At 42.7% G+C, this 246,840-nt stretch overlaps 95 non-coding genes and 9 pseudogenes across 95 annotated transcripts; 41 read left to right on the top strand and 63 right to left on the bottom strand.

Annotated features, from left to right (window-relative positions):
* The first annotated feature begins 22,049 nt into the window (after positions 1–22,049).
* LOC135045678 (U1 spliceosomal RNA) lies at positions 22,050–22,212 on the top strand. The gene has a single exon (XR_010238094.1). It is a non-coding gene; the product is annotated as a U1 spliceosomal RNA (small nuclear RNA).
* Positions 22,213–24,289: 2,077 nt separating this feature from the next.
* On the bottom strand, positions 24,290–24,468 carry LOC135045602 (U1 spliceosomal RNA; annotated as a pseudogene).
* A 674-nt stretch (positions 24,469–25,142) lies between these two features.
* On the bottom strand, positions 25,143–25,305 carry LOC135045676 (U1 spliceosomal RNA). Its single transcript, XR_010238091.1, has one exon. It is a non-coding gene; the product is annotated as a U1 spliceosomal RNA (small nuclear RNA).
* A 152-nt stretch (positions 25,306–25,457) lies between these two features.
* LOC135045659 (U1 spliceosomal RNA) lies at positions 25,458–25,621 on the bottom strand. The gene has a single exon (XR_010238074.1). It is a non-coding gene; the product is annotated as a U1 spliceosomal RNA (small nuclear RNA).
* A 674-nt stretch (positions 25,622–26,295) lies between these two features.
* On the bottom strand, positions 26,296–26,458 carry LOC135045675 (U1 spliceosomal RNA). The gene has a single exon (XR_010238090.1). It is a non-coding gene; the product is annotated as a U1 spliceosomal RNA (small nuclear RNA).
* A 149-nt stretch (positions 26,459–26,607) lies between these two features.
* LOC135045679 (U1 spliceosomal RNA) lies at positions 26,608–26,772 on the bottom strand. Its single transcript, XR_010238095.1, has one exon. It is a non-coding gene; the product is annotated as a U1 spliceosomal RNA (small nuclear RNA).
* A 670-nt stretch (positions 26,773–27,442) lies between these two features.
* Positions 27,443–27,605, bottom strand: LOC135045673 (U1 spliceosomal RNA). The gene has a single exon (XR_010238088.1). It is a non-coding gene; the product is annotated as a U1 spliceosomal RNA (small nuclear RNA).
* Positions 27,606–27,757: 152 nt separating this feature from the next.
* LOC135045657 (U1 spliceosomal RNA) lies at positions 27,758–27,921 on the bottom strand. The gene has a single exon (XR_010238072.1). It is a non-coding gene; the product is annotated as a U1 spliceosomal RNA (small nuclear RNA).
* Positions 27,922–28,893: 972 nt separating this feature from the next.
* On the bottom strand, positions 28,894–29,056 carry LOC135045664 (U1 spliceosomal RNA). The gene has a single exon (XR_010238079.1). It is a non-coding gene; the product is annotated as a U1 spliceosomal RNA (small nuclear RNA).
* A 674-nt stretch (positions 29,057–29,730) lies between these two features.
* LOC135045592 (U1 spliceosomal RNA) lies at positions 29,731–29,893 on the bottom strand. The gene has a single exon (XR_010238015.1). It is a non-coding gene; the product is annotated as a U1 spliceosomal RNA (small nuclear RNA).
* Positions 29,894–30,045: 152 nt separating this feature from the next.
* On the bottom strand, positions 30,046–30,209 carry LOC135045642 (U1 spliceosomal RNA). The gene has a single exon (XR_010238057.1). It is a non-coding gene; the product is annotated as a U1 spliceosomal RNA (small nuclear RNA).
* Positions 30,210–30,880: 671 nt separating this feature from the next.
* Positions 30,881–31,043, bottom strand: LOC135045672 (U1 spliceosomal RNA). Its single transcript, XR_010238087.1, has one exon. It is a non-coding gene; the product is annotated as a U1 spliceosomal RNA (small nuclear RNA).
* Positions 31,044–31,195: 152 nt separating this feature from the next.
* LOC135045606 (U1 spliceosomal RNA) lies at positions 31,196–31,359 on the bottom strand. The gene has a single exon (XR_010238022.1). It is a non-coding gene; the product is annotated as a U1 spliceosomal RNA (small nuclear RNA).
* Positions 31,360–32,033: 674 nt separating this feature from the next.
* Positions 32,034–32,196, bottom strand: LOC135045590 (U1 spliceosomal RNA). Its single transcript, XR_010238013.1, has one exon. It is a non-coding gene; the product is annotated as a U1 spliceosomal RNA (small nuclear RNA).
* Positions 32,197–32,348: 152 nt separating this feature from the next.
* On the bottom strand, positions 32,349–32,512 carry LOC135045652 (U1 spliceosomal RNA). Its single transcript, XR_010238067.1, has one exon. It is a non-coding gene; the product is annotated as a U1 spliceosomal RNA (small nuclear RNA).
* A 144-nt stretch (positions 32,513–32,656) lies between these two features.
* LOC135045618 (U5 spliceosomal RNA) lies at positions 32,657–32,772 on the top strand. The gene has a single exon (XR_010238034.1). It is a non-coding gene; the product is annotated as a U5 spliceosomal RNA (small nuclear RNA).
* A 270-nt stretch (positions 32,773–33,042) lies between these two features.
* LOC135045638 (U5 spliceosomal RNA) lies at positions 33,043–33,159 on the top strand. Its single transcript, XR_010238053.1, has one exon. It is a non-coding gene; the product is annotated as a U5 spliceosomal RNA (small nuclear RNA).
* Positions 33,160–33,445: 286 nt separating this feature from the next.
* On the top strand, positions 33,446–33,558 carry LOC135045636 (U5 spliceosomal RNA). The gene has a single exon (XR_010238051.1). It is a non-coding gene; the product is annotated as a U5 spliceosomal RNA (small nuclear RNA).
* Positions 33,559–38,378: 4,820 nt separating this feature from the next.
* Positions 38,379–38,542, bottom strand: LOC135045594 (U1 spliceosomal RNA). The gene has a single exon (XR_010238016.1). It is a non-coding gene; the product is annotated as a U1 spliceosomal RNA (small nuclear RNA).
* Positions 38,543–38,686: 144 nt separating this feature from the next.
* LOC135045624 (U5 spliceosomal RNA) lies at positions 38,687–38,802 on the top strand. Its single transcript, XR_010238040.1, has one exon. It is a non-coding gene; the product is annotated as a U5 spliceosomal RNA (small nuclear RNA).
* Positions 38,803–39,072: 270 nt separating this feature from the next.
* LOC135045625 (U5 spliceosomal RNA) lies at positions 39,073–39,188 on the top strand. The gene has a single exon (XR_010238041.1). It is a non-coding gene; the product is annotated as a U5 spliceosomal RNA (small nuclear RNA).
* A 286-nt stretch (positions 39,189–39,474) lies between these two features.
* On the top strand, positions 39,475–39,590 carry LOC135045610 (U5 spliceosomal RNA). The gene has a single exon (XR_010238026.1). It is a non-coding gene; the product is annotated as a U5 spliceosomal RNA (small nuclear RNA).
* A 275-nt stretch (positions 39,591–39,865) lies between these two features.
* Positions 39,866–39,981, top strand: LOC135045629 (U5 spliceosomal RNA). The gene has a single exon (XR_010238045.1). It is a non-coding gene; the product is annotated as a U5 spliceosomal RNA (small nuclear RNA).
* A 6,628-nt stretch (positions 39,982–46,609) lies between these two features.
* Positions 46,610–46,773, bottom strand: LOC135045655 (U1 spliceosomal RNA). Its single transcript, XR_010238070.1, has one exon. It is a non-coding gene; the product is annotated as a U1 spliceosomal RNA (small nuclear RNA).
* Positions 46,774–47,444: 671 nt separating this feature from the next.
* LOC135045601 (U1 spliceosomal RNA) lies at positions 47,445–47,607 on the bottom strand. The gene has a single exon (XR_010238020.1). It is a non-coding gene; the product is annotated as a U1 spliceosomal RNA (small nuclear RNA).
* A 152-nt stretch (positions 47,608–47,759) lies between these two features.
* On the bottom strand, positions 47,760–47,923 carry LOC135045666 (U1 spliceosomal RNA). The gene has a single exon (XR_010238081.1). It is a non-coding gene; the product is annotated as a U1 spliceosomal RNA (small nuclear RNA).
* A 671-nt stretch (positions 47,924–48,594) lies between these two features.
* Positions 48,595–48,757, bottom strand: LOC135045587 (U1 spliceosomal RNA). Its single transcript, XR_010238010.1, has one exon. It is a non-coding gene; the product is annotated as a U1 spliceosomal RNA (small nuclear RNA).
* A 152-nt stretch (positions 48,758–48,909) lies between these two features.
* On the bottom strand, positions 48,910–49,073 carry LOC135045643 (U1 spliceosomal RNA). Its single transcript, XR_010238058.1, has one exon. It is a non-coding gene; the product is annotated as a U1 spliceosomal RNA (small nuclear RNA).
* Positions 49,074–49,747: 674 nt separating this feature from the next.
* LOC135045582 (U1 spliceosomal RNA) lies at positions 49,748–49,910 on the bottom strand. Its single transcript, XR_010238005.1, has one exon. It is a non-coding gene; the product is annotated as a U1 spliceosomal RNA (small nuclear RNA).
* A 152-nt stretch (positions 49,911–50,062) lies between these two features.
* Positions 50,063–50,226, bottom strand: LOC135045658 (U1 spliceosomal RNA). The gene has a single exon (XR_010238073.1). It is a non-coding gene; the product is annotated as a U1 spliceosomal RNA (small nuclear RNA).
* Positions 50,227–50,900: 674 nt separating this feature from the next.
* LOC135045674 (U1 spliceosomal RNA) lies at positions 50,901–51,063 on the bottom strand. The gene has a single exon (XR_010238089.1). It is a non-coding gene; the product is annotated as a U1 spliceosomal RNA (small nuclear RNA).
* Positions 51,064–51,212: 149 nt separating this feature from the next.
* On the bottom strand, positions 51,213–51,377 carry LOC135045581 (U1 spliceosomal RNA). Its single transcript, XR_010238004.1, has one exon. It is a non-coding gene; the product is annotated as a U1 spliceosomal RNA (small nuclear RNA).
* Positions 51,378–52,047: 670 nt separating this feature from the next.
* On the bottom strand, positions 52,048–52,210 carry LOC135045671 (U1 spliceosomal RNA). Its single transcript, XR_010238086.1, has one exon. It is a non-coding gene; the product is annotated as a U1 spliceosomal RNA (small nuclear RNA).
* A 152-nt stretch (positions 52,211–52,362) lies between these two features.
* Positions 52,363–52,526, bottom strand: LOC135045665 (U1 spliceosomal RNA). Its single transcript, XR_010238080.1, has one exon. It is a non-coding gene; the product is annotated as a U1 spliceosomal RNA (small nuclear RNA).
* Positions 52,527–53,498: 972 nt separating this feature from the next.
* On the bottom strand, positions 53,499–53,662 carry LOC135045647 (U1 spliceosomal RNA). The gene has a single exon (XR_010238062.1). It is a non-coding gene; the product is annotated as a U1 spliceosomal RNA (small nuclear RNA).
* A 674-nt stretch (positions 53,663–54,336) lies between these two features.
* LOC135045603 (U1 spliceosomal RNA) lies at positions 54,337–54,499 on the bottom strand. The gene has a single exon (XR_010238021.1). It is a non-coding gene; the product is annotated as a U1 spliceosomal RNA (small nuclear RNA).
* A 152-nt stretch (positions 54,500–54,651) lies between these two features.
* LOC135045654 (U1 spliceosomal RNA) lies at positions 54,652–54,815 on the bottom strand. The gene has a single exon (XR_010238069.1). It is a non-coding gene; the product is annotated as a U1 spliceosomal RNA (small nuclear RNA).
* Positions 54,816–55,486: 671 nt separating this feature from the next.
* Positions 55,487–55,649, bottom strand: LOC135045670 (U1 spliceosomal RNA). The gene has a single exon (XR_010238085.1). It is a non-coding gene; the product is annotated as a U1 spliceosomal RNA (small nuclear RNA).
* Positions 55,650–55,801: 152 nt separating this feature from the next.
* On the bottom strand, positions 55,802–55,965 carry LOC135045583 (U1 spliceosomal RNA). Its single transcript, XR_010238006.1, has one exon. It is a non-coding gene; the product is annotated as a U1 spliceosomal RNA (small nuclear RNA).
* Positions 55,966–56,639: 674 nt separating this feature from the next.
* Positions 56,640–56,802, bottom strand: LOC135045589 (U1 spliceosomal RNA). The gene has a single exon (XR_010238012.1). It is a non-coding gene; the product is annotated as a U1 spliceosomal RNA (small nuclear RNA).
* Positions 56,803–56,954: 152 nt separating this feature from the next.
* LOC135045650 (U1 spliceosomal RNA) lies at positions 56,955–57,118 on the bottom strand. Its single transcript, XR_010238065.1, has one exon. It is a non-coding gene; the product is annotated as a U1 spliceosomal RNA (small nuclear RNA).
* Positions 57,119–57,262: 144 nt separating this feature from the next.
* LOC135045616 (U5 spliceosomal RNA) lies at positions 57,263–57,378 on the top strand. The gene has a single exon (XR_010238032.1). It is a non-coding gene; the product is annotated as a U5 spliceosomal RNA (small nuclear RNA).
* Positions 57,379–57,648: 270 nt separating this feature from the next.
* On the top strand, positions 57,649–57,765 carry LOC135045637 (U5 spliceosomal RNA). The gene has a single exon (XR_010238052.1). It is a non-coding gene; the product is annotated as a U5 spliceosomal RNA (small nuclear RNA).
* A 286-nt stretch (positions 57,766–58,051) lies between these two features.
* On the top strand, positions 58,052–58,164 carry LOC135045635 (U5 spliceosomal RNA). The gene has a single exon (XR_010238050.1). It is a non-coding gene; the product is annotated as a U5 spliceosomal RNA (small nuclear RNA).
* Positions 58,165–63,726: 5,562 nt separating this feature from the next.
* Positions 63,727–63,889, bottom strand: LOC135045649 (U1 spliceosomal RNA). Its single transcript, XR_010238064.1, has one exon. It is a non-coding gene; the product is annotated as a U1 spliceosomal RNA (small nuclear RNA).
* A 144-nt stretch (positions 63,890–64,033) lies between these two features.
* Positions 64,034–64,149, top strand: LOC135045615 (U5 spliceosomal RNA). The gene has a single exon (XR_010238031.1). It is a non-coding gene; the product is annotated as a U5 spliceosomal RNA (small nuclear RNA).
* A 270-nt stretch (positions 64,150–64,419) lies between these two features.
* LOC135045634 (U5 spliceosomal RNA) lies at positions 64,420–64,535 on the top strand. Its single transcript, XR_010238049.1, has one exon. It is a non-coding gene; the product is annotated as a U5 spliceosomal RNA (small nuclear RNA).
* Positions 64,536–64,821: 286 nt separating this feature from the next.
* LOC135045611 (U5 spliceosomal RNA) lies at positions 64,822–64,937 on the top strand. The gene has a single exon (XR_010238027.1). It is a non-coding gene; the product is annotated as a U5 spliceosomal RNA (small nuclear RNA).
* Positions 64,938–65,212: 275 nt separating this feature from the next.
* LOC135045627 (U5 spliceosomal RNA) lies at positions 65,213–65,328 on the top strand. Its single transcript, XR_010238043.1, has one exon. It is a non-coding gene; the product is annotated as a U5 spliceosomal RNA (small nuclear RNA).
* A 6,625-nt stretch (positions 65,329–71,953) lies between these two features.
* LOC135045644 (U1 spliceosomal RNA) lies at positions 71,954–72,117 on the bottom strand. Its single transcript, XR_010238059.1, has one exon. It is a non-coding gene; the product is annotated as a U1 spliceosomal RNA (small nuclear RNA).
* A 671-nt stretch (positions 72,118–72,788) lies between these two features.
* On the bottom strand, positions 72,789–72,951 carry LOC135045600 (U1 spliceosomal RNA). The gene has a single exon (XR_010238019.1). It is a non-coding gene; the product is annotated as a U1 spliceosomal RNA (small nuclear RNA).
* Positions 72,952–73,103: 152 nt separating this feature from the next.
* On the bottom strand, positions 73,104–73,267 carry LOC135045662 (U1 spliceosomal RNA). Its single transcript, XR_010238077.1, has one exon. It is a non-coding gene; the product is annotated as a U1 spliceosomal RNA (small nuclear RNA).
* A 667-nt stretch (positions 73,268–73,934) lies between these two features.
* On the bottom strand, positions 73,935–74,098 carry LOC135045584 (U1 spliceosomal RNA). Its single transcript, XR_010238007.1, has one exon. It is a non-coding gene; the product is annotated as a U1 spliceosomal RNA (small nuclear RNA).
* Positions 74,099–74,248: 150 nt separating this feature from the next.
* LOC135045646 (U1 spliceosomal RNA) lies at positions 74,249–74,412 on the bottom strand. Its single transcript, XR_010238061.1, has one exon. It is a non-coding gene; the product is annotated as a U1 spliceosomal RNA (small nuclear RNA).
* Positions 74,413–75,082: 670 nt separating this feature from the next.
* LOC135045588 (U1 spliceosomal RNA) lies at positions 75,083–75,245 on the bottom strand. Its single transcript, XR_010238011.1, has one exon. It is a non-coding gene; the product is annotated as a U1 spliceosomal RNA (small nuclear RNA).
* Positions 75,246–75,397: 152 nt separating this feature from the next.
* On the bottom strand, positions 75,398–75,561 carry LOC135045660 (U1 spliceosomal RNA). The gene has a single exon (XR_010238075.1). It is a non-coding gene; the product is annotated as a U1 spliceosomal RNA (small nuclear RNA).
* Positions 75,562–76,263: 702 nt separating this feature from the next.
* On the bottom strand, positions 76,264–76,398 carry LOC135045593 (U1 spliceosomal RNA; annotated as a pseudogene).
* A 152-nt stretch (positions 76,399–76,550) lies between these two features.
* Positions 76,551–76,714, bottom strand: LOC135045663 (U1 spliceosomal RNA). Its single transcript, XR_010238078.1, has one exon. It is a non-coding gene; the product is annotated as a U1 spliceosomal RNA (small nuclear RNA).
* Positions 76,715–79,010: 2,296 nt separating this feature from the next.
* On the bottom strand, positions 79,011–79,152 carry LOC135045579 (U1 spliceosomal RNA; annotated as a pseudogene).
* A 152-nt stretch (positions 79,153–79,304) lies between these two features.
* Positions 79,305–79,468, bottom strand: LOC135045617 (U1 spliceosomal RNA). The gene has a single exon (XR_010238033.1). It is a non-coding gene; the product is annotated as a U1 spliceosomal RNA (small nuclear RNA).
* A 692-nt stretch (positions 79,469–80,160) lies between these two features.
* On the bottom strand, positions 80,161–80,302 carry LOC135045578 (U1 spliceosomal RNA; annotated as a pseudogene).
* Positions 80,303–80,454: 152 nt separating this feature from the next.
* LOC135045640 (U1 spliceosomal RNA) lies at positions 80,455–80,618 on the bottom strand. Its single transcript, XR_010238055.1, has one exon. It is a non-coding gene; the product is annotated as a U1 spliceosomal RNA (small nuclear RNA).
* Positions 80,619–87,361: 6,743 nt separating this feature from the next.
* LOC135045632 (U5 spliceosomal RNA) lies at positions 87,362–87,477 on the bottom strand. The gene has a single exon (XR_010238047.1). It is a non-coding gene; the product is annotated as a U5 spliceosomal RNA (small nuclear RNA).
* A 275-nt stretch (positions 87,478–87,752) lies between these two features.
* LOC135045609 (U5 spliceosomal RNA) lies at positions 87,753–87,868 on the bottom strand. The gene has a single exon (XR_010238025.1). It is a non-coding gene; the product is annotated as a U5 spliceosomal RNA (small nuclear RNA).
* A 274-nt stretch (positions 87,869–88,142) lies between these two features.
* On the bottom strand, positions 88,143–88,258 carry LOC135045622 (U5 spliceosomal RNA). Its single transcript, XR_010238038.1, has one exon. It is a non-coding gene; the product is annotated as a U5 spliceosomal RNA (small nuclear RNA).
* Positions 88,259–88,533: 275 nt separating this feature from the next.
* On the bottom strand, positions 88,534–88,649 carry LOC135045614 (U5 spliceosomal RNA). Its single transcript, XR_010238030.1, has one exon. It is a non-coding gene; the product is annotated as a U5 spliceosomal RNA (small nuclear RNA).
* A 274-nt stretch (positions 88,650–88,923) lies between these two features.
* On the bottom strand, positions 88,924–89,039 carry LOC135045613 (U5 spliceosomal RNA). Its single transcript, XR_010238029.1, has one exon. It is a non-coding gene; the product is annotated as a U5 spliceosomal RNA (small nuclear RNA).
* Positions 89,040–89,303: 264 nt separating this feature from the next.
* Positions 89,304–89,419, bottom strand: LOC135045633 (U5 spliceosomal RNA). Its single transcript, XR_010238048.1, has one exon. It is a non-coding gene; the product is annotated as a U5 spliceosomal RNA (small nuclear RNA).
* A 270-nt stretch (positions 89,420–89,689) lies between these two features.
* On the bottom strand, positions 89,690–89,805 carry LOC135045620 (U5 spliceosomal RNA). The gene has a single exon (XR_010238036.1). It is a non-coding gene; the product is annotated as a U5 spliceosomal RNA (small nuclear RNA).
* A 144-nt stretch (positions 89,806–89,949) lies between these two features.
* On the top strand, positions 89,950–90,077 carry LOC135045605 (U1 spliceosomal RNA; annotated as a pseudogene).
* A 593-nt stretch (positions 90,078–90,670) lies between these two features.
* On the top strand, positions 90,671–90,834 carry LOC135045677 (U1 spliceosomal RNA). The gene has a single exon (XR_010238093.1). It is a non-coding gene; the product is annotated as a U1 spliceosomal RNA (small nuclear RNA).
* Positions 90,835–90,986: 152 nt separating this feature from the next.
* LOC135045681 (U1 spliceosomal RNA) lies at positions 90,987–91,149 on the top strand. Its single transcript, XR_010238097.1, has one exon. It is a non-coding gene; the product is annotated as a U1 spliceosomal RNA (small nuclear RNA).
* A 675-nt stretch (positions 91,150–91,824) lies between these two features.
* LOC135045668 (U1 spliceosomal RNA) lies at positions 91,825–91,988 on the top strand. The gene has a single exon (XR_010238083.1). It is a non-coding gene; the product is annotated as a U1 spliceosomal RNA (small nuclear RNA).
* A 152-nt stretch (positions 91,989–92,140) lies between these two features.
* Positions 92,141–92,303, top strand: LOC135045586 (U1 spliceosomal RNA). Its single transcript, XR_010238009.1, has one exon. It is a non-coding gene; the product is annotated as a U1 spliceosomal RNA (small nuclear RNA).
* A 9,744-nt stretch (positions 92,304–102,047) lies between these two features.
* Positions 102,048–102,211, bottom strand: LOC135045651 (U1 spliceosomal RNA). The gene has a single exon (XR_010238066.1). It is a non-coding gene; the product is annotated as a U1 spliceosomal RNA (small nuclear RNA).
* A 655-nt stretch (positions 102,212–102,866) lies between these two features.
* On the bottom strand, positions 102,867–103,029 carry LOC135045580 (U1 spliceosomal RNA). The gene has a single exon (XR_010238003.1). It is a non-coding gene; the product is annotated as a U1 spliceosomal RNA (small nuclear RNA).
* A 152-nt stretch (positions 103,030–103,181) lies between these two features.
* On the bottom strand, positions 103,182–103,345 carry LOC135045669 (U1 spliceosomal RNA). The gene has a single exon (XR_010238084.1). It is a non-coding gene; the product is annotated as a U1 spliceosomal RNA (small nuclear RNA).
* A 9,211-nt stretch (positions 103,346–112,556) lies between these two features.
* LOC135045585 (U1 spliceosomal RNA) lies at positions 112,557–112,719 on the bottom strand. Its single transcript, XR_010238008.1, has one exon. It is a non-coding gene; the product is annotated as a U1 spliceosomal RNA (small nuclear RNA).
* Positions 112,720–112,871: 152 nt separating this feature from the next.
* Positions 112,872–113,035, bottom strand: LOC135045667 (U1 spliceosomal RNA). The gene has a single exon (XR_010238082.1). It is a non-coding gene; the product is annotated as a U1 spliceosomal RNA (small nuclear RNA).
* Positions 113,036–113,710: 675 nt separating this feature from the next.
* Positions 113,711–113,873, bottom strand: LOC135045680 (U1 spliceosomal RNA). Its single transcript, XR_010238096.1, has one exon. It is a non-coding gene; the product is annotated as a U1 spliceosomal RNA (small nuclear RNA).
* A 152-nt stretch (positions 113,874–114,025) lies between these two features.
* On the bottom strand, positions 114,026–114,189 carry LOC135045641 (U1 spliceosomal RNA). Its single transcript, XR_010238056.1, has one exon. It is a non-coding gene; the product is annotated as a U1 spliceosomal RNA (small nuclear RNA).
* Positions 114,190–114,782: 593 nt separating this feature from the next.
* Positions 114,783–114,910, bottom strand: LOC135045604 (U1 spliceosomal RNA; annotated as a pseudogene).
* Positions 114,911–115,054: 144 nt separating this feature from the next.
* Positions 115,055–115,170, top strand: LOC135045619 (U5 spliceosomal RNA). Its single transcript, XR_010238035.1, has one exon. It is a non-coding gene; the product is annotated as a U5 spliceosomal RNA (small nuclear RNA).
* Positions 115,171–115,440: 270 nt separating this feature from the next.
* On the top strand, positions 115,441–115,556 carry LOC135045626 (U5 spliceosomal RNA). The gene has a single exon (XR_010238042.1). It is a non-coding gene; the product is annotated as a U5 spliceosomal RNA (small nuclear RNA).
* Positions 115,557–115,820: 264 nt separating this feature from the next.
* LOC135045612 (U5 spliceosomal RNA) lies at positions 115,821–115,936 on the top strand. The gene has a single exon (XR_010238028.1). It is a non-coding gene; the product is annotated as a U5 spliceosomal RNA (small nuclear RNA).
* Positions 115,937–116,210: 274 nt separating this feature from the next.
* Positions 116,211–116,326, top strand: LOC135045623 (U5 spliceosomal RNA). Its single transcript, XR_010238039.1, has one exon. It is a non-coding gene; the product is annotated as a U5 spliceosomal RNA (small nuclear RNA).
* Positions 116,327–116,601: 275 nt separating this feature from the next.
* Positions 116,602–116,717, top strand: LOC135045621 (U5 spliceosomal RNA). Its single transcript, XR_010238037.1, has one exon. It is a non-coding gene; the product is annotated as a U5 spliceosomal RNA (small nuclear RNA).
* Positions 116,718–116,991: 274 nt separating this feature from the next.
* LOC135045608 (U5 spliceosomal RNA) lies at positions 116,992–117,107 on the top strand. Its single transcript, XR_010238024.1, has one exon. It is a non-coding gene; the product is annotated as a U5 spliceosomal RNA (small nuclear RNA).
* Positions 117,108–117,382: 275 nt separating this feature from the next.
* On the top strand, positions 117,383–117,498 carry LOC135045630 (U5 spliceosomal RNA). Its single transcript, XR_010238046.1, has one exon. It is a non-coding gene; the product is annotated as a U5 spliceosomal RNA (small nuclear RNA).
* Positions 117,499–124,241: 6,743 nt separating this feature from the next.
* On the top strand, positions 124,242–124,405 carry LOC135045639 (U1 spliceosomal RNA). Its single transcript, XR_010238054.1, has one exon. It is a non-coding gene; the product is annotated as a U1 spliceosomal RNA (small nuclear RNA).
* Positions 124,406–124,557: 152 nt separating this feature from the next.
* Positions 124,558–124,699, top strand: LOC135045682 (U1 spliceosomal RNA; annotated as a pseudogene).
* Positions 124,700–125,391: 692 nt separating this feature from the next.
* Positions 125,392–125,555, top strand: LOC135045628 (U1 spliceosomal RNA). Its single transcript, XR_010238044.1, has one exon. It is a non-coding gene; the product is annotated as a U1 spliceosomal RNA (small nuclear RNA).
* A 152-nt stretch (positions 125,556–125,707) lies between these two features.
* On the top strand, positions 125,708–125,849 carry LOC135045597 (U1 spliceosomal RNA; annotated as a pseudogene).
* Positions 125,850–126,541: 692 nt separating this feature from the next.
* On the top strand, positions 126,542–126,705 carry LOC135045648 (U1 spliceosomal RNA). The gene has a single exon (XR_010238063.1). It is a non-coding gene; the product is annotated as a U1 spliceosomal RNA (small nuclear RNA).
* A 3,306-nt stretch (positions 126,706–130,011) lies between these two features.
* LOC135045607 (U1 spliceosomal RNA) lies at positions 130,012–130,167 on the bottom strand. Its single transcript, XR_010238023.1, has one exon. It is a non-coding gene; the product is annotated as a U1 spliceosomal RNA (small nuclear RNA).
* Positions 130,168–132,528: 2,361 nt separating this feature from the next.
* On the top strand, positions 132,529–132,692 carry LOC135045656 (U1 spliceosomal RNA). Its single transcript, XR_010238071.1, has one exon. It is a non-coding gene; the product is annotated as a U1 spliceosomal RNA (small nuclear RNA).
* Positions 132,693–132,844: 152 nt separating this feature from the next.
* Positions 132,845–132,978, top strand: LOC135045598 (U1 spliceosomal RNA; annotated as a pseudogene).
* A 702-nt stretch (positions 132,979–133,680) lies between these two features.
* Positions 133,681–133,844, top strand: LOC135045653 (U1 spliceosomal RNA). The gene has a single exon (XR_010238068.1). It is a non-coding gene; the product is annotated as a U1 spliceosomal RNA (small nuclear RNA).
* A 152-nt stretch (positions 133,845–133,996) lies between these two features.
* LOC135045596 (U1 spliceosomal RNA) lies at positions 133,997–134,159 on the top strand. Its single transcript, XR_010238017.1, has one exon. It is a non-coding gene; the product is annotated as a U1 spliceosomal RNA (small nuclear RNA).
* Positions 134,160–134,828: 669 nt separating this feature from the next.
* On the top strand, positions 134,829–134,992 carry LOC135045645 (U1 spliceosomal RNA). The gene has a single exon (XR_010238060.1). It is a non-coding gene; the product is annotated as a U1 spliceosomal RNA (small nuclear RNA).
* A 152-nt stretch (positions 134,993–135,144) lies between these two features.
* LOC135045591 (U1 spliceosomal RNA) lies at positions 135,145–135,308 on the top strand. The gene has a single exon (XR_010238014.1). It is a non-coding gene; the product is annotated as a U1 spliceosomal RNA (small nuclear RNA).
* Positions 135,309–135,976: 668 nt separating this feature from the next.
* On the top strand, positions 135,977–136,140 carry LOC135045661 (U1 spliceosomal RNA). Its single transcript, XR_010238076.1, has one exon. It is a non-coding gene; the product is annotated as a U1 spliceosomal RNA (small nuclear RNA).
* A 152-nt stretch (positions 136,141–136,292) lies between these two features.
* LOC135045599 (U1 spliceosomal RNA) lies at positions 136,293–136,455 on the top strand. Its single transcript, XR_010238018.1, has one exon. It is a non-coding gene; the product is annotated as a U1 spliceosomal RNA (small nuclear RNA).
* Positions 136,456–137,126: 671 nt separating this feature from the next.
* LOC135045577 (U1 spliceosomal RNA) lies at positions 137,127–137,290 on the top strand. The gene has a single exon (XR_010238002.1). It is a non-coding gene; the product is annotated as a U1 spliceosomal RNA (small nuclear RNA).
* Positions 137,291–246,840: the final 109,550 nt, after the last annotated feature.

Genomic DNA, 246,840 nt, shown 5'->3' with positions numbered 1-246,840 from the left:
CTACAAAGATGTTAATCAGATACTTGGCTTTGTGGACACTTTTCAGAGAACAAATTTGTTATAAAAATAAAGCCAGAAAATGAAGAGCTGTTTAATCACTCAATTGGATTTTTCTGCCAGCATTTTTCTTTTTCTCTGCAACCCACTGCTAAATTGTGCTTCCTAGCTGTTTTTATAAAATCACTGAATCAAATCTAACTACATCAGAGAAGGCCAGGTACCCTACACCATAACAGGGGGTTTGAAATTTTGACTTGTCTACTTAAAGATCACCAAAATCTGATAACAAGGTCAATTAAGTCCCTGGGTGGGATTGAACCACCAACCTTTTGGTTAATAGCCTTACACACTAATTGATTGCGCCACAGCGACACTTTGCAAAAGTACATACTGACAAAGGCTAATAAGCATTCATCTAGAACGATTCCTAGAAACATTTTAAAAAGTCAATAATGTGGAGAGTTTTTGTAAGATGTTTCTTCCATCAACCAATGAAGAAACACATTGGTACTTTCCCATGATGAGTGAGTGCTTCAGGATCTTTTGCACTTACATGTGCAGCAGAGTACTGTAATGGAAGCATGCTGGGTCCATAACCCAGAGGTAGGCAGATTGAAACTATCCTCTGCTATATGCATTTTTTTTTGTTAATTAAAGTAATCCAAAACTGGGATTGATATTTTTGCTCTTTTATTTTTACTTAAAGTACAATAACTTTTACCATTTTAATTTGTTTTAATAGTATATTGACAGTATTGTTTTCTTTCAAAAATCCACTTAATTTTCTTTACCCGATTATTAAAATGGTAATTGACAAAAACAAACTACATTGTCACCAGAAGAGCAATACAAAATGTACAAGTGATATATTAAAATCATCTTTCCAGCTTGAATTTCAATGATGCATTGGGGCAACGATTTTGTGAGAAACATCTTCACCCTTAAATAAAGATTTTCTTAATTCCTTACCTGTGTGCTAATTAGATATCACCTTGTTTTCACATTAAACAGACTTCCACATGAGAAAACAGCAAAGATGCAGTGGCGTTAATGTTTCCTGGTGTCAACCTGTATTATTTCCGTAGATATTGAAATGAGGATGCATCTTGCTGCCTTTCCAATGAAGCAAGTTTAATTTAGTAATAGGTGAAAAACCATCCCTACAAAGATGTTAATCAGATACTTGGCTTTGTGGACACTTTTCAGAGAACAAATTTGTTATCATAAAAATAAAGCCAGAAAATGAAGAGCTGTTTAATCACGCAATTGGATTTTTCTGCCAGCATTTTTCTTTTTCTCTGCAACCCACTGCTAAATTGTGCTTCCTAGCTGTTTTTTTATAAAATCACTTAATCAAATCTAACTCTGATTACATCAGAGAAGGCCAGGTACCCTACACCATAACAGGGGGTTTGAAATTTTGACTTGTATACTTAAAGATCACCAAAATCTGATAACAAGGTCCATTAAGTCCCTGGGTGGGATTGAACCACCAACCTTTTGGTTAATAGCCTTACACACTAACTGATTGCGCCACAGCGACACTTTGTGAAAGTACATACTGACAAAGGCTAATAAGCATTCATCTAGAACGATTCCTAGAAACATTTTAAAAAGTCAATAATGTGGAGAGTTTTTGTAAGATGTTTCTTCCATCAACCAATGAAGAAACACATTGGTACTTTCCCATGATGAGTGAGTGCTTCAGGATCTCTTGCACTTACATGTGCAGCAGAGTACTCTAATGGAAGCATGCTGGGTCCATAACCCAGAGGTAGGCAGATTGAAACTATCCTCTGCTATATGCATTTTTTTTTGTTAATTAAAGTAATCCAAAACTGGGATTGATATTTTTGCTCTTTTATTTTTACTTAAAGTACAATAACTTTTACCATTTTAATTTGTTTTAATAGTATATTGACAGTATTGTTTTCTTTCAAAAATCCAATTAATTTTCTTTACCCGATTATTAAAATGGTAATTGACAAAAACAAACTACATTGTCACCAGAAGAGCAATACAAAATGTACAAGTGATATATTAAAATCATCTTTCCAGCTTGAATTTCAATGATGCATTGGGGCAACGATTTTGTGAGAAACATCTTCACCCTTAAATAAAGATTTTCTTAATTCCTTACCTGTGTGCTAATTAGATATCACCTTGTTTTCACATTAAACAGACTTCCACATGAGAAAACAGCAAAGATGCAGTGGCGTTAATGTTTCCTGGTGTCAACCTGTATTATTTCCGTAGATATTGAAATGAGGATGCATCTTGCTGCCTTTCCAATGAAGCAAGTTTAATTTAGTAATAGGTGAAAAAACATCCCTACAAAGATGTGAATCAGATACTTGGCTTTGTGGACACTTTTCAGAGAACAAATTTGTTATCATAAAAAATAAAGCCAGAAAATGAAGAGCTGTTTAATCACTCAATTGGATTTTTCTGCCAGCATTTTTCTTTTTCTCTGCAACCCACTGCTAAATTGTGCTTCCTAGCTGTTTTTTTATAAAATCACTTAATCAAATCTAACTCTGATTACATCAGAGAAGGCCAGGTACCCTACACCATAAGAGGGGGTTTGCAATTTTGACTTGTCTACTTAAATATCACCAAAATCTGATCACAAGATCAATTATGTCCCTGGGTGGGATTGAACCACCAACCTTTTGATTAATAGCTGAACACACTAACCGATTGCGCCACAGAGACACTTTGCAAAAAGTACATACTGACAAAGACTAATAAGCATTCATCTAGAACGTTTCCTAGAAAAACTTTAAAAAATCAATAATCTGGAGAGTTTTTGTAAGATGTTTCTTCCAGCAACCAATGAAGAAACACATTGGTACTTTCGCATGATGAGTGAGTGCTTCAGGATCTCTTGCACTTACATGTGCAGCAGAGTACTGCAATGAAAGCATGCTGGGCCCATAACCCAGAGGTAGGCAGATTGAAACTATCCTTTGCTATATGCATTTTTTTCTTTTGTTCATTAAAGTAATCCAAAACTGGGATTGATATTTTAGCTTTTATTTTTACTTAAAGTACAATAACTTTTACCATTTTAATTTGTTTTAATAGTATATTGACAGTATTGTTTTCTTTCAAAAATCCACTTAATTTTCTTTACCCTATTATTCAAATGGTAATTGACAAAAACAAACTACATTGTCACCAGAAGAGCAATACAAAATGTACAAGTGATATATTAAAATCATCTTTCCAGCTTGAATTTCAATGATGCATTGGGGCAACGATTTTGTGAGAAACATCTTCACCCTTAAATAAAGATTTTCTTAATTCCTTACCTGTGTGCTAATTATATATCACCTTGTTTTCACATTAAACAGACTTCCACATGAGAAAGCAGCAAGGATGCAGTGGCGTTAATGTTTCCTGGTGTCAACCTGTATTATTTCAGTAGATATTGAAATGAGGATGCATCTTGCTGCCTTTCCAATGAAGCAAGTTTAATTTAGTAATAGGTGAAAAACCATCCCTACAAATATGTTAATCAGATACTTGGCTTTGTGGACACTTTTCAGAGAACAAATTAGTTAGCATAAAAATAAAGCCAGAAAATGAAGAGCTGTTTAATCACTCAATTGGATTTTTCTGCCAGCATATTTCTTTTTCTCTGCAACCCACTGCTAAATTGTGCTTCCTAGCTGTTTTTATAAAATCACTGAATCAAATCTAACTCTGATTACATCAGAGAAGGCCAGGTACCCTACACCATAACAGGGGGTTTGAAATTTTGACTTGTCTACTTAAAGATCACCAAAATCTGATAACAAGGTCAATTAAGTTTCTGGGTGGGATTGAACCACCAACTTTTTGGTTAATAGCCTTACACACTAACTGATTGCGCCACAGTGACACTTTGCAAAAGTACTTACTGACAAAGGCTAATAAGCATTCATCTAGAACGATTCCTAGAAACATTTTAAAAAGTCAATAATGTGGAGAGTTTTTGTAAGATGTTTCTTCCATCAACCAATGAAGAAACACATTGGTACTTTCCCATGATGAGTGAGTGCTTCAGGATCTCTTGCACTTACATGTGCAGCAGAGTACTGTAATGGAAGCATGCTGGGTCCATAACCCAGAGGTAGGCAGATTGAAACTATCCTCTGCTATATGCATTTTTTTTTGTTAATTAAAGTAATCCAAAACTGGGATTGATATTTTTGCTCTTTTATTTTTACTTAAAGTACATTAACTTTAACATTTTAATTTGTTTTAATAGTATATTGACAGTATTGTTTTCTTTCAAAAATCCAATTAATTTTCTTTACCCGATTATTAAAATGGTAATTGACAAAAGCAAACTACATTGTCACCAGAAGAGCAATACAAAATGTACAAGTGATATATTAAAATCATCTTTCCAGCTTGAATTTCAATGATGCATTGGGGCAACGATTTTGTGAGAAACATCTTCACCCTTAAATAAAGATTTTCTTAATTCCTTACCTGTGTGCTAATTAGATATCACCTTGTTTTCACATTAAACAGACTTCCACATGAGAAAGCAGCAAGGATGCCGTGGCGTTAATGTTTCCTGGTGTCAACCTGTATTATTTCAGTAGATATTGAAATGAGGATGCATCTTGCTGCCTTTCCAATGAAGCAAGTTTAATTTAGTAATAGGTGAAAAACCATCCCTACAAAGATGTTAATCAGATACTTGGCTTTGTGGACACTTTTCAGAGAACAAATTTGTTAGCATAAAAATAAAGCCAGAAAATGAAGAGCTGTTTAATCACTCAATTGGATTTTTTTGCCAGCATATTTCTTTTTCTCTGCAACCCACTGCTAAATTGTGCTTCCTAGCTGTTTTTATAAAATCACTGAATCAAATCTAACTCTGATTACATCAGAGAAGGCCAGGTACCCTACACCATAACAGGGGTTTTCGAAATTTTGACTTGTCTACTTAAAGATCAACAAAATCTGATAACAAGGTCAATTACGTCCCTGGGTGGGATTGAACCACCAACATTTTGGTTAATAGCCGTACACACTAACTGATTGCGCCACAGCGACACTTTGCAAAAGTACTTACTGACAAAGGCTAATAAGCATTCATCTAGAACGTTTCCTTTAAAAACTTTAAATAGTCAATAATCTGGAGAGTTTTTGTAAGATGTTTCTTCCATCAACCAATGAAGAAACACATTGGTACTTTCCCATGATGAGTGAGTGCTTCAGGATCTCTTGCACTTACATGTGCAGCAGAGTACTGTAATGGAAGCATGCTGGGTCCATAACCCAGAGGTAGGCAGATTGAAACTATCCTCTGCTATATGCATTTTTTTTGTTAATTAAAGTAATCCAAAACATGGGATTGATATTTGTGCTCTTTTATTTTTACTTAAAGTACAATAACTTTTACCATTTTAATTTGTTTTAATAGTATATTGACAGTATTGTTTTCTTTCAAAAATCCAATTAATTTTCTTTACCCGATTATTAAAATGGTAATTGACAAAAACAAACTACATTGTCACCAGAAGAGCAATACAAAATGTACAAGTGATATATTAAAATCATCTTTCCAGCTTGAATTTCAATGATGCATTGGGGCAACGATTTTGTGAGAAACATCTTCACCCTTAAATAAAGATTTTCTTAATTCCTTACCTGTGTGCTAATTAGATATCACCTTGTTTTCACATTAAACAGACTTCCACATGAGAAAACAGCAAAGATGCAGTGGCGTTAATGTTTCCTGGTGTCAATCTGTATTATTTCCGTAGATATTGAAATGAGGATGCATCTTGCTGCCTTTCCAATGAAGCAAGTTTAATTTAGTAATAGGTGAAAAACCATCCCTACAAAGATGTTAATCAGACACTTGGCTTTGTGGACACTTTTCAGAGAACAAATTAGTTAGCATAAAAATAAAGCCAGAAAATGAAGAGCTGTTTAATCACTCAATTGGATTTTTCTGCCAGCATATTTCTTTTTCTCTGCAACCCACTGCTAAATTGTGCTTCCTAGCTGTTTTTTTATAAAATCACTTAATCAAATCTAACTCTGATTACATCAGAGAAGGCCAGGTACCCTACACCATAAGAGGGGGTTTGCAATTTTGACTTGTCTACTTAAATATCACCAAAATCTGATCACAAGATCAATTATGTCCCTGGGTGGGATTGAACCACCAACCTTTTGATTAATAGCTGAACACACTAACCGATTGCACCACAGAGACACTTTGCAAAAAGTACATACTGACAAAGACTAATAAGCATTCATCTAGAACGTTTCCTAGAAAAACTTTAAAAAATCAATAATCTGGAGAGTTTTTGTAAGATGTTTCTTCCAGCAACCAATGAAGAAACACATTGGTACTTTCGCATGATGAGTGAGTGCTTCAGGATCTCTTGCACTTACATGTGCAGCAGAGTACTGCAATGAAAGCATGCTGGGCCCATAACCCAGAGGTAGGCAGATTGAAACTATCCTTTGCTATATGCATTTTTTTTTTTGTTCATTAAAGTAATCCAAAACTGGGATTGATATTTTAGCTTTTATTTTTACTTAAAGTACAATAACTTTTACCATTTTAATTTGTTTTAATAGTATATTGACAGTATTGTTTTCTTTCAAAAATCCAATTAATTTTCTTTACCCGATTATTAAAATGGTAATTGACAAAAACAAACTACATTGTCACCAGAAGAGCAATACAAAATGTACAAGTGATATATTAAAATCATCTTTCCAGCTTGAATTTCAATGATGCATTGGGGCAACGATTTTGTGAGAAACATCTTCACCCTTAAATAAAGATTTTCTTAATTCCTTACCTGTGTGCTAATTAGATATCACCTTGTTTTCACATTAAACAGACTTCCACATGAGAAAGCAGCAAGGATGCAGTGGCGTTAATGTTTCCTGGTGTCAACCTGTATTATTTCAGTAGATATTGAAATGAGGATGCATCTTGCTGCCTTTCCAATGAAGCAAGTTTAATTTAGTAATAGGTGAAAAACCATCCCTACAAATATGTTAATCAGATACTTGGCTTTGTGGACACTTTTCAGAGAACAAATTAGTTAGCATAAAAATAAAGCCAGAAAATGAAGAGCTGTTTAATCACTCAATTGGATTTTTCTGCCAGCATATTTATTTTTCTCTGCAACCCACTGCTAAATTGTGCTTCCTAGCTGTTTTTATAAAATCACTGAATCAAATCTAACTCTGATTACATCAGAGAAGGCCAGGTACCCTGCACCATAACAGGGGGTTTGAAATTTTGACTTGTCTACTTAAAGATCACCAAAATCTTATAACAAGGTCAATTAAGTCCCTGGGTGGGATTGAACTACCAACTTTTTGGTTAATATCCTTTCACACTAACTGATTGCGCCACAGTGACACTTTGCAAAAGTACTTACTGACAAAGGCTAATAAGCATTCATCTAGAACGATTCCTAGAAACATTTTAAAAAGTCAATAATGTGGAGAGTTTTTGTAAGATGTTTCTTCCATCAACCAATGAAGAAACACATTGGTACTTTCCCATGATGAGTGAGTGCTTCAGGATCTCTTGCACTTACATGTGCAGCAGAGTACTGCAATGAAAGCATGCTGGGCCCATAACCCAGAGGTAGGCAGATTGAAACTATCCTTTGCTATATGCATTTTTTTCTTTTGTTCATTAAAGTAATCCAAAACTGGGATTGATATTTTTGCTCTTTTATTTTTACTTAAAGTACAATAACTTTTACCATTTTAATTTGTTTTAATAGTATATTGACAGTATTGTTTTCTTTCAAAAATCCACTTAATTTTCTTTACCCGATTATTAAAATGGTAATTGACAAAAACAAACTACATTGTCACCAGAAGAGCAATACAAAATGTACAAGTGATATATTAAAATCATCTTTCCAGCTTGAATTTCAATGATGCATTGGGGCAACGATTTTGTGAGAAACATCTTCACCCTTAAATAAAGATTTTCTTAATTCCTTACCTGTGTGCTAATTAGATATCACCTTGTTTTCACATTAAACAGACTTCCACATGAGAAAACAGCAAAGATGCAGTGGTGTTAATGTTTCCTGGTGTCAACCTGTATTATTTCTGTAGATATTGAAATGAGGATGCATCTTGCTGCCTTTTTAATGAAGCAAGTTTAATTTAGTAATAGGTGAAAAACCATCCCTACAAAGATGTTAATCAGATACTTGGCTTTGTGGACACTTTTCAGAGAACAAATTTGTTATCATAAAAATAAAGCCAGAAAATGAAGAGCTGTTTAATCACTCAATTGGATTTTTCTGCCAGCATTTTTCTTTTTCTCTGCAACCCACTGCTAAATTGTGCTTCCTAGCTGTTTTTTTTATAAAATCACTTAATCAAATCTAACTCTGATTACATCAGAGAAGGCCAGGTACCCTACACCATAAGAGAAGGTTTGCAATTTTGACTTGTCTACTTAAATATCACCAAAATCTGATAACAAGGTCAATTACGTCCCTGGGTGGGATTGAACCACCAACCTTTTGATTAATAGCTGAACACACTAACAGATTGCGCCACAGAGACACTTCGCAAAAAGTCCATACTGACAAAGACTAATAAGCATTCATCTAGAACGTTTCCTAGAAAAACTTTAAAAAGTCAATAATCTGGAGAGTTTTTGTAAGATGTTTCTTCCAGCAACCAATGAAGAAACACATTGGTACTTTCGCATGATGAGTGAGTGCTTCAGGATCTCTTGCACTTAAATGTGCAGCAGAGTACTGCAATGGAAGCATGCTGGGCCCATAACCCAGAGGTAGCAGATTGAAACTATCCTTTGCTATATGCATTTTTTTTTTGTTCATTAAAATGATCCAAAACTGGGATTGATATTTTAGCTTTTATTTTTACTTAAAGTACAATAACTTTTACCATTTTAATTTGTTTTAATAGTATATTGACAGTATTGTTTTCTTTCAAAAATCCACTTAATTTTCTTTACCCTATTATTAAAATGGTAATTGACAAAAACAAACTACATTGTCACCAGAAGAGCAATACAAAATGTACAAGTGATACATTAAAATCATCTTTCCAGCTTGAATTTCAATGATGCATTGGGGCAACGATTTTGTGAGAAACATCTTCACCCTTAAATAAAGATTTTCTTAATTCCTTACCTGTGTGCTAATTAGATATCACCTTGTTTTTACATTAAACAGACTTCCACATGAGAAAGCAGCAAGGATGCAGTGGCGTTAATGTTTCCTGGTGTCAACCTGTATTATTTCAATAGATATTGAAATGAGGATGCGTCTTGCTGCCTTTCCAATGAAGCAAGTTTAATTTAGTAATAGATGAAAAACCATCCCTACAAATATGTTAATCAGATACTTGGCTTTGTGGACACTTTTCAGAGAACAAATTAGTTAGCATAAAAATAAAGCCAGAAAATGAAGAGCTGTTTAATCACTCAATTGGATTTTTCTGCCAGCATATTTCTTTTTCTCTGCAACCCACTGCTAAATTGTGCTTCCTAGCTGTTTTTATAAAATCACTGAATCAAATCTAACTACATCAGAGAAGGCCAGGTACCCTACACCATAACAGGGGGTTTGAAATTTTGACTTGTCTACTTAAAGATCACCAAAATCTGATAACAAGGTCCATTAAGTCCCTGGGTGGGATTGAACCACCAACCTTTTGGTTAATAGCCTTACACACTAACTGATTGCGCCACAGCGACACTTTGCAAAAGTACATACTGACAAAGGCTAATAAGCATTCATCTAGAACGATTCCTAGAAACATTTTAAAAAGTCAATAATGTGGAGAGTTTTTGTAAGATGTTTCTTCCATCAACCAATGAAGAAACACATTGGTACTTTCCCATGATGAGTGAGTGCTTCAGGATCTTTTGCACTTACATGTGCAGCAGAGTACTGTAATGGAAGCATGCTGGGTCCATAACCCAGAGGTAGGCAGATTGAAACTATCCTCTGCTATATGCATTTTTTTTTGTTAATTAAAGTAATCCAAAACTGGGATTGATATTTTTGCTCTTTTATTTTTACTTAAAGTACAATAACTTTTACCATTTTAATTTGTTTTAATAGTATATTGACAGTATTGTTTTCTTTCAAAAATCCACTTAATTTTCTTTACCCGATTATTAAAATGGTAATTGACAAAAACAAACTACATTGTCACCAGAAGAGCAATACAAAATGTACAAGTGATATATTAAAATCATCTTTCCAGCTTGAATTTCAATGATGCATTGGGGCAACGATTTTGTGAGAAACATCTTCACCCTTAAATAAAGATTTTCTTAATTCCTTACCTGTGTGCTAATTAGATATCACCTTGTTTTCACATTAAACAGACTTCCACATGAGAAAACAGCAAAGATGCAGTGGCGTTAATGTTTCCTGGTGTCAACCTGTATTATTTCCGTAGATATTGAAATGAGGATGCATCTTGCTGCCTTTCCAATGAAGCAAGTTTAATTTAGTAATAGGTGAAAAACCATCCCTACAAAGATGTTAATCAGATACTTGGCTTTGTGGACACTTTTCAGAGAACAAATTTGTTATCATAAAAATAAAGCCAGAAAATGAAGAGCTGTTTAATCACGCAATTGGATTTTTCTGCCAGCATTTTTCTTTTTCTCTGCAACCCACTGCTAAATTGTGCTTCCTAGCTGTTTTTTTATAAAATCACTTAATCAAATCTAACTCTGATTACATCAGAGAAGGCCAGGTACCCTACACCATAACAGGGGGTTTGAAATTTTGACTTGTCTACTTAAAGATCACCAAAATCTGATAACAAGGTCCATTAAGTCCCTGGGTGGGATTGAACCACCAACCTTTTGGTTAATAGCCTTACACACTAACTGATTGCGCCACAGCGACACTTTGTGAAAGTACATACTGACAAAGGCTAATAAGCATTCATCTAGAACGATTCCTAGAAACATTTTAAAAAGTCAATAATGTGGAGAGTTTTTGTAAGATGTTTCTTCCATCAACCAATGAAGAAACACATTGGTACTTTCCCATGATGAGTGAGTGCTTCAGGATCTCTTGCACTTACATGTGCAGCAGAGTACTCTAATGGAAGCATGCTGGGTCCATAACCCAGAGGTAGGCAGATTGAAACTATCCTCTGCTATATGCATTTTTTTTTGTTAATTAAAGTAATCCAAAACTGGGATTGATATTTTTGCTCTTTTATTTTTACTTAAAGTACAATAACTTTTACCATTTTAATTTGTTTTAATAGTATATTGACAGTATTGTTTTCTTTCAAAAATCCAATTAATTTTCTTTACCCGATTATTAAAATGGTAATTGACAAAAACAAACTACATTGTCACCAGAAGAGCAATACAAAATGTACAAGTGATATATTAAAATCATCTTTCCAGCTTGAATTTCAATGATGCATTGGGGCAACGATTTTGTGAGAAACATCTTCACCCTTAAATAAAGATTTTCTTAATTCCTTACCTGTGTGCTAATTAGATATCACCTTGTTTTCACATTAAACAGACTTCCACATGAGAAAACAGCAAAGATGCAGTGGCGTTAATGTTTCCTGGTGTCAACCTGTATTATTTCCGTAGATATTGAAATGAGGATGCATCTTGCTGCCTTTCCAATGAAGCAAGTTTAATTTAGTAATAGGTGAAAAAACATCCCTACAAAGATGTGAATCAGATACTTGGCTTTGTGGACACTTTTCAGAGAACAAATTTGTTATCATAAAAAATAAAGCCAGAAAATGAAGAGCTGTTTAATCACTCAATTGGATTTTTCTGCCAGCATTTTTCTTTTTCTCTGCAACCCACTGCTAAATTGTGCTTCCTAGCTGTTTTTTTATAAAATCACTTAATCAAATCTAACTCTGATTACATCAGAGAAGGCCAGGTACCCTACACCATAAGAGGGGGTTTGCAATTTTGACTTGTCTACTTAAATATCACCAAAATCTGATCACAAGATCAATTATGTCCCTGGGTGGGATTGAACCACCAACCTTTTGATTAATAGCTGAACACACTAACCGATTGCGCCACAGAGACACTTTGCAAAAAGTACATACTGACAAAGACTAATAAGCATTCATCTAGAACGTTTCCTAGAAAAACTTTAAAAAATCAATAATCTGGAGAGTTTTTGTAAGATGTTTCTTCCAGCAACCAATGAAGAAACACATTGGTACTTTCGCATGATGAGTGAGTGCTTCAGGATCTCTTGCACTTACATGTGCAGCAGAGTACTGCAATGAAAGCATGCTGGGCCCATAACCCAGAGGTAGGCAGATTGAAACTATCCTTTGCTATATGCATTTTTTTCTTTTGTTCATTAAAGTAATCCAAAACTGGGATTGATATTTTAGCTTTTATTTTTACTTAAAGTACAATAACTTTTACCATTTTAATTTGTTTTAATAGTATATTGACAGTATTGTTTTCTTTCAAAAATCCACTTAATTTTCTTTACCCTATTATTCAAATGGTAATTGACAAAAACAAACTACATTGTCACCAGAAGAGCAATACAAAATGTACAAGTGATATATTAAAATCATCTTTCCAGCTTGAATTTCAATGATGCATTGGGGCAACGATTTTGTGAGAAACATCTTCACCCTTAAATAAAGATTTTCTTAATTCCTTACCTGTGTGCTAATTAGATATCACCTTGTTTTCACATTAAACAGACTTCCACATGAGAAAGCAGCAAGGATGCAGTGGCGTTAATGTTTCCTGGTGTCAACCTGTATTATTTCAGTAGATATTGAAATGAGGATGCATCTTGCTGCCTTTCCAATGAAGCAAGTTTAATTTAGTAATAGGTGAAAAACCATCCCTACAAATATGTTAATCAGATACTTGGCTTTGTGGACACTTTTCAGAGAACAAATTAGTTAGCATAAAAATAAAGCCAGAAAATGAAGAGCTGTTTAATCACTCAATTGGATTTTTCTGCCAGCATATTTCTTTTTCTCTGCAACCCACTGCTAAATTGTGCTTCCTAGCTGTTTTTATAAAATCACTGAATCAAATCTAACTCTGATTACATCAGAGAAGGCCAGGTACCCTACACCATAACAGGGGTTTTCGAAATTTTGACTTGTCTACTTAAAGATCAACAAAATCTGATAACAAGGTCAATTACGTCCCTGGGTGGGATTGAACCACCAACATTTTGGTTAATAGCCGTACACACTAACTGATTGCGCCACAGCGACACTTTGCAAAAGTACTTACTGACAAAGGCTAATAAGCATTCATCTAGAACGTTTCCTATAAAAACTTTAAATAGTCAATAATCTGGAGAGTTTTTGTAAGATGTTTCTTCCATCAACCAATGAAGAAACACATTGGTACTTTCCCATGATGAGTGAGTGCTTCAGGATCTCTTGCACTTACATGTGCAGCAGAGTACTGTAATGGAAGCATGCTGGGTCCATAACCCAGAGGTAGGCAGATTGAAACTATCCTCTGCTATATGCATTTTTTTTGTTAATTAAAGTAATCCAAAACTGGGATTGATATTTGTGCTCTTTTATTTTTACTTAAAGTACAATAACTTTTACCATTTTAATTTGTTTTAATAGTATATTGACAGTATTGTTTTCTTTCAAAAATCCAATTAATTTTCTTTACCCGATTATTAAAATGGTAATTGACAAAAACAAACTACATTGTCACCAGAAGAGCAATACAAAATGTACAAGTGATATATTAAAATCATCTTTCCAGCTTGAATTTCAATGATGCATTGGGGCAACGATTTTGTGAGAAACATCTTCACCCTTAAATAAAGATTTTCTTAATTCCTTACCTGTGTGCTAATTAGATATCACCTTGTTTTCACATTAAACAGACTTCCACATGAGAAAACAGCAAAGATGCAGTGGCGTTAATGTTTCCTGGTGTCAATCTGTATTATTTCCGTAGATATTGAAATGAGGATGCATCTTGCTGCCTTTCCAATGAAGCAAGTTTAATTTAGTAATAGGTGAAAAACCATCCCTACAAAGATGTTAATCAGACACTTGGCTTTGTGGACACTTTTCAGAGAACAAATTAGTTAGCATAAAAATAAAGCCAGAAAATGAAGAGCTGTTTAATCACTCAATTGGATTTTTCTGCCAGCATATTTCTTTTTCTCTGCAACCCACTGCTAAATTGTGCTTCCTAGCTGTTTTTTTATAAAATCACTTAATCAAATCTAACTCTGATTACATCAGAGAAGGCCAGGTACCCTACACCATAAGAGGGGGTTTGCAATTTTGACTTGTCTACTTAAATATCACCAAAATCTGATCACAAGATCAATTATGTCCCTGGGTGGGATTGAACCACCAACCTTTTGATTAATAGCTGAACACACTAACCGATTGCACCACAGAGACACTTTGCAAAAAGTACATACTGACAAAGACTAATAAGCATTCATCTAGAACGTTTCCTAGAAAAACTTTAAAAAATCAATAATCTGGAGAGTTTTTGTAAGATGTTTCTTCCAGCAACCAATGAAGAAACACATTGGTACTTTCGCATGATGAGTGAGTGCTTCAGGATCTCTTGCACTTACATGTGCAGCAGAGTACTGCAATGAAAGCATGCTGGGCCCATAACCCAGAGGTAGGCAGATTGAAACTATCCTTTGCTATATGCATTTTTTTTTTTGTTCATTAAAGTAATCCAAAACTGGGATTGATATTTTAGCTTTTATTTTTACTTAAAGTACAATAACTTTCACCATTTTAATTTGTTTTAATAGTATATTGACAGTATTGTTTTCTTTCAAAAATCCAATTAATTTTCTTTACCCGATTATTAAAATGGTAATTGACAAAAACAAACTACATTGTCACCAGAAGAGCAATACAAAATGTACAAGTGATATATTAAAATCATCTTTCCAGCTTGAATTTCAATGATGCATTGGGGCAACGATTTTGTGAGAAACATCTTCACCCTTAAATAAAGATTTTCTTAATTCCTTACCTGTGTGCTAATTAGATATCACCTTGTTTTCACATTAAACAGACTTCCACATGAGAAAGCAGCAAGGATGCAGTGGCGTTAATGTTTCCTGGTGTCAACCTGTATTATTTCAGTAGATATTGAAATGAGGATGCATCTTGCTGCCTTTCCAATGAAGCAAGTTTAATTTAGTAATAGGTGAAAAACCATCCCTACAAATATGTTAATCAGATACTTGGCTTTGTGGACACTTTTCAGAGAACAAATTAGTTAGCATAAAAATAAAGCCAGAAAATGAAGAGCTGTTTAATCACTCAATTTGATTTTTCTGCCAGCATATTTATTTTTCTCTGCAACCCACTGCTAAATTGTGCTTCCTAGCTGTTTTTATAAAATCACTGAATCAAATCTAACTCTGATTACATCAGAGAAGGCCAGGTACCCTGCACCATAACAGGGGGTTTGAAATTTTGACTTGTCTACTTAAAGATCACCAAAATCTTATAACAAGGTCAATTAAGTCCCTGGGTGGGATTGAACCACCAACTTTTTGGTTAATATCCTTACACACTAACTGATTGCGCCACAGTGACACTTTGCAAAAGTACTTACTGACAAAGGCTAATAAGCATTCATCTAGAACGATTCCTAGAAACATTTTAAAAAGTCAATAATGTGGAGAGTTTTTGTAAGATGTTTCTTCCATCAACCAATGAAGAAACACATTGGTACTTTCCCATGATGAGTGAGTGCTTCAGGATCTCTTGCACTTACATGTGCAGCAGAGTACTGTAATGGAAGCATGCTGGGTCCATAACCCAGAGGTAGGCAGATTGAAACTGTCCTCTGCTATATGCATTTTTTTTTGTTAATTAAAGTAATCCAAAACTGGGATTGATATTTTTGCTCTTTTATTTTTACTTAAAGTACATTAACTTTTACCATTTTAATTTGTTTTAATAGTATATTGACAGTATTGTTTTCTTTCAAAAATCCAATTAATTTTCTTTACCCGATTATTAAAATGGTAATTGACAAAAGCAAACTACATTGTCACCAGAAGAGCAATACAAAATGTACAAGTGATATATTAAAATCATCTTTCCAGCTTGAATTTCAATGATGCATTGGGGCAACGATTTTGTGAGAAACATCTTCACCCTTAAATAAAGATTTTCTTAATTCCTTACCTGTGTGCTAATTAGATATCACCTTGTTTTCACATTAAACAGACTTCCACATGAGAAAGTAGCAAGGATGCAGTGGCATTAATGTTTCCTGGTGTCAACCTGTATTATTTCAGTAGATATTAAAATGAGGATGCATCTTGCTGCCTTTCCAATGAAGCAAGTATAATTTAGTAATAGGTGAAAAACCATCCCTACAAAGATGTTAATCAGATACTTGGCTTTGTGGACACTTTTCAGAGAACAAATTTGTTAGCATAAAAATAAAGCCAGAAAATTAAGAGCTGTTTAATCACTCAATTGGATTTTTTTGCCAGCATATTTCTTTTTCTCTGCAACCCACTGCTAAATTGTGCTTCCTAGCTGTTTTTATAAAATCACTGAATCAAATCTAACTCTGATTACATCAGAGAAGGCCAGGTACCCTACACCATAACAGGGGTTTTCGAAATTTTGACTTGTCTACTTAAAGATCAACAAAATCTGATAACAAGGTCAATTACGTCCCTGGGTGGGATTGAACCACCAACCTTTTGGTTAACAGCCGTACACACTAACTGATTGCGCCACAGCGACACTTTGCAAAAGTACTTACTGACAAAGGCTAATAAGCATTCATCTAGAACGTTTCCTATAAAAACTTTAAATAGTCAATAATCTGGAGAGTTTTTGTAAGATGTTTCTTCCATCAACCAATGAAGAAACACATTGGTACTTTCCCATGAGGAGTGAGTGCTTCAGGATCTCTTGCACTTACATGTGCAGCAGAGTACTGTAATGGAAGCATGCTGGGTCCATAACCCAGAGGTAGGCAGATTGAAACTATCCTCTGCTATATGCATTTTTTTTGTTAATTAAAGTAATCCAAAACTGGGATTGATATTTGTGCTCTTTTATTTTTACTTAAAGTACAATAACTTTTACCATTTTAATTTGTTTTAATAGTATATTGACAGTATTGTTTTCTTTCAAAAATCCAATTAATTTTCTTTACCCGATTATTAAAATGGTAATTGACAAAAACAAACTACATTGTCACCAGAAGAGCAATACAAAATGTACACGTGATATATTAAAATCATCTTTCCAGCTTGAATTTCAATGATGCATTGGGGCAACGATTTTGTGAGAAACATCTTCACCCTTAAATAAAGATTTTCTTAATTCCTTACCTGTGTGCTAATTAGATATCACCTTGTTTTCACATTAAACAGACTTCCACATGAGAAAACAGCAAAGATGCAGTGGCGTTAATGTTTCCTGGTGTCAACCTGTATTATTTCCGTAGATATTGAAATGAGGATGCATCTTGCTGCCTTTCCAATGAAGCAAGTTTAATTTAGTAATAGGTGAAAAACCATCCCTACAAAGATGTTAATCAGATACTTGGCTTTGTGGACACTTTTCAGAGAACAAATTAGTTAGCATAAAAATAAAGCCAGAAAATGAAGAGCTGTTTAATCACTCAATTGGATTTTTCTGCCAGCATATTTCTTTTTCTCTGCAACCCACTGCTAAATTGTGCTTCCTAGCTGTTTTTTTTATAAAATCACTTAATCAAATCTAACTCTGATTACATCAGAGAAGGCCAGGTACCCTACACCATAAGAGGGGGTTTGAAATTTTGACTTGTCTACTTAAAGATCACCAAAATCTGATAACAAGGTCAATTACATCCCTGGGTGGGATTGAACCACCAACCCTTTGATTAATAACCAAACACACTAACCGATTGCGCCACAGAGACACTTTGCAAACTTACATACTGACAAAGGCTAATAAGCATTCATCTAGAACGTTTCCTAGAAAAACTTTAAAAAGTCAATAATCTGGAGAGTTTTTGTAAGATGTTTCTTCCATCAACCAACGAAGAAACACATTGGTACTTTCCCATGATGAGTGAGTGCTTCAGGATCTCTTGCACTTACATGTGCAGCAGAGTACTGCATTGGAAACATGCTGGGCCCATAACCCAGAGGTAGGCAGATTGAAACTATCCTCTGCTATATGCATTTTTTATTGTTAATTAAAGTAATCCAAAACTGGGATTGATATTTTTGCTCTTTTATTTTTACTTAAAGTACAATAACTTTTACCATTTTAATTTGTTTTAATAGTATATTGACAGTATTGTTTTCTTTCAAAAATCCACTTAATTTTCTTTACCCTATTATTATAATGGTAATTGACAAAAACAAACTACATTGTCACCAGAAGAGCAATACAAAATGTACAAGTGATATATTAAAATCATCTTTCCAGCTTGAATTTCAATGATGCATTGGGGCAACGATTTTGTGAGAAACATCTTCACCCTTAAATAAAGATTTTCTTAATTCCTTACCTGTGTGCTAATTAGATATCACCTTGTTTTCACATTAAACAGACTTCCACATGAGAAAACAGCAAAGATGCAGTGGCGTTAATGTTTCCTGGTGTCAACCTGTATTATTTCCGTAGATATTGAAATGAGGATGCATCTTGCTGCCTTTCCAATGAAGCAAGTTTAATTTAGTAATAGGTGAAAAACTATCCCTACAAAGATGTTAATCAGACACTTGGCTTTGTGGACACTTTTCAGAGAACAAATTAGTTAGCATAAAAATAAAGCCAGAAAATGAAGAGCTGTTTAATCACTCAATTGGATTTTTCTGTCAGCATATTTCTTTTTCTCTGCAACCCACTGCTAAATTGTGCTTCCTAGCTGTTTTTTTTATAAAATCACTTAATCAAATCTAACTCTGATTACATCAGAGAAGGCCAGGTACCCTACACCATAAGAGGGGGTTTGAAATTTTGACTTGTCTACTTAAAGATCACCAAAATCTGATAACAAGGTCAATTACATCCCTGGGTGGGATTGAACCACCAACCCTTTGATTACTAACAAAACACACTAACAGATTGCGCCACAGAGACACTTTGCAAACTTACATACTGACAAAGGCTAATAAGCATTCATCTAGAACGTTTCCTAGAAAAACTTTAAAAAGTCAATAATCTGGAGAGTTTTTGTAAGATGTTTCTTCCATCAACCAACGAAGAAACACATTGGTACTTTCCCATGATGAGTGAGTGCTTCAGGATCTCTTGCACTTACATGTGCAGCAGAGTACTGCATTGGAAACATGCTGGGCTCATAACCCAGAGGTAGGCAGATTGAAACTATCCTCTGCTATATGCATTTTTTATTGTTAATTAAAGTAATCCAAAACTGGGATTGATATTTTTGCTCTTTTATTTTTACTTAAAGTACAATAACTTTTACCATTTTAATTTGTTTTAATAGTATATTGACAGTATTGTTTTCTTTCAAAAATCCACTTAATTTTCTTTACCCTATTATTATAATGGTAATTGACAAAAACAAACTACATTGTCACCAGAAGAGCAATACAAAATGTACAAGTGATATATTAAAATCATCTTTCCAGCTTGAATTTCAATGATGCATTGGGGCAACGATTTTGTGAGAAACATCTTCACCCTTAAATAAAGATTTTCTTAATTCCTTACCTGTGTGCTAATTAGATATCACCTTGTTTTCACATTAAACAGACTTCCACATGCGAAAGCAGCAAGGATGCAGTGGCGTTAATGTTTCCTGGTGTCAACCTGTATTATTTCAGTAGACATTGAAATGAGGATGCATCTTGCTGCCTTTCCAATGAAGCAAGTTTAATTTAGTAATAGGTGAAAAACCATCCCTACAAAGATGTTAATCAGAGACTTGGCTTTGTGGACACTTTTCAGAGAACAAATTTGTTAGCATAAAAATAAAGCCAGAAAATGAAGAGCTGTTTAATCACTCAATTGGATTTTTTTGCCAGCATATTTCTTTTTCTCTGCAACTCACTGCTAAATTGTGCTTCCTAGCTGTTTTTATAAAATCACTAAATCAAATCTAACTCTGATTACATCAGAGAAGGCCAGGTACCCTACACCATAACAGGGGGTTTGAAATTTTGACTTGTCTACTTAAAGATCACCAAAATCTGATAACAAGGTCAATTAAGTCCCTGGGTGGGATTGAACCACCAACCTTTTGGTTAATAACCATACACACAGACTGATTGCGCCACAGCGACACTTTGCAAAAGTACATACTGACAAAGGCTAATAAGCATTCATCTAGAACGTTTCCTAGAAACATTTTAAAAAGTCAATAATGTGGAGAGTTTTTGTAAGATGTTTCTTCCATCAACCAATGAAGAAACACATTGGAACTTTCCCATGATAAGTGAGTGCTTCAGGACCTCTTGCACTTACATGTGCAGCAGAGTACTGTAATGGAAGCATGCTGGGTCCATAACCCAGAGGTAGGCAGATTGAAACTATCCTCTGCTATATGCATTTTTTTTTGTTAATTAAAGTAATCCAAAACTGGGATTGATATTTTTGCTCTTTTATTTTTACTTAAAGTACAATAACTTTTACCATTTTAATTTGTTTTAATAGTATATTGACAGTATTGTTTTCTTTCAAAAATCCAATTAATTTTCTTTACCCGATTATTAAAATGGTAATTGACAAAAACAAACTACATTGTCACCAGAAGAGCAATACAAAATGTACAAGTGATATATTAAAATCATCTTTCCAGCTTGAATTTCAATGATGCATTGGGGCAACGATTTTGTGAGAAACATCTTCACCCTTTAATAAAGATTTTCTTAATTCCTTACCTGTGTGCTAATTAGATATCACCTTGTTTTCACATTAAACAGACTTCCACATGAGAAAGCAGCAAGGATGCAGTGGCGTTAATGTTTCCTGGTGTCAACCTGTATTATTTCAGTAGATATTGAAATGAGGATGCATCTTGCTGCCTTTCCAATGAAGCAAGTTTAATTTAGTAATAGGTGAAAAACCATCCAAGAGCTGTTTAATCACTCAATTGGATTTTTTTGCCAGCATATTTCTTTTTCTCTGCAACCCACTGCTAAATTGTGCTTCCTAGCTGTTTTTATAAAATCACTGAATCAAATCTAACTCTGATTACATCAGAGAAGTCTAAATACCTAACACCATAACAGGGGGTTTGAAATTTTGACTTGTCTACTTAAAGATCACCAAAATCTGATAACAAAGTCAATTACATCCCTGGGTGGGATTGAACCACCAACCTTTTGGTTAATAGCCATACACACTAACTGATTGCGCCACAGCGACACTTTGCAAAATTACATACTGACAAAGGCTAATAAACAATCATCTAGAACGTTTCCTAGAAAAACTTTAAAAAGTCAATAATCTGGAGTGTTTTTGTAAGATGTTTCTGCCATCAACCAATGAAGAAACACATTGGTACTTTCCCATGATGAGTGAGTGCTTCAGGATCTCTTGCACTTACATGTGCAGCAGAGTACTGCAATGGAAGCATGCTGGGCCCATAACCCAGAGGTAGAAAGATTGAAACTATCCTCTGCTATATGCATTTTTTTTGTTAATTAAAGTAATCCAAAACTGGGATTGATATTTTTGCTCTTTTATTTTTACTTAAAGTACAATAACTTTTACCATTTTAATTTGTTTTAATAGTATATTGACAGTATTGTTTTCTTTCAAAAATTCACTTAAGTTTCTTTTTTGTGTGCTAATTAGATATCACCTTGTTTTCACATTAAATAGACTTCCACATGAGAAAGCAGCAAGGATGCAGTGGCGTTAATGTTTCCTGGTGGTAGTGGGGGACTGTGTTTGTGCTTTCCTCTGGTCAGCTCTGGTAAAAGTCAGATTTCTTTGTCTCAGATCTTCCTCTAGCCTTGTTCTTCTTTCGAGAGTTCCCTTGTGCTGCCTCAGTTGGATCTCCTTCACTTGACAGGGGGGTACCCGAGCAGCGACCCTCCCCAGCACTAGCCCAACTCCTACTTACCTGCCAGGTGAGATACTATGATCATGAAGGTGCTTCTCCCAGGGAAAGGCTCACCCATTGCACTCTGGGTGTGCTGCTCCTGCGATTTCCCCAAATGTGGGAAACTTGACTGCATAATTTGTGTTTCCCCTGGTCGGCTCTCGTATAATTCAGATCTCTTTGTCTCAGGTCTCTCTCCAGCCTAGTTTGCTGTCTGTTTCCACTTCTCTTTTCTTAAACCGCTCCCTTCTATGCCCTTGCGCACCTTAATTAAATCTAACTCTGATTACGTCAGAGAAGGCTAGGTACCCTACACCATAAGAGGGGGTTTGAAATTTTGACTTGTCTACTTAAAGATCACCAAAATCTGATCACAAGGTCAATTACATCACTGGGTGGGAACCTTTTGGTTAATAGCCTATGTAAGTGCAAGAGATCCTGAAGCACTCACTCATCATGGGAATGTACCAATGTGTTTCTTACAAAAATTCTCCAGATTATTGACTTTTTAAAGTTTTTCTAGGAAACGTTCTAGATGAATGCTTATTAGCCTTTGTCAGTATGTACTTTTGCAAAGTGTCGCTGTGGCGCAATCAGTTAGTGTGTATGGCTATTAACCTAAAGGTTGGTGATTCAATCCCACCCAGGGACGTAATAGACCTTGTTATCAGATTTTGGTGATCTTTAAGTAGACAAGTCAAAATTTCAAACCCCCTCTTATGGTGTAGGGTACCCGGCCTTCTCTGATGTAATCAGAATTAGATTTAAGTGATTTTATAAAAAACAGCTAGGAAGCACAATTTAGCAGTGGGTTGCAGAGAAAAAGAAAAATGCTGGCAGAAAAATCCAATTGAGTGATTAAACAGCTCTTCATTTTCTGGCTTTATTTTTATGCTAACAAATTTGTTCTCTGAAAAGTGTCCACAAAGCCAAGTCTCTAATTAACACCTTTGTAGGCATGGTTTTTAACCTATTACTAAATTAAACTTGCTTCATTGGAAAGGCAGCAAGATGCATCCTCATTTCAATGTCTACTGAAATAATACAGGTTGACACCAGGAAACATTAACGCCACTGCATCCTTGCTGCTTTCTCATGTGGAAGTCTGTTTAATGTGAAAACAAGGTGATATCTAATTAGCACACAGGTAGGGAATTAAGAAAATCTTTATTTAAGGGTGAAGATGTTTCTCACAAAATCGTTACCTCAATGCATCATTGAAATTCAAGCTGAAAAGATGATTTTAATATATCACTTGTACATTTTGTATTGCTCTTCTGGTGACAATGTAGTTTGTTTTTGTCAATTACCATTTTAATAATAGGGTAAAGAAAATTAAGTGGATTTTTGAAAGAAAACAATACTGTCAATATACTATTAAAACAAATTAAAACGGTAAAAGTTATTGTACTTTAAGTAAAAATAAAAGAGCCAAAATATCAATCCCAGTTTTGGATTACTTTAATTAACAAAAAAAATGCATATAGCAGAGGACAGTTGCAATCTGCCTACCTCTGGGTTATAGGCCCAGCATGCTTCCATTGTAGTCCTTTGCTGCACATGTAAGTGCAAGAGATCCTGAAGCACTCACTCATCATGGGAAAGTACCAATGTGTTTCTTCATTGGTTGATGGAAGGAACATCTTACAAAAACTCTCCAGATTATTGACTTTTTAAAGTTTTTCTAGGAAACGTTCTAGATGAATGCTTATTAACCTTTGTCAGTATGTACTTTCGCAAAGTGTCTCTGAGGCGCAAACAGTTAGCGTGTTCAGTTGTTAACCAAAAGGTTGGTGGTTCAATCCCACCTAGGGACGTAATTGACCTCGTTATCAGATTTTGGTGATCTTTAAGTAGACAAGTAAAAATTTCAAACCACCTCTTATGGTGTAGGGTACCTGGCCTTCTCTGATGTAATCAGAGTTAGATTTGATTAAGTGATTTTATAAAAAAAACAGCCACGAAGCACAATTTAGCAGTGGGTTGCAGAGAAAAAGAAATATGCTGGCAGAAAAATCCAATTGAGTGATTAAACAGCTCTTCATTTTCTGGCTTTATTTTTATGCTAACAAATTTGTGCTCTGAAAAGTGTCCACAAAGCCAAGTATCTGATTAACACCTTTGTAGGGATGGTTTTTCACCTATTATTAAATTAAACTTGCTTCATTGGAAAGGCAGCAAGTGATGTCATCCAAGCAGTGGGTCAAAGTTGGCTTCAAACCTCGTCTGCTTATGAAAAGAGAAAAGGGGTATGCAGGGCATGGCGGCCTTTTGCGGTGCTTGGATGACCCCTAGTTCGCATTAAATAATGCAGTCGAGTTTCCCACATTTGGGGAAATCACAGGGGTCAGCATACCCAGAATGCAATGAATGAACCGCACCCTGGGAGAACAGTCTTCATGACCATGGTATCTCCTATGCAAAATAAGTATGATTTGGGATAGGGCTGGGGAGGGCCGCTGCTCAGGCACATCTCTGTCAAGTAAAGGAGATTCAACTGAGGCAGCACAAGGGAACTCTCATCTGGGGACAACAACTGCAGGGAGAACACATATTTTCAGATGAACATGGGAGGGCAGAAGGCTGCCTAATACTGAAGCACCCCCAAACAACAAACCAAATGCAACAACTAGTGCAAGCATTCCTGGGGGAAGGCCTGCAGCAGATGGATTTGCATATGGCGATGTCATCCAAGCAGTGGGTCAAAGTTGGCTTCAACCCTCGTCTGCATATGAAAAGAGAAAAGGGGCGTGCAGGGCATGGCGGCCTTTTGCGGCACTTGGATGACCCCTAGTTCGCATTAAACACCTCCACCCTCCGTCGGTGTGGGGCTCATGTTGGCTATGCCCCAGCCCCTGAAGCATTCAAGCTGATTTCTTGCAGCAGCTGGGCACTGTAACAGCTCCAGAGCTGCTCTGTAAGGCAAGTAAAAGGGTGTGGGCCCTGCAGCACTACCTGTAGTTCGCATTGTGCGTTGGAAGGCACAAAGTAAGCAGAAAGGAGGAGAAGTCAGGATAGTGCGCAAGGGCATAGAAGGGAGCTGCTGAAGAAAAGAGAAGTGGAAACAGACAGCAAACTAGGCTGGAGAGAGACCTGAGACAAAGAGATCTGAATTATACGAGACCTGACCAGGGGAAACACAAATTATGCAGTCAAGTTTCCCACATTTGGGGAAATCGCAGGAGCAGCACACCCAGAGTGCAATGGGTGAGCCTTGCCCTGGGAGAAGCACCTTCATGATCATAGTATCTCACCTGGCAGGTAAGTAGGAGTTGGGCTAGAGCTGGGGAGGGTCGCTGCTCGGGCACCCCCCTGTCAAGTGAAGGAGATCCAACTGAGGCAGCACAAAGGAACTCTCGAAAGAAGAACAAGGCTAGAGGAAGATCTGAGACAAAGAAATCTGACTTTTACCAGAGCTGACCAGAGGAAAGCACAAACACAGTCCACCACTACCACAAATAATGCAGTCGAGTTTCCCACATTTGGGGAAATCACAGGGGTCAGCATACCCAGAGTGCAATGAATGAACCGCACCCTGGGAGAACAATCTTCATAACAATGGTATCTCCTATGCAAAATAAGTATGATTTGGGATATGGCTGGGGAGGGCCGCTGCTCAGGCACATCTCTGTCAAGTAAAGGAGATTCAACTGAGGCAGCACAAGGGAACTCTCATCTGGGGACAACAACTGCAGGGAGAACACATATTTTCAGATGAACATGGGAGGGCAGAAGGCTGCCTAATACTGAAGCACCCCCAAACAACAAACCAAATGCAACAACTAGTGCAAGCATTCCTGGGGGAAGGCCTGCAGCAGATAGATTTGCATATGGTGATGTCATCCAAGCAGTGGGTCAAAGTTGGCTTCAACCCTCGTCTGCATATGAAAAGAGAAAAGGGGCGTGCAGGGCATGGTGGCCTTTTGCGGCACTTGGCTGACCCCTAGTTTGCATTAAACACCTCCACCCTCCTTCGGTGTAGGGCTCATGTTGGCTATGCCCCAGCCCCTGAAGCATTCAAGCTGATTTCTTGCAGCAGCTGGGCACTGTAACAGCTCCAGAGCTGCTCTGTAAGGCAAGTAAAAGGGTGTGGGCCCTGCAGCACTACCTGTAGTTCGCATTGTGCGTTGGAAGGCACAAAGTAAGCAGAAAGGAGGAGAAGTCAGGATAGTGCGCAAGGGCATAGAAGGGAGCGGCTCAAGAAAAGAGAAGTGGAAACAGACAGCAAACTAGGCTGGAGAGAGACCTGAGACAAAGAGATCTGAATTATACGAGACCTGACCAGGGGAAACACAAATTATGCAGTCAAGTTTCCCACATTTGGGGAAATCGCAGGGGCAGCACACCCAGAGTGCAATGGGTGAGCCTTGCCCTGGGAGAAGCACCTTCATGATCATAGTATCTCACCTGGCAGGTAAGTAGGAGTTGGGCTAGAGCTGGGGAGGGTCGCTGCTCGGGCACCCCCCTGTCAAGTGAAGGAGATCCAACTGAGGCAGCACAAGGAAACTCTCGAAAGAAGAACAAGGCTAGAGGAAGATCTGAAACAAAGAAATCTGACTTTTACCAGAGATTAGAGGAAAACACAAACACAGTCCCCCACTACCAACAAATAAAGCAGTCGCGTTTCCCACATTTGGGGAAATCACAGGGGTCAGCATACCCAGAATGCAATGAATGAACCTCACCCTGGGAGAGTAATCTTCATGACCATGGTATCTCCTATGCAAAATAAGTATGATTTGGGATAGGGCTGGGGAGGGCCGCTGCTCATGCACATCTCTGTCAAGTAAAGGAGATTCAACTGAGGCAGCACAAGGGAACTCTCATCTGGGGACAACAACTGCAGGGAGAACACATATTTTCAGATGAACATGGGAGGGCAGAAGGCTGCCTAATACTGAAGCACCCCCAAACAACAAACCAAATGCAACAACTAGTGCAAGCATTCCTGGGGGAAGTTCTGCAGAAGACGGATTTGCATATGGTGATGTCATCCAAGCAGTGGGTCAAAGTTGGCTTCAACCCTCATCTGCATATGAAAAGAGAAAAGGGGCGTGCAGGGCATGGCGGCCTTTTGCGGTGCTTGGATGACCCCTAGTTCGCATTAAACACCCCACCCTCCTTTGGTGTGGGGCTCATGTTGGCCATGCCCCATCCCCTCAAGCATTCAAGCTGATTTATTGCAGCAGCTGGGCACTGTAACAGCTCCAGAGCTGCTCTGAACGGCAAGTAAAAGGGTGTGGGCCCTGCAGCACTACCTGTAGTTTGCATTGTGCATTGGAAGGCACAAAGTAAGCAGACGGGAGAAGTCAGGATAGTGCGCAAGGGCATAGAAGGGAGCGGCTCAAGAAAAGAGAAGTTGAAACAGACAGCAAACTAGGCTGGAGAGAGACCTGAGACAAAGAGATCTGAATTATACGAGAGCCGACCAGGGGAAACACAAATTATGCAGTCAAGTTTCCCACATTTGGGGAAATCGCAGGAGCAGCACACCCAGAGTGCAATGGGTGAGCCTTGCCCTGGGAGAAGCACCTACATGATCATAGTATCTCACCTGCCAGGTAAGTAGAAGTTGGGCTAGAGCTGGGGAGGGTCGCTGCTCGGGTACCCCCCTGTCAAGTGAAGGAGATCCAACTGAGGCAGCACAAGGGAACTCTCGAAAGAAGAACAAGGCTAAAGGAAGATCTGAGACAAAGAAATCTGACTTTTACCAGAGCTGACCAGAGGAAAGCACAAACACAGTCCCCCACTACCACAAATAAAGCAGTCGAGTTTCCCACATTTGGGGAAATCACAGGGGTCAGCATACCCAGAATGCAATGAATGAACCTCACCGTGGGAGAACAATCTTCATGACCATGGTATCTCCTATGCAAAATAAGTATGATTTGGGATAGGGCTGGGGAGGGCCGCTGCTCAGGCACATCTCTGTCAAGTAAAGGAGATTCAACTGAGGCAGCACAAGGGAACTCTCATCTGGGGACAACAACTGCAGGGAGAACACATATTTTCAGATGAACATGGGAGGGCAGAAGGCTGCCTAATACTGAAGCACCCCCAAACAACAAACCAAATGCAACAACTAGTGCAAGCATTCCTGGGGGAAGGCCTGCAGCAGATGGATTTGCATACGGTGATGTCATCCAAGCAGTGGGTCAAAGTTGGCTTCAACCCTCGTCTGCATATGAAAAGAGAAAAGGGGCGTGCAGGGCATGGCGGCCTTTTGCGGCGCTTGGATGACCCCTAGTTCGCATTAAACACCTCCACCCTCCTTCGGTGTGGGGCTCATGTTGGCTATGCCCCAGCCCCTGAAGCATTCAAGCTGATTTCTTGCAGCAGCTGGGCACTGTAACAGCTCCAGAGCTGCTCTGTACGGCAAGTAAAAGGGTGTGGGCCCTGCAGCACTACCTGTAGTTTGCATTGTGCATTGGAAGGCACAAAGTAAGCAGACAGGAGGAGAAGTCAGGATAGTGCACAAGGGTATAAAAGGGAGGGGCTCATGAAAAAAGAAGTGGAAACAGACAGCAAACTAGGCTGGAGAGAGACCTGAGACAAAGAGATCTGAATTATACGAGAGCCGACCAGGGGAAACACAAATTATGCAGTCAAGCTTCCCACATTTGGGGAAATCAGAGTGCAATGGGTGAGCCTTGCCCTGGAAGAAGCACCTTCATGATCATAGTATCTCACCTAGCAGGTAAGTAGGAGTTGGGCTAGAGCTGGGGAGGGTCGCTGCTCGGGCACCCCTCTGTCAAGTGAAAGAGATCCAACTGAGGCAGCACAAGGAAACTCTCGAAAGAAGAACAAGGCTAGAGGAAGATCTGAGACAAATAAATCTGACTTTTACCAGAGCTGACCAGAGGAAAGCACAAACACAGTCCCCCACTACCACAAATAATGCAGTCGAGTTTCCCACATTTTGGAAATTACAGGGGTCAGCATACCCAGAATGCAATGAATGAACCTCACCCTGGGAGAACAATCTTCATGACCATGGTATCTCCTATGCAAAATAAGTATGATTTGGGATAGGGCTGGGGAGGGCCGCTGCTCAGGCACATCTCTGTCAAGTAAAGGAGATTCAACTGAGGCAGCACAAGGGAACTCTCATCTGGGGACAACAACTGCAGGGAGAACACATATTTTCAGATGAACATGGGAGGGCAGAAGGCTGCCTAATACTGAAGCACCCCCAAACAACAAACCAAATGCAACAACTAGTGCAAGCATTCCTGGGGGAAGGCCTGCAGCAGATGGATTTGCATACGGTGATGTCATCCAAGCAGTGGGTCAAAGTTGGCTTCAACCCTCGTCTGCATATGAAAAGAGAAAAGGGGCGTGCAGGGCATGGCGGCCTTTTGCGGCGCTTGGATGACCCCTAGTTCACATTAAACACCTCCACCCTCCTTCGGTGTGGGGCTCATGTTGGCTGTGCCCCAGCCCCTGAAGCATTCAAGCTGATTTCTTGCAGTAGCTGGGCACTGTAACAGCTCCAGAGCTGCTCTGTACGGCAAGTAAAAGGGTGTGGGCCCTACAGCACTACCTGTAGTTTGCATTGTGCATTGGAAGGCACAAAGTAAGCAGACAGGAGGAGAAGTCAGGATAGTGCACAAGGGTATAAAAGGGAGGGGCTCATGAAAAAAGAAGTGGAAACAGACAGCAAACTAGGCTGGAGAGAGACCTGAGACAAAGAGATCTGAATTATACGAGAGCCGACCAGGGGAAACACAAATTATGCAGTCAAGCTTCCCACATTTGGGGAAATCGCAGGGGCACCACACCCAGAGTGCAATGGGTGAGCCTTGCCCTGGGAGAAGCACCTTCATGATCATAGTATCTCACCTGGCAAGTAAGTAGGAGTTGGGCTAGAGCTGGGGAGGGTCGCTGCTCGGGAACCCCCCTGTCAAGTGAAAGAGATCCAACTGAGGCAGCACAAGGGAACTCTCGAAAGAAGAACAAGGCTAGAGGAAGATCTGAGACAAATAAATCTGACTTTTACCAGAGCTGTCCAGAGGAAAGCACAAACACAGTCCCCCACTACCACAAATAATGCAGTTGAGTTTCCCACATTTGGGGAAATCACAGGGGTCAGCATACCCAGAATGCAATGAATGAACCTCACCCTGGGAGAACAATCTTCATGACCATGGTATCGCCTATGCAAAATAAGTATGATTTGGGATAGGGCTGGGGAGGGCCGCTGCTCAGGCACATCTCTGTCAAGTAAAGGAGATTCAACTGAGGCAGCACAAGGGAACTCTCATCTGGGGACAACAACTGCAGGGAAAACACATATTTTCAGATAAACATGGGAGGGCAGAAGGCAGCCTAATACTGAAGCACCCCCAAACAACAAACCAAATGCAACAACTAGTACAAGCATTCCTGGGGGAAGGCCTGCAGCAGATGGATTTGCATATGGTGATGTCATCCAAGCAGTGGGTCAAAGTTGGCTTCAACCCTCGTCTGCATATGAAAAGAGAAAAGGGGCGTGCAGGGCATGGCGGCCTTTTGCGGCGCTTGGATGACCCCTAGTTCGCATTAAACACCTCCACCCTCCTTCGGTGTGGGGCTCATGTTGGCTATGCCCCAGCCCCTGAAGCATTCAAGCTGATTTCTTGCAGCAGCTGGGCACTGTAACAGCTCCAGAGCTGCTCTGAACGGCAAGTAAAAGGGTGTGGGCCCTGCAGCACTACCTGTAGTTTGCATTGTGCATTGGAAGGCACAAAGTAAGCAGACGGGAGAAGTCAGGATAGTGCGCAAGGGCATAGAAGGGAGCGGCTCAAGAAAAGAGAAGTTGAAACAGACAGCAAACTAGGCTGGAGAGAGACCTGAGACAAAGAGATCTGAATTATACGAGAGCCGACCAGGGGAAACACAAATTATGCAGTCAAGTTTCCCACATTTGGGGAAATCGCAGGAGCAGCACACCCAGAGTGCAATGGGTGAGCCTTGCCCTGGGAGAAGCACCTACATGATCATAGTATCTCACCTGCCAGGTAAGTAGAAGTTGGGCTAGAGCTGGGGAGGGTCGCTGCTCGGGTACCCCCCTGTCAAGTGAAGGAGATTCAACTGAGGCAGCACAAGGGAACTCTCGAAAGAAGAACAAGGCTAGAGGAAGATCTGAGACAAATAAATCTGACTTTTACCAGAGCTGACCAGAGGAAAGCACAAACACAGTCCCCCACTACCACAAATAATGCAGTCGAGTTTCCCACATTTGGGGAAATCACAGGGGTCAGCATACCCAGAATGCAATGAATGAACCTCACCCTGGGAGAACAATCTTCATGACCATGGTATCTCCTATGCAAAATAAGTATGATTTGGGATAGGGCTGGGGAGGGCCGCTGCTCAGGCACATCTCTGTCAAGTAAAGGAGATTCAACTGAGGCAGCACAAGGGAACTCTCATCTGGGGACAACAACTGCAGGGAGAACACATATTTTCAGATGAACATGGGAGGGCAGAAGGCTGCCTAATAATGAAGCACCCCCAAACAACAAACCAAATGCAACAACTAGTGCAAGCATTCCTGGGGGAAGGCCTGCAGCAGATGGATTTGCATACGGTGATGTCATCCAAGCAGTGGGTCAAAGTTGGCTTCAACCCTCGTCTGCATATGAAAAGAGAAAAGGGGCGTGCAGGGCATAGCGGCCTTTTGCGGCGCTTGGATGACCCCTAGTTCGCATTAAACACCTCCACCCTCCTTCGGTGTGGGGCTCATGTTGGCTATGCCCCAGCCCCTGAAGCATTCAAGCTGATTTCTTGCAGCAGCTGGGCACTGTAACAGCTCCAGAGCTGCTCTGTACGGCAAGTAAAAGGGTGTGGGCCCTGCAGCACTACCAGTAGTTTGCATTGTGCATTGGAAGGCACAAAGTAAGCAGACAAGAGGAGAAGTCAGGATAGTGCACAAGGGTATAAAAGGGAGGGGCTCATGAAAAAAGAAGTGGAAACAGACAGCAAACTAGGCTGGAGAGAGACCTGAGACAAAGAGATCTGAATTATACGAGAGCCGACCAGGGGAAACACAAATTATGCAGTCAAGCTTCCCACATTTGGGGAAATCGCAGGGGCACCACACCCAGAGTGCAATGGGTGAGCCTTGCCCTGGGAGAAGCACCTTCATGATCATAGTATCTCACCTGGCAGGTAAGTAGGAGTTGGGCTAGAGCTGGGGAGGGTCGCTACTCGGGCACCCCCCTGTCAAGTGAAAGAGATCCAACTGAGGCAGCACAAGGGAACTCTCGAAAGAAGAACAAGGCTAGAGGAAGATCTGAGACAAATAAATCTGACTTTTACCAGAGCTGACCAGAGGAAAGCACAAACACAGTCCCCCACTACCACAAATAATGCAGTCGAGTTTCCCACATTTGGGGAAATCACAGGGGTCAGCATACCCAGAATGCAATGAATGAACCTCACCCTGGGAGAACAATCTTCATGACCATGGTATCGCCTATGCAAAATAAGTATGATTTGGGATAGGGCTGGGGAGGGCCGCTGCTCAGGCACATCTCTGTCAAGTAAAGGAGATTCAGCTGAGGCAGCACAAGGGAACTCTCATCTGGGGACAACAACTGCAGGGAGAACACATATTTTCATATAAAAATCTTGGTCATGCTCTGGTTTCTCTTCAGAACGAACAAATCTTTCGCCTCTTACTAAAGATTTCCGTGGAGAGGAGCAAAACCGAGTTTTATCTCAATTTTTGCATGCCCCATCTTTTTGGGGTTTCTTTTACCGGTTTAAAGATAGAATGAGTGTGCTTTAATGTAAGCTCATTTGCATAGAAATGACAGTAAATGTTTATTTATGTTCAAACAGAACTTTCTTGACCATGCTACTTGCTTTAAAGATCTGGGAGCACATGGAATACAGTACAAACCATGCTTATAGCAAGGAGAAGCCAGGTGAGAAATCTGCTTTCTTTCAAATTGGGCGCTCACTTTGATCTGAATGAGGACTGCTGGCACAGCACTCAGGCGACAGGTGGAATCTTGGTCATGCTCTGGTTTCTCTTCAGAACGAACAAATCTTTCGCCTTTTATTAAAGATTATCCGTGGAGAGGAGCAAAACTGAATTTTATCTCAATTTTTGCATGCCCCATATTATTGGGGTTTCTTTTATCAGTTTAAAGACAGAACGAGTGTGCTTTCTTGTTAGCTTTAATGTAAGTTTATTTGCATAACAATGACAATAAATGTCTGTTTCTTTTCAAGCAGAACTTTCTTGACCATACTAATTGCTTGAAAGATCTGGGAGCACATGGAAAAGAGTACAAACCATGTTTATAGCAAGGGGAAGCCTGGTGAGAAATCTGCTTTCTTTCTTTCAAATTGGGTGCTCACTTTGAGCTGAATGAGGACTGCTGGCATGGCACTCAGGCGACAGGTGGAATCTTGGTCATGCTCTGGTTTCTCTTCAGAACGAACAAATCTTTCGCCTTTTACTAAAGATTTCCGTGGAGAGGAGCAAAACTGAGTTTTATCTCAATTTTTGCATGCCCCATATCATACCTCCCAACTGTCCCGATTTTCGCGGGACAGTCCCGTTTTTTGGGGACTGTCCCGCTGTCCCACCTGCGGGCCGCAGTGTCCCGCGGTGGGGAGGACAATTGGGAGGCTCTGTCTGTCGCTGCACTGCTTAGCAGAGCAGCGGTGAATAGACGCTGTGCGCATGCGCACAGCGTCTATTCACTGAAGTCAGAGGGAGAGGTGGCATGCCAGCGGCTCACAGAGCGCTGGGCATGCCCGCTCAGTGCCGAAAACGGGGGCGTGACTCGCGATCGCGGGTCCTCCCGCGAAGCCACGCCCCCTTTTACTTAGGCCACACCCTTTTTGGGAGCGCGCGCGACTTCGCCGCGCGTGTGTCCCTCTTTGCGAGCCGACAAAGTTGGGAGGTATGCCCATATTATTGGGGTTTCTTTTATCAGTTTAAAGACAGAACGAGTTTGCTTTCTTGTTAGCTTTAATGTAAGTTTATTTGCATAACAATGACAGTAAATGTTTGTTTCTTTTCAAACAGAACTTTCTTGACCATGCTACTTGCTTGAAAGATCTGGGAGCACATGGAAAACAGTACAAACCATGCAGTATCACAAGAGCCTTTATTTGATCTTTCATGAAGATAGAGCAGAATTGAGGACACGTCAACAATTTCTGCCGAAGGTGGCTCATCTTTCCACATGGTGCCTTTGGCCACTGACACCTTCGTTGAGTCAAAGTCTCTGGCTGTGGTCAGAACTTTGAAAATTTATGTCACCAGAACGGTTCAGATTAGGAAAACAGAGGCTCTGTTTGTCCTGTATGCTCCCAACAGGATTGGGTGGCCTGCTTCCATGTAGACCATTATGCGCTGGATCTGTGGTAAGATTCAGCATGCTCATTCCATGGCAGGATTGCTGTTACTGAATTAGGTGAAGACCCATTCTACTAGAAAGGTGGGTTCATCCTGGGCAGCTGGTCGGGGAGTCTCGGCATTGCAACTTTGCCGAGCAGCTATTTAGTAAACACTTTTGCTAAGTTTTACAAGTTTGATACCTTGGCCGATGATAACTTCAAGTTGGGTCATTCGGTGCTGCAGAGTCGTACGCACTCTTCCACCCGTTCAAGAGCTTTGGTATAACCCCATGGTTCTTAATGTGACCCCAGCATCCTCTAGGTCGTATGAGAAAATAGGATTTTAATACCTACCGGTAAATCCTTTTCTCTTAGTCTGTAGAGGATGCTGGGCACCCGTCCCAGTCCATACTGTGTCTGCAGTTATTACTTGTGGTTATACACATGTTGTGTTATGGTTCTGGTCAGCTTTTTGCTGCAATTGTTCATGCCGTTGGCTTGTGTTCTGTTGAATGCCACGTTCTGCGGCATGCTTAAGGTGTGAGCTGGTAAGATGCTCACCTTAGTTTAACAATAAATCCTTTCCTCGAAATGTCCGTCTCCATGGGCACAGTTCCTATAACTGGAGTCTGGAGGAGGGGCATAGAGGGAGGAGCCAGTTCACACCCTTTGATAGTCTTAAAGTGCCCATGTCTCTTGCGGATCCCGTCTATACCCCATGGTTCTTAATGTGACCCCAGCATCCTCTACGGACTAAGAGAAAAGGATGCCCTTGCGCACTATCCTGACTTCTCCTCCCGTCTGCTTACTTTGTGCCTTCCAACGCACAATGCAAACTACAGGTGGTGCTGCAGGGCCCACACCCTTTTACTTGCCTTACAGAACAGCTCTGGAGCTGTTACAGTGCCCAGCTGCTGCAAGAAATCAGCTTGAATGCTTCAGGGGATGGGGCATGGCCAACATGAGCCCCACACCAAAGGAGGGTGGGGGTGTTTAATGAGAACTAGGGGTCATCCAAGCACTGCAAAAGGCCGCCATGCCCTGCACGCCCCTTTTCTCTTTTCATATGCAGATGAGGGTTCCAGCCAACTTTGGCCCACTGCTTGAATAACATCACTGTATGCAAATCCGTCTGCTGCAGACCTTCCCCCAGGAAGGCTTGTACTAGATGTTGCATATGGTTTGATATTTGATGGTGCTTCAGTATTAGGCAGCCTTCCGCCCTCCCATGTTCATCTGAAAAGATGTGGTCTCCCTGCAGTTGTTGTCCCCAGACGAGAGTTCCCTTGTGCTTCCTCAGTTGAATCTCCTTAACTTGACGGGGGAGGGGCTGCCCGAGCAGCCACCCTCCCCAGCCCTATCCCAACTCATACTTATTTTGCATATGAGATCTCTTGATCATGAAGATTGTTATCACAGGGTGAGGTTCATCCATTATATTTTAAAATAGGAAGGTACAAATTACATATTTGAATTGCATTTATGTGCTGGATTCAAATGTCCCCCCCCCCCCTTCCTTTCTCAATTGTGCCCGTCAGCAGCTATTCTAAGGTTGCTGCCAATGGGTGTGACACATTAATTTCTTCTGTGGGGTACACTGGACTCCACAAGGATTCACATTGGGGTGTAGAGTAGGATCTTGATCTGAGGCACCAACCGGCTCAAAGCTTTTGACTGTTCCCAAGATGCTCAGTGCATTCTCCTCTATAACCCCGCTTCCATGAACAGGGAGCTCAGTTTGTAGTTGGTGCCTTCAGTAGCAGGCCACTTAACAGGGGCCTGCCTCAGGCAGCCTATTCTTAGCTATAAATTTTGACAAGAAAAGAAGAACTTGTTTTATGAGAATCTACAAGGGCTGCAGCAGGCTAGGTCTAATAGACATCTTTACTGCAGCTTCATCACTCCCAGCGGCGCTGTATACTCCCGTGCCCTGGTTGCTGGGTCACTGCAGCGGAGGGTCCGGTTTCATCCTAAGGTCAGTCACACACACACCACCCTTCCGGATCACGAGGCCGCTGATGAAGGGGAGCGTGGCCGTAGGGGGTGGACCGTGTGCGCACTGGCGTGGACACTGATTACTGGGCAGCCGCTCCACTAGCCACCAGGTACAGTTAAGGAGCACAGGTCTGGGGGTTTTTCTCCTATATTAACCCAATTTTGTACTGCCCGCAGCGCATTGTGATAGGTAATAGGGCCTGATTCAGGTTGGATTGCAATCACAATAAGCGATCCAACTGCAAAAATTGCTAAGAGCATACGCATGTGCCTGCATTTTCTGCGGCACCCCGCAGAGAATGCGATCGCCTCTGCCTGTCAATCGGGGCGGGGGGGGGATAGGTGGGTCAGCAACACTCCATTTCCAAGTCAGGGATGGAGCGGTGCGGGGGCAAGGCTTCAAAATGGGGTCTGCAACGGAGGAGACACAGGGGGCGTGGTCACAGCGGCTGTATGACATCACATTCAGCCGCTGTGATCACAAAAATGGTGGCGGCTTCCTGCGCGCACATACAGTCTGCACCAGCAGGAGGCTACACCATTTTTTATGATCACGCTGAACTGCAGTGCGACTGCAATTACAGCATGGTCAAGAAGGGAGGCGTCATGCTGGGTGGCCATGCCCTTTCACTGTGCAGGAGCCAGCACTGCTCACAAACTAGTCCCCGGGTGCAGCCCCCAACCCCCGGGACACCCGGAGCAACAAAATGTAGATTCAGGCCACCAGGCCACGCCCCTACCTATGAAACCATGCCTCCTTTTTACCATTGCGCTGCTTATCTGCGCGCACTGCATTACAATCTCCCTCGCCACCTCTCTGGGTGTCACCAGTGATAGTGACACCTCTGCCATGCTTGTAGCAGCTGGTCCTAAGATCTACGCCTCAAGCCCTGAGTGTTTGCCCTTGTGACTTGTTGATCATCATAGCGAAGCAGATGCTTACAGAAAACTGCAGGGGCTTAGATTGAAAATAAAAAAATTGATGGGTATAAGGTAGAGAGGAGCGGGTTCGGTTCTCCGAGAACCGAATTCCCCACGAACTCCACGTTGTTTACACTGGTCCGAGGCAGGCTCGGTTGTTCCCGCCTGACTCGGAAAACCTGAACAAGGGAAAATGTCATCATCCCGCTGTCGGATTCTCGCGAGATTCGGATTCCATATAAAGAGCTGCTTGTTGCCGCCATTTTTACTCGTGCTTTGAAGAGAGAGCGGAATGGACGTGGCTATGTTCTCTCAGTGGAAATCTCAATATCAGTGCTCAGTATCAGTGGTTACTTATTGCTGCTCAGTAATACTAGTAGTGTGTCTCTCCTGCTCAGTGTCAGTTCTCAGTAGTATCCTCATCAGTGCTCAGTATCACTGCTCATTGTCTTGTGCTGCATTGTGGTGCTCAGCATACTACAGTACATTACTAATAGTCCAGTGCTGCATCTTGCTGCTCAGTGTCAGTTCTAGTATCCTCATCAGTGCTCACTATCACTGTTCATTGCATTTTGGTTTTCTGTATACTACAGTAACATAGTAATATAGTAACATATAGTAACATAGTTTTTGAGGTTGAATAGAGGCAAATTGCCCATCGTGTTCAACCTGTTTTAAGTTGTGATGATTCTACATACTTGCTGAATAATGTTTTATGACTAGTTAGCTACTATAACTCATGTTACCCCCGGATTAACCATGTTGATATTTTAAGTATTATAACCTTAGATAGCTTTTTCATTCAGAAATGTATCCATTCCTTTTTTAAATCCAATTACAGAGTCCGCCATTACCACCTTCCCTGGCAGGGAATTCCACATCCTGATTGCCCTAACAGTGAAGATCATAGTATCTCACCTGGCAGGTAAGTAGGAGTTGGGCTAGAGCTGTGGAGGATTGCTGCTCGGGCACCCCCTGTCAAGTGAAGGAGATCCAACTGAGGCAGCACAAGGGAACTCTCGAAAGAAGAACAAGGCTAGAGGAAGATCTGAGACAAAGAAATCTGACTTTTACCAGAGCTGACCAGAGGAAAGCACAAACACAGTCCCCCACTACCACAAATAATGCAGTCGAGTTTCCCACATTTGGGGAAATCACAGGGGTCAGCATACCCAGAATGCAATGAATGAACCTCACCCTGGGAGAACAATCTTCATGACCATGGTATCTCCTATGCAAAATAAGTATGATTTGGGATAGGGCTGGGGAGGGCCGCTGCTCAGGCACATCTCTGTCAAGTAAAGGAGATTCAACTGAGGCAGCACAAGGGAACTCTCATCTGGGGACAACAACTGCAGGGAGAACACATATTTTCAGATGAAAATCTTGGTCATGCTCTGGTTTCTCTTCAGAACGAACAAATCTTTCGCCTTTTACTAAAGATTTCCGTGGAGAGGAGCAAAACTGAGTTTTACCTCAATTTTTGCATGCCCCATCTTTTTGGATTTTCTTTTATCGGTTTAAAGATAGAATGAGTGTGCTTTAATGAAAGCTCATTTGCATAGAAATTACAGTAAATGTTTGTTTCTTTTCAAACAGAACTTTCTTGACCATGCTACTTGCTTGAAAGATCTGGGAGCACATGGAATACAGTACAAACCATGCTTATAGCAAGGAGAAGCCAGGTGAGAAATCTGCTTTCTTTCAAATTGGGCGCTCACTTTGATCTGAATGAGGACTGCTGGCATGGCACTCAGGCGACAGGTGGAATCTTGGTCATGCTCTGGTTTCTCTTCAGAATGAACAAATCTTTCGCCTTTTATTAAAGATTTCCGTGGAGAGGAGCAAAACTGAGTTTTATCTCAATTTTTGCATGCCCCATATTATTGGGGTTTCTTTTATCAGTTTAAAGACAGAACGAGTGTGCTTTCTTGTTGGCTTTAATGTAAGTTTATTTGTATAACAATGATAGTAAATGTCTGTTTCTTTTCAAACAGAACTTTCTTGACCATGCTACTTGCTTGAAAGATCTGGGAGCACATGGAAAAGAGTACAAACCATGCTTATAGCAAGGGGAAGCCTGGTGAGAAATCTGCTTTCTTTCTTTCAAATTGGGTGCTCACTTTGAGCTGAATGAGGACTGCTGGCATGGCACTCAGGCGACAGGTGGAATCTTGGTCATGCTCTGGTTTCTCTTCAGAACGAACAAATCTTTCGCCTTTTACTAAAGATTTCCGTGGAGAGGAGCAAAACTGAGTTTTATCTCAAATTTTGCATGCCCCATCTTATTGGGGTTTTATTTTATCTGTTTAAAGATAGAACGAGTGTGCTTTAATGTAAGCTCATTTGCATAGAAATGACAGTAAATGTTTGTTTCTTTTCAAACAGAACTTTCTTGACTATACTAATTGCTTGAAAGATCTGGGAACACATGGAAAAGAGTACAAACCATGTTTATAGCTAGGGGAAGCCTGGTGAGAAATCTGCTTTCTTTCTTTCAAATTGGGTGCTCACTTTGAGCTCAATGAGAACTGCTGGCATGGCACTCAGGCGACAGGTGGAATCTTGGTCATGCTCTGGTTTCTCTTCAGAACTAACAAATATTTCGCCTTTTATTAAAGATTTCCGTGGAGAGGAGCAAAACTGAGTTTTATCTCAATTTTTGTATGCCCCATATTATTGGGGTTTCTTTTATCAGTTTAAAGACAGAACGAGTGTGCTTTCTTGTTAGCTTTAATGTAAGTTGCCATAGATGCAGTGAAACACATGTGTAGGGCACGGCGTGTCCGCGTGTATTTGACTCATGTGAAATGTTATAAAACAAAAATATATGATTATGATGTTAGCTGTTAGTCTCCACTAATAGGGAATAGAAGCTGAGCTATAAGAAAGGAATACACTAGATATGATGTCACTTAGCAATTACAATGTCTAAAGTGCATACAGATAGCTACTAATAACTCTTGATAAGAAAGTATATCAGTGTGGGTATATTTATATGATGGGATATTGGGACTAGTGAATATATATCACTCCTGCTGTCCAGATTGGCAATAACCAGACAATTATGATAAGAGTAGAGATGTCACATGGGCTGCTATAGATATTAATTTAATGCTGTATGTGTCATTTGTTACAAATGGATACATTTTCTATGAGTCAGCCTAGCAGCTGCATGTTCTAACAGAACACTATCCTCACACAGAATCTGCTAACCTTGAGATAACTAAATGACAGTGTGTAACAGTCTCTTTACTATAAGACTGTTACAAAGTAATATATATATTTGAAGTCAGTCTAGCAGCTGTGTGTTCCAGCAGTTTATAAGACAAAGAAAATCTCCTATTGTGGAATCTAGACACATGGGACTGCTGGCCTGTGTCATACTATTTCTATGTAATACCAGTAACATGTATATAACTGTTACATAATTGTTACAAATGGATAAATCTTTGAGTCAGCCTAGCAGCTGCATGTCCTAACAGGACACCATAAATCCTTTACAGTGTAACAAATTGATTGGTAACACTTAAAGGCTGGAGAGCAGTTATATGCCTTACTAGCATACTCAATATACCACATTATTACACCAGTTACCACGATTATTGACAGCGCATTTGATATATTATATTACCCTCACACTGAGTCTGTTTACCTTTAGATAACTAAGTGACCGAATATGTAACAGTTTCTCTATCATAAGACTGTTACAAAGTGAGATAGATATATTTGGAAGTCAGTCAAACAGCTGTGTGTTTCAGCGGTTTATAAGAAAATTCCTCATTGTGGAATCTGGACCACTAAGGGTTATTATATATATAGCACATGGAATTGCCACATCTCCCTATATGATAATTTCATTACACTGTAACATAATAAGAATTAACTCTTTAACAGTGTAAATAGAGAGTAATGAATCTCTGACACATGGAATATATTATTTCTTAGATGAATTGGATAAACCATTATGACAGACACTTTGCTTCTTAATAAGAATTGAGGTGGCTATACCTCTAAGGAAAGCATTATTGCCTACGCCTAGATCAGATTAAATAAGATCTGGCTGAATATATGAAGGAAGGTTGCTATTTATATGAGAATTGGAATTGCTATATTCCTTAAGGCAACCCCACCGATTGATATATGTTGTCAATTAAGTATATCTGAACGGCTATATCTGGACCAGATTTAATAAGATCTGGCTGATTATATGAAGGAGGGCTGCTATTTATATTGGAATTGCCATATTCCTTAAGGCAACCGCACCTGTTGGTATATCTCGCCAATTAACTATATCTAAACAGCTAAATTAAAGCTATTCATCATTTTTTTAGTTTGGATATTAATAAATATGATCTTTCCATGATCCATAGAGATTTCCCTATCAAGTGATTCCTTATCCGATATAGAAAGCTATCCCCCTGTGGTATTGAATTTAGGAATATAGTCTTAGGGGACACAGAGAAATAAGTGATCCCCATCTACCTAAGCACCCCACAAATTGGAGGTTAGCTTACCGGTTATACTCAATCACCCCCACAAATTCGCCAATGGGGATGGCTTCCCGGGAGGTAACCCCTATTGAGTGAAGGGAGTATATAGGATACGACCCAGTGGTACCTGACGACATAGATACTAACAGCTATTTAATAACATTACGCTAGAAAGTGATTATTAGCAACATATATATCTATATAAACAACCCCGCCAGGGTTGTGCCTTCAAAAATAATCACACACGGACACGCTTTTTAAACCTTTTTTTCACATCTCTTTATTCTTCTTATGCACATGTATGTTAGTTCTGTGATTTTAACATTTATGTTTCACTGCAGTTTGGGATAATAATATTAATATTTATCCAATTTTAATACATACTTAATAAAGGTTATATTTTATGATTCATTCATTCTGTCCAGTGCGTCAACAGTGCAGATTTCTTCTTGTTTTTTCTCCCAAATTCTATAACAATGACAGTAAATGTTGTTTCTTTTCAAACAGAACTTTCTTGACCATGCTACTTGCTTGAAAGATCTGGGAGCACATGGAAAACAGTACAAACCATGCAGTATCACAAGAGCCTTTATTTGATCTTTCATGAAGATAGAGCAGAATTGAGGACACGTCAACAATTTCTGCCGAAGGTGGTTCATCTTTCCACATGGTGCCTTTGGCCACTGACACCTTCGTTGAGTCAAAGTCTCTGGCTGTGGTCAGAACTTTGAAAATTTATGTCACCAGAACGGTTCAGATTAGGAAAACAGAGGCTCTGTTTGTCCTGTATGCTCCCAACAGGATTGGGTGTCCTGCTTCCATGTAGACCATTATGCGCTGGATCTGTGGTAAGATTCAGCATGCTCATTCCATGGCAGGATTGCCATTACTGAATTAGGTGAAGACCCATTCTACTAGAAAGGTGGGTTCATCCTGGGCAGCTGGTCGGGGAGTCTCGGCATTGCAACTTTGCCGAGCAGCTATTTAGTAAACACTTTTGCTAAGTTTTACAAGTTTGATACCTTGGCTGATGATAACCTCAAGTTGGGTCATTCGGTGCTGCAGAGTCGTACGCACTCTCCCACCCGTTCAAGAGCTTTGGTATAACCCCATGGTTCTTAATGTGACCCCAGCATCCTCTAGGTCGTATGAGAAAATAGGATTTTAATACCTACTGGTAAATCCTTTTCTCTTAGTCCGTAGAGGATGCTGGGCACCCGTCCCAGTCCATACTGTGTCTGCAGTTATTACTTGTGGTTATACACATGTTATGTTATGGTTCTGGTCAGCTTTTTGCTGCAATTGTTCATGCCGTTGGCTTGTGTTCTGTTGAATGCCACGTTCTGCGGCATGCTTAAGGTGTGAGCTGGTAAGATGCTCACCTTAGTTTAACAATAAATCCTTTCCTCGAAATGTCCGTCTCCCTGGGCACAGTTCCTATAACTGGAGTCTGGAGGAGGGGCATAGAGGGAGGAGCCAGTTCACACCCTTTGAAAGTCTTAAAGTGCCCATGTCTCTTGCGGATCCCGTCTATACCCCATGGTTCTTAATGTGACCCCAGCATCCTCTACGGACTAAGAGAAAAGGATGCCCTTGCGCACTATCCTGACTTCTCCTCCCGTCTGCTTACTTTGTGCCTTCCAACGCACAATGCGAACTACAGGTGGTGCTGCAGGGCCCACACCCTTTTACTTGCCTTACAGAACAGCTCTGGAGCTGTTACAGTGCCCAGCTGCTGCAAGAAATCAGCTTGAATGCTTCAGGGGATGGGGCATGGCCAACATGAGCCCCACACCAAAGGAGGGTGGGGGGTGTTTAATGCGAACTAGGGGTCATCCAAGCACCGCAAAAGGCCGCCATGCCCTGCATGCCCCTTTTCTCTTTTCATATGCAGATGAGGGTTCCAGCCAACTTTGGCCCACATCTTGGATGACATCACCGTATGCAAATCCGTCTTCTGCAGACCTTCCCCCAGGAATGCTTGTACTAGTTGTTGCATATGGTTTGATATTTGATGGTGCTTCAATATTAGGCAGCCTTCCACCCTCCCATGTTCATCTGAACAGATGTGGTCTCCCTGCAGTTGGTGTCCCCAGACGAGAGTTCCCTTGTGCGTCCTCAGTTGAATCTCCTTAACTTGACGGGGGAGGGGCTGCCCGAGCAGCCACCCTCCCCAGCCCTATCCCAACTCATACTTATTTTGCATATGAGATCTCTTGATCATGAAGATTGTTCTCACAGGGTGAGGTTCATCCATTATATTTTAAAATAGGAAGGTACAAATTACATATTTGAATTGCATCTATGTGCTGGATTCAAATGTCCCCCCCCCCCCTTCCTTTCTCAATTGTGCCCGTCAGCAGCTATTCTAAGGTTGCTGCCAATGGGTGTGACACATTAATTTCTTCTGTGGGGTACACTGGACTCCACAAGGATTCACATTGGGGTGTAGAGTAGGATCTTGATCTGAGGCACCAACCGGCTCAAAGCTTTTGACTGTTCCCAAGATGCTCAGCGCATCCTCCTCTATAACCTCGCTTCCATGAACAGGGAGCTCAGTTTGTAGTTGGTGCCTTCAGTAGCAGGCCACTTAACAGGGGCCTGCCTCAGGCAGCCTATTCTTAGCTATTAATTTTGACAAGAAAAGAAGAACTTGTTTTATGAGAATCTACAAGGGCTGCAGCAGGCTAGGTCTAATAGACATCTTTACTGCAGCTTCATCACTCCCAGCGGCGCTGTATACTCCCGTGCCCTGGTTGCTGGGTCACTGCAGCGGAGGCTCCAGTTTCTTCCTAAGGTCAGTCACACACACACCGCCCTTCCGGATCACGAGGCCGCTGATGAAGGGGAGCGTGGCCGTAGGGGGTGGACCGTGTGCGCACTGGCGTGGACACTGATTACTGGGCAGCCGCTCCACTAGCCACCAGGTACAGTTAAGGAGCACAGGTCTGGGAGTTTTACTCCTATATTAACCCAATTTTGTACTGCCCGCAGCGCATTGTGATAGGTAATAGGGCCTGATTCAGGTTGGAATGCAATCACAATAAGCGATCCAACTGCAAAATTTGCTAACAGCATACGCATGTGCCTGCATTTTCTGCGGCACCCCGCAGAGAATGCGATCGCCTCTGCCTGTCAATCGGGGCGGGGGGGGGAGAGGGGGGTCAGCAACACTCCATTTCCAAGTCAGGGATGGAGCGGTGCGGGGGCAAGGCTTCAAAATGGGGTCTGCAACGGAGGAGACACAGGGGGCGTGGTCACAGCGGCTGTATGACATCACATTCAGCCGCTGTGATCACAAAAATGGTGGCGGCTTCCTGCGCGCACATACAGTCTGCACCAGCAGGAGGCTACACCATTTTTTATGATCACGCTGAACTGCAGTGCGACTGCAATTACAGCATGGTCAAGAATGGAGGCGTCATGCTGGGTGGCCATGCCCTGTCACTGTGCAGGAGCCAGCACCGCACACACACTAGTCCCCGGGTGCAGCCCCCAACCCCCGGGACACCCGGAGCAACAAAATGTAGATTCAGGCCACCAGGCCACGCCCCTACCTATGAAACCATGCCTCCTTTTTACCATTGCACTGCTTATCTGCGCGCCCTGCATTACAATCTCCCTCGCCACCTCTCTGGGTGTCACCAGTGATAGTGACACCTCTGCCATGCTTGTAGCAGCTGGTCCTAAGATCTACGCCTCAAGCCCTGAGTGTTTGCCCTTGTGACTTGTTGATCATCATAGCGAAGCAGATGCTTACAGAAAACTGCAGGGGCTTAGATTGAAAATAAAAAAATTGATGGGTATAAGGTAGAGAGGAGCGGGTTCGGTTCTCCGAGAACCGAATTCCCGACGAACTCCACGTGGTTTACACTGGTCCGAGGCAGGCTCGGTTGTTCCCGCCTGACTCGGAAAACCTGAACAAGGGAAAATGTCATCATCCCGCTGTCGGATTCTCGCGAGATTCGGATTCCATATAAAGAGCTGCGCGTTGCCGCCATTTTTACTCGTGCATTGAAGAGAGAGCGGAGAGGACGTGGCTATGTTCTCTCAGTGGAAATCTCAATATCAGTGCTCAGTATCAGTGGTTACTTATTGCTGCTCAGTAATACTAGTAGTGTGTCTCTCCTGCTCAGTGTCAGTTCTCAGTAGTATCCTCATCAGTGCTCAGTATCACTGCTCATTGTCTTGTGCTGCATTGTGGTGCTCAGCATACTACAGTACATTACTAATAGTCCAGTGCTGCATCTTGCTGCTCAGTGTCAGTTCTAGTATCCTCATCAGTGCTCACTATCACTGCTCATTACATTGTGGTGTTCTGTATACTACAGTAACATAGTAATAAAGTAACATATAGTAACATAGTTTTTGAGGTTGAATAGAGGCAAATTGCCCATCGTGTTCAACCTGTTTTAAGTTGTGATGATTCTACATACTTGCTGAATAATGTTTTATGACTAGTTAGCTACTATAACTCATGTTACCCCCGGATTAACCATGTTGATATTTTAAGTATTATAACCTTGGATAGCTTTTTCATTCAGAAATGTATCCATTCCTTTTTTAAATCCAATTACAGAGTCCGCCATTACCACCTTCCCAGGCAGGGAATTCCACATCCTGATTGCCCTAACAGTGAAGATCATAGTATCTCACCTGGCAGGTAAGTAGGAGTTGGGCTAGAGCTGTGGAGGATTGCTGCTCGGGCACCCCCTGTCAAGTGAAGGAGATCCAACTGAGGCAGCACAAGGGAACTCTCGAAAGAAGAACAAGGCTAGAGGAAGATCTGAGACAAAGAAATCTGACTTTTACCAGAGCTGACCAGAGGAAAGCACAAACGCAGTCCCCCACTACCACAAATAATGCAGTCGAGTTTCCCACATTTGGGGAAATCACAGGGGTCAGCATACCCAGAGTGCAATGAATGAACCTCACCCTGGGAGAACAATCTTCATGACCATGGTATCTCCTATGCAAAATAAGTATGATTTGGGATAGGGCTGGGGAGGGCCGCTGCTCAGGCACATCTCTGTCAAGTAAAGGAGATTCAACTGAGGCAACACAAGGGAACTCTCATCTGGGGACAACAACTGCAGGGAGAACACATATTTTCAGATGAACATGGGAGGGCAGAAGGCTGCCTAATACTGAAGCACCCCCAAACAACAAATCAAATGCAACAAGTAGTGCAAGCATTCCTGGGGGAAGGCCTGCAGCAGATGGATTTGCATATGGTGATGTCATCCAAGCAGTGGGTCAAAGTTGGCTTCAACCCTCGTCTGCATATGAAAATAAAAAAGGGGTGTGCAGGGCATGGCGGCCTTTTGCGGCGCTTGGATGACCCCTAGTTCGCATTAAACACCTCCACCTTCCTTCGGTGTGGGGCTCATGTTGGCTATGCCCCAGCCCCTGAAGCATTCAAGCTGATTTCTTGCAGCAGCTGGGCACTGTAACAGCTCCAGAGCTGCTCTGTAAAGCAAGTAAAAGGGTGTGGGCCCTGCAGCACTACCTGTAGTTTGCATTGTGCGTTGGAAGGCACAAAGTAAGCAGACGGGAGAAGTCAGGATAGTGCACAAGGGCATAGAAGGGAGCGGCTCAAGAAAAGAGAAGTGGAAACAGACAGCAAACTAGGCTGGAGAGAGACCTGAGACAAAGAGATCTGAATTATACGAGAGCCGACCAGAGGAAACACAAATTATGTAATCAAGTGTCCCACATTTGGGGAAATCGTAGGAGCAGCACACCCAGAGTGCATTGGGTGAGCCTTGCCCTGGGAGAAGCACCTTCCTGATCATAGTATCTCACCTGGCAGGTAAGTAGGAGTTGGGCTAGAGCTGGGGAGGGTCGCTGTTCGGGCACCCCCCTGTCAAGTGAAGGAGATCCAACTGAGGCAGCACAAGGAAACTCTCGAAAAAAGAACAAGGCTAGAGGAAGATCTGAGACAAAGAAATCTGACTTTTACCAGAGCTGACCAGAGGAAAGCACAAACACAGTCCCCCACTACCACAAATAATGCAGTCGAGTTTCCCACATTTGGGGAAATCACAGGGGTCAGCATACCCAGAATGCAATGAATGAACTTCACCCTGGGAGAACAATCTTCATGACAATTGTATCTCCTATGCAAAATAAGTATGATTTGGGATAGGGCTGGGGAGGGCCGCTGCTCAGGCACATCTCTGTCAAGTAAAGGAGATTCAACTGAGGCAGCACAAGGGAACTCTCATCTGGGGACAACAACTGCAGGGAGAACACATATTTTCAGATGAACATGGGAGAGCAGAAGGCTGCCTAATACTGAAGCACCCCCAAACAACAAACCAAATGCAACAACTAGTACAAGCATTCCTGGGAAAAGGTCTGCAGAAGACGGATTTGCATACGGTGATGTCATCCAAGCAGTGGGCCAAAGTTGGCTGGAACCCTCATCTGCATATGAAAAGAGAAAAGGGGTATGCAGGGCATGGCGGCCTTTTGCGGCGCTTGGATGACCCTTAGTTAGCATTAAACACCTCCACCCTCCGTCGGTGTGGGGCTCATGTTGGCTATGCCCCAGCCCCTGAAGCATTCAAGCTGATTTCTTGCAGCAGCTGGGCACTGTAACAGCTCCAGAGCTGCTCTGTAAGGCAAGTAAAAGGGTGTTGGCCCTGCAGCACTACCTGTAGTTTGCATTGTGCGTTGGAAGGCACAAAGTAAGCAGACAGGTGAAGTCAGGAGAGTGCACAAGGGCATAGAAGGCAGCGGCTCAAGAAAAGAGAAGTGGAAACAGACAGCAAACTAGGCTGGAGAGAGACCTGAGACAAAGAGATCTGAATTATACGAGAGCCGACCAGGGGAAACACAAATTATGCAGTCAAGTTTCCCACATTTGGGGAAATCACAGGAGCAGCACACCCAGAGTGCAATGGGTGAGCCTTGCCCTGGGAGAAGCACCTTCATGATCATAGTATCTCACCTGGCAGGTATGTAGGAGTTGGGCTAGAGCTGGGGAGGGTCGCTGCTCGGGTACCCCCCTGTCAAGTGAAGGAGATCAAACTGAGGCAGCACAATGGAACTCTCGAAAGAAGAACAAGGCTAGAGGAAGATCTGAGACAAAGAAATCTGACTTTTACCAGAGCTGACCAGAGGAAAACACAAACACAGTCCCCCACTACCACAAATAATGCAGTTGAGTTTCCCACATTTGGGGAAATCACAGGGGTCAGCATACCCAGAATGCAATGAATGAACCTCACCCTGGGAGAACAATCTTTATGACCATGGTATCTCCTATGCAAAATAAGTATGATTTGGGATAGGGCTGGGGAGGGCCGCTGCTCAGGCACATCTCTGTCAAGTAAAGGAGATTCAACTGAGGCAGCACAAGGGAACTCTCATCTGGGGACAACAACTGCAGGGAGAACACATATTTTCAGATGAACATGGGAGAGCAGAAGGCTGCCTAATACTGAAGCACCCCCAAACAACAAACCAAATGCAACAACTAGTGCAAGCATTCCTGGGGGAAGGCCTGCAGCAGATAGATTTGCATATGGTGATGTCATCCAAGCAGTGGGTCAAAGTTGGCTTCAACCCTCGTCTGCATATGAAAAGAGAAAAGGGGCGTGCAGGGCATGGTGGCCTTTTGCGGCACTTGGCTGACCCCTAGTTTGCATTAAACACCTCCACCCTCCTTCGGTGTGGGGCTCATGTTGGCTATGCCCCAGCCCCTGAAGCATTCAAGCTGATTTCTTGCAGCAGCTGGGCACTGTAACAGCTCCAGAGCTGCTCTGTAAGGCAAGTAAAAGGGTGTGGGCCCTGCAGCACTACCTGTTGTTCGCATTGTGCGTTGGAAGGCACAAAGTAAGCAGAAAGGAGGAGAAGTCAGGATAGTGCGCAAGGGCATAGAAGGGAGCGGCTCAAGAAAAGAGAAGTGGAAACAGACAGCAAACTAGGCTGGAGAGAGACCTGAGACAAAGATATCTGAATTATACGAGACCTGACCAGGGGAAACACAAATTATGCAGTCAAGTTTCCCACATTTGGGGAAATCGCAGGAGCAGCACACCCAGAGTGCAATGGGTGAGCCTTGCCCTTGGAGAAGCACCTTCATGATCATAGTATCTCACCTGGCAGGTAAGTAGGAGTTGGGCTAGAGCTGGGGAGGGTCGCTGCTCGGGCACCCCCCTGTCAAGTGAAGGAGATCCAACTGAGGCAGCACAAAGGAACTCTCGAAAGAAGAACAAGGCTAGAGGAAGATCTGAGACAAAGAAATCTGACTTTTACCAGAGCTGACCAGAGGAAAGCACAAACACAGTCCACCACTACCACAAATAATGCAGTCGAGTTTCCCACATTTGGGGAAATCACAGGGGTCAGCATACCCAGAGTGCAATGAATGAACCGCACCCTGGGAGAACAATCTTCATAACAATGGTATCTCCTATGCAAAATAAGTATGATTTGGGATATGGCTGCGGAGGGCCGCTGCTCAGGCACATCTCTGTCAAGTAAAGGAGATTCAACTGAGGCAGCACAAGGGAACTCTCATCTGGGGACAACAACTGCAGGGAGAACACATATTTTCAGATGAACATGGGAGGGCAGAAGGCTGCCTAATACTGAAGCACCCCCAAACAACAAACCAAATGCAACAACTAGTGCAAGCATTCCTGGGGGAAGGCCTGCAGCAGATAGATTTGCATATGGTGATGTCATCCAAGCAGTGGGTCAAAGTTGGCTTCAACCCTCGTCTGCATATGAAAAGAGAAAAGAGGCGTGCAGGGCATGGTGGCCTTTTGCAGCACTTGGCTGACCCCTAGTTTGCATTAAACACCTCCACCCTCCTTCGGTGTGGGGCTCATGTTGGCTATGCCCCAGCCCCTGAAGCATTCAAGCTGATTTCTTGCAGCAGCTGGGCACTGTAACAGCTCCAGAGCTGCTCTGTAAGGCAAGTAAAAGGGTGTGGGCCCTGCAGCACTACCTGTAGTTCGCATTGTGCGTTGGAAGGCACAAAGTAAGCAGAAAGGAGGAGAAGTCAGGATAGTGCGCAAGGGCATAGAAGGGAGCGGCTCAAGAAAAGAGAAGTGGAAACAGACAGCAAACTAGGCAGGAGAGAGACCTGAGACAAAGAGATCTGAATTATACGAGACCTGACCAGGGGAAACACAAATTATGCAGTCAAGTTTCCCACATTTGGGGAAATCGCAGGGGCAGCACACCCAGAGTGCAATGGGTGAGCCTTGCCCTGGGAGAAGCACCTTCATGATCATAGTATCTCACCTGGCAGGTAAGTAGGAGTTGGGCTAGAGCTGGGGAGGGTCGCTGCTCGGGCACCCCCCTGTCAAGTGAAGGAGATCCAACTGAGGCAGCACAAGGAAACTCTCGAAAGAAGAACAAGGCTAGAGGAAGATCTGAAACAAAGAAATCTGACTTTTACCAGAGATCAGAGGAAAACACAAACACAGTCCCCCACTACCAACAAATAAAGCAGTCACGTTTCCCACATTTGGGGAAATCACAGGGGTCAGCATACCCAGAATGCAATGAATGAACCTCACCCTGGGAGAGTAATCTTCATGACCATGGTATCTCCTATGCAAAATAAGTATGATTTGGGATAGGGCTGGGGAGGGCCGCTGCTCATGCACATCTCTGTCAAGTAAAGGAGATTCAACTGAGGCAGCACAAGGGAACTCTCATCTGGGGACAACAACTGCAGGGAGAACACATATTTTCAGATGAACATGGGAGGGCAGAAGGCTGCCTAATACTGAAGCACCCCCAAACAACAAACCAAATGCAACAACTAGTGCAAGCATTCCTGGGGGAAGTTCTGCAGAAGACGGATTTGCATACGGTGATGTCATCCAAGCAGTGGGTCAAAGTTGGCTTCAACCCTCATCTGCATATGAAAAGAGAAAAGGGGCGTGCAGGGCATGGCGGCCTTTTGCGGTGCTTGGATGACCCCTAGTTCGCATTAAACACCCCACCCTCCTTTGGTGTGGGGCTCATGTTGGCCATGCCCCATCCCCTGAAGCATTCAAGCTGATTTATTGCAGCAGCTGGGCACTGTAACAGCTCCAGAGCAGCTCTGAACGGCAAGTAAAAGGGTGTGGGCCCTGCAGCACTACCTGTAGTTTGCATTGTGCATTGGAAGGCACAAAGTAAGCAGACGGGAGAAGTCAGGATAGTGCGCAAGGGCATAGAAGGGAGCGGCTCAAGAAAAGAGAAGTTGAAACAGACAGCAAACTAGGCTGGAGAGAGACCTGAGACAAAGAGATCTGAATTATACGAGAGCCGACCAGGGGAAACACAAATTATGCAGTCAAGTTTCCCACATTTGGGGAAATCGCAGGAGCAGCACACCCAGAGTGCAATGGGTGAGCCTTGCCCTGGGAGAAGCACCTACATGATCATAGTATCTCACCTGCCAGGTAAGTAGAAGTTGGGCTAGAGCTGGGGAGGGTCGCTGCTCGGGTACCCCCCTGTCAAGTGAAGGAGATCCAACTGAGGCAGCACAAGGGAACTCTCGAAAGAAGAACAAGGCTAAAGGAAGATCTGAGACAAAGAAATCTGACTTTTACCAGAGCTGACCAGAGGAAAGCACAAACACAGTCCCCCACTACCACAAATAAAGCAGTCGAGTTTCCCACATTTTGGGAAATCACAGGGGTCAGCATACCCAGAATGCAATGAATGAACCTCACCGTGGGAGAACAATCTTCATGACCATGGTATCTCCTATGCAAAATAAGTATGATTTGGGATAGGGCTGGGGAGGGCCGCTGCTCAGGCACATCTCTGTCAAGTAAAAGAGATTCAACTGAGGCAGCACAAGGGAACTCTCATCTGGGGACAACAACTGCAGGGAGAACACATATTTTCAGATGAACATGGGAGGGGAGAAGGCTGCCTAATACTGAAGCACCCCCAAACAACAAACCAAATGCATCAACTAGTGCAAGCATTCCTGGGGGAAGGCCTGCAGCAGATGGATTTGCATACGGTGATGTCATCCAAGCAGTGGGTCAAAGTTGGCTTCAACCCTCGTCTGCATATGAAAAGAGAAAAGGGGCGTGCAGGGCATGGCGGCCTTTTGCGGCGCTTGGATGACCCCTAGTTCGCATTAAACACCTCCACCCTCCTTCGGTGTGGGGCTCATGTTGGCTATGCCCCAGCCCCTGAAGCATTCAAGCTGATTTCTTGCAGCAGCTGGGCACTGTAACAGCTCCAGAGCTGCTCTGTACGGCAAGTAAAAGGGTGTGGGCCCTGCAGCACTACCTGTAGTTTGCATTGTGCATTGGAAGGCACAAAGTAAGCAGACAGGAGGAGAAGTCAGGATAGTGCACAAGGGTATAAAAGGGAGGGGCTCATGAAAAAAGAAGTGGAAACAGACAGCAAACTAGGCTGGAGAGAGACCTGAGACAAAGAGATCTGAATTATACGAGAGCCGACCAGGGGAAACACAAATTATGCAGTCAAGCTTCCCACATTTGGGGAAATCAGAGTGCAATGGGTGAGCCTTGCCCTGGGAGAAGCACCTTCATGATCATAGTATCTCACCTGGCAGGTAAGTAGGAGTTGGGCTAGAGCTGGGGAGGGTCGCTGCTCGGGCACCCCCCTGTCAAGTGAAAGAGATCCAACTGAGGCAGCACAAGGAAACTCTCGAAAGAAGAACAAGGCTAGAGGAAGATCTGAGACAAATAAATCTGACTTTTACCAGAGCTGACCAGAGGAAAGCACAAACACAGTCCCCCACTACCACAAATAATGCAGTCGAGTTTCCCACATTTGGGGAAATCACAGAGGTCAGCATACCCAGAATGCAATGAATGAACCTCACCCTGGGAGAACAATCTTCATGACCATGGTATCTCCTATGCAAAATAAGTATGATTTGGGATAGGGCTGGGGAGGGCCGCTGCTCAGGCACATCTCTGTCAAGTAAAGGAGATTCAACTGAGGCAGCACAAGGGAACTCTCATCTGGGGACAACAACTGCAGGGAGAACACATATTTTCAGATGAACATGGGAGGGCAGAAGGCTGCCTAATACTGAAGCACCCCCAAACAACAAACCAAATGCAACAACTAGTGCAAGCATTCCTGGGGGAAGGCCTGCAGCAGATGGATTTGCATACGGTGATGTCATCCAAGCAGTGGGTCAAAGTTGGCTTCAACCCTCGTCTGCATATGAAAAGAGAAAAGGGGCGTGCAGGGCATGGCGGCCTTTTGCGGTGCTTGGATGACCCCTAGTTCACATTAAACACCTCCACCCTCCTTCGGTGTGGGGCTCATGTTGGCTGTGCCCCAGCCCCTGAAGCATTCAAGCTGATTTCTTGCAGTAGCTGGGCACTGTAACAGCTCCAGAGCTGCTCTGTACGGCAAGTAAAAGGGTGTGGGCCCTACAGCACTACCTGTAGTTTGCATTGTGCATTGGAAGGCACAAAGTAAGCAGACAGGAGGAGAAGTCAGGATAGTGCACAAGGGTATAAAAGGGAGGGGCTCATGAAAAAAGAAGTGGAAACAGACAGCAAACTAGGCTGGAGAGAGACCTGAGACAAAGAGATCTGAATTATACGAGAGCCGACCAGGGGAAACACAAATTATGCAGTCAAGCTTCCCACATTTGGGGAAATCGCAGGGGCACCACACCCAGAGTGCAATGGGTGAGCCTTGCCCTGGGAGAAGATCCTTCATGATCATAGTATCTCACCTGGCAAGTAAGTAGGAGTTGGGCTAGAGCTGGGGAGGGTCGCTGCTCGGGCACCCCCCTGTCAAGTTAAAGAGATCCAACTGAGGCAGCACAAGGGAACTCTCGAAAGAAGAACAAGGCTAGAGGAAGATCTGAGACAAAGAAATCTGACTTTTACCAGAGCTGTCCAGAGGAAAGCACAAACACAGTCCCCCACTGCCACAAATAATGCAGTCGAGTTTCCCACATTTGGGGAAATCACAGGGGTCAGCATACCCAGAATGCAATGAATGAACCTCACCCTGGGAGAACAATCTTCATGACCATGGTATCGCCTATGCAAAATAAGTATGATTTGGGATAGGGTTGGGGAGGGCCGCTGCTCAGGCACATCTCTGTCAAGTAAAGGAGATTCAACTGAGGCAGCACAAGGGAACTCTCATCTGGGGACAACAACTGCAGGGAGAACACATATTTTCAGATAAACATGGGAGGGCAGAAGGCTGCCTAATACTGAAGCACCCCCAAACAACAAACCAAATGCAACAACTAGTACAAGCATTCCTGGGGGAAGGCCTGCAGCAGATGGATTTGCATATAGTGATGTCATCCAAGCAGTGGGTCAAAGTTGGCTTCAACCCTCGTCTGCATATGAAAAGAGAAAAGGGGCGTGCAGGGCATGGCGGCCTTTTGCGGCGCTTGGATGACCCCTAGTTCGCATTAAACACCTCCACCCTCCTTCGGTGTGGGGCTCATGTTGGCTATGCCCCAGCCCCTGAAGCATTCAAGCTGATTTCTTGCAGCAGCTGGGCACTGTAACAGCTCCAGAGCTGCTCTGAACGGCAAGTAAAAGGGTGTGGGCCCTGCAGCACTACCTGTAGTTTGCATTGTGCATTGGAAGGCACAAAGTAAGCAGACGGGAGAAGTCAGGATAGTGCGCAAGGGCATAGAAGGGAGCGGCTCAAGAAAAGAGAAGTTGAAACAGACAGCAAACTAGGCTGGAGAGAGACCTGAGACAAAGAGATCTGAATTATACGAGAGCCGACCAGGGGAAACACAAATTATGCAGTCAAGTTTCCCACATTTGGGGAAATCGCAGGAGCAGCACACCCAGAGTGCAATGGGTGAGCCTTGCCCTGGGAGAAGCACCTACATGATCATAGTATCTCACCTGCCAGGTAAGTAGAAGTTGGGCTAGAGCTGGGGAGGGTCGCTGCTCGGGTACCCCCCTGTCAAGTGAAGGAGATTCAACTGAGGCAGCACAAGGGAACTCTCGAAAGAAGAACAAGGCTAGAGGAAGATCTGAGACAAATAAATCTGACTTTTACCAGAGCTGACCAGAGGAAAGCACAAACACAGTCCCCCACTACCACAAATAATGCAGTCGAGTTTCCCACATTTGGGGAAATCACAGGGGTCAGCATACCCAGAATGCAATGAATGAACCTCACCCTGGGAGAACAATCTTCATGACCATGGTATCTCCTATGCAAAATAAGTATGATTTGGGATAGGGCTGGGGAGGGCCGCTGCTCAGGCACATCTCTGTCAAGTAAAGGAGATTCAACTGAGGCAGCACAAGGGAACTCTCATCTGGGGACAACAACTGCAGGGAGAACACATATTTTCAGATGAACATGGGAGGGCAGAAGGCTGCCTAATAATGAAGCACCCCCAAACAACAAACCAAATGCAACAACTAGTGCAAGCATTCCTGGGGGAAGGCCTGCAGCAGATGGATTTGCATACGGTGATGTCATCCAAGCAGTGGGTCAAAGTTGGCTTCAACCCTCGTCTGCATATGAAAAGAGAAAAGGGGCGTGCAGGGCATAGCGGCCTTTTGCGGCGCTTGGATGACCCCTAGTTCGCATTAAACACCTCCACCCTCCTTCGGTGTGGGGCTCATGTTGGCTATGCCCCAGCCCCTGAAGCATTCAAGCTGATTTCTTGCAGCAGCTGGGCACTGTAACAGCTCCAGAGCTGCTCTGTACGGCAAGTAAAAGGGTGTGGGCCCTGCAGCACTACCTGTAGTTTGCATTGTGCATTGGAAGGCACAAAATAAGCAGACAAGAGGAGAAGTCAGGATAGTGCACAAGGGTATAAAAGGGAGGGGCTCATGAAAAAAGAAGTGGAAACAGACAGCAAACTAGGCTGGAGAGAGACCTGAGACAAAGAGATCTGAATTATACGAGAGCCGACCAGGGGAAACACAAATTATGCAGTCAAGCTTCCCACATTTGGGGAAATCGCAGGGGCACCACACCCAGAGTGCAATGGGTGAGCCTTGCCCTGGGAGAAGCACCTTCATGATCATAGTATCTCACCTGGCAGGTAAGTAGGAGTTGGGCTAGAGCTGGGGAGGGTCGCTACTCGGGCACCCCCCTGTCAAGTGAAAGAGATCCAACTTAGGCAGCACAAGGGAACTCTCGAAAGAAGAACAAGGCTAGAGGAAGATCTGAGACAAATAAATCTGACTTTTACCAGAGCTGACTAGAGGAAAGCACAAACACAGTCCCCCACTACCACAAATAATGCAGTCGAGTTTCCCACATTTGGGGAAATCACAGGGGTCAGCATACCCAGAATGCAATGAATGAACCTCACCCTGGGAGAACAATCTTCATGACCATGGTATCGCCTATGCAAAATAAGTATGATTTGGGATAGGGCTGGGGAGGGCCGCTGCTCAGGCACATCTCTGTCAAGTAAAGGAGATTCAGCTGAGGCAGCACAAGGGAACTCTCATCTGGGGACAACAACTGCAGGGAGAACACATATTTTCAGATAAAAATCTTGGTCATGCTCTGGTTTCTCTTCAGAACGAACAAATCTTTCGCCTCTTACTAAAGATTTCCGTGGAGAGGAGCAAAACCGAGTTTTATCTCAATTTTTGCATGCCCCATCTTTTTGGGGTTTCTTTTACCGGTTTAAAGATAGAAAGAGTGTGCTTTAATGTAAGCTCATTTGCATAGAAACGACAGTAAATGTTTATTTATGTTCAAACAGAACTTTCTTGACCATGCTACTTGCTTTAAAGATCTGGGAGCACATGGAATACAGTACAAACCATGCTTATAGCAAGGAGAAGCCAGGTGAGAAATCTGCTTTCTTTCAAATTGGGCGCTCACTTTGATCTGAATGAGGACTGCTGGCACAGCACTCAGGCGACAGGTGGAATCTTGGTCATGCTCTGGTTTCTCTTCAGAATGAACAAATCTTTCGCCTTTTATTAAAGATTATCCGTGGAGAGGAGCAAAACTGAGTTTTATCTCAATTTTTGCATGCCCCATATTATTGGGGTTTCTTTTATCAGTTTAAAGACAGAACGAGTGTGCTTTCTTGTTAGCTTTAATGTAAGTTTATTTGCATAACAATGACAATAAATGTCTGTTTCTTTTCAAGCAGAACTTTCTTGACCATACTAATTGCTTGAAAGATCTGGGAGCACATGGAAAAGAGTACAAACCATGTTTATAGCAAGGGGAAGCCTGGTGAGAAATCTGCTTTCTTTCTTTCAAATTGGGTGCTCACTTTGAGCTGAATGAGGACTGCTGGCATGGCACTCAGGCGACAGGTGGAATCTTGGTCATGCTCTGGTTTCTCTTCAGAACGAACAAATCTTTCGCCTTTTACTAAAGATTTCCGTGGAGAGGAGCAAAACTGAGTTTTATCTCAATTTTTGCATGCCCCATATCATACCTCCCAACTGTCCCGATTTTCGCGGGACAGTCCCGTTTTTTGGGGACTGTCCCGCTGTCCCACCTGCGGGCCGCAGTGTCCCGCGGTGGGGAGGACAGTTGGGAGGCTCTGTCTGTCGCTGCCCTGCTTAGCAGAGCAGCGGTGAATAGTCGCTGTGCGCACAGCGTCTATTCACTGAAGTCAGAGGGAGAGGTGGCATGCCAGCGGCTCACAGAGCGCTGGGCATGCCCCCTCAGTGCCGAAAACGGGGGCGTGACTCGCGATCGCGGGTCCTCCCGCGAAGCCATGCCCCTTTTTACTTAGGCCACGCCCTTTTTGGGAGCGCGTGCGACTTCGCCGCGCGTGTGTCCCTCTTTGCGAGCCGACAAAGTTGGGAGGTATGCCCATATTATTGGGGTTTCTTTTATCAGTTTAAAGACAGAACGAGTGTGCTTTCTGGTTAGCTTTAATGTAAGTTTATTTGCATAACAATGACAGTAAATGTTTGTTTCTTTTCAAACAGAACTTTCTTGACCATGCTACTTGCTTGAAAGATCTGGGAGCACATGGAAAACAGTACAAACCATGCAGTATCACAAGAGCCTTTATTTGATCTTTCATGAAGATAGAGCAGAATTGAGGACACGTCAACAATTTCTGCCGAAGGTGGTTCATCTTTCCACATGGTGCCTTTGGCCACTGACACCTTCGTTGAGTCAAAGTCTCTGGCTGTGGTCAGAACTTTGAAAATTTATGTCACCAGAACGGTTCAGATTAGGAAAACAGAGGCTCTGTTTGTCCTGTATGCTCCCAACAGGATTGGGTGTCCTGCTTCCATGTAGACCATTATGCGCTGGATCTGTGGTAAGATTCAGCATGCTCATTCCATGGCAGGATTGCCGTTACTGAATTAGGTGAAGACCCATTCTACTAGAAAGGTGGGTTCATCCTGGGCAGCTGGTCGGGGAGTCTCGGCATTGCAACTTTGCCGAGCAGCTATTTAGTAAACACTTTTGCTAAGTTTTACAAGTTTGATACCTTGGCCGATGATAACTTCAAGTTGGGTCATTCGGTGCTGCAGAGTCGTACGCACTCTTCCACCCGTTCAAGAGCTTTGGTATAACCCCATGGTTCTCATAGGTGTGCGCAGCACATTTTATTAGGGGGTGCCCCATCGGAGGGGTGTGTCTAGCACTGCCTTTTGGGCGTGTCTAGCACCATCTATTGACGGTCAACGCAATATAAAATATCCACCCTTGCACCAATCCTAATAAAGCAGATACATTTTCAGATGTTGTGGTGTGCACCAAACAAACACCCCTGATGGCACTCACTGCAATTACAGTGCTCCTCCTCAGCCTGGTCTGGCTCCTTCTCTCTTTCCCCTGCAAGCTGCAGCAGCTTACTTACAAGTCAGTCACTCACTGACACTGACAGTCGCAGACTAGTACTGCTGCTGCTGGAAAAAACGAGCTGCTGCTGAAAAAATGCTGCTGCAGACCGCCCGCCAGTATTGAATCTGTCTTCCTAAGAGGAACTCTGGCTGCATGCTGATCCTCATCATTGGCTGGCGTTGGCATAGCATAGAAGGAGAGAGGTGGGCTTGTGGCAGGTGTGACGGGTGGGCGTGCGAGCAGCATGATGTAATCACGTCACATCACGCTGTTTTTGTACATGGAGGTGGAGCCGGGAGTTTGAAAGCCGGTGGCAGTGGCACCCTTGATTAACCCAGGCGTCCGGTCAGTGATGCAGTCGACAGGGTGCAGCGTAGAGGGGACAGTGATCAGCCTGCTTGGCATCAGGCATGTGAGATCGGGGTGCCAGACATTAGGGGGTGCCTGTGCGCACCAGGCACCCCCCCTGCGCACACCTATGATGGTTCTTAATGTGACCCCAGCATCCTCTAGGTCGTATGAGAAAATAGGATTTTAATACCTACCGGTAAATCCTTTTCTCTTAGTCTGTAGAGGATGCTGGGCACCCGTCCCAGTCCATACTGTGTCTGCAGTTATTACTTGTGGTTATACACATGTTGTGTTATGGTTCTGGTCAGCTTTTTGCTGCAATTATTCATGCCGTTGGCTTGTGTTCTGTTGAATGCCACGTTCTGCGGCATGCTTAAGGTGTGAGCTGGTAAGATGCTCACCTTAGTTTAACAATAAATCCTTTCCTCGAAATGTCCGTCTCCATGGGCACAGTTCCTATAACTGGAGTCTGGAGGAGGGGCATAGAGGGAGGAGCCAGTTCACACCCTTTGATAGTCTTAAAGTGCCCATGTCTCTTGCGGATCCCGTCTATACCCCATGGTTCTTAATGTGACCCCAGCATCCTCTACGGACTAAGAGAAAAGGATGCCCTTGCGCACTATCCTGACTTCTCCTCCCGTCTGCTTACTTTGTGCCTTCCAACGCACAATGCAAACTACAGGTGGTGCTGCAGGGCCCACACCCTTTTACTTGCCTTACAGAACAGCTCTGGAGCTGTTACAGTGCCCAGCTGCTGCAAGAAATCAGCTTGAATGCTTCAGGGGATGGGGCATGGCCAACATGAGCCCCACACCAAAGGAGGGTGGGGGTGTTTAAAGAGAACTAGGGGTCATCCAAGCACTGCAAAAGGCCGCCATGCCCTGCACGCCCCTTTTCTCTTTTCATATGCAGATGAGGGTTCCAGCCAACTTTGGCCCACTGCTTGAATAACATCACTGTATGCAAATCCGTCTGCTGCAGACCTTCCCCCAGGAAGGCTTGTACTAGATGTTGCATATGGTTTGATATTTGATGGTGCTTCAGTATTAGGCAGCCTTCCGCCCTCCCATGTTCATCTGAACAGATGTGGTCTCCCTGCAGTTGTTGTCCCCAGACGAGAGTTCCCTTGTGCTTCCTCAGTTGAATCTCCTTAACTTGACGGGGGAGGGGCTGCCCGAGCAGCCACCCTCCCCAGCCCTATCCCAACTCATACTTATTTTGCATATGAGATCTCTTGATCATGAAGATTGTTCTCACAGGGTGAGGTTCATCCATTATATTTTAAAATAGGAAGGTACAAATTACATATTTGAATTGCATTTATGTGCTGGATTCAAATGTCCCCCCACCCCCCTTCCTTTTTCAATTGTGCCCGTCAGCAGCTATTCTAAGGTTGCTGCCAATGGGTGTGACACATTAATTTCTTCTGTGGGGTACACTGGACTCCACAAGGATTCACATTGGGGTGTAGAGTAGGATCTTGATCTGAGGCACCAACCGGCTCAAAGCTTTTGACTGTTCCCAAGATGCTCAGTGCATTCTCCTCTATAACCCCGCTTCCATGAACAGGGAGCTCAGTTTGTAGTTGGTGCCTTCAGTAGCAGGCCACTTAACAGGGGCCTGCCTCAGGCAGCCTATTCTTAGCTATAAATTTTGACAAGAAAAGAAGAACTTGTTTTATGAGAATCTACAAGGGCTGCAGCAGGCTAGGTCTAATAGACATCTTTACTGCAGCTTCATCACTCCCAGCGGCGCTGTATACTCCCGTGCCCTGGTTGCTGGGTCACTGCAGCGGAGGGTCCGGTTTCATCCTAAGGTCAGTCACACACACACCACCCTTCCGGATCACGAGGCCGCTGATGAAGGGGAGCGTGGCCGTAGGGGGTGGACCGTGTGCGCACTGGCGTGGACACTGATTACTGGGCAGCCGCTCCACTAGCCACCAGGTACAGTTAAGGAGCACAGGTCTGGGGGTTTTTCTCCTATATTAACCCAATTTTGTACTGCCCGCAGCGCATTGTGATAGGTAATAGGGCCTGATTCAGGTTGGATTGCAATCACAATAAGCGATCCAACTGCAAAAATTGCTAAGAGCATACGCATGTGCCTGCATTTTCTGCGGCACCCCGCAGAGAATGCGATCGCCTCTGCCTGTCAATCGGGGCGGGGGGGGATAGGTGGGTCAGCAACACTCCATTTCCAAGTCAGGGACGGAGCGGTGCGGGGGCAAGGCTTCAAAATGGGGTCTGCAACGGAGTAGACACAGGGGGCGTGGTCACAGCGGCTGTATGACATCACATTCAGCCGCTGTGATCACAAAAATGCTGGCGGCTTCCTGCGCGCACATACAGTCTGCACCAGCAGGAGGCTACACCATTTTTTATGATCACGCTGAACTGCAGTGCGACTGCAATTACAGCATGGTCAAGAAGGGAGGCGTCATGCTGGGTGGCCATGCCCTTTCACTGTGCAGGAGCCAGCACCGCTCACACACTAGTCCCCGGGTGCAGCCCCCAACCCCCGGGACACCCGGAGCAACAAAATGTAGATTCAGGCCACCAGGCCACGCCCCTACCTATGAAACCATGCCTCCTTTTTACCATTGCGCTGCTTATCTGCGCGCACTGCATTACAATCTCCCTCGCCACCTCTCTGGGTGTCACCAGTGATAGTGACACCTCTGCCATGCTTGTAGCAGCTGGTCCTAAGATCTACGCCTCAAGCCCTGAGTGTTTGCCCTTGTGACTTGTTGATCATCATAGCGAAGCAGATGCTTACAGAAAACTGCAGGGGCTTAGATTGAAAATAAAAAAATTGATTGGTATAAGGTAGAGAGGAGCGGGTTCGGTTCTCCGAGAACCGAATTCCCCACGAACTCCACGTTGTTTACACTGGTCCGAGGCAGGCTCGGTTGTTCCCGCCTGACTCGCAAAACCTGAACAAGGGAAAATGTCATCATCCCGCTGTCGGATTCTCGCGAGATTCGGATTCCATATAAAGAGCTGCGCGTTGCCGCCATTTTTACTCGTGCATTGAAGAGAGAGCGGAATGGACGTGGCTATGTTCTCTCAGTGGAAATCTCAATATCAGTGCTCAGTATCAGTGGTTACTTATTGCTGCTCAGTAATACTAGTAGTGTGTCTCTCCTGCTCAGTGTCAGTTCTCAGTAGTATCCTCATCAGTGCTCAGTATCACTGCTCATTGTCTTGTGCTGCATTGTGGTGCTCAGCATACTACAGTACATTACTAATAGTCCAGTGCTGCATCTTGCTGCTCAGTGTCAGTTCTAGTATCCTCATCAGTGCTCACTATCACTGTTCATTGCATTTTGGTTTTCTGTATACTACAGTAACATAGTAATATAGTAACATATAGTAACATAGTTTTTGAGGTTGAATAGAGGCAAATTGCCCATCGTGTTCAACCTGTTTTAAGTTGTGATGATTCTACATACTTGCTGAATAATGTTTTATGACTAGTTAGCTACTATAACTCATGTTACCCCCGGATTAACCATGTTGATATTTTAAGTATTATAACCTTAGATAGCTTTTTCATTCAGAAATGTATCCATTCCTTTTTTAAATCCAATTACAGAGTCCGCCATTACCACCTTCCCTGGCAGGGAATTCCACATCCTGATTGCCCTAACAGTGAAGATCATAGTATCTCACCTGGCAGGTAAGTAGGAGTTGGGCTAGAGCTGTGGAGGATTGCTGCTCGGGCACCCCCTGTCAAGTGAAGGAGATCCAACTGAGGCAGCACAAGGGAACTCTCGAAAGAAGAACAAGGCTAGAGGAAGATCTGAGACAAAGAAATCTGACTTTTACCAGAGCTGACCAGAGGAAAGCACAAACACAGTCCCCCACTACCACAAATAATGCAGTCGAGTTTCCCACATTGGGGAAATCACAGGGGTCAGCATACCCAGAATGCAATGAATGAACCTCACCCTGGGAGAACAATCTTCATGACCATGGTATCTCCTATGCAAAATAAATATGATTTGGGATAGGGCTGGGGAGGGCCGCTGCTCAGGCACATCTCTGTCAAGTAAAGGAGATTCAACTGAGGCAGCACAAGGGAACTCTCATCTGGGGACAACAACTGCAGGGAGAACACATATTTTCAGATGAAAATCTTGGTCATGCTCTGGCTTCTCTTCAGAACGAACAAATCTTTCGCCTTTTACTAAAGATTTCCGTGGAGAGGAGCAAAACTGAGTTTTACCTCAATTTTTGCATGCCCCATCTTTTTGGATTTTCTTTTATCGGTTTAAAGATAGAATGAGTGTGCTTTAATGAAAGCTCATTTGCATAGAAATTACAGTAAATGTTTGTTTCTTTTCAAACAGAACTTTCTTGACCATGCTACTTGCTTGAAAGATCTGGGAGCACATGGAATACAGTACAAACCATGCTTATAGCAAGGAGAAGCCAGGTGAGAAATCTGCTTTCTTTCAAATTGGGCGCTCACTTTGATCTGAATGAGGACTGCTGGCATGGCACTCAGGCGACAGGTGGAATCTTGGTCATGCTCTGGTTTCTCTTCAGAATTAACAAATCTTTCGCCATTTATTAAAGATTTCCGTGGAGAGGAGCAAAACTGAGTTTTATCTCAATTTTTGCATGCCCCATATTATTGGGGTTTCTTTTATCAGTTTAAGGACAGAATGAGTGTGCTTTCTTGTTGGCTTTAATGTAAGTTTATTTGTATAACAATGACAGTAAATGTCTGTTTCTTTTCAAACAGAACTTTCTTGACCATGCTACTTGCTTGAAAGATCTGGGAGCACATGGAAAAGAGTACAAACCATGCTTATAGCAAGGGGAAGCCTGGTGAGAAATCTGCTTTCTTTCTTTCAAATTGGGTGCTCACTTTGAGCTGAATGAGGACTGCTGGCATGGCACTCAGGCGACAGGTGGAATCTTGGTCATGCTCTGGTTTCTCTTCAGAACGAACAAATCTTTCGCCTTTTACTAAAGATTTCCGTGGAGAGGAGCAAAACTGAGTTTTATCTCAAATTTTGCATTCCCCATCTTATTGGGGTTTTATTTTATCTGTTTAAAGATAGAACGAGTGTGCTTTAATGTAAGCTCATTTGCATAGAAATGACAGTAAATGTTTGTTTCTTTTCAAACAGAACTTTCTTGACTATACTAATTGCTTGAAAGATCTGGGAACACATGGAAAAGAGTACAAACCATGTTTATAGCTAGGGGAAGCCTGGTGAGAAATCTGCTATCTTTCTTTCAAATTGGGTGCTCACTTTGAGCTCAATGAGAACTGCTGGCATGGCACTCAGGCGACAGGTGGAATCTTGGTCATGCTCTGGTTTCTCTTCAGAACGAACAAATATTTCGCCTTTTATTAAAGATTTCCGTGGAGAGGAGCAAAACTGAGTTTTATCTCAATTTTTGCATGCCCCATATTATTGGGGTTTCTTTTATCAGTTTAAAGACAGAACGAGTATGCTTTCTTGTTAGCTTTAATGTAAGTTGCCATAGATGCAGTGAAACACACGTGTAGGGCACGGCGTGTCCGCGTGTATTTGACTCATGTGAAATGTTATAAAACAAAAATATATGATTATGATGTTAGCTGTTAGTCTCCACTAATAGGGAATAGAAGCTGAGCTATAAGAAAGGAATACACTAGATATGATGTCACTTAGCAGATACAATGTCTAAAGTGCATACAGATAGCTACTAATAACTCTTGATAAGAAAGTATATCAGTGTGGGTATATTTATATGATGGGATATTGGGACTAGTGAATATATATCACTCCTGCTGTCCAGATTGGCAATAACCAGACAATTATGATAAGAGTAGAGATGTCACATGGGCTGCTATAGATATTAATTTAATGCTGTATGTGTCATTTGTTACAAATGGATACATTTTCTATGAGTCAGCCTAGCAGCTGCATGTTCTAACAGAACACTATCCTCACACAGAATCTGCTAACCTTGAGATAACTAAATGACAGTGTGTAACAGTCTCTTTACTATAAGACTGTTACAAAGTAATATATATATTTGAAGTCAGTCTAGCAGCTGTGTGTTCCAGCAGTTTATAAGACAAAGAAAATCTCCTATTGTGGAATCTAGACACATGGGACTGCTGGCCTGTGTCATACTATTTCTATGTAATACCAGTAACATGTATATAACTGTTACATAATTGTTACAAATGGATAAATCTTTGAGTCAGCCTAGCAGCTGCATGTCCTAACAGGACACCATAAATCCTTTACAGTGTAACAAATTGATTGGTAACACTTAAAGGCTGGAGAGCAGTTATATGCCTTACTAGCATACTCAATATACCACATTATTACACCAGTTACCACGATTATTGACAGCGCATTTGATATATTATATTACCCTCACACTGAGTCTGTTTACCTTTAGATAACTAAGTGACCGAATATGTAACAGTTTCTCTATCATAAGACTGTTACAAAGTGAGATAGATATATTTGGAAGTCAGTCAAACAGCTGTGTGTTTCAGCGGTTTATAAGAAAATTCCTCATTGTGGAATCTGGACCACTAAGGGTTATTATATATATAGCACATGGAATTGCCACATCTCCCTATATGATAATTTCATTACACTGTAACATAATAAGAATTAACTCTTTAACAGTGTAAATAGAGAGTAATGAATCTCTGACACATGGAATATATTATTTCTTAGATGAATTGGATAAACCATTATGACAGACACTTTGCTTCCTAATAAGAATTGAGGTGGCTATACCTCTAAGGAAAGCATTATTGCCTACGCCTAGATCAGATTAAATAAGATCTGGCTGAATATATGAAGGAAGGTTGCTATTTATATGAGAATTGGAATTGCTATATTCCTTAAGGCAACCCCACCGATTGATATATGTTGTCAATTAAGTATATCTGAACGGCTATATCTGGACCAGATTTAATAAGATCTGGCTGATTATATGAAGGAGGGCTGCTATTTATATTGGAATTGCCATATTCCTTAAGGCAACCGCACCTGTTGGTATATCTCGCCAATTAACTATATCTAAACAGCTAAATTAAAGCTATTCATCATTTTTTTAGTTTGGATATTAATAAATATGATCTTTCCATGATGCATAGAGATTTCCCTATCAAGTGATTCCTTATCCGATATAGAAAGCTATCCCCCTGTGGTATTGAATTTAGGAATATAGTCTTAGGGGACACAGAGAAATAAGTGATCCCCATCTACCTAAGCACCCCACAAATTGGAGGTTAGCTTACCGGTTATACTCAATCACCCCCACAAATTCGCCAATGGGGATGGCTTCCCGGGAGGTAACCCCTATTGAGTGAAGGGAGTATATAGGATACGACCCAGTGGTACCTGACGACATAGATACTAACAGCTATTTAATAACATTACGCTAGAAAGTGATTATTAGCAACATATATATCTATATAAACAACCCCGCCAGGGTTGTGCCTTCAAAAATAATCACACACGGACACGCTTTTTAAACCTTTTTTTCACATCTCTTTATTCTTCTTATGCACATGTATGTTAGTTCTGTGATTTTAACCTTTATGTTTCACTGCAGTTTGGGATAATAATATTAATATTTATCCAATTTTAATACATACTTAATAAAGGTTATATTTTATGATTCATTCATTCTGTCCAGTGCGTCAACAGTGCAGATTTCTTCTTGTTTTTTCTCCCAAATTCTATAACAATGACAGTAAATGTTGTTTCTTTTCAAACAGAACTTTCTTGACCATGCTACTTGCTTGAAAGATCTGGGAGCACATGGAAAACAGTACAAACCATGCAGTATCACAAGAGCCTTTATTTGATCTTTCATGAAGATAGAGCAGAATTGAGGACACGTCAACAATTTCTGCCGAAGGTGGTTCATCTTTCCACATGGTGCCTTTGGCCACTGACACCTTCGTTGAGTCAAAGTCTCTGGCTGTGGTCAGAACTTTGAAAATTTATGTCACCAGAACGGTTCAGATTAGGAAAACAGAGGCTCTGTTTGTCCTGTATGCTCCCAACAGGATTGGGTGTCCTGCTTCCATGTAGACCATTATGCGCTGGATCTGTGGTAAGATTCAGCATGCTCATTCCATGGCAGGATTGCCGTTACTGAATTAGGTGAAGACCCATTCTACTAGAAAGGTGGGTTCATCCTGGGCAGCTGGTCGGGGAGTCTCGGCATTGCAACTTTGCCGAGCAGCTATTTAGTAAACACTTTTGCTAAGTTTTACAAGTTTGATACCTTGGCTGATGATAACCTCAAGTTGGGTCATTCGGTGCTGCAGAGTCGTACGCACTCTCCCACCCGTTCAAGAGCTTTGGTATAACCCCATGGTTCTTAATGTGACCCCAGCATCCTCTAGGTCGTATGAGAAAATAGGATTTTAATACCTACAGGTAAATCCTTTTCTCTTAGTCCGTAGAGGATGCTGGGCACCCGTCCCAGTCCATACTGTGTCTGCAGTTATTACTTGTGGTTATACACATGTTATGTTATGGTTCTGGTCAGCTTTTTGCTGCAATTGTTCATGCCGTTGGCTTGTGTTCTGTTGAATGCCACGTTCTGCGGCATGCTTAAGGTGTGAGCTGGTAAGATGCTCACCTTAGTTTAACAATAAATCCTTTCCTCGAAATGTCCGTCTCCCTGGGCACAGTTCCTATAACTGGAGTCTGGAGGAGGGGCATAGAGGGAGGAGCCAGTTCACACCCTTTGAAAGTCTTAAAGTGCCCATGTCTCTTGCGGATCCCGTCTATACCCCATGGTTCTTAATGTGACCCCAGCATCCTCTACGGACTAAGAGAAAAGGATGCCCTTGCGCACTATCCTGACTTCTCCTCCCGTCTGCTTACTTTGTGCCTTCCAACGCACAATGCGAACTACAGGTGGTGCTGCAGGGCCCACACCCTTTTACTTGCCTTACAGAACAGCTCTGGAGCTGTTACAGTGCCCAGCTGCTGCAAGAAATCAGCTTGAATGCTTCAGGGGATGGGGCATGGCCAACATGAGCCCCACACCAAAGGAGGGTGGGGGTGTTTAATGCGAACTAGGGGTCATCCAAGCACCGCAAAAGGCCGCCATGCCCTGCATGCCCCTTTTCTCTTTTCATATGCAGATGAGGGTTCCAGCCAACTTTGGCCCACATCTTGGATGACATCACCGTATGCAAATCCGTCTTCTGCAGACCTTCCCCCAGGAATGCTTGTACTAGTTGTTGCATATGGTTTGATATTTGATGGTGCTTCAATATTAGGCAGCCTTCCACCCTCCCATGTTCATCTGAACAGATGTGGTCTCCCTGCAGTTGTTGTCCCCAGACGAGAGTTCCCTTGTGCGTCCTCAGTTGAATCTCCTTAACTTGACGGGGGAGGGGCTGCCCGAGCAGCCACCCTCCCCAGCCCTATCCCAACTCATACTTATTTTGCATATGAGATCTCTTGATCATGAAGATTGTTCTCACAGGGTGAGGTTCATCCATTATATTTTAAAATAGGAAGGTACAAATTACATATTTGAATTGCATCTATGTGCTGGATTCAAATGTCCCCCCCCCCTTCCTTTCTCAATTGTGCCCGTCAGCAGCAATTCTAAGGTTGCTGCCAATGGGTGTGACACATTAATTTCTTCTGTGGGGTACACTGGACTCCACAAGGATTCACATTGGGGTGTAGAGTAGGATCTTGATCTGAGGCACCAACCGGCTCAAAGCTTTTGACTGTTCCCAAGATGCTCAGCGCATCCTCCTCTATAACCCCGCTTCCATGAACAGGGAGCTCAGTTTGTAGTTGGTGCCTTCAGCAGCAGGCCACTTAACAGGGGCCTGCCTCAGGCAGCCTATTCTTAGCTATTAATTTTGACAAGAAAAGAAGAACTTGTTTTATGAGAATCTACAAGGGCTGCAGCAGGCTAGGTCTAATAGACATCTTTACTGCAGCTTCATCACTCCCAGCGGCGCTGTATACTCCCGTGCCCTGGTTGCTGGGTCACTGCAGCGGAGGCTCCAGTTTCTTCCTAAGGTCAGTCACACACACACCGCCCTTCCGGATCACGAGGCCGCTGATGAAGGGGAGCGTGGCCGTAGGGGGTGGACCGTGTGCGCACTGGCGTGGACACTGATTACTGGGCAGCCGCTCCACTAGCCACCAGGTACAGTTAAGGAGCACAGGTCTGGGAGTTTTACTCCTATATTAACCCAATTTTGTACTGCCCGCAGCGCATTGTGATAGGTAATAGGGCCTGATTCAGGTTGGAATGCAATCACAATAAGCGATCCAACTGCAAAAATTGCTAACAGCATACGCATGTGCCTGCATTTTCTGCGGCACCCCGCAGAGAATGCGATCACCTCTGCCTGTCAATCGGGGCGGGGGGGGGAGAGGGGGGTCAGCAACACTCCATTTCCAAGTCAGGGATGGAGCGGTGCGGGGGCAAGGCTTCAAAATGGGGTCTGCAACGGAGGAGACACAGGGGGCGTGGTCACAGCGGCTGTATGACATCACATTCAGCCGCTGTGATCACAAAAATGGTGGCGGCTTCCTGCGCGCACATACAGTCTGCACCAGCAGGAGGCTACACCATTTTTTATGATCACGCTGAACTGCAGTGCGACTGCAATTACAGCATGGTCAAGAATGGAGGCGTCATGCTGGGTGGCCATGCCCTGTCACTGTGCAGGAGCCAGCACCGCACACACACTAGTCCCCGGGTGCAGCCCCCAACCCCCGGGACACCCGGAGCAACAAAATGTAGATTCAGGCCACCAGGCCACGCCCCTACCTATGAAACCATGCCTCCTTTTTACCATTGCGCTGCTTATCTGCGCGCACTGCATTACAATCTCCTTCGCCACCTCTCTGGGTGTCACCAGTGATAGTGACACCTCTGCCATGCTTGTAGCAGCTGGTCCTAAGATCTACGCCTCAAGCCCTGAGTGTTTGCCCTTGTGACTTGTTGATCATCATAGCGAAGCAGATGCTTACAGAAAACTGCAGGGGCTTAGATTGAAAATAAAAAAATTGATGGGTATAAGGTAGAGAGGAGCGGGTTCGGTTCTCCGAGAACCGAATTCCCGACGAACTCCACGTGGTTTACACTGGTCCGAGGCAGGCTCGGTTGTTCCCGCCTGACTCGGAAAACCTGAACAAGGGAAAATGTCATCATCCCGCTGTCGGATTCTCTCGAGATTCGGATTCCATATAAAGAGCTGCGCGTTGCCGCCATTTTTACTCGTGCATTGAAGAGAGAGCGGAGAGGACGTGGCTATGTTCTCTCAGTGGAAATCTCAATATCAGTGCTCAGTATCAGTGGTTACTTATTGCTGCTCAGTAATACTAGTAGTGTGTCTCTCCTGCTCAGTGTCAGTTCTCAGTAGTATCCTCATCAGTGCTCAGTATCACTGCTCATTGTCTTGTGCTGCATTGTGGTGCTCAGCATACTACAGTACATTACTAATAGTCCAGTGCTGCATCTTGCTGCTCAGTGTCAGTTCTAGTATCCTCATCAGTGCTCACTATCACTGCTCATTACATTGTGGTGTTCTGTATACTACAGTAACATAGTAATATAGTAACATATAGTAACATAGTTTTTGAGGTTGAATAGAGGCAAATTGCCCATCGTGTTCAACCTGTTTTAAGTTGTGATGATTCTACATACTTGCTGAATAATGTTTTATGACTAGTTAGCTACTATAACTCATGTTACCCCCGGATTAACCATGTTGATATTTTAAGTATTATAACCTTGGATAGCTTTTTCATTCAGAAATGTATCCATTCCTTTTTTAAATCCAATTACAGAGTCCGCCATTACCACCTTACCTGGCAGGGAATTCCACATCCTGATTGCCCTAACAGTGAACATCATAGTATCTCACCTGGCAGGTAAGTAGGAGTTGGGCTAGAGCTGTGGAGGATTGCTGCTCGGGCACCCCCTGTCAAGTGAAGGAGATCCAACTGAGGCAGCACAAGGGAACTCTCGAAAGAAGAACAAGGCTAGAGGAAGATGTGAGACAAAGAAATCTGACTTTTACCTGAGCTGACCAGAGGAAAGCACAAACGCAGTCCCCCACTACCACAAATAATGCAGTCGAGTTTCCCACATTTGGGGAAATCACAGGGGTCAGCATACCCAGAGTGCAATGAATGAACCTCACCCTGGGAGAACAATCTTCATGACCATGGTATCTCCTATGCAAAATAAGTATGATTTGGGATAGGGCTGGGGAGGGCCGCTGCTCAGGCACATCTCTGTCAAGTAAAGGAGATTCAACTGAGGCAACACAAGGGAACTCTCATCTGGGGACAACAACTGCAGGGAAAACACATATTTTCAGATGAACATGGGAGGGCAGAAGGCTGCCTAACACTGAAGCACCCCCAAACAACAAACCAAATGCAACTACTAGTGCAAGCATTCCTGGGGGAAGGCCTGCAGCAGATGGATTTGCATATGGTGATGTCATCCAAGCAGTGGGTCAAAGTTGGCTTCAACCCTCGTCTGCATATGAAAATAAAAAAGGGGTGTGCAGGGCATGGCGGCCTTTTGCGGCGCTTGGATGACCCCTAGTTTGCATTAAACACCTCCACCTTCCTTCGGTGTGGGGCTCATGTTGGCTATGCCCCAGCCCCTGAAGCATTCAAGCTGATTTATTGCAGCAGCTGGGCACTGTAACAGCTCCAGAGCTGCTCTGTAAAGCAAGTAAAAGGGTGTGGGCCCTGCAGCACTACCTGTAGTTTGCATTGTGCGTTGGAAGGCACAAAGTAAGCAGACGGGAGAAGTCAGGATAGTGCACAAGGGCATAGAAGGGAGCGGCTCAAGAAAAGAGAAGTGGAAACAGACAGCAAACTAGGCTGGAGAGAGACCTGAGACAAAGAGATCTGAATTATACGAGAGCCGACCAGAGGAAACACAAATTATGTAATCAAGTGTCCCACATTTGGGGAAATCGTAGGAGCAGCACACCCAGAGTGCATTGGGTGAGCCTTGCCCTGGGAGAAGCACCTTCCTGATCATAGTATCTCACCTGGCAGGTAAGTAGGAGTTGGGCTAGAGCTGGGGAGGGTCGCTGTTCGGGCACCCCCCTGTCAAGTGAAGGAGATCCAACTGAGGCAGCACAAGGAAACTCTCGAAAAAAGAACAAGGCTAGAGGAAGATCTGAGACAAAGAAATCTGACTTTTACCAGAGCTGACCAGAGGAAAGCACAAACACAGTCCCCCACTACCACAAATAATGCAGTCGAGTTTCCCACATTTGGGGAAATGACAGGGGTCAGCATACCCAGAATGCAATGAATGAACCTCACCCTGGGAGAACAATCTTCATGACAATGGTATCTCCTATGCAAAATAAGTATGATTTGGGATAGGGCTGGGGAGGGCCGCTGCTCAGGCACATCTCTGTCAAGTAAAGGAGATTCAACTGAGGCAGCACAAGGGAACTCTCATCTGGGGACAACAACTGCAGGGAGAACACATATTTTCAGATGAACATGGGAGAGCAGAAGGCTGCCTAATACTGAAGCACCCCCAAACAACAAACCAAATGCAACAACTAGTACAAGCATTCCTGGGAAAAGGTCTGCAGAAGACGGATTTGCATACGGTGATGTCATCCAAGCAGTGGGCCAAGTTGGCTGGAACCCTCATCTGCATATGAAAAGAGAAAAGGGGTATGCAGGGCATGGCGGCCTTTTGCGGCGCTTGGATGACCCTTAGTTCGCATTAAACACCTCCACCCTCCGTCGGTGTGGGGCTCATGTTGGCTATGCCCCAGCCCCTGAAGCATTCAAGCTGATTTCTTGCAGCAGCTGGGCACTGTAACAGCTCCAGAGCTGCTCTGTAAGGCAAGTAAAAGGGTGTTGGCCCTGCAGCACTACCTGTAGTTTGCATTGTGCGTTGGAAGGCACAAAGTAAGCAGACAGGAGAAGTCAGGAGAGTGCACAAGGGCAAGGGCAGGGGCTCAAGAAAAGAGAAGTGGAAACAGACAGCAAACTAGGCTGGAGAGAGACCTGAGACAAAGAGATCTGAATTATACGAGTAGCCGACCAGAGGAAACACAAATTATGTAGTCAAGTGTCCCACATTTGGGGAAATCGTAGGAGCAGCACACCCAGAGTGCAATGGGTGAGCCTTGCCCTGGGAGAAGCACCTTCCTGATCATAGTATCTCACCTGGCAGGTAAGTAGGAGTTGGGCTAGAGCTGGGGAGGGTCGCTGCTCGGGCACCCCCCTGTCAAGTGAAGGAAATCCAACTGAGGCAGCACAAGGAAACTCAAAAAAAGAACAAGGCTAGAGGAAGATCTGAGACAAAGAAATCTGACTTTTACCAGAGCTGACCAGAGGAAAGCACAAACACAGTCCCCCACTACCACAAATAATGCAGTCGAGTTTCCCACATTTGGGGAAATCACAGGGGTCAGCATACCCAGAATGCAATGAATGAACCTCACCCTGGAAGAACAATCTTCATGACCATGGTATCTCCTATGCAAAATAAGTATGATTTGGGATAGGGCTGGGGAGGGCCGCTGCTCAGGCACATCTCTGTCAAGTAAAGGAGATTCAACTGAGGCAGCACAAGAGAACTCTCATCTGGGGACAACAACTGCAGGGAGAACACATATTTTCAGATGAACATGGGAGAGCAGAAGGCTGCCTAATACTGAAGCACCCTAAACAACAAACCAAATGCAACAACTAGTACAAGCATTCCTGGGGGAAGGTCTGCAGAAGACGTATTTGCATACGGTGATGTCATCCAAGCAGTGGGCCAAAGTTGGCTGGAACCCTCATCTGCATATGAAAAGAGAAAAGGGGTATGCAGGGCATGGCGGCCTTTTGCGGCGCTTGGATGACCCTTAGTTCGCATTAAACACCTCCACCCTCCGTCGGTGTGGGGCTCATGTTGGCTATGCCCCAGCCCCTGAAGCATTCAAGCTGATTTCTTGCAGCAGCTGGGCACTGTAACAGCTCCAGAGCTGCTCTGAAAGGCAAGTAAAAGGGTGTGGGCCCTGCAGCACTACCTGTAGTTTGCATTGTGCGTTGGAAGGCACAAAGTAAGCAGACAGGAGAAGTCAGGAGAGTGCACAAGGGCATAGAAGGCAGCGGCTCAAGAAAAGAGAAGTGGAAACAGACAGCAAACTAGGCTGGAGAGAGACCTGAGACAAAGAGATCTGAATTATACGAGAGCCGACCAGGGGAAACACAAATTATGCAGTCAAGTTTCCCACATTTGGGGAAATCGCAGGAGCAGCACACCCAGAGTGCAATGGGTGAGCCTTGCCCTGGGAGAAGCACCTTCATGATCATAGTATCTCACCTGGCAGTTATGTAGGAGTTGGGCTAGAGCTGGGGAGGGTCGCTGCTCGGGTACCCCCCTGTCAAGTGAAGGAGATCAAACTGAGGCAGCACAATGGAACTCTCGAAAGAAGAACAAGGCTAGAGGAAGATCTGAGACAAAGAAATCTGACTTTTACCAGAGCTGACCAGAGGAAAACACAAACACAGTCCCCCACTACCACAAAAAATGCAGGCGAGTTTCCCACATTTGGGGAAATCACAGGGGTCAGCATACCCAGAATGCAATGAATGAACCTCACCCTGGGAGAACAATCTTTATGACCATGGTATCTCCTATGCAAAATAAGTATGATTTGGGATAGGGCTGGGGAGGGCCGCTGCTCAGGCACATCTCTGTCAAGTAAAGGAGATTCAACTGAGGCAGCACAAGGGAACTCTCATCTGGGGACAACAACTGCCGGGAGAACACATATTTTCAGATGAACATGGGAGGGCAGAAGGCTGCCTAATACTGAAGCACCCCCAAACAACAAACCAAATGCAACAACTAGTACAAGCATTCCTGGGGGAAGGTCTGCAGAAGACGGATTTGCATACAGTGATGTCATCCAAGCAGTGGGCCAAAGTTGGCTGGAACCCTCATCTGCATATGAAAAGAGAAAAGGGGTATGCAGGGCATGGCGGCCTTTTGCGGCGCTTGGATGACCCTTAGTTCGCATTAAACACCCCCACCCTACTTCGGTGTGGGGCTCATGTTGGCCATGCCCAAGCCCCTGAAGCATTCAAGCTGATTTCTTGCAGCAGCTTGGCACTGTAACAGCTCCAGAGCTGCTCTGTAAGGCAAGTAAAAGGGTGTGGGCCCTGCAGCACTACCTGTAGTTTGCATTGTGCATCGGAAGGCACAAAGTAAGCAGACAGGAGGAGAAGTCAGGATAGTGCACAAGGGTATAGAAGGGAGGGGCTCAAGAAAAAAGAAGTGGAAACAGACAGCAAACTAGGCTGGAGAGAGACCTGAGACAAAGAGATCTGAATTATATGAGAGCCGACTAGGGGAAACACAAATTATGCAATCAAGTTTCCCATATTTGGGGAAATCGCAGGGGCAGCACACCCAGAGTGCAATGGGTGAGCCTTGCCCTGGGAGAAGCAACTTCATGATCATAGTATCTCACCTGGCAGGTAAGTAGGAGTTGGGCTAGAGCTGGGGAGGGTCGCTGCTCGGGCACCCCCCTGTCAAGTGAAGGAGATCCAACTGAGGCAGCACAAGGGAACTCTTGAAAGAAGAACAAGGCTAGAGGAAGATCTGAGACAAAGAAATCTGACTTTTACCAGAGCTGACCAGAGGAAAGCACAAACACAGTCCCCCACTACCACAAATAATGCAGTTGAGTTTCCCACATTTGGGGAAATCACAGAGGTCAGCATACCCAGAACGCAATAAATGAACCTAACCCTGGGAGAACAATCTTCATGACCATGGTATCTCCTATGCAAAATAAGTATGATTTGGGATAGGGCTGGGGAGGGCCGCTGCTCAGGCACATCTCTGTCAAGTAAAGGAGATTCAACTGAGGCAGCACAAGGGAACTCTCATCTGGGGACAACAACTGCAGGGAGAACACATATTTTCAGATGAACATGGGAGGGCAGAAGGCTGCCTAATACTGAAGCACCCCCAAACAACAAACCAAATGCAACAACTAGTGCAAGCATTCCTGGGGGAAGGCCTGCCGCAGATGGATTTGCATATGGTGATGTCATCCAAGCAGTGGGTCAAAGTTGGCTTCAACCCTCGTCTGCATATGAAAAGAGAAAAGGGGCATGCAGGGCATGGCGGCCTTTTGCGGCGCTTGGCTGACCCCTAGTTTGCATTAAACACCTCCACCCTCCGTCGGTGTGGGGCTCATGTTGGCTATGCCCCAGCCCCTGAAGCATTCAAGCTGATTTCTTGCTGCAGCTGGGCACTGTAACAGCTCCAGAGCTGCTCTGTAAGGCAAGTAAAAGGGTGTGGGCCCTGCAGCACTACCTGTAGTTTGCATTGTGCGTTGGAAGGCACAAAGTAAGCAGACAGGAGAAGTCTGGAGAGTGCACAAGGGCATAGAAGGCAGCGGCTCAAGAAAAGAGAAGTGGAAACAGACAGCAAACTAGGCTGGAGAGAGACCTGAGACAAAGAGATCTGAATTATACGAGAGCCGACCAGGGGAAACACAAATTATGCAGTCAAGTTTCCCACAGGAGTATATAGGATACGACCCAGTGGTACCTGACGACATAGATACTAACAGCTATTTAATAACATTACGCTAGAAAGTGATTATTAGCAACATATATATCTATATAAACAACCCCGCCAGGGTTGTGCCTTCAAAAATAATCACACACGGACACGCTTTTTAAACCTTTTTTTCACATCTCTTTATTCTTCTTATGCACATGTATGTTAGTTCTGTGATTTTAACCTTTATGTTTCACTGCAGTTTGGGATAATAATATTAATATTTATCCAATTTTAATACATACTTAATAAAGGTTATATTTTATGATTCATTCATTCTGTCCAGTGCGTCAACAGTGCAGATTTCTTCTTGTTTTTTCTCCCAAATTCTATAACAATGACAGTAAATGTTGTTTCTTTTCAAACAGAACTTTCTTGACCATGCTTCTTGCTTGAAAGATCTGGGAGCACATGGAAAACAGTACAAACCATGCAGTATCACAAGAGCCTTTATTTGATATTTCATGAAGATAGAGCAGAATTGAGGACACGTCAACTATTTCTGCCGAAGGTGGTTCATCTTTCCACATGGTGCCTTTGGCCACTGACACCTTCGTTGAGTCAAAGTCTCTGGCTGTGGTCAGAACTTTGAAAATTTATGTCACCAGAACGGTTCAGATTAGGAAAACAGAGGCTCTGTTTGTCCTGTATGCTCCCAACAGGATTGGGTGTCCTGCTTCCATGTAGACAATTATGCGCTGGATCTGTGGTAAGATTCAGCATGCTCATTCCACGGCAGGATTGCCGTTACTGAATTAGGTGAAGACCCATTCTACTAGAAAGGTGGGTTCATCCTGGGCAGCTGGTCGGGGAGTCTCGGCATTGCAACTTTGCCGAGCAGCTATTTAGTAAACACTTTTGCTAAGTTTTACAAGTTTTAGAGTAAAGGAGATTCAACTGAGGCAGCACAAGGGAACTCTCACCTGGGGACAACAACTGCAGTGAGAACACATATTTTCAGATGAACATGGGAGGGCAGAAGGCTGCCTAATACTGAAGCACCCCCAAACAACAAACCAAATGCAACAACTAGTACAAGCATTCCTGGGGGAAGGTCTGCAGAAGACGGATATGCATATAGTGATGTCATCCAAGCAGTGGGCCAAAGTTGGCTTCAACCCTCGTCTGCATATGAAAAGAAAAAAGGGGTGTGCAGGGCATGGCGGCCTTTTGCGGCGCTTGGATGACCCCTAGTTCACATTAAACACCTCCACCCTCCTTCGGTGTGGGGCTCATGTTGGCTATGCCCCAGCCCCTGAAGCATTCAAGCTGATTTCTTGCAGCAGCTGGGCACTGTAACAGCTCCAGAGCTGCTCTGTAAAGCAAGTAAAAGGGTGTGGGCCCTGCAGCACTACCTGTAGTTTGCATTGTGCGTTGGAAGGCACAAAGTAAGCAGATGGGAGAAGTCAGGATAGTGCACAAGGGTATAGAAGGGAGGGGCTCAAGAAAAAAGAAGTGGAAACAGACAGCAAACTAGGCTGGAGAGAGACCTGAGACAAAGAGATCTGAATTATATGAGAGCCGACCAGGGGAAACACAAATTATGCAGTCAAGTTTCCCACATTTGGGGAAATCGCAGGGGCAGCACACCCAGAGTGCAATGGGTGAGCCTTGCCCTGGGAGAAGCATCTTCATGATCATAGTATCTCACCTGGCAGGTAAGTAGGAGTTGGGCTAGAGCTGGGGAGGGTCGCTGCTCGGGCACCCCCCTGTCAAGTGAAGGAGATCCAACTGAGGCAGCACAAGGGAACTCTCGAAAGAAGAACAAGGCTAGAGGAAGATCTGAGACAAAGAAATCTGACTTTTACCAGAGCTGACCAGAGGAAAGCACAAACACAGTCCCCCACTACCACAAATAATGCAGTTGAGTTTCCCACATTTGGGGAAATCACAGGGGTCAGCATACCCAGAATGCAATGAATGAACCTAACCCTGGGAGAACAATCTTCATGACCATGGTATCTCCTATGCAAAATAAGTATGATTTGGGATAGGGCTGGGGAGGGCTGCTGCTCAGGCACATCTCTGTCAAGTAAAGGAGGTTCAACTGAGGCAGCACAAGGGAACTCTCATCTGGGGACAACAACTGCAGGGAGAACACATATTTTCAGATGAACATGGGAGGGCAGAAGGCTGCCTAATACTGAAGCACCCCCAAACAACAAACCAAATGCAACAACTAGTGCAAGCATTCCTGGGGGAAGGCCTGCAGCAGATGGATTTGAATATGGTGATGTCATCCAAGCAGTGGGTCAAAGTTGGCTTCAACCCTCGTCTGCATATGAAAAGAATAAAGGGGTGTGCAGGGCATGGCGGCCTTTTGCGGCGCTTGGATGACCCCTAGTTCGCATTAAACACCTCCACCCTCCTTCGGTGTGGGGCTCATGTTGGCTATGCCCCAGCCCCTGAAGCATTCAAGCTGATTTCTTGCAGCAGCTGGGCACTGTAACAGCTCCAGAGCTGCTCTGTAAAGCAAGTAAAAGGGTGTGGGCCCTGCAGCACTACCTGTAGTTTGTATTGTGCGTTGGAAGGCACAAAGTAAGCAGACGGGAGAAGTCAGGATAGTGCACAAGGGTATAGAAGGGAGGGGCTCAAGAAAAAAGAAGTGGAAACAGACAGCAAACTAGGCTGGAGAGAGACCTGAGACAAAGAGATCTGAATTATATGAGAGCCGACCAGGGGAAACACAAATTATGCAGTCAAGTTTCCCACATTTGGGGAAATCGCAGGGGCAGCACACCCAGAGTGCAATGGGTGAGCCTTGCCCTGGGAGAAGCATCTTCATGATCATAGTATCTCACCTGGCAGGTAAGTAGGAGTTGGGCTAGAGCTGGGGAGGGTCGCTGCTCGGGCACCCCCCTGTCAAGTGAAGGAGATCCAACTGAGGCAGCACAAGGGAACTCTCGAAAGAAGAACAAGGCTAGAGGAAGATCTGAGACAAAGAAATCTGACTTTTACCAGAGCTGACCAGAGGAAAGCACAAACACAGTCCCCCACTACCACAAATAATGCAGTTGAGTTTCCCACATTTGGGGAAATCACAGGGGTCAGCATACCCAGAATGCAATGAATTAACCTAACCCTGGGAGAACAATCTTCATGACCATGGTATCTCCTATGCAAAATAAGTATGATTTGGGATAGGGCTGGGGAGGGCCGCTGCTCAGGCACATCTCTGTCAAGTAAAGGAGATTCAACTGAGGCAGCACAAGGGAACTCTCATCTGGGGACAACAACTGCAGGGAGAACACATATTTTCAGATGAACATGGGAGGGCAGAAGGCTGCCTAATACTGAAGCACCCCCAAACAACAAACCAAATGCAACAACTAGTGCAAGCATTCCTGGGGGAAGGCCTGCCGCAGATGGATTTGCATATGGTGATGTCATCCAAGCAGTGGGTCAAAGTTGGTTCAAACACCTTTGCAAAGTTCTATAAGTTTGATACCCTGGCTGAGGAGGACCTCCTGTTTGCTCAATCGGTGCTGCAAAGTCATCCGCACTCTCCTGCCCGTTTGGGAGCTTTGGTATAATCCCCATGGTCCTTACGGAGTCCCCAGCATCCTCTAGGACGTAAGAGAAAATAAGATTTTAAACCTACCGGTAAATCTTTTTCTCGTAGTCCGTAGAGGATGCTGGGTGCCCGTCCCAAGTGCGGTCTACTTCTGCAAGACTTGTATATAGTTATTGCTTACATAAGGGTTATATGTTAGTTTTCATCGGTCTTGGACTGATGCTATGTTGTTTTCATACTGTTAACTGGGTAGTATATCACAAGTTATACGGTGTGATTGGTGTGGCTGGTATGAATCTTGACCTTGGATTAACAAAAATCCTTTCCTCGTACTGTCCGTCTCCTCTGGGCACAGTTTCTCTAACTGAGGTATGGAGGAGGGGCATAGAGGGAGGAGCCAGTGCACACCCAGATCTAAAGTCTTTCTTAAAGTGCCCATGTCTGCTGCGGAGCCCGTCTATCCCCCATGGTCCTTACGGAGTCCCCATCATCCTCTACGGACTACGAGAAAAAAAAATTACCGGTAGGTTTAAAATGTTATTTTTTTCTCTGCAACCCACTGCTAAATTGTGCTTCCTAGCTGTTTTTTATAAAATCACTTAATTAAACCTAACTCTGATTACGTCAGAGAAGGCCAGGTACCCTACACCATAAGAGGGGGTTTGAAATTTTGACTTGTCTACTTAAAGATCACCAAAATCTGATGACAAGGTCAATTACATCCCTGGGTGGGATTGAACCACCAACCTTTTGGTTAATAGCCCATGTAAGTGCAAGAAATCCTGAAGCACTCACTCATCATGGGAAAGTACCAATGTGTTTCTTACAAAAATTCTCCAGATTATTGACTTTTTAAAGTTTTTCTAGGAAACGTTCTAGATGAATGCTTATTAGCCTTTGTCAGTATTGACTTTCGCAAGGTGTCTCTGTGGCGCAATCGGTTAGCATGTTTGGCTATTAACCAAAAGGTTGGTGGTTCAATCCCACTCAGGGATGTAATTGACCTTGTAATCAGATTTTGGTGATCTTTAAGTAGACAAGTCAAAATTTCAAAAACCCCCCTTATGGTGTAGGGTACCTGGCCTTCTCTGATGTAATCAGAGTTAGATTTGATTAAGTGATTTTATAAAAAAACAGCTAGGAAGCACAATTTAGCAGTGAGTTGCAGAGAAAAAAAATGATGCTGGCAGAAAAGTCCAATTGAGTGATTAAACAGCTCTTCATTTTCTGATTTTATGTTTATGCTAACAAATTTGCTCTCTGAAAAGTGTCCACAAAGCCAAGTCTCTGATTAACACCTTTGTAGGAATGGTTTTTCACCTATTACTGAATTAAACTTGCTTCATTGGAAAGGCATCAAAGATGCATCCTCATTTCAATGTCTACTGAAATAATACAGGTTGACACCAGGAAACGTCACTGCATCCTTGCTGCTTCCTCATGGGGAAGTCTGTTTAATGTGAAAACAAGGTGATATCTAATCAGCACACAGGTAAGGAATTAAGAAAATCTTTCTTTATGGGTGAAGATGTTTCTCACAAATTGTTGTCCCAATGCATCATTGAAATTCAAGATGGAAGATGATTTTCATATATCACTTGTACATTTTGCATTGCTCTTCTGGTGACAATGTAGTTTGTTTTTGTCAATTACCATTTCAGTAATAGGGTAAAGAAAATTAAGTGGATTTTTTAAAGAAAACAATGCTGTCAATATACTATTAAAACAAATTAAAATGATAAAAGTTATTGTACTTTAAGTAAAAATAAAAGTGCCAAAATATCAATCCCAGTTTTTGATTACTTTAATTATAAAAAAAAAAATGCACATAGCAGAGGATAGTTTCGATCAATCGACCTCTGGGTTATGGGCCCAGCATGCTTCCATTGCACTACTCTGCTGCTCATGGAAGTGTCAGAGATCCTGAAGACTAAATTGATTAAAGGCCTTAAAGTACTGGACTATAAGGAAAGACTTACTAGGCTGAATATTTATACACTAGAAAAGAGGTGCCTAAGAGGAGATATTATTAATATCTTCAAATATGTAAAGATACATAACAAAGAGTTATCAGAGGAATTATTTATTAAAAGAACACGTGGTCACTCGCTGCGACTGGAGGAAAGTTCAGAACGCAATGGAGGAAAGGTTTCTTCACTGTTAGGGCAATCAGGATGTGGAATTCCCTGCCAGGGAAGGTGGTAATGGCGGACTCTGTAATTGGATTTAAAAAAGGAATGGATACATTTCTGAATGAAAAAGCTATCCAAGGTTATAATACTTAAAATATCAACATGGTTAATCCGGGGGTAACATGAGTTATAGTAGCTAACTAGTCATAAAACATTATTCAGCAAGTATGTAGAATCATCACAACTTAAAACAGGTTGAACACGATGGGCAATTTGCCTCTATTCAACCTCAAAAACTATGTTACTATATTACTATGTTATTGTAGTATACAGAACACCACAATGCAATGAGCAGTGATAGTGAGCACTGATGAGGATACTAGAACTGACACTGAGCAGCAAGATGCAGCACTGGACTATTAGTAATGTACTGTATTATGCTGAGCAACACAATGCAGCACAAGACAATGAACAGTGATACTGAGCACTGATGAGGATACTACTGAGAACTGACACTGAGCAGGAGAGACACACTACTAGTATTACTGAGCAGCAATAAGTAACCACTGATACTGAGCACTGATATTGAGATTTCCACTGAGAGAACATAGCCACGTCCTCTCCGCTCTCTCTTCAATGCACGAGTAAAAATGGCAGCAACGCGCAGCTCTTTATATGGAATCCGAATCTCGCGAGAATTCGACAGCGGGATGATGACATTTTCCCTTGTTCAGGTTTTCCGAGTCAGGCGGGAACAACCGAGCCTGCCTCGGACCAGTGTAAACCACGTGGAGTTCGTGGGGAATTCGGTTCTCAGAGAACCGAACCCGCTCCTCTCTACCTTATACCCTATCAATTTTTTTATTTTCAATCTAAGCCCCTGCAGTTTTCTGTAAGCATCTGCTTCGCTATGATGATCAACAAGTCACAAGGGCAAACACTCAGGGTTTGAGGCGTAGATCTTAGGACCAGCTGCTACAAGCATGGCAGAGGTGTCACTATCACTGGTGACACCCAGAGAGGTGGCGAGGGAGATTGTAATGCAGTGCGCGCAGATAAGCAGTGCAATGGTAAAAAGGAGGCATGGTTTCATAGGTAGGGGCGTGGCCTGGTGGCCTGAATCTACATTTTGTTGCTCCGGGTGTCCCGGGGGTTGGGGGCTGCACCCGGGGACTAGTGTGTGAGCGGTGCTGGCTCCTGCAAAGTGACAGGGCATGGCCACCCAGCATGACGCCTCCCTTCTTGACCATGCTGTAATTGCAGTCGCACTGCAGTTCAGCGTGATCATAAAAAATGGTGTAGGCTCCTGCTGGTGCAGACTGTATGTGCGCGCAGGAAGCCGCCACCATTTTTGTGATCACAGCGGCTGAATGTGATGTCATACAGTCGCTGTGACCACGCCCCCTGTGTCTCCTCCGTTGCAGACCCCATTTTGAAGCCTTGCCCCCGCACCGCTCCATCCCTGACTTGGAAATGGAGTGTTGCTGACCCACCTCTCACCCCCTTCCCCGCCCCGATTGACAGGCAGAGGCGATCACATTCTCTGCGGGGTGCCGCAGAAAATGCAGGCACATGCGTATGCTCTTAGCAATTTTTGCAGTTGGATCGCTTATTGTGATTGCAATCCAACCTGAATCAGGCCCTATTACCTATCACAATGCGCTGCGGGCAGTACAAAATTGGGTTAATATAGGAGAAAAACCCCCAGACCTGTGCTCCTTAACTGTACCTGGTGGCTAGTGGAGCGGCTGCCCAGTAATCAGTGTCCACCGCAGTGCGCACACGGCCCACCCCCTACGGCCTCGCTCCCCTTCAGCAGCGGCCTCGTGATCCGGAAGGGTGGTGTGTGTGTGACTGACCTTAGGATGAAACCGGAGCCTCCGCTGCAGTGACCCAGCAACCAGGGCACGGGAGTATACAGCGCCGCTGGGAGTGATGAAGCTGCAGTAAAGATGTCTATTAGACCTAGCCTGCTGCAGCCCTTGTAGATTCTCATAAAACAAGTTCTTCTTTTCTTGTCAAAATTAATAGCTAAGAATAGGCTGCCTGAGGCAGGCCCCTGTTAATTGGCCTGCTACTGAAGGCACCAACTACAAACTGAGCTCCCTGTTCATGGAAGCGGGGTTATAGAGGAGAATGCACTGAGCTTCTTGGGAACAGTCAAAAGCTTTGAGCCGGTTGGTGCCTCAGATCAAGATCCTACTCTACACCCCAATGTGAATCCTTGTGGAGTCCAGTGTACCCCACAGAAGAAATTAATGTGTCACACCCATTGGCAGCAACCTTAGAATAGCTGCTGACGGGCACAATTGAGAAAGGAAGGGGGGGGGGACATTTGAATCCAGCACATAGATGCAATTCAAATATGTAATTCGTACCTTCCTATTTTAAAATATAATGGATGAACCTCACCCTGTGAGAACAATCTTCATGATCAAGAGATCTCATATGCAAAATAAATATGAGTTGGGATAGGGCTGGGGAGGGCTGCTCGGGCAGCACCTCCCCCGTCAAGTTAAGGAGATTCAACTGAGGAAGCACAAGGGAACTCTCGTCTGGGGACAACAACTGCAGGGAGACCACATCTTTTCAGATGAACATGGGAGGGCGGAAGGCTGCCTAATACTGAAGCACCATATGCAACAACTAGTACAAGCATTCCTGGGGGAAGGTCTGCAGCAGACGGATTTGCATACGGTGATGTTATCCAAGCAGTGGGCCAAAGTTGACTGGAACCCTCATCTGCATATGAAAAGAGAAAAGGGGCATGCAGGGCATGGCGGCCTTTTGCAGTGCTTGGATGACCCCTAGTTCACATTAAACACCCCCACCCTCCTTTGGTGTGGGGCTCATGTTGGCCATGCCCCATCCCCTAGAGCATTCAAGCTGATTTCTTGCAGCAGCTGGGCACTGTAACAGCTCCAGAGCTGTTCTGTAAGGCAAGTAAAAGGGTGTGGGCCCTGCAGCACCACCTGTAGTTCGCATTGTGCGTTGGAAGGCACAAAGTAAGCAGACGGGAGGAGAAGTCAGGATAGTGCGCAAGGGCATTCTTTTCTCTTAGTCCGTAGAGGATGCTGGGGTCACATTAAGAACCATGGGGTATAGACGGGATCCGCAAGAGACATGGGCACTTTAAGACTTTCAAAGGGTGTGAACTGGCTCCTCCCTCTATGCCCCTCCTCCAGACTCCAGTTATAGGAACTGTGCCCAGGGAGACGGACATTTCGAGGAAAGGATTTATTGTTAAACTAAGGTGAGCATCTTACCAGCTCACACCTTAAACATGCCGCAGAACGTGGCATTCAACAGAACACAAGCCAACGGCATGAACAATTGCAGCAAAAAGCTGACCAGAACCATAACACAACATGTGTATAACCACAAGTAATAACTGCAGACACAGTATGGACTGGGACGGGTGCCCAGCATCCTCTACAGACTAAGAGAAAAGGATTTACCGGTAGGTATTAAAATCCTATTTTCTCATACGACCTAGAGGATGCTGGGGTCACATTAAGAACCATGGGGTTATACCAAAGCTCTTGAACGGGTGGGAGAGTGCGTACGACTCTGCAGCACCGAATGACCCAACTTAAGGTTATCATCAGCCAAGGTATCAAACTTGTAAAACTTAGCAAAAGTGTTTACTAAATAGCTGCTCGGCAAAGTTGCAATGCCGAGACTCCCCGACCAGCTGCCAAGGATGAACCCACCTTTCTAGTAGAATGGGTCTTCACCTACTTCAGTAACGGCAATCCTGCCATGGAACGAGCATGCTGAATCTTACCACAGATCCAGCGCATAATGGTCTGCATGGAAGCAGGACACCAAATCCTGTTGGGAGCATACAGGACAAACAGAGCCTCTGTTTTCCTAATCTGAACCGTTCTGGTGACATACATTTTCAAAGTTCTGACCACAGCCAGAGACTTTGACTCAACGAAGGTGTCAGTGGCCAAAGGCACCATGTGGAAAGATGAACCACCTTCGGCAGAAATTGTTGACGTGTCCTCAATTCTGCTCTATCTTCATGAAAGATCAAATAAAGGCTCTTGTGATACTGCATGGTTTGTACTGTTTTCCATGTGCTCCCAGACCTTTAAGCAAGTAGCATGGTCAAGAAAGTTCTGTTTGAAAAGAAACAACATTTACTGTCATTGTTATGCAAATAAACTTACATTAAAGCTAACAAGAAAGCACACTCGTTCTGTCTTTAAACTGATAAAAGAAACCCCAATAATATGGGGCATGCAAAAATTGAGATAAAACTCAGTTTTGCTCCTCTCCACGGAAATCTTTAATAAAAGGCGAAATATTTGTTAGTTCTGAAGAGAAACCAGAGCATGACCAAGATTCCACCTGTCGCCTGAGTGCCATGCCAGCAGTTCTCATTCAGCTGAAAGTGAGCACCCAATTTGAATGAAAGAAAGCAGATTTCTCACCAGGCTTCCCCTTGCTATAAACATGGTTTGTACTCTTTTCCATGTGCTCCCAGATCTTTCAAGCAATTAGTGTGGTCAAGAAAGTTCTGTTTGAAAAGAAACAAACATTTACTGTCATTTCTATGCAAATGAGCTTACATTAAAGCACACTCGTTCTATCTTTAAACCGATAAAATAAAACCCCAATAAGATGGGGCATGCAAAAATTGAGATAAAACTCAGTTTTGCTCCTCTCCACGGAAATCTTTAGTAAAAGGCGAAAGATTTGTTCGTTCTGAAGAGAAACCAGAACATGACCAAGATTCCACCTGTCGCCTGAGTGCCATGCCAGCAGTCCTCATTCAGCTCAAAGTGAGCACCCAATTTGAAAGAAAGAAAGCAGATTTCTCACCAGGCTTCCCCTTGCTATAAACATGGTTTGTACTCTTTTCCATGTGCTCCCAGATCTTTCAAGCAATTAGTATAGTCAAGAAAGTTCTGTTTGAAAAGAAACAAACATTTACTGTCATTTCTATGCAAATGAGCTTACATTAAAGCACACTCGTTCTATCTTTAAACCGATAAAAGAAACCCCAATAAGACGGAGCATGCAAAAATTGAGATAAAACTCAGTTTTGCTCCTCTCCACGGAAATCTTTAGTAAAAGGCGAAAGATCTGTTCGTTTTGAAGAGAAACCAGAGCATGACCAAGATTCCACCTGTCGCCTGAGTGCCATGCCAGCAATCCTCATTCAGCTCAAAGTGAGCACCCAATTTGAAAGAAAGAAAGCAGATTTCTCACCAGGCTTCCCCTTGCTATAAACATGGTTTGTACTCTTTTCCATGTGCTCCCAGATCTTTCAAGCAATTAGTGTGGTCAAGAAAGTTCTGTTTGAAAAGAAACAAACATTTACTGTCATTTCTATGCAAATGAGCTTACATTAAAGCACACTCGTTCTATCTTTAAACCGATAAAATAAAATCCCAATAAGATGGGGCATGCAAAAATTGAGATAAAACTCAGTTTTGCTCCTCTCCACGGAAATCTTTAGTAAAAGGCGAAAGATTTGTTCGTTCTGAAGAGAAACCAGAACATGACCAAGATTCCACCTGTCGCCTGAGTGCCATGCCAGCAGTCCTCATTCAGCTCAAAGTGAGCACCCAATTTGAAAGAAAGAAAGCAGATTTCTCACCAGGCTTCCCCTTGCTATAAACATGGTTTGTACTCTTTTCCATGTGCTCCCAGATCTTTCAAGCATTTAGTATAGTCAAGAAAGTTCTGTTTGAAAAGAAACAAACATTTACTGTCATTTCTATGCAAATGAGCTTACATTAAAGCACACTCGTTCTATCTTTAAACCGATAAAAGAAACCCCAATAAGACGGAGCATGCAAAAATTGAGATAAAACTCAGTTTTGCTCCTCTCCACGGAAATCTTTAGTAAAAGGCGAAAGATCTGTTCGTTTTGAAGAGAAACCAGAGTATGACTAAGATTCCACCTGTCGCCTGAGTGCCATGCCAGCAGTCCTCATTCAGCGCAAAGTGAGCACCCAATTTGAAAGAAAGAAAGCAGATTTCTCACCAGTCTTCCCCTTGCTATAAGCATGGTTTGTACTCTTTTCCATGTGCTCCCAGATCTTTCAAGCAATTAGAATGGTCAAGAAAGTTCTGCTTGAAAAGAAACAGACATTTATAGTCATTGTTATGCAAATAAACTTACATTAAAGCTAACAAGAAACTGATAAAAGAAACCCCAATAATATGGGGCATGCAAAAATTGAGATAAAACTCAGTTTTGCTCCTCTCCACAGAAATCTTTAATAAATGGCGAAAGATTTGTTCGTTCTGAAGAGAAACCAGAGCATGACCAAGATTCCACCTGTCGCCTAAATGCTGTGCCAGCAGTCCTCATTCAGATCAAAGTGAGCGCCCAACTTGAAAGTAAGCAGATTTCTCACCTGGCTTCTCCTTGCTATAAGCATGGTTTGTACTGTATTCCATGTGCTCCCAGATCTTTCAAGCAAGTAGCATGGTCAAGAAAGTTCTGTTTGAAAAGAAACAAACATTTACTGTCATTTCTATGCAAATGAGCTTACATTAAAGCACACTCATTCTATCTTTAAACCGATAAAAGAAACCCCAAAAAGATGGGGCATGCAAAAATTGAGATAAAACTCGGTTTTGCTCCTCTCCACGGAAATCTTTAATAAAAGGCGAAAGATTTGTTCGTTCTGAAGAGAAACCAGAGCATGACCAAGATTTTTATCTGAAAATATGTGTTCTCCCTGCAGTTGTTGTCCCCAGATGAGAGTTCCCTTGTGCTGCCTCAGTTGAATCTCCTTTACTTGACAGAGATGTGCCTGAGCAGCGGCCCTCCCCAGCCCTATCCCAAATCATACTTATTTTGCATAGGAGATACCATGGTCATGAAGATTGTTCTCCCAGGGTGAGGTTCATTCATTGCATTCTGGGTATGCTGACCCCTGTGATTTTCCCAAATGTGGGAAACTCGCTTTTATACCCTTGTGCACTATCCTGACTTCTCCTCCTGTCTGCTTACTTTGTGCCTTCCAATGCACAATGCAAACTACAGGTAGTGCTGCAGGGCCCACACCCTTTTACTTGCCTTACAGAGCAGCTCTGGAGCTGATACAGTGCCAAGCTGCTGCAAGAAATCAGCTTGAATGCTTCAGGGGATGGGGCATGGCCAACATGAGCCCCACACCGAAGGAGGGTGGGGGTGTTTAATGCGAACTAAGGGTCATCCAAGCGCCGCAAAAGGCCGCCATGCCCTGCATACCCCTTTTCTCTTTTCATATGCAGATGAGGGTTCCAGCCAACTTTGGCCCACTGCTTGGATGACATCACCGTATGCAAATCCGTCTTCTGCAGAACTTCCCCCAGGAATGCTTGCACTAGTTGTTGCATTTGGTTTGTTGTTTGGGGGTGCTTCAGTATTAGGCAGCCTTCTGCCCTCCCATGTTCATCTGAAAATATGTGTTCTCCCTGCAGTTGTTGTCCCCAGATGAGAGTTCCCTTGTGCTGCCTCAGTTGAATCTCCTTTACTTGACAGAGATGTGCATGAGCAGCGGCCCTCCCCAGCCCTATCCCAAATCATACTTATTTTGCATAGGAGATACCATGGTCATGAAGATTGTTCTCCCAGGGTGAGGTTCATTCATTGCATTTTGGGTATGCTGACCCCTGTGATTTACCCAAATGTGGGAAACTCGACTGCATTATTTGTGGTAGTGGGGGACTGTGTTTGTGCTTTCCTCTGGTCAGCTCTGTTAAAACTCAGATTTCTTTGTCTCAGATTTTCCTCTAGCCTTGTTCTTCTTTCGAGAGTTCCCTTGTGCTGCCTCAGGTGGATCTCCTTCACTTGACAGGGGGGTGCCCGAGCAGCGACCCTCCCCAGCTCTAGCCCAACTCCTACTTACCTGCCAGGTGAGATACTATGATCAGGAAGGTGCTTCTCCCAGGGCAAGGCTCACCCATTGCACTCTGGGTGTGCTGCTCCTACGATTTCCCCAAATGTGGGACACTTGACTGCATAATTTGTGTTTCCTCTGGTCGGCTCTCGTATAATTCAGATCTCTTTGTCTCAGGTCTTTCTCCAGCCTAGTTTGCTGTCTGTTTCCACTTCTTTTATCTTGAGCCCCTCCCTTCTATACCCTTGTGCACTATCCTGACTTCTCCTCCCGTCTGCTTACTTTGTGCCTTCCAATGCACAATGCAAACTACAGGTAGTGCTGCAGGGCCCACACAATCTTTTACTTGCCTTAAAGAGCAGCTCTGGAGCTGTTACAGTGCCCAGCTGCTGCAAGAAATCAGCTTGAATGCTTCAGGGGATGGGGCATGGCCAACATGAGCCCCACACCAAAGGTGGGTGGGGGTGTTTAATGCGAACTAGGGGTAATCCAAGCACCGCAAAAGGCCGCCATGCCCTGCACGCCCCTTTTCTCTTTTCATATGCAGATGAGGGTTGAAGCCAACTTTGACCCACTGCTTGGATGACATCACCATATGCAAATCCATCTGCTGCAGGCCTTGCCCCAGGAATGCTTGCACTAGTTGTTGCATTTGGTTTGTTGTTTGGGGGTGCTTCAGTATTAGGCAGCCTTCTGCCCTCCCATGTTCATCTGAAAATATGTGTTCTCCCTGCAGTTGTTGTCCCCAGATGAGAGTTCCCTTGTGCTGCCTCAGTTGAATCTCCTTTACTTGACAGAGATGTGCCTGAGCAGCGGCCCTCCCAGCCCTATCCCAAATCATACTTATTTTGCATAGGAGACACCATGGTCATGAAGATTGTTCACCCAGGGTGAGGTTCATTCATTGCATTCTGGGTATGCTGACCCCTGTGATTTCCCCAAATGTGGGAAACTCGCCTGCATTTTTTGTGGTAGTGGGGGACTGTGTTTGTGTTTTCCTCTGGTCAGCTCTGGTAAAAGTCAGATTTCTTTGTCTCATATATTCCTCTAGCCTTGTTCTTCTTTCGAGAGTTCCCTTGTGCTGCCTCAGTTGGATCTCCTTCACTTGACAGGGGGGTGCCCGAGCAGTGACCCTCCCCAGCTCTAGCCCAACTCCTACTTACCTGCCAGGTGAGATACTATGATCATGAAGGTGCTTCTCCCAGGGCAAGGCTCACCCATTGCACTCTGGGTGTGCTGCTCCTGTGATTTCCCCAAATGTGGGAAACTTGATTGCATAATTTGTGTTTCCCCTGGTCGGCTCTCGTATAATTCAGATCTCTTTGTCTCAGGTCTCTCTCCAGCCTAGTTTGCTGTCTGTTTCCACTTCTCTTTTCTGGAGCCACTCCCTTCTATGCCCTTGCGCACTATCCTGACTTCTCCCGTCTGCTTACTTTGTGCCTTCCAACGCACAATGCGAACTACAGGTAGTGCTGCAGGGCCCACACCCTTTTAGTTGCCTTACAGAGCAGCTCTGGAGCTGTTACAGTGCCCAGCTGCTGCAAGAAATCAGCTTGAATGCTTCAGGGGCTGGGGCATAGCCAACATGAGCCCCACACCAAAGGAGGGTGGGGGTGTTTAATGCGAACTAGGGGTCATCCAAGCACCGCAAAAGGCCGCCATGCCCTGCATGCCCCTTTTCTCTTTTCATATGCAGATGAGGGTTCCAGCCAACTTTGGCCCACTGCTTGGATGACATCACCGTATGCAAATCCGTCTGCTGCAGACCTTCCCCCAGGAATGCTTGTACTAGTTGTTGCATATGGTTTGATATTTGATGGTGCTTCAGTATTAGGCAGCCTTCCGCCCTCCCATGTTCATCTGAAAAGATGTGGTCTCCCTGCAGTTGTTGTCCCCAGACGAGAGTTCCCTTGTGCTTCCTCAGTTGAATCTCCTTAACTTGATGGGGGAGGGGCTGCCCGAGCAGCCACCCTCCCCAGCCCTATCCCAACTCATACTTATTTTGCATATGAGATCTCTTGATCATGAAGATTGTTCTCACAGGGTGAAGTTCATCCATTATATTTTAAAATAGGAAGGTACAAATTACATATTTGAATTGCATCTATGTGCTGGATTCAAATGTCCCCCCCCCCCTTCCTTTCTCAATTGTGCCCATCAGCAGCTATTATAAGGTTGCTGCCAATGGGTGTGACACATTAATTTCTTCTGTGGGGTACACAGGACTCCACAAGGATTCACATTGGGGTGTAGAGTAGGATCTTGATCTGAGGCACCAACCGACTCAAAGCTTTTGACTGTTCCCAAGATGCTCAGCGCATCCTCCTCTATAACCCCGCTTCCATGAACAGGGAGCTCAGTTTGTAGTTGGTGCCTTCAGTAGCAGGCCACTTAACAGGGGCCTGCCTCAGGAAGCCAATTCTTAGCTATTCATTTTGACAAGAAAAGAAGAACTTGTTTTATGAGAATCTACAAGGGCTGCAGCAGGCTAGGTCTAATAGACATCTTTACTGCAGCTTCATCACTCCCAGCGGCGCTGTATACTCCCGTGCCCTGGTTGCTGGGTCACTGCAGCGGAGGCTCCGGTTTCTTCCTAAGGTCAGTCACACACACACCGCCCTTCCGGATCACGAGGCCGCTGATGAAGGGGAGCGTGGCCGTAGGGGGTGGACCGTGTGCGCACTGGCGTGGACACTGATTACTGGGCAGCCGCTCCACTAGCCACCAGGTACAGTTAAGGAGCACAGGTCTGGGGGTTTTTCTCCTATATTAAACCAATTTTGTACTGCCCGCAGCGCATTGTGATAGGTAATAGGGCCTGATTCAGGTTGGATTGCAATCACAATAAGTGATCCAACTGCAAAAATTGCTAAGAGCATTCGCATGTGCCTGCATTTTCTGCGGCACCCCGCAGAGAATGCGATCGCCTCTGCCTGTCAATCGGGGCAGGGGGGGAGAGGGGGGTCAGCAACACTCCATTTCCAAGTCAGGGATGGAGCGGTGCGGGGGCAAGGCTTCAAAATGGGGTCTGCAATGGAGGAGACACAGGGGGCGTGGTCACAGCAGCTGTATGACATCACATTCAGCCGCTGTGATCACAAAAATGGTGGCGGCTTCCTGCGCGCACATACAGTCTGCACCAGCAGGAGGCTACACCATTTTTTATGATCACGCTGAACTGCAGTGCGACTGCAATTACAGCATGGTCAAGAAGGGAGGCGTCATGCTGGGTGGCCATAAGAGATGAGCGGGTTCGGTTCCTCGGAATCCGAACCCGCCCGAACTTCACCCTTTTTTGCTCGGGTCCGAGCAGACTCGGATCCTCTCGCCTTGCTCGGTTAACCCGAGCGCGCCCGAACGTCATCATCCCGCTGTCGGATTCTCACGAGACTTGGATTCTATATAAGGAGCCGCGCGTCGCCGCCATTTTCACACGTGCATTGAGATTGATAGGGAGAGGACGTGGCTGGCGTCCTCTCCGTTTAGATTAGAAGATAGAGACGAGTGACATTTGATTTACTACTAATTTGGGGAGCAGTTGAACTTGTCAGGAGTACTCAGTAGTGCAGAGTTTTGCTGATAGTGACCACCAGTTTTATTATTTATAATCCGTTCTCTGCCTGAAAAAAAACGATACACATACCATATCTGTGCTCAGCCTCAGTGTGCTGCATGATATATCATCTATGTATATCTGACTGTGCTGAGTGCTCACTGCTCACACAGCTTAATTGTGGGGGAGACTGGGGAGCAGTTATAGCAGGAGTACAGTGCACACTTTTGCTGCCAGTGTGACCACCAGTATATTGTCTGCCTGAAAAAGTTAAACACTCCTGTGGTGTTTTTTTTTTATTCTATAAATGCATTCTGCTGACAGTGTCCAGCAGGTCCGTCATACATATATTATATAAATATTTACCTGCAGTAGTGTTATATTTTTTTTTTCATCTTTATCATCTCTATATTAGCAGACGCAGTACGGTAGTCCACGGCTGTGGCTATCTCTGTGTCGTCAGTGCTCGTCCATAATTGTATACCTACCTACCTGTGGTGGGTTTTTTTTTTCTATCTTCTTCATACTAGTAGTTTAGGAGTCTACTGACAGTGTCCACCAGGTCCATCATTATATTATATACCTACAGTAGTAATATATTTATTATATTATCTATACTAGCAGACGCAGTACGGTAGTCCACGGCTGTGGCTATCTCTGTGTCGTCAGTGCTCGTCCATAATTGTATACCTACCTACCTGTGGTGGGTTTTTTTTTTTATCTTCTTCATACTAGTAGTTTAGCAGTCTGCTGACAGTGTCCACCAGGTCCGTCATTATATTATATACCTACAGTAGTAATATATTTATTATATTATCTATACTAGCAGATGCAGTACGGTAGTCCACGGCTGTACCTACCTCTGTGTCGTCAGTGCTCGTCCATAATTGTATACCTACCTGTGGTGGGGTTTTTTTTTCTATCTTCTTCATACTAGTAGTTTAGGAGTCTGCTGACAGTGTCCACCAGGTCCGTCATTATATTATATACCTACAGTAGTAATATATTTAGTATATTATCTATACTAGCAGACGCAGTACGGTAGTCCACGGCTGTACCTACCTCTGTGTCGTCACTCGTCCATAATTGTATACCTAACTGTGGTGGTTTTTTTTTTCTATCTTCTTCATACTAGTAGTTTAGCAGTCTGCTGACAGTGTCCACCAGGTCCGTCATTATATTATATATACCTACAGTAGTTATATATATTTTTTTTTATATCATTAATTATCATCTCTATACTAGCAGACGCAGTACGGTAGGCCACGGCTGTGGCTATCTCTGTGTCGTCAGTGCTCGTCCATAATTGTATACCTACCTACCTGTGGTGGAAGTTTTTTTCTATCTTCTTCATACTAGTAGTTTAGCAGTCTGCTGACAGTGTCCACCAGGTCCGTCATTATATTATATATACCTACAGTAGTTATATATATATTTTTTTTTATATCATTAATTATCATCTCTATACTAGCAGACGCAGTACGGTAGTCCACGGCTGTAGCTACCTCTGTGTCGTCAGTCACTCGTCATCCATAAGTATACTAGTATCCATCCATCTCCATTGTTTACCTGAGGTGCCTTTTAGTTGTGCCTATTAAAATATGGAGAACAAAAATGTTGAGGTTCCAAAAATAGGGAAAGATCAAGATCCACTTCCACCTCGTGCTGAAGCTGCTGCCACTAGTCATGGCCGAGACGATGAAATTCCATCAACGTCGTCTGCCAAGGCCGATGCCCAATGTCATAGTACAGAGCATGTAAAATCCAAAACACAAAAGATCAGTAAAAAATGACTCAAAAATCTAAATAAAAATCGTCGGAGGAGAAGCGTAAACTTGCCAATATGCCATTTACCACACGGAGTGGCAAGGAACGGCTGAGGCCCTGGCCTATCTTCATGGCTAGTGGTTCAGCTTCACATGAGGATGGAAGCACTCAGCCTCTCGCTAGAAAAATGAAAAGACTTAAGCTGGCAAAAGCACAGCAAAGAACTGTGCGTTCTTCAAAATCACAAATCCACAAGGAGAGTCCAATTGTGTCGGTTGCGATGCCTGACCTTCCCAACACTGGACGTGAAGAGCATGCACCTTCCACCATTTGCACGCCCCCTGCAAGTGCTGGAAGGAGCACCCGCAGTCCAGTTCCTGATAGTCAGATTGAAGATGTCAGTGTTGAAGTACACCAGGATGAGGAGAATATGGGTGTTGCTGGCGCTGGGGAGGAAATTGACAAGGAGGATTCTGATGGTGAGGTGGTTTGTTTAAGTCAGGCACCCGGCGAGACACCTGTTGTCCGTGGGAGGAATATGGCCATTGACATGCCTGGTGAAAATACCAAAAAAATCAGCTCTTCGGTGTGGAAGTATTTCAACAGAAATGCGGACAACAGGTGTCAAGCCGTGTGTTGCCTTTGTCAAGCTGTAATAAGTAGGGGTAAGGACGTTAACCACCTCGGAACATCCTCCCTTATACGTCACCTGCAGCGCATTCATCATAAGTCAGTGACAAGTTCAAAAACTTTGGGCGACAGCGGAAGCAGTCCACTGACCAGTAAATCCCTTCCTCTTGTAACCAAGCTCACGCAAACCACCCCACCAACTCCCTCAGTGTCAATTTCCTCCTTCCCCAGGAATGCCAATAGTCCTGCAGGCCATGTCACTGGCAATTCTGACGAGTTCTCTCCTGCCTGGCATTCCTCCGATGCATCCTTGAGTGTAACGCCTACTGCTGCTGGCGCTGCTGTTGTTGCTGCTGGGAGTCGATGGTCATCCCAGAGGGGAAGTCGTAAGACCACTTTTACTACTTCCACCAAGCAATTGACTGTCCAACAGTCCTTTGCGAGGAAGATGAAATATCACAGCAGTCATCCTGCTGCAAAGCGGATAACTGAGGCCTTGGCATCCTGGGCAGTGAGAAACGTGGTTCCGGTATCCATCATTACTTCAGAGCCAACTATAGACTTGATTGAGGTACTGTGTCCCCGGTACCAAATACTATCTAGGTTCCATTTCTCTAGGCAGGCGATACCAAAAATGTACACAGACCTCAGAGAAAGACTCACCAGTGTCCTAAAAAATGCAGTTGTACCCAATGTCCACTTAACCACGGACATGTGGACAAGTGGAGCAGGGCAGACTCAGGACTATATGACTGTGACAGCCCACTGGGTAGATGCATTGACTCCCGCCGCAAGAACAGCAGCGGCGGCACCAGTAGCAGCATCTCGCAAACGCCAACTCTTTCCTAGGCAGGCTACGCTTTGTATCACCGCTTTCCAGAATACGCACACAGATGAAAACCTCTTACGGCAACTGAGGAAGATCATCACAGAATGGCTTACCCCAATTGGACTCTCCTGTGGATTTGTGGCATCGGACAACGCCAGCAATATTGTGCGTGCATTATATCTGGGCAAATTCCAGCACGTCCCATGTTTTGCACATACCTTGAATTTGGTGGTGCAGAATTATTTAAAAAACGACAGGGGCGTGCAAGAGATGCTGTCGGTGGCCACAAGAATTGCGGGACACTTTCGGCGTACAGGCACCACGTACAGAAGACTGGAGCAACACCAAAAACGCCTGAACCTGCCCTGCCATCATCTGAAGCAAGAAGTGGAAACGAGGTGGAATTCAACCCTCTATATGCTTCAGAGGATGGAGGAGCAGCAAAAGGCCATTCAAGCCTATACATCTGACCACGATATAGGAGGTGGAATGCACCTGTCTCAAGCGCAGTGGAGAATGATTTCAACGTTGTGCAAGGTTCTGCAACCTTTTGAACTTGCCACACGTGAAGTCAGTTCAGACACTGCCAGCCTGAGTCAGGTCATTCCCGTCATCAGGCTTTTGCAGAAGAAGCTGGAGACATTGAAGGAGGAGCTAAGACAGAGCGATTCCGCTAGGCATGTGGGACTTGTGGATGGAGCCCTTCATTCGCTTAACCAGGATTCACGGGTGGTCAATCTGTTGAAATCAGAGCACTACATTTTGGCCACCGTGCTCGATCCTAGATTTAAAACCTACGTTGTATCTCTCTTTCCGGCAGACACAAGTCTGCAGGGGTTCAAAGACCTGCTGGTGAGAAAATTATCAAGTCAAGCGGAACTTGATCGGTCAACAGCTCCTCCTTCACAGTCTCCCGCAATTGGGGGTGCGAGGAAAAGGCTCAGAATTCCGAGCCCAACCGCTGGCGGTGATGCAGGGCAGTCTGGAGCGACTGCTGATGCTGACATCTGGTCCGGACTGAAGGACCTGCCAACGATTACGGACATGTCGTCTACTGTCACTGCATATGATTCTCTCACCATTGAAAGAATGGTGGAGGATTATATGAGTGACCGCATCCAAGTAGGCACGTCAGACAGTCCGTACGTATACTGGCAGGAAAAAGAGGCAATTTGGAGGCCCTTGCACAAACTGGCTTTATTCTACCTAAGTTGCCCTCCCACAAGTGTGTACTCCGAAAGAGTGTTTAGTGCCGCCGCTCACCTTGTCAGCAATCGGCGTACGAGGTTACTTCCAGAAAATGTGGAGAAGATGATGTTCATTAAAATGAATTATAATCAATTGCTCCGTGGAGACATTGACCAGCAGCAATTGCCTCCACAAAGTATACAGGGAGCTGAGATGGTGGATTCCAGTGGGGACGAATTGATAATCTGTGAGGAGGGGGATGTACACGGTGATGAATCGGAGGATGATGATGAGGTGGACATCTTGCCTCTATAGAGCCAGTTTGTGCAAGGAGAGATTTATTGCTTCTTTTTTGGTGGGGGTCCAAACCAACCCGTCATTTCAGTCACAGTCGTGTGGCAGACCCTGTCACTGAAATGATGGGTTGGTTAAAGTGTGCATGTCCTGTTTATACAACATAAGGGTGGGTGGGAGGGCCCAAGGCAATTCCACCTTGCACCTCTTTTTTCTTTTATTTTTCTTTGCGTCATGTGCTGTTTGGGGAGTGTTTTTTGGAAGGGCCATCCTGCGTGACACTGCAGTGCCACTCCTAGATGGGCCAGGTGTTTGTGTCGGCCACTTGGGTCGCTGAGCTTAGTCACACAGCTACCTCATTGCGCCTCTTTTTTTCTTTGCGTCATGTGCTGTTTGGGGAGTGTTTTTTGGAAGGGCCATCCTGCGTGACACTGCAGTGACACTCCTAGATGGGCCAGGTGTTTGTGTCGTCCACTTGGGTCGCTGAGCTTAGTCACACAGCTACCTCATTGCGCCACTTTTTTTCTTTGCGTCATGTGCTGTTTGGGGAGTGTTTTTTGGAAGGGCCATCCTGCGTGACACTGCAGTGCCACTCCTAGATGGGCCAGGTGTTTGTGTCGGCCACTTGGGTCGCTGAGCTTAGTCACACAGCTACCTCATTGCGCCTCTTTTTTTCTTTGCGTCATGTGCTGTTTGGGGAGTGTTTCTGGAAGGGCCATCCTGCGTGACACTGCAGTGCCACTCCTAGATGGGCCAGGTGTTTGTGTCGGCCACTTGGGTCGCTGAGCTTAGTCACACAGCTACCTCATTGCGCCTCTTTTTTTCTTTGCGTCATGTGCTGTTTGGGGAGTGTTTTTTGGAAGGGCCATCCTGCGTGACACTGCAGTGCCACTCCTAGATGGGCCAGGTGTTTGTGTCGGCCACTTGGGTCGCTGAGCTTAGTCACACAGCTACCTCATTGCGCCTCTTTTTTTCTTTGCGTCATGTGCTGTTTGGGGAGTGTTTTTTGGAAGGGCCATCATGCGTGACACTGCAGTGCCACTCCTAGATGGGCCAGGTGTTTGTGTCGGCCACTTGGGTCACTGAGCTTAGTCATCCAGCGACCTCGGTGCAAATTTTAGGACTAAAAATAATATTGTGAGGTGTGAGGTGTTAAGAATAGACTGAAAATTAGTGGAAATTATGGTTATTGAGGTTAATAATACTTTGGGATCAAAATGACTCCCAAATTCTATGATTTAAGCTGTTTTTTAGGGTTTTTTGAAAAAAACACCCGAATCCAAAACACACCCGAATCCGACAAAAAAAATTCGGTGAGGTTTAGCCAAAACGCGTTCGAACCCAAAACACGGCCGCGGAACCGAACCCAAAACCAAAACACAAAACCCGAAAAATTTCCGGTGCACATCTCTAGTGGCCATGCCATGTCACTGTGCAGGAGCCAGCACCGCTCACACACTAGTCCCCGGTGCAGCCCCCAACCCCCGGGACACCCGGAGCAACAAAATGTAGATTCAGGCCACCAGGCCACGCCCCTACCTATGAAACCATGCCTCCTTTTTACCATTGCGCTGCTTATCTGCGCGCACTGCATTACAATCTCCCTCGCCACCTCTCTGGGTGTCACCAGTGATAGTGACACCTCTGCCATGCTTGTAGCAGCTGGTCCTAAGATCTACACCTCAAGCCCTGAGTGTTTGCCCTTGTGACTTGTTGATCATCATAGCAAAGCAGATGCTTACAGAAAACTGCAGGGGCTTAGATTGAAAATAAAAAAAATTGATGGGTATAAGGTAGAGAGGAGCGGGTTCGGTTCTCCGAGAACCGAATTCCCCACGAACCCCACGAACTCCTCCTCCGAGGCAGGCTCGGTTGTTCCCGCCTGACTCGGAAAACCTGAACAAGGGAAAATGTCATCATCCCGCTGTCGGATTCTCGCGAGATTCGGATTCCATATAAAGAGCTGCGCGTTGCCGCCATTTTTACTCGTGCATTGAAGAGAGAGCGGAGAGGACGTGGCTATGTTCTCTCAGTGGAAATCTCAATATCAGTGCTCAGTATCAGTGGATACTTATTGCTGCTCAGTAATACTAGTAGTGTGTCTCTCCTGCTCAGTGTCAGTTCTCAGTAGTATCCTCATCAGTGCTCAGTATCACTGCTCATTGTCTTGTGCTGCATTGTTGTGCTCAGCATACTACAGTACATTACTAATAGTCCAGTGCTGCATCTTGCTGCTCAGTGTCAGTTCTAGTATCCTCATCAGTGCTCACTATCACTGCTCATTGCATTGTGGTGTTCTGTATACTACAGTAACATAGTAATATAGTAACATATAGTAACATAGTTTTTGAGGTTGAATAGAGGCAAATTGCCCATCGTGTTCAACCTGTTTTAAGTTGTGATGATTCTACATACTAGCTGAATAATGTTTTATGACTAGTTAGCTACTACAACTCATGTTACCCCCGGATTAACCATGTTGATATTTTAAGTATTATAACCTTGGATAGCTTTTTCATTCAGAAATGTATCCATTCCTTTTTTAAATCCAATTACAGAGTCCGCCATTACCACCTTCCCTGGCAGGGAATTCCACATCCTGATTGCCCTAACAGTGAAGATCATAGTATCTCACCTGGCAGGTAAGTAGGAGTTGGGCCAGAGCTGTGGAGGATTGCTGCTCGGGCACCCCCTGTCAAATGAAGGAGATCCAACTGAGGCAGCACAAGGGAACTCTCGAAAGAAGAACAAGGCTAGAGGAAGATCTGAGACAAAGAAATCTGACTTTTACCAGAGCTGACCAGAGGAAAGCACAAACACAGTCCCCCACTACCACAAATAATGCAGTCGAGTTTCCCACATTTGGGGAAATCACAGGGGTCAGCATACCCAGAATGCAATGAATGAACCTCACCCTGGGAGAACAATCTTCATGACCATGGTATCGCCTATGCAAAATAAGTATGATTTGGGATAGGGCTGGGGAGGGCCGCTGCTCAGGCACATCTCTGTCAAGTAAAGGAGATTCAACTGAGGCAGCACAAGGGAACTCTCATCTGGGGACAACAACTGCAGGGAGAACACATATTTTCAGATGAACATGGGAGGGCAGAAGGCTGCCTAATACTGAAGCACCCCCAAACAACAAACCAAATGCAACAACTAGTACAAGCATTCCTGGGGGAAGTTCTGCAGAAGACGGATTTGCATACGGTGATGTCATCCAAGCAGTGGGCCAAAGTTGGCTGGATCCCTCATCTGCATATGAAAAGAGAAAAGGGGTATGCAGGGCATGGCGGCCTTTTGCGGCGCTTGGATGACCCTTAGTTCGCATTAAACACCCCCACCCTCCTTCGGTGTGGGGCTCATGTTGACAATGCCCCAGCCCCTGAAGCATTCAAGCTGATTTCTTACAGCAGCTTGGCACTGTAACAGCTCCAGAGCTGCTCTGTAAGGCAAGTAAAAGGGTGTGTAGTTTGCATTGTGCATTGGAAGGCACAAAGTAAGCAGACAGGAGGAGAAGTCAGGATAGTGCACAAGGGTATAAAAGGGAGGGGCTCAAGAAAAAAGAAGTGGAAACAGACAGCAAACTAGGCTGGAGAGAGACCTGAGACAAAGAGATCTGAATTATACGAGAGCCGACCAGGGGAAACACAAATTATGCAGTCAAGTTTCCCACATTTGGGGAAATCGCAGGGGCAGCACACCCAGAGTGCAATGGGTGAGCCTTGCCCTGGAAGAAGCACCTTCATGATCATAGTATCTCACCTGGCAGGTAAGTAGGAGTTGGGCTTGAGCTGGGGAGGGTCGCTGCTCGGGCACCCCCCTGTCAAGTGAAGGAGATCCAACTGAGGCAGCACAAGGGAACTCTCGAAAGAAGAACAAGGCTAGAGGAAGATCTGAAACAAAGAAATCTGACTTTTACCAGAGCTGACCAGAGGAAAACACAAACACAGTCCCCCACTACCACAAATAATGCAGTCGAGTTACCCACATTTGGGGAAATCACAGGGGTCAGCATACCCAGAATGCAATGAATGAACCTCACCCTGGGAGAATAATCTTCATGACCATGGTATCTCATATGCAAAATAAGTATGATTTGGGATAGGGCTGGGGAGGGCCGCTGCTCAGGCACATCTCTGTCAAGTAAAGGAGATTCAACTGAGGCAGCACAAGGGAACTCTCATCTGGGGACAACAACTGCAGGGAGAACACATATTTTCAGATGAACATGGGAGGGCAGAAGGCTGCCTAATACTGAAGCACCCCCAAACAACAAACCAAATGCAACAACTAGTGCAAGCATTCCTGTTTGTTTCTGAAGCCAACTTTGACCCACTGCTTGGATGACATCACCATATGCAAATCCATCTGCTGCAGGCCTTCCCCCAGGAATGCTTGCACTCTTTATATGAAATCCGAATCTCGCGAGAATCCGACAGCGGGATGATGACATTTTCCCTTGTTCAGGTTTTCCGAGTCAGGCGGGAACAACCGAGCCTGCCTCGGAGGAGGAGTTCGTGGGGTTCGTGGGGAATTCGGTTCTCGGAGAACCGAACCCGCTCCTCTCTACCTTATACCCATCAATTTTTTTTATTTTCAATCTAAGCCCCTGCAGTTTTCTGTAAGCATCTGCTTTGCTATGATGATCAACAAGTCACAAGGGCAAACACTCAGGGCTTGAGGTGTAGATCTTAGGACCAGCTGCTACAAGCATGGCAGAGGTGTCACTATCACTGGTGACACCCAGAGAGGTGGCGAGGGAGATTGTAATGCAGTGCGCGCAGATAAGCAGCGCAATGGTAAAAAGGAGGCATGGTTTCATAGGTAGGGGCGTGGCCTGGTGGCCTGAATCTACATTTTGTTGCTCCGGGTGTCCCGGGGGTTGGGGGCTGCACCGGGGACTAGTGTGTGAGCGGTGCTGGCTCCTGCACAGTGACATGGCATGGCCACTAGAGATGTGCACCGGAAATTTTTCGGGTTTTGTGTTTTGGTTTTGGGTTCGGTTCCGCGGCCGTGTTTTGGGTTCGAACGCGTTTTGGCTAAACCTCACCGAATTTTTTTTGTCGGATTCGGGTGTGTTTTGGATTCGGGTGTTTTTTTCAAAAAACCCTAAAAAACAGCTTAAATCATAGAATTTGGGAGTCATTTTGATCCCAAAGTATTATTAACCTCAATAACCATAATTTCCACTAATTTTCAGTCTATTCTTAACACCTCACACCTCACAATATTATTTTTAGTCCTAAAATTTGCACCGAGGTCGCTGGATGACTAAGCTCAGTGACCCAAGTGGCCGACACAAACACCTGGCCCATCTAGGAGTGGCACTGCAGTGTCACGCATGATGGCCCTTCCAAAAAACACTCCCCAAACAGCACATGACGCAAAGAAAAAAAGAGGCGCAATGAGGTAGCTGTGTGACTAAGCTCAGCGACCCAAGTGGCCGACACAAACACCTGGCCCATCTAGGAGTGGCACTGCAGTGTCACGCAGGATGGCCCTTCCAAAAAACACTCCCCAAACAGCACATGACGCAAAGAAAAAAAGAGGCGCAATGAGGTAGCTGTGTGACTAAGCTCAGCGACCCAAGTGGCCGACACAAACACCTGGCCCATCTAGGAGTGGCACTGCAGTGTCACGCAGGATGGCCCTTCCAAAAACACTCCCCAAACAGCACATGACGCAAAGAAAAAAAGAGGCGCAATGAGGTAGCTGTGTGACTAAGCTCAGCGACCCAAGTGGCCGACACAAACACCTGGCCCATCTAGGAGTGGCACTGCAGTGTCACGCAGGATGGCCCTTCCAAAAAACACTCCCCAAACAGCACATGACGCAAAGAAAAAAAGTGGCGCAATGAGGTAGCTGTGTGACTAAGCTCAGCGACCCAAGTGGACGACACAAACACCTGGCCCATCTAGGAGTGTCACTGCAGTGTCACGCAGGATGGCCCTTCCAAAAAACACTCCCCAAACAGCACATGTCGCAAAGAAAAAAAGAGGCGCAATGAGGTAGCTGTGTGACTAAGCTCAGCGACCCAAGTGGCCGACACAAACACCTGGCCCATCTAGGAGTGGCACTGCAGTGTCACGCAGGATGGCCCTTCCAAAAAACACTCCCCAAACAGCACATGACGCAAAGAAAAATAAAAGAAAAAAGAGGTGCAAGGTGGAATTGCCTTGGGCCCTCCCACCCACCCTTATGTTGTATAAACAGGACATGCACACTTTAACCAACCCATCATTTCAGTGACAGGGTCTGCCACACGACTGTGACTGAAATGACGGGTTGGTTTGGACCCCCACCAAAAAAGAAGCAATAAATCTCTCCTTGCACAAACTGGCTCTATAGAGGCAAGATGTCCACCTCATCATCATCCTCCGATTCATCACCGTGTACATCCCCCTCCTCACAGATTATCAATTCGTCCCCACTGGAATCCACCATCTCAGCTCCCTGTATACTTTGTGGAGGCAATTGCTGCTGGTCAATGTCTCCACGGAGCAATTGATTATAATTCATTTTAATGAACATCATCTTCTCCACATTTTCTGGAAGTAACCTCGTACGCCGATTGCTGACAAGGTGAGCGGCGGCACTAAACACTCTTTCGGAGTACACACTTGTGGGAGGGCAACTTAGGTAGAATAAAGCCAGTTTGTGCAAGGGCCTCCAAATTGCCTCTTTTTCCTGCCAGTATACGTACGGACTGTCTGACGTGCCTACTTGGATGCGGTCACTCATATAATCCTCCACCATTCTTTCAATGGTGAGAGAATCATATGCAGTGACAGTAGACGACATGTCCGTAATCGTTGGCAGGTCCTTCAGTCCGGACCAGATGTCAGCATCAGCAGTCGCTCCAGACTGCCCTGCATCACCGCCAGCGGGTGGGCTCGGAATTCTGAGCCTTTTCCTCGCACCCCCAATTGCGGGAGACTGTGAAGGAGGAGCTGTTGACCGATCAAGTTCCGCTTGACTTGATAATTTTCTCACCAGCAGGTCTTTGAACCCCTGCAGACTTGTGTCTGCCGGAAAGAGAGATACAACGTAGGTTTTAAATCTAGGATCGAGCACGGTGGCCAAAATGTAGTGCTCTGATTTCAACAGATTGACCACCCGTGAATCCTGGTTAAGCGAATGAAGGGCTCCATCCACAAGTCCCACATGCCTAGCGGAATCGCTCTGTCTTAGCTCCTCCTTCAATGTCTCCAGCTTCTTCTGCAAAAGCCTGATGACGGGAATGACCTGACTCAGGCTGGCAGTGTCTGAACTGATATCACGTGTGGCAAGTTCAAAAGGTTGCAGAACCTTGCACAACGTTGAAATCATTCTCCACTGCGCTTGAGACAGGTGCATTCCACCTCCTATATCGTGGTCAGATGTATAGGCTTGAATGGCCTTTTGCTGCTCCTCCATCCTCTGAAGCATATAGAGGGTTGAATTCCACCTCGTTTCCACTTCTTGCTTCAGATGATGGCAGGGCAGGTTCAGGCGTTTTTGGTGTTGCTCCAGTCTTCTGTACGTGGTGCCTGTACGCCGAAAGTGTCCCGCAATTCTTGTGGCCACCGACAGCATCTCTTGCACGCCCCTGTCGTTTTTTAAATAATTCTGCACCACCAAATTCAAGGTATGTGCAAAACATGGGACGTGCTGGAATTTGCCCAGATATAATGCACGCACAATATTGCTGGCGTTGTCCGATGCCACAAATCCACAGGAGAGTCCAATTGGGGTAAGCCATTCTGTGATGATCTTCCTCAGTTGCCGTAAGAGGTTTTCATCTGTGTGCGTATTCTGGAAAGCGGTGATACAAAGCGTAGCCTGCCTAGGAAAGAGTTGGCGTTTGCGAGATGCTGCTACTGGTGCCGCCGCTGCTGTTCTTGCGGCGGGAGTCAATACATCTACCCAGTGGGCTGTCACAGTCATATAGTCCTGAGTCTGCCCTGCTCCACTTGTCCACATGTCCGTGGTTAAGTGGACATTGGGTACAACTGCATTTTTTAGGACACTGGTGAGTCTTTTTCTGAGGTCTGTGTACATTTTCGGTATCGCCTGCCTAGAGAAATGGAACCTAGATAGTATTTGGTACCGGGGACACAGTACCTCAATCAAGTCTATAGTTGGCTCTGAAGTAATGATGGATACCGGAACCACGTTTCTCACTGCCCAGGATGCCAAGGCCTCAGTTATCCGCTTTGCAGCAGGATGACTGCTGTGATATTTCATCTTCCTCGCAAAGGACTGTTGGACAGTCAATTGCTTGGTGGAAGTAGTAAAAGTGGTCTTACGACTTCCCCTCTGGGATGACCATCGACTCCCAGCAGCAACAACAGCAGCGCCAGCAGCAGTAGGCGTTACACTCAAGGATGCATCGGAGGAATCCCAGGCAGGAGAGAACTCGTCAGAATTGCCAGTGACATGGCCTGCAGGACTATTGGCATTCCTGGGGAAGGAGGAAATTGACACTGAGGGAGTTGGTGGGGTGGTTTGCGTGAGCTTGGTTACAAGAGGAAGGGATTTACTGGTCAGTGGACTGCTTCCGCTGTCGCCCAAAGTTTTTGAACTTGTCACTGACTTATGATGAATGCGCTGCAGGTGACGTATAAGGGAGGATGTTCCGAGGTGGTTAACGTCCTTACCCCTACTTATTACAGCTTGACAAAGGCAACACACGGCTTGACACCTGTTGTCCGCATTTCTGTTGAAATACTTCCACACCGAAGAGCTGATTTTTTTGGTATTTTCACCAGGCATGTCAATGGCCATATTCCTCCCACGGACAACAGGTGTCTCGCCGGGTGCCTGACTTAAACAAACCACCTCACCATCAGAATCCTCCTTGTCAATTTCCTCCCCAGCGCCAGCAACACCCATATTCTCCTCATCCTGGTGTACTTCAACACTGACATCTTCAATCTGACTATCAGGAACTGGACTGCGGGTGCTCCTTCCAGCACTTGCAGGGGGCGTGCAAATGGTGGAAGGTGCATGCTCTTCACGTCCAGTGTTGGGAAGGTCAGGCATCGCAACCGACACAATTGGACTCTCCTTGTGGATTTGTGATTTTGAAGAACGCACAGTTCTTTGCTGTGCTTTTGCCAGCTTAAGTCTTTTCATTTTTCTAGCGAGAGGCTGAGTGCTTCCATCCTCATGTGAAGCTGAACCACTAGCCATGAAGATAGGCCAGGGCCTCAGCCGTTCCTTGCCACTCCGTGTGGTAAATGGCATATTGGCAAGTTTACGCTTCTCCTCCGACGATTTTTATTTAGATTTTTGAGTCATTTTTTTACTGATCTTTTGTGTTTTGGATTTTACATGCTCTGTACTATGACATTGGGCATCGGCCTTGGCAGACGACGTTGATGGAATTTCATCGTCTCGGCCATGACTAGTGGCAGCAGCTTCAGCACGAGGTGGAAGTGGATCTTGATCTTTCCCTATTTTTGGAACCTCAACATTTTTGTTCTCCATATTTTAATAGGCACAACTAAAAGGCACCTCAGGTAAACAATGGAGATGGATGGATACTAGTATACTTATGGATGACGAGTGACTGACGACACAGAGGTAGCTACAGCCGTGGACTACCGTACTGCGTCTGCTAGTATAGAGATGATAATTAATGATATAAAAAAATATATATATATAACTACTGTAGGTATATATAATATAATGACGGACCTGGTGGACACTGTCAGCAGACTGCTAAACTACTAGTATGAAGAAGATAGAAAAAAACTTCCACCACAGGTAGGTAGGTATACAATTATGGACGAGCACTGACGACACAGAGATAGCCACAGCCGTGGCCTACCGTACTGCGTCTGCTAGTATAGAGATGATAATTAATGATATAAAAAAATATATATATAACTACTGTAGGTATATATAATATAATGACGGACCTGGTGGACACTGTCAGCAGACTGCTAAACTACTAGTATGAAGAAGATAGAAAAAAAAAACCACCACAGTTAGGTATACAATTATGGACGAGTGACGACACAGAGGTAGGTACAGCCGTGGACTACCGTACTGCGTCTGCTAGTATAGATAATATACTAAATATATTACTACTGTAGGTATATAATATAATGACGGACCTGGTGGACACTGTCAGCAGACTCCTAAACTACTAGTATGAAGAAGATAGAAAAAAAAACCCCACCACAGGTAGGTATACAATTATGGACGAGCACTGACGACACAGAGGTAGGTACAGCCGTGGACTACCGTACTGCATCTGCTAGTATAGATAATATAATAAATATATTACTACTGTAGGTATATAATATAATGACGGACCTGGTGGACACTGTCAGCAGACTGCTAAACTACTAGTATGAAGAAGATAAAAAAAAAACCCCACCACAGGTAGGTAGGTATACAATTATGGACGAGCACTGACGACACAGAGATAGCCACAGCCGTGGACTACCGTACTGCGTCTGCTAGTATAGATAATATAATAAATATATTACTACTGTAGGTATATAATATAATGATGGACCTGGTGGACACTGTCAGTAGACTCCTAAACTACTAGTATGAAGAAGATAGAAAAAAAAAAACCACCACAGGTAGGTAGGTATACAATTATGGACGAGCACTGACGACACAGAGATAGCCACAGCCGTGGACTACCGTACTGCGTCTGCTAATATAGAGATGATAAAGATGAAAAAAAAAATATAACACTACTGCAGGTAAATATTTATATAATATATGTATGACGGACCTGCTGGACACTGTCAGCAGAATGCATTTATAGAATAAAAAAAAAACACCACAGGAGTGTTTAACTTTTTCAGGCAGACAATATACTGGTGGTCACACTGGCAGCAAAAGTGTGCACTGTACTCCTGCTATAACTGCTCCCCAGTCTCCCCCACAATTAAGCTGTGTGAGCAGTGAGCACTCAGCACAGTCAGATATACATAGATGATATATCATGCAGCACACTGAGGCTGAGCACAGATATGGTATGTGTATCGTTTTTTTCAGGCAGAGAACGGATTATAAATAATAAAACTGGTGGTCACTATCAGCAAAACTCTGCACTACTGAGTACTCCTGACAAGTTCAACTGCTCCCCAAATTAGTAGTAAATCAAATGTCACTCGTCTCTATCTTCTAATCTAAACGGAGAGGACGCCAGCCACGTCCTCTCCCTATCAATCTCAATGCACGTGTGAAAATGGCGGCGACGCGCGGCTCCTTATATAGAATCCAAGTCTCGTGAGAATCCGACAGCGGGATGATGACGTTCGGGCGCGCTCGGGTTAACCGAGCAAGGCGAGAGGATCCGAGTCTGCTCGGACCCGAGCAAAAAAGGGTGAAGTTCGGGCGGGTTCGGATTCCGAGGAACCGAACCCGCTCATCTCTTATGGCCACCCAGCATGACGCCTCCCTTCTTGACCATGCTGTAATTGCAGTTGCACTGCAGTTCAGCGTGATCATAAAAAATGGTGTAGCCTCCTGCTGGTGCAGACTGTATGTGCGCGCAGGAAGCCGCCACCATTTTTGTGATCACAGCGGCTGAATGTGATGTCATACAGCTGCTGTGACCACGCCCCCTGTGTCTCCTCCATTGCAGACCCCATTTTGAAGCCTTGCCCCCGCACCGCTCCATCCCTGACTTGGAAATGGAGTGTTGCTGACCCCCCTCTCCCCCCCTGCCCCGATTGACAGGCAGAGGCGATCGCATTCTCTGCGGGGTGCCGCAGAAAATGCAGGCACATGCGTATGCTCTTAGCAATTTTTGCAGTTGGATCACTTATTGTGATTGCAATCCAACCTGAATCAGGCCCTATTACCTATCACAATGCGCTGCGGGCAGTACAAAATTGGTTTAATATAGGAGAAAAACCCCCAGACCTGTGCTCCTTAACTGTACCTGGTGGCTAGTGGAGCGGCTGCCCAGTAATCAGTGTCCACGCCAGTGCGCACACGGTCCACCCCCTACGGCCACGCTCCCCTTCATCAGCGGCCTCGTGATCCGGAAGGGCGGTGTGTGTGTGACTGACCTTAGGAAGAAACCGGAGCCTCCGCTGCAGTGACCCAGCAACCAGGGCACGGGAGTATACAGCGCCGCTGGGAGTGATGAAGCTGCAGTAAAGATGTCTATTAGACCTAGCCTGCTGCAGCCCTTGTAGATTCTCATAAAACAAGTTCTTCTTTTCTTGTCAAAATGAATAGCTAAGAATTGGCTTCCTGAGGCAGGCCCCTGTTAAGTGGCCTGCTACTGAAGGCACCAACTACAAACTGAGCTCCCTGTTCATGGAAGCGGGGTTATAGAGGAGGATGCGCTGAGCATCTTGGGAACAGTCAAAAGCTTTGAGTCGGTTGGTGCCTCAGATCAAGATCCTACTCTACACCCCAATGTGAATCCTTGTGGAGTCCTGTGTACCCCACAGAAGAAATTAATGTGTCACACCCATTGGCAGCAACCTTAGAATAGCTGCTGATGGGCACAATTGAGAAAGGAAGGGGGGGGGACATTTGAATCCAGCACATAGATGCAATTCAAATATGTAATTTGTACCTTCCTATTTTAAAATATAATGGATGAACTTCACCCTGTGAGAACAATCTTCATGATCAAGAGATCTCATATGCAAAATAAGTATGAGTTGGGATAGGGCTGGGGAGGGTGGCTGCTCGGGCAGCCCCTCCCCCATCAAGTTAAGGAGATTCAACTGAGGAAGCACAAGGGAACTCTCGTCTGGGGACAACAACTGCAGGGAGACCACATCTTTTCAGATGAACATGGGAGGGCGGAAGGCTGCCTAATACTGAAGCACCATCAAATATCAAACCATATGCAACAACTAGTACAAGCATTCCTGGGGGAAGGTCTGCAGCAGACGGATTTGCATACGGTGATGTCATCCAAGCAGTGGGCCAAAGTTGGCTGGAACCCTCATCTGCATATGAAAAGAGAAAAGGGGCATGCAGGGCATGGCGGCCTTTTGCGGTGCTTGGATGACCCCTAGTTCGCATTAAACACCCCCACCCTCCTTTGGTGTGGGGCTCATGTTGGCTATGCCCCAGCCCCTGAAGCATTCAAGCTGATTTCTTGCAGCAGCTGGGCACTGTAACAGCTCCAGAGCTGCTCTGTAAGGCAACTAAAAGGGTGTGGGCCCTGCAGCACTACCTGTAGTTCGCATTGTGCGTTGGAAGGCACAAAGTAAGCAGACGGGAGAAGTCAGGATAGTGCGCAAGGGCATAGAAGGGAGTGGCTCCAGAAAAGAGAAGTGGAAACAGACAGCAAACTAGGCTGGAGAGAGACCTGAGACAAAGAGATCTGAATTATACGAGAGCCGACCAGGGGAAACACAAATTATGCAATCAAGTTTCCCACATTTGGGGAAATCACAGGAGCAGCACACCCAGAGTGCAATGGGTGAGCCTTGCCCTGGGAGAAGCACCTTCATGATCATAGTATCTCACCTGGCAGGTAAGTAGGAGTTGGGCTAGAGCTGGGGAGGGTCACTGCTCGGGCACCCCCCTGTCAAGTGAAGGAGATCCAACTGAGGCAGCACAAGGGAACTCTCGAAAGAAGAACAAGGCTAGAGGAATATATGAGACAAAGAAATCTGACTTTTACCAGAGCTGACCAGAGGAAAACACAAACACAGTCCCCCACTACCACAAAAAATGCAGGCGAGTTTCCCACATTTGGGGAAATCACAGGGGTCAGCATACCCAGAATGCAATGAATGAACCTCACCCTGGGTGAACAATCTTCATGACCATGGTGTCTCCTATGCAAAATAAGTATGATTTGGGATAGGGCTGGGAGGGCCGCTGCTCAGGCACATCTCTGTCAAGTAAAGGAGATTCAACTGAGGCAGCACAAGGGAACTCTCATCTGGGGACAACAACTGCAGGGAGAACACATATTTTCAGATGAACATGGGAGGGCAGAAGGCTGCCTAATACTGAAGCACCCCCAAACAACAAACCAAATGCAACAACTAGTACAAGCATTCCTGGGGCAAGGCCTGCAGCAGATGGATTTGCATATGGTGATGTCATCCAAGCAGTGGGTCAAAGTTGGCTTCAACCCTCATCTGCATATGAAAAGAGAAAAGGGGCGTGCAGGGCATGGCGGCCTTTTGCGGTGCTTGGATTACCCCTAGTTCGCATTAAACACCCCCACCCACCTTTGGTGTGGGGCTCATGTTGGCCATGCCCCATCCCCTGAAGCATTCAAGCTGATTTCTTGCAGCAGCTGGGCACTGTAACAGCTCCAGAGCTGCTCTTTAAGGCAAGTAAAAGATTGTGTGGGCCCTGCAGCACTACCTGTAGTTTGCATTGTGCATTGGAAGGCACAAAGTAAGCAGACGGGAGGAGAAGTCAGGATAGTGCACAAGGGTATAGAAGGGAGGGGCTCAAGATAAAAGAAGTGGAAACAGACAGCAAACTAGGCTGGAGAAAGACCTGAGACAAAGAGATCTGAATTATACGAGAGCCGACCAGAGGAAACACAAATTATGCAGTCAAGTGTCCCACATTTGGGGAAATCGTAGGAGCAGCACACCCAGAGTGCAATGGGTGAGCCTTGCCCTGGGAGAAGCACCTTCCTGATCATAGTATCTCACCTGGCAGGTAAGTAGGAGTTGGGCTAGAGCTGGGGAGGGTCGCTGCTCGGGCACCCCCCTGTCAAGTGAAGGAGATCCACCTGAGGCAGCACAAGGGAACTCTCGAAAGAAGAACAAGGCTAGAGGAAAATCTGAGACAAAGAAATCTGAGTTTTAACAGAGCTGACCAGAGGAAAGCACAAACACAGTCCCCCACTACCACAAATAATGCAGTCGAGCTTCCCACATTTGGGTAAATCACAGGGGTCAGCATACCCAAAATGCAATGAATGAACCTCACCCTGGGAGAACAATCTTCATGACCATGGTATCTCCTATGCAAAATAAGTATGATTTGGGATAGGGCTGGGGAGGGCCGCAGCTCATGCACATCTCTGTCAAGTAAAGGAGATTCAACTGAGGCAGCACAAGGGAACTCTCATCTGGGGACAACAACTGCAGGGAGAACACATATTTTCAGATGAACATGGGAGGGCAGAAGGCTGCCTAATACTGAAGCACCCCCAAACAACAAACCAAATGCAACAACTAGTGCAAGCATTCCTGGGGGAAGTTCTGCAGAAGACGGATTTGCATACGGTGATGTCATCCAAGCAGTGGGCCAAAGTTGGCTGGAACCCTCATCTGCATATGAAAAGAGAAAAGGGGTATGCAGGGCATGGCGGCCTTTTGCGGCGCTTGGATGACCCTTAGTTCGCATTAAACACCCCCACCCTCCTTCGGTGTGGGGCTCATGTTGGCCATGCCCCATCCCCTGAAGCATTCAAGCTGATTTCTTGCAGCAGCTTGGCACTGTATCAGCTCCAGAGCTGCTCTGTAAGGCAAGTAAAAGGGTGTGGGCCCTGCAGCACTACCTGTAGTTTGCATTGTGCATTGGAAGGCACAAAGTAAGCAGACAGGAGGAGAAGTCAGGATAGTGCACAAGGGTATAAAAGCGAGTTTCCCACATTTGGGAAAATCACAGGGGTCAGCATACCCAGAATGCAATGAATGAACCTCACCCTGGGAGAACAATCTTCATGACCATGGTATCTCCTATGCAAAATAAGTATGATTTGGGATAGGGCTGGGGAGGGCCGCTGCTCAGGCACATCTCTGTCAAGTAAAGGAGATTCAACTGAGGCAGCACAAGGGAACTCTCATCTGGGGACAACAACTGCAGGGAGAACACATATTTTCAGATAAAAATCTTGGTCATGCTCTGGTTTCTCTTCAGAACGAACAAATCTTTCGCCTTTTATTAAAGATTTCCGTGGAGAGGAGCAAAACCGAGTTTTATCTCAATTTTTGCATGCCCCATCTTTTTGGGGTTTCTTTTATCGGTTTAAAGATAGAATGAGTGTGCTTTAATGTAAGCTCATTTGCATAGAAATGACAGTAAATGTTTGTTTCTTTTCAAACAGAACTTTCTTGACCATGCTACTTGCTTGAAAGATCTGGGAGCACATGGAATACAGTACAAACCATGCTTATAGCAAGGAGAAGCCAGGTGAGAAATCTGCTTACTTTCAAGTTGGGCGCTCACTTTGATCTGAATGAGGACTGCTGGCACAGCATTTAGGCGACAGGTGGAATCTTGGTCATGCTCTGGTTTCTCTTCAGAACGAACAAATCTTTCGCCTTTTATTAAAGATTTCTGTGGAGAGGAGCAAAACTGAGTTTTATCTCAATTTTTGCATGCCCCATATTATTGGGGTTTCTTTTATCAGTTTCTTGTTAGCTTTAATGTAAGTTTATTTGCATAACAATGACTATAAATGTCTGTTTCTTTTCAAGCAGAACTTTCTTGACCATTCTAATTGCTTGAAAGATCTGGGAGCACATGGAAAAGAGTACAAACCATGCTTATAGCAAGGGGAAGCCTGGTGAGAAATCTGCTTTCTTTCTTTCAAATTGGGTGCTCACTTTGCGCTGAATGAGGACTGCTGGCATGGCACTCAGGCGACAGGTGGAATCTTAGTCATACTCTGGTTTCTCTTCAAAACGAACAGATCTTTCGCCTTTTACTAAAGATTTCCGTGGAGAGGAGCAAAACTGAGTTTTATCTCAATTTTTGCATGCTCCGTCTTATTGGGGTTTCTTTTATCGGTTTAAAGATAGAACGAGTGTGCTTTAATGTAAGCTCATTTGCATAGAAATGACAGTAAATGTTTGTTTCTTTTCAAACAGAACTTTCTTGACTATACTAAATGCTTGAAAGATCTGGGAGCACATGGAAAAGAGTACAAACCATGTTTATAGCAAGGGGAAGCCTGGTGAGAAATCTGCTTTCTTTCTTTCAAATTGGGTGCTCACTTTGAGCTGAATGAGGACTGCTGGCATGGCACTCAGGCGACAGGTGGAATCTTGGTCATGTTCTGGTTTCTTTTCAGAACGAACAAATCTTTCGCCTTTTACTAAAGATTTCCGTGGAGAGGAGCAAAACTGAGTTTTATCTCAATTTTTGCATGCCCCATCTTATTGGGATTTTATTTTATCGGTTTAAAGATAGAACGAGTGTGCTTTAATGTAAGCTCATTTGCATAGAAATGACAGTAAATGTTTGTTTCTTTTCAAACAGAACTTTCTTGACCACACTAATTGCTTGAAAGATCTGGGAGCACATGGAAAAGAGTACAAACCATGTTTATAGCAAGGGGAAGCCTGGTGAGAAATCTGCTTTCTTTCTTTCAAATTGGGTGCTCACTTTGAGCTGAATGAGGATTGCTGGCATGGCACTCAGGCGACAGGTGGAATCTTGGTCATGCTCTGGTTTCTCTTCAAAACGAACAGATCTTTCGCCTTTTACTAAAGATTTCCGTGGAGAGGAGCAAAACTGAGTTTTATCTCAATTTTTGCATGCTCCGTCTTATTGGGGTTTCTTTTATCGGTTTAAAGATAGAACGAGTGTGCTTTAATGTAAGCTCATTTGCATAGAAATGACAGTAAATGTTTGTTTCTTTTCAAACAGAACTTTCTTGACTATACTAATTGCTTGAAAGATCTGGGAGCACATGGAAAAGAGTACAAACCATGTTTATAGCAAGGGGAAGCCTGGTGAGAAATCTGCTTTCTTTCTTTCAAATTGGGTGCTCACTTTGAGCTGAATGAGGACTGCTGGCATGGCACTCAGGCGACAGGTGGAATCTTGGTCATGTTCTGGTTTCTCTTCAGAACGAACAAATCTTTCGCCTTTTACTAAAGATTTCCGTGGAGAGGAGCAAAACTGAGTTTTATCTCAATTTTTGCATGCCCCATCTTATTGGGGTTTTATTTTATCGGTTTAAAGATAGAACGAGTGTGCTTTAATGTAAGCTCATTTGCATAGAAATGACAGTAAATGTTTGTTTCTTTTCAAACAGAACTTTCTTGACCACACTAATTGCTTGAAAGATCTGGGAGCACATGGAAAAGAGTACAAACCATGTTTATAGCAAGGGGAAGCCTGGTGAGAAATCTGCTTTCTTTCATTCAAATTGGGTGCTCACTTTCAGCTGAATGAGAACTGCTGGCATGGCACTCAGGCGACAGGTGGAATCTTGGTCATGCTCTGGTTTCTCTTCAGAACTAACAAATATTTCGCCTTTTATTAAAGATTTCCGTGGAGAGGAGCAAAACTGAGTTTTATCTCAATTTTTGCATGCCCCATATTATTGGGGTTTCTTTTATCAGTTTAAAGACAGAACGAGTGTGCTTTCTTGTTAGCTTTAATGTAAGTTTATTTGCATAACAATGACAGTAAATGTTGTTTCTTTTCAAACAGAACTTTCTTGACCATGCTACTTGCTTAAAGGTCTGGGAGCACATGGAAAACAGTACAAACCATGCAGTATCACAAGAGCCTTTATTTGATCTTTCATGAAGATAGAGCAGAATTGAGGACACGTCAACAATTTCTGCCGAAGGTGGTTCATCTTTCCACATGGTGCCTTTGGCCACTGACACCTTCGTTGAGTCAAAGTCTCTGGCTGTGGTCAGAACTTTGAAAATGTATGTCACCAGAACGGTTCAGATTAGGAAAACAGAGGCTCTGTTTGTCCTGTATGCTCCCAACAGGATTTGGTGTCCTGCTTCCATGCAGACCATTATGCGCTGGATCTGTGGTAAGATTCAGCATGCTCGTTCCACGGCAGGATTGCCGTTACTGAAGTAGGTGAAGACCCATTCTACTAGAAAGGTGGGTTCATCCTTGGCAGCTGGTCGGGGAGTCTCGGCATTGCAACTTTGCCGAGCAGCTATTTAGTAAACACTTTTGCTAAGTTTTACAAGTTTGATACCTTGGCTGATGATAACCTTAAGTTGGGTCATTCGGTGCTGCAGAGTCGTACGCACTCTCCCACCCGTTCAAGAGCTTTGGTATAACCCCATGGTTCTTAATGTGACCCCAGCATCCTCTAGGTCGTATGAGAAAATAGGATTTTAATACCTACCGGTAAATCCTTTTCTCTTAGTCTGTAGAGGATGCTGGGCACCCGTCCCAGTCCATACTGTGTCTGCAGTTATTACTTGTGGTTATACACATGTTGTGTTATGGTTCTGGTCAGCTTTTTGCTGCAATTGTTCATGCCGTTGGCTTGTGTTCTGTTGAATGCCACGTTCTGCGGCATGTTTAAGGTGTGAGCTGGTAAGATGCTCACCTTAGTTTAACAATAAATCCTTTCCTCGAAATGTCCGTCTCCCTGGGCACAGTTCCTATAACTGGAGTCTGGAGGAGGGGCATAGAGGGAGGAGCCAGTTCACACCCTTTGAAAGTCTTAAAGTGCCCATGTCTCTTGCGGATCCCGTCTATACCCCATGGTTCTTAATGTGACCCCAGCATCCTCTACGGACTAAGAGAAAAGAATGCCCTTGCGCACTATCCTGACTTCTCCTCCCGTCTGCTTACTTTGTGCCTTCCAACGCACAATGCGAACTACAGGTGGTGCTGCAGGGCCCACACCCTTTTACTTGCCTTACAGAACAGCTCTGGAGCTGTTACAGTGCCCAGCTGCTGCAAGAAATCAGCTTGAATGCTTCAGGGGATGGGGCATGGCCAACATGAGCCCCACACCAAAGGAGGGTGGGGGTGTTTAATGTGAACTAGGGGTCATCCAAGCACTGCAAAAGGCCGCCATGCCCTGCATGCCCCTTTTCTCTTTTCATATGCAGATGAGGGTTCCAGTCAACTTTGGCCCACTGCTTGGATAACATCACCGTATGCAAATCCGTCTGCTGCAGACCTTCCCCCAGGAATGCTTGTACTAGTTGTTGCATATGGCGCTTCAGTATTAGGCAGCCTTCCGCCCTCCAATGTTCATCTGAAAAGATGTGGTCTCCCTGCAGTTGTTGTCCCCAGACGAGAGTTCCCTTGTGCTTCCTCAGTTGAATCTCCTTAACTTGACGGGGGAGGTGCTGCCCGAGCAGCCCTCCCCAGCCCTATCCCAACTCATATTTATTTTGCATATGAGATCTCTTGATCATGAAGATTGTTCTCACAGGGTGAGGTTCATCCATTATATTTTAAAATAGGAAGGTACGAATTACATATTTGAATTGCATCTATGTGCTGGATTCAAATGTCCCCCCCCCCTTCCTTTCTCAATTGTGCCCGTCAGCAGCTATTCTAAGGTTGCTGCCAATGGGTGTGACACATTAATTTCTTCTGTGGGGTACACTGGACTCCACAAGGATTCACATTGGGGTGTAGAGTAGGATCTTGATCTGAGGCACCAACCGGCTCAAAGCTTTTGACTGTTCCCAAGAAGCTCAGTGCATTCTCCTCTATAACCCCGCTTCCATGAACAGGGAGCTCAGTTTGTAGTTGGTGCCTTCAGTAGCAGGCCAATTAACAGGGGCCTGCCTCAGGCAGCCTATTCTTAGCTATTAATTTTGACAAGAAAAGAAGAACTTGTTTTATGAGAATCTACAAGGGCTGCAGCAGGCTAGGTCTAATAGACATCTTTACTGCAGCTTCATCACTCCCAGCGGCGCTGTATACTCCCGTGCCCTGGTTGCTGGGTCACTGCAGCGGAGGCTCCGGTTTCATCCTAAGGTCAGTCACACACACACCACCCTTCCGGATCACGAGGCCGCTGCTGAAGGGGAGCGAGGCCGTAGGGGGTGGGCCGTGTGCGCACTGCGGTGGACACTGATTACTGGGCAGCCGCTCCACTAGCCACCAGGTACAGTTAAGGAGCACAGGTCTGGGGGTTTTTCTCCTATATTAACCCAATTTTGTACTGCCCGCAGCGCATTGTGATAGGTAATAGGGCCTGATTCAGGTTGGATTGCAATCACAATAAGCGATCCAACTGCAAAAATTGCTAAGAGCATACGCATGTGCCTGCATTTTCTGCGGCACCCCGCAGAGAATGTGATCGCCTCTGCCTGTCAATCGGGGCGGGGAAGGGGGGGAGAGGTGGGTCAGCAACACTCCATTTCCAAGTCAGGGATGGAGCGGTGCGGGGGCAAGGCTTCAAAATGGGGTCTGCAACGGAGGAGACACAGGGGGCGTGGTCACAGCGACTGTATGACATCACATTCAGCCGCTGTGATCACAAAAATGGTGGCGGCTTCCTGCGCGCACATACAGTCTGCACCAGCAGGAGCCTACACCATTTTTTATGATCACGCTGAACTGCAGTGCGACTGCAATTACAGCATGGTCAAGAAGGGAGGCGTCATGCTGGGTGGCCATGCCCTGTCACTTTGCAGGAGCCAGCACCGCTCACACACTAGTCCCCGGGTGCAGCCCCCAACCCCCGGGACACCCGGAGCAACAAAATGTAGATTCAGGCCACCAGGCCACGCCCCTACCTATGAAACCATGCCTCCTTTTTACCATTGCACTGCTTATCTGCGCGCACTGCATTACAATCTCCCTCGCCACCTCTCTGGGTGTCACCAGTGATAGTGACACCTCTGCCATGCTTGTAGCAGCTGGTCCTAAGATCTACGCCTCAAACCCTGAGTGTTTGCCCTTGTGACTTGTTGATCATCATAGCGAAGCAGATGCTTACAGAAAACTGCAGGGGCTTAGATTGAAAATAAAAAAATTGATAGGGTATAAGGTAGAGAGGAGCGGGTTCGGTTCTCCGAGAACCGAATTCCCCACGAACTCCACGTGGTTTACACTGGTCCGAGGCAGGCTCGGTTGTTCCCGCCTGACTCGGAAAACCTGAACAAGGGAAAATGTCATCATCCCGCTGTCGGATTCTCGCGAGATTCGGATTCCATATAAAGAGCTGCGCGTTGCTGCCATTTTTACTCGTGCATTGAAGAGAGAGCGGAGAGGACGTGGCTATGTTCTCTCAGTGGAAATCTCAATATCAGTGCTCAGTATCAGTGGTTACTTATTGCTGCTCAGTAATACTAGTAGTGTGTCTCTCCTGCTCAGTGTCAGTTCTCAGTAGTATCCTCATCAGTGCTCAGTATCACTGTTCATTGTCTTGTGCTGCATTGTGTTGCTCAGCATAATACAGTACATTACTAATAGTCCAGTGCTGCATCTTGCTGCTCAGTGTCAGTTCTAGTATCCTCATCAGTGCTCACTATCACTGCTCATTGCATTGTGGTGTTCTGTATACTACAATAACATAGTAATATAGTAACATAGTTTTTGAGGTTGAATAGAGGCAAATTGCCCATCGTGTTCAACCTGTTTTAAGTTGTGATGATTCTACATACTTGCTGAATAATGTTTTATGACTAGTTAGCTACTATAACTCATGTTACCCCCGGATTAACCATGTTGATATTTTAAGTATTATAACCTTGGATAGCTTTTTCATTCAGAAATGTATCCATTCCTTTTTTAAATCCAATTACAGAGTCCGCCATTACCACCTTCCCTGGCAGGGAATTCCACATCCTGATTGCCCTAACAGTGAAGAAACCTTTCCTCCATTGCGTTCTGAACTTTCCTCCAGTCGCAGCGAGTGACCACGTGTTCTTTTAATAAATAATTCCTCTGATAACTCTTTGTTATGTATCTTTACATATTTGAAGATATTAATAATATCTCCTCTTAGGCACCTCTTTTCTAGTGTATAAATAATCAGCCTAGTAAGTCTTTCCTTATAGTCCAGTACTTTAAGGCCTTTAATCAATTTAGTCTTCAGGATCTCTGACACTTCCATGAGCAGCAGAGTAGTGCAATGGAAGCATGCTGGGCCCATAACCCAGAGGTCGATTGATCGAAACTATCCTCTGCTATGTGCATTTTTTTTTTTATAATTAAAGTAATCAAAAACTGGGATTGATATTTTGGCACTTTTATTTTTACTTAAAGTACAATAACTTTTATCATTTTAATTTGTTTTAATAGTATATTGACAGCATTGTTTTCTTTAAAAAATCCACTTAATTTTCTTTACCCTATTACTGAAATGGTAATTGACAAAAACAAACTACATTGTCACCAGAAGAGCAATGCAAAATGTACAAGTGATATATGAAAATCATCTTCCATCTTGAATTTCAATGATGCATTGGGACAACAATTTGTGAGAAACATCTTCACCCATAAAGAAAGATTTTCTTAATTCCTTACCTGTGTGCTGATTAGATATCACCTTGTTTTCACATTAAACATACTTCCCCATGAGGAAGCAGCAAGGATGCAGTGACGTTTCCTGGTGTCAACCTGTATTATTTCAGTAGACATTGAAATGAGGATGCATCTTTGATGCCTTTCCAATGAAGCAAGTTTAATTCAGTAATAGGTGAAAAACCATTCCTACAAAGGTGTTAATCAGAGACTTGGCTTTGTGGACACTTTTCAGAGAGCAAATTTGTTAGCATAAACATAAAATCAGAAAATTAAGAGCTGTTTAATCACTCAATTGGACTTTTCTGCCAGCATAATTTTTTTTCTCTGCAACTCACTGCTAAATTGTGCTTCCTAGCTGTTTTTTTATAAAATCACTTAATCAAATCTAACTCTGATTACATCAGAGAAGGCCAGGTACCCTACACCATAAGGGGGGTTTTTGAAATTTTGACTTGTCTACTTAAAGATCACCAAAATCTGATTACAAGGTCAATTACATCCCTGGGTGGGATTGAACCACCAACCTTTTGGTTAATAGCCAAACATGCTAACCGATTGCGCCACAGAGACACCTTGCGAAAGTCAATACTGACAAAGGCTAATAAGCATTCATCTAGAACGTTTCCTAGAAAAACTTTAAAAAGTCAATAATCTGGAGAATTTTTGTAAGAAACACATTGGTACTTTCCCATGATGAGTGAGTGCTTCAGGATTTCTTGCACTTACATGGGCTATTAACCAAAAGGTTGGTGGTTCAATCCCACCCAGGGATGTAATTGACCTTGTCATCAGATTTTGGTGATCTTTAAGTAGACAAGTCAAAATTTCAAACCCCCTCTTATGGTGTAGGGTACCTGGCCTTCTCTGACGTAATCAGAGTTAGATTTAATTAAGTGATTTTATAAAAAACAGCTAGGAAGCACAATTTAGCAGTGGGTTGCAGAGAAAAAAATAACATTTTAAACCTACCGGTAATTTTTTTTTCTCGTAGTCCGTAGAGGATGATGGGGACTCCGTAAGGACCATGGGGGATAGACGGGCTCCGCAGCAGACATGGGCACTTTAAGAAAGACTTTAGATCTGGGTGTGCACTGGCTCCTCCCTCTATGCCCCTCCTCCATACCTCAGTTAGAGAAACTGTGCCCAGAGGAGACGGACAGTACGAGGAAAGGATTTTTGTTAATCCAAGGTCAAGATTCATACCAGCCACACCAATCACACCGTATAACTTGTGATATACTACCCAGTTAACAGTATGAAAACAACATAGCATCAGTCCAAGACCGATGAAAACTAACATATAACCCTTATGTAAGCAATAACTATATACAAGTCTTGCAGAAGTAGACCGCACTTGGGACGGGCACCCAGCATCCTCTACGGACTACGAGAAAAAGATTTACCGGTAGGTTTAAAATCTTATTTTCTCTTACGTCCTAGAGGATGCTGGGGACTCCGTAAGGACCATGGGGATTATACCAAAGCTCCCAAACGGGCAGGAGAGTGCGGATGACTTTGCAGCACCGATTGAGCAAACAGGAGGTCCTCCTCAGCCAGGGTATCAAACTTATAGAACTTTGCAAAGGTGTTTGAACCAACTTTGACCCACTGCTTGGATGACATCACCATATGCAAATCCATCTGCGGCAGGCCTTCCCCCAGGAATGCTTGCACTAGTTGTTGCATTTGGTTTGTTGTTTGGGGGTGCTTCAGTATTAGGCAGCCTTCTGCCCTCCCATGTTCATCTGAAAATATGTGTTCTCCCTGCAGTTGTTGTCCCCAGATGAGAGTTCCCTTGTGCTGCCTCAGTTGAATCTCCTTTACTTGACAGAGATGTGCCTGAGCAGCGGCCCTCCCCAGCCCTATCCCAAATCATACTTATTTTGCATAGGAGATACCATGGTCATGAAGATTGTTCTCCCAGGGTTAGGTTAATTCATTGCATTCTGGGTATGCTGACCCCTGTGATTTCCCCAAATGTGGGAAACTCAACTGCATTATTTGTGGTAGTGGGGGACTGTGTTTGTGCTTTCCTCTGGTCAGCTCTGGTAAAAGTCAGATTTCGTTGTCTCAGATCTTCCTCTAGCCTTGTTCTTCTTTCGAGAGTTCCCTTGTGCTGCCTCAGTTGGATCTCCTTCACTTGACAGGGGGGTGCCCGAGCAGCGACCCTCCCCAGCTCTAGCCCAACTCCTACTTACCTGCCAGGTGAGATACTATGATCATGAAGATGCTTCTCCCAGGGCAAGGCTCACCCATTGCACTCTGGGTGTGCTGCCCCTGCGATTTCCCCAAATGTGGGAAACTTGACTGCATAATTTGTGTTTCCCCTGGTCGGCTCTCATATAATTCAGATCTCTTTGTCTCAGGTCTCTCTCCAGCCTAGTTTGCTGTCTGTTTCCACTTCTTTTTTCTTGAGCCCCTCCCTTCTATACCCTTGTGCACTATCCTGACTTCTCCCGTCTGCTTACTTTGTGCCTTCCAACGCACAATACAAACTACAGGTAGTGCTGCAGGGCCCACACCCTTTTACTTGCTTTACAGAGCAGCTCTGGAGCTGTTACAGTGCCCAGCTGCTGCAAGAAATCAGCTTGAATGCTTCAGGGGCTGGGGCATAGCCAACATGAGCCCCACACCGAAGGAGGGTGGAGGTGTTTAATGCGAACTAGGGGTCATCCAAGCGCCGCAAAAGGCCGCCATGCCCTGCACACCCCTTTATTCTTTTCATATGCAGACGAGGGTTGAAGCCAACTTTGACCCACTGCTTGGATGACATCACCATATTCAAATCCATCTGCTGCAGGCCTTCCCCCAGGAATGCTTGCACTAGTTGTTGCATTTGGTTTGTTGTTTGGGGGTGCTTCAGTATTAGGCAGCCTTCTGCCCTCCCATGTTCATCTGAAAATATGTGTTCTCCCTGCAGTTGTTGTCCCCAGATGAGAGTTCCCTTGTGCTGCCTCAGTTGAATCTCCTTTACTTGACAGAGATGTGCCTGAGCAGCGGCCCTCCCCAGCCCTATCCCAAATCATACTTATTTTGCATAGGAGATACCATGGTCATGAAGATTGTTCTCCCAGGGTTAGGTTAATTCATTGCATTCTGGGTATGCTGACCCCTGTGATTTCCCCAAATGTGGGAAACTCAACTGCATTATTTGTGGTAGTGGGGGACTGTGTTTGTGCTTTCCTCTGGTCAGCTCTGGTAAAAGTCAGATTTCTTTGTCTCAGATCTTCCTCTAGCCTTGTTCTTCTTTCGAGAGTTCCCTTGTGCTGCCTCAGTTGGATCTCCTTCACTTGACAGGGGGGTGCCCGAGCAGCGACCCTCCCCAGCTCTAGCCCAACTCCTACTTACCTGCCAGGTGAGATACTATGATCATGAAGATGCTTCTCCCACGGCAAGGCTCACCCATTGCACTCTGGCTGTGCTGCCCCTGCGATTTCCCCAAATGTGGGAAACTTGACTGCATAATTTGTGTTTCCCCTGGTCGGCTCTCATATAATTCAGATCTCTTTGTCTCAGGTCTCTCTCCAGCCTAGTTTGCTGTCTGTTTCCACTTCTTTTTTCTTGAGCCCCTCCATTCTATACCCTTGTGCACTATCCTGACTTCTCCCATCTGCTTACTTTGTGCCTTCCAACGCACAATGCAAACTACAGGTAGTGCTGCAGGGCCCACACCCTTTTACTTGCTTTACAGAGCAGCTCTGGAGCTGTTACAGTGCCCAGCTGCTGCAAGAAATCAGCTTGAATGCTTCAGGGGCTGGGGCATAGCCAACATGAGCCCCACACCGAAGGAGGGTAGAGGTGTTTAATGCGAACTAGGGGTCATCCAAGCGCCGCAAAAGGCCGCCATGCCCTGCACACCCCTTTTTTCTTTTCATATGCAGACGAGGGTTGAAGCCAACTTTGACCCACTGCTTGGATGACATCACCATATGCAAATCCATCTGCTGCAGGCCTTCCCCCAGGAATGCTTGCACTAGTAGTTGCATTTGGTTCGTTGTTTGGGGGTGCTTCAGTTTTAGGCAGCCTTCTGCCCTCCCATGTTCATCTGAAAATATGTGTTCTCCCTGCAGTTGTTGTCCCCAGATGAGAGTTCCCTTGTGCTGCCTCAGTTGAATCTCCTTTACTTGACAGAGATGTGCCTGAGCAGCGGCCCTCCCCAGCCCTATCCCAAATCATACTTATTTTGCATAGGAGATACCTTGGTCATGAAGATTGTTCTCCCAGGGTGAGGTTCATTCATTGCATTCTGGGTATGCTGACCCCTGTGATTTCCCCAAATGTGGGAAACTCGACTGCATTATTTGTGGTAGTGGGGGACTGTGTTTGTGCTTTCCTCTGGTCAGCTCTGGTAAAAGTCAGATTTCTTTGTCTCAGATCTTTCTCTAGCCTTGTTCTTCTTTCGAGAGTTCCCTTGTGCTGCCTCAGTTGGATCTCCTTCACTTGACAGGGGGTGCCCAAGCAGCAATCCTCCACAGCTCTAGCCCAACTCCTACTTACCTGCCAGGTGAGATACTATGATCTTCACTGTTAGGGCAATCAGGATGTGGAATTCCCTGCCAGGGAAGGTGGTAATGGCGGACTCTGTAATTGGATTTAAAAAAGGAATGGATACATTTCTGAATGAAAAAGCTATCCAAGGTTATAATACTTAAAATATCAACATGGTTAATCCGGGGGTAACATGAGTTGTAGTAGTTAACTAGTCATAAAACATTATTCAGCAAGTATGTAGAATCATCACAACTTAAAACAGGTTGAACACGATGGGCAATTTGCCTCTTTTCAACCTCAAAAACTATATTACTATATGTTACTATATTACTATGTTACTGTAGTATACAGAACACCACAATGTAATGAGCAGTGATAGTGAGCACTGATGAGGATACTAGAACTGACACTGAGCAGCAAGATGCAGCACTGGACTATTAGTAATGTACTGTAGTATGCTGAGCACCACAATGCAGCACAAGACAATGAGCAGTGATACTGAGCACTGATGAGGATACTACTGAGAACTGACACTGAGCAGGAGAGACACACTACTAGTATTACTGAGCAGCAATAAGTAACCACTGATACTGAGCACTGATATTGAGATTTCCACTGAGAGAACATAGCCACGTCCTCTCCGCTCCCTCTTCAATGCACGAGTAAAAATGGCGGCAACGCGCAGCTCTTTATATGAAATCCGAATCTCGCGAGAATCCGACAGCGGGATGATGACATTTTCCCTTGTTCAGGTTTTCCGAGTCAGGCGGGAACAACCGAGCCTGCCTCGGACCAGTGTAAACCACGTGGAGTTCGTGGGGAATTTGGTTCTCGGAGAACCGAACCCGCTCCTCTCTACCTTATACCCATATATTTTTTTATTTTCAATCTAAGCCCCTGCAGTTTTCTGTAAGCATCTGCTTCGCTATGATGATCAACAAGTCACAAGGGCAAACACTCAGGGCTTGAGGCGTAGATCTTAGAACCAGCTGCTACAAGCATGGCAGAGGTGTCACTATCACTGGTGACACCCAGAGAGGTGGCGAAGGAGATTGTAATGCAGTGCGCGCAGATAAGCAGCGCAATGGTAAAAAGGAGGCATGGTTTCATAGGTAGGGGCGTGGCCTGGTGGCCTGAATCTACATTTTGTTGCTCCGGGTGTCCCGGGGGTTGGGGGCTGCACCCGGGGACTAGTGTGTGAGCGGTACTGGCTCCTGCACAGTGACAGGACATGGCCACCCAGCATGACGCCTCCCTTCTTGACCAATCTGTAATTGCAGTCGCACTGCAGTTCAGCGTGATCATAAAAAATGGTGTAGCCTCCTGCTGGTGCAGACTGTATGTGCGCGCAGGAAGCCGCCACCATTTTTGTGATCACAGCGGCTGAATGTGATGTCATACAGCCGCTGTGACCACGCCCCCTGTGTCTCCTCCGTTGCAGACCCCATTTTGAAGCCTTGCCCCCGCACCGCTCCATCCCAGACTTGGAAATGGAGTGTTGCTGACCCCCCTCTCCCCCCCTGCCCCGATTGACAGGCAGAGGCGATCGCATTCTCTGCGGGGTGCCGCAGAAAATGCAGGCACATGCGTATGCTCTTAGCAATTTTTGCAGTTGGATCGCTTACTGTGATTGCAATCCAACCTGAATCAGGCCCTATTACCTATCACAATGCGCTGCGGGCAGTACAAAATTGGTTTAATATGGGAGAAAAAACCCCAGACCTGTGCTCCTTAACTGTACCTGGTGGCTCGTGGAGCGGCTGCCCAGTAATCAGTGTCCACGCCAGTGCGCACACGGTCCACCCCCTACGGCCACGCTCCCCTTCATCAGCGGCCTCGTGATCCGGAAGGGCGGTGCGTGTGTGACTGACCTTAGGAAGAAACCGGAGCCTCCGCTGCAGTGACCCAGCAACCAGGGCACGGGAGTATACAGCGCCGCTGGGAGTGATGAAGCTGCAGTAAAGATGTCTATTAGACCTAGCCTGCTGCAGCCCTTGTAGATTCTCATAAAAAAAGTTCTTATTTTCTTGTCAAAATTAATAGCTAAGAATAGGCTGCCTGAGGCAGGCCCCTGTTAAGTGGCCTGCTACTGAAGGCACCAACTACAAACTGAGCTCCCTGTTCATGGAAGCGGGGTTATAGAGGAGAATGCGCTGAGCATCTTGGGAACAGTCAAAAGCTTTGAGCCGGTTGGTGCCTCAGATCAAGATCCTACTCTACACCCCAATGTGAATCCTTGTGGAGTCCAGTGTACCCCACAGAAGAAATTAATGTGTCACACCCATTGGCAGCAACCTTAGAATAGCTGCTGACGGGCACAATTGAGAAAGGAAGGGGGGGGGACATTTGAATCCAGCACATAGATGCAATTCAAATATGTAATTTGAACCTTCCTATTTTAAAATATAATGGATGAACTTCACCCTGTGATAACAATCTTCATGATATAGAGATCTCATATGCAAAATAAGTATGAGTTGGGATAGGGCTGGGGAGGGTGGCTGCTCGGGCAAGCCCCTCCCCCGTCAAGTTAAGGAGATTCAACTGAGGAAGCACAAGGGAACTCTCGTCTGGGGACAACAACTGCAGGGAGACCACATTTTTTCAGATGAACATGGGAGAGCGGAAGGCTGCCTAATACTGAAGCACCATCAAATATCAAACCATATGCAATAACTAGTACAAGCATTCCTGGGGGAAGGTCTGCAGGAGACGAATTTGCATACGGTGATGTCATCCAAGCAGTGGGCCAAAGTTGGCTGGAACCCTCATCTGCATATGAAAAGAGAAAAGGGTTATGCAGGGCATGGCGGCCTTTTGCGGCGCTTGGATGACCCCTAGTTCGCATTAAACACCTCCACCCTCCTTCGGTGTGGGGCTCATGTTGGCTATGCCCCAGCCCCTGAAGCATTCAAGCTGATTTCTTGCAGCAGCTGGGCACTGTAACAGCTCCAGAGCTGCTCTGTAAGGCAAATAAAAGGGTGTGGGCCCTGCAGCACTACCTGTAGTTCGCATTGTGCGTTGGAAGGCACAAAGTAAGCAGACGGGAGGAGAAGTCAGGATAGTGCACAAGGGTATAGAAGGGAGGGGCTCAAGAAAAAAGAAGTGGAAACAGAGAGCAAACTAGGCTGGAGAGAGACCTGAGACAAAGAGATCTGAATTATACGAGAGCCGACCAGAGGAAACACAAATTATGCAGTCAAGTGTCCCACATTTGGGGAAATCGTAGGAGCAGCACACCCAGTGTGCAATGGGTGAGCCTTGCCCTGGGAGAAGCACCTTCCTGATTATAGTATCTCACCTGGGTGTGCTGCCCCTGCGATTTCCCCAAATGTGGGAAACTTGACTGCATAATTTGTGTTTCCCCTGGTCGGCTCTCATATAATTCAGATCTCTTTGTCTCAGGTCTCTCTCCAGCCTAGTTTGCTGTCTGTTTCCACTTCTTTTTTCTTGAGCCCCTCCCTTCTATACCCTTGTGGACTATCCTGACTTCTCCTCCTGTCTGCTTACTTTGTGCCTTCCAATGCACAATGCAAACTACAGGTAGTGCTGCAGGGCCCACACCCTTTTACTTGCCTTACAGAGCAGCTCTGGAGCTGTTACAGTGCCAAGCTGCTGCAAGAAATCAGCTTGAATGCTTCAGGGGCTGGGGCATGGCCAACATGAGCCCCACACCGAAGGAGGGTGGGGGTGTTTAATGCGAACTAAGGGTCATCCAAGCGCCGCAAAAGGCCGCCATGCCCTGCATACCCCTTTTCTCTTTTCATATGCAGATGAGGGTTCCAGCCAACTTTGGCCCACTGCTTGGATGACATCACTATATGCATATCCGTCTTCTGCAGACCTTCCCCCAGGAATGCTTGTACTAGTTGTTGCATTTGGTTTGTTGTTTGGGGGTGCTTCAGTATTAGGCAGCCTTCTGCCCTCCCATGTTCATCTGAAAATATGTGTTCTCACTGCAGTTGTTGTCCCCAGATGAGAGTTCCCTTGTGCTGCCTCAGTTGAATCTCCTTTACTCTAAAACTTGTAAAACTTAGCAAAAGTGTTTACTAAATAGCTGCTCGGCAAAGTTGCAATGCCGAGACTCCCCGACCAGCTGCCCAGGATGAACCCACCTTTCTAGTAGAATGGGTCTTCACCTAATTCAGTAACGGCAATCCTGCCGTGGATTGAGCATGCTGAATCTTACCACAGATCCAGCGCATAATTGTCTACATGGAAGCAGGACACCCAATCCTGTTGGGAGCATACAGGACAAACAGAGCCTCTGTTTTCCTAATCTGAACCGTTCTGGTGACATAAATTTTCAAAGTTCTGACCACAGCCAGAGACTTTGACTCAACGAAGGTGTCAGTGGCCAAAGGCACCATGTGGAAAGATGAACCACCTTCGGCAGAAATAGTTGACGTGTCCTCAATTCTGCTCTATCTTCATGAAATATCAAATAAAGGCTCTTGTGATACTGCATGGTTTGTACTGTTTTCCATGTGCTCCCAGATCTTTCAAGCAAGAAGCATGGTCAAGAAAGTTCTGTTTGAAAAGAAACAACATTTACTGTCATTGTTATAGAATTTGGGAGAAAAAACAAGAAGAAATCTGCACTGTTGACGCACTGGACAGAATGAATGAATCATAAAATATAACCTTTATTAAGTATGTATTAAAATTGGATAAATATTAATATTATTATCCCAAACTGCAGTGAAACATAAAGGTTAAAATCACAGAACTAACATACATGTGCATAAGAAGAATAAAGAGATGTGAAAAAAAGGTTTAAAAAGCGTGTCCGTGTGTGATTATTTTTGAAGGCACAACCCTGGCGGGGTTGTTTATATAGATATATATGTTGCTAATAATCACTTTCTAGCGTAATGTTATTAAATAGCTGTTAGTATCTATGTCGTCAGGTACCACTGGGTCGAATCCTATATACTCCTGTGGGAAACTTGACTGCATAATTTGTGTTTCCCCTGGTCGGCTCTCGTATAATTCAGATCTCTTTGTCTCAGGTCTCTCTCCAGCCTAGTTTGCTGTCTGTTTCCACTTCTCTTTTCTTGAGCCGCTGCCTTCTATGCCCTTGTGCACTCTCCAGACTTCTCCTGTCTGCTTACTTTGTGCCTTCCAATGCACAATGCAAACTACAGGTAGTGCTGCAGGGCCCACACCCTTTTACTTGCCTTACAGAGCAGCTCTGGAGCTGTTACAGTGCCCAGCTGCAGCAAGAAATCAGCTTGAATGCTTCAGGGGCTGGGGCATAGCCAACATGAGCCCCACACCGACGGAGGGTGGAGGTGTTTAATGCAAACTAGGGGTCAGCCAAGCGCCGCAAAAGGCCGCCATGCCCTGCATGCCCCTTTTCTCTTTTCATATGCAGACGAGGGTTGAAGCCAACTTTGACCCACTGCTTGGATGACATCACCATATGCAAATCCATCTGCGGCAGGCCTTCCCCCAGGAATGCTTGCACTAGTTGTTGCATTTGGTTTGTTGTTTGGGGGTGCTTCAGTATTAGGCAGCCTTCTGCCCTCCCATGTTCATCTGAAAATATGTGTTCTCCCTGCAGTTGTTGTCCCCAGATGAGAGTTCCCTTGTGCTGCCTCAGTTGAATCTCCTTTACTTGACAGAGATGTGCCTGAGCAGCGGCCCTCCCCAGCCCTATCCCAAATCATACTTATTTTGCATAGGAGATACCATGGTCATGAAGATTGTTCTCCCAGGGTTAGGTTCATTCATTGCGTTCTGGGTATGCTGACCTCTGTGATTTCCCCAAATGTGGGAAACTCAACTGCATTATTTGTGGTAGTGGGGGACTGTGTTTGTGCTTTCCTCTGGTCAGCTCTGGTAAAAGTCAGATTTCTTTGTCTCAGATCTTCCTCTAGCCTTGTTCTTCTTTCAAGAGTTCCCTTGTGCTGCCTCAGTTGGATCTCCTTCACTTGACAGGGGGGTGCCCGAGCAGCGACCCTCCCCAGCTCTAGCCCAACTCCTACTTACCTGCCAGGTGAGATACTATGATCATGAAGTTGCTTCTCCCAGGGCAAGGCTCACCCATTGCACTCTGGGTGTGCTGCCCCTGCGATTTCCCCAAATATGGAAACTTGATTGCATAATTTGTGTTTCCCCTAGTCGGCTCTCATATAATTCAGATCTCTTTGTCTCAGGTCTCTCTCCAGCCTAGTTTGCTGTCTGTTTCCACTTCTTTTTTCTTGAGCCCCTCCCTTCTATACCCTTGTGCACTATCCTGACTTCTCCTCCTGTCTGCTTACTTTGTGCCTTCCGATGCACAATGCAAACTACAGGTAGTGCTGCAGGGCCCACACCCTTTTACTTGCCTTACAGAGCAGCTCTGGAGCTGTTACAGTGCCAAGCTGCTGCAAGAAATCAGCTTGAATGCTTCAGGGGCTGGGGCATGGCCAACATGAGCCCCACACCGAAGTAGGGTGGGGGTGTTTAATGCGAACTAAGGGTCATCCAAGCGCCGCAAAAGGCCGCCATGCCCTGCATACCCCTTTTCTCTTTTCATATGCAGATGAGGGTTCCAGCCAACTTTGGCCCACTGCTTGGATGACATCACTGTATGCAAATCCGTCTTCTGCAGACCTTCCCCCAGGAATGCTTGTACTAGTTGCTGCATTTGGTTTGTTGTTTGGGGGTGCTTCAGTATTAGGCAGCCTTCTGCCCTCCCATGTTCATCTGAAAATATGTGTTCTCCCGGCAGTTGTTGTCCCCAGATGAGAGTTCCCTTGTGCTGCCTCAGTTGAATCTCCTTTACTTGACAGAGATGTGCCTGAGCAGCGGCCCTCCCCAGCCCTATCCCAAATCATACTTATTTTGCATAGGAGATACCATGGTCATAAAGATTGTTCTCCCAGGGTGAGGTTCATTCATTGCATTCTGGGTATGCTGACCCCTGTGATTTCCTCAAATGTGGGAAACTCAACTGCATTATTTGTGGTAGTGGGGGACTGTGTTTGTGTTTTCCTCTGGTCAGCTCTGGTAAAAGTCAGATTTCTTTGTCTCAGATCTTCCTCTAGCCTTGTTCTTCTTTCGAGAGTTCCATTGTGCTGCCTCAGTTTGATCTCCTTCACTTGACAGGGGGGTACCCGAGCAGCGACCCTCCCCAGCTCTAGCCCAACTCCTACATAACTGCCAGGTGAGATACTATGATCATGAAGGTGCTTCTCCCAGGGCAAGGCTCACCCATTGCACTCTGGGTGTGCTGCTCCTGCGATTTCCCCAAATGTGGGAAACTTGACTGCATAATTTGCGTTTCCCCTGGTCGGCTCTCGTATAATTCAGATCTCTTTGTCTCAGGTCTCTCTCCAGCTTAGTTTGCTGTCTGTTTCCACTTCTCTTTTCTTGAGCCGCTGCCTTCTATGCCCTTGTGCACTCTCCTGACTTCTCCTGTCTGCTTACTTTGTGCCTTCCAACGCACAATGCAAACTACAGGTAGTGCTGCAGGGCCCACACCCTTTTACTTGCCTTTCAGAGCAGCTCTGGAGCTGTTACAGTGCCCAGCTGCTGCAAGAAATCAGCTTGAATGCTTCAGGGGCTGGGGCATAGCCAACATGAGCCCCACACCGACGGAGGGTGGAGGTGTTTAATGCGAACTAAGGGTCATCCAAGCGCCGCAAAAGGCCGCCATGCCCTGCATACCCCTTTTCTCTTTTCATATGCAGATGAGGGTTCCAGCCAACTTTGGCCCACTGCTTGGATGACATCACCGTATGCAAATACGTCTTCTGCAGACCTTCCCCCAGGAATGCTTGTACTAGTTGTTGCATTTGGTTTGTTGTTTGGGGTGCTTCAGTATTAGGCAGCCTTCTGCTCTCCCATGTTCATCTGAAAATATGTTTCTCCCTGCAGTTGTTGTCCCCAGATGAGAGTTATCTTGTGCTGCCTCAGTTGAATCTCCTTTACTTGACAGAGATGTGCCTGAGCAGCGGCCCTCCCCAGCCCTATCCCAAATCATACTTATTTTGCATAGGAGATACCATGGTCATGAAGATTGTTCTTCCAGGGTGAGGTTCATTCATTGCATTCTGGGTATGCTGACCCCTGTGATTTCCCCAAATGTGGGAAACTCGACTGCATTATTTGTGGTAGTGGGGGACTGTGTTTGTGCTTTCCTCTGGTCAGCTCTGGTAAAAGTCAGATTTCTTTGTCTCAGATCTTCCTCTAGCCTTGTTCTTTTTTTGAGAGTTTCCTTGTGCTGCCTCAGTTGGATTTCCTTCACTTGACAGGGGGGTGCCCGAGCAGCGACCCTCCCCAGCTCTAGCCCAACTCCTATTTACCTGCCAGGTGAGATACTATGATCAGGAAGGTGCTTCTCCCAGGGCAAGGCTCACCCATTGCACTCTGGGTGTGCTGCTCCTACGATTTCCCCAAATGTGGGACACTTGACTACATAATTTGTGTTTCCTCTGGTCGGCTACTCGTATAATTCAGATCTCTTTGTCTCAGGTCTCTCTCCAGCCTAGTTTGCTGTCTGTTTCCACTTCTCTTTTCTTGAGCCCCTGCCCTTGCCCTTGTGCACTCTCCTGACTTCTCCTGTCTGCTTACTTTGTGCCTTCCAACGCACAATGCAAACTACAGGTAGTGCTGCAGGGCCAACACCCTTTTACTTGCCTTACAGAGCAGCTCTGGAGCTGTTACAGTGCCCAGCTGCTGCAAGAAATCAGCTTGAATGCTTCAGGGGCTGGGGCATAGCCAACATGAGCCCCACACCGACGGAGGGTGGAGGTGTTTAATGCGAACTAAGGGTCATCCAAGCGCCGCAAAAGGCCGCCATGCCCTGCATACCCCTTTTCTCTTTTCATATGCAGATGAGGGTTCCAGCCAACTTTGGCCCACTGCTTGGATGACATCACCGTATGCAAATCCGTCTTCTGCAGACCTTTTCCCAGGAATGCTTGTACTAGTTGTTGCATTTGGTTTGTTGTTTGGGGGTGCTTCAGTATTAGGCAGCCTTCTGCTCTCCCATGTTCATCTGAAAATATGTGTTCTCCCTGCAGTTGTTGTCCCCAGATGAGAGTTCCCTTGTGCTGCCTCAGTTGAATCTCCTTTACTTGACAGAGATGTGCCTGACCAGCGGCCCTCCCCAGCCCTATCCCAAATCATACTTATTTTGCATAGGAGATACCATTGTCATGAAGATTGTTCTCCCAGGGTGAGGTTCATTCATTGCATTCTGGGTATGCTGACCCCTGTCATTTCCCCAAATGTGGGAAACTCGACTGCATTATTTGTGGTAGTGGGGGACTGTGTTTGTGCTTTCCTCTGGTCAGCTCTGGTAAAAGTCAGATTTCTTTGTCTCAGATCTTCCTCTAGCCTTGTTCTTTTTTCGAGAGTTTCCTTGTGCTGCCTCAGTTGGATCTCCTTCACTTGACAGGGGGGTGCCCGAACAGCGACCCTCCCCAGCTCTAGCCCAACTCCTACTTACCTGCCAGGTGAGATACTATGATCAGGAAGGTGCTTCTCCCAGGGCAAGGCTCACCCAATGCACTCTGGGTGTGCTGCTCCTACGATTTCCCCAAATGTGGGACACTTGATTACATAATTTGTGTTTCCTCTGGTCGGCTCTCGTATAATTCAGATCTCTTTGTCTCAGGTCTCTCTCCAGCCTAGTTTGCTGTCTGTTTCCACTTCTCTTTTCTTGAGCCGCTCCCTTCTATGCCCTTGTGCACTATCCTGACTTCTCCCGTCTGCTTACTTTGTGCCTTCCAACGCACAATGCAAACTACAGGTAGTGCTGCAGGGCCCACACCCTTTTACTTGCTTTACAGAGCAGCTCTGGAGCTGTTACAGTGCCCAGCTGCTGCAAGAAATCAGCTTGAATGCTTCAGGGGCTGGGGCATAGCCAACATGAGCCCCACACCGAAGGAAGGTGGAGGTGTTTAATGCAAACTAGGGGTCATCCAAGCGCCGCAAAAGGCCGCCATGCCCTGCACACCCCTTTTTTATTTTCATATGCAGACGAGGGTTGAAGCCAACTTTGACCCACTGCTTGGATGACATCACCATATGCAAATCCATCTGCTGCAGGCCTTCCCCCAGGAATGCTTGCACTAGTAGTTGCATTTGGTTTGTTGTTTGGGGGTGCTTCAGTGTTAGGCAGCCTTCTGCCCTCCCATGTTCATCTGAAAATATGTGTTCTCCCTGCAGTTGTTGTCCCCAGATGAGAGTTCCCTTGTGTTGGCTCAGTTGAATCTCCTTTACTTGACAGAGATGTGCCTGAGCAGCGGCCCTCCCCAGCCCTATCCCAAATCATACTTATTTTGCATAGGAGATACCATGGTCATGAAGATTGTTCTCCCAGGGTGAGGTTCATTCATTGCACTCTGGGTATGCTGACCCCTGTGATTTCCCCAAATGTGGGAAACTCGACTGCATTATTTGTGGTAGTGGGGGACTGCGTTTGTGCTTTCCTCTGGTCAGCTCTGGTAAAAGTCAGATTTCTTTGTCTCAGATCTTCCTCTAGCCTTGTTCTTCTTTCGAGAGTTCCCTTGTGCTGCCTCAGTTGGATCTCCTTCACTTGACAGGGGGTGCCCGAGCAGCAATCCTCCACAGCTCTAGCCCAACTCCTACTTACCTGCCAGGTGAGATACTATGATGTTCACTGTTAGGGCAATCAGGATGTGGAATTCCCTGCCAGGGAAGGTGGTAATGGCGGACTCTGTAATTGGATTTAAAAAAGGAATGGATACATTTCTGAATGAAAAAGCTATCCAAGGTTATAATACTTAAAATATCAACATGGTTAATCCGGGGGTAACATGAGTTATAGTAGCTAACTAGTCATAAAACATTATTCAGCAAGTATGTAGAATCATCACAACTTAAAACAGGTTGAACACGATGGGCAATTTGCCTCTATTCAACCTCAAAAACTATGTTACTATATGTTACTATATTACTATGTTACTGTAGTATACAGAACACCACAATGTAATGAGCAGTGATAGTGAGCACTGATGAGGATACTAGAACTGACACTGAGCAGCAAGATGCAGCACTGGACTATTAGTAATGTACTGTAGTATGCTGAGCACCACAATGCAGCACAAGACAATGAGCAGTGATACTGAGCACTGATGAGGATACTACTGAGAACTGACACTGAGCAGGAGAGACACACTACTAGTATTACTGAGCAGCAATAAGTAACCACTGATACTGAGCACTGATATTGAGATTTCCACTGAGAGAACATAGCCACGTCCTCTCCGCTCTCTCTTCAATGCACGAGTAAAAATGGCGGCAACGCGCAGCTCTTTATATGGAATCCGAATCTCGAGAGAATCCGACAGCGGGATGATGACATTTTCCCTTGTTCAGGTTTTCCGAGTCAGGCGGGAACAACCGAGCCTGCCTCGGACCAGTGTAAACCACATGGAGTTCGTCGGGAATTCGGTTCTCGGAGAACCGAACCCGCTCCTCTCTACCTTATACCCATCAATTTTTTTATTTTCAATCTAAGCCCCTGCAGTTTTCTGTAAGCATCTGCTTCGCTATGATGATCAACAAGTCACAAGGGCAAACACTCAGGGCTTGAGGCGTAGATCTTAGGACCAGCTGCTACAAGCATGGCAGAGGTGTCACTATCACTGGTGACACCCAGAGAGGTGGCGAAGGAGATTGTAATGCAGTGCGCGCAGATAAGCAGCGCAATGGTAAAAAGGAGGCATGGTTTCATAGGTAGGGGCGTGGCCTGGTGGCCTGAATCTACATTTTGTTGCTCCGGGTGTCCCGGGGGTTGGGGGCTGCACCCGGGGACTAGTGTGTGTGCGGTGCTGGCTCCTGCACAGTGACAGGGCATGGCCACCCAGCATGACGCCTCCATTCTTGACCATGCTGTAATTGCAGTCGCACTGCAGTTCAGCGTGATCATAAAAAATGGTGTAGCCTCCTGCTGGTGCAAACTGTATGTGCGCGCAGGAAGCCGCCACCATTTTTGTGATCACAGCGGCTGAATGTGATGTCATACAGCCGCTGTGACCACGCCCCCTGTGTCTCCTCCGTTGCAGACCCCATTTTGAAGCCTTGCCCCCGCACCGCTCCATCCCTGACTTGGAAATGGAGTGTTGCTGACCCCCTCTCCCCCCCCCGCCCCGATTGACAGGCAGAGGCGATCGCATTCTCTGCGGGGTGCCGCAGAAAATGCAGGCACATGCGTATGCTGTTAGCAATTTTTGCAGTTGGATCGCTTATTGTGATTGCATTCCAACCTGAATCAGGCCCTATTACCTATCACAATGCGCTGCGGGCAGTACAAAATTGGGTTAATATAGGAGTAAAACTCCCAGACCTGTGCTCCTTAACTGTACCTGGTGGCTAGTGGAGCGGCTGCCCAGTAATCAGTGTCCACGCCAGTGCGCACACGGTCCACCCCCTACGGCCACGCTCCCCTTCATCAGCGGCCTCGTGATCCGGAAGGGCGGTGTGTGTGTGACTGACCTTAGGAAGAAACTGGAGCCTCCGCTGCAGTGACCCAGCAACCAGGGCACGGGAGTATACAGCGCCGCTGGGAGTGATGAAGCTGCAGTAAAGATGTCTATTAGACCTAGCCTGCTGCAGCCCTTGTAGATTCTCATAAAACAAGTTCTTCTTTTCTTGTCAAAATTAATAGCTAAGAATAGGCTGCCTGAGGCAGGCCCCTGTTAAGTGGCCTGCTACTGAAGGCACCAACTACAAACTGAGCTCCCTGTTCATGGAAGCGGGGTTATAGAGGAGGATGCGCTGAGCATCTTGGGAACAGTCAAAAGCTTTGAGCCGGTTGGTGCCTCAGATCAAGATCCTACTCTACACCCCAATGTGAATCCTTGTGGAGTCCAGTGTACCCCACAGAAGAAATTAATGTGTCACACCCATTGGCAGCAACCTTAGAATAGCTGCTGACGGGCACAATTGAGAAAGGAAGGGGGGGGGGGACATTTGAATCCAGCACATAGATGCAATTCAAATATGTAATTTGTACCTTCCTATTTTAAAATATAATGGATGAACCTCACCCTGTGAGAACAATCTTCATGATCAAGAGATCTCATATGCAAAATAAGTATGAGTTGGGATAGGGCTGGGGAGGGTGGCTGCTCGGGCAGCCCCTCCCCCGTCAAGTTAAGGAGATTCAACTGAGGACGCACAAGGGAACTCTCGTCTGGGGACAACAACTGCAGGGAGACCACATCTGTTCAGATGAACATGGGAGGGTGGAAGGCTGCCTAATATTGAAGCACCATCAAATATCAAACCATATGCAACAACTAGTACAAGCATTCCTGGGGGAAGGTCTGCAGAAGACGAATTTGCATACGGTGATGTCATCCAAGATGTGGGCCAAAGTTGGCTGGAACCCTCATCTGCATATGAAAAGAGAAAAGGGGCATGCAGGGCATGGCGGCCTTTTGCGGTGCTTGGATGACCCCTAGTTCGCATTAAACACCCCCACCCTCCTTTGGTGTGGGGCTCATGTTGGCCATGCCCCATCCCCTGAAGCATTCAAGCTGATTTCTTGCAGCAGCTGGGCACTGTAACAGCTCCAGAGCTGTTCTGTAAGGCAAGTAAAAGGGTGTGGGCCCTGCAGCACCACCTGTAGTTCGCATTGTGCGTTGGAAGGCACAAAGTAAGCAGACGGGAGAAGTCAGGATAGTGCGCAAGGGCATCCTTTTCTCTTAGTCCGTAGAGGATGCTGGGGTCACATTAAGAACCATGGGGTATAGACGGGATCCGCAAGAGACATGGGCACTTTAAGACTTTCAAAGGGTGTGAACTGGCTCCTCCCTCTATGCCCCTCCTCCAGACTCCAGTTATAGGAACTGTGCCCAGGGAGACGGACATTTCGAGGAAAGGATTTATTGTTAAACTAAGGTGAGCATCTTACCAGCTCACACCTTAAGCATGCCGCAGAACGTGGCATTCAACAGAACACAAGCCAACGGCATGAACAATTGCAGCAAAAAGCTGACCAGAACCATAACATAACATGTGTATAACCACAAGTAATAACTGCAGACACAGTATGGACTGGGACGGGTGCCCAGCATCCTCTACGGACTAAGAGAAAAGGATTTACCGGTAGGTATTAAAATCCTATTTTCTCATACGACCTAGAGGATGCTGGGGTCACATTAAGAACCATGGGGTTATACCAAAGCTCTTGAACGGGTGGGAGAGTGCGTACGACTCTGCAGCACCGAATGACCCAACTTGAGGTTATCATCAGCCAAGGTATCAAACTTGTAAAACTTAGCAAAAGTGTTTACTAAATAGCTGCTCGGCAAAGTTGCAATGCCGAGACTCCCCGACCAGCTGCCCAGGATGAACCCACCTTTCTAGTAGAATGGGTCTTCACCTAATTCAGTAACGGCAATCCTGCCATGGAATGAGCATGCTGAATCTTACCACAGATCCAGCGCATAATGGTCTACATGGAAGCAGGACACCCAATCCTGTTGGGAGCATACAGGACAAACAGAGCCTCTGTTTTCCTAATCTGAACCGTTCTGGTGACATAAATTTTCAAAGTTCTGACCACAGCCAGAGACTTTGACTCAACGAAGGTGTCAGTGGCCAAAGGCACCATGTGGAAAGATGAACCACCTTCGGCAGAAATTGTTGACGTGTCCTCAATTCTGCTCTATCTTCATGAAAGATCAAATAAAGGCTCTTGTGATACTGCATGGTTTGTACTGTTTTCCATGTGCTCCCAGATCTTTCAAGCAAGTAGCATGGTCAAGAAAGTTCTGTTTGAAAAGAAACAACATTTACTGTCATTGTTATAGAATTTGGGAGAAAAAACAAGAAGAAATCTGCACTGTTGACGCACTGGACAGAATGAATGAATCATAAAATATAACCTTTATTAAGTATGTATTAAAATTGGATAAATATTAATATTATTATCCCAAACTGCAGTGAAACATAAAGGTTAAAATCACAGAACTAACATACATGTGCATAAGAAAAATAAAGAGATGTGAAAAAAAGGTTTAAAAAGCGTGTCCGTGTGTGATTATTTTTGAAGGCACAACCCTGGCGGGGTTGTTTATATAGATATATATGTTGCTAATAATCACTTTCTAGCGTAATGTTATTAAGTAGCTGTTAGTATCTATGTCGTCAGGTACCACTGGGTCGTATCCTATATACTCCCTTCACTCAATAGGGGTTACCTCCCGGGAAGCCATCCCCATTGGGAATGAAAATTTTAAAGCCTACTGTTAGTGCTTCATCTACACGTTATAGCCCTGAATTTTCCAATGCCTAGCTCTTTGCAAAAGAGAGATATCGGCAAGGAAAAGCTGTATTGTACCTTTGCATTTTTCTCCCAAACGAAAGACACTAGAATGAAAATTTTAAAGCCTCCTGTTAGTGCTTCATCTACACGTTATAGCCCTGAATTTTCCAATGCCTATTTCTTTGCAAAAGAGAGATATCGGCAAGGAAAAGCTTTATTGTACCTTTGCATTTTTCTCCCAAACGAAGGACACTAGAATGAAAATTTTAAAGCCTCCTATTAGTGCTTCATCTACACGTTATAGCCCTGAATTTTCCAATGCCTATTTCTTTGCAAAAGAGAGATATCGGCAAGGAAAAGCTGTATTGTACCTTTGCATTTTTCTCCCAAACGAAGGACACTAGAATGAAAATTTTAAAGCCTCCTGTTAGTGCTTCATCTACACGTTATAGCCCAGAATTTTCCAATGCCTATCTCTTTGCAAAAGAGAGATATCGGCAAGGAAAAGCTGTATTGTACCTTTGCATTTTTCTCCCAAACGAAAGACACTAGAATGAAAATTTTAAAGCCTCCTGTTAGTGCTTCATCTACACGTTATAGCCCTGAATTTTCCAATGCCTATCTCTTTGCAAAAGAGAGATATCGGCAAGGAAAAGCTGTATTGTACCTATGCATTTTTCTACCAAACGAAAGACACTAGAATGAAAATTGAAAAGCCTCCTGTTAGTGCTTCATCTACACGGTATAGCCCTGAATTTTCCAATGCCTAGCTCTTTGCAAAAGAGAGATATTGGCAAGGAAAAGCTGTATTGTACTTTTGCATTTTTCTCCCAAACGAAGGACACTAGAATGAAAATTTTAAAGCCTCCTGTTAGTGCTTCATCTACACGTTATAGCCCTGCATTTTCCAATGCCTATCTCTTTGCAAAAGAGAGATATCGGCAAGGAAAAGCAGCATTGTACCTTTGCATTTTTCTCCCAAACGAAAGACACTAGAATGAAAATTGTAAAGCCTCCTGTTAGTGCTTCATCTACACGTTATAGCCCTGCATTTTCCAATGCCTAGCTCTTTGCAAAAGAGAGATATTGGCAAGGAAAAGCTGTATTGTACCTTTGCATTTTTCTCCCAAACGAAAGACACTAGAATGAAAATTTTAAAGCCTCCTGTTAGTGCTTCATCTACACGTTATAGCCCAGAATTTTCCAATGCCTATCTCTTTGCAAAAGAGAGATATCGGCAAGGAAAAGCTGTATTGTACCTTTGCATTTTTCTCCCAAACGAAAGACACTAGAATGAAAATTTTAAAGCCTCCTGTTAGTGCTTCATCTACACGTTATAGCCCTGAATTTTCCAATGCCTATTTCTTTGCAAAAGAGAGATATCGGCAAGGAAAAGCTGTATTGTACCTTTGCATTTTTCTCCCAAACGAAATACACTAGAATGAAAATTTTAAAGCCTCCTGTTAGTGCTTCATCTACACGTTATAGCCCTGAATTTTCCAATGCCTATCTCTTTGCAAAAGAGAGATATCGGCAAGGAAAAGCTGTATTGTACCTTTGCATTTTTCTCCCAAACGAAGGACACTAGAATGAAAATTTTAAAGCCTCCTGTTAGTGCTTCATCTACACGTTATAGCCCTGAATTTTTCAATGCCTATCTCTTTGCAAAGGAGAGCTATCGGCAAGGAAAAGCTGTATTGTACCTTTGCAGTTTTCTCCCAAACGAAGGACACTAGAATGAAAATTTTAAAGCCCCCTGTTAGTGCTTCATCTACACGTTATAGCCCTGAATTTTCCAATGCCTATCTCTTTGCAAAAGAGAGATATCGGCAAGGAAAAGCTGTATTGTACCTTTGCATTTTTCTCCCAAACGAAAGACACTAGAATGAAAATTTTAAAGCCTCCTGTTAGTGCTTCATCTACACGTTATAGCCCTGAATTTTCCAATGCCTATCTCTTTGCAAAAGAGAGATATCGGCAAGGAAAAGCTGTATTGTACCTTTGCATTTTTCTCCCAAACGAAAGACACTAGAATGAAAATTTTAAAGCCTCCTGTTAGTGCTTCATCTACACGTTATAGCCCTGCATTTTCCAATGCCTATCTCTTTGCAAAAGAGAGATATCGGCAAGGAAAAGCAGCATTGTACCTTTGCATTTTTCTCCCAAACGAAAGACACTAGAATGAAAATTGTAAAGCCTCCTGTTAGTGCTTCATCTACACGTTATAGCCCTGCATTTTCCAATGCCTAGCTCTTTGCAAAAGAGAGATATTGGCAAGGAAAAGCTGTATTGTACCTTTGCATTTTTCTCCCAAACGAAAGACACTAGAATGAAAATTTTAAAGCCTCCTGTTAGTGCTTCATCTACACGTTATAGCCCTGAATTTTCCAATGCTTATCTCTTTGCAAAAGAGAGATATTGGCAAGGAAAAGCAGCATTGTACTTTTGCATTTTTCTCCCAAACGAAAGACACTAGAATGAAAATTTTAAAGCCTCCTGTTAGTGCTTCATCTACACGTTATAGCCCTGAATTTTCCAATGCCTAGCTCTTTGCAAAAGAGAGATATTGGCAAGGAAAAGCTGTATTGTACCTTTGCATTTTTCTCCCAAACGAAGGACACTAGTTTGAACATTTTAAAGCCTCCTATTAGTGCTTCATCTACACGTTATAGCCCTGAATTTTCCAATGCCTAGCTCTTTGCAAAAGAGAGATATCGGCAAGGAAAAGCGGTATTGTACCTTTGCATTTTTCTCCCAAACGAAATACACTAGAATGAAAATTTTAAAGCCTCCTGTTAGTGCTTCATCTACACGTTATAGCCCTGAATTTTCCAATGCCTATCTCTTTGCAAAAGAGAGATATCGGCAAGGAAAAGCTGTATTGTACCTTTGCATTTTTCTCCCAAACGAAGGACACTAGAATGAAAATTTTAAAGCCTCCTATTAGTGCTTCATCTACACGTTATAGCCCTGAATTTACCAATGCCTATCTCTTTGCAAAAGAGAGATATCGGCAAGGAAAAGCTGTATTGTACCTTTGCAGTTTTCTCCCAAACGAAGGACACTAGAATGAAAATTTTAAAGCCTCCTGTTAGTGCTTCATCTACACGTTATAGCCCTGAATTTTCCAATGCCTATCTCTTTGCAAAAGAGAGATATCGGCAAGGAAAAGCTGTATTGTACCTTTGCATTTTTCTCTCAAACGAAAGACACTAGAATGAAAATTTTAAAGCCTCCTATTAGTGCTTCATCTACACGTTATAGCCCTGAATTTACCAATGCCTATCTCTTTGCAAAAGAGAGATATCGGCAAGGAAAAGCTGTATTGTACCTTTGCATTTTTCTCCCAAACGAAAGACACTAGAATGAAAATTTTAAAGCCTCCTGTTAGTGCTTCATCTACACGTTATAGCCCTGAATTTTCCAATGCCTATCTCTTTGCAAAAGAGAGATATCGGCAAGGAAATGCTGTATTGTACCTTTGCATTTTTCTCCCAAACGAAAGACACTAGAATGAAAATTTTAAAGCCTCCTGTTAGTGCTTCATCTACACGTTATAGCCCTGAATTTTCCAATGCCTATCTCTTTGCAAAAGAGAGATATCGGCAAGGAAAAGCTGTATTGTACCTTTGCATTTTTCTCCCAAACGAAAGACACTAGAATGAAAATTTTAAAGCCTCCTGTTAGTGCTTCATCTACACGTTATAGCCCTGCATTTTCCAATGCCTATCTCTTTGCAAAAGAGAGATATCGGCAAGGAAAAGCTGTATTGTACCTTTGCAGTTTTCTCCCAAACGAAGGACACTCGAATGAAAATTTTAAAGCCTCCTGTTAGTGCTTCATCTACACGTTATAGCCCTGAATTTTCCAATGCCTATCTCTTTGCAAAAGAGAGATATCGGCAAGGAAAAGCTGTATTGTACCTTTGCATTTTTCTCCCAAACGAAAGACACTAGAATGAAAATTTTAAAGCCTCCTATTAGTGCTTCATCTACACGTTATAGCCCTGAATTTACCAATGCCTATCTCTTTGCAAAAGAGAGATATCGGCAAGGAAAAGCTGTATTGTACCTTTGCATTTTTCTCCCAAACGAAAGACACTAGAATGAAAATTTTAAAGCCTCCTGTTAGTGCTTCATCTACACGTTATAGCCCTGAATTTTCCAATGCCTATCTCTTTGCAAAAGAGAGATATCGGCAAGGAAATGCTGTATTGTACCTTTGCATTTTTCTCCCAAACGAAAGACACTAGAATGAAAATTTTAAAGCCTCCTGTTAGTGCTTCATCTACACGTTATAGCCCTGAATTTTCCAATGCTTATCTCTTTGCAAAAGAGAGATATTGGCAAGGAAAAGCAGCATTGTACTTTTGCATTTTTCTCCCAAACGAAAGACACTAGAATGAAAATTTTAAAGCCTCCTGTTAGTGCTTCATCTACACGTTATAGCCCTGAATTTTCCAATGCCTAGCTCTTAGCAAAAGAGAGATATTGGCAAGGAAAAGCTGTATTGTACCTTTGCATTTTTCTCCCAAACGAAGGACACTAGATTGAACATTTTAAAGCCTCCTATTAGTGCTTCATCTACACGTTATAGACCTGAATTTTCCAATGCCTAGCTCTTTGCAAAAGAGAGATATCGGCAAGGAAAAGCGGTATTGTACCTTTGCATTTTTCTCCCAAACGAAATACACTAGAATGAAAATTTTAAAGCCTCCTGTTAGTGCTTCATCTACACGTTATAGCCCTGAATTTTCCAATGCCTATCTCTTTGCAAAAGAGAGATATCGGCAAGGAAAAGCTGTATTGTACCTTTGCATTTTTCTCCCAAACGAAGGACACTAGAATGAAAATTTTAAAGCCTCCTATTAGTGCTTCATCTACACGTTATAGCCCTGAATTTACCAATGCCTATCTCTTTGCAAAAGAGAGATATCGGCAAGGAAAAGCTGTATTGTACCTTTGCAGTTTTCTCCCAAACGAAGGACACTAGAATGAAAATTTTAAAGCCTCCTGTTAGTGCTTCATCTACACGTTATAGCCCTGAATTTTCCAATGCCTATCTCTTTGCAAAAGAGAGATATCGGCAAGGAAAAGCTGTATTGTACCTTTGCATTTTTCTCCCAAACGAAAGACACTAGAATGAAAATTTTAAAGCCTCCTATTAGTGCTTCATCTACACGTTATAGCCCTGAATTTTCCAATGATTATCTCTTTGCAAAAGAGAGATATCGGCAAGGAAAAGCTGTATTGTACCTTTGCATTTTTCTCCCAAACGAAAGACACTAGAATGAAAATTTTAAAGCCTCCTGTTAGTGCTTCATCTACACGTTATAGCCCTGAATTTTCCAATGCCTATCTCTTTGCAAAAGAGAGATATCGGCAAGGAAAAGCTGTATTGTACCTTTGCATTTTTCTACCAAACGAAAGACACTAGAATGAAAATTTAAAAGCCTCCTGTTAGTGCTTCATCTACACGGTATAGCCCTGAATTTTCCAATGCCTAGCTCTTTGCAAAAGAGAGATATTGGCAAGGAAAAGCTGTATTGTACTTTTGCATTTTTCTCCCAAACGAAGGACACTAGAATGAAAATTTTAAAGCCTCCTGTTAGTGCTTCATCTACACGTTATAGCCCTGCATTTTCCAATGCCTATCTCTTTGCAAAAGAGAGATATCGGCAAGGAAAAGCAGCATTGTACCTTTGCATTTTTCTCCCAAACGAAAGACACTAGAATGAAAATTGTAAAGCCTCCTGTTAGTGCTTCATCTACACGTTATAGCCCTGCATTTTCCAATGCCTAGCTCTTTGCAAAAGAGAGATATTGGCAAGGAAAAGCTGTATTGTACCTTTGCATTTTTCTCCCAAACGAAAGACACTAGAATGAAAATTTTAAAGCCTCCTGTTAGTGCTTCATCTACACGTTATAGCCCAGAATTTTCCAATGCCTATCTCTTTGCAAAAGAGAGATATCGGCAAGGAAAAGCTGTATTGTACCTTTGCATTTTTCTCCCAAACGAAAGACACTAGAATGAAAATTTTAAAGCCTCCTGTTAGTGCTTCATCTACACGTTATAGCCCTGAATTTTCCAATGCCTATTTCTTTGCAAAAGAGAGATATCGGCAAGGAAAAGCTTTATTGTACCTTTGCATTTTTCTCCCAAACGAAGGACACTAGAATGAAAATTTTAAAGCCTCCTATTAGTGCTTCATCTACACGTTATAGCCCTGAATTTTCCAATGCCTATTTCTTTGCAAAAGAGAGATATCGGCAAGGAAAAGCTGTATTGTACCTTTGCATTTTTCTCCCAAACGAAGGACACTAGAATGAAAATTTTAAAGCCTCCTGTTAGTGCTTCATCTACACGTTATAGCCCAGAATTTTCCAATGCCTATCTCTTTGCAAAAGAGAGATATCGGCAAGGAAAAGCTGTATTGTACCTTTGCATTTTTCTCCCAAACGAAAGACACTAGAATGAAAATTTTAAAGCCTCCTGTTAGTGCTTCATCTACACGTTATAGCCCTGAATTTTCCAATGCCTATCTCTTTGCAAAAGAGAGATATCGGCAAGGAAAAGCTGTATTGTACCTTTGCATTTTTCTACCAAACGAAGGACACTAGAATGAAAATTTAAAAGCCTCCTGTTAGTGCTTCATCTACACGGTATAGCCCTGAATTTTCCAATGCCTAGCTCTTTGCAAAAGAGAGATATTGGCAAGGAAAAGCTGTATTGTACTTTTGCATTTTTCTCCCAAACGAAGGACACTAGAATGAAAATTTTAAAGCCTCCTGTTAGTGCTTCATCTACACGTTATAGCCCTGCATTTTCCAATGCCTATCTCTTTGCAAAAGAGAGATATCGGCAAGGAAAAGCAGCATTGTACCTTTGCATTTTTCTCCCAAACGAAAGACACTAGAATGAAAATTGTAAAGCCTCCTGTTAGTGCTTCATCTACACGTTATAGACCTGCATTTTCCAATGCCTAGCTCTTTGCAAAAGAGAGATATTGGCAAGGAAAAGCTGTATTGTACCTTTGCATTTTTCTCCCAAACGAAAGACACTAGAATGAAAATTTTAAAGCCTCCTGTTAGTGCTTCATCTACACGTTATAGCCCTGAATTTTCCAATGCTTATCTCTTTGCAAAAGAGAGATATCGGCAAGGAAAAGCAGCATTGTACTTTTGCATTTTTCTCCCAAACGAAAGACACTAGAATGAAAATTTTAAAGCCTCCTGTTAGTGCTTCATCTACACGTTATAGCCCTGAATTTTCCAATGCCTAGCTCTTTGCAAAAGAGAGATATTTGCAAGGAAAAGCTGTATTGTACCTTTGCATTTTTCTCCCAAACGAAGGACACTAGATTGAAAATTTTTAAGCCTCCTATTAGTGCTTCATCTACACGTTATAGCCCTGAATTTTCCAATGCCTAGCTCTTTGCAAAAGAGAGATATCGGCAAGGAAAAGCGGTATTGTACCTTTGCATTTTTCTCCCAAACGAAATACACTAGAATGAAAATTTTAAAGCCTCCTGTTAGTGCTTCATCTACACGTTATAGCCCTGAATTTTCCAATGCCTATCTCTTTGCAAAAGAGAGATATCGGCAAGGAAAAGCTGTATTGTACCTTTGCATTTTTCTCCCAAACGAAGGACACTAGAATGAAAATTTTAAAGCCTCCTATTAGTGCTTCATCTACACGTTATAGCCCTGAATTTTTCAATGCCTATCTCTTTGCAAAAGAGAGCTATCGGCAAGGAAAAGCTGTATTGTACCTTTGCAGTTTTCTCCCAAACGAAGGACACTAGAATGAAAATTTTAAAGCCCCCTGTTAGTGCTTCATCTACACGTTATAGCCCTGAATTTTCCAATGCCTATCTCTTTGCAAAAGAGAGATATCGGCAAGGAAAAGCTGTATTGTACCTTTGCATTTTTCTCCCAAACGAAAGACACTAGAATGAAAATTTTAAAGCCTCCTGTTAGTGCTTCATCTACACGTTATAGCCCTGAATTTTCCAATGCCTATCTCTTTGCAAAAGAGAGATATCGGCAAGGAAAAGCTGTATTGTACCTTTGCATTTTTCTCCCAAACGAAAGACACTAGAATGAAAATTTTAAAGCCTCCTGTTAGTGCTTCATCTACACGTTATAGCCCTGCATTTTCCAATGCCTATCTCTTTGCAAAAGAGAGATATCGGCAAGGAAAAGCAGCATTGTACCTTTGCATTTTTCTCCCAAACGAAAGACACTAGAATGAAAATTGTAAAGCCTCCTGTTAGTGCTTCATCTACACGTTATAGCCCTGCATTTTCCAATGCCTAGCTCTTTGCAAAAGAGAGATATTGGCAAGGAAAAGCTGTATTGTACCTTTGCATTTTTCTCCCAAACGAAAGACACTAGAATGAAAATTTTAAAGCCTCCTGTTAGTGCTTCATCTACACGTTATAGCCCTGAATTTTCCAATGCTTATCTCTTTGCAAAAGAGAGATATTGGCAAGGAAAAGCAGCATTGTACTTTTGCATTTTTCTCCCAAACGAAAGACACTAGAATGAAAATTTTAAAGCCTCCTGTTAGTGCTTCATCTACACGTTATAGCCCTGAATTTTCCAATGCCTAGCTCTTTGCAAAAGAGAGATATTGGCAAGGAAAAGCTGTATTGTACCTTTGCATTTTTCTCCCAAACGAAGACACTAGATTGAACATTTTAAAGCCTCCTATTAGTGCTTCATCTACACGTTATAGCCCTGAATTTTCCAATGCCTAGCTCTTTGCAAAAGAGAGATATCGGCAAGGAGAAGCGGTATTGTACCTTTGCATTTTTCTCCCAAACGAAATACACTAGAATGAAAATTTTAAAGCCTCCTGTTAGTGCTTCATCTACACGTTATAGCCCTGAATTTTCCAATGCCTATCTCTTTGCAAAAGAGAGATATCGGCAAGGAAAAGCTGTATTGTACCTTTGCATTTTTCTCCCAAACGAAGGACACTAGAATGAAAATTTTAAAGCCTCCTATTAGTGCTTCATCTACACGTTATAGCCCTGAATTTACCAATGCCTATCTCTTTGCAAAAGAGAGATATCGGCAAGGAAAAGCTGTATTGTACCTTTGCAGTTTTCTCCCAAACGAAGGACACTAGAATGAAAATTTTAAAGCCTCCTGTTAGTGCTTCATCTACACGTTATAGCCCTGAATTTTCCAATGCCTATCTCTTTGCAAAAGAGAGATATCGGCAAGGAAAAGCTGTATTGTACCTTTGCATTTTTCTCCCAAACGAAAGACACTAGAATGAAAATTTTAAAGCCTCCTATTAGTGCTTCATCTACACGTTATAGCCCTGAATTTACCAATGCCTATCTCTTTGCAAAAGAGAGATATCGGCAAGGAAAAGCTGTATTGTACCTTTGCATTTTTCTCCCAAACGAAAGACACTAGAATGAAAATTTTAAAGCCTCCTGTTAGTGCTTCATCTACACGTTATAGCCCTGAATTTTCCAATGCCTATCTCTTTGCAAAAGAGAGATATCGGCAAGGAAATGCTGTATTGTACCTTTGCATTTTTCTCCCAAACGAAAGACACTAGAATGAAAATTTTAAAGCCTCCTGTTAGTGCTTCATCTACACGTTATAGCCCTGAATTTTCCAATGCTTATCTCTTTGCAAAAGAGAGATATTGGCAAGGAAAAGCAGCATTGTACTTTTGCATTTTTCTCCCAAACGAAAGACACTAGAATGAAAATTTTAAAGCCTCCTGTTAGTGCTTCATCTACACGTTATAGCCCTGAATTTTCCAATGCCTAGCTCTTTGCAAAAGAGAGATATTGGCAAGGAAAAGCTGTATTGTACCTTTGCATTTTTCTCCCAAACGAAGGACACTAGATTGAACATTTTAAAGCCTCCTATTAGTGCTTCATCTACACGTTATAGACCTGAATTTTCCAATGCCTAGCTCTTTGCAAAAGAGAGATATCGGCAAGGAAAAGCGGTATTGTACCTTTGCATTTTTCTCCCAAACGAAATACACTAGAATGAAAATTTTAAAGCCTCCTGTTAGTGCTTCATCTACACGTTATAGCCCTGAATTTTCCAATGCCTATCTCTTTGCAAAAGAGAGATATCGGCAAGGAAAAGCTGTATTGTACCTTTGCATTTTTCTCCCAAACGAAGGACACTAGAATGAAAATTTTAAAGCCTCCTATTAGTGCTTCATCTACACGTTATAGCCCTGAATTTTTCAATGCCTATCTCTTTGCAAAAGAGAGCTATCGGCAAGGAAAAGCTGTATTGTACCTTTGCAGTTTTCTCCCAAACGAAGGACACTAGAATGAAAATTTTAAAGCCCCCTGTTAGTGCTTCATCTACACGTTATAGCCCTGAATTTTCCAATGCCTATCTCTTTGCAAAAGAGAGATATCGGCAAGGAAAAGCTGTATTGTACCTTTGCATTTTTCTCCCAAACGAAAGACACTAGAATGAAAATTTTAAAGCCTCCTGTTAGTGCTTCATCTACACGTTATAGCCCTGAATTTTCCAATGCCTATCTCTTTGCAAAAGAGAGATATCGGCAAGGAAAAGCTGTATTGTACCTTTGCATTTTTCTCCCAAACGAAAGACACTAGAATGAAAATTTTAAAGCCTCCTGTTAGTGCTTCATCTACACGTTATAGCCCTGCATTTTCCAATGCCTATCTCTTTGCAAAAGAGAGATATCGGCAAGGAAAAGCAGCATTGTACCTTTGCATTTTTCTCCCAAACGAAAGACACTAGAATGAAAATTGTAAAGCCTCCTGTTAGTGCTTCATCTACACGTTATAGCCCTGCATTTTCCAATGCCTAGCTCTTTGCAAAAGAGAGATATTGGCAAGGAAAAGCTGTATTGTACCTTTGCATTTTTCTCCCAAACGAAAGACACTAGAATGAAAATTTTAAAGCCTCCTGTTAGTGCTTCATCTACACGTTATAGCCCTGAATTTTCCAATGCTTATCTCTTTGCAAAAGAGAGATATTGGCAAGGAAAAGCAGCATTGTACTTTTGCATTTTTCTCCCAAACGAAAGACACTAGAATGAAAATTTTAAAGCCTCCTGTTAGTGCTTCATCTACACGTTATAGCCCTGAATTTTCCAATGCCTAGCTCTTTGCAAAAGAGAGATATTGGCAAGGAAAAGCTGTATTGTACCTTTGCATTTTTCTCCCAAACGAAGACACTAGATTGAACATTTTAAAGCCTCCTATTAGTGCTTCATCTACACGTTATAGCCCTGAATTTTCCAATGCCTAGCTCTTTGCAAAAGAGAGATATCGGCAAGGAGAAGCGGTATTGTACCTTTGCATTTTTCTCCCAAACGAAATACACTAGAATGAAAATTTTAAAGCCTCCTGTTAGTGCTTCATCTACACGTTATAGCCCTGAATTTTCCAATGCCTATCTCTTTGCAAAAGAGAGATATCGGCAAGGAAAAGCTGTATTGTACCTTTGCATTTTTCTCCCAAACGAAGGACACTAGAATGAAAATTTTAAAGCCTCCTATTAGTGCTTCATCTACACGTTATAGCCCTGAATTTACCAATGCCTATCTCTTTGCAAAAGAGAGATATCGGCAAGGAAAAGCTGTATTGTACCTTTGCAGTTTTCTCCCAAACGAAGGACACTAGAATGAAAATTTTAAAGCCTCCTGTTAGTGCTTCATCTACACGTTATAGCCCTGAATTTTCCAATGCCTATCTCTTTGCAAAAGAGAGATATCGGCAAGGAAAAGCTGTATTGTACCTTTGCATTTTTCTCCCAAACGAAAGACACTAGAATGAAAATTTTAAAGCCTCCTATTAGTGCTTCATCTACACGTTATAGCCCTGAATTTACCAATGCCTATCTCTTTGCAAAAGAGAGATATCGGCAAGGAAAAGCTGTATTGTACCTTTGCATTTTTCTCCCAAACGAAAGACACTAGAATGAAAATTTTAAAGCCTCCTGTTAGTGCTTCATCTACACGTTATAGCCCTGAATTTTCCAATGCCTATCTCTTTGCAAAAGAGAGATATCGGCAAGGAAATGCTGTATTGTACCTTTGCATTTTTCTCCCAAACGAAAGACACTAGAATGAAAATTTTAAAGCCTCCTGTTAGTGCTTCATCTACACGTTATAGCCCTGAATTTTCCAATGCTTATCTCTTTGCAAAAGAGAGATATTGGCAAGGAAAAGCAGCATTGTACTTTTGCATTTTTCTCCCAAACGAAAGACACTAGAATGAAAATTTTAAAGCCTCCTGTTAGTGCTTCATCTACACGTTATAGCCCTGAATTTTCCAATGCCTAGCTCTTTGCAAAAGAGAGATATTGGCAAGGAAAAGCTGTATTGTACCTTTGCATTTTTCTCCCAAACGAAGGACACTAGATTGAACATTTTAAAGCCTCCTATTAGTGCTTCATCTACACGTTATAGACCTGAATTTTCCAATGCCTAGCTCTTTGCAAAAGAGAGATATCGGCAAGGAAAAGCGGTATTGTACCTTTGCATTTTTCTCCCAAACGAAATACACTAGAATGAAAATTTTAAAGCCTCCTGTTAGTGCTTCATCTACACGTTATAGCCCTGAATTTTCCAATGCCTATCTCTTTGCAAAAGAGAGATATCGGCAAGGAAAAGCTGTATTGTACCTTTGCATTTTTCTCCCAAACGAAGGACACTAGAATGAAAATTTTAAAGCCTCCTATTAGTGCTTCATCTACACGTTATAGCCCTGAATTTACCAATGCCTATCTCTTTGCAAAAGAGAGATATCGGCAAGGAAAAGCTGTATTGTACCTTTGCATTTTTCTCCCAAACGAAAGACACTAGAATGAAAATTTTAAAGCCTCCTATTAGTGCTTCATCTACACGTTATAGCCCTGAATTTACCAATGCCTATCTCTTTGCAAAAGAGAGATATCGGCAAGGAAAAGCTGTATTGTACCTTTGCATTTTTCTCCCAAACGAAAGACACTAGAATGAAAACTTTAAAGCCTCCTGTTAGTGCTTCATCTACACGTTATAGCCCTGAATTTTCCAATGCCTATCTCTTTGCAAAAGAGAGATATCGGCAAGGAAATGCTGTATTGTACCTTTGCATTTTTCTCCCAAACGAAAGACACTAGAATGAAAATTTTAAAGCCTCTTGTTAGTGCTTCATCTACACGTTATAGCCCTGCATTTTCCAATGCCTATCTCTTTGCAAAAGAGAGATATCGGCAAGGAAAAGCTGCATTGTACCTGTGCATTTTTCTCCCAAACGAAAGACACTAGAATGAAAATTTTAAAGCCTACTGTTAGTGCTTCATCTACACGTTAATGCCCTGAATTTTCCAATGCCTAGCTCTTTGCAAAAGAGAGATATCGGCAAGGAAAAGCTGTATTGTACCTTTGCATTTTTCTCCCAAACGAAGGACACTAGAATGAAAATTTTAAAGCCTCCTATTAGTGCTTCATCTACACGTTATAGCCCTGAATTTTCCAATGCCTATCTCTTTGCAAAAGAGAGATATCGGCAAGGAAAAGCTGTATTGTACCTTTGCATTTTTCTCCCAAACGAAGGACACTAGAATGAAAATTTTAAAGCCTCCTGTTAGTGCTTCATCTACACGTTATAGCCCAGAATTTTCCAATGCCTATCTCTTTGCAAAAGAGAGATATCGGCAAGGAAAAGCTGTCTTGTACCTTTGCATTTTTCTCCCAAACGAAGGACACTAGAAAGAAAATTTTAAAGCCTCCTGTTAGGCCATCATCTACACGACATAGCCCTGAATTTTCCAATGCGTAGCTCTTTGCAAAAGAGAGATATTGGCAAGGAAAAGCTGTCTTGTACCTTTGCATTTTTCTCCCAAACGAAGGACACTAGAAAGAAAATTTTAAAGCCTCCTGTTAGGCCATCATCTACACGACATAGCCCTGAATTTTCCAATGCGTAGCTCTTTGCAAAAGAGAGATATTGGCAAGGAAAAGCTGTCTTGTACCTTTGCATTTTTCTCCCAAACGAAGGACACTAGAAAGAAAATTTTAAAGCCTCCTGTTAGGCCATCATCTACACGACATAGCCCTGAATTTTCCAATCCGTAGCTCTTTGCAAAAGAGAGATATTGGCAAGGAAAAGCTGTATTGTACCTTTGCATTTTTCTCCCAAACGAAAGACACTAGAATGAAAATTTTAAAGCCTCCTGTTAGTGCTTCATCTACACGTTATAGCCCTGAATTTTCCAATGCCTATCTCTTTGCAAAAGAGAGATATCGGCAAGGAAAAGCTGTATTGTACCTTTGCATTTTTCTCCCAAACGAAAGACACTAGAATGAAAATTTTAAAGCCTCCTGTTAGTGCTTCATCTACACGTTATAGCCCTGCATTTTCCAATGCCTATCTCTTTGCAAAAGAGAGATATCGGCAAGGAAAAGCAGCATTGTACTTTTGCATTTTTCTCCCAAACGAAAGACACTAGAATGAAAATTTTAAAGCCTCCTGTTAGGCCATCATCTACACGACATAGCCCTGAATTTTCCAATGCGCAGCTCTTTGCAAAAGAGAGATATTGGCAAGGAAAAGCTGTCTTGTACCTTTGCATTTTTCTCCCAAATGAAGGTCACTAGAAAGAAAATTTTAAAGCCTCCTGTTAGGCCATAATCTACACGACATAGCCCTGAATTTTCCAATGCGCAGCTCTTTGCAAAAGAGAGATATTGGCAAGGAAAAGCTGTCTTGTACCATTGCATTTTTCTCCCAAATTGAAGGACACTAGAAAGAAAATTTTAAAGCCTCCTGTTAGGCCATCATCTACACGACATAGCCCTGAATTTTCCAATGCGCAGCTCTTTGCAAAAGAGAGATATTGGCAAGGAAAAGCTGTCTTGTACCTTTGCATTTTTCTCCCAAACGAAGGTCACTAGAAAGAAAATTTTAAAGCCTCCTGTTAGGCCGTCATCTACACGACATAGCCCTGAATTTTCCAATGAGTAGCTCTTTGCAAAAGAGAGATATTGGCAAGGAAAAGCTGTCTTGTACCTTTGCATTTTTCTCCCAAACGAAGGACACTAGAAAGAAAATTTTAAAGCCTCCTGTTAGGCCATCATCTACACGACATAGCCCTGAATTTTCCAATGCGCAGCTCTTTGCAAAAGAGAGATATTGGCAAGGAAAAGCTGTCTTGTACCTTTGCATTTTTCTCCCAAACGAAGGTCACTAGAAAGAAAATTTTAAAGCCTCCTGTTAGGCCATCATCTACACGACATAGCCCTGAATTTTCCAATGAGTAGCTCTTTGCAAAAGAGAGATATTGGCAAGGAAAAGCTGTCTTGTACCTTTGCATTTTTCTCCCAAACGAAGGACACTAGAAAGAAAATTTTAAAGCCTCCTGTTAGGCCATCATCTACACGACATAGCCCTGAATTTTCCAATGCGCAGCTCTTTGCAAAAGAGAGATATTGGCAAGGAAAAGCTGTCTTGTACCATTGCATTTTTCTCCCAAACGAAGGACACTAGAAAGAACATTTTAAAGCCTCCTGTTAGGCCATCATCTACACGACATAGCCCTGAATTTTCCAATGCGCAGCTCTTTGCAAAAGAGAGATATTGGCAAGGAAAAGCTGTCTTGTACCTTTGCATTTTTCTCCCAAACGAAGGACACTAGAAAGAAAATTTTAAAGCCTCCTGTTAGGCCATCATCTACACGACATAGCCCTGAATTTTCCAATGCGTAGCTCTTTGCAAAAGAGAGATATTGGCAAGGAAAAGCTGTCTTGTACCTTTGCATTTTTCTCCCAAACGAAGGACACTAGAAAGAAAATTTTAAAGCCTCCTGTTAGGCCATCATCTACACGACATAGCCCTGAATTTTCCAATCCGCAGCTCTTTGCAAAAGAGAGATATTGGCAAGTAAAAGCTGTCTTGTACCTTTGCATTTTTCTCCCAAACGAAGGACACTAGAAAGAAAATTTTAAAGCCTCCTGTTAGGCCATCATCTACACGACATAGCCCTGAATTTTCCAATGCGCAGCTCTTTGCAAAAGAGATATATTGGCAAGGAAAAGCTGTCTTGTACCATTGCATTTTTCTCCCAAACGAAGGACACTAGAAAGAAAATTTTAAAGCCACCTGTTAGGCCATCATCTACACGACATAGCCCTGAATTTTCCAATGCGTAGCTCTTTGCAAAAGAGAGATATTGGCAAGGAAAAGCTGTCTTGTACCTTTGCATTTTTCTCCCAAACGAAGGACACTAGAAAGAAAATTTTAAAGCCTCCTGTTAGGCCATCATCTACACGACATAGCCCTGAATTTTCCAATGCGCAGCTCTTTGCAAAAGAGAGATATTGGCAAGGAAAAGCTGTCTTGTACCATTGCATTTTTCTCCCAAACGAAGGACACTAGAAAGAACATTTTAAAGCCTCCTGTTAGGCCATCATCTACACGACATAGCCCTGAATTTTCCAATGCGCAGCTCTTTGCAAAAGAGAGATATTGGCAAGGAAAAGCTGTCTTGTACCTTTGCATTTTTCTCCCAAACGAAGGTCACTAGAAAGAAAATTTTAAAGCCTCCTGTTAGGCCATCATCTACACGACATAGCCCTGAATTTTCCAATGCGTAGCTCTTTGCAAAATAGAGATATTGGCAAGGAAAAGCTGTCTTGTACCTTTGCATTTTTCTCCCAAACGAAGGACACTAGAAAGAAAATTTTAAAGCCTCCTGTTAGGCCATCATCTACACGACATAGCCCTGAATTTTCCAATGCGCAGCTCTTTGCAAAAGAGAGATATTGGCAAGGAAAAGCTGTCTTGTACCTTTGCATTTTTCTCCCAAACGAAGGACACTAGAAAGAAAATTTTAAAGCCTCCTGTTAGGCCATCATCTACACGACATAGCCCTAAATTTTCCAATGCGTAGCTCTTTGCAAAAGAGAGATATTGGCAAGGAAAAGCTGTCTTGTACCTTTGCATTTTTCTCCCAAACGAAGGACACTAGAAAGAAAATTTTAAAGCCATCATCTACACGACATAGCCCTGAATTTTCCAATGCGTAGCTCTTTGCAAAAGAGAGATATTGGTTTCTCCCAAACGAAGGACACTAGAAAGAAAATTTTAAAGCCTCCTGTTAGGCCATCATCTACACGACATAGCCCTGAATTTTCCAATCCGTAGCTCTTTGCAAAAGAGAGATATTGGCAAGGAAAAGCTGTCTTGTACCTTTGCATTTTTCTCCCAAACGAAGGACACTAGAAAGAAAATTTTAAAGCCTCCTGTTAGGCCATCATCTACACGACATAGCCCTGAATTTTCAAATGCGCAGCTCTTTGCAAAAGAGAGATATTGGCAAGGAAAAGCTGTCTTGTACCATTGCATTTTTCTCCCAAACGAAGGACACTAGAATGAAAATTTTAAAGCCTCCTGTTAGTGCTTCATCTACACGTAATAGCCCTGAATTTTCCTATGCCTATCTCTTTGCGAGAGATATCGGCAAGGAAATGCTGTATTGTACCTTTGCATTTTTCTCCCAAACGAAAGACACTAGACTGAAAATTTTAAAGCCTACTGTTAGTGCTTCATCTACACGTTATAGCCCTGCATTTTCCAATGCCTATCTCTTTGCAAAAGAGAGATATCGGCAAGGAAAAGCTTCATTGTACTTTTGCATTTTTCTCCCAAACGAAAGACACTAGAATGAAAATTTTAAAGCCTCCTGTTAGTGCTTCATCTACACGTTATAGCCCTGAATTTTCCAATGCCTAGCTCTTTGCAAAAGAGAGATATTGGCAAGGAAAAGCTGTATTGTACCTTTGCATTTTTCTCCCAAACGAAAGACACTAGAATGAAAATTTTAAAGCCTCCTGTTAGTGCTTCATCTACACGTTATAGCCCTGAATTTTCCAATGCCTATCTCTTTGCAAAAGAGAGATATCGGCAAGGAAAAGCTGTGTTGTACCTTTGCATTTTTCTCCCAAACGAAGGACACTAGAATGAAAATTTAAAAGCCTCCTGTTTAGTGCTTCATCTACACGGTATAGCCCTGAATTTTCCAATGCCTAGCTCTTTGCAAAAGAGAGATATTGGCAAGGAAAAGCTGTATTGTACCTTTGCATTTTTCTCCCAAACGAAGGACACTAGAATGAAAATTTTAAAGCCTCCTGTTAGTGCTTCATCTACACGTTATAGCCCTGCATTTTCCAATGCCTATCTCTTTGCAAAAGAGAGATATCGGCAAGGAAAAGCTGCATTGTACTTTTGCATTTTTCTCCCAAACGAAAGACACTAGAATGAAAATTTTAAAGCCTCCTTTTAGTGTTTCATCTACACGTAATAGCCCTGAATTTTCCAATGCCTATCTCTTTGCAAAAGAGAGATATCGGCAAGGAAAAGCTGTATTGTACCTTTGCATTTTTCTCCCAAACGAAGGACACTAGAATGAAAATTTAAAAGCCTCCTGTTTAGTGCTTCATCTACACGGTATAGCCCTGAATTTTCCAATGCCTAGCTCTTTGCAAAAGAGAGATATTGGCAAGGAAAAGCTGTATTGTACCTTTGCATTTTTCTCCCAAACGAAGGTCACTAGAAAGAAAATTTTAAAGCCTCCTGTTAGGCCATCATCTACACGACATAGCCCTGAATTTTCCAATGAGTAGCTCTTTGCAAAATAGAGATATTGGCAAGAAAAAGCTGTCTTGTACCTTTGCATTTTTCTCCCAAACGAAGGACACTAGAAAGAAAATTTTAAAGCCTCCTGTTAGGCCATCATCTACACGACATAGCCCTGAATTTTCCAATGCGCAGCTCTTTGCAAAAGAGAGATATTGGCAAGGAAAAGCTGTCTTGTACCTTTGCATTTTTCTCCCAAACGAAGGACACTAGAAAGAAAATTTTAAAGCCTCCTGTTAGGCCATCGTCTACACGACATAGCCCTGAATTTTCCAATGCGCAGCTCTTTGCAAAAGAGAGATATTGGCAAGGAAAAGCTGTCTTGTACCATTGCATTTTTCTCCCAAACGAAGGACACTAGAAAGAAAATTTTAAAGCCTCCTGTTAGGCCATCATCTACACGACATATCCCTGAATTTTCCAATGCGTAGCTCTTTGCAAAAGAGAGATATTGGCAAGGAAAAGCTGTCTTGTACCTTTGCATTTTTCTCCCAAACGAAGGACACTAGAAAGAAAATTTTAAAGCCTCCTGTTAGGCCATCATCTACACGACATAGCCCTGAATTTTCAAATGCGCAGCACTTTGCAAAAGAGAGATATTGGCAAGGAAAAGCTGTCTTGTACCATTGCATTTTTCTCCCAAACGAAGGACACTAGAATGAAAATTTTAAAGCCTCCTGTTAGTGCTTCATCTACACGTTATAGCCCTGAATTTTCCAATGCCTATCTCTTTGCAAAAGAGAGATATCGGCAAGGAAATGCTGTATTGTACCTTTGCATTTTTCTCCCAAACGAAAGACACTAGAATGAAAATTTTAAATCCTCCTGTTAGTGCTTCATCTACACGTTATAGCCCTGCATTTTCCAATGCCTATCTCTTTGCAAAAGAGAGATATCGGCAAGGAAAAGCTGCATTGTACTTTTGCATTTTTCTCCCAAATGAAAGACACTAGAATGAAAATTTTAAAGCCTCCTTTTAGTGCTTCATCTACACGTAATAGCCCTGAATTTTCCTATGCCTATCTCTTTGCAAAAGAGAGATATCGGCAAGGAAATGCTGTATTGTACCTTTGCATTTTTCTCCCAAACGAAAGACACTAGAATGAAAATTTTAAAGCCTACTGTTAGTGCTTCATCTACACGTTATAGCCCTGCATTTTCCAATGCCTATCTCTTTGCAAAAGAGAGATATCGGCAAGGAAAAGCTTCATTGTACTTTTGCATTTTTCTCCCAAACGAAAGACACTAGAATGAAAATTTTAAAGCCTCCTGTTAGTGCTTCATCTACACGTTATAGCCCTGAATTTTCCAATGCCTAGCTCTTTGCAAAAGAGAGATATTGGCAAGGAAAAGCTGTATTGTACCTTTGCATTTTTCTCCCAAACGAAAGACACTAGAATGAAAATTTTAAAGCCTCCTGTTAGTGCTTCATCTACACGTTATAGCCCTGAATTTTCCAATGCCTAGCTCTTTGCAAAAGAGAGATATTGGCAAGGAAAAGCTGTATTGTACCTTTGCATTTTTCTCCCAAACGAAAGACACTAGAATGAAAATTTTAAAGCCTCCTGTTAGTGCTTCATCTACACGTTATAGCCCTGAATTTTCCAATGCCTATCTCTTTGCAAAAGAGAGATATCGGCAAGGAAAAGCTGTGTTGTACCTTTGCATTTTTCTCCCAAACGAAGGACACTAGAATGAAAATTTAAAAGCCTCCTGTTTAGTGCTTCATCTACACGGTATAGCCCTGAATTTTCCAATGCCTAGCTCTTTGCAAAAGAGAGATATTGGCAAGGAAAAGCTGTATTGTACCTTTGCATTTTTCTCCCAAACGAAGGACACTAGAATGAAAATTTTAAAGCCTCCTGTTAGTGCTTCATCTACACGTTATAGCCCTGCATTTTCCAATGCCTATCTCTTTGCAAAAGAGAGATATCGGCAAGGAAAAGCTGCATTGTACTTTTGCATTTTTCTCCCAAACGAAAGACACTAGAATGAAAATTTTAAAGCCTCCTTTTAGTGTTTCATCTACACGTAATAGCCCTGAATTTTCCAATGCCTATCTCTTTGCAAAAGAGAGATATCGGCAAGGAAAAGCTGTATTGTACCTTTGCATTTTTCTCCCAAACGAAGGACACTAGAATGAAAATTTAAAAGCCTCCTGTTTAGTGCTTCATCTACACGGTATAGCCCTGAATTTTCCAATGCCTAGCTCTTTGCAAAAGAGAGATATTGGCAAGGAAAAGCTGTATTGTACCTTTGCATTTTTCTCCCAAACGAAGGTCACTAGAAAGAAAATTTTAAAGCCTCCTGTTAGGCCATCATCTACACGACATAGCCCTGAATTTTCCAATGAGTAGCTCTTTGCAAAATAGAGATATTGGCAAGAAAAAGCTGTCTTGTACCTTTGCATTTTTCTCCCAAACGAAGGACACTAGAAAGAAAATTTTAAAGCCTCCTGTTAGGCCATCATCTACACGACATAGCCCTGAATTTTCCAATGCGCAGCTCTTTGCAAAAGAGAGATATTGGCAAGGAAAAGCTGTCTTGTACCTTTGCATTTTTCTCCCAAACGAAGGACACTAGAAAGAAAATTTTAAAGCCTCCTGTTAGGCCATCGTCTACACGACATAGCCCTGAATTTTCCAATGCGCAGCTCTTTGCAAAAGAGAGATATTGGCAAGGAAAAGCTGTCTTGTACCATTGCATTTTTCTCCCAAACGAAGGACACTAGAAAGAAAATTTTAAAGCCTCCTGTTAGGCCATCATCTACACGACATATCCCTGAATTTTCCAATGCGTAGCTCTTTGCAAAAGAGAGATATTGGCAAGGAAAAGCTGTCTTGTACCTTTGCATTTTTCTCCCAAACGAAGGACACTAGAAAGAAAATTTTAAAGCCTCCTGTTAGGCCATCATCTACACGACATAGCCCTGAATTTTCAAATGCGCAGCACTTTGCAAAAGAGAGATATTGGCAAGGAAAAGCTGTCTTGTACCATTGCATTTTTCTCCCAAACGAAGGACACTAGAATGAAAATTTTAAAGCCTCCTGTTAGTGCTTCATCTACACGTTATAGCCCTGAATTTTCCAATGCCTATCTCTTTGCAAAAGAGAGATATCGGCAAGGAAATGCTGTATTGTACCTTTGCATTTTTCTCCCAAACGAAAGACACTAGAATGAAAATTTTAAATCCTCCTGTTAGTGCTTCATCTACACGTTATAGCCCTGCATTTTCCAATGCCTATCTCTTTGCAAAAGAGAGATATCGGCAAGGAAAAGCTGCATTGTACTTTTGCATTTTTCTCCCAAATGAAAGACACTAGAATGAAAATTTTAAAGCCTCCTTTTAGTGCTTCATCTACACGTAATAGCCCTGAATTTTCCTATGCCTATCTCTTTGCAAAAGAGAGATATCGGCAAGGAAATGCTGTATTGTACCTTTGCATTTTTCTCCCAAACGAAAGACACTAGAATGAAAATTTTAAAGCCTACTGTTAGTGCTTCATCTACACGTTATAGCCCTGCATTTTCCAATGCCTATCTCTTTGCAAAAGAGAGATATCGGCAAGGAAAAGCTTCATTGTACTTTTGCATTTTTCTCCCAAACGAAAGACACTAGAATGAAAATTTTAAAGCCTCCTGTTAGTGCTTCATCTACACGTTATAGCCCTGAATTTTCCAATGCCTAGCTCTTTGCAAAAGAGAGATATTGGCAAGGAAAAGCTGTATTGTACCTTTGCATTTTTCTCCCAAACGAAAGACACTAGAATGAAAATTTTAAAGCCTCCTGTTAGTGCTTCATCTACACGTTATAGCCCTGAATTTTCCAATGCCTATCTCTTTGCAAAAGAGAGATATCGGCAAGGAAAAACTGTATTGTACCTTTGCATTTTTCTCCCAAACGAAAGACACTAGAATGAAAATTTTAAAGCCTCCTATTAGTGCTTCATCTACACGTTATAGCCCTGAATTTACCAATGCCTATCTCTTTGCAAAAGAGAGATATCGGCAAGGAAAAGCTGTATTGTACCTTTGCATTTTTCTCCCAAACGAAAGACACTAGAATGAAAACTTTAAAGCCTCCTGTTAGTGCTTCATCTACACGTTATAGCCCTGAATTTTCCAATGCCTATCTCTTTGCAAAAGAGAGATATCGGCAAGGAAATGCTGTATTGTACCTTTGCATTTTTCTCCCAAACGAAAGACACTAGAATGAAAATTTTAAAGCCTCTTGTTAGTGCTTCATCTACACGTTATAGCCCTGCATTTTCCAATGCCTATCTCTTTGCAAAAGAGAGATATCGGCAAGGAAAAGCTGCATTGTACCTGTGCATTTTTCTCCCAAACGAAAGACACTAGAATGAAAATTTTAAAGCCTACTGTTAGTGCTTCATCTACACGTTAATGCCCAGAATTTTCCAATGCCTAGCTCTTTGCAAAAGAGAGATATCGGCAAGGAAAAGCTGTATTGTACCTTTGCATTTTTCTCCCAAACGAAGGACACTAGAATGAAAATTTTAAAGCCTCCTATTAGTGCTTCATCTACACGTTATAGCCCTGAATTTTCCAATGCCTATCTCTTTGCAAAAGAGAGATATCGGCAAGGAAAAGCTGTATTGTACCTTTGCATTTTTCTCCCAAACGAAGGACACTAGAATGAAAATTTTAAAGCCTCCTGTTAGTGCTTCATCTACACGTTATAGCCCAGAATTTTCCAATGCCTATCTCTTTGCAAAAGAGAGATATCGGCAAGGAAAAGCTGTCTTGTACCTTTGCATTTTTCTCCCAAACGAAGGACACTAGAAAGAAAATTTTAAAGCCTCCTGTTAGGCCATCATCTACACGACATAGCCCTGAATTTTCCAATGCGTAGCTCTTTGCAAAAGAGAGATATTGGCAAGGAAAAGCTGTCTTGTACCTTTGCATTTTTCTCCCAAACGAAGGACACTAGAAAGAAAATTTTAAAGCCTCCTGTTAGGCCATCATCTACACGACATAGCCCTGAATTTTCCAATGCGTAGCTCTTTGCAAAAGAGAGATATTGGCAAGGAAAAGCTGTCTTGTACCTTTGCATTTTTCTCCCAAACGAAGGACACTAGAAAGAAAATTTTAAAGCCTCCTGTTAGGCCATCATCTACACGACATAGCCCTGAATTTTCCAATCCGTAGCTCTTTGCAAAAGAGAGATATTGGCAAGGAAAAGCTGTATTGTACCTTTGCATTTTTCTCCCAAACGAAAGACACTAGAATGAAAATTTTAAAGCCTCCTGTTAGTGCTTCATCTACACGTTATAGCCCTGAATTTTCCAATGCCTATCTCTTTGCAAAAGAGAGATATCGGCAAGGAAAAGCTGTATTGTACCTTTGCATTTTTCTCCCAAACGAAAGACACTAGAATGAAAATTTTAAAGCCTCCTGTTAGTGCTTCATCTACACGTTATAGCCCTGCATTTTCCAATGCCTATCTCTTTGCAAAAGAGAGATATCGGCAAGGAAAAGCAGCATTGTACTTTTGCATTTTTCTCCCAAACGAAAGACACTAGAATGAAAATTTTAAAGCCTCCTGTTAGGCCATCATCTACACGACATAGCCCTGAATTTTCCAATGCGCAGCTCTTTGCAAAAGAGAGATATTGGCAAGGAAAAGCTGTCTTGTACCTTTGCATTTTTCTCCCAAATGAAGGTCACTAGAAAGAAAATTTTAAAGCCTCCTGTTAGGCCATAATCTACACGACATAGCCCTGAATTTTCCAATTCGCAGCTCTTTGCAAAAGAGAGATATTGGCAAGGAAAAGCTGTCTTGTACCATTGCATTTTTCTCCCAAATTGAAGGACACTAGAAAGAAAATTTTAAAGCCTCTTGTTAGGCCATCATCTACACGACATAGCCCTGAATTTTCCAATGCGCAGCTCTTTGCAAAAGAGAGATATTGGCAAGGAAAAGCTGTCTTGTACCTTTGCATTTTTCTCCCAAACGAAGGTCACTAGAAAGAAAATTTTAAAGCCTCCTGTTAGGCCGTCATCTACACGACATAGCCCTGAATTTTCCAATGAGTAGCTCTTTGCAAAAGAGAGATATTGGCAAGGAAAAGCTGTCTTGTACCTTTGCATTTTTCTCCCAAACGAAGGACACTAGAAAGAAAATTTTAAAGCCTCCTGTTAGGCCATCATCTACACGACATAGCCCTGAATTTTCCAATGCGCAGCTCTTTGCAAAAGAGAGATATTGGCAAGGAAAAGCTGTCTTGTACCTTTGCATTTTTCTCCCAAACGAAGGTCACTAGAAAGAAAATTTTAAAGCCTCCTGTTAGGCCATCATCTACACGACATAGCCCTGAATTTTCCAATGAGTAGCTCTTTGCAAAAGAGATATTGGCAAGGAAAAGCTGTCTTGTACCTTTGCATTTTTCTCCCAAACGAAGGACACTAGAAAGAAAATTTTAAAGCCTCCTGTTAGGCCATCATCTACACGACATAGCCCTGAATTTTCCAATGCGCAGCTCTTTGCAAAAGAGAGATATTGGCAAGGAAAAGCTGTCTTGTACCATTGCATTTTTCTCCCAAACGAAGGACACTAGAAAGAACATTTTAAAGCCTCCTGTTAGGCCATCATCTACACGACATAGCCCTGAATTTTCCAATGCGCAGCTCTTTGCAAAAGAGAGATATTGGCAAGGAAAAGCTGTCTTGTACCTTTGCATTTTTCTCCCAAACGAAGGACACTAGAAAGAAAATTTTAAAGCCTCCTGTTAGGCCATCATCTACACGACATAGCCCTGAATTTTCCAATGCGTAGCTCTTTGCAAAAGAGAGATATTGGCAAGGAAAAGCTGTCTTGTACCTTTGCATTTTTCTCCCAAACGAAGGACACTAGAAAGAAAAGTTTAAAGCCTCCTGTTAGGCCATCATCTACACGACATAGCCCTGAATTTTCCAATCCGTAGCTCTTTGCAAAAGAGAGATATTGGCAAGTAAAAGCTGTCTTGTACCTTTGCATTTTTCTCCCAAACGAAGGACACTAGAAAGAAAATTTTAAAGCCTCCTGTTAGGCCATCATCTACACGACATAGCCCTGAATTTTCCAATGCGCAGCTCTTTGCAAAAGAGATATATTGGCAAGGAAAAGCTGTCTTGTACCATTGCATTTTTCTCCCAAACGAAGGACACTAGAAAGAAAATTTTAAAGCCACCTGTTAGGCCATCATCTACACGACATAGCCCTGAATTTTCCAATGCGTAGCTCTTTGCAAAAGAGAGATATTGGCAAGGAAAAGCTGTCTTGTACCTTTGCATTTTTCTCCCAAACGAAGGACACTAGAAAGAAAATTTTAAAGCCTCCTGTTAGGCCATCATCTACACGACATAGCCCTGAATTTTCCAATGCGCAGCTCTTTGCAAAAGAGAGATATTGGCAAGGAAAAGCTGTCTTGTACCTTTGCATTTTTCTCCCAAACGAAGGACACTAGAAAGAAAATTTTAAAGCCTCCTGTTAGGCCATCATCTACACGACATAGCCCTGAATTTTCCAATGCGTAGCTCTTTGCAAAAGAGAGATATTGGCAAGGAAAAGCTGTCTTGTACCTTTGCATTTTTCTCCCAAACGAAGGACACTAGAAAGAAAAGTTTAAAGCCTCCTGTTAGGCCATCATCTACACGACATAGCCCTGAATTTTCCAATCCGTAGCTCTTTGCAAAAGAGAGATATTGGCAAGTAAAAGCTGTCTTGTACCTTTGCATTTTTCTCCCAAACGAAGGACACTAGAAAGAAAATTTTAAAGCCTCCTGTTAGGCCATCATCTACACGACATAGCCCTGAATTTTCCAATGCGCAGCTCTTTGCAAAAGAGATATATTGGCAAGGAAAAGCTGTCTTGTACCATTGCATTTTTCTCCCAAACGAAGGACACTAGAAAGAAAATTTTAAAGCCACCTGTTAGGCCATCATCTACACGACATAGCCCTGAATTTTCCAATGCGTAGCTCTTTGCAAAAGAGAGATATTGGCAAGGAAAAGCTGTCTTGTACCTTTGCATTTTTCTCCCAAACGAAGGACACTAGAAAGAAAATTTTAAAGCCTCCTGTTAGGCCATCATCTACACGACATAGCCCTGAATTTTCCAATGCGCAGCTCTTTGCAAAAGAGAGATATTGGCAAGGAAAAGCTGTCTTGTACCATTGCATTTTTCTCCCAAACGAAGGACACTAGAAAGAACATTTTAAAGCCTCCTGTTAGGCCATCATCTACACGACATAGCCCTGAATTTTCCAATGCGCAGCTCTTTGCAAAAGAGAGATATTGGCAAGGAAAAGCTGTCTTGTACCTTTGCATTTTTCTCCCAAACGAAGGTCACTAGAAAGAAAATTTTAAAGCCTCCTGTTAGGCCATCATCTACACGACATAGCCCTGAATTTTCCAATGCGTAGCTCTTTGCAAAATAGAGATATTGGCAAGGAAAAGCTGTCTTGTACCTTTGCATTTTTCTCCCAAACGAAGGACACTAGAAAGAAAATTTTAAAGCCTCCTGTTAGGCCATCATCTACACGACATAGCCCTGAATTTTCCAATGCGTAGCTCTTTGCAAAATAGAGATATCGGCAAGGAAAAGCTGTATTGTACCTTTGCATTTTTCTCCCAAACGAAAGACACTAGAATGAAAATTTTAAAGCCTCCTGTTAGTGCTTCATCTACACGTTATAGCCCTGAATTTTCCAATGCCTATCTCTTTGCAAAAGAGAGATATCGGCAAGGAAAAGCTGTATTGTACCTTTGCATTTTTCTACCAAACGAAAGACACTAGAATGAAAATTTAAAAGCCTCCTGTTAGTGCTTCATCTACACGGTATAGCCCTGAATTTTCCAATGCCTAGCTCTTTGCAAAAGAGAGATATTGGCAAGGAAAAGCTGTATTGTACTTTTGCATTTTTCTCCCAAACGAAGGACACTAGAATGAAAATTTTAAAGCCTCCTGTTAGTGCTTCATCTACACGTTATAGCGCTGCATTTTCCAATGCCTATCTCTTTGCAAAAGAGAGATATCGGCAAGGAAAAGCAGCATTGTACCTTTGCATTTTTCTCCCAAACGAAAGACACTAGAATGAAAATTGTAAAGCCTCCTGTTAGTGCTTCATCTACACGTTATAGCCCTGCATTTTCCAATGCCTAGCTCTTTGCAAAAGAGAGATATTGGCAAGGAAAAGCTGTATTGTACCTTTGCATTTTTCTCCCAAACGAAAGACACTAGAATGAAAATTTTAAAGCCTCCTGTTAGTGCTTCATCTACACGTTATAGCCCAGAATTTTCCAATGCCTATCTCTTTGCAAAAGAGAGATATCGGCAAGGAAAAGCTGTATTGTACCTTTGCATTTTTCTCCCAAACGAAAGACACTAGAATGAAAATTTTAAAGCCTCCTGTTAGTGCTTCATCTACACGTTATAGCCCTGAATTTTCCAATGCCTATTTCTTTGCAAAAGAGAGATATCGGCAAGGAAAAGCTTTATTGTACCTTTGCATTTTTCTCCCAAACGAAGGACACTAGAATGAAAATTTTAAAGCCTCCTATTAGTGCTTCATCTACACGTTATAGCCCTGAATTTTCCAATGCCTATTTCTTTGCAAAAGAGAGATATCGGCAAGGAAAAGCTGTATTGTACCTTTGCATTTTTCTCCCAAACGAAGGACACTAGAATGAAAATTTTAAAGCCTCCTGTTAGTGCTTCATCTACACGTTATAGCCCAGAATTTTCCAATGCCTATCTCTTTGGAAAAGAGAGATATCGGCAAGGAAAAGCTGTATTGTACCTTTGCATTTTTCTCCCAAACGAAAGACACTAGAATGAAAATTTTAAAGCCTCCTGTTAGTGCTTCATCTACACGTTATAGCCCTGAATTTTCCAATGCCTATCTCTTTGCAAAAGAGAGATATCGGCAAGGAAAAGCTGTATTGTACCTTTGCATTTTTCTACCAAACGAAGGACACTAGTATGAAAATTTAAAAGCCTCCTGTTAGTGCTTCATCTACACGGTATAGCCCTGAATTTTCCAATGCCTAGCTCTTTGCAAAAGAGAGATATTGGCAAGGAAAAGCTGTATTGTACTTTTGCATTTTTCTCCCAAACGAAGGACACTAGAATGAAAATTTTAAAGCCTCCTGTTAGTGCTTCATCTACACGTTATAGCCCTGCATTTTCCAATGCCTATCTCTTTGCAAAAGAGAGATATCGGCAAGGAAAAGCAGCATTGTACCTTTGCATTTTTCTCCCAAACGAAAGACACTAGAATGAAAATTGTAAAGCCTCCTTTTAGTGCTTCATCTACACGTTATAGCCCTGCATTTTCCAATGCCTAGCTCTTTGCAAAAGAGAGATATTGGCAAGGAAAAGCTGTATTGTACCTTTGCATTTTTCTCCCAAACGAAAGACACTAGAATGAAAATTTTAAAGCCTCCTGTTAGTGCTTCATCTACACGTTATAGCCCTGAATTTTCCAATGCTTATCTCTTTGCAAAAGAGAGATATCGGCAAGGAAAAGCAGCATTGTACTTTTGCATTTTTCTCCCAAACGAAAGACACTAGAATGAAAATTTTAAAGCCTCCTGTTAGTGCTTCATCTACACGTTATAGCCCTGAATTTTCCAATGCCTAGCTCTTTGCAAAAGAGAGATATTGGCAAGGAAAAGCTGTATTGTACCTTTGCATTTTTCTCCCAAACGAAGGACACTAGATTGAAAATTTTTAAGCCTCCTATTAGTGCTTCATCTACACGTTATAGCCCTGAATTTTCCAATGCCTAGCTCTTTGCAAAAGAGAGATATCGGCAAGGAAAAGCGGTATTGTACCTTTGCATTTTTCTCCCAAACGAAATACACTAGAATGAAAATTTTAAAGCCTCCTGTTAGTGCTTCATCTACACGTTATAGCCCTGAATTTTCCAATGCCTATCTCTTTGCAAAAGAGAGATATCGGCAAGGAAAAGCTGTATTGTACCTTTGCATTTTTCTCCCAAACGAAGGACACTAGAATGAAAATTTTAAAGCCTCCTATTAGTGCTTCATCTACACGTTATAGCCCTGAATTTTTCAATGCCTATCTCTTTGCAAAAGAGAGCTATCGGCAAGGAAAAGCTGTATTGTACCTTTGCAGTTTTCTCCCAAACGAAGGACACTAGAATGAAAATTTTAAAGCCCCCTGTTAGTGCTTCATCTACACGTTATAGCCCTGAATTTTCCAATGCCTATCTCTTTGCAAAAGAGAGATATCGGCAAGGAAAAGCTGTATTGTACCTTTGCATTTTTCTCCCAAACGAAAGACACTAGAATGAAAATTTTAAAGCCTCCTGTTAGTGCTTCATCTACACGTTATAGCCCTGAATTTTCCAATGCCTATCTCTTTGCAAAAGAGAGATATCGGCAAGGAAAAGCTGTATTGTACCTTTGCATTTTTCTCCCAAACGAAAGACACTAGAATGAAAATTTTAAAGCCTCCTGTTAGTGCTTCATCTACACGTTATAGCCCTGCATTTTCCAATGCCTATCTCTTTGCAAAAGAGAGATATCGGCAAGGAAAAGCAGCATTGTACCTTTGCATTTTTCTCCCAAACGAAAGACACTAGAATGAAAATTGTAAAGCCTCCTGTTAGTGCTTCATCTACACGTTATAGCCCTGCATTTTCCAATGCCTAGCTCTTTGCAAAAGAGAGATATTGGCAAGGAAAAGCTGTATTGTACCTTTGCATTTTTCTCCCAAACGAAAGACACTAGAATGAAAATTTTAAAGCCTCCTGTTAGTGCTTCATCTACACGTTATAGCCCTGAATTTTCCAATGCTTATCTCTTTGCAAAAGAGAGATATTGGCAAGGAAAAGCAGCATTGTACTTTTGCATTTTTCTCCCAAACGAAAGACACTAGAATGAAAATTTTAAAGCCTCCTGTTAGTGCTTCATCTACACGTTATAGCCCTGAATTTTCCAATGCCTAGCTCTTTGCAAAAGAGAGATATTGGCAAGGAAAAGCTGTATTGTACCTTTGCATTTTTCTCCCAAACGAAGACACTAGATTGAACATTTTAAAGCCTCCTATTAGTGCTTCATCTACACGTTATAGCCCTGAATTTTCCAATGCCTAGCTCTTTGCAAAAGAGAGATATCGGCAAGGAGAAGCGGTATTGTACCTTTGCATTTTTCTCCCAAACGAAATACACTAGAATGAAAATTTTAAAGCCTCCTGTTAGTGCTTCATCTACACGTTATAGCCCTGAATTTTCCAATGCCTATCTCTTTGCAAAAGAGAGATATCGGCAAGGAAAAGCTGTATTGTACCTTTGCATTTTTCTCCCAAACGAAGGACACTAGAATGAAAATTTTAAAGCCTCCTATTAGTGCTTCATCTACACGTTATAGCCCTGAATTTACCAATGCCTATCTCTTTGCAAAAGAGAGATATCGGCAAGGAAAAGCTGTATTGTACCTTTGCAGTTTTCTCCCAAACGAAGGACACTAGAATGAAAATTTTAAAGCCTCCTGTTAGTGCTTCATCTACACGTTATAGCCCTGAATTTTCCAATGCCTATCTCTTTGCAAAAGAGAGATATCGGCAAGGAAAAGCTGTATTGTACCTTTGCATTTTTCTCCCAAACGAAAGACACTAGAATGAAAATTTTAAAGCCTCCTATTAGTGCTTCATCTACACGTTATAGCCCTGAATTTACCAATGCCTATCTCTTTGCAAAAGAGAGATATCGGCAAGGAAAAGCTGTATTGTACCTTTGCATTTTTCTCCCAAACGAAAGACACTAGAATGAAAATTTTAAAGCCTCCTGTTAGTGCTTCATCTACACGTTATAGCCCTGAATTTTCCAATGCCTATCTCTTTGCAAAAGAGAGATATCGGCAAGGAAATGCTGTATTGTACCTTTGCATTTTTCTCCCAAACGAAAGACACTAGAATGAAAATTTTAAAGCCTCCTGTTAGTGCTTCATCTACACGTTATAGCCCTGAATTTTCCAATGCTTATCTCTTTGCAAAAGAGAGATATTGGCAAGGAAAAGCAGCATTGTACTTTTGCATTTTTCTCCCAAACGAAAGACACTAGAATGAAAATTTTAAAGCCTCCTGTTAGTGCTTCATCTACACGTTATAGCCCTGAATTTTCCAATGCCTAGCTCTTTGCAAAAGAGAGATATTGGCAAGGAAAAGCTGTATTGTACCTTTGCATTTTTCTCCCAAACGAAGGACACTAGATTGAACATTTTAAAGCCTCCTATTAGTGCTTCATCTACACGTTATAGACCTGAATTTTCCAATGCCTAGCTCTTTGCAAAAGAGAGATATCGGCAAGGAAAAGCGGTATTGTACCTTTGCATTTTTCTCCCAAACGAAATACACTAGAATGAAAATTTTAAAGCCTCCTGTTAGTGCTTCATCTACACGTTATAGCCCTGAATTTTCCAATGCCTATCTCTTTGCAAAAGAGAGATATCGGCAAGGAAAAGCTGTATTGTACCTTTGCATTTTTCTCCCAAACGAAGGACACTAGAATGAAAATTTTAAAGCCTCCTATTAGTGCTTCATCTACACGTTATAGCCCTGAATTTTTCAATGCCTATCTCTTTGCAAAAGAGAGCTATCGGCAAGGAAAAGCTGTATTGTACCTTTGCAGTTTTCTCCCAAACGAAGGACACTAGAATGAAAATTTTAAAGCCCCCTGTTAGTGCTTCATCTACACGTTATAGCCCTGAATTTTCCAATGCCTATCTCTTTGCAAAAGAGAGATATCGGCAAGGAAAAGCTGTATTGTACCTTTGCATTTTTCTCCCAAACGAAAGACACTAGAATGAAAATTTTAAAGCCTCCTGTTAGTGCTTCATCTACACGTTATAGCCCTGAATTTTCCAATGCCTATCTCTTTGCAAAAGAGAGATATCGGCAAGGAAAAGCTGTATTGTACCTTTGCATTTTTCTCCCAAACGAAAGACACTAGAATGAAAATTTTAAAGCCTCCTGTTAGTGCTTCATCTACACGTTATAGCCCTGCATTTTCCAATGCCTATCTCTTTGCAAAAGAGAGATATCGGCAAGGAAAAGCAGCATTGTACCTTTGCATTTTTCTCCCAAACGAAAGACACTAGAATGAAAATTGTAAAGCCTCCTGTTAGTGCTTCATCTACACGTTATAGCCCTGCATTTTCCAATGCCTAGCTCTTTGCAAAAGAGAGATATTGGCAAGGAAAAGCTGTATTGTACCTTTGCATTTTTCTCCCAAACGAAAGACACTAGAATGAAAATTTTAAAGCCTCCTGTTAGTGCTTCATCTACACGTTATAGCCCTGAATTTTCCAATGCTTATCTCTTTGCAAAAGAGAGATATTGGCAAGGAAAAGCAGCATTGTACTTTTGCATTTTTCTCCCAAACGAAAGACACTAGAATGAAAATTTTAAAGCCTCCTGTTAGTGCTTCATCTACACGTTATAGCCCTGAATTTTCCAATGCCTAGCTCTTTGCAAAAGAGAGATATTGGCAAGGAAAAGCTGTATTGTACCTTTGCATTTTTCTCCCAAACGAAGACACTAGATTGAACATTTTAAAGCCTCCTATTAGTGCTTCATCTACACGTTATAGCCCTGAATTTTCCAATGCCTAGCTCTTTGCAAAAGAGAGATATCGGCAAGGAGAAGCGGTATTGTACCTTTGCATTTTTCTCCCAAACGAAATACACTAGAATGAAAATTTTAAAGCCTCCTGTTAGTGCTTCATCTACACGTTATAGCCCTGAATTTTCCAATGCCTATCTCTTTGCAAAAGAGAGATATCGGCAAGGAAAAGCTGTATTGTACCTTTGCATTTTTCTCCCAAACGAAGGACACTAGAATGAAAATTTTAAAGCCTCCTATTAGTGCTTCATCTACACGTTATAGCCCTGAATTTACCAATGCCTATCTCTTTGCAAAAGAGAGATATCGGCAAGGAAAAGCTGTATTGTACCTTTGCAGTTTTCTCCCAAACGAAGGACACTAGAATGAAAATTTTAAAGCCTCCTGTTAGTGCTTCATCTACACGTTATAGCCCTGAATTTTCCAATGCCTATCTCTTTGCAAAAGAGAGATATCGGCAAGGAAAAGCTGTATTGTACCTTTGCATTTTTCTCCCAAACGAAAGACACTAGAATGAAAATTTTAAAGCCTCCTATTAGTGCTTCATCTACACGTTATAGCCCTGAATTTACCAATGCCTATCTCTTTGCAAAAGAGAGATATCGGCAAGGAAAAGCTGTATTGTACCTTTGCATTTTTCTCCCAAACGAAAGACACTAGAATGAAAATTTTAAAGCCTCCTGTTAGTGCTTCATCTACACGTTATAGCCCTGAATTTTCCAATGCCTATCTCTTTGCAAAAGAGAGATATCGGCAAGGAAATGCTGTATTGTACCTTTGCATTTTTCTCCCAAACGAAAGACACTAGAATGAAAATTTTAAAGCCTCCTGTTAGTGCTTCATCTACACGTTATAGCCCTGAATTTTCCAATGCTTATCTCTTTGCAAAAGAGAGATATTGGCAAGGAAAAGCAGCATTGTACTTTTGCATTTTTCTCCCAAACGAAAGACACTAGAATGAAAATTTTAAAGCCTCCTGTTAGTGCTTCATCTACACGTTATAGCCCTGAATTTTCCAATGCCTAGCTCTTTGCAAAAGAGAGATATTGGCAAGGAAAAGCTGTATTGTACCTTTGCATTTTTCTCCCAAACGAAGGACACTAGATTGAACATTTTAAAGCCTCCTATTAGTGCTTCATCTACACGTTATAGACCTGAATTTTCCAATGCCTAGCTCTTTGCAAAAGAGAGATATCGGCAAGGAAAAGCGGTATTGTACCTTTGCATTTTTCTCCCAAACGAAATACACTAGAATGAAAATTTTAAAGCCTCCTGTTAGTGCTTCATCTACACGTTATAGCCCTGAATTTTCCAATGCCTATCTCTTTGCAAAAGAGAGATATCGGCAAGGAAAAGCTGTATTGTACCTTTGCATTTTTCTCCCAAACGAAGGACACTAGAATGAAAATTTTAAAGCCTCCTATTAGTGCTTCATCTACACGTTATAGCCCTGAATTTACCAATGCCTATCTCTTTGCAAAAGAGAGATATCGGCAAGGAAAAGCTGTATTGTACCTTTGCATTTTTCTCCCAAACGAAAGACACTAGAATGAAAATTTTAAAGCCTCCTATTAGTGCTTCATCTACACGTTATAGCCCTGAATTTACCAATGCCTATCTCTTTGCAAAAGAGAGATATCGGCAAGGAAAAGCTGTATTGTACCTTTGCATTTTTCTCCCAAACGAAAGACACTAGAATGAAAACTTTAAAGCCTCCTGTTAGTGCTTCATCTACACGTTATAGCCCTGAATTTTCCAATGCCTATCTCTTTGCAAAAGAGAGATATCGGCAAGGAAATGCTGTATTGTACCTTTGCATTTTTCTCCCAAACGAAAGACACTAGAATGAAAATTTTAAAGCCTCTTGTTAGTGCTTCATCTACACGTTATAGCCCTGCATTTTCCAATGCCTATCTCTTTGCAAAAGAGAGATATCGGCAAGGAAAAGCTGCATTGTACCTGTGCATTTTTCTCCCAAACGAAAGACACTAGAATGAAAATTTTAAAGCCTACTGTTAGTGCTTCATCTACACGTTAATGCCCTGAATTTTCCAATGCCTAGCTCTTTGCAAAAGAGAGATATCGGCAAGGAAAAGCTGTATTGTACCTTTGCATTTTTCTCCCAAACGAAGGACACTAGAATGAAAATTTTAAAGCCTCCTATTAGTGCTTCATCTACACGTTATAGCCCTGAATTTTCCAATGCCTATCTCTTTGCAAAAGAGAGATATCGGCAAGGAAAAGCTGTATTGTACCTTTGCATTTTTCTCCCAAACGAAGGACACTAGAATGAAAATTTTAAAGCCTCCTGTTAGTGCTTCATCTACACGTTATAGCCCAGAATTTTCCAATGCCTATCTCTTTGCAAAAGAGAGATATCGGCAAGGAAAAGCTGTCTTGTACCTTTGCATTTTTCTCCCAAACGAAGGACACTAGAAAGAAAATTTTAAAGCCTCCTGTTAGGCCATCATCTACACGACATAGCCCTGAATTTTCCAATGCGTAGCTCTTTGCAAAAGAGAGATATTGGCAAGGAAAAGCTGTCTTGTACCTTTGCATTTTTCTCCCAAACGAAGGACACTAGAAAGAAAATTTTAAAGCCTCCTGTTAGGCCATCATCTACACGACATAGCCCTGAATTTTCCAATGCGTAGCTCTTTGCAAAAGAGAGATATTGGCAAGGAAAAGCTGTCTTGTACCTTTGCATTTTTCTCCCAAACGAAGGACACTAGAAAGAAAATTTTAAAGCCTCCTGTTAGGCCATCATCTACACGACATAGCCCTGAATTTTCCAATCCGTAGCTCTTTGCAAAAGAGAGATATTGGCAAGGAAAAGCTGTATTGTACCTTTGCATTTTTCTCCCAAACGAAAGACACTAGAATGAAAATTTTAAAGCCTCCTGTTAGTGCTTCATCTACACGTTATAGCCCTGAATTTTCCAATGCCTATCTCTTTGCAAAAGAGAGATATCGGCAAGGAAAAGCTGTATTGTACCTTTGCATTTTTCTCCCAAACGAAAGACACTAGAATGAAAATTTTAAAGCCTCCTGTTAGTGCTTCATCTACACGTTATAGCCCTGCATTTTCCAATGCCTATCTCTTTGCAAAAGAGAGATATCGGCAAGGAAAAGCAGCATTGTACTTTTGCATTTTTCTCCCAAACGAAAGACACTAGAATGAAAATTTTAAAGCCTCCTGTTAGGCCATCATCTACACGACATAGCCCTGAATTTTCCAATGCGCAGCTCTTTGCAAAAGAGAGATATTGGCAAGGAAAAGCTGTCTTGTACCTTTGCATTTTTCTCCCAAATGAAGGTCACTAGAAAGAAAATTTTAAAGCCTCCTGTTAGGCCATAATCTACACGACATAGCCCTGAATTTTCCAATGCGCAGCTCTTTGCAAAAGAGAGATATTGGCAAGGAAAAGCTGTCTTGTACCATTGCATTTTTCTCCCAAATTGAAGGACACTAGAAAGAAAATTTTAAAGCCTCCTGTTAGGCCATCATCTACACGACATAGCCCTGAATTTTCCAATGCGCAGCTCTTTGCAAAAGAGAGATATTGGCAAGGAAAAGCTGTCTTGTACCTTTGCATTTTTCTCCCAAACGAAGGTCACTAGAAAGAAAATTTTAAAGCCTCCTGTTAGGCCGTCATCTACACGACATAGCCCTGAATTTTCCAATGAGTAGCTCTTTGCAAAAGAGAGATATTGGCAAGGAAAAGCTGTCTTGTACCTTTGCATTTTTCTCCCAAACGAAGGACACTAGAAAGAAAATTTTAAAGCCTCCTGTTAGGCCATCATCTACACGACATAGCCCTGAATTTTCCAATGCGCAGCTCTTTGCAAAAGAGAGATATTGGCAAGGAAAAGCTGTCTTGTACCTTTGCATTTTTCTCCCAAACGAAGGTCACTAGAAAGAAAATTTTAAAGCCTCCTGTTAGGCCATCATCTACACGACATAGCCCTGAATTTTCCAATGAGTAGCTCTTTGCAAAAGAGAGATATTGGCAAGGAAAAGCTGTCTTGTACCTTTGCATTTTTCTCCCAAACGAAGGACACTAGAAAGAAAATTTTAAAGCCTCCTGTTAGGCCATCATCTACACGACATAGCCCTGAATTTTCCAATGCGCAGCTCTTTGCAAAAGAGAGATATTGGCAAGGAAAAGCTGTCTTGTACCATTGCATTTTTCTCCCAAACGAAGGACACTAGAAAGAACATTTTAAAGCCTCCTGTTAGGCCATCATCTACACGACATAGCCCTGAATTTTCCAATGCGCAGCTCTTTGCAAAAGAGAGATATTGGCAAGGAAAAGCTGTCTTGTACCTTTGCATTTTTCTCCCAAACGAAGGACACTAGAAAGAAAATTTTAAAGCCTCCTGTTAGGCCATCATCTACACGACATAGCCCTGAATTTTCCAATGCGTAGCTCTTTGCAAAAGAGAGATATTGGCAAGGAAAAGCTGTCTTGTACCTTTGCATTTTTCTCCCAAACGAAGGACACTAGAAAGAAAATTTTAAAGCCTCCTGTTAGGCCATCATCTACACGACATAGCCCTGAATTTTCCAATCCGCAGCTCTTTGCAAAAGAGAGATATTGGCAAGTAAAAGCTGTCTTGTACCTTTGCATTTTTCTCCCAAACGAAGGACACTAGAAAGAAAATTTTAAAGCCTCCTGTTAGGCCATCATCTACACGACATAGCCCTGAATTTTCCAATGCGCAGCTCTTTGCAAAAGAGATATATTGGCAAGGAAAAGCTGTCTTGTACCATTGCATTTTTCTCCCAAACGAAGGACACTAGAAAGAAAATTTTAAAGCCACCTGTTAGGCCATCATCTACACGACATAGCCCTGAATTTTCCAATGCGTAGCTCTTTGCAAAAGAGAGATATTGGCAAGGAAAAGCTGTCTTGTACCTTTGCATTTTTCTCCCAAACGAAGGACACTAGAAAGAAAATTTTAAAGCCTCCTGTTAGGCCATCATCTACACGACATAGCCCTGAATTTTCCAATGCGCAGCTCTTTGCAAAAGAGAGATATTGGCAAGGAAAAGCTGTCTTGTACCATTGCATTTTTCTCCCAAACGAAGGACACTAGAAAGAACATTTTAAAGCCTCCTGTTAGGCCATCATCTACACGACATAGCCCTGAATTTTCCAATGCGCAGCTCTTTGCAAAAGAGAGATATTGGCAAGGAAAAGCTGTCTTGTACCTTTGCATTTTTCTCCCAAACGAAGGTCACTAGAAAGAAAATTTTAAAGCCTCCTGTTAGGCCATCATCTACACGACATAGCCCTGAATTTTCCAATGCGTAGCTCTTTGCAAAATAGAGATATTGGCAAGGAAAAGCTGTCTTGTACCTTTGCATTTTTCTCCCAAACGAAGGACACTAGAAAGAAAATTTTAAAGCCTCCTGTTAGGCCATCATCTACACGACATAGCCCTGAATTTTCCAATGCGCAGCTCTTTGCAAAAGAGAGATATTGGCAAGGAAAAGCTGTCTTGTACCTTTGCATTTTTCTCCCAAACGAAGGACACTAGAAAGAAAATTTTAAAGCCTCCTGTTAGGCCATCATCTACACGACATAGCCCTAAATTTTCCAATGCGTAGCTCTTTGCAAAAGAGAGATATTGGCAAGGAAAAGCTGTCTTGTACCTTTGCATTTTTCTCCCAAACGAAGGACACTAGAAAGAAAATTTTAAAGCCATCATCTACACGACATAGCCCTGAATTTTCCAATGCGTAGCTCTTTGCAAAAGAGAGATATTGGTTTCTCCCAAACGAAGGACACTAGAAAGAAAATTTTAAAGCCTCCTGTTAGGCCATCATCTACACGACATAGCCCTGAATTTTCCAATCCGTAGCTCTTTGCAAAAGAGAGATATTGGCAAGGAAAAGCTGTCTTGTACCTTTGCATTTTTCTCCCAAACGAAGGACACTAGAAAGAAAATTTTAAAGCCTCCTGTTAGGCCATCATCTACACGACATAGCCCTGAATTTTCAAATGCGCAGCTCTTTGCAAAAGAGAGATATTGGCAAGGAAAAGCTGTCTTGTACCATTGCATTTTTCTCCCAAACGAAGGACACTAGAATGAAAATTTTAAAGCCTCCTGTTAGTGCTTCATCTACACGTAATAGCCCTGAATTTTCCTATGCCTATCTCTTTGCGAGAGATATCGGCAAGGAAATGCTGTATTGTACCTTTGCATTTTTCTCCCAAACGAAAGACACTAGACTGAAAATTTTAAAGCCTACTGTTAGTGCTTCATCTACACGTTATAGCCCTGCATTTTCCAATGCCTATCTCTTTGCAAAAGAGAGATATCGGCAAGGAAAAGCTTCATTGTACTTTTGCATTTTTCTCCCAAACGAAAGACACTAGAATGAAAATTTTAAAGCCTCCTGTTAGTGCTTCATCTACACGTTATAGCCCTGAATTTTCCAATGCCTAGCTCTTTGCAAAAGAGAGATATTGGCAAGGAAAAGCTGTATTGTACCTTTGCATTTTTCTCCCAAACGAAAGACACTAGAATGAAAATTTTAAAGCCTCCTGTTAGTGCTTCATCTACACGTTATAGCCCTGAATTTTCCAATGCCTATCTCTTTGCAAAAGAGAGATATCGGCAAGGAAAAGCTGTGTTGTACCTTTGCATTTTTCTCCCAAACGAAGGACACTAGAATGAAAATTTAAAAGCCTCCTGTTTAGTGCTTCATCTACACGGTATAGCCCTGAATTTTCCAATGCCTAGCTCTTTGCAAAAGAGAGATATTGGCAAGGAAAAGCTGTATTGTACCTTTGCATTTTTCTCCCAAACGAAGGACACTAGAATGAAAATTTTAAAGCCTCCTGTTAGTGCTTCATCTACACGTTATAGCCCTGCATTTTCCAATGCCTATCTCTTTGCAAAAGAGAGATATCGGCAAGGAAAAGCTGCATTGTACTTTTGCATTTTTCTCCCAAACGAAAGACACTAGAATGAAAATTTTAAAGCCTCCTTTTAGTGTTTCATCTACACGTAATAGCCCTGAATTTTCCAATGCCTATCTCTTTGCAAAAGAGAGATATCGGCAAGGAAAAGCTGTATTGTACCTTTGCATTTTTCTCCCAAACGAAGGACACTAGAATGAAAATTTAAAAGCCTCCTGTTTAGTGCTTCATCTACACGGTATAGCCCTGAATTTTCCAATGCCTAGCTCTTTGCAAAAGAGAGATATTGGCAAGGAAAAGCTGTATTGTACCTTTGCATTTTTCTCCCAAACGAAGGTCACTAGAAAGAAAATTTTAAAGCCTCCTGTTAGGCCATCATCTACACGACATAGCCCTGAATTTTCCAATGAGTAGCTCTTTGCAAAATAGAGATATTGGCAAGAAAAAGCTGTCTTGTACCTTTGCATTTTTCTCCCAAACGAAGGACACTAGAAAGAAAATTTTAAAGCCTCCTGTTAGGCCATCATCTACACGACATAGCCCTGAATTTTCCAATGCGCAGCTCTTTGCAAAAGAGAGATATTGGCAAGGAAAAGCTGTCTTGTACCTTTGCATTTTTCTCCCAAACGAAGGACACTAGAAAGAAAATTTTAAAGCCTCCTGTTAGGCCATCGTCTACACGACATAGCCCTGAATTTTCCAATGCGCAGCTCTTTGCAAAAGAGAGATATTGGCAAGGAAAAGCTGTCTTGTACCATTGCATTTTTCTCCCAAACGAAGGACACTAGAAAGAAAATTTTAAAGCCTCCTGTTAGGCCATCATCTACACGACATATCCCTGAATTTTCCAATGCGTAGCTCTTTGCAAAAGAGAGATATTGGCAAGGAAAAGCTGTCTTGTACCTTTGCATTTTTCTCCCAAACGAAGGACACTAGAAAGAAAATTTTAAAGCCTCCTGTTAGGCCATCATCTACACGACATAGCCCTGAATTTTCAAATGCGCAGCACTTTGCAAAAGAGAGATATTGGCAAGGAAAAGCTGTCTTGTACCATTGCATTTTTCTCCCAAACGAAGGACACTAGAATGAAAATTTTAAAGCCTCCTGTTAGTGCTTCATCTACACGTTATAGCCCTGAATTTTCCAATGCCTATCTCTTTGCAAAAGAGAGATATCGGCAAGGAAATGCTGTATTGTACCTTTGCATTTTTCTCCCAAACGAAAGACACTAGAATGAAAATTTTAAATCCTCCTGTTAGTGCTTCATCTACACGTTATAGCCCTGCATTTTCCAATGCCTATCTCTTTGCAAAAGAGAGATATCGGCAAGGAAAAGCTGCATTGTACTTTTGCATTTTTCTCCCAAATGAAAGACACTAGAATGAAAATTTTAAAGCCTCCTTTTAGTGCTTCATCTACACGTAATAGCCCTGAATTTTCCTATGCCTATCTCTTTGCAAAAGAGAGATATCGGCAAGGAAATGCTGTATTGTACCTTTGCATTTTTCTCCCAAACGAAAGACACTAGAATGAAAATTTTAAAGCCTACTGTTAGTGCTTCATCTACACGTTATAGCCCTGCATTTTCCAATGCCTATCTCTTTGCAAAAGAGAGATATCGGCAAGGAAAAGCTTCATTGTACTTTTGCATTTTTCTCCCAAACGAAAGACACTAGAATGAAAATTTTAAAGCCTCCTGTTAGTGCTTCATCTACACGTTATAGCCCTGAATTTTCCAATGCCTAGCTCTTTGCAAAAGAGAGATATTGGCAAGGAAAAGCTGTATTGTACCTTTGCATTTTTCTCCCAAACGAAAGACACTAGAATGAAAATTTTAAAGCCTCCTGTTAGTGCTTCATCTACACGTTATAGCCCTGAATTTTCCAATGCCTATCTCTTTGCAAAAGAGAGATATCGGCAAGGAAAAACTGTATTGTACCTTTGCATTTTTCTCCCAAACGAAAGACACTAGAATGAAAATTTTAAAGCCTCCTGTTAGTGCTTCAACTACACGTTATAGCCCTGAATTTTCCAATGCCTATCTCTTTGCAAAAGAGAGATATCGGCAAGGAAATGCTGTATTGTACCTTTGCATTTTTCTCCCAAACGAAAGACACTAGAATGAAAATTTTAAAGCCTCCTTTTAGTGCTTCATCTACACGTAATAGCCCTGAATTTTCCTATGCCTATCTCTTTGCAAAAGAGAGATATCGGCAAGGAAATGCTGTATTGTACCTTTGCATTTTTCTCCCAAACGAAAGACACTAGAATGAAAATTTTAAAGCCTACTGTTAGTGCTTCATCTACACGTTATAGCCCTGCATTTTCCAATGCCTATCTCTTTGCAAAAGAGAGATATCGGCAAGGAAAAGCTTCATTGTACTTTTGCATTTTTCTCCCAAACGAAAGACACTAGAATGAAAATTTTAAAGCCTCCTGTTAGTGCTTCATCTACACGTTATAGCCCTGAATTTTCCAATGCCTAGCTCTTTGCAAAAGAGAGATATTGGCAAGGAAAAGCTGTATTGTACCTTTGCATTTTTCTCCCAAACGAAAGACACTAGAATGAAGATTTTAAAGCCTCCTGTTAGTGCTTCATCTACACGTTATAGCCCTGAATTTTCCAATGCCTATCTCTTTGCAAAAGAGAGATATCGGCAAGGAAAAACTGTATTGTACCTTTGCATTTTTCTCCCAAACGAAAGACACTAGAATGAAAATTTTAAAGCCTCCTGTTAGTGCTTCAACTACACGTTATAGCCCTGAATTTTCCAATGCCTATCTCTTTGCAAAAGAGAGATATCGGCAAGGAAAAGCTGTATTGTACCTTTGCATTTATCTCCCAAACGAAGGACACTAGAATGAAAATTTAAAAGCCTCCTGTTTAGTGCTTCATCTACACGGTATAGTCCTGAATTTTCCAATGCCTAGCTCTTTGCAAAAGAGAGATATTGGCAAGGAAAAGCTGTATTGTACCTTTGCATTTTTCTCCCAAACGAAGGACACTAGAATGAAAATTTTAAAGCCTCCTGTTAGTGCTTCATCTACACGTTATAGCCCTGAATTTTCCAATGTCTATCTCTTTGCAAAAGAGAGATATCTGCAAGGAAAAACTGTATTGTACCTTTGCATTTTTCTCCCAAACGAAAGACACTAGAATGAAAATTTTAAAGCCTCCTGTTAGTGCTTCATCTACACGTTATAGCCCTGAATTTTCCAATGCCTAGCTCTTTGCAAAAGAGAGATATTGGCAAGGAAAAGCTGTATTGTACCTTTGCATTTTTCTCCCAAACTAAAGACACTAGAATGAAAATTTTAAAGCCTACTGTTAGTGCTTCATCTACACGTTATAGCCCTGAATTTTCCAATGCCTAGCTCTTTGCAAAAGAGAGATATCGGCAAGGAAAAGCTGTATTGTACCTTTGCATTTTTCTCCCAAACGAAAGACACTAGAATGAAAATTTTAAAGCCTCCTGTTAGTGCTTCATCTACACGTTATAGCCCTGAATTTTCCAATGCCTATCTCTTTGCAAAAGAGAGATATCGGCAAGGAAAAGCTTTATTGTACCTTTGCATTTTTCTCCCAAACGAAGGACACTAGAATGAAAATTTTAAAGCCTCCTATTAGTGCTTCATCTACACGTTATAGCCCTGAATTTTCCAATGCCTATCTCTTTGCAAAAGAGAGATATCGGCAAGGAAAAGCTGTATTTTACCTTTGCATTTTTCTCCCAAACGAAGGACACTAGAATGAAAATTTTAAAGCCTCCTGTTAGTGCTTCATCTACACGTTATAGCCCAGAATTTTCCAATGCCTATCTCTTTGCAAAAGAGAGATATCGGCAAGGAAAAGCTGTCTTGTACCTTTGCATTTTTCTCCCAAACGAAGGACACTAGAAAGAAAATTTTAAAGCCTCCTGTTAGGCCATCATCTACACGACATAGCCCTGAATTTTCCAATGCGCAGCTCTTTGCAAAAGAGAGATATTGGCAAGGAAAAGCTGTCTTGTACCATTGCATTTTTCTCCCAAACGAAGGACACTAGAAAGAAAATTTTAAAGCCTCCTGTTAGGCCATCATCTACACGACATAGCCCTGAATTTTCCAATGCGTAGCTCTTTGCAAAAGAGAGATATTGGCAAGGAAAAGCTGTCTTGTACCTTTGCATTTTTCTCCCAAACGAAGGACACTAGAAAGAAAATTTTAAAGCCTCCTGTTAGGCCATCATCTACACGACATAGCCCTGAATTTTCCAATCCGTAGCTCTTTGCAAAAGAGAGATATTGGCAAGGAAAAGCTGTATTGTACCTTTGCATTTTTCTCCCAAACGAAAGACACTAGAATGAAAATTTTAAAGCCTCCTGTTAGTGCTTCATCTACACGTTATAGCCCTGAATTTTCCAATGCCTATCTCTTTGCAAAAGAGAGATATTGGCAAGGAAAAGCTGTATTGTACCTTTGCATTTTTCTCCCAAACGAAGGACACTAGAATGAAAATTTTTAAGCCTCCTGTTAGTGCTTCATCTACACGTTATAGCCCTGAATTTTCCAATGCCTATCTCTTTGCAAAAGAGAGATATCGGCAAGGAAAAGCTGTATTGTACCTTTGCATTTTTCTCCCAAACGAAAGACACTAGAATGAAAATTTTAAAGCCTCCTGTTAGTGCTTCATCTACACGTTATAGCCCTGAATTTTCCAATGCCTATCTCTTTGCAAAAGAGAGATATCGGCAAGGAAAAGCTGTATTGTACCTTTGCATTTTTCTCCCAAACTAAAGACACTAGAATGAAAATTTTAAAGCCTACTGTTAGTGCTTCATCTACACGTTATAGCCCTGCATTTTTCAATGCCTATCTCTTTGCAAAAGAGAGATATCGGCAAGGAAAAGCTGCATTGTACTTTTGCATTTTTCTCCCAAACGAAAGACACTAGAATGAAAATTTTAAAGCCTCCTGTTAGTGCTTCATCTACACGTTATAACCCTGAATTTTCCAATGCCTATCTCTTTGCAAAAGAGAGATATCGGCAAGGAAAAGCTTTATTGTACCTTTGCATTTTTCTCCCAAACGAAGGACACTAGAATGAAAATTTTAAAGCCTCCTATTAGTGCTTCATCTACACGTTATAGCCCTGAATTTTCCAATGCCTATCTCTTTGCAAAAGAGAGATATCGGCAAGGAAAAGCTGTATTTTACCTTTGCATTTTTCTCCCAAACGAAGAACACTAGAATGAAAATTTTAAAGCCTCCTGTTAGTGCTTCATCTACACGTTATAGCCCAGAATTTTCCAATGCCTATCTCTTTGCAAAAGAGAGATATCGGCAAGGAAAAGCTGTATTGTACCTTTGCATTTTTCTCCCAAACGAAGGTCACTAGAAAGAAAATTTTAAAGCCTCCTGTTAGGCCATCATCTACACGACATAGCCCGGAATTTTCCAATGAGTAGCTCTTTGCAAAATAGAGATATTGGCAAGGAAAAGCTGTCTTGTACCTTTGCATTTTTCTCCCAAACGAAGGACACTAGAAAGAAAATTTTAAAGCCTCCTGTTAGGCCATCATCTACACGACATAGCCCTGAATTTTCCAATGCGCAGCTCTTTGCAAAAGAGAGATATTGGCAAGGAAAAGCTGTCTTGTACCTTTGCATTTTTCTCCCAAACGAAGGACACTAGAAAGAAAATTTTAAAGCCTCCTGTTAGGCCATCGTCTACACGACATAGCCCTGAATTTTCCAATGCGCAGCTCTTTGCAAAAGAGAGATATTGGCAAGGAAAAGCTGTCTTGTACCATTGCATTTTTCTCCCAAACGAAGGACACTAGAAAGAAAATTTTAAAGCCTCCTGTTAGGCCATCATCTACACGACATATCCCTGAATTTTCCAATGCGTAGCTCTTTGCAAAAGAGAGATATTGGCAAGGAAAAGCTGTCTTGTACCTTTGCATTTTTCTCCCAAACGAAGGACACTAGAAAGAAAATTTTAAAGCCTCCTGTTAGGCCATCATCTACACGACATAGCCCTGAATTTTCAAATGCGCAGCACTTTGCAAAAGAGAGATATTGGTAAGGAAAAGCTGTCTTGTACCATTGCATTTTTCTCCCAAACGAAGGACACTAGAAAGAAAATTTTAAAGCCTCCTGTTAGTGCTTCATCTACACGTTATAGCCCTGAATTTTCCAATGCCTATCTCTTTGCAAAAGAGAGATATCGGCAACGAAATGCTGTATTGTACCTTTGCATTTTTCTCCCAAACGAAAGACACTAGAATGAAAATTTTAAAGCCTCCTGTTAGTGCTTCATCTACACGTTATAGCCCTACATTTTCCAATGCCTATCTCTTTGCAAAAGAGAGATATCGGCAAGGAAAAGCTGCATTGTACTTTTGCATTTTTCTCCCAAACGAAAGACACTAGAATGAAAATTTTAAAGCCTCCTTTTAGTGCTTCATCTACACGTAATAGCCCTGAATTTTCCAATGCCTATCTCTTTGCAAAAGAGAGATATCGGCAAGGAAATGCTGTATTGTACCTTTGCATTTTTCTCCCAAACGAAAGACACTAGAATGAAAATTTTAAAGCCTACTGTTAGTGCTTCATCTACACGTTATAGCCATGCATTTTCCAATGCCTATCTCTTTGCAAAAGAGAGATATCGGCAAGGAAAAGCTGCATTGTACTTTTGCATTTTTCTCCCAAACGAAAGACACTAGAATGAAAATTTTAAAGCCTCCTGTTAGTGCTTCATCTACACGTTATAGCCTTGAATTTTCCAATGCCTAGCTCTTTGCAAAAGAGAGATATTGGCAAGGAAAAGCTGTATTGTACCTTTGCATTTTTCTCCCAAACGAAGGACACTAGAATGAAAATTTTAAAGCCTCCTATTAGTGCTTCATCTACACGTTATAGCCCTGAATTTTCCAATGCCTATCTCTTTGCAAAAGAGAGATATCGGCAAGGAAAAGCTTTATTGTACCTTTGCATTTTTCTCCCAAACGAAGGACACTAGAATGAAAATTTTAAAGCCTCCTATTAGTGCTTCATCTACACGTTATAGCCCTGAATTTTCCAATGCCTATCTCTTTGCAAAAGAGAGATATCGGCAAGGAAAAGCTGTATTTTACCTTTGCATTTTTCTCCCAAACGAAGGACACTAGAATGAAAATTTTAAAGCCTCCTGTTAGTGCTTCATCTACACGTTATAGCCCAGAATTTTCCAATGCCTATCTCTTTGCAAAAGAGAGATATCGGCAAGGAAAAGCAGTATTGTACCTTTGCATTTTTCTACCAAACGAAGGACACTAGAATGAAAATTTAAAAGCCTCCTGTTAGTGCTTCATCTACACGGTATAGCCCTGAATTTTCCAATGCCTAGCTCTTTGCAAAAGAGAGATATTGGCAAGGAAAAGCTGTATTGTACCTTTGCATTTTTCTCCCAAACGAAGGACACTAGAATGAAAATTTTAAAGCCTCCTGTTAGTGCTTCATCTACACGTTATAGCCCTGAATTTTCCAATGCCTATCTCTTTGCAAAAGAGAGATATCGGCAAGGAAAAACTGTATTGTACCTTTGCATTTTTCTCCCAAACGAAAGACACTAGAATGAAAATTTTAAAGCCTCCTGTTAGTGCTTCATCTACACGTTATAGCCCTGCATTTTCCAATGCGCAGCTCTTTGCAAAAGAGAGATATTGGCAAGGAAAAGCTGTCTTGTACCTTTGCATTTTTCTCCCAAACGAAGGACACTAGAAAGAAAATTTTAAAGCCTCCTGGTAGGCCATCATCTACACGACATAGCCCTGAATTTTCCAATGCGCAGCTCTTTGCAAAAGAGAGATATTGGCAAGGAAAAGCTGTCTTGTACCTTTGCATTTTTCTCCCAAACGAAGGACACTAGAAAGAAAATTTTAAAGCCTCCTGTTAGGCCATCATCTACACGACATAGCCCTGAATTTTCAAATGCGCAGCACTTTGCAAAAGAGAGATATTGGTAAGGAAAAGCTGTCTTGTACCATTGCATTTTTCTCCCAAACGAAGGACACTAGAAAGAAAATTTTAAAGCCTCCTGTTAGTGCTTCATCTACACGTTATAGCCCTGAATTTTCCAATGCCTATCTCTTTGCAAAAGAGAGATATCGGCAACGAAATGCTGTATTGTACCTTTGCATTTTTCTCCCAAACGAAAGACACTAGAATGAAAATTTTAAAGCCTCCTGTTAGTGCTTCATCTACACGTTATAGCCCTACATTTTCCAATGCCTATCTCTTTGCAAAAGAGAGATATCGGCAAGGAAAAGCTGCATTGTACTTTTGCATTTTTCTCCCAAACGAAGGACACTAGAAAGAAAATTTTAAAGCCTCCTGTTAGGCCATCATCTACACGACATAGCCCTGAATTTTCCAATGCGTAGCTCTTTGCAAAAGAGAGATATTGGCAAGGAAAAGCTGTCTTGTACCTTTGCATTTTTCTCCCAAACGAAGGACACTAGAAAGAAAATTTTAAAGCCTCCTGTTAGGCCATCATCTACACGACATAGCCCTGAATTTTCCAATGCGCAGCTCTTTGCAAAAGAGAGATATTGGCAAGGAAAAGCTGTCTTGTACCATTGCATTTTTCTCCCAAACGAAGGACACTAGAAAGAAAATTTTAAAGCCTCCTGTTAGACCATCATCTACACGACATAGCCCTGAATTTTCCAATGCGTAGCTCTTTGCAAAAGAGAGATATCGGCAAGGAAAAGCTGCATTGTACTTTTGCATTTTTCTCCCAAATGAAAGACACTAGAATGAAAATTTTAAAGCCTCCTTTTAGTGCTTCATCTACACGTAATAGCCCTGAATTTTCCTATGCCTATCTCTTTGCAAAAGAGAGATATCGGCAAGGAAATGCTGTATTGTACCTTTGCATTTTTCTCCCAAACGAAAGACACTAGAATGAAAATTTTAAAGCCTACTGTTAGTGCTTCATCTACACGTTATAGTCCTGCATTTTCCAATGCCTATCTCTTTGCAAAAGAGAGATATCGGCAAGGAAAAACTGTATTGTTCCTTTGCATTTTTCTCCCAAACGAAAGACACTAGAATGAAAATTTTAAAGCCTCCTGTTAGTGCTTCAACTACACGTTATAGCCCTGAATTTTCCAATGCCTATCTCTTTGCAAAAGAGAGATATCGGCAAGGAAAAGCTGTATTGTACCTTTGCATTTTTCTCCCAAACGAAGGACACTAGAATGAAAATTTAAAAGCCTCCTGTTTAGTGCTTCATCTACACGGTATAGCCCTGAATTTTCCAATGCCTAGCTCTTTGCAAAAGAGAGATATTGGCAAGGAAAAACTGTATTGTACCTTTGCATTTTTCTCCCAAACGAAGGACACTAGAATGAAAATTTTAAAGCCTCCTGTTAGTGCTTCATCTACACGTTATAGCCCTGAATTTTCAAATGCCTATCTCTTTGCAAAAGAGAGATATCGGCAAGGAAAAACTGTATTGTACCTTTGCATTTTTCTCCCAAACGAAAGACACTAGAATGAAAATTTTAAAGCCTCCTGTTAGTGCTTCATCTACACGTTATAGCCCTAAATTTTCCAATGCCTAGCTCTTTGCAAAAGAGAGATATTGGCAAGGAAAAGCTGTATTGTACCTTTGCATTTTTCTCCCAAACTAAAGACACTAGAATGAAAATTTTAAAGCCTAATGTTAGTGCTTCATCTACACGTTATAGCCCTGAATTTTCCAATGCCTAGCTCTTTGCAAAAGAGAGATATTGGCAAGGAAAAACTGTATTGTACCTTTGCATTTTTCTCCCAAACGAAGGACACTAGAATGAAAATTTTAAAGCCTCCTGTTAGTGCTTCATCTACACGTTATAGCCCTGAATTTTCCAATGCCTATCTCTTTGCAAAAGAGAGATATCGGCAAGGAAAAACTGTATTGTACCTTTGCATTTTTCTCCCAAACGAAAGACACTAGAATGAAAATTTTAAAGCCTCCTGTTAGTGCTTCATCTACACGTTATAGCCCTGCATTTTCCAATGCGCAGCTCTTTGCAAAAGAGAGATATTGGCAAGGAAAAGCTGTCTTGTACCTTTGCATTTTTCTCCCAAACGAAGGTCACTAGAAAGAAAATTTTAAAGCCTCCTGTTAGGCCATCATCTACACGACATAGCCCTGAATTTTCCAATGCGTAGCTCTTTGCAAAATAGAGATATTGGCAAGGAAAAGCTGTCTTGTACCTTTGCATTTTTCTCCCAAACGAAGGACACTAGAAAGAAAATTTTAAAGCCTCCTGTTAGGCCATCATCTACACGACATAGCCCTGAATTTTCCAATGCGCAGCTCTTTGCAAAAGAGAGATATTGGCAAGGAAAAGCTGTCTTGTACCTTTGCATTTTTCTCCCAAACGAAGGACACTAGAAAGAAAATTTTAAAGCCTCCTGTTAGGCCATCATCTACACGACATAGCCCTGAATTTTCCAATGCGTAGCTCTTTGCAAAAGAGAGATGTTGGCAAGGAAAAGCTGTCTTGTACCTTTGCATTTTTCTCCCAAACGAAGGACACTAGAAAGAAAATTTTAAAGCCTCCTGTTAGGCCATCATCTACACGACATAGCCCTGAATTTTCCAATGCGCAGCTCTTTGCAAAAGAGAGATATTGGCAAGGAAAAGCTGTCTTGTACCATTGCATTTTTCTCCCAAACGAAGGACACTAGAAAGAAAATTTTAAAGCCTCCTGTTAGGCCATCATCTACACGACATAGCCCTGAATTTTCCAATGCGTAGCTCTTTGCAAAAGAGAGATATCGGCAAGGAAAAGCTGCATTGTACTTTTGCATTTTTCTCCCAAATGAAAGACACTAGAATGAAAATTTTAAAGCCTCCTTTTAGTGCTTCATCTACACGTAATAGCCCTGAATTTTCCTATGCCTATCTCTTTGCAAAAGAGAGATATCGGCAAGGAAATGCTGTATTGTACCTTTGCATTTTTCTCCCAAACGAAAGACACTAGAATGAAAATTTTAAAGCCTACTGTTAGTGCTTCATCTACACGTTATAGCCCTGCATTTTCCAATGCCTATCTCTTTGCAAAAGAGAGATATCGGCAAGGAAAAACTGCATTGTACTTTTGCATTTTTCTCCCAAACGAAAGACACTAGAATGAAAATTTTAAAGCCTCCTGTTAGTGCTTCATCTACATGTTATAGCCCTGAATTTTCCAATGCCTATCTCTTTGCAAAAGAGAGATATCGGCAAGGAAAAACTGTATTGTACCTTTGCATTTTTCTCCCAAACGAAAGACACTAGAATGAAAATTTTAAAGCCTCCTGTTAGTGCTTCAACTACACGTTATAGCCCTGAATTTTCCAATGCCTATCTCTTTGCAAAAGAGAGATATCGGCAAGGAAAAGCTGTATTGTACCTTTGCATTTTTCTCCCAAACGAAGGACACTAGAATGAAAATTTAAAAGCCTCCTGTTTAGTGCTTCATCTACACGGTATAGCCCTGAATTTTCCAATGCCTAGCTCTTTGCAAAAGAGAGATATTGGCAAGGAAAAACTGTATTGTACCTTTGCATTTTTCTCCCAAACGAAGGACACTAGAATGAAAATTTTAAAGCCTCCTGTTAGTGCTTCATCTACACGTTATAGCCCTGAATTTTCCAATGCCTATCTCTTTGCAAAAGAGAGATATCGGCAAGGAAAAACTGTATTGTACCTTTGCATTTTTCTCCCAAACGAAAGACACTAGAATGAAAATTTTAAAGCCTCCTGTTAGTGCTTCATCTACACGTTATAGCCCTGAATTTTCCAATGCCTAGCTCTTTGCAAAAGAGAGATATCGGCAACGAAATGCTGTATTGTACCTTTGCATTTTTCTCCCAAACGAAAGACACTAGAATGAAAATTTTAAAGCCTACTGTTAGTGCTTCATCTACACGTTATAGCCCTGAATTTTCCAATGCCTATCTCTTTGCAAAAGAGAGATATCGGCAACGAAATGCTGTATTGTACCTTTGCATTTTTCTCCCAAACGAAAGACACTAGAATGAAAATTTTAAAGCCTCCTGTTAGTGCTTCATCTACACGTTATAGCCCTGAATTTTCCAATGCCTATCTCTTTGCAAAAGAGAGATATCGGCAAGGAAAAACTGTATTGTACCTTTGCATTTTTCTCCCAAACGAAAGACACTAGAATGAAAATTTTAAAGCCTCCTGTTAGTGCTTCATCTACACGTTATAGCCCTGAATTTTCCAATGCCTAGCTCTTTGCAAAAGAGAGATATTGGCAAGGAAAAGCTGTATTGTACCTTTGCATTTTTCTCCCAAACTAAAGACACTAGAAAGAAAATTTTAAAGCCACCTGTTAGGCCATCATCTACACGACATAGCCCTGAATTTTCCAATGCGTAGCTCTTTGCAAAAGAGAGATATTGGCAAGGAAAAGCTGTCTTGTACCTTTGCATTTTTCTCCCAAACGAAGGACACTAGAAAGAAAATTTTAAAGCCTCCTGTTAGGCCATCATCTACACGACATAGCCCTGAATTTTCCAATGCGCAGCTCTTTGCAAAAGAGAGATATTGGCAAGGAAAAGCTGTCTTGTACCATTGCATTTTTCTCCCAAACGAAGGACACTAGAAAGAACATTTTAAAGCCTCCTGTTAGGCCATCATCTACACGACATAGCCCTGAATTTTCCAATGCGCAGCTCTTTGCAAAAGAGAGATATTGGCAAGGAAAAGCTGTCTTGTACCTTTGCATTTTTCTCCCAAACGAAGGTCACTAGAAAGAAAATTTTAAAGCCTCCTGTTAGGCCATCATCTACACGACATAGCCCTGAATTTTCCAATGCGTAGCTCTTTGCAAAATAGAGATATTGGCAAGGAAAAGCTGTCTTGTACCTTTGCATTTTTCTCCCAAACGAAGGACACTAGAAAGAAAATTTTAAAGCCTCCTGTTAGGCCATCATCTACACGACATAGCCCTGAATTTTCCAATGCGCAGCTCTTTGCAAAAGAGAGATATTGGCAAGGAAAAGCTGTCTTGTACCTTTGCATTTTTCTCCCAAACGAAGGACACTAGAAAGAAAATTTTAAAGCCTCCTGTTAGGCCATCATCTACACGACATAGCCCTAAATTTTCCAATGCGTAGCTCTTTGCAAAAGAGAGATATTGGCAAGGAAAAGCTGTCTTGTACCTTTGCATTTTTCTCCCAAACGAAGGACACTAGAAAGAAAATTTTAAAGCCATCATCTACACGACATAGCCCTGAATTTTCCAATGCGTAGCTCTTTGCAAAAGAGAGATATTGGTTTCTCCCAAACGAAGGACACTAGAAAGAAAATTTAAAGCCTCCTGTTAGGCCATCATCTACACGACATAGCCCTGAATTTTCCAATCCGTAGCTCTTTGCAAAAGAGAGATATTGGCAAGGAAAAGCTGTCTTGTACCTTTGCATTTTTCTCCCAAACGAAGGACACTAGAAAGAAAATTTTAAAGCCTCCTGTTAGGCCATCATCTACACGACATAGCCCTGAATTTTCAAATGCGCAGCTCTTTGCAAAAGAGAGATATTGGCAAGGAAAAGCTGTCTTGTACCATTGCATTTTTCTCCCAAACGAAGGACACTAGAATGAAAATTTTAAAGCCTCCTGTTAGTGCTTCATCTACACGTAATAGCCCTGAATTTTCCTATGCCTATCTCTTTGCAAAAGAGAGATATCGGCAAGGAAATGCTGTATTGTACCTTTGCATTTTTCTCCCAAACGAAAGACACTAGACTGAAAATTTTAAAGCCTACTGTAAGTGCTTCATCTACACGTTATAGCCCTGCATTTTCCAATGCCTATCTCTTTGCAAAAGAGAGATATCGGCAAGGAAAAGCTTCATTGTACTTTTGCATTTTTCTCCCAAACGAAAGACACTAGAATGAAAATTTTAAAGCCTCCTGTTAGTGCTTCATCTACACGTTATAGCCCTGAATTTTCCAATGCCTAGCTCTTTGCAAAAGAGAGATATTGGCAAGGAAAAGCTGTATTGTACCTTTGCATTTTTCTCCCAAACGAAAGACACTAGAATGAAAATTTTAAAGCCTCCTGTTAGTGCTTCATCTACACGTTATAGCCCTGAATTTTCCAATGCCTATCTCTTTGCAAAAGAGAGATATCGGCAAGGAAAAGCTGTGTTGTACCTTTGCATTTTTCTCCCAAACGAAGGACACTAGAATGAAAATTTAAAAGCCTCCTGTTTAGTGCTTCATCTACACGGTATAGCCCTGAATTTTCCAATGCCTAGCTCTTTGCAAAAGAGAGATATTGGCAAGGAAAAGCTGTATTGTACCTTTGCATTTTTCTCCCAAACGAAGGACACTAGAATGAAAATTTTAAAGCCTCCTGTTAGTGCTTCATCTACACGTTATAGCCCTGCATTTTCCAATGCCTATCTCTTTGCAAAAGAGAGATATCGGCAAGGAAAAGCTGCATTGTACTTTTGCATTTTTCTCCCAAACGAAAGACACTAGAATGAAAATTTTAAAGCCTCCTTTTAGTGTTTCATCTACACGTAATAGCCCTGAATTTTCCAATGCCTATCTCTTTGCAAAAGAGAGATATCGGCAAGGAAAAGCTGTATTGTACCTTTGCATTTTTCTCCCAAACGAAGGACACTAGAATGAAAATTTAAAAGCCTCCTGTTTAGTGCTTCATCTACACGGTATAGCCCTGAATTTTCCAATGCCTAGCTCTTTGCAAAAGAGAGATATTGGCAAGGAAAAGCTGTATTGTACCTTTGCATTTTTCTCCCAAACGAAGGTCACTAGAAAGAAAATTTTAAAGCCTCCTGTTAGGCCATCATCTACACGACATAGCCCTGAATTTTCCAATGAGTAGCTCTTTGCAAAATAGAGATATTGGCAAGGAAAAGCTGTCTTGTACCTTTGCATTTTTCTCCCAAACGAAGGACACTAGAAAGAAAATTTTAAAGCCTCCTGTTAGGCCATCATCTACACGACATAGCCCTGAATTTTCCAATGCGCAGCTCTTTGCAAAAGAGAGATATTGGCAAGGAAAAGCTGTCTTGTACCTTTGCATTTTTCTCCCAAACGAAGGACACTAGAAAGAAAATTTTAAAGCCTCCTGTTAGGCCATCGTCTACACGACATAGCCCTGAATTTTCCAATGCGCAGCTCTTTGCAAAAGAGAGATATTGGCAAGGAAAAGCTGTCTTGTACCATTGCATTTTTCTCCCAAACGAAGGACACTAGAAAGAAAATTTTAAAGCCTCCTGTTAGGCCATCATCTACACGACATATCCCTGAATTTTCCAATGCGTAGCTCTTTGCAAAAGAGAGATATTGGCAAGGAAAAGCTGTCTTGTACCTTTGCATTTTTCTCCCAAACGAAGGACACTAGAAAGAAAATTTTAAAGCCTCCTGTTAGGCCATCATCTACACGACATAGCCCTGAATTTTCAAATGCGCAGCACTTTGCAAAAGAGAGATATTGGCAAGGAAAAGCTGTCTTGTACCTTTGCATTTTTCTCCCAAACGAAGGACACTAGAAAGAAAATTTTAAAGCCTCCTGTTAGGCCATCATCTACACGACATAGCCCTGAATTTTCCAATCCGTAGCTCTTTGCAAAAGAGAGATATTGGCAAGGAAAAGCTGTATTGTACCTTTGCATTTTTCTCCCAAACGAAAGACACTAGAATGAAAATTTTAAAGCCTCCTGTTAGTGCTTCATCTACACGTTATAGCCCTGAATTTTCCAATGCCTATCTCTTTGCAAAAGAGAGATATTGGCAAGGAAAAGCTGTATTGTACCTTTGCATTTTTCTCCCAAACGAAGGACACTAGAATGAAAATTTTTAAGCCTCCTGTTAGTGCTTCATCTACACGTTATAGCCCTGAATTTTCCAATGCCTATCTCTTTGCAAAAGAGAGATATCGGCAAGGAAAAGCTGTATTGTACCTTTGCATTTTTCTCCCAAACGAAAGACACTAGAATGAAAATTTTAAAGCCTCCTGTTAGTGCTTCATCTACACGTTATAGCCCTGAATTTTCCAATGCCTATCTCTTTGCAAAAGAGAGATATCGGCAAGGAAAAGCTGTATTGTACCTTTGCATTTTTCTCCCAAACTAAAGACACTAGAATGAAAATTTTAAAGCCTACTGTTAGTGCTTCATCTACACGTTATAGCCCTGCATTTTTCAATGCCTATCTCTTTGCAAAAGAGAGATATCGGCAAGGAAAAGCTGCATTGTACTTTTGCATTTTTCTCCCAAACGAAAGACACTAGAATGAAAATTTTAAAGCCTCCTGTTAGTGCTTCATCTACACGTTATAGCCCTGAATTTTCCAATGCCTATCTCTTTGCAAAAGAGAGATATCGGCAAGGAAAAATAAGAATTTACTTACCGATAATTCTATTTCTCGGAGTCCGTAGTGGATGCTGGGGTTCCTGAAAGGACCATGGGGAATAGCGGCTCCGCAGGAGACAGGGCACAAAAAAGTAAAGCTTTTACCAGATCAGGTGGTGTGCACTGGCTCCTCCCCCTATGACCCTCCTCCAGACTCCAGTTAGGTACTGTGCCCGGACGAGCGTACACAATAAGGGAGGGCAATTTGAATCCCGGGTAAGACTCATACCAGCCACACCAATCACACCGTACAACTTGTGATCTAAACCCAGTTAACAGTATGATAACAGAAAGAGCCTCTTAAAGATGGCTCCTTAACAATATAACCCGAATTTGTTAACAATAACTATGTACAGTATTGCAGATAATCCGCACTTGGGATGGGCGCCCAGCATCCACTACGGACTCCGAGAAATAGAATTATCGGTAAGTAAATTCTTATTTTCTCTATCGTCCTAAGTGGATGCTGGGGTTCCTGAAAGGACCATGGGGATTATACCAAAGCTCCCAAACGGGCGGGAGAGTGCGGATGACTCTGCAGCACCGAATGAGAGAATTCCAAGTCCTCTTTTGCCAGGGTATCAAATTTGTAGAATTTTACAAACGTGTTTTCCCCCGACCACGTAGCTGCTCGGCAGAATTGTAATGCCGAGACCCCTCGGGCAGCCGCCCAAGATGAGCCCACCTTCCTTGTGGAATGGGCCTTAACAGATTTAGGCTGTGGCAGGCCTGCCACAGAATGAGCAAGTTGAATTGTGTTACAAATCCAACGAGCAATCGTCTGCTTAGAAGCAGGGGCACCCAACTTGTTGGGTGCATATAGTATCAACAGCGAGTCAGATTTTCTGACTTCAGCCGTCCTTGAAATGTATATTTTTAAGGCTCTGACAACGTCCAACAACTTGGAGTCCTCCAAGTCGCCAGTGGCCGCAGGCACCACAATAGGTTGGTTCAGGTGAAACGCTGATACCACCTTAGGGAGAAAATGCGGACGAGTCCTCAGTTCTGCCCTATCCGAATGGAAGATTAGATAAGGGCTTTTATAAGATAAAGCCGCCAATTCAGATACTCTCCTGGCGGAAGCCAGGGCCAGTAACATAGTCACTTTCCATGTGAGATATTTAAAATCCACCTTTTTCAATGGTTCAAACCAATGGGATTTGAGGAAATCTAAAACTACATTTAGATCCCAGGTGCCACCGGAGGCACCACAGGAGGCTGTATATGCAGTACTCCTTTAACAAAAGTCTGTACCTCAGGAACTGAGGCCAATTCTTTTTGGAAGAATATTGACAGGGCCGAAATTTGAACCTTAATAGATCTCAATTTGAGACCCATAGACAATCCTGATTGTCAGGAAATGTAGGAAACGACCCAGTTGAAATTCCTCCGTCGGAACACTCCGATCCTCGCACCACGCGACATATTTTCGCCAAATGCGGTGATAATGTTTCGCGGTGACTTCCTTCCTTGCCTTAATCAAGGTAGGAATGACTTCTTCTGGAATGCCTTTCCCTTTCAGGATCTGGCGTTCAACCGCCATGCCGTCAAACGCAGCCGTGGTAAGTCTTGAAAGAGACAGGGACCCTGTTGTAGCAGGTCCCTTCTCAGAAGTAGAGGGCACGGGTCGTCCGTGACCAACTCTTGAAGTTCCGGGGTACCAAGTCCTTCTTGGCCAATCCGGAGCCACTAGTATTGTTCTTACTCCTCCTCACCGTATAATCTTCAATACCTTTGGTATGAGAGGCAGAGGAGGAAACACATATACTGATTTGTACACCCAAGGTGTTACCAGTGCGTCCACAGCTATTGCCTGTGGATCTCTTGACCTGGCGCAATACTTGTCCAGTTTCTTGTTGAGGCGAGACGCCATCATGTCTACCATTGGTCTTTCCCAACAGTTTATTAGCATGCGGAAGACTTCTGGATGAAGACCCCCCCTCTCCCGGGTGAATATCGTGTCTGCTGAGGAAGTCTGCTTCCCAGTTGTCCACGCCCGGGAAGAACACTGCTGACAGTGCTATTACGTGATTCTCCGCCCAGCGAAGAATCTTGGCAGCTTCTGCCATTGCACTCCTGCTTCTTGTGCCGCCCTGTCTGTTTACATGGGCGACCTCCGTGATGTTGTCCGACTGAATCAACACCGGTTTTCCTTGCAGGAGTGGTTCCGCCTGGCTTAGAGCATTTTAGATTGCTCTTAGTACCAGAATGTTTATGTGAAGAGACTTTTCCAGGTTCGTCCATACCCCCTGGAAGTTTCTTCCTTGTGTGACTGCTCCCCAACCTCTCAGGCTGGCGTCCGTGGTCACCAGGATCAAATCCTGTATGCCGAATCTGCGGCCCTCCAATAGATGAGCCTTTTGCAACCACCACAGAAGATATACCCTTGTCCTTGGCGACAGGGTTATTCGCAGGTGCATCTGAGGATGCGACCCTGACCATTTGTCCAACAGATCCCTTTGGAAAATTCTTGCATGGAATCTGCCGAATGGAATTGCTTCGTAAAAAGCCACCATTTTTCCCAGGACTCTTGTGCATTGATGTACAGACACCTTTCCTGGTTTTAGGAGGTTCCTGACAGGTCGGATAACTCCTTGGCTTTTTCCTCGGGAAGAAAAACCTTTTTCTGAACCGTGTCCAGAATCATCCCTAGGAACAGCAGACGTATCGTCGGAAAACAGCTGCGATTCTTGGAATATTTAGAATCCAGTCGTGCCGTCGAATAACTACTTTAGATAGTGCTCTTCCGACCTCCAACTGTTCTCTGGAACTTGCCCTTTTTAGGTCGTGCAAGTAAGGGATAATTTAGATGCCTTTTTTCTTTGAAGAAACATCTTTTCGGCCATTACCTTGGTAAAAAGGCCCGGGGTGCCGTGGATAATTCAAACGGCATCGTCTGAAACTGATATTGACAGTTCTGTACCACGAACCAGAGGTACCCTTGATGAGAAGGACAAAATTTGGACATGGAGGTAATCCTTGATGTCCAGGGACACCATATAGTCCCCTTTTTTCCGGTTCGCTATCACTGCTCTGAGTGACTTTATCTCGATTTGAACCTTTTATGTAAGTGTTCAAAACATTTTAGATTTAGACTATGTGTCACCAAGCCGTCTGGCTTCAGTACCACAATATAGTGTGGAAAAATAATACCCTTTTCCTTGTCGTAGGAGGGGTACTTTGATTATCACCTGCTGGATATACAGCTTGTGAATTGTTTCCAATGCTGCCTCCCTGTCGGAGGGAGCCGTTGGTAAAGCAGACTTCAGGAACCTGCGAGGAGAAGATGTCTCGACTCTCCAATCTTTACCCCTGGGATAATACTCGTACGATCTAGGGGTCAACTTGCGAGTGATCCCACTGCGCCCTGAGACTCTTGAGACTACCCCCCCCACCTTGAGTCCGCTTGCACGGCCCCAGCGTCATGCTGAGGACTTGGCAGACGCGGTGGAGGGCTTCTTTTCCTGGGAAAGGGCTGCCTGCTGCAGTCTACTTCCCGTACCTCTATGTCTGGGCAGATATGACTGGCCTTTTGCCTGCATGCCCTCATGGGAAAGGAAAGATTGAGGCTGAAAAGACGGTGTCTTTTTTAGCTGAGATGTAACTTGGGGTAAAAAAGGTTGGATTTCCCAGCTGTTGCTGTGGTCCCCAGGTCCGATGGACCGACCCCCAAATAACTCCTTCCCTTTATACAGCAATACTTCCATCTGCCGTATGGGATCTGTATCACCTGACCACTGTCGTGTCCCTGACATCTTCTGGGAGATATGGACAACGCACTTATCTTGATGCCAGAGAGCAAATATCCCTCTGTGCATCTCACATACATATATATAGAATGCATCCTATTAAATGCTCTACATGAATAAAATATTTTCAGTCAGGGAATCCGACCAAGCCAACCCAGCACTGCATCTCCAGGCTGATGGCGATCGCTGGTCGCAGTATAACCACCGTATGTGTGTATATACTTTTTAGGATATTTTTCCAGCTTCCTATCAGCTGGCTCCTTGAGGGCGGCCGTATCTGGAGACGGTAACGCCACTTGATAAGCGTGTGAGCGCCTTATCACCCTAAGGGGTGTTTCCCAACGTACCCTAATTTCTGGCGGGAAAGGGTATAACGCCAATATTTGCTATCGGGGTAACCCTACGCATCATCACACACTTCATTTTATTTTATCTGATTCAGGAAAAACTACAGGTAGTTTTTTCACTCCCACATAATACCCTTTCTTGTGGTACTTGTAGTATCAGAAACACGTAACACCTCCTTCATTGCCCTTAACGTGTGGCCCTAATGAGAAATACGTTTGTTTATTCACCGTCGACACTGTATTCAGTGTCCGTGTCTGTGTCTGTGTCGACCGACTGAGGTAAATGGGCGTTTTTAAAACCCCTGACGGTGTTTCTGAGACGCCTGGACCGGTCCTAATAGATTGTCGGCCGTCTCATGTCGTCAACCGACCTTGCAGCGTGTTGACATTCTCACGTAATTCTCTAAATAAGCCATCCATTCCGGTGTCGACTCCCTAGAGAGTGACATCACCATTACAGGCAATTTCTCCGCCTCCTCACCAACATCGTCCTCATACATGTCGACACACACGTACCGACACACAGCACACACACCGGGAATGCTCTGACAGAGGACAGGACCCACTAGCCCTTTGGGGAGACAGAGGGAGAGTCTGCCAGCACACACCAAAAACGCTATAATTATATAGGGACAACCTTATATAAGTGTTTCTCCCTTATAGCATCTTTTATATATATACAATATCGCCAAAATCAGTGCCCCCCCTCTCTGTTTTAACCCTGTTTCTGTAGTGCAGTGCAGGGGAGAGCCTGGGAGCCTTCTCTCCAGCTTTTCTGTGAGAGAAAATGGCGCTGTGTGCTGAGGAGATAGGCCCCGCCCCTTTTTCGGCGGGCTCGTCTCCCGCTATTTTTGAAGTTAGGCAGGGGTTAAATATCTCCATATAGCCTCTGTGGGCTATATGTGAGGTATTTTTTGCCTCTAATAAGGTTTTTATTTGCCTCTCAGAGCGCCCCCCCCAGCGCTCTGCACCCTCAGTGACTGTTGTGTGAAGTGTGCTGAGAGGAAAATGGCGCACAGCTGCAGTGCTGTGCGCTACCTTTATGAAGACTCAGGAGTCTTCAGCCGCCGATTTTGGACCTCTTCTCTCTTCAGCGTCTGCAAGGGGGCCGGCGGCGCGGCTCCGGTGACCATCCAGGCTGTACCTGTGATCGTCCCTCTGGAGCTAGTGTCCAGTAGCCAAGCAGCAAATCCACTCTGCACGCAGGTGAGTTCACTACTTCTCCTCTAAGTCCCTCGTTGCAGTGATCCTGTTGCCAGCAGGACTCACTGTAAAGTAAAAAAACCTAAGCTAAACTTTCTCTAAGCAGCTCTTTAGGAGAGCCACCTAGATTGCACCCTTCTCGTTCGGGCACAAAATCTAACTGGAGTCTGGAGGAGGGTCATAGGGGGAGGAGCCAGTGCACACCACCTGATCTAGTAAAAGCTTTACTTTTTTGTGCCCTGTCTCCTGCGGAGCCGCTATTCCCCATGGTCCTTTCAGGAACCCCAGCATCCACTTAGGACGATAGAGAAAGCTTTATTGTACCTTTGCATTTTTCTCCCAAACGAAGGACACTAGAATGAAAATTTTAAAGCCTCCTATTAGTGCTTCATCTACACGTTATAGCCCTGAATTTTCCAATGCCTATCTCTTTGCAAAAGAGAGATATCGGCAAGGAAAAGCTGTATTTTACCTTTGCATTTTTCTCCCAAACGAAGAACACTAGAATGAAAATTTTAAAGCCTCCTGTTAGTGCTTCATCTACACGTTATAGCCCAGAATTTTCCAATGCCTATCTCTTTGCAAAAGAGAGATATCGGCAAGGAAAAGCTGTATTGTACCTTTGCATTTTTCTCCCAAACGAAGGTCACTAGAAAGAAAATTTTAAAGCCTCCTGTTAGGCCATCATCTACACGACATATCCCTGAATTTTCCAATGAGTAGCTCTTTGCAAAAGAGAGATATTGGCAAGGAAAAGCTGTCTTGTACCTTTGCATTTTTCTCCCAAACGAAGGACACTAGAAAGAAAATTTTAAAGCCTCCTGTTAGGCCATCATCTACACGACATAGCCCTGAATTTTCAAATGCGCAGCACTTTGCAAAAGAGAGATATTGGTAAGGAAAAGCTGTCTTGTACCATTGCATTTTTCTCCCAAACGAAGGACACTAGAATGAAAATTTTAAAGCCTCCTGTTAGTGCTTCATCTACACGTTATAGCCCTGAATTTTCCAATGCCTATCTCTTTGCAAAAGAGAGATATCGGCAAGGAAATGCTGTATTGTACCTTTGCATTTTTCTCCCAAACGAAAGACACTAGAATGAAAATTTTAAAGCCTCCTGTTAGTGCTTCATCTACACGTTATAGCCCTACATTTTCCAATGCCTATCTCTTTGCAAAAGAGAGATATCGGCAAGGAAAAGCTGCATTGTACTTTTGCATTTTTCTCCCAAACGAAAGACACTAGAATGAAAATTTTAAAGCCTCCTTTTAGTGCTTCATCTACACGTAATAGCCCTGAATTTTCCAATGCCTATCTCTTTGCAAAAGAGAGATATCGGCAAGGAAATGCTGTATTGTACCTTTGCATTTTTCTCCCAAACGAAAGACACTAGAATGAAAATTTTAAAGCCTACTGTTAGTGCTTCATCTACACGTTATAGCCCTGCATTTTCCAATGCCTATCTCTTTGCAAAAGAGAGATATCGGCAAGGAAAAGCTGCATTGTACTTTTGCATTTTTCTCCCAAACGAAAGACACTAGAATGAAAATTTTAAAGCCTCCTGTTAGTGCTTCATCTACACGTTATAGCCTTGAATTTTCCAATGCCTAGCTCTTTGCAAAAGAGAGATATTGGTAAGGAAAAGCTGTCTTGTACCATTGCATTTTTCTCCCAAACGAAGGACACTAGAATGAAAATTTTAAAGCCTCCTGTTAGTGCTTCATCTACACGTTATAGCCCTGAATTTTCCAATGCCTATCTCTTTGCAAAAGAGAGATATCGGCAACGAAATGCTGTATTGTACCTTTGCATTTTTCTCCCAAACGAAAGACACTAGAATGAAAATTTTAAAGCCTCCTGTTAGTGCTTCATCTACACGTTATAGCCCTACATTTTCCAATGCCTATCTCTTTGCAAAAGAGAGATATCGGCAAGGAAAAGCTGCATTGTACTTTTGCATTTTTCTCCCAAACGAAAGACACTAGAATGAAAATTTTAAAGCCTCCTTTTAGTGCTTCATCTACACGTAATAGCCCTGAATTTTCCAATGCCTATCTCTTTGCAAAAGAGAGATATCGGCAAGGAAATGCTGTATTGTACCTTTGCATTTTTCTCCCAAACGAAAGACACTAGAATGAAAATTTTAAAGCCTACTGTTAGTGCTTCATCTACACGTTATAGCCATGCATTTTCCAATGCCTATCTCTTTGCAAAAGAGAGATATCGGCAAGGAAAAGCTGCATTGTACTTTTGCATTTTTCTCCCAAACGAAAGACACTAGAATGAAAATTTTAAAGCCTCCTGTTAGTGCTTCATCTACACGTTATAGCCTTGAATTTTCCAATGCCTAGCTCTTTGCAAAAGAGAGATATTGGCAAGGAAAAGCTGTATTGTACCTTTGCATTTTTCTCCCAAACGAAGGACACTAGAATGAAAATTTTAAAGCCTCCTATTAGTGCTTCATCTACACGTTATAGCCCTGAATTTTCCAATGCCTATCTCTTTGCAAAAGAGAGATATCGGCAAGGAAAAGCTTTATTGTACCTTTGCATTTTTCTCCCAAACGAAGGACACTAGAATGAAAATTTTAAAGCCTCCTATTAGTGCTTCATCTACACGTTATAGCCCTGAATTTTCCAATGCCTATCTCTTTGCAAAAGAGAGATATCGGCAAGGAAAAGCTGTATTTTACCTTTGCATTTTTCTCCCAAACGAAGGACACTAGAATGAAAATTTTAAAGCCTCCTGTTAGTGCTTCATCTACACGTTATAGCCCAGAATTTTCCAATGCCTATCTCTTTGCAAAAGAGAGATATCGGCAAGGAAAAGCAGTATTGTACCTTTGCATTTTTCTACCAAACGAAGGACACTAGAATGAAAATTTAAAAGCCTCCTGTTAGTGCTTCATCTACACGGTATAGCCCTGAATTTTCCAATGCCTAGCTCTTTGCAAAAGAGAGATATTGGCAAGGAAAAGCTGTATTGTACCTTTGCATTTTTCTCCCAAACGAAGGACACTAGAATGAAAATTTTAAAGCCTCCTGTTAGTGCTTCATCTACACGTTATAGCCCTGAATTTTCCAATGCCTATCTCTTTGCAAAAGAGAGATATCGGCAAGGAAAAACTGTATTGTACCTTTGCATTTTTCTCCCAAACGAAAGACACTAGAATGAAAATTTTAAAGCCTCCTGTTAGTGCTTCATCTACACGTTATAGCCCTGCATTTTCCAATGCGCAGCTCTTTGCAAAAGAGAGATATTGGCAAGGAAAAGCTGTCTTGTACCTTTGCATTTTTCTCCCAAACGAAGGACACTAGAAAGAAAATTTTAAAGCCTCCTGTTAGGCCATCATCTACACGACATAGCCCTGAATTTTCCAATGCGCAGCTCTTTGCAAAAGAGAGATATTGGCAAGGAAAAGCTGTCTTGTACCTTTGCATTTTTCTCCCAAACGAAGGACACTAGAAAGAAAATTTTAAAGCCTCCTGTTAGGCCATCATCTACACGACATAGCCCTGAATTTTCCAATGCGTAGCTCTTTGCAAAAGAGAGATATTGGCAAGGAAAAGCTGTCTTGTACCTTTGCATTTTTCTCCCAAACGAAGGACACTAGAAAGAAAATTTTAAAGCCTCCTGTTAGGCCATCATCTACACGACATAGCCCTGAATTTTCCAATGCGCAGCTCTTTGCAAAAGAGAGATATTGGCAAGGAAAAGCTGTCTTGTACCATTGCATTTTTCTCCCAAACGAAGGACACTAGAAAGAAAATTTTAAAGCCTCCTGTTAGGCCATCATCTACACGACATAGCCCTGAATTTTCCAATGCGTAGCTCTTTGCAAAAGAGAGATATCGGCAAGGAAAAGCTGCATTGTACTTTTGCATTTTTCTCCCAAATGAAAGACACTAGAATGAAAATTTTAAAGCCTCCTTTTAGTGCTTCATCTACACGTAATAGCCCTGAATTTTCCTATGCCTATCTCTTTGCAAAAGAGAGATATCGGCAAGGAAATGCTGTATTGTACCTTTGCATTTTTCTCCCAAACGAAAGACACTAGAATGAAAATTTTAAAGCCTACTGTTAGTGCTTCATCTACACGTTATAGTCCTGCATTTTCCAATGCCTATCTCTTTGCAAAAGAGAGATATCGGCAAGGAAAAACTGTATTGTTCCTTTGCATTTTTCTCCCAAACGAAAGACACTAGAATGAAAATTTTAAAGCCTCCTGTTAGTGCTTCAACTACACGTTATAGCCCTGAATTTTCCAATGCCTATCTCTTTGCAAAAGAGAGATATCGGCAAGGAAAAGCTGTATTGTACCTTTGCATTTTTCTCCCAAACGAAGGACACTAGAATGAAAATTTAAAAGCCTCCTGTTTAGTGCTTCATCTACACGGTATAGCCCTGAATTTTCCAATGCCTAGCTCTTTGCAAAAGAGAGATATTGGCAAGGAAAAACTGTATTGTACCTTTGCATTTTTCTCCCAAACGAAGGACACTAGAATGAAAATTTTAAAGCCTCCTGTTAGTGCTTCATCTACACGTTATAGCCCTGAATTTTCAAATGCCTATCTCTTTGCAAAAGAGAGATATCGGCAAGGAAAAACTGTATTGTACCTTTGCATTTTTCTCCCAAACGAAAGACACTAGAATGAAAATTTTAAAGCCTCCTGTTAGTGCTTCATCTACACGTTATAGCCCTGAATTTTCCAATGCCTAGCTCTTTGCAAAAGAGAGATATTGGCAAGGAAAAGCTGTATTGTACCTTTGCATTTTTCTCCCAAACTAAAGACACTAGAATGAAAATTTTAAAGCCTAATGTTAGTGCTTCATCTACACGTTATAGCCCTGAATTTTCCAATGCCTAGCTCTTTGCAAAAGAGAGATATTGGCAAGGAAAAACTGTATTGTACCTTTGCATTTTTCTCCCAAACGAAGGACACTAGAATGAAAATTTTAAAGCCTCCTGTTAGTGCTTCATCTACACGTTATAGCCCTGAATTTTCCAATGCCTATCTCTTTGCAAAAGAGAGATATCGGCAAGGAAAAACTGTATTGTACCTTTGCATTTTTCTCCCAAACGAAAGACACTAGAATGAAAATTTTAAAGCCTCCTGTTAGTGCTTCATCTACACGTTATAGCCCTGCATTTTCCAATGCGCAGCTCTTTGCAAAAGAGAGATATTGGCAAGGAAAAGCTGTATTGTACCTTTGCATTTTTCTCCCAAACGAAAGACACTAGAATGAAAATTTTAAAGCCTCCTGTTAGTGCTTCATCTACACGTTATAGCCCTGAATTTTCCAATGCCTAGCTCTTTGCAAAAGAGATATATCGGCAACGAAATGCTGTATTGTACCTTTGCATTTTTCTCCCAAACGAAAGACACTAGAATGAAAATTTTAAAGCCTACTGTTAGTGCTTCATCTACACGTTATAGCCCTGAATTTTCCAATGCCTATCTCTTTGCAAAAGAGAGATATCGGCAACGAAATGCTGTATTGTACCTTTGCATTTTTCTCCCAAACGAAAGACACTAGAATGAAAATTTTAAAGCCTCCTGTTAGTGCTTCATCTACACGTTATAGCCCTGAATTTTCCAATGCCTATCTCTTTGCAAAAGAGAGATATCGGCAAGGAAAAACTGTATTGTACCTTTGCATTTTTCTCCCAAACGAAAGACACTAGAATGAAAATTTTAAAGCCTCCTGTTAGTGCTTCATCTACACGTTATAGCCCTGAATTTTCCTATGCCTATCTCTTTGCAAAAGAGAGATATCGGCAAGGAAATGCTGTATTGTACCTTTGCATTTTTCTCCCAAACGAAAGACACTAGAATGAAAATTTTAAAGCCTACTGTTAGTGCTTCATCTACACGTTATAGTCCTGCATTTTCCAATGCCTATCTCTTTGCAAAAGAGAGATATCGGCAAGGAAAAACTGTATTGTACCTTTGCATTTTTCTCCCAAACGAAAGACACTAGAATGAAAATTTTAAAGCCTCCTGTTAGTGCTTCAACTACACGTTATAGCCCTGAATTTTCCAATGCCTATCTCTTTGCAAAAGAGAGATATCGGCAAGGAAAAGCTGTATTGTACCTTTGCATTTTTCTCCCAAACGAAGGACACTAGAATGAAAATTTAAAAGCCTCCTGTTTAGTGCTTCATCTACACGGTATAGCCCTGAATTTTCCAATGCCTAGCTCTTTGCAAAAGAGAGATATTGGCAAGGAAAAACTGTATTGTACCTTTGCATTTTTCTCCCAAACGAAGGACACTAGAATGAAAATTTTAAAGCCTCCTGTTAGTGCTTCATCTACACGTTATAGCCCTGAATTTTCAAATGCCTATCTCTTTGCAAAAGAGAGATATCGGCAAGGAAAAACTGTATTGTACCTTTGCATTTTTCTCCCAAACGAAAGACACTAGAATGAAAATTTTAAAGCCTCCTGTTAGTGCTTCATCTACACGTTATAGCCCTGAATTTTCCAATGCCTAGCTCTTTGCAAAAGAGAGATATTGGCAAGGAAAAGCTGTATTGTACCTTTGCATTTTTCTCCCAAACTAAAGACACTAGAATGAAAATTTTAAAGCCTACTGTTAGTGCTTCATCTACACGTTATAGCCCTGAATTTTCCAATGCCTAGCTCTTTGCAAAAGAGAGATATTGGCAAGGAAAAACTGTATTGTACCTTTGCATTTTTCTCCCAAACGAAGGACACTAGAATGAAAATTTTAAAGCCTCCTGTTAGTGCTTCATCTACACGTTATAGCCCTGAATTTTCCAATGCCTATCTCTTTGCAAAAGAGAGATATCGGCAAGGAAAAACTGTATTGTACCTTTGCATTTTTCTCCCAAACGAAAGACACTAGAATGAAAATTTTAAAGCCTCCTGTTAGTGCTTCATCTACACGTTATAGCCCTGCATTTTCCAATGCGCAGCTCTTTGCAAAAGAGAGATATTGGCAAGGAAAAGCTGTCTTGTACCTTTGCATTTTTCTCCCAAACGAAGGTCACTAGAAAGAAAATTTTAAAGCCTCCTGTTAGGCCATCATCTACACGACATAGCCCTGAATTTTCCAATGCGTAGCTCTTTGCAAAATAGAGATATTGGCAAGGAAAAGCTGTCTTGTACCTTTGCATTTTTCTCCCAAACGAAGGACACTAGAAAGAAAATTTTAAAGCCTCCTGTTAGGCCATCATCTACACGACATAGCCCTGAATTTTCCAATGCGCAGCTCTTTGCAAAAGAGAGATATTGGCAAGGAAAAGCTGTCTTGTACCTTTGCATTTTTCTCCCAAACGAAGGACACTAGAAAGAAAATTTTAAAGCCTCCTGTTAGGCCATCATCTACACGACATAGCCCTGAATTTTCCAATGCGTAGCTCTTTGCAAAAGAGAGATATTGGCAAGGAAAAGCTGTCTTGTACCTTTGCATTTTTCTCCCAAACGAAGGACACTAGAAAGAAAATTTTAAAGCCTCCTGTTAGGCCATCATCTACACGACATAGCCCTGAATTTTCCAATGCGCAGCTCTTTGCAAAAGAGAGATATTGGCAAGGAAAAGCTGTCTTGTACCATTGCATTTTTCTCCCAAACGAAGGACACTAGAAAGAAAATTTTAAAGCCTCCTGTTAGGCCATCATCTACACGACATAGCCCTGAATTTTCCAATGCGTAGCTCTTTGCAAAAGAGAGATATCGGCAAGGAAAAGCTGTATTGTACTTTTGCATTTTTCTCCCAAATGAAAGACACTAGAATGAAAATTTTAAAGCCTCCTTTTAGTGCTTCATCTACACGTAATAGCCCTGAATTTTCCTATGCCTATCTCTTTGCAAAAGAGAGATATCGGCAAGGAAATGCTGTATTGTACCTTTGCATTTTTCTCCCAAACGAAAGACACTAGAATGAAAATTTTAAAGCCTACTGTTAGTGCTTCATCTACACGTTATAGCCCTGCATTTTCCAATGCCTATCTCTTTGCAAAAGAGAGATATCGGCAAGGAAAAGCTGCATTGTACTTTTGCATTTTTCTCCCAAACGAAAGACACTAGAATGAAAATTTTAAAGCCTCCTGTTAGTGCTTCATCTACATGTTATAGCCCTGAATTTTCCAATGCCTATCTCTTTGCAAAAGAGAGATATCGGCAAGGAAAAACTGTATTGTACCTTTGCATTTTTCTCCCAAACGAAAGACACTAGAATGAAAATTTTAAAGCCTCCTGTTAGTGCTTCAACTACACGTTATAGCCCTGAATTTTCCAATGCCTATCTCTTTGCAAAAGAGAGATATCGGCAAGGAAAAGCTGTATTGTACCTTTGCATTTTTCTCCCAAACGAAGGACACTAGAATGAAAATTTAAAAGCCTCCTGTTTAGTGCTTCATCTACACGGTATAGCCCTGAATTTTCCAATGCCTAGCTCTTTGCAAAAGAGAGATATTGGCAAGGAAAAACTGTATTGTACCTTTGCATTTTTCTCCCAAACGAAGGACACTAGAATGAAAATTTTAAAGCCTCCTGTTAGTGCTTCATCTACACGTTATAGCCCTGAATTTTCCAATGCCTATCTCTTTGCAAAAGAGAGATATCGGCAAGGAAAAACTGTATTGTACCTTTGCATTTTTCTCCCAAACGAAAGACACTAGAATGAAAATTTTAAAGCCTCCTGTTAGTGCTTCATCTACACGTTATAGCCCTGAATTTTCCAATGCCTAGCTCTTTGCAAAAGAGAGATATCGGCAACGAAATGCTGTATTGTACCTTTGCATTTTTCTCCCAAACGAAAGACACTAGAATGAAAATTTTAAAGCCTACTGTTAGTGCTTCATCTACACGTTATAGCCCTGAATTTTCCAATGCCTATCTCTTTGCAAAAGAGAGATATCGGCAACGAAATGCTGTATTGTACCTTTGCATTTTTCTCCCAAACGAAAGACACTAGAATGAAAATTTTAAAGCCTCCTGTTAGTGCTTCATCTACACGTTATAGTCCTGCATTTTCCAATGCCTATCTCTTTGCAAAAGAGAGATATCGGCAAGGAAAAACTGTATTGTTCCTTTGCATTTTTCTCCCAAACGAAAGACACTAGAATGAAAATTTTAAAGCCTCCTGTTAGTGCTTCAACTACACGTTATAGCCCTGAATTTTCCAATGCCTATCTCTTTGCAAAAGAGAGATATCGGCAAGGAAAAGCTGTATTGTACCTTTGCATTTTTCTCCCAAACGAAGGACACTAGAATGAAAATTTAAAAGCCTCCTGTTTAGTGCTTCATCTACACGGTATAGCCCTGAATTTTCCAATGCCTAGCTCTTTGCAAAAGAGAGATATTGGCAAGGAAAAACTGTATTGTACCTTTGCATTTTTCTCCCAAACGAAGGACACTAGAATGAAAATTTTAAAGCCTCCTGTTAGTGCTTCATCTACACGTTATAGCCCTGAATTTTCAAATGCCTATCTCTTTGCAAAAGAGAGATATCGGCAAGGAAAAACTGTATTGTACCTTTGCATTTTTCTCCCAAACGAAAGACACTAGAATGAAAATTTTAAAGCCTCCTGTTAGTGCTTCATCTACACGTTATAGCCCTGAATTTTCCAATGCCTAGCTCTTTGCAAAAGAGAGATATTGGCAAGGAAAAGCTGTATTGTACCTTTGCATTTTTCTCCCAAACTAAAGACACTAGAATGAAAATTTTAAAGCCTAATGTTAGTGCTTCATCTACACGTTATAGCCCTGAATTTTCCAATGCCTAGCTCTTTGCAAAAGAGAGATATTGGCAAGGAAAAACTGTATTGTACCTTTGCATTTTTCTCCCAAACGAAGGACACTAGAATGAAAATTTTAAAGCCTCCTGTTAGTGCTTCATCTACACGTTATAGCCCTGAATTTTCCAATGCCTATCTCTTTGCAAAAGAGAGATATCGGCAAGGAAAAACTGTATTGTACCTTTGCATTTTTCTCCCAAACGAAAGACACTAGAATGAAAATTTTAAAGCCTCCTGTTAGTGCTTCATCTACACGTTATAGCCCTGCATTTTCCAATGCGCAGCTCTTTGCAAAAGAGAGATATTGGCAAGGAAAAGCTGTATTGTACCTTTGCATTTTTCTCCCAAACGAAAGACACTAGAATGAAAATTTTAAAGCCTCCTGTTAGTGCTTCATCTACACGTTATAGCCCTGAATTTTCCAATGCCTAGCTCTTTGCAAAAGAGATATATCGGCAACGAAATGCTGTATTGTACCTTTGCATTTTTCTCCCAAACGAAAGACACTAGAATGAAAATTTTAAAGCCTACTGTTAGTGCTTCATCTACACGTTATAGCCCTGAATTTTCCAATGCCTATCTCTTTGCAAAAGAGAGATATCGGCAACGAAATGCTGTATTGTACCTTTGCATTTTTCTCCCAAACGAAAGACACTAGAATGAAAATTTTAAAGCCTCCTGTTAGTGCTTCATCTACACGTTATAGCCCTGAATTTTCCAATGCCTATCTCTTTGCAAAAGAGAGATATCGGCAAGGAAAAACTGTATTGTACCTTTGCATTTTTCTCCCAAACGAAAGACACTAGAATGAAAATTTTAAAGCCTCCTGTTAGTGCTTCATCTACACGTTATAGCCCTGAATTTTCCTATGCCTATCTCTTTGCAAAAGAGAGATATCGGCAAGGAAATGCTGTATTGTACCTTTGCATTTTTCTCCCAAACGAAAGACACTAGAATGAAAATTTTAAAGCCTACTGTTAGTGCTTCATCTACACGTTATAGTCCTGCATTTTCCAATGCCTATCTCTTTGCAAAAGAGAGATATCGGCAAGGAAAAACTGTATTGTACCTTTGCATTTTTCTCCCAAACGAAAGACACTAGAATGAAAATTTTAAAGCCTCCTGTTAGTGCTTCAACTACACGTTATAGCCCTGAATTTTCCAATGCCTATCTCTTTGCAAAAGAGAGATATCGGCAAGGAAAAGCTGTATTGTACCTTTGCATTTTTCTCCCAAACGAAGGACACTAGAATGAAAATTTAAAAGCCTCCTGTTTAGTGCTTCATCTACACGGTATAGCCCTGAATTTTCCAATGCCTAGCTCTTTGCAAAAGAGAGATATTGGCAAGGAAAAACTGTATTGTACCTTTGCATTTTTCTCCCAAACGAAGGACACTAGAATGAAAATTTTAAAGCCTCCTGTTAGTGCTTCATCTACACGTTATAGCCCTGAATTTTCCAATGCCTATCTCTTTGCAAAAGAGAGATATCGGCAAGGAAAAACTGTATTGTACCTTTGCATTTTTCTCCCAAACGAAAGACACTAGAATGAAAATTTTAAAGCCTCCTGTTAGTGCTTCATCTACACGTTATAGCCCTGAATTTTCCAATGCCTAGCTCTTTGCAAAAGAGAGATATCGGCAACGAAATGCTGTATTGTACCTTTGCATTTTTCTCCCAAACGAAAGACACTAGAATGAAAATTTTAAAGCCTACTGTTAGTGCTTCATCTACACGTTATAGCCCTGAATTTTCCAATGCCTATCTCTTTGCAAAAGAGAGATATCGGCAACGAAATGCTGTATTGTACCTTTGCATTTTTCTCCCAAACGAAAGACACTAGAATGAAAATTTTAAAGCCTCCTGTTAGTGCTTCATCTACACGTTATAGTCCTGCATTTTCCAATGCCTATCTCTTTGCAAAAGAGAGATATCGGCAAGGAAAAACTGTATTGTTCCTTTGCATTTTTCTCCCAAACGAAAGACACTAGAATGAAAATTTTAAAGCCTCCTGTTAGTGCTTCAACTACACGTTATAGCCCTGAATTTTCCAATGCCTATCTCTTTGCAAAAGAGAGATATCGGCAAGGAAAAGCTGTATTGTACCTTTGCATTTTTCTCCCAAACGAAGGACACTAGAATGAAAATTTAAAAGCCTCCTGTTTAGTGCTTCATCTACACGGTATAGCCCTGAATTTTCCAATGCCTAGCTCTTTGCAAAAGAGAGATATTGGCAAGGAAAAACTGTATTGTACCTTTGCATTTTTCTCCCAAACGAAGGACACTAGAATGAAAATTTTAAAGCCTCCTGTTAGTGCTTCATCTACACGTTATAGCCCTGAATTTTCAAATGCCTATCTCTTTGCAAAAGAGAGATATCGGCAAGGAAAAACTGTATTGTACCTTTGCATTTTTCTCCCAAACGAAAGACACTAGAATGAAAATTTTAAAGCCTCCTGTTAGTGCTTCATCTACACGTTATAGCCCTGAATTTTCCAATGCCTAGCTCTTTGCAAAAGAGAGATATTGGCAAGGAAAAGCTGTATTGTACCTTTGCATTTTTCTCCCAAACTAAAGACACTAGAATGAAAATTTTAAAGCCTAATGTTAGTGCTTCATCTACACGTTATAGCCCTGAATTTTCCAATGCCTAGCTCTTTGCAAAAGAGAGATATTGGCAAGGAAAAACTGTATTGTACCTTTGCATTTTTCTCCCAAACGAAGGACACTAGAATGAAAATTTTAAAGCCTCCTGTTAGTGCTTCATCTACACGTTATAGCCCTGAATTTTCCAATGCCTATCTCTTTGCAAAAGAGAGATATCGGCAAGGAAAAACTGTATTGTACCTTTGCATTTTTCTCCCAAACGAAAGACACTAGAATGAAAATTTTAAAGCCTCCTGTTAGTGCTTCATCTACACGTTATAGCCCTGCATTTTCCAATGCGCAGCTCTTTGCAAAAGAGAGATATTGGCAAGGAAAAGCTGTATTGTACCTTTGCATTTTTCTCCCAAACGAAAGACACTAGAATGAAAATTTTAAAGCCTCCTGTTAGTGCTTCATCTACACGTTATAGCCCTGAATTTTCCAATGCCTAGCTCTTTGCAAAAGAGATATATCGGCAACGAAATGCTGTATTGTACCTTTGCATTTTTCTCCCAAACGAAAGACACTAGAATGAAAATTTTAAAGCCTACTGTTAGTGCTTCATCTACACGTTATAGCCCTGAATTTTCCAATGCCTATCTCTTTGCAAAAGAGAGATATCGGCAACGAAATGCTGTATTGTACCTTTGCATTTTTCTCCCAAACGAAAGACACTAGAATGAAAATTTTAAAGCCTCCTGTTAGTGCTTCATCTACACGTTTAAGCCCTGAATTTTCCAATGCCTATCTCTTTGCAAAAGAGAGATATCGGCAAGGAAAAACTGTATTGTACCTTTGCATTTTTCTCCCAAACGAAAGACACTAGAATGAAAATTTTAAAGCCTCCTGTTAGTGCTTCATCTACACGTTATAGCCCTGAATTTTCCTATGCCTATCTCTTTGCAAAAGAGAGATATCGGCAAGGAAATGCTGTATTGTACCTTTGCATTTTTCTCCCAAACGAAAGACACTAGAATGAAAATTTTAAAGCCTACTGTTAGTGCTTCATCTACACGTTATAGTCCTGCATTTTCCAATGCCTATCTCTTTGCAAAAGAGAGATATCGGCAAGGAAAAACTGTATTGTACCTTTGCATTTTTCTCCCAAACGAAAGACACTAGAATGAAAATTTTAAAGCCTCCTGTTAGTGCTTCAACTACACGTTATAGCCCTGAATTTTCCAATGCCTATCTCTTTGCAAAAGAGAGATATCGGCAAGGAAAAGCTGTATTGTACCTTTGCTTTTTTCTCCCAAACGAAGGACACTAGAATGAAAATTTAAAAGCCTCCTGTTTAGTGCTTCATCTACACGGTATAGCCCTGAATTTTCCAATGCCTAGCTCTTTGCAAAAGAGAGATATTGGCAAGGAAAAACTGTATTGTACCTTTGCATTTTTCTCCCAAACGAAGGACACTAGAATGAAAATTTTAAAGCCTCCTGTTAGTGCTTCATCTACACGTTATAGCCCTGAATTTTCAAATGCCTATCTCTTTGCAAAAGAGAGATATCGGCAAGGAAAAACTGTATTGTACCTTTGCATTTTTCTCCCAAACGAAAGACACTAGAATGAAAATTTTAAAGCCTCCTGTTAGTGCTTCATCTACACGTTATAGCCCTGAATTTTCCAATGCCTAGCTCTTTGCAAAAGAGAGATATTGGCAAGGAAAAGCTGTATTGTACCTTTGCATTTTTCTCCCAAACTAAAGACACTAGAATGAAAATTTTAAAGCCTACTGTTAGTGCTTCATCTACACGTTATAGCCCTGAATTTTCCAATGCCTAGCTCTTTGCAAAAGAGAGATATTGGCAAGGAAAAACTGTATTGTACCTTTGCATTTTTCTCCCAAACGAAGGACACTAGAATGAAAATTTTAAAGCCTCCTGTTAGTGCTTCATCTACACGTTATAGCCCTGAATTTTCCAATGCCTATCTCTTTGCAAAAGAGAGATATCGGCAAGGAAAAACTGTATTGTACCTTTGCATTTTTCTCCCAAACGAAAGACACTAGAATGAAAATTTTAAAGCCTCCTGTTAGTGCTTCATCTACACGTTATAGCCCTGCATTTTCCAATGCGCAGCTCTTTGCAAAAGAGAGATATTGGCAAGGAAAAGCTGTCTTGTACCTTTGCATTTTTCTCCCAAACGAAGGTCACTAGAAAGAAAATTTTAAAGCCTCCTGTTAGGCCATCATCTACACGACATAGCCCTGAATTTTCCAATGCGTAGCTCTTTGCAAAATAGAGATATTGGCAAGGAAAAGCTGTCTTGTACCTTTGCATTTTTCTCCCAAACGAAGGACACTAGAAAGAAAATTTTAAAGCCTCCTGTTAGGCCATCATCTACACGACATAGCCCTGAATTTTCCAATGCGCAGCTCTTTGCAAAAGAGAGATATTGGCAAGGAAAAGCTGTCTTGTACCTTTGCATTTTTCTCCCAAACGAAGGACACTAGAAAGAAAATTTTAAAGCCTCCTGTTAGGCCATCATCTACACGACATAGCCCTGAATTTTCCAATGCGTAGCTCTTTGCAAAAGAGAGATATTGGCAAGGAAAAGCTGTCTTGTACCTTTGCATTTTTCTCCCAAACGAAGGACACTAGAAAGAAAATTTTAAAGCCTCCTGTTAGGCCATCATCTACACGACATAGCCCTGAATTTTCCAATGCGCAGCTCTTTGCAAAAGAGAGATATTGGCAAGGAAAAGCTGTCTTGTACCATTGCATTTTTCTCCCAAACGAAGGACACTAGAAAGAAAATTTTAAAGCCTCCTGTTAGGCCATCATCTACACGACATAGCCCTGAATTTTCCAATGCGTAGCTCTTTGCAAAAGAGAGATATCGGCAAGGAAAAGCTGTATTGTACTTTTGCATTTTTCTCCCAAATGAAAGACACTAGAATGAAAATTTTAAAGCCTCCTTTTAGTGCTTCATCTACACGTAATAGCCCTGAATTTTCCTATGCCTATCTCTTTGCAAAAGAGAGATATCGGCAAGGAAATGCTGTATTGTACCTTTGCATTTTTCTCCCAAACGAAAGACACTAGAATGAAAATTTTAAAGCCTACTGTTAGTGCTTCATCTACACGTTATAGCCCTGCATTTTCCAATGCCTATCTCTTTGCAAAAGAGAGATATCGGCAAGGAAAAGCTGCATTGTACTTTTGCATTTTTCTCCCAAACGAAAGACACTAGAATGAAAATTTTAAAGCCTCCTGTTAGTGCTTCATCTACATGTTATAGCCCTGAATTTTCCAATGCCTATCTCTTTGCAAAAGAGAGATATCGGCAAGGAAAAACTGTATTGTACCTTTGCATTTTTCTCCCAAACGAAAGACACTAGAATGAAAATTTTAAAGCCTCCTGTTAGTGCTTCAACTACACGTTATAGCCCTGAATTTTCCAATGCCTATCTCTTTGCAAAAGAGAGATATCGGCAAGGAAAAGCTGTATTGTACCTTTGCATTTTTCTCCCAAACGAAGGACACTAGAATGAAAATTTAAAAGCCTCCTGTTTAGTGCTTCATCTACACGGTATAGCCCTGAATTTTCCAATGCCTAGCTCTTTGCAAAAGAGAGATATTGGCAAGGAAAAACTGTATTGTACCTTTGCATTTTTCTCCCAAACGAAGGACACTAGAATGAAAATTTTAAAGCCTCCTGTTAGTGCTTCATCTACACGTTATAGCCCTGAATTTTCCAATGCCTATCTCTTTGCAAAAGAGAGATATCGGCAAGGAAAAACTGTATTGTACCTTTGCATTTTTCTCCCAAACGAAAGACACTAGAATGAAAATTTTAAAGCCTCCTGTTAGTGCTTCATCTACACGTTATAGCCCTGAATTTTCCAATGCCTAGCTCTTTGCAAAAGAGAGATATCGGCAACGAAATGCTGTATTGTACCTTTGCATTTTTCTCCCAAACGAAAGACACTAGAATGAAAATTTTAAAGCCTACTGTTAGTGCTTCATCTACACGTTATAGCCCTGAATTTTCCAATGCCTATCTCTTTGCAAAAGAGAGATATCGGCAACGAAATGCTGTATTGTACCTTTGCATTTTTCTCCCAAACGAAAGACACTAGAATGAAAATTTTAAAGCCTCCTGTTAGTGCTTCATCTACACGTTATAGCCCTGAATTTTCCAATGCCTATCTCTTTGCAAAAGAGAGATATCGGCAAGGAAAAACTGTATTGTACCTTTGCATTTTTCTCCCAAACGAAAGACACTAGAATGAAAATTTTAAAGCCTCCTGTTAGTGCTTCATCTACACGTTATAGCCCTGAATTTTCCAATGCCTAGCTCTTTGCAAAAGAGAGATATTGGCAAGGAAAAGCTGTATTGTACCTTTGCATTTTTCTCCCAAACTAAAGACACTAGAATGAAAATTTTAAAGCCTACTGTTAGTGCTTCATCTACACGTTATAGCCCTGAATTTTCCAATGCCTATCTCTTTGCAAAAGAGAGATATCGGCAAGGAAAAGCTGCATTGTACTTTTGCATTTTTCTCCCAAACGAAAGACACTAGAATGAAAATTTTAAAGCCTCCTTTTAGTGCTTCATCTACACGTAATAGCCCTGAATTTTCCAATGCCTATCTCTTTGCAAAAGAGAGATATCGGCAAGGAAATGCTGTATTGTACCTTTGCATTTTTCTCCCAAACGAAAGACACTAGAATGAAAATTTTAAAGCCTACTGTTAGTGCTTCATCTACACGTCATAGCCCTGCATTTTCCAATGCCTATCTCTTTGCAAAAGAGAGATATCGGCAAGGAAAAGCTGCATTGTACTTTTGCATTTTTCTCCCAAACGAAAGACACTAGAATGAAAATTTTAAAGCCTCCTGTTAGTGCTTCATCTACACGTTATAGCCCTGAATTTTCCAATGCCTAGCTCTTTGCAAAAGAGAGATATTGGCAAGGAAAAGCTGTATTGTACCTTTGCATTTTTCTCCCAAACGAAAGACACTAGAATGAAAATTTTAAAGCCTCCTGTTAGTGCTTCATCTACACGTTATAGCCCTGAATTTTCCAATGCCTAGCTCTTTGCAAAAGAGAGATATCGGCAACGAAATGCTGTATTGTACCTTTGCATTTTTCTCCCAAACGAAAGACACTAGAATGAAAATTTTAAAGCCTACTGTTAGTGCTTCATCTACACGTTATAGCCCTGAATTTTCCAATGCCTATCTCTTTGCAAAAGAGAGATATCGGCAACGAAATGCTGTATTGTACCTTTGCATTTTTCTCCCAAACGAAAGACACTAGAATGAAAATTTTAAAGCCTCCTGTTAGTGCTTCATCTACACGTTATAGCCCTGAATTTTCCAATGCCTATCTCTTTGCAAAAGAGAGATATCGGCAAGGAAAAACTGTATTGTACCTTTGGATTTTTCTCCCAAACGAAAGACACTAGAATGAAAATTTTAAAGCCTCCTGTTAGTGCTTCATCTACACGTTATAGCCCTGAATTTTCCAATGCCTAGCTCTTTGCAAAAGAGAGATATTGGCAAGGAAAAGCTGTATTGTACCTTTGCATTTTTCTCCCAAACTAAAGACACTAGAATGAAAATTTTAAAGCCTACTGTTAGTGCTTCATCTACACGTTATAGCCCTGAATTTTCCAATGCCTATCTCTTTGCAAAAGAGAGATATCGGCAAGGAAAAGCTGCATTGTACTTTTGCATTTTTCTCCCAAACGAAAGACACTAGAATGAAAATTTTAAAGCCTCCTTTTAGTGCTTCATCTACACGTAATAGCCCTGAATTTTCCAATGCCTATCTCTTTGCAAAAGAGAGATATCGGCAAGGAAATGCTGTATTGTACCTTTGCATTTTTCTCCCAAACGAAAGACACTAGAATGAAAATTTTAAAGCCTACTGTTAGTGCTTCATCTACACGTTATAGCCCTGCATTTTCCAATGCCTATCTCTTTGCAAAAGAGAGATATCGGCAAGGAAAAGCTGCATTGTACTTTTGCATTTTTCTCCCAAACGAAAGACACTAGAATGAAAATTTTAAAGCCTCCTGTTAGTGCTTCATCTACACGTTATAGCCCTCAATTTTCCAATGCCTAGCTCTTTGCAAAAGAGAGATATTGGCAAGGAAAAGCTGTATTGTACCTTTGCATTTTTCTCCCAAACGAAAGACACTAGAATGAAAATTTTAAAGCCTCCTGTTAGTGCTTCATCTACACGTTATAGCCCTGAATTTTCCAATGCCTATCTCTTTGCAAAAGAGAGATATCGGCAAGGAAAAGCTGTATAGTACCTTTGCATTTTTCTCCCAAACTAAAGACACTAGAATGAAAATTTTAAAGCCTACTGTTAGTGCTTCATCTACACGTTATAGCCCTGAATTTTCCAATGCCTAGCTCTTTGCAAAAGAGAGATATCGGCAAGGAAAAGCTGTATTGTACCTTTGCATTTTTCTCCCAAACGAAAGACACTAGAATGAAAATTTTAAAGCCTCCTGTTAGTGCTTCATCTACACGTTATAGCCCTGAATTTTCCAATGCCTATCTCTTTGCAAAAGAGAGATATCGGCAAGGAAAAGCTTTATTGTACCTTTGCATTTTTCTCCCAAATGAAGGACACTAGAATTAAAATTTTAAAGCCTCCTATTAGTGCTTCATCTACACGTTATAGCCCTGAATTTTCCAATGCCTATCTCTTTGCAAAAGAGAGATATCGGCAAGGAAAAGCTGTATTTTACCTTTGCATTTTTCTCCCAAACTAAGGACACTAGAATGAAAATTTTAAAGCCTCCTGTTAGTGCTTCATCTACACGTTATAGCCCAGAATTTTCCAATGCCTATCTCTTTGCAAAAGAGAGATATCGGCAAGGAAAAGCAGTATTGTACCTTTGCATTTTTCTACCAAACGAAGGACACTAGAATGAAAATTTAAAAGCCTCCTGTTAGTGCTTCATCTACACGGTATAGCCCTGAATTTTCCAATGCCTAGCTCTTTGCAAAAGAGAGATATTGGCAAGGAAAAGCTGTATTGTACCTTTGCATTTTTCTCCCAAACGAAGGACACTAGAATGAAAATTTTAAAGCCTCCTGTTAGTGCTTCATCTACACGTTATAGCCCTGAATTTTCCAATGCCTATCTCTTTGCAAAAGAGAGATATCGGCAAGGAAAAACTGTATTGTACCTTTGCATTTTTCTCCCAAACGAAAGACACTAGAATGAAAATGTTAAAGCCTCCTGTTAGTGCTTCATCTACACGTTATAGCCCTGCATTTTCCAATGCCTATCTCTTTGCAAAAGAGAGATATCGGCAAGGAAAAGCAGCATTGTACCTTTGCATTTTTCTCCCAAACGAAAGACACTAGAATGAAAATTGTAAAGCCTCCTGTTAGTGCTTCATCTACACGTTATAGCCCTGCATTTTCCAATGCCTAGCTCTTTGCAAAAGAGAGATATTGGCAAGGAAAAGCTGTATTGTACCTTTGCATTTTTCTCCCAAACGAAGGACACTAGAATGAAAATTTTAGAGCCTCCTGTTAGTGCTTCATCTACACGTTATAGCCCTGAATTTTCCAATGCCTATCTCTTTGCAAAAGAGAGATATCGGCAAGGAAAAACTGTATTGTACCTTTGCATTTTTCTCCCAAACGAAAGACACTAGAATGAAAATTTTAAAGCCTCCTGTTAGTGCTTCATCTACACGTTATAGCCCTGCATTTTCCAATGCGCAGCTCTTTGCAAAAGAGAGATATTGGCAAGGAAAAGCTGTCTTGTACCTTTGCATTTTTCTCCCAAACGAAGGACACTAGAAAGAAAATTTTAAAGCCTCCTGTTAGGCCATCATCTACACGACATAGCCCTGAATTTTCCAATGCGTAGCTCTTTGCAAAAGAGAGATATTGGCAAGGAAAAGCTGTCTTGTACCTTTGCATTTTTCTCCCAAACGAAGGACACTAGAAAGAAAATTTTAAAGCCTCCTGTTAGGCCATCATCTACACGACATAGCCCTGAATTTTCCAATGCGCAGCTCTTTGCAAAAGAGAGATATTGGCAAGGAAAAGCTGTCTTGTACCATTGCATTTTTCTCCCAAACGAAGGACACTAGAAAGAAAATTTTAAAGCCTCCTGTTAGGCCATCATCTACACGACATAGCCCTGAATTTTCCAATGCGTAGCTCTTTGCAAAAGAGAGATATCGGCAAGGAAAAGCTGCATTGTACTTTTGCATTTTTCTCCCAAATGAAAGACACTAGAATGAAAATTTTAAAGCCTCCTTTTAGTGCTTCATCTACACGTAATAGCCCTGAATTTTCCTATGCCTATCTCTTTGCAAAAGAGAGATATCGGCAAGGAAAAGCTGTATTGTACCTTTGCATTTTTCTCCCAAACGAAGGACACTAGAATGAAAATTTAAAAGCCTCCTGTTTAGTGCTTCATCTACACGGTATAGCCCTGAATTTTCCAATGCCTAGCTCTTTGCAAAAGAGAGATATTGGCAAGGAAAAGCTGTATTGTACCTTTGCATTTTTCTCCCAAACTAAAGACACTAGAATGCAAATTTTAAAGCCTACTGTTAGTGCTTCATCTACACGTTATAGCCCTGAATTTTCCAATGCCTAGCTCTTTGCAAAAGAGAGATATTGGCAAGGAAAAGCTGTATTGTACCTTTGCATTTTTCTCCCAAAAGAAGGACACTAGAATGAAAATTTTAAAGCCTCCTGTTAGTGCTTCATCTACACGTTATAGCCCTGAATTTTCCAATGCCTATCTCTTTGCAAAAGAGAGATATCGGCAAGGAAAAACTGTATTGTACCTTTGCATTTTTCTCCCAAACGAAAGACACTAGAATGAAAATTTTAAAGCCTCCTGTTAGTGCTTCATCTACACGTTATAGCCCTGCATTTTCCAATGCGCAGCTCTTTGCAAAAGAGAGATATTGGCAAGGAAAAGCTGTCTTGTACCTTTGCATTTTTCTCCCAAACGAAGGTCACTAGAAAGAAAATTTTAAAGCCTCCTGTTAGGCCATCATCTACACGACATAGCCCTGAATTTTCCAATGCGTAGCTCTTTGCAAAATAGAGATATTGGCAAGGAAAAGCTGTCTTGTACCTTTGCATTTTTCTCCCAAACGAAGGACACTAGAAAGAAAATTTTAAAGCCTCCTGTTAGGCCATCATCTACACGACATAGCCCTGAATTTTCCAATGCGCAGCTCTTTGCAAAAGAGAGATATTGGCAAGGAAAAGCTGTCTTGTACCTTTGCATTTTTCTCCCAAACGAAGGACACTAGAAAGAAAATTTTAAAGCCTCCTGTTAGGCCATCATCTACACGACATAGCCCTGAATTTTCCAATGCGTAGCTCTTTGCAAAAGAGAGATATTGGCAAGGAAAAGCTGTCTTGTACCTTTGCATTTTTCTCCCAAACGAAGGACACTAGAAAGAAAATTTTAAAGCCTCCTGTTAGGCCATCATCTACACGACATAGCCCTGAATTTTCCAATGCGCAGCTCTTTGCAAAAGAGAGATATTGGCAAGGAAAAGCTGTCTTGTACCATTGCATTTTTCTCCCAAACGAAGGACACTAGAAAGAAAATTTTAAAGCCTCCTGTTAGGCCATCATCTACACGACATAGCCCTGAATTTTCCAATGCGTAGCTCTTTGCAAAAGAGAGATATCGGCAAGGAAAAGCTGCATTGTACTTTTGCATTTTTCTCCCAAATGAAAGACACTAGAATGAAAATTGTAAAGCCTCCTGTTAGTGCTTCATCTACACGTTATAGCCCTGCATTTTCCAATGCCTAGCTCTTTGCAAAAGAGAGATATTGGCAAGGAAAAGCTGTATTGTACCTTTGCATTTTTCTCCCAAACGAAGGACACTAGAATGAAAATTTTAAAGCCTCCTGTTAGTGCTTCATCTACACGTTATAGCCCTGAATTTTCCAATGCCTATCTCTTTGCAAAAGAGAGATATCGGCAAGGAAAAGCTGTATTGTACCTTTGCATTTTTCTCCCAAACTAAAGACACTAGAATGAAAATTTTAAAGCCTTCTGTTAGTGCTTCATCTACACGTTATAGCCCTGAATTTTCCAATGCCTAGCTCTTTGCAAAAGAGAGATATCGGCAAGGAAAAGCTGTATTGTACCTTTGCATTTTTCTCCCAAACGAAAGACACTAGAATGAAAATTTTAAAGCCTCCTGTTAGTGCTTCATCTACACGTTATAGCCCTGAATTTTCCAATGCCTATCTCTTTGCAAAAGAGAGATATCGGCAAGGAAAAGCTTTATTGTACCTTTGCATTTTTCTCCCAAACGAAAGACACTAGAATGAAAATTTTAAAGCCTCCTGTTAGTGCTTCATCTACACGTTATAGCCCTGAATTTTCCAATGCCTAGCTCTTTGCAAAAGAGAGATATTGGCAAGGAAAAGCTGTATTGTACCTTTGCATTTTTCTCCCAAACTAAAGACACTAGAATGCAAATTTTAAAGCCTACTGTTAGTGCTTCATCTACACGTTATAGCCCTGAATTTTCCAATGCCTAGCTCTTTGCAAAAGAGAGATATTGGCAAGGAAAAGCTGTATTGTACCTTTGCATTTTTCTCCCAAAAGAAGGACACTAGAATGAAAATTTTAAAGCCTCCTGTTAGTGCTTCATCTACACGTTATAGCCCTGAATTTTCCAATGCCTATCTCTTTGCAAAAGAGAGATATCGGCAAGGAAAAACTGTATTGTACCTTTGCATTTTTCTCCCAAACGAAAGACACTAGAATGAAAATTTTAAAGCCTCCTGTTAGTGCTTCATCTACACGTTATAGCCCTGCATTTTCCAATGCGCAGCTCTTTGCAAAAGAGAGATATTGGCAAGGAAAAGCTGTCTTGTACCTTTGCATTTTTCTCCCAAACGAAGGTCACTAGAAAGAAAATTTTAAAGCCTCCTGTTAGGCCATCATCTACACGACATAGCCCTGAATTTTCCAATGCGTAGCTCTTTGCAAAATAGAGATATTGGCAAGGAAAAGCTGTCTTGTACCTTTGCATTTTTCTCCCAAACGAAGGACATTAGAAAGAAAATTTTAAAGCCTCCTGTTAGGCCATCATCTACACGACATAGCCCTGAATTTTCCAATGCGCAGCTCTTTGCAAAAGAGAGATATTGGCAAGGAAAAGCTGTCTTGTACCTTTGCATTTTTCTCCCAAACGAAGGACACTAGAAAGAAAATTTTAAAGCCTCCTGTTAGGCCATCATCTACACGACATAGCCCTGAATTTTCCAATGCGTAGCTCTTTGCAAAAGAGAGATATTGGCAAGGAAAAGCTGTCTTGTACCTTTGCATTTTTCTCCCAAACGAAGGACACTAGAAAGAAAATTTTAAAGCCTCCTGTTAGGCCATCATCTACACGACATAGCCCTGAATTTTCCAATGCGCAGCTCTTTGCAAAAGAGAGATATTGGCAAGGAAAAGCTGTCTTGTACCATTGCATTTTTCTCCCAAACGAAGGACACTAGAAAGAAAATTTTAAAGCCTCCTGTTAGGCCATCATCTACACGACATAGCCCTGAATTTTCCAATGCGTAGCTCTTTGCAAAAGAGAGATATCGGCAAGGAAAAGCTGCATTGTACTTTTGCATTTTTCTCCCAAATGAAAGACACTAGAATGAAAATTGTAAAGCCTCCTGTTAGTGCTTCATCTACACGTTATAGCCCTGCATTTTCCAATGCCTAGCTCTTTGCAAAAGAGAGATATTGGCAAGGAAAAGCTGTATTGTACCTTTGCATTTTTCTCCCAAACGAAGGACACTAGAATGAAAATTTTAAAGCCTCCTGTTAGTGCTTCATCTACACGTTATAGCCCTGAATTTTCCAATGCCTATCTCTTTGCAAAAGAGAGATATCGGCAAGGAAAAGCTGTATTGTACCTTTGCATTTTTCTCCCAAACTAAAGACACTAGAATGAAAATTTTAAAGCCTTCTGTTAGTGCTTCATCTACACGTTATAGCCCTGAATTTTCCAATGCCTAGCTCTTTGCAAAAGAGAGATATCGGCAAGGAAAAGCTGTATTGTACCTTTGCATTTTTCTCCCAAACGAAAGACACTAGAATGAAAATTTTAAAGCCTCCTGTTAGTGCTTCATCTACACGTTATAGCCCTGAATTTTCCAATGCCTATCTCTTTGCAAAAGAGAGATATCGGCAAGGAAAAGCTTTATTGTACCTTTGCATTTTTCTCCCAAATGAAGGACACTAGAATTAAAATTTTAAAGCCTCCTATTAGTGCTTCATCTACACGTTATAGCCCTGAATTTTCCAATGCCTATCTCTTTGCAAAAGAGAGATATCGGCAAGGAAAAGCTGTATTTTACCTTTGCATTTTTCTCCCAAACGAAGGACACTAGAATGAAAATTTTAAAGCCTCCTGTTAGTGCTTCATCTACACGTTATAGCCCAGAATTTTCCAATGCCTATCTCTTTGCAAAAGAGAGATATCGGCAAGGAAAAGCAGTATTGTACCTTTGCATTTTTCTACCAAACGAAGGACACTAGAATGAAAATTTAAAAGCCTCCTGTTAGTGCTTCATCTACACGGTATAGCCCTGAATTTTCCAATGCCTAGCTCTTTGCAAAAGAGAGATATTGGCAAGGAAAAGCTGTATTGTACCTTTGCATTTTTCTCCCAAACGAAGGACACTAGAATGAAAATTTTAAAGCCTCCTGTTAGTGCTTCATCTACACGTTATAGCCCTGAATTTTCCAATGCCTATCTCTTTGCAAAAGAGAGATATCGGCAAGGAAAAACTGTATTGTACCTTTGCATTTTTCTCCCAAACGAAAGACACTAGAATGAAAATTTTAAAGCCTCCTGTTAGTGCTTCATCTACACGTTATAGCCCTGCATTTTCCAATGCCTATCTCTTTGCAAAAGAGAGATATCGGCAAGGAAAAGCAGCATTGTACCTTTGCATTTTTCTCCCAAACGAAAGACACTAGAATGAAAATTGTAAAGCCTCCTGTTAGTGCTTCATCTACACGTTATAGCCCTGCATTTTCCAATGCCTAGCTCTTTGCAAAAGAGAGATATTGGCAAGGAAAAGCTGTATTGTACCTTTGCATTTTTCTCCCAAACGAAGGACACTAGAATGAAAATTTTAAAGCCTCCTGTTAGTGCTTCATCTACACGTTATAGCCCTGAATTTTCCAATGCCTAGCTCTTTGCAAAAGAGAGATATCGGCAAGGAAAAGCTGTATTGTACCTTTGCATTTTTCTCCCAAACGAAAGACACTAGAATGAAAATTTTAAAGCCTCCTGTTAGTGCTTCATCTACACGTTATAGCCCTGAATTTTCCAATGCCTATCTCTTTGCAAAAGAGAGATATCGGCAAGGAAAAGCTTTATTGTACCTTTGCATTTTTCTCCCAAATGAAGGACACTAGAATTAAAATTTTAAAGCCTCCTATTAGTGCTTCATCTACACGTTATAGCCCTGAATTTTCCAATGCCTATCTCTTTGCAAAAGAGAGATATCGGCAAGGAAAAGCTGTATTTTACCTTTGCATTTTTCTCCCAAACGAAGGACACTAGAATGAAAATTTTAAAGCCTCCTGTTAGTGCTTCATCTACACGTTTTAGCCCAGAATTTTCCAATGCCTATCTCTTTGCAAAAGAGAGATATCGGCAAGGAAAAGCATTATTGTACCTTTGCATTTTTCTACCAAACGAAGGACACTAGAATGAAAATTTAAAAGCCTCCTGTTAGTGCTTCATCTACACGGTATAGCCCTGAATTTTCCAATGCCTAGCTCTTTGCAAAAGAGAGATATTGGCAAGGAAAAGCTGTATTGTACCTTTGCATTTTTCTCCCAAACGAAGGACACTAGAATGAAAATTTTAAAGCCTCCTGTTAGTGCTTCATCTACACGTTATAGCCCTGAATTTTCCAATGCCTATCTCTTTGCAAAAGAGAGATATCGGCAAGGAAAAACTGTATTGTACCTTTGCATTTTTCTCCCAAACGAAAGACACTAGAATGAAAATTTTAAAGCCTCCTGTTAGTGCTTCATCTACACGTTATAGCCCTGCATTTTCCAATGCCTATCTCTTTGCAAAAGAGAGATATCGGCAAGGAAAAGCAGCATTGTACCTTTGCATTTTTCTCCCAAACGAAAGACACTAGAATGAAAATTGTAAAGCCTCCTGTTAGTGCTTCATCTACACGTTATAGCCCTGCATTTTCCAATGCCTAGCTCTTTGCAAAAGAGAGATATTGGCAAGGAAAAGCTGTATTGTACCTTTGCATTTTTCTCCCAAACGAAGGACACTAGAATGAAAATTTTAAAGCCTCCTGTTAGTGCTTCATCTACACGTTATAGCCCTGAATTTTCCAATGCCTAGCTCTTTGCAAAAGAGAGATATCGGCAAGGAAAAGCTGTATTGTACCTTTGCATTTTTCTCCCAAACGAAAGACACTAGAATGAAAATTTTAAAGCCTCCTGTTAGTGCTTCATCTACACGTTATAGCCCTGAATTTTCCAATGCCTATCTCTTTGCAAAAGAGAGATATCGGCAAGGAAAAGCTTTATTGTACCTTTGCATTTTTCTCCCAAATGAAGGACACTAGAATTAAAATTTTAAAGCCTCCTATTAGTGCTTCATCTACACGTTATAGCCCTGAATTTTCCAATGCCTATCTCTTTGCAAAAGAGAGATATCGGCAAGGAAAAGCTGTATTTTACCTTTGCATTTTTCTCCCAAACGAAGGACACTAGAATGAAAATTTTAAAGCCTCCTGTTAGTGCTTCATCTACACGTTTTAGCCCAGAATTTTCCAATGCCTATCTCTTTGCAAAAGAGAGATATCGGCAAGGAAAAGCATTATTGTACCTTTGCATTTTTCTACCAAACGAAGGACACTAGAATGACAATTTAAAAGCCTCCTGTTAGTGCTTCATCTACACGGTATAGCCCTGAATTTTCCAATGCCTAGCTCTTTGCAAAAGAGAGATATTGGCAAGGAAAAGCTGTATTGTACCTTTGCATTTTTCTCCCAAACGAAGGACACTAGAATGAAAATTTTAAAGCCTCCTGTTAGTGCTTCATCTACACGTTATAGCCCTGAATTTTCCAATGCCTATCTCTTTGCAAAAGAGAGATATCGGCAAGGAAAAGCAGCATTGTACCTTTGCATTTTTCTCCCAAACGAAAGACACTAGAATGAAAATTGTAAAGCCTCCTGTTAGTGCTTCATCTACACGTTATAGCCCTGCATTTTCCAATGCCTAGCTCTTTGCAAAAGAGAGATATTGGCAAGGAAAAGCTGTATTGTACCTTTGCATTTTTCTCCCAAACGAAGGACACTAGAATGAAAATTTTAAAGCCTCCTGTTAGTGCTTCATCTACACGTTAAGGCCCTGAATTTTCCAATGCCTATCTCTTTGCAAAAGAGAGATATCGGCAAGGAAAAACTGTATTGTACCTTTGCATTTTTCTCCCAAACGAAAGACACTAGAATGAAAATTTTAAAGCCTCCTGTTAGTGCTTCATCTACACGTTATAGCCCTGAATTTTCCAATGCCTAGCTCTTTGCAAAAGAGAGATATTGGCAAGGAAAAGCTGTATTGTACCTTTGCATTTTTCTCCCAAACGAAAGACACTAGAATGAAAATTTTAAAGCCGACTGTTAGTGCTTCATCTACACGTTAATGCCCTGAATTTTCCAATGCCTAGCTCTTTGCAAAAGAGAGATATCGGCAAGGAAAAGCTGTATTGTACCTTTGCATTTTTCTCCCAAAAGAAGGACACTAGAATGAAAATTTTAAAGCCTCCTATTAGTGCTTCATCTACACGTTATAGCCCTGAATTTTCCAATGCCTATCTCTTTGCAAAAGAGAGATATCGGCAAGGAAAAGCTGTATTGTACCTTTGCATTTTTCTCCCAAACGAAGGACACTAGAATGAAAATTTTAAAGCCTCCTGTTAGTGCTTCATCTACACGTTATAGCCCAGAATTTTCCAATGCCTATCTCTTTGCAAAAGAGAGATATCGGCAAGGAAAAGCTGTATTGTACCTTTGCATTTTTCTCCCAAACGAAAGACACTAGAATGAAAATTTTAAAGCCTCCTGTTAGTGCTTCATCTACACGTTATAGCCCTGAATTTTTCAATGCCTATCTCTTTGCAAAAGAGAGATATTGGCAAGGAAAAGCTGTATTGTACCTTTGCATTTTTCTCCCAAACGAAGGACACTAGAATGAAAATTTTTAAGCCTCCTGTTAGTGCTTCATCTACACGTTATAGCCCTGAATTTTCCAATGTCTATCTCTTTGCAAAAGAGAGATATCGGCAAGGAAAAGCTGTATTGTACCTTTGCATTTTTCTCCCAAACGAAAGACACTAGAATAAAAATTTTAAAGCCTCCTGTTAGTGCTTCATCTACACGTTATAGCCCTGCATTTTCCAATGCCTATCTCTTTGCAAAAGAGAGATATCGGCAAGGAAAAGCAGCATTGTATCTTGGCATTTTTCTCCCGAACGAAAGACACTAGAATGAAAATTGTAAAGCCTCCTGTTAGTGCTTCATCTACACGTTATAGCCCTGCATTTTCCAATGCCTAGCTCTTTGCAAAAGAGAGATATTGGCAAGGAAAAGCTGTATTGTACCTTTGCATTTTTCTCCCAAACGAAGGACACTAGAATGAAAATTTTAAAGCCTCCTGTTAGTGCTTCATCTACACGTTATAGCCCTGAATTTTCCAATGCTTATCTCTTTGCAAAAGAGAGATATCGGCAAGGAAAAGCAGCATTGTACTTTTGCATTTTTCTCCCAAACGAAAGACACTAGAATGAAAATTTTAAAGCCTCCTGTTAGGCCATCATCTACACGACATAGCCCTGAATTTTCCAATGCGCAGCTCTTTGCAAAAGAGAGATATTGGCAAGGAAAAGCTGTCTTGTACCTTTGCATTTTTCTCCCAAACGAAGGACACTAGAAAGAAAATTTTAAAGCCTCCTGTTAGGCCATCATCTACACGACATAGCCCTGAATTTTCCAATGCGCAGCTCTTTGCAAAAGAGAGATATTTGCAAGGAAAAGCTGTCTTGTACCATTGCATTTTTCTCCCAAACGAAGGACACTAGAAAGAACATTTTAAAGCCTCCTGTTAGGCCATCATCTACACGACATAGCCCTGAATTTTCCAATGCGCAGCTCTTTGCAAAAGAGAGATATTGGCAAGGAAAAGCTGTCTTGTACCTTTGCATTTTTCTCCCAAACGAAGGTCACTAGAAAGAAAATTTTAAAGCCTCCTGTTAGGCCATCAACTACACGACATAGCCCTGAATTTTCCAATGCGCAGCTCTTTGCAAAAGAGAGATATTGGCAAGGAAAAGCTGTCTTGTACCATTGCATTTTTCTCCCAAACGAAGGACACTAGAAAGAACATTTTAAAGCCTCCTGTTAGGCCATCATCTACACGACATAGCCCTGAATTTTCCAATGCGCAGCTCTTTGCAAAAGAGAGATATTGGCAAGGAAAAGCTGTCTTGTACCTTTGCATTTTTCTCCCAAACGAAGGTCACTAGAAAGAAAATTTTAAAGCCTCCTGTTAGGCCATCATCTACACGATATAGCCCTGAATTTTCCAATGCGTAGCTCTTTGCAAAAGAGAGATATTGGCAAGGAAAAGCTGTCTTGTACCTTTGCATTTTTCTCCCAAACGAAGGACACTAGAAAGAAAATTTTAAAGCCTCCTGTTAGGCCATCATCTACACGACATAGCCCTGAATTTTCCAATGCGTAGCTCTTTGCAAAAGAGAGATATTGGCAAGGAAAAGCTGTCTTGTACCTTTGCATTTTTCTCCCAAACGAAGGACACTAGAAAGAAAATTTTAAAGCCTCCTGTTAGGCCATCATCTACACGACATAGCCCTGAATTTTCCAATGCGCAGCTCTTTGCAAAAGAGAGATATTGGCAAGGAAAAGCTGTCTTGTACCATTGCATTTTTCTCCCAAACGAAGGACACTAGAAAGAAAATTTTAAAGCCTCCTGTTAGGCCATCATCTACACGACATAGCCCTGAATTTTCCAATGCGTAGCTCTTTGCAAAAGAGAGATATTGGCAAGGAAAAGCTGTCTTGTACCTTTGCATTTTTCTCCCAAACGAAGGACACTAGAAAGAAAATTTTAAAGCCTCCTGTTAGGACATCATCTACACGACATAGCCCTGAATTTTCCAATCCGTAGCTCTTTGCAAAAGAGAGATATTGGCAAGGAAAAGCTGTCTTGTACCTTTGCATTTTTCTCCCAAACGAAGGACACTAGAAAGAAAATTTTAAAGCCTCCTGTTAGGCCATCATCTACACGACATAACCCTGAATTTTCCAATGCGCAGCTCTTTGCAAAAGAGAGATATTGGCAAGGAAAAGCTGTCTTGTTCCATTGCATTTTTCTCCCAAACGAAGGACACTAGAAAGAACATTTTAAAGCCTCCTGTTAGGCCATCATCTACACGACATAGCCCTGAATTTTCCAATGCGCAGCTCTTTGCAAAAGAGAGATATTGGCAAGGAAAAGCTGTCTTGTACCTTTGCATTTTTCTCCCAAACGAAGGTCACTAGAAAGAAAATTTTAAAGCCTCCTGTTAGGCCATCATCTACACGACATAGCCCTGAATTTTCCAATGCGCAGCTCTTTGCAAAAGAGAGATATTGGCAAGGAAAAGCTGTCTTGTACCATTGCATTTTTCTCCCAAACGAAGGACACTAGAAAGAAAATTTTAAATTTTCCAATGCGCAGCTCTTTGCAAAAGAGAGATATTGGCAAGGAAAAGCTGTCTTGTACCTTTGCATTTTTCTCCCAAACGAAGGACACTAGAAAGAAAATTTTAAAGCCTCCTGTTAGGCCATCATCTACACGACATAGCCCTGAATTTTCCAATGCGCAGCTCTTTGCAAAAGAGAGATATTGGCAAGGAAAAGCTGTCTTGTACCATTGCATTTTTCTCCCAAACGAAGGACACTAGAAAGAAAATTTTAAAGCCTCCTTTTAGGCCATCATCTACACGACATAGCCCTGAATTTTCCAATGCGCAGCTCTTTGCAAAAGAGAGATATTGGCAAGGAAAAGCTGTCTTGTACCATTGCATTTTTCTCCCAAACGAAGGACACTAGAAAGAAAATTTTAAAGCCTCCTGTTAGGCCATCATCTACACGACATAGCCCTGAATTTTCCAATGCGCAGCTCTTTGCAAAAGAGAGATATTGGCAAGGAAAAGCTGTCTTGTACCATTGCATTTTTCTCCCAAACGAAGGACACTAGAAAGAACATTTTAAAGCCTCCTGTTAGGCCATCATCTACACGACATAGCCCTGAATTTTCCAATGCGCAGCTCTTTGCAAAAGAGAGATATTGGCAAGGAAAAGCTGTCTTGTACCTTTGCATTTTTCTCCCAAACGAAGGACACTAGAAAGAAAATTTTAAAGCCTACTGTTAGGCCATCATCTACACGACATAGCCCTGAATTTTCCAATGCGCAGCTCTTTGCAAAAGAGAGATATTGGCAAGGAAAAGCTGTCTTGTACCTTTGCATTTTTCTCCCAAACGAAGGTCACTAGAAAGAAAATTGTAAAGCCTCCTGTTAGGCCATCATCTACACGACATAGCCCTGAATTTTCCAATGCGCAGCTCTTTGCAAAAGAGAGATATTGGCAAGGAAAAGCTGTCTTGTACCATTGCATTTTTCTCCCAAACGAAGGACACTAGAAAGAATATTTTAAAGCCTCCTGTTAGGCCATCATCTACACGACATAGCCCTGAATTTTCCAATGCGCAGCTCTTTGCAAAAGAGAGATATTGGCAAGGAAAAGCTGTCTTGTACCTTTGCATTTTTCTACCAAACGAAGGTCACTAGAAAGAAAATTTTAAAGCCTCCTGTTAGGCCATCATCTACACGACATAGCCCTGAATTTTCCAATGCGTAGCTCTTTGCAAAAGAGAGATATTGGCAAGGAAAAGCTGTCTTGTACCTTTGCATTTTTCTCCCAAACGAAGGACACTAGAAAGAAAATTTTAAAGCCTCCTGTTAGGCCATCATCTACACGACATAGCCCTGAATTTTCCAATGCGCAGCTCTTTGCAAAAGAGAGATATTGGCAAGGAAAAGCTGTCTTGTACCATTGCATTTTTCTCCCAAACGAAGGGCACTAGAAAGAAAATTTTAAAGCCTCCTGTTAGGCCATCATCTACACGACATAGCCCTGAATTTTCCAATGCGCAGCTCTTTGCAAAAGAGAGATTTTGGCAAGGAAAAGCTGTCTTGTACCTTTGCATTTTTCTCCCAAACGAAGGTCACTAGAAAGAAAATTTTAAAGCCTCCTGTTAGGCCATCATCTACACGACATAGCCCTGAATTTTCCAATGCGCAGCTCTTTGCAAAAGAGAGATATTGGCAAGGAAAAGCTGTCTTGTACCTTTGCATTTTTCTCCCAAACGAAGGTCACTAGAAAGAAAATTTTAAAGCCTCCTGTTAGGCCATCATCTACACGACATAGCCCTGAATTTTCCAATGCGCAGCTCTTTGCAAAAGAGAGATATTGGCAAGGAAAAGCTGTCTTGTACCATTGCATTTTTCTCCCAAACGAAGGACACTAGAAAGAAAATTTTAAAGCCTCCTGTTAGGCCATCATCTACACGACATAGCCCTAAATTTTCCAATGCGCAGCTCTTTGCAAAAGAGAGATATTGGCAAGGAAAAGCTGTCTTGTACCTTTGCATTTTTCTCCCAAACGAAGGTCACTAGAAAGAAAATTTTAAAGCCTCCTGTTAGGCCATCATCTACACGACATAGCCCTGAATTTTCCAATGCGCAGCTCTTTGCAAAAGAGAGATATTGGCAAGGAAAAGCTGTCTTGTACCATTGCATTTTTCTCCCAAACGAAGGGCACTAGAAAGAAAATTTTAAAGCCTCCTGTTAGGCCATCATCTACACGACATAGCCCTGAATTTTCCAATGCGCAGCTCTTTGCAAAAGAGAGATATTGGCAAGGAAAAGCTGTCTTGTACCTTTGCATTTTTCTCCCAAACGAAGGTCACTAGAAAGAAAATTTTAAAGCCTCCTGTTAGGCCATCATCTACACGACATAGCCCTGAATTTTCCAATGCGCAGCTCTTTGCAAAAGAGAGATATTGGCAAGGAAAAGCTGTCTTGTACTATTGCATTTTTCTCCCAAACGAAGGACACTAGAAAGAAAATTTTAAAGCCTCCTGTTAGGCCATCATCTACACGACATAGCCCTGAATTTTCCAATGCGCAGCTCTTTGCAAAAGAGAGATATTGGCAAGGAAAAGCTGTCTTGTACCATTGCATTTTTCTCCCAAACGAAGGACACTAGAAAGAACATTTTAAAGCCTCCTGTTAGGCCATCATCTACACGACATAGCCCTGAATTTTCCAATGCGCAGCTCTTTGCAAAAGAGAGATATTGGCAAGGAAAAGCTGTCTTGTACCATTGCATTTTTCTCCCAAACGAAGGACACTAGAAAGAAAATTTTAAAGCCTCCTGTTAGGCCATCATCTACACGACATAGCCCTGAATTTTCCAATGCGCAGCTCTTTGCAAAAGAGAGATATTGGCAAGGAAAAGCTGTCTTGTACCATTGCATTTTTCTCCCAAACGAAGGACACTAGAAAGAACATTTTAAAGCCTCCTGTTAGGCCATCATCTACACGACATAGCCCTGAATTTTCCAATGCGCAGCTCTTTGCAAAAGAGAGATATTGGCAAGGAAAAGCTGTCTTGTACCTTTGCATTTTTCTCCCAAACGAAGGACACTAGAAAGAAAATTTTAAAGCCTACTGTTAGGCCATCATCTACACGACATAGCCCTGAATTTTCCAATGCGCAGCTCTTTGCAAAAGAGAGATATTGGCAAGGAAAAGCTGTCTTGTACCTTTGCATTTTTCTCCCAAACGAAGGTCACTAGAAAGAAAATTTTAAAGCCTCCTGTTAGGCCATCATCTACACGACATAGCCCTGAATTTTCCAATGCGCAACTCTTTGCAAAAGAGAGATATTGGCAAGGAACAGCTGTCTTGTACCATTGCATTTTTCTCCCAAACGAAGGACACTAGAAAGAATATTTTAAAGCCTCCTGTTAGGCCATCATCTACACGACATAGCCCTGAATTTTCCAATGCGCAGCTCTTTGCAAAAGAGAGATATTGGCAAGGAAAAGCTGTCTTGTACCTTTGCATTTTTCTACCAAACGAAGGTCACTAGAAAGAAAATTTTAAAGCCTCCTGTTAGGCCATCATCTACACGACATAGCCCTGAATTTTCCAATGCGTAGCTCTTTGCAAAAGAGAGATATTGGCAAGGAAAAGCTGTCTTGTACCTTTGCATTTTTCTCCCAAACGAAGGACACTAGAAAGAAAATTTTAAAGCCTCCTGTTAGGCCATCATCTACACGACATAGCCCTGAATTTTCCAATGCGCAGCTCTTTGCAAAAGAGAGATATTGGCAAGGAAAAGCTGTCTTGTACCATTGCATTTTTCTCCCAAACGAAGGGCACTAGAAAGAAAATGTTAAAGCCTCCTGTTAGGCCATCATCTACACGACATAGCCCTGAATTTTCCAATGCGCAGCTCTTTGCAAAAGAGAGATATTGGCAAGGAAAAGCTGTCTTGTACCTTTGCATTTTTCTCCCAAACGAAGGTCACTAGAAAGAAAATTTTAAAGCCTCCTGTTAGGCCATCATCTACACGACATAGCCCTGAATTTCCCAATGCGCAGCTCTTTGCAAAAGAGAGATATTGGCAAGGAAAAGCTGTCTTGTACCTTTGCATTTTTCTCCCAAACGAAGGTCACTAGAAAGAAAATTTTAAAGCCTCCTGTTAGGCCATCATCTACACGACATAGCCCTGAATTTTCCAATGCGCAGCTCTTTGCAAAAGAGAAATATTGGCAAGGAAAAGCTGTCTTGTACCATTGCATTTTTCTCCCAAACGAAGGACACTAGAAAGAACATTTTAAAGCCTCCTGTTAGGCCATCATCTACACGACATAGCCCTGAATTTTCCAATGCGCAGCTCTTTGCAAAAGAGAGATATTGGCAAGGAAAAGCTGTCTTGTACCATTGCATTTTTCTCCCAAACGAAGGACACTAGAAAGAAAATTTTAAAGCCTCCTGTTAGGCCATCATCTACACGACATAGCCCTGAATTTTCCAATGCGCAGCTCTTTGCAAAAGAGAGATATTGGCAAGGAAAAGCTGTCTTGTACCATTGCATTTTTCTCCCAAACGAAGGACACTAGAAAGAACATTTTATAGCCTCCTGTTAGGCCATCATCTACACGACATAGCCCTGAATTTTCCAATGCGCAGCTCTTTGCAAAAGAGAGATATTGGCAAGGAAAAGCTGTCTTGTACCTTTGCATTTTTCTCCCAAACGAAGGACACTAGAAAGAAAATTTTAAAGCCTACTGTTAGGCCATCATCTACACGACATAGCCCTGAATTTTCCAATGCGCAGCTCTTTGCAAAAGAGAGATATTGGCAAGGAAAAGCTGTCTTGTACCTTTGCATTTTTCTCCCAAACGAAGGTCACTAGAAAGAAAATTTTAAAGCCTCCTGTTAGGCCATCATCTACACGACATAGCCCTGAATTTTCCAATGCGCAACTCTTTGCAAAAGAGAGATATTGGCAAGGAAAAGCTGTCTTGTACCATTGCATTTTTCTCCCAAACGAAGGACACTAGAAAGAATATTTTAAAGCCTCCTGTTAGGCCATCATCTACACGACATAGCCCTGAATTTTCCAATGCGCAGCTCTTTGCAAAAGAGAGATATTGGCAAGGAAAAGCTGTCTTGTACCTTTGCATTTTTCTACCAAACGAAGGTCACTAGAAAGAAAATTTTAAAGCCTCCTGTTAGGCCATCATCTACACGACATAGCCCTGAATTTTCCAATGCGTAGCTCTTTGCAAAAGAGAGATATTGGCAAGGAAAAGCTGTCTTGTACCTTTGCATTTTTCTCCCAAACGAAGGACACTAGAAAGAAAATTTTAAAGCCTCCTGTTAGGCCATCATCTACACGACATAGCCCTGAATTTTCCAATGCGCAGCTCTTTGCAAAAGAGAGATATTGGCAAGGAAAAGCTGTCTTGTACCATTGCATTTTTCTCCCAAACGAAGGGCACTAGAAAGAAAATTTTAAAGCCTCCTGTTAGGCCATCATCTACACGACATAGCCCTGAATTTTCCAATGCGCAGCTCTTTGCAAAAGAGAGATATTGGCAAGGAAAAGCTGTCTTGTACCTTTGCATTTTTCTCCCAAACGAAGGTCACTAGAAAGAAAATTTTAAAGCCTCCTGTTAGGCCATCATCTACACGACATAGCCCTGAATTTTCCAATGCGCAGCTCTTTGCAAAAGAGAAATATTGGCAAGGAAAAGCTGTCTTGTACCATTGCATTTTTCTCCCAAACGAAGGACACTAGATAGAAAATTTTAAAGCCTCCTGTTAGGCCATCATCTACACGACATAGCCCTAAATTTTCCAATGCGCAGCTCTTTGCAAAAGAGAGATATTGGCAAGGAAAAGCTGTCTTGTACCTTTGCATTTTTCTCCCAAACGAAGGTCACTAGAAAGAAAATTTTTAAAGCCTCCTGTTAGGCCATCATCTACACGACATAGCCCTGAATTTTCCAATGCGCAGCTCTTTGCAAAAGAGAGATATTGGCAAGGAAAAGCTGTCTTGTACCATTGCGTTTTTCTCCCAAACGAAGGACACTAGAAAGAAAATTTTAAAGCCTCCTGTTAGGCCATCATCTACACGACATAGCCCTGAATTTTCCAATGCGCAGCTCTTTGCAAAAGAGAGATATTGGCAAGGAAAAGCTGTCTTGTACCTTTGCATTTTTCTCCCAAACGAAGGACACTAGAAAGAAAATTTTAAAGCCTCCTGTTAGGCCATCATCTACACGACATAGCCCTGAATTTTCCAATGCGCAGCTCTTTGCAAAAGAGAGATATTGGCAAGGAAAAGCTGTCTTGTACCATTGCATTTTTCTCCCAAACGAAGGACACTAGAAAGAAAATTTTAAAGCCTCCTTTTAGGCCATCATCTACACGACATAGCCCTGAATTTTCCAATGCGCAGCTCTTTGCAAAAGAGAGATATTGGCAAGGAAAAGCTGTCTTGTACCATTGCATTTTTCTCCCAAACGAAGGACACTAGAAAGAAAATTTTAAAGCCTCCTGTTAGGCCATCATCTACACTACATAGCCCTGAATTTTCCAATGCGCAGCTCTTTGCAAAAGAGAGATATTGGCAAGGAAAAGCTGTCTTGTACCATTGCATTTTTCTCCCAAACGAAGGACACTAGAAAGAACATTTTAAAGCCTCCTGTTAGGCCATCATCTACACGACATAGCCCTGAATTTTCCAATGCGCAGCTCTTTGCAAGAGAGATATTGGCAAGGAAAAGCTGTCTTGTACCATTGCATTTTTCTCCCAAACGAAGGACACTAGAAAGAATATTTTAAAGCCTCCTGTTAGGCCATCATCTACACGACATAGCCCTGAATTTTCCAATGCGCAGCTCTTTGCAAAAGAGAGATATTGGCAAGGAAAAGCTGTCTTGTACCTTTGCATTTTTCTACCAAACGAAGGTCACTAGAAAGAAAATTTTAAAGCCTCCTGTTAGGCCATCATCTACACGACATAGCCCTGAATTTTCCAATGCGTAGCTCTTTGCAAAAGAGAGATATTGGCAAGGAAAAGCTGTCTTGTACCTTTGCATTTTTCTCCCAAACGAAGGACACTAGAAAGAAAATTTTAAAGCCTCCTGTTAGGCCATCATCTACACGACATAGCCCTGAATTTTCCAATGCGCAGCTCTTTGCAAAAGAGAGATATTGGCAAGGAAAAGCTGTCTTGTACCATTGCATTTTTCTCCCAAACGAAGGGCACTAGAAAGAAAATTTTAAAGCCTCCTGTTAGGCCATCATCTACACGACATAGCCCTGAATTTTCCAATGCGCAGCTCTTTGCAAAAGAGAGATATTGGCAAGGAAAAGCTGTCTTGTACCTTTGCATTTTTCTCCCAAACGAAGGTCACTAGAAAGAAAATTTTAAAGCCTCCTGTTAGGCCATCATCTACACGACATAGCCCTGAATTTTCCAATGCGCAGCTCTTTGCAAAAGAGAGATATTGGCAAGGAAAAGCTGTCTTGTACCTTTGCATTTTTCTCCCAAACGAAGGACACTAGAAAGAAAATTTTAAAGCCTCCTGTTAGGCCATCATCTACACGACATAGCCCTGAATTTTCCAATGCGCAGCTCTTTGCAAAAGAGAGATATTGGCAAGGAAAAGCTGTCTTGTACCATTGCATTTTTCTCCCAAACGAAGGACACTAGAAAGAAAATTTTAAAGCCTCCTGTTAGGCCATCATCTACTCGACATAACCCTGAATTTTCCAATGCGCAGCTCTTTGCAAAAGAGAGATATTGGCAAGGAAAAGCTGTCTTGTTCCATTGCATTTTTCTCCCAAACGAAGGACACTAGAAAGAAAATTTTAAAGCCTCCTGTTAGGCCATCATCTACACGACATAGCCCTGAATTTTCCAATGCGCAGCTCTTTGCAAAAGAGAGATATTGGCAAGGAAAAGCTGTCTTGTACCTTTGCATTTTTCTACCAAATGAAGGTCACTAGAAAGAAAATTTTAAAGCCTCCTGTTAGGCCATCATCTACACGACATAGCCCTGAATTTTCCAATGCGCAGCTCTTTGCAAAAGAGAGATATTGGCAAGGAAAAGCTGTCTTGTACCATTGCATTTTTCTCCCAAACGAAGGGCACTAGAAAGAAAATTTTAAAGCCTCCTGTTAGGCCATCATCTACACGACTTAGCCCTGAATTTTCCAATGCGCAGCTCTTTGCAAAAGAGAGATATTGGCAAGGAAAAGCTGTCTTGTACCTTTGCATTTTTCTCCCAAACGAAGGTCACTAGAAAGAAAATTTTAAAGCCTCCTGTTAGGCCATCATCTACACGACATAGCCCTGAATTTCCCAATGCGCAGCTCTTTGCAAAAGAGAGATATTGGCAAGGAAAAGCTGTCTTGTACCTTTGCATTTTTCTCCCAAACGAAGGTCACTAGAAAGAAAATTTTAAAGCCTCCTGTTAGGCCATCATCTACACGACATAGCCCTGAATTTTCCAATGCGCAGCTCTTTGCAAAAGAGAAATATTGGCAAGGAAAAGCTGTCTTGTACCATTGCATTTTTCTCCCAAACGAAGGACACTAGATAGAAAATTTTAAAGCCTCCTGTTAGGCCATCATCTACACGACATAGCCCTAAATTTTCCAATGCGCAGCTCTTTGCAAAAGAGAGATATTGGCAAGGAAAAGCTGTCTTGTACCATTGCATTTTTCTCCCAAACGAAGGGCACTAGAAAGAAAATTTTAAAGCCTCCTGTTAGGCCATCATCTACACGACATAGCCCTGAATTTTCCAATGCGCAGCTCTTTGCAAAAGAGAGATATTGGCAAGGAAAAGCTGTCTTGTACCTTTGCATTTTTCTCCCAAACGAAGGTCACTAGAAAGAAAATTTTAAAGCCTCCTGTTAGGCCATCATCTACACGACATAGCCCTGAATTTCCCAATGCGCAGCTCTTTGCAAAAGAGAGATATTGGCAAGGAAAAGCTGTCTTGTACCTTTGCATTTTTCTCCCAAACGAAGGTCACTAGAAAGAAAATTTTAAAGCCTCCTGTTAGGCCATCATCTACACGACATAGCCCTGAATTTTCCAATGCGCAGCTCTTTGCAAAAGAGAAATATTGGCAAGGAAAAGCTGTCTTGTACCATTGCATTTTTCTCCCAAACGAAGGACACTAGATAGAAAATTTTAAAGCCTCCTGTTAGGCCATCATCTACACGACATAGCCCTAAATTTTCCAATGCGCAGCTCTTTGCAAAAGAGAGATATTGGCAAGGAAAAGCTGTCTTGTACCTTTGCATTTTTCTCCCAAACGAAGGTCACTAGAAAGAAAATTTTAAAGCCTCCTGTTAGGCCATCATCTACACGACATAGCCCTGAATTTTCCAATGCGCAGCTCTTTGCAAAAGAGAGATATTGGCAAGGAAAAGCTGTCTTGTACCATTGCGTTTTTCTCCCAAACGAAGGACACTAGAAAGAAAATTTTAAAGCCTCCTGTTAGGCCATCATCTACACGACATAGCCCTGAATTTTCCAATGCGCAGCTCTTTGCAAAAGAGAGATATTGGCAAGGAAAAGCTGTCTTGTACCTTTGCATTTTTCTCCCAAACGAAGGACACTAGAAAGAAAATTTTAAAGCCTCCTGTTAGGCCATCATCTACACGACATAGCCCTGAATTTTCCAATGCGCAGCTCTTTGCAAAAGAGAGATATTGGCAAGGAAAAGCTGTCTTGCACCATTGCATTTTTCTCCCAAACGAAGGACACTAGAAAGAAAATTTTAAAGCCTCCTTTTAGGCCATCATCTACACGACATAGCCCTGAATTTTCCAATGCGCAGCTCTTTGCAAAAGAGAGATATTGGCAAGGAAAAGCTGTCTTGTACCATTGCATTTTTCTCCCAAACGAAGGAAACTAGAAAGAAAATTTTAAAGCCTCCTGTTAGGCCATCATCTACACTACATAGCCCTGAATTTTCCAATGCGCAGCTCTTTGCAAAAGAGAGATATTGGCAAGGAAAAGCTGTCTTGTACCATTGCATTTTTCTCCCAAACGAAGGACACTAGAAAGAACATTTTAAAGCCTCCTGTTAGGCCATCATCTACACGACATAGCCCTGAATTTTCCAATGCGCAGCTCTTTGCAAAAGAGAGATATTGGCAAGGAAAAGCTGTCTTGTACCATTGCATTTTTCTCCCAAACGAAGGACACTAGAAAGAATATTTTAAAGCCTCCTGTTAGGCCATCATCTACACGACATAGCCCTGAATTTTCCAATGCGCAGCTCTTTGCAAAAGAGAGATATTGGCAAGGAAAAGCTGTCTTGTACCTTTGCATTTTTCTACCAAACGAAGGTCACTAGAAAGAAAATTTTAAAGCCTCCTGTTAGGCCATCATCTACACGACATAGCCCTGAATTTTCCAATGCGCAGCTCTTTGCAAAAGAGAGATATTGGCAAGGAAAAGCTGTCTTGTACCTTTGCATTTTTCTCCCAAACGAAGGACACTAGAAAGAAAATTTTAAAGCCTCCTGTTAGGCCATCATCTACACGACATAGCCCTGAATTTTCCAATGCGCAGCTCTTTGCAAAAGAGAGATATTGGCAAGGAAAAGCTGTCTTGTACCATTGCATTTTCTCCCAAACGAAGGGCACTAGAAAGAAAATTTTAAAGCCTCCTGTTAGGCCATCATCTACACGACATAGCCCTGAATTTTCCAATGCGCAGCTCTTTGCAAAAGAGAGATATTGGCAAGGAAAAGCTGTCTTGTACCTTTGCATTTTTCTCCCAAACGAAGGTCACTAGAAAGAAAATTTTAAAGCCTCCTGTTAGGCCATCATCTACACGACATAGCCCTGAATTTTCCAATGCGCAGCTCTTTGCAAAAGAGAGATATTGGCAAGGAAAAGCTGTCTTGTACCTTTGCATTTTTCTCCCAAACGAAGGACACTAGAAAGAAAATTTTAAAGCCTCCTGTTAGGCCATCATCTACACGACATAGCCCTGAATTTTCCAATGCGCAGCTCTTTGCAAAAGAGAGATATTGGCAAGGAAAAGCTGTCTTGTACCATTGCATTTTTCTCCCAAACGAAGGACACTAGAAAGAAAATTTTAAAGCCTCCTGTTAGGCCATCATCTACTCGACATAACCCTGAATTTTCCAATGCGCAGCTCTTTGCAAAAGAGAGATATTGGCAAGGAAAAGCTGTCTTGTTCCATTGCATTTTTCTCCCAAACGAAGGACACTAGAAAGAAAATTTTAAAGCCTCCTGTTAGGCCATCATCTACACGACATAGCCCTGAATTTTCCAATGCGCAGCTCTTTGCAAAAGAGAGATATTGGCAAGGAAAAGCTGTCTTGTACCTTTGCATTTTTCTACCAAACGAAGGTCACTAGAAAGAAAATTTTAAAGCCTCCTGTTAGGCCAGCATCTACACGACATAGCCCTGAATTTTCCAATGCGTAGCTCTTTGCAAAAGAGAGATATTGGAAAGGAAAAGCTGTCTTGTACATTTGCATTTTTCTCCCAAACGAAGGACACTAGAAAGAAAATTTTAAAGCCTCCTGTTAGGCCATCATCTACACGACATAGCCCTGAATTTTCCAATGCGCAGCTCTTTGCAAAAGAGAGATATTGGCAAGGAAAAGCTGTCTTGTACCATTGCATTTTTCTCCCAAACGAAGGGCACTAGAAAGAAAATT

Source organism: Pseudophryne corroboree, unplaced genomic scaffold (genome assembly GCF_028390025.1).
Source record: "Pseudophryne corroboree isolate aPseCor3 unplaced genomic scaffold, aPseCor3.hap2 scaffold_911, whole genome shotgun sequence".
NCBI lineage: Eukaryota > Metazoa > Chordata > Amphibia > Anura > Myobatrachidae > Pseudophryne > Pseudophryne corroboree.
The sequence above is the reverse complement of the archived record's forward strand: the minus strand, read 5'-3'. Positions and strand labels throughout refer to the sequence as shown.